The sequence below is a fragment of the Coregonus lavaretus genome, assembly GCF_964263955.1.
Source record: "Coregonus lavaretus genome assembly, chromosome: 15".
In the NCBI taxonomy this organism is placed as follows: Eukaryota; Metazoa; Chordata; class Actinopteri; order Salmoniformes; family Salmonidae; genus Coregonus; species Coregonus lavaretus.
Window position 1 is genome coordinate 8843377 of NC_140002.1, and position 258807 is coordinate 9102183.

At 44.4% G+C, this 258807-nt stretch overlaps 1 protein-coding gene across 1 annotated transcript; it reads right to left on the reverse strand.

The window, feature by feature from the left end:
* Nucleotides 1–100450: 100450 nt before the first annotated feature.
* Nucleotides 100451–232685, reverse strand: clmpa (CXADR like membrane protein a; the record flags this gene model as incomplete). The annotated part of the gene is made up of 7 exons (XM_084177902.1): nucleotides 100451–100805; nucleotides 102797–102938; nucleotides 103062–103184; nucleotides 106371–106538; nucleotides 135122–135320; nucleotides 144480–144637; nucleotides 232655–232685. 7 exons carry the CDS (start codon nucleotides 232683–232685, stop codon nucleotides 100451–100453), a joined length of 1176 nt encoding a protein of 391 aa, XP_084034028.1.
* Between the last annotated feature and the right edge of the window lie 26122 nt (nucleotides 232686–258807).

Sequence of the window (258807 nt, forward strand, 5' to 3'; positions counted from 1 at the left end):
TACAAATACGACCACCCACTCACTTATCACAGTAGGCTATCTCACAGCGATGCAATAAAAGTAATATTGGACAAAGAATTCCAAATGAATGGGATACTACATGGCAATTATTTCATACAAAACCAGTGGAGAAAAGCTGCACAAGTCCGCATGGTACGACAATGTAAATATTTAAACCTTTTTCAAAACAGCAAATACATTTTCAGACCCAGGCATGACTTGTTGAAAAAGTAGTCAGCTGTCAAATTGCACTTTAAAAACTTTGTCACAGCAATAATCCGCTGATTTTAATAATTTATTTCCTTTCGTTTAGACTTGTCCACGCACAGCCTTTCTTATGGAGAAAGGATGGTCAGTAATATTTTTTTCATTTAGCAGATAGCCTACAGTATCATAACAGCTGTGTATAGTTGCTCTTTCACTATTGTCCTCCTATCCTCTTTCATCTATATTTTTTGCATTTGCTTTCAGGCTTGAATAAAATAAGCTCATTATAATATGGCCAAGCACCAGACCATCAATGGCCACTTTAAGAGGTTATTGTGATTGACAGAGCAGTTGGTTAGTTACATGACTTGGGGGTGAAACACAGCTACGTCCTAAATGGCAAGCTACGGGCCCTGGTTAAAAGTAGTGCACTATAAAGGAAATAGGGTGCCATTTCGGGCACATCCACAAATTATTTTCAGATGCCAACCTCGCCACACTGCAGCCTGGCAATGACACAATGAGTTGTGATGTCATCCTGAGGGCATTTTTAGTGGCAAGTAGGGTGACCACATGTCCCGGATTGTGCGACCAAACAGTCATGTCCCGCGTTTTATCAACAAATTCAAACACCACCAATTTAGAAAAAAAAATTAACAATCTGTCCCGTATTTCAGTCAGACATTCCAACCTGTCTCTTGCAGTCACGTTGCATTTATGAAAAGATAAGGATGCAGTGTTGCCAACTCCTCAGTAAGGAAAGTAGCTATTGGCTGTCCTAAAAGTCGCTAAATGACTTCATCACCTAATTTGCATAATTGGCCATGTGCATGTCATTGTGATGGACGCTGTAGGAGAGAGGAATAACGTAGTGGGAGAGACAAAAAGTGAGTAAAAAGCTGCGCGAGGACTGGGCCGCCTGTGAGTGCTTTGGGACGGGGGTGGGGCCCGCAGCTCGTTGAGAAGAGTAAGAACAATATGTGCTTTCACGTCAGTCTCCAAAAGTCTCCAATAACACCAGAAAAAGTCGCTAGATTTGTAGCTTTTTTGAAAATGTGTCGCTAGAGGGGTCTGAATACTCGCTAAATATAGCGACAAAGTCGCTAAGTTGGCAACACTGTAAGGATGTGGTAGCCTAAGCCTACTGGTGATGTTAAACACTCCAATCATTGTTGAGATCTGATACCCTGCACAGCACAAGACAAGACGTAGGCCAATGTCATAGGCCTATTGTTGATAACGGGATATGGAGAAGGGAGAGTCGGTCAAGGATGGATTCAGACTAGGTGGTAAATTGTATGACAAGCGGCAGTTTATTCAGAGTAAAGATATCTGGTACAAGCGTGCACGGACTCGTTCTTTCAGCTCATATGGAACTTGCAGACGGAGCCCCGAAAACACAGTGCACATATGTTTTATACAGTTAGTAAAGTAGGTTGAGTCTGGCAGATCTGGTCTTCTGGTTGGTCCATGCTGTTCGAGCGTCGTCCTCTGTGATTGGGTCTAGGAGATCTACGCGCTGTAGCTCAGGCCCTTTGTTCCGAATGTTCAGCAAAGTAGGAGATTTGGTGTGTGCGTTTAGTTATCTTGTCTTGTGTAAGTCTATGTGTGTCAGTGCATCTGTGGCAAGAGTCACGAGATGTTGTTGTCTATAATCAGCAATGACCCTAACACCCTGTGGTCAGGCGTTACCTGTTTTATCAATGTCTATGCAAGGTTGGTGTCAGCATTCTGTCTCTGAGTGTGTGTGTGTGTTCAGCATCATGTGCCTCTTGTGCAATGCAGAACATGTTTTCTGCAATATATGTGCCTTCGAGTTCTTGACAAAACTTGTCTTGAAAAAAGGAATTAGTTATAGCAATGTAATAGCAATAAGCTATTTATAAAAATAGCATTTATTACACTATCATCAACCAACCATATTTCTCAAACCCTTTCGGGCTAAATTCCAGCTAAACTTGGAGAGGACGGTTAGGCCTCCTAACTACTTACAAAATGCGTGCTTCTGATGAAGAGCTACAAAAGTAAGTAAACAGCTGTATTAGACTCAAACTTGTGAGGCTCTCCATGCACATTAGTTGCTCATTCAACATATTTGCTGCTACTTCACTCAATCCTGTTTTAAAAGACTCCCATCCTAACTGTTTTACATTCCCTGAGACCAACCAGAAATGTTTCCTTGGCCAAATATTCCGAGAATTTCATAAAAACAGCCACACGTGGCCTCTCGTTTCTGCATCAAGAGTAGGCTACGCTTCAATTGCTCGGTCGGTGTGGTGGACTGCAGGGGTGTATTGCTGCCAGAGCACACCGGAGTGCCACTTCTCACAATGGTGCTAGTTTAGTAACTTTAGAGCAAAGCTGAATCAATGTCTTGGAAGATGACAATGATAGTATAACGTTACTGTTACACCAAAAAGATTTTAGGATGGTTAGCTGAATAGTCCCAAAAATGTTTCATGCGGCCAAAACTCAACAGCGCACGCCACCAGTCAGAATGTTATTTGATTGAAACAAAATACAGGAAGGCTATATAGTTTGTTAACACGATCTGCTCTAATTTGCTCACGAAACAGTAATTTAATGCATATTCCCATGAAACTGATTGAGATCAAATGATTGGCATGCAGACACTGTTTGGACATTTCCCTGGTAAAACGTGAAGAATTATCATTCACGATTGACAGTGATGATGCTATGGCCTATTTTGAAGTTGGGTATGCCTAACTTGGTGTTTGAAGGTATTAAAAATAGAAAATTGTATTGAGGTAATAGGCAGACGTTGCAATTGGTGGATGTATTTTATACATATTCTATAATGATATTTAATATCTATCGGTCCAAACTTTGAGAAATTATTCTGCCAAATGTTTTTATTAATGTAGGGTCACACTGTCCGGCAAAATCATCCTGTTGTCCCGCATTTGGGTAATTTAAATGTGGTGACCCTAGTGGCAAGCTTTATCTTTTCAAAGTTCGACCCAAAAAACGAAACAAAATGTGAATGGCCTGTGTAATTGAGGAAACTGTACCACACTCAGATAATTAGTGTGCTGATATTGATACAGATTGAGGTACATTGATGCCACAAGTGTGCTTTCACCACCCCCAGAGGAAGTTACGTCACTATTTCAACGTAATATCCTGTCCTAGAGAGGAAATGCACGTTTATGTTCCAACTCCGAAGAATGGCGAAGGCTAATTATACATATTTGGTGTGGAAACTTCCACATGGAGTTTATAAACATCAACAAATAGGGCACTGACTGTCTAGCTAGCTAGCTATCTTTCTAACCTTTTTAACACAGTAATCAAAGATTAGCCAGCTGGCTCTATGGCTGGTTCTGGAGTTGGATTTGTCATAAACATTGATTTAGGGAAAACTTTACCACAGATGGAAACCAATGGCCACATCTTTGACATCGCCAATGTGGGGTTCTATTTTCTCATAATTGGATCTGTATGTGATGAATAGCTTAGAAGGAATGCATTAATGATAAGCATAGGTTTGTACTATACTGATATAAATTGTTTCACATAACAGGCTGTGATTCATGTGAGGAACGTTAGGGGGTAGGATGAGATAAGAACTTGTGTCTCAAAATACTAGACTACACTGCTTCTTTGTGATCTGTGAACCATCCAAGGACATGGGTACTGCAAAAAAGTGCTGACTCTACAGGTTGTTATGATAACAACTTATGCCTGGCAACAGTGTGCAACAAGGGAGCGCCAAGGGGCTGGGACCAGCCGGTGCGCCAACGGATTGGCTGAGTAAGTCTAAACCACGCTCAGTCTCTACTCTGATTGGCCAGCAGGGAGTGGGAAATATCTCTGTCAGAGTATTTGAAGAAGAACCTGTAACAATGGATTAGTTCTCTGAGTCCCCTGCGTGGTATTTCAGTGGACCCGTATATACGAACATCATATTTACCATTGAAGTGTTTGCATTAATTAAAATACTAGTCTATTTAGAAGACGTGTATTGACCTCTTTTGTTCCTAATACCAGATTTGAATTGACGCAACTTAACAATTGGTGACCACCGACTGTGATCTGGTAGAAGGGACTTCGCTGGGTATTGTCCGGCCCATTTGGACATCTCTGTCATTGGACGGTGTGTTTCACAAAGAGTCCAGACTACTAAAAAAAGGTAAGCAGACACCTATTGTTATATAACTAAAGTTCTGCACATTGGCTTTATCCAAATTAATTTTGTGAAACACCTGTTTGATGTAAGTGAACTAAATTATGAAACTATTATGAGTAGATAAGCACCATATTGTGACATGTAAACCTGTGGTGAATGTGATGTTAAACCTTGGTACCATAGAGTATTGTTTCACCGGCACGTACCAGAAGGCTAGGTACGGCTAGGATCGGGGAAAAATAATGAAATCCCCAGGCTAGGACCACCAGGGGTGGGGACTGGGGGTACAGGGAATTATTGGCTTAAAAGTGTCGTGCTATTGACACATATCAGAAGGCTAGATACGGCTAGGATCATAGGGGCACTTAAATTTTAGTCGACTCCAGGCTAGGATCACAAGTGGTGAGAACTGGAGTCGTAGGGAATTATTGGCTTAAGAGTGTTGCGCTATTGACACGTATCAGAAGGCTAGATACGGCTAGGATCATAGGGGCACTTAAATTTTAGTCGACTCCAGGCTAGGATCACCAGTGGTGAGAACTGGAGGCGTAGGGAATAATTGGTTAAAGGTGTTATGCTACTGACACGTATCAGAGGGCTAGATACGGCTAGGATCAGAAGCGGCACTTTAAAGTATAGGGTGTTGTATGCATGAGAGTGCGAATGATCCCAGACGAAATAAAAGAGTGAATACGGGTTACTAAAATTAATAAACCTGTATACCTTGATAGAAAACTAATTAGGAATTAAAGACGTCTGTGGCTGTCCAAACTGTATAATTTGTGAATAACTGTTGGGTTTGTGGTTGCTTAAACCGTATAACCTGTTAATAACAATTGGGAACATAAAGGTAAAGATAATGAATAACTAGTATGACTAAACTGAAACGTTTGAACTGATATAACTGAACTGTAACGTTGGTGTTTGAAAAAGCATGATACTGGTTTTAAATAATTAAGTTGAAGCAATTTGGTTTATTCTTTAATTTAACGTTTGATGTTTGACCCTGCAAAATACTGGTTAAATAATTAGACTGAAATAATTCGGTTTATCGTTGTAATATAAATATGCACCAACTTTAACTAATTAGGTGGGAATTATTTGATTTAAATAAATAGACTAAAGTACCTTAATTAACGGCAGAATATTGAAAACACTAAAACAAAAACAGCTCCTCAAAAGAGCCTACTCCCACTGGACACGGAAAGTAGAGCTGCGAGGGAAGGGGCTGGAGACAGCGAAAGTGTGGCTTTTGGAGCCATGATAGACTCGGAGTTGGTTGGGAACACCACGGGGCATTGTTTGAGAGGTGCCTGTGGGTTTCTGACGATATAGATATGTATGAACTTGCTCACCCGAACGTAGACGTACATCACGGGTGAGAAAGTAGAGAATATTTACATTTGCATTTTTGGTAATTTGGCAGACGCTCTTGTCCAGAGCGACTTATGGGAGCAATTGGGGTTGGGTGACTTGCTCGAGGGCACATCGGCAGATTTTTCGCCTGGTCGGCTCGGGGATTGAAACCGGCGACATCTCGGTTGTTGGCGCGGCACTATTGGTGACTAAGCTGCCTGCCGCCCCATATGAGTTTAAGGTTGTGCCGTTGTTTGATCATGTGATAAGGTTTAATGGGTAATCGGACCATAACTAATGTGGTTATGGAAGTAATGTATCAATAGTGGAGAGCCAATAGGGGGCTCCATTGAACTATTATGGTTTATTTGGCATTTCAATGGCATAAGGGGAAATCTGTATGTATGAGGGGAATTCGATTATGTATTATTATAGTATTATGGACACTCCGTAATAAATAAACTGAACCAAACAATACTTTACTACAGCAATAGAGGATGGTTAATGTTGTTACGTTAGTTTTTAAACCCGATGATAGAGGTAAATGCAGAACGCTGTTAGAGAGTGTGTTTTATTTTTCCTATTAGGGTGTTTGAGATGAGAGGGCTGGCTAGATGGGGAGTGATGACGTGGCTGGTTATGCGACATGAAAGTATTTACTTTGAGAGAATCGCAGATGGTGTGGAGTGACTGGCGATGTATGTAGAGGGTTCCTGGTTCGAAAACAGGTAGGGACAGTGAGTAAAGCTTTCGCATTGGGGCTATATACCTAGATTACTATGTGGATTGAGAAATGTGAAAGGTTGAATTAGATTACTTCTACTTAAGCTTTCTAGAAAGGTCTATGAAAATATGTTACAAGGTCCCCATGCGCTTTCCCCGAAGGAGCAAGGGGAGGGTGAGAGAGAGTTCAAATGTTAGGAACATCATTAAATGTATGCTTATCAACGATAGCAAGTATTTGTTTTATTAATTAGGGCCTAATCAGAGAGAACAGTTAAAGAAATTGAATAGCGAACTGAAATCGGTTAGCGGGAAAATATAAATAGTTGGTACATTTTAGAACGATAATTTATTTTGGTTACGGGGATGCAAGTGACATTGGCTGTTGTGCTGGGGGAATAGCGCCAGCCTGTGGTGGAATCTGGATTTGTTACATAAACAAACTTATTTTTTAAACTAAAGTGATGGAATAGGCTACAATTATAACATTATCAGAAAAAAGCCACAATTTAATGTGAAATAGTTATTACAATTATTATTAATAGTTATTACAGTCATTATCATTGATCCAGTAATGATAGAAGGATAGTAGAGGAAAGGCAGGGGATTAAATCTCATTTAGGGAAGTTATATTAGGGAGAAAATACCATTAACTGAGGGAACATTTGATGTAACCATGATTGTATTGGCTAAAAACTGAAATATGACATTTACAGGGGGGGACAGGAACAATAGAAGGGGAGACAGATTTTCCTAGTGGGTTGAACAAATAATTGATAATGGATCATTTGAGATGAGATCACATGTAGCAGAGTTAGGGTAATCAATTAAATAATCATTGTATACTCGAGGAATTTTGAGTGGTTTTATGGATTAGTTATGAGGAATTAGATTGATACAAACAATTATTGATGGGTTAAGACTGGGGATATCTGTATCATGTTGTGTGTACTACCATCTTTAGATTATAACCAGGAGAAAGAGATTAGCTCATCTCATTGGAATGTTGCCCAGGGCTAGCAGTAGTGAAGTTAGGCAGCATTTAGGTCATAAAAGTGAGCTACCAAATTAAGTGAGGCCTGGCTATTTGTGGTTGTTGTTTTTCAAATTGGGTTTTTCAAACAAAAAACAACACACCTAGTATGATGTTTATAAAGCCTTGTTGTTTCAATTTTGGGGGGGTTTCAGCAGGTCAAGGGTGATAGGTCTTAGAGGAGCACACACAGTGAATTTTATGGAGTTTTTTAGGTTTTGGCTGAGTTTGGGGTATATATGATTTCTTATGAGAATGAATGTCATGAGGACTTAATGAACACTTGGGATAACTAACATTTATGAAAAAGTGTGAAGAAGATTATAATCTGGTAATAATATATATGATTTAAACCATAAAATAACAGAAGAGAGAGTGGAGGGATGGCAATTGGATAATGAATTACCAATTTTACCTAAGTGATTGTTTGGGTAGGTGGTAATATTGACACATGGACAAATCATGTGTCAAATGGGGGATGTATGGTAGGAGATGGTAGGATTAAATAATAAATATATACGAAGGAGATGACAAAATACTTTTAAAAAAACAAAAAAACAACAACAATAGAAATTGAGAGCTGAACATGTATGTGTGAAGATAGTTTATTAACCACACCCGTATGTCAGAGGTTTTGTGCCCCACAGGTGAACTAAAGGAGAAGGTGACCCACTCTATCTAACCAGGAGACTGGGTGTGGATCCAGTCCCTAAAAAAGAAAAACTGGAAGCAGGCCTGTTGGGAAGGGCCCTACCAAGTCCTATTAGATCCACCTGGGTGCATGTCACACACTGCAAAAAGGTAAACCCAGTTACACCTGACGAACAAACACAGAGTTAGGAGAAAGAACCGATCACCACTAGGGCTCGGGGTTGGCTCCTTAACGAAGATTCCCTTACCCTGTCTGATCATCCCTGTGTGAGTTCGATAGAAGGTAAAGCAATGGGTTGGCCTCTGGCGTCTGACATGTTCTCAGGGCGAGGGTGGGGATTCACAGGTCTCCTGACGGTAGGTAGCTGTCTGATTGTGGTGGCCATATTCCTAACACACTCAAACCCTCCTGATCAGCCAGAAGTAGTAGTTAACCTAACACAAGTTGATAAAATAATACCTGAGCACAGTCTACGAAGGCATAGGAGACAGCTAGACGTAGGGAAAGGGGAAGTACTAGGGACTTTAGGGAAGGACATCACCATATGTATGTCACCATGTACATCCTGGGACTATGTAGTTGCTCATACCAAGAGGGGGGGGGGGGGGGGGGATATGTCAATCTCCATACACAGTTTAGGGACAGGTGTAGTATTGTGAAAGTAGGGAATTACCAGAAATGGCAGTGCGACCCATATAAGGGTAGGTGCTGTCTGAAAGTCTGAAATACGCTAAAACAGGTTTCAGACCTGAACAAGTGAGATATCCTCTTCAACTGGGGCACCCTATAGAGTAAACCTCTCTGAGGGAGGTACTGAGACCGGGGCTGTGGTGAAGATAGTGCAAACTATAGACCTGAAGGAAGTAGTACAGGTGGAGACGGGGTGTAGAAATCTTGACCTGTGGTTGGAATGGGTTCAGTATACGACAAGAACTATGTCTAAAGAGGACTGTTATGCCTGTGGGACAGCCAAACCAAGGTTAACAACTACTCCGTTCCCCTTGACAGGCTTTGACTCTCTGTCAGGTTTATCCTCCATGCAAGCCACCTGGGAATGTGGTGAAAGAGTCTTGTAGTAACTTGCACTATCTGTATCCCCCGATAACAAAGTTACCCCGACCTAGGTTGCCTCCGTTTGAAGTCTCAGGGGATTCTTATTATTGTTTTTCTAGGACTAGTAAGATAGGATACAGGGTAGGGCATCTTAGCTCCTGCTCCCACACAGAGAATGTCACAACTAAAGAGACCATGACTAATCTCTCCTCTTTGTTGCAGCCAGAGGATTTTAGGTACCAAAACCAGGCCCGTGCTGACATCTGATGGTTGTGTGGTGATAACTGATTGTGAACTCACCTACATACGCAAACAATCAAACGTGTCAGAGACTGGTGAGTTGTCACGTAGAAAGTGGGACCTCCTCCCGGGATCCTTTGATGAAAGGATATATATTGATGGGATAGGAGTACCTCGAGGGGTTCCAGAACAATTCAAAGCTAGGAATCAGATCGCAGCTGGGTTTGAATCAAGTATTTTCTGGTGGTCAACAATTAATAAAAACGTAGATTGGATAAATTATATTTACTTTAACCAGCAAAGATTTATAAACCACACTCGTGACGCAATAAAGGGATTAGCTGAGCAGACAGTGGCAACTAGCTTAATGACATGGCAGAATAGAATAGCTTTAGATATGCTTTTGGCTGAGCGGGACGGGGTTTGTGTTCTGTTTGGATATATGTGCTGTACTTTCATCTCCAACAATACAGCACCGGACGGGTCCGTGACCAAAGCGCTTCAGGGACTCACCACGCTGACGAATGAACTGGCTGAGAACTCTGGTATTGATAGTTCCCTAAACGGTTGGTTTGATAACATATTTGGTAAATGGAAAACTATTGTTGTAACTATTCTGGGTGAAGTTATAGCTTCTATGGGTATACTTGTTCTTTGTGGATGTTGTCTTATTCCCTGTGTCTGAGGTTTGGTGAGAAAAGGAGATGGAGAAGGTGGTTTCCCAACAGATGGTGAGATACGGCCCAATCCCGGACTCCGACCTAAGGAATGAAGGATATGACCTACCAGGCTTGGTGGAGTGACACTCTAGAGGGTGTCTAAAGGGGGCCAAAATGTACTTCCCTGTTTGTGTTTTGTGTTTTAATAATCTTATGCTTTGTGTTCTATTAATCCTGTGTTTTATGCTTTATTAATCAAGTTAACCATTGTGAATGTTTGTCTTTCCTTATGTGAAGGTTTGAAGTTCCTGGGTGACTTGTAGCCAACCGTTTGCAAGTTGGGTGTAGATGGAAGGACTGAGGGTTTTTATTTTTCAGTATCATTATTGCCTATTAATAAAAGTGTGATTATTTTTGTTTGTATTGTATTTTAATGAGTGAAACCCTGTGTTTTCTTATTTTGGGTTCACACCCAGTGGGTGTGAAAAGGGGGATTGTGGGGTTCTATTTTCTCATAATTGGATCTGTATGTGATGAATAGCTTAGAAGGAATGCATTAATGATAAGCATAGGTTTGTACTATACTGATATAAATTGTTTCACATAACAGGCTGTGATTCATGTGAGGAACGTTAGGGGGTAGGATGAGATAAGAACTTGTGTCTCAAAATACTAGACTACACTGCTTCTTTGTGATCTGTGAACCGTCCAAGGACATGGGTACTGCAAAAAAGTGCTGACTCTACAGGTTGTTATGATAACAACTTATGCCTGGCAACAGTGTGCAACAAGGGAGTGCCAAGGGACTGGGACCAGCCGGTGCGCCAACGGATTGGCTGAGTAAGTCTAAACCACGCTCAGTCTCTACTCTGATTGGCCAGCAGGGAGTGGGAAATATCTCTGTCAGAGTATTTGAAGAAGAACCTGTAACAATGGATTAGTTCTCTGAGTGCCCTGCGTGGTATTTCAGTGGACCCGTATATACGAACATCATATTTACCATTGAAGTGTTTGCATTAATTAAAATACTAGTCTATTTAGAAGACGTGTATTGACCTCTTTTGTTCCTAATACCAGATTTGAATTGACGCAACTTAACACCAATTATTGTCATCTCCAAGGTTTTGGCATCTTCCATAAATTGTGGGCGCAAATCCACCATAGAAATAGTTAGAAAGAATAAGATTAAGCTCCGGTAATATGGATAACTATTTAAAGATAGCTGATATGCATTTTTGTACATTGTAATGGACACAGAGAACCTTTGGTAGGTAGGCTGCTGGCAGGCTGCGGTACAGTAAAGCCAAGTCAGACCGTGCTCATGGTTCTCACAGGGGAAGTAAAATGATAGGCTAACAACGACTTTGCTCATGAACATGCACGCCACAAATGACATGTAACTATAATTTCCTTGAATTTTCTTTTGCGGGGGCTTTTCATTATCTGGATAGACACTTGTGGTTTCTAGCTAATGTTACACCAATCAAAGCAGTGGCGCGTGTAGTGAAACAAAACTATTCATCTTGGGGTGACAGGAGGAGCAGGTTTGCAAAATGCTATCATATCACGCAATTATTCTATTCTATTTAATAAATGGTCAGATATATGGGGGCGGCAGGTAGCCTAGCAGTTAAGAGCGTTGGGCCAGTAACTGAAAGGTTGCTGGTTCGAACCCCTGAGCTGACTAGGTGAAAAATCTATCATGTACTATTGACAAGGCACTTAACCCTAATTGCTCTGGAGAAGAGCATCGGCTAAATGACTAAAATGTAAATATCTATTTTTTTTAAATACAGACTAGCTCAAAAATAAGTGAAAATTGACAAATTATCCAATGGATTATGATAATTTTCTGATAAAAATATACAAATAAAGTGGCGGTGCAAAAACATATGTTTGCATCCCCTATTTTAATTTGCTACATGGCTCAGGGGGCAAGTGGACAAGTCTGTTTGGCTCATCTCAGTCTTGAAGAGGAATAACCTTGCAGCTGTTTCTGATTAATAAACAATCCCATGCTGATGGGTGGTAACATTCAAATAAAACCCAGCCCTGAAATGAAACGTAGTCTGAAAATCATTTGTATATCATATCATAGGAAAAGACACAGCATTCACACGGATTTGCACAAAGTGGGCAGTTCGGATTTGTCACTTCAAGCCCAAATATATCAACGATGACTTATTGACTTAAATCGTCTTACAGCTCGAAAAAGTGGATTTCTACTGGTGAGTGTTTAAAGTCCTATATCAAACAATCATGCTGCCCAAAAACAGGGTTGTCAAACATATGGCCTGCAGGCCGAATCTGGCCCACGAGGGGGTCCAATCCGGCCTGCGGGTGGTTAGAGTAAAAAACGGTTCGAGTACTTTACTTGAAAATGACTAAAACCAAATCCAAACTGTGTAGAAATGATAATGGACCTACATTCATACAGTTTCTTGACTGTGTCCAGCTCGCTAATAATCACCAAAATAAAAGCTAGACAGTCAGGGAGCATCGAAAATTCCAAAAAAATAATGGATAGAGGACTATTTTGTGCAAATTTTAATGGCAAGGAAATATATTTAAAAAATCAGTGCGTCCCTCCGGACCTCGTTTAAGACCGAATGCAGCCCCCGGGAAAAATGAATTTGACACCCCTGCCCTAAAATATCAACAATGCCCCCACAACATCCTTCCTCCGCAGTCAGACCCTGTTCCTCATGTCAAGATGAGTAACCAACCACATCTCCTCAAAAGTGTGGATGCATCCAATGCTTCACTTCAGACACCTCCCGCAGTCCTCCAGCCCACGGCTGATGTGTTGTTACTAAACACTCTTAAATAAATAGATCATGGTGTGTAATATTTGCCTTAAATTAGCATTTTGACACCTCAGCTTACAATGCACTGCAGTACAACCAGCCCAATGCCCACTGACTTTACAGGACCGCAGTCCCTTTAAAAAAGGTACAGTAGTCTCTGAACAATATTTTTATAATTGCTATTCTAAGGACAGATAAGATGATCTGTAATCAGGGTCCTTTTCAATTCAGGAAGTAAATTGAAATTCCAATTCCTATTTTCTTCAATGCTTCTCTATGAGGACAACAAATATATTGGAATTTTAGTTTACATCCTGAATTTAACTGGAATTGACCCCAACCCTGAAATACTGTAACTGAAATAATTTGAATACTATTCATTTTGCAGCAATGTCTGTGCGTTTTTCTCTTTGGATCTTAGCTCGGTTACAGACTGACCCTTTCTACAGTATCTCCCTTTGCCGCCGAGTTCAGAGCCATTTCATTATTTTGTTCATAATGACTCATGCTCAACATCATTTACCCAAATGTCAACTGCCTCTTTCAAACAATAGTACCACCAAGTAGAATTTCATTAATTCGGTGCAAATGCCATTTTCATTTAAGAGCCTTTCCACTTTGTCTTTTGAGTCATTTAATCAGCTGACTCTGTTCTTGGATGTTTTAAGACATGCTGAGGAGGTGACGTTGCCATAGTTAAAAGCCTCAAACCCCCACGAGAGCATCAGTATTACACATACAGGGCACAAAAGCACACTTTAACGTCACCCCTCTCATTTCCATCAGTACCACCAAAGACTCACTTGACTTCAGGCTGTATAAATCCACTGGGGACACAAAAGTGCTTCCCAAATGGCAAAAAATAGTCATGCAGTCAGTTCATGTTTAAGCCCCCCCTTTGGGGCTGTCAAATCTCTCTCCCTCCCTCCCTCTCTCCCCTTGGAATACGCCTATACGAGTCTTGCATTCAAAGCCACTGTGACAAGCACACTTGAGTAATATATTCAACTCACAATGAGTCTGACTGGAACAGAAAGAGGATGATAAGAGGTTGTCTCAGTGGTGGTGATTTCAAGACAAACCTGTCAGTTACACTGTAATAATCATGACATGACGGATGTCGCTACAGTCATGATACAATCGATTAGTTTGTTCGCTTTACCCTGAACCAATAGCTGACGAAACACTGAATCATCATAAGAGTGCAAAGTCCGTCGTCATTACTGTTTGTTATGTCATGATTATAGCAGTGTTATGTAGCCGTTATGACAAAGGGTTAAGTGTTAAGTGTTACCAAAACTACTTCTACCAGTGTGTAGAGAAAAAAAAGAAGTGTGAATATCTAATGAATAATTGTAGCCTAAAGCTGCTGTTCTTAATTCAAAAGACATGAAAAGTATGTCTTGTATTCTCAAACGATATAATGCATTCCCAAACGATTTGTACTACTAGGCCGGCCTACTGACGTCAACCGAAATTAATCAATTATTATACTTAATATAAAAAATTCTGCTGACTTTAATAGGTGCTTTCTGTGCAGAAATCAGTCAGAAAGTAACCCTTATTTTGTTATTACATATACATTCCCACGGGGGGCCAGTATGATAATGTATGCACTCACTAACTGTAAGTCGCTCTGGATAAGAGCGTCTGCTAAATGACAAAAAATTGGAATGTAAATTAACCTGACTGTCATCACACAATCATTTGATAATCAAGTACTGTACTCAACACTGAAATAAATGACTGGTGAAGTGATTAAAAGTGATTCTATCCAACAACAAACTAATTAATCAACTCATTACCATTTAGCTGATTGTAATATTCCCTGTTACAAAATGAATAAAGATGTGTTTGGCTATATGAGCTATGAGGAACGGTCAATTTCCTCCTGATGATGAACTACCCGACCACATCATTAGGTTTGAATTTATTGAGATTAACGCCACTCCTGTTACATATTCATAACGATCTGCTCTTAACCAATCCCTGGGGACTTGACCTCGGTCAGACCCATGTCATGTGTGGGGATGAGCCCTCTCTGTAGGCTGCCATGATGAAAATTCCCCTTGCCTGTCTTGTCATTGATGGGGGTGGTGGTCTGGGTTTGATGGTGATAAGCCTGTCTGTGCTATTCTGTATCCCAGGGGTGCTGAGATGCCTCTACACACACAAACACACGTGCATCCACACACACACACACACACGCACACATACACTGAACCTCTCACTGGGAAACCCACTCTGTGTGTGACACTAACTCAGAACCATGTGGTAATAAATTAACAATTTGTGTGGAATGCTTTATTTTGTGTGGCGGCACATACCAAAACGATGCTCTTTCACTTCTCTAGAGCAGTACTTTTCAGCCCAGTACTACGCACACAAAACTCATTCCACTAATCAACGGCTCAGTGATTAGTTGAATAGGTAAATCAGGTGCAGTATGTTAATGCTGGCCTAGAACAAAAGCCTGCACACACCCTGTGGGTCCCCAGGACCAGCATTGAGGAGCAGTGCTCCTAGAGATGACCCCCATAGTCTTGGTATGGAACCTGCTCCTGGGTGAATTTTCTCCTATATGTACAGATCCAGGATCAGCTTCCCCTTCCCCAATACTAACCTTAACCATTAGCGAGGAAAATACACATGACCGAATAGCAGGTCTAGTGGCAACTTTACCCTACACCATGGAACCTCGGAGATCAGGCATGCTAATGGAACACTAGCTAGCAGAAATAGAAGCGTCTGATTGGACATTACAGTGGGGAAAAAAAGTATTTAGTCAGCCACCAATTGTGCAAGTTCTCCCACTTAAAAAGATGAGAGGCCTGTAATTTTCATCATAGGTACACGTCAACTATGACAGACAAATTGAGAAAAAAATATGTGTGATAGGGAAAAACTATTTAGGCAGCATTGACCACAACCTGAACTACAGCTTTTAGGCTGTCAGGGAGTATTGCCCAAAGCCACCCCCACTACACAGCTCTGGGGTGACGTTTACCCTACGTACAGATCTAGGATCAGCTTCCCCTTCCCCAATCCTAACCTTAACCATTAGTTGGGAAAAATGCTAAACTGACCCAAGATCAGAGGGTTCCTCAAGGGTTCTCTGGGAAGGGTGATGGCTATATGCTGAACCATCACGACCAACATAACCCTTTGAGCCTTTCAATGGTTCTTTGCCATTCAGAAAAGGGTTATTTCCTCTTTTAGTGAGAATTAAAATGTAGGGGCGGCGTCTCAGAATATTCTGGACCGTGGTTTGCTCACAGCTCTTTTTGTGCAACTGTGAGTGAGAGTGTCATTCCTATTTAACTCTGTTGTGTTATGCCATTACATGTTAAATATGACTATGGCCAGTTATGGTGTCTTGTGAAAGACTCACGTATGACCGTGTGTCAATTGAGAACAGTTGACTAAATCAGTGGTTCTCAGTTCTCTCCTCAGGGACCCACAGCCGTTGCAGGGCTAGCACAACTGATTCAACTTAACACAATAAAAACACCTAAGGAATTTTAACAATATAGTATGGCTAACCAGAATAAAAAACCCTGTATGGTTATTCAAAAGGATCTACAAAGAACCTTGGAGATTGAGGTTCTATAAAGAACCATAAAATGTGTTCTATATAGCCCCAAAAAGGGTTGTAACCAGAGCGGAACCCTTTTTTGGTCATGTATGGAACCTTTTATTAATGTTTTTTTTTTTATAGAACCTTCAGGAAAGGGTTCTTTATAGCACCATACAGGTTCCATTTAGAACGTTATGAGCAGGGTTCTTTATAAAACCTTGAAAAAAAGGTTCTATATAGCACCAAAAAGGGTTTGTTTACAAGCCAAATAACCCCTTATTTGGCCCTATATATACAGTTGAAGTCGGAAGCTTACATACACTTAGGTTGGAGTCATTAAAACTTGTTTTTCAACAACTCCACAAATTTCATGTTAACAAAATATAGTTATGGCAAGTCGGTTAGGACATCTACTTTGTGCATGACACAAGTAATTTTTCCAACAATTGTTTACAGACAGATTAATTCACTTATAATTCACTGTATCACAATTCCAGTGGGTCAGAAGTTTACATACACTAAGTTGACTGTGCCTTTAAACAGCTTGGAAAATTCCAGAAAATGATGCCATGGCTTTAGAAGCTTCTGATAGGCTAATTTACACCATTTTAGTCAATTGGAGGTGTCCCTGTGGATGCATTTCAAGGCTTACCTTCAAACTCATTGCTTCTTTGCTTGACATCATGGGAAAATCCAAATAAATTGTATACATCCACAAGTCTGGTTCATCCTTGGGAGCAATTTCCAAACGCCTGAAGATACCACGTTCATCTGTACAAACAATAGTACGCAAGTATAAAAACCATGGGACCACGCAGCTGCCATACCGCTCAGGAAGGAGACGCGTCGTCTCCTAGAGATGAACGTACTTTGGTGCGAAAAGTGCAAGTAAATCCCAGAACAACAGCAAAGGACCTGGTGAAGATGCTGGAGGAAACAGGTACAAAAGTATTTATATCCACAGTAAAACAAGTCCTATATCGACATTACCTGAAAGGCCACTCAGCAAGGAAGAAGCACTGCTCCAAAACCGCCATAAAAAAAGACAGACTACGGTTTGCAACTGCACATGGGGACAAAGATCGTACTTTTTGGAGAAATGTCCTCTGGTCTGATGAAACAAAAATAGAACTGTTTGGCCATAATGACCATCGTTATGTTTGGAGGAAAAAGGGGGTTGCTTGCAAGCCGAAGAACACCATCCCAACCGTGAAGCACGGGGGTGGCAGCATCATGCTGTGGGGGTGCTTTGCTGCAGGAGGGACTGGCATCATGAGGAAGGAAAATTATGTGGATATATTGAAGCAACATCTCAAGACATCAGTCAGGAATGGGTCTTCCAAATGGACAATGACCCCAAGCATACTTCCAAAGTATAGAAAATTTGTGGGCAGAACTGAAAAAGCGTGTGCGAGCAAGGAGGCCTACAAACCTGACTCAGTTACACCAGCTCTGTCAGCAGGAATGGGCCAAAATTCACCCAACTTATTGTGGGAAGCTTGTGGAAGGCTACCCGAAACGTTTGACCCAAGTTAAACAATTTAAAGGCAATGCTACCTAATACTAATTGAGTGTATGTAAACTTCTGACCCACTGGGAATGTGATGAAATAAATAAAAGCTGAAATAAATCACTCTTTCTACTATTATTCTGACATTTCACATTCTTAAAATAAAGTGGTGATCCTAACTGACTTAAGAGAGGGCATTTTTACTAGGATTAAATGTCAGGAATTGTGAAAAACTGAGTTTAAATGTAGTTGGCTAAGGTGTATGTAAACTTCCGACTTCAACTGTGTTTAAAAAAAATGAGGGTAGTAAACAATATTGTGAGGGTTATAAACAGTGATGGTAGTAAACAATATTGTGAGGGTAGTAAACAGTGAGGGTAGTAAACAATATTGTGGAGGACGGATGAGCTTGTAAGAGTTGTGCCTGCAGCAAATGGGTGCAGAAATAGGCTCAAGCCCAGCTGTACCTTCGCCTGATATAATGTAACATGACATTACAGCGCGCTACAATTACATCTGTCAGATACACATGTTGAAGGGGTTAACAGTTGCATGACTTCATTTCACAGTCCTGAAATATTCCGGAATATCACTTAAAAATATTTGATCTTTCATCATTTAAAGATGAACGACAAAGATAAATGAATTTGTTCTGGTCATACAAAATGCCATACTCATCATCGCTGCATATTATACAATACATCTTATTACAATTTCTGGGAAGTTGATGAAAATGCTCTTCATTTACACTTTTTGGGGTAGAGTAGAAAAACAACTGCAAGTGTTAACATTTGACATTTCCACACCCATCAGGTGTCTAACACTGAACTTGTCATTAACGATGTTATGGTTTTCAGGTCATTTTCTTACACTTGCAGTCATACATCAAGACTGCCTTTAACCTAGTCATTCTCAATGTTTTCAAACCTGATCATTCAGACTTTCCTTATTCCTCTAGTTACAGGTTTAATGCGAAAAAAAAGTAAAAAAAAAAAAAAAGGGGAAGTGTCCCTTGCTATCAAATAAACTTCAGAATCCAACTTTTGTCCGAACCGTACCATATTCCTACCAAGTTAGACAGCGAGCTGCCATTAGACCACACACTTCACGCGAGACTTCCTACCACGAAATCTACCACGGTTTACACAGCAGGAAAATGGTGCGGTTTAGAAAAAAGTTGGATTCTAACATTTATTTGATAGTGAGGGACACATTTCACTTTATGTCTGGTAAGTAGAGTTCCTAGAGATTCTACATATGCTTTGATTGACAGAAGAAAAAAACAATTGTGAAGCCGGCTATATTGTGGTATGGTTATTTTCCGTCGCCTACCACCAGAACGATGCACAACTCAGGGAGTCCAACCAATACACAGACTCCCGATGTCGTGTCCCAAAGCTAGGCCACAAATATGCCCAAGGTGAATGGTTGAGCATGGCTGTGTGTTTCAGTGCAGCCAGCCTGCAGTAGATACACCGTATGTCTGGCCAGTCTAGTCTGGCGTCACCTGGACTGACCCCATTTTACGGAATACATATTAGGAACTTTATCAATACTCCTCCTGAGACCTCACCGCTCCTCAAGTCAATGTTTCAACCCAGCATTAGTTAAGTCTGGGTGACTAGTGCAGGGTTGAGACAAGGGGAGGGGTGAGGTCTGAAGAAGAGGGATGTGGAAGTTCCTAATAGGTTTTCATTGAAGTTGCTGAAGTTGAAGTTTTGAGCAGTTTTCTCCAGTGGTTAGCTTCAAGGCAGACTATTCTGGACTGATGTGCAGTGTGCTTTTCTGTCTCCTTTGTGCCTGTCGTGGCTTCACCCAGGTGGGTGCTACACATCAGTAGTGAGGGAGTTCTTCCCATGGAGTCTGACTTCAGATACTACGACTGAGAAGCGCTGCTTCAGAAACTGCAAGGACCAGGGAGCCCTAATGAACGACTATGGACCAGTCTGAAACCCCCTGGATGTGATCCCCCTCTATTTCATCTCCAGATTGCCTCTTCTCTAGCCTTCCCCTTGGGGCTGACTACTCAAGCCATGAATGAACTACCCTGCCTGCCATAATCGTCCATCTATTGAACTATTTGTTTTTGTTTTTCAAAATTGCATGAATTTGTTTTCTCTTAAAGCGCTTTGAGATTGCAATGAAAAGCACTATAAAAATGTTTAATAAATTATGTATTATTATGTATTCCGTACATGCTGAAGTCACACACTTTCTCCAGACTGCACGCTCAGCTGCACCGTTACGGACCTGCTATTAAGACAACCTTCCTTGGGGGCAAAGAGCAGAATATTCCCCCAAATAGCCGAAGTTGCATTGCAAAAGCAATGCTCTCAGAGCACGAAGCGTATGCTAGCTAGTGTACTGTATACATGATTTGTTACAATGCAAAAGCAAAGCCTCCAGAGCACAAAACGCATGCTAGTGTAAGAGTGATTTAATCTGTTCAGACAAGGTTTGTATCTGGGGAATATTTTAGGCAAACTGAGGCCCATGTTTTTGGATGTACAGTGTATATGTAGCCTATGGACTCCATTAAAGAAACCTATCAATATCCTTCAGCTCAAAATAACATTCATCTAACGTAAAGATCTCTAAATCAGGAGGATTAGCTTGGTGGTTTTTGGAATAATAGGATTACTATTAACATAATGGGTACAATTCTAGCTGCTATTGTGGGTTTACACTATGAGTATGTTGTTGTGTTCCAATGAGAGCAGTGGGATATGTGAGTGAAATTATATTGTTATTACCTTATTTATTGGCTCAGCATCCAATCTTAACAAGGAGGATTCAGACATAATTCTCTCACATTATATGGCGCCGATTTATTTATAGCTGGTATTTATTGTCTGTTATTTTTCATTGGCAAGCCGTGTGGCATTATCTAGGAAGGGAAAGCTGTAACTGTCTTTTGAGGGTTGGATATGATATGCAACTGTGCATCTTACTATACAAGATGAAGAATTGGTGTTATCAAAATGAGGTTCACAAGCCCTCAAGCCCATAGACCCCACTGATTCTACTCAAACTATTTTTGGGGGAAAGAATAGTCTGTGAATAATTGTGTTTAGCCAAAGGATGAAGGCTGACGACGCTAAGAAAAGCATGGCTAATGCAAATGAGTTGTTCTGCGTTACGTGATAAACGATCGTTCAAGCTGTAGCCAGATTTTCATAATTACTAAACAAAAACATTGTCTAAGTGTTGATACGAAGTTATGAGAAACTGAGTACATATTTCAGCAGTTTGGAGACCTGAAGCATGCTGAACACACATTACCAATCAGCAATATAACACTTCCCTACTTACTCCTCACAGAATGAGGTAATTATTTTGTCAAGTGTTGACAAAAGCCCTATATCCAATATGTATAGTAGGGCCTACTTTTTAAATGGCAGAAAATTCTTAAGACCAAGGCCATAGAATTGTTCGGGGTCCCCATGGAGCAGATGTTAGAAAGATAAGAAAGCGCACTGTCAGATGTTGGTAGTGGGATAGTCACGGGATGGCCATTCCAAAATGGACAACTGACTGCCGAGTAAATAGTTAAGCTATTTTAAGGATCTAACTTACATGCTGACCACACCGCTCGCGTTACGTGAGCGAGCGTTGCAAAATAAATGTACACATACATCTTATTATATCATTGCATCCAAACTGCTCGCGAGCGTCTGTGTAGCCAGGCGCTAAAATAGAACTTGGTTCTATTTGTGATGCTTGACGCGCTGCAACTCCCGCCTCTCCTCTCATTGGTTTTTAGGAGCATATACCCACGTGGGTGATTGAAAGATGAACTGAGGTCCACACTCCAGTCCAGTTGGTGGTGGTAATGCACCTTAAAGTTGGTTGCCAACCGCCATATAAAGTCCACAGAAGTAGAAGACTGAAGGAGGAGAGATGACTAGAAATGAACTCAGTTTACCCTTTTATCTGTGGATTAATTGTCGCAGTAGAGGACCTTGTGCATTTCAGGTAAAATAACAACCCAATGTTTATATCCCAGAACAAATTAGCCAGCAACAGCAAGCTAGCTAGCTAAATTGCCATGAATGTTTAATGCTTTTCGACCTGTCCCCAAATTAATATAGTTGGTTCAGAGTTCATTTTGATATTTCAAACTGCGTGTCCTGATCGCGTCTGGTGTGGATGGACAAAATCAACATGCGCGCGATGGCGCAAGCACGCGCCCGGTCTAATCAGCATGTTAGGGTTATAGCCATTAGCCTCTAACCACATATCTGGTTAAAAAGTGTCGTTCCAGTACTTTCATCCTTCCCAGCATGGCTAGTGCTAATGCTGATCATGTATTTCCTTGATTCTTTACATCCTCTCTCCTTACGTCCTCTCTCCTTACATCCTTAAAATACATTGAAGGTGAAGGTCTGAGGGGAGGAACTTAAATCTTCTCCTACAATTCATTTTGAGAAGGAGACGAGAAGAGAACACACAAGGAATCAAGGAAACGAAAAATGATGGAGGGGAGGAGACATCTCTACTCTCTCTATCACTATACAGTCTGCATGGCAGGTCCCCAAATCCATCCCCTCAGACAATCCACACTCTTTACCCCCATGGGTAATTTAAAGAGGGCTTGGAGAAATCCCCCTATCTATCTTTAGCTCTCTGCAGAGGGGAGCCTGTACTGTATGGCGATCACAGACATCCACTGAGAAGCAGGAAAATAAACAGAGCTGGATGGAAGAATAGTGGGGCACTGAACATTCTACGCCAACAGTTGAATAAACTATAACGGATCATTGAGTGGCATTTATGAACTACAACAGATTGCCTAAATGACCATTAACCATACTCACCTTTCAGAGAGTCACAGGTTGTGAGGCTTAACAATTTAATGCGCTGTAAATTCAGCAATGTGATCCTTTAAAGCAACTGTCCAGCGTTTCCAGATTTCTATGAAATATGACCTATAATTCATTACAACACGAGTGAAATAGTTTTTCTTGGAATGGTGTGGGCATATACCAGTCATTAAACATATGAATGTGAGTAGACCACTGATTAGCCAGCTCATCCTCCTCAGGGTGTTTGAGGTGGGGGTTTTGAAAGAAAAATATCCAATTGATGCTTTGGCCACAAATACGAGTATTGGATTCAACAACATTATTTGGGTATGAGTTCACAACATAAAGATTTTTCACAGGACAGTTACTTTAACTAGACATCAAGCTGGGCCCCTTGTATTCGGCTGCTTCAGGTCAATGCCATGGTTCATGGCTTCATGAGTAGGAGACATGATATGGGTGATGATGGCAACATCTTTAGAGGAGGTAGACCTTAATTCAATTAAACTGAGTCCAGGTTATGAGCTGCACTTTTAAATCAGGGACAGTAGGAGACAGTACCAGCAGTGGTCTAATGATGTGATGGCATTCACATTGCACCACCTCCCCCATTGCCTCTGTATAACAAGGTGTGCCACATCGGTGTGCCACAATACTGTGCCACAATACTGAAACACGATCAGACATGATGCAAGTCATTGCAATAACACATTTTGGGGAAGTTCTGAAAGCTGGTTCTCTTGAAAAAGGACACTATGCCCTGGAATGACTAATATCAATCCAGTCCAGATTGTTGCACAAACTGATCACTCCCTGTTCCACTCATCACACTTGTGACATCACAAACTAACTGCAAGTCGCTCTGGATAAGAGCGTCTGCTAAATGACTAAAAGGTAAAAGTAAAATCTCCATTCACTCAAGACCAGTGACTAAAGCACTGGTTGGACTGTTACTGACTGACTGACACTTCACATGGGCTCTGATTCATAACTTATGGAGTATTTCACCAATGTTAGTAGTTGATTGGCAATATTCAAAAAGTCTACATTGTGCTCTGTCCCCTCACATACATGCACTACACTGTACGCACACACACACACACACGGCCATGCAGACCACACGACATAGCCGCAACACATAACACACAGTCATCATAACATTATTTAAAAATGCAAGACTACAATTAGTGACTATCAAATCTAACCTTCAACGTACAGTTTTGAAGCAAAAAACTGTTGTATTTACCTCTTTCATGCGCCCCATACCGCTTTCTCCAAATTCCTTGGCTTGTTGTAAAACACTGTTTAAATGAACAGCCTAATAATCCCTTTCCTTGGAGTAAAACTAGAAAAGGAGTGAAGGGAGTATCATGTGTATCCTCTCCTGTATGTCCTCTACTGTCCAGTCTCTCTGAATGCAGCTCAGAGAAGCACTGTTTTACGTGAAGAAAAGCCAACTCTGAGATTTAGTTCAGTTCTGCACAAAAGGCAGGGGAGTACTGTCATTCTTAAGATGTGGGTCATCCTCCCCAGGTCTCATTACTCACATTGCTATTTTTCTTCTTTTGCATGCTCTCTCTCTCTTCATCTATCGGCCTCTCTTTCTCTCTCGTCTCTTCACCGACTCACTCACATTTTCATTATCTCCCCCCCCCCTCTTATTTTGCGCTTTCTCTCTCTCCCTCTGTCTCTTGCAGCTCACTCCACTTGCTCATGTCCCATCTCTCACTCCTTTCCTCACTCTCTCGCCCTCTCTTTTCGCTCACTCCTTGCATGCTCTTGCACTCATTTCCCCCTCCCTCGCTCTCTCTCTCGCTCGCATGCTTTACCTAACCAGTGAATCTTGCTGTTATGTTTTCCTGAGTGCCAGAAAGCACCACCACCAAGCAGGCATGCTTAGCATGGTAGCTAGCATTTCTTAAAATAGCACGCACACCACTTAGACCAGACCCTTTTACACTTGTTTTTGGTCGGGTGGACAGGTTGACATGGTGTTCTAGGGGGTAAATATATCCCAGCGTAGCATGGAGTGAGTCTCAAATGGCACCCTATTCCCTATATAGTGCACTACTTTGCGCTCTGGTCAAAAGTAGTGCACTATATAGGGAATAGGGTGCCATTTGGGACACACCCATGCTGTCTCAATCCTGATGATTCACCACTCCATATCCTCCAAACACACATGCAGCATGTGCAGCTTTGTAGAAATTCAGCCTTGGAGCGTTCACAGCAACAACAATCAAGGTGTTTTACAGTGGTATGCCAACATGAAGCATAAGCACTTCCTCTTCTGCAAATCCTTATTATTTGGTGCCTCTCGACAGTCTGGTTTTGTGCATGCATAATAAAAAGAGAGCCATCAGTCTTTGTAAAGCATTGTGGCACCATAAAACATTCAAATACGAGGACAATCTCCCACAAGAGGGAAGGACAAATCAGGTGACAGTGAAACAGAAAACAATCCTTTATCCACCGTATATTGCAACATTAGTCTAGTCGTGCTTTTAACAAAAGCAACTAACCGAAACGTTAGGCACAAATGTTTGTTTCTCTTTACCATTGCAAAATGTTTACCATTATTATTTATTAGACAAAATAATAAAACATGTGAAGTGCATCCCATCCTTTACAATGTAATCACTTTCTAATTGACAACACTCATGAGAACATTCTTTATGATAATATTCATTCAGCTCATGACAACAAATGTCTAAAATATCTCAGACACAAATATATATATATTTTTTACATCAAGTCAGTAGCTTCGTCTGACCTACTTTCAATGGCAGTGCCTCCGAATCTCATCTAGAACAGCGCAAAAAGACAAAAATGTTATTATTACAGGTATTTCATCTCAATTTTCTCAATGCAAATCTGTTTACAGTGACATATAGCCTAAATATAATGAAAACATAACACATTTTAACCAAAATAGCATACACAAACACTAATGGGATTCATATGCTATTTGTATACATTTACATTTCTCTACTGATATCAAACACGGAGTAAGTCGGATAAACAGGAACCCATACTTCTTCTTGTAAGGACTGGAAGTCTAGCATTGTTAGGGCCATTCGAGACCAAAATGATTGAGTGTGCTATAAATAGCATTTTCCCCTCACCAGAACCAGTGTGTGTTGTTGTTCTGCGGTGCAGATAGTGTGTACAGTATGCTACTCTGACGCTGCGGTTAGAAAGATGAACTGAACTGTTACTTAGACAAGGCCTTAGGTCCAATCTGGTAGCTGGCTCTCAAGCCAGGAATGAAGGTACTGTAGCAGTCTAATCTATGCATACACAGATCCCACCCGTCATACGGCATGACACGCTCTCTGGAAAAACTACATATGAAGGGAGGAAGTCCCCAGAAGAGAGTTGGTTTACTTTGCATCCCAAAAAGCATTCCTATTCCCTATATAGTGCACTACCTTTGACCAGAGCGCTATGGGCCCAGGTCAAAAGTGAATTTGTGATTCAGTCAGGATTGTTTTCCTTGATTATTAGCGTCTTGTTTGATGTTAACTAGATCTGAGGATGTGTCCCAAATGGCATAGGGTTCAACTATATAGGGCATAAAGGTGCAATTTGGGACGCACCCCGAATGGTGAATAGGGAGACCAGAGACCACCCTGTCTGCTTCTTAACAAGGTGGCCACATTTAACATCAGCAATGGTTTAAAACATTAAAATGGATACATTATGTAAGTAGAGTTATACAGTACTGTATAAAAAAAAAGGCAAAGCTAAAAGACTATTCTAAAATGCCCACATTGAGGCTATTTTTAACACCTTATGGAAAACCTTGAACAACACATACAAATTCAGACAGTGTTTCCTGACTTGAATCATATAATAACATCTTCCCACAAACAGGAGTCCCCACACCTCTTTTCTTTACTTCCAGTCACGAGAAGCCATACTCCTCTAAATGACAAATTTTTGTTCAACAATTTTGGGAATTTTTCGCAGCACTTTCACTCACAACCTTGAACCAAACTAATCTCCAGCAGTGCTGTCTGACTCAAATCTTATTACCATCTTCCCACAGAGCAGGAGCCCATGAGAACTCACCCTGCTCACCACCCCCAGTCTATGACAGAGTAGCCATCCCAGTCACGCTCCCATAACCAGCCTGGTACGTGCCCTGTAAACTCAACGACAGAGTAGGTAGAACGCAATTCAGTTCAGTTCTGTTCATTCAGTTGGCCTTTTACAAGGATTTGTCAAGAGCACAGAGTTAAAGATAACATTAAACCATCAACATTTAGAGACATGACATAGATGACAACTACCACATGAAAACAGATAGAGCTATATACACACACCACAGGAGGCTGCTAAGGGGAGGATGGCTCATAATAATGGAACGGAGCAAATGGAATGGCATCAAATACATGGAAACCATGTGTTTGATGTATTTGATAACATTCCACCAATTCCGTTCCAGCCATTACCACGAGCCCGTCCTCCTCAATTAAGGTGCAACCAACCTCCTGTGATATACACACACAAGACAGAGTAGGATGACGTTTCTGCTAGAACCTGATCCAAAGTCAGTTTTGCCATTTGTCTCCCCTAATAGTCAAGGTTAGGGGTTTGGGAAAAAAATAATCTGGTCCTGGATCTGTGCCTATAGGAGCCAGACCAATATATAATATTTTCCAAATATATAATTAAACCACCGATATAACTTACATATGATTTGCAATGTACTGTATCAGCAGACATTTCAGAATTTACATTTTGCAGACGCTCTTATCCAGAGCAACTTACAGTTAGTGAGTGCATACATTTTCATACTGGTGGACTTTGCCTCCCAAACATCTGTATAGGTATCAGACCCAAAGAAACCATATCGGTCGGGCTCTAATTTCTACCACAGTGCTGATCTGATGTTTTCCTGGTCCCATAGTACAGCTGTTGCTTCTGGCACTATAGCCTCCATTTGGCAGGTAATTAAAGGGAAGAATACATTATGCACACGAAAGCAGCACCAGTTATACACACTGCACCTAAATCAAATCACATTTTATTTGTCACATGCTTGGTAAACAACAGGTGTAGACTAACAGTGAAAGCTTATTTACGGGCCCTTTACCAACAATGGAAAGAGAAAGAAAATAGAGAAATAATAGAAAAGTAAAACACCTAATTAGGGATGCACCGATATTACATTTTTGGCCGATACCGATATCCGATATTTTCCTTGCCAAAAAACCTGATACCGATAACCAATATTTAAAATGTTTAGTTGCCTTATACGCATTCTAGTACAGTTAAATACACTGCTAAAAAAAAAAAGGGAACACTTAAACAACACATCCTAGATCTGAATGAATGAAATAATCTTATTAAATACTTTTTTCTTTACATAGTTGAATGTGCTGACAACAAAATCACACAAAAATTATCAATGGAAATCTAATTTATCAACCCATGGAGGTCTGGATTTGGAGTCACCCTCAAAATTAAAGTGGAAAACCACACTACAGGCTGATCCAACTTTGATGTAATGTCCTTAAAACAAGTCAAAATTAGGCTCAGTAGTGTGTGTGGCCTCCACGTGCCTGTATGACCTCCCTACAACGCCTGGGCATGCTCCTGATGAGGTGGCGGATGGTCTCCTGAGGGATCTCCTCCCAGACCTGGACTAAAGCATCCGCCAACTCCTGGACAGTCTGTGGTGCAACGTGGCGTTGGAGGATGGAGCGAGACATGATGTCCCAGATGTGCTCAATTGGATTCAGGTCTGGGGAACGGGCGGGCCAGTCCATAGCATCAATGCCTTCCTCTTGCAGGAACTGCTGACACACTCCAGCCACATGAGGTCTAGCATTGTCTTGCATTAGGAGGAACCCAGGGCCAACCACACCAGCATATGGTCTCACAAGGGGTCTGAGGATCTCATCTCGGTACCTAATGGCAGTCAGGCTACCTCTGGCGAGCACATGGAGGGCTGTGAGGCCCCCCAAAGAAATGCCACCCCACACCATGACTGACCCACCGCCAAACCGGTCATGCTGGAGGATGTTGCAGGCAGCAGAACGTTCTCCATGGCGTCTCCAGACTCCAGTGTGAACCTGCTTTCATTTGTGAAGAGCACAGGGCGCCAGTGGCGAATTTGCCAATCTTGGTGTTCTCTGGCAAATGCCAAACGTCCTGCACGGTGTTGGGCTGTAAGCACAACCCCCACCTGTGGATGTCGGGCCCTCATACCACCCTCATGGAGTCTGTTTCTGACCGTTTGAGCAGACACATGCACATTTGTGGCCTGCTGGAGGTCATTTTGCAGGGCTCTGGCAGTGCTCCTCCTGCTCCTTCTTGCACAAAGGCGGAGGTAGTGGTCCTTCTGCTGGGTTGTTTCCCCCCCCCCGCATTACCAAGATGGTTCAGTTGTTGGTGGCTCTTCTTACTATCTAATCTTGACTGTTTGGAGAAACTTAAAAATTGTTTGAAATAAATATTGGTTTAAACTAAAATGCAGTTAATCATTTTAGCTTTAACTGCTTGAAAAAACAACTGTCTCTAGGCTTTGTCATAAACTGCTAGAAATGGCACAACTTCAACTTTTCAAATGTGCTCAACTGACTTGACTAGTAAAATGCGAGCAAATTTACAACACATCATCTCATCTTTCATTTAGGAAATAAAAAAAATAAACAAAAAGGACAAAACTGCTTTGTTTTAAATTAAATTAAAATCTTGACCTATGCCAGCCATGAATAAACCGAAAAGTAATTGGGCTTAGTAAAACATTTTCCAGTGACTCTAGATGGCTGGGTTACAATATGACTGCCCATTTACAATTTTAACATTTATGAGAGGATTTTCTTCACAAAGAGGACCTGCTCGGCTTTGTTACAAGAGAGTCTGTTTCTTTTTTCGTCTACAATGTGTGAAGCTGCACTGAAAAGGCGCTCACTGTCCACACTAGTACAGGGAGCACCAAGATACTTGCGCAGCTTTAGCTAGGATGGGGAAACGGTGCTTGTTACTTCTCCAGTATCCAAGTGCATCGTCATTCCTGGGAATTGTAGGTTCTGTCAGGTATGCTAGTATCTGCAAATAATGGGAGGGGGGTACATTTAATACAACATATTGCATTATTCTTGCATTCCAAAGGGTCATTAGGCATAGATCAACATTGGCTAATGTTGGCCGATGTAGTAACAGTCTCTCTCTCACAGAGATACACACACTGCTGTGCGGTTTCATTGTTCATTTCTTCAGTCGTTCCATTCTCACCAAACCAGGATTTCATCATACATGTCAAGCAGTGAAGTTTCAGCTCTGTCTGTCCGTGGCCTCTTCTGTCGTGGTTCCTCTCTCTCGGTGCGCACTGTCACTGTGTTCGTTTCCATCTTGTCCAGCTGTGTCTAACATTTCACGTAAACCCTGTTTGTCTGCATCAAAGTAGCGGTCCTTGTACCTAGCATCGAGCATGGTGGCGACACAGTAAAGAGGCTCAGAGAGAATGCCACCGAATCACTTGTTCACAGCCTCTAGTAGAGTAGTTTTGCAAGTTTTAACCACACAGTCTGTGTTGGCAGTTTTGTTGAGCAGGCGTTTCAATGCCATGACAGAGGGTATCACGTCTGCTGCAGACGCAGTTGAAGAGCTTATTTCTCGAGTCAGTTGTTCGAATGGAGCTAGGAGTGTGTTCATGTTCTCAATGAGAGTCCACTGGTTTGTACTGATTGTTGCAGGTAACTCATAGTCGGCTGTGTACACGCCAAACACTCGTTTCTGTTCCAGCAGGCTCTCCATCATGTAAAAAGTACTGTTCCATCTGGTGGAAACGTCTTGCTTAAGCCTTTTCGTTTTCACGCCAAGCTGCTCCTGTATTGCTTGCAGGCGGCTGTATGCTAGCTGTGAGTGTTTAAAATGACCCACTATCTTTCTACCTGTTGTCACTGTGTCAGATATGCTGCATTACGCCAAAACACCTTCGTTCACAGCCAGTTGCAGCGTGTGTGCCATGCATGGCAAACTGGTGACTCCGCATTCTTCCAAAGCCTTTGTCATGTTACGTGCATTATCACGTAGCACAGCCTGTACTTTGTTCTCAAATGCCATTGAGATGGCAGCAGCGGTATGAGACCAGCACATTCTTGAGCATGCAATACGGCTTTCCTCAGTTCAAAATCCTTGTCGATCCACTGTGCTGTCAGACTCAGCATGCTCATGGGGCTGACATCGCTGGTCAAAATGTCAGTCGTGAAGCTAATAGCAGTGAAGCCCATAGCAAGTAGCTCATGGATTTGCGTTTCAACAATACTGTGTAACTCAGGTAGGGCAACATCTGAAAAATAGCGCCTACTTGGTAGTGTGTACCGGGGCTCGAGGTGCTCGACCAGTCGGCGAAAGCCAACATCATCCATGACAGAGAACGGTTGATTGTCAAGGGCAATGAATACCATTATCTTGGCGTTGATGTATTTGGCCTTTGAGTCTCGCTGAAATGTTCTTACTCTTTCAAATGACTGCTGGACTTGAACTTGTTTAGTTGTTGGAAATGTGCACTTAGTTTTTTTTGGGGGGTGATGCACTTTCAAATGAGTAATTAGGTTTGTGGTATTGAAAGATTTCACTTTCTCTCCTCCTCGGGAAATAATAGCAGCACAAACCTTGCATATGGCCTTTCTGTTATCTTCCTTTGAAACTTCAGAATAGATCCACACAACAGACATTGTGGGTTAGGTTAGGAATGCTGTGTTGCACGTGTAGCACTGTATTTTTCGTGGCGTCATTACGTCATCTACCTACATTTTACAGGTACGCACGTCAACTTTGACATCGGTTTTCCACATTGGCGTTAAACTATACATAGAGCCGATGTTCGCATTTTCTGTTAATATCGGGCGATTCCGATATGCTTAGCGATTTTTCGTGCATCTCTACACCTAATAATAAATACACAATGAGTAATGATAACTTGGCTACATACACGGGGTACCAGTACCGAGTCAATGTGCAGGGGTACACAATAGTGTGCCACTGCAGCCCGCAATTCGGGTGTTCCTGCATGTGGGCATTCCTGCATCTGCAGAAACTCCCCCCTTTCGAGCATCCCATTGGTTCCTGCATGAACGCCCCCCCCTCGAGCACCCTATTGGTCTCCTGCATGAACGGCACCCCTTGAGCATGACATCTTTTTGTATTATCTGAGTTTTTTCGGCCCTGCCTGCTGTGTACCGGAGTCCCCTTTGCTAGCTAGTGGGAGCGACACCGCTCCCGCCTGCCAAACACCTGCCCTCAAAGTTATAACCAGAACTGCGGGAAAACAGTGCCCAACAGGCAGGGGCGAAGGACACTGTCTATCGGTCACCCCCGCCTCCCGCTAGTACAGCAGGCGGGAGGCTGGAGCGACACCGTGTGCTAGCTAAATAGCTAACTCGCTAGTTAACGACACAGTGTGCTAGCTTGCTAGTTAGCTAGCACACGGTGTCGCCCCCGCCTGCTGTGTACCGGAGAAAACCATGCCTGAAAGATGGGGGCGAAGGACACTGTCTACCGGTCGCCCCCAGCCTCCCGCTAGCACAGCAGGCGGGAGGCTGGAGTGACACTGTGTGCTAACCAGGGGCGGTGTGTTCAATAGGGCGATATGGGCGACGCACTGCCAAACGGGAAAAGGAAGGGATTTTTTTTCTAATCAATTATATCACGGCAACAGTAGTTATCAGTGTTGTAATCTAGACGTCTGATCTGCCACAGTGCCACACTGCCACTAAATGTCCAATCAGGCTAAAGTCGTGCTTCAAATGGCTCCCCCCCCTTTTGGGGCGATTTCAGTCAGGTTGAAAATCGCCCAGAAGTCTGTCATAGACTCCCATGTAAAATCTATTTTTTTCAAATTTCAGAGCTTTCAATACAATCTCTATGGGTGTCTGAGGGCTTGCACTTACGCGCTTTCGTCATACGTAACGTAACGTAACCATGAACGTAACTAAGAAAAGAGCGGGTAGCCTCATCAATCAATTCACGTACTACTATCAAGATGGCTATAGCGTTCAGTGCAACTCGATTGTGTCTTTGAAAGAAGTTCCTTTTTGTCGGCGAACAAATGAAGATAAATTGGCAACGAAACAATTAGGACCTCCCAGACCAAATTTAATAATTCAACAGGTTTCTACTAAAGGCGGAAAGTCCTACACCCGAGGATTTTCCAAAAATTGGTACGAACGAAAAAAGACATTGCCACTCAACTGGATGAGGGATACAGGCTAGCTGTCCGCCGCCACAACGATGAGGTTAGTGTTGATAATCACAAGTTTACTGGAGAACTGAGACCAAGTAGAGACTTTGGACAGGGTGGATATGGTATAATAAAGGCAGTTTATTCAGAGGTAAAGATATCTGGAATCGCGTGCACGGACCCGTTCGTCAAACTCTTAGGGAGCTATACATTAAGCCCCATTACTTACCATATCAGATAAGAGAAATTGCTGCAGCTACATATATTTTACATCCTGGCCCTACATAGTTCACTATTTGCATCACTTACCAAAATATTACATGTGGTCATATATGCTTGGAAAGTGGAGATGCCATAGAACGTCAAAAAAGTAAACATTGCTGGAGACACATTGCCGTTTTGGAGAAGACATCGCGTTTGCTAGCGAAGAGATTTGTTGTGGCAAATGAACTTGGGCTGGGAATTGCCAGGAACCTCACGATAAGATATATGCATTGCGAGTCTCATGATTCTATACGTATTGCGATTCGATACTGTGATTTTATTGCGCACCATATGTCTGTTGCAGAGGGATCAGAAAGCCATGAGAACGAGTTTTGATCAGTCATGGAAATAAAAGTGCTGAAAACAAATTGGCTCCCAATGTGAAAAGATTGAGAACAAGCTATGAAGGAACAATAATGGTGTTTTGGTGCAGGTACAGCCAACTAGCGCTAAAATATTGCGATATTGTCAATACAGTATATCGTAAAGTATCACTATGTAACTCGATTTCTTTCACCCCAATCCCTCAAATTAACGGTAAATAACTGAATTGTTTGCCCCACATTTAGCTAAGATGATTAGCTAGCCAGCTAAAATGTTTTATTTAGTTAGCAGTCGCATCTACAATAGTTTACTGTCAATAACATGTCTCCAAAAATGACGTGGTGTCTCCAATTGTGTTGACATTTTACAATTGCGATGCGCATCCATGAGTATCCACTTTCTGTAGCTCAGCTGGTAGAGCACTGCGCTTGTAACGCCAAGGTAGTGGGTTCGATCCCCGGGACCACCCATACACAAAAATGTATGCACGCATGACTGTAAGTCGCTTTGGATAAAAGCGTCTGCTAAATGGCATATTATTATTATTATTATTATTATTATCTGAAGAGAGCCCCGAAACATTGTGTGCAGACATTTTATGCAATAAATGAAGTAGGTTGAATCTAGTAGTTCTGATCTTCTGATTGGTCCTGATGAGTTGGGCGAGGTCCCCTCCAGGCTAGTGTCACTGTTGCATTGGCTCTGAGTCGGGTTCTCTGTCTTCAAATGTTCAGCCTAAGAGAGGGGATTTTTGTGTGTGTGTAACAGTGATGATGTGTGTGTGTGTGTGTGTGTGTGTGTGTGTTTAACAGTGATGATGTGTGTGTGTTTGTGTGTGTGTGTGTGTGTGTGTGTCCTCAGAGCAAGAACTCGTGAGTTGGAAGAACTGAGAGGCCTATGGCGTGGGTGTTGTCCTTGGCCACCTGCTGACAAGGCTGACAAGATAGGACCCTTTTGTCCATTGTTATTGGATAGGAACAGAACTTATAACCAGCTCCTGACCTAAATAGATCTTAGCACAACATTTTACTCAACATATCATATTCCATATTCACTATAACAAATATATTTACTACGACATTAGCAAGAACCGCCACATCCTCAGCCGGCTAATCCAGTGTGTGAAGTTTTGCGGAGTGTTTGAGTTAGCTTTGCGAGGCAAAGATGAAACTGAGGGCTCCACCAACCCTGGTAAGCCAACACTTTTGAGATCAGTCAATAAATGCTTCTGGTATTGACTTATATGCTGCCCCTGTCTTCATGTTGTTGCTGGACATATCTTTTTTAAAATGTGTGTAGGTCACCTAAATCATCAGAAAAATTGCCCCCCCTGAGAATTTTTTCAGGAGCCGCCACTGGTGCTAACTAGGTAGCTTGCTAGCTAGCACACGACGTCGCCCCAACCTCCCGCCTGCTGTGTACCGGAGAAAATCGTCCCTGCCTACCGCTAGCTACTCCAGTAAACAGCAGGTGAGTCGACACCGTGTGCTAGATAGCTTGCTAGTTAGCTAGCTAGCACACAGCGTCGCCCACTGCCTCCAGCCTGCTGTGTACTGGTGTCCTCCTTATGACTAGCTGGCTAAGCTAGCACAGTGTCCTTCGCTCCCGCCTGCCGAACACATGCCCTTGCCGTCATTAACAGAACTGCAGGAAAACAGTGCCCGACAGCGGGGGCGAAGGACACTCTACCGGTCTGTACTAGCTATAGCTAGCTACCGTTGTCGCCCCCGCCTCCTCTAGTGTGGGGTTTATCAGCGGTTGGCATTCAACGTTATGGTGCATTACCGCCATCTACTGTACTGGAGCGCCCCTGCCTCCTGCAAAAGTCATAGCTTAAACATTTACCAATAGAAGTATAACATATCCACATGCAGGAATGCCCCGAATTGCGGGCTGCAGTTACACCCTTCTCAGGGTATGAGGTAATTGAGGTAGATATGTACATATAACTAGGAATAAAGTGACAGTAGCAAAAGAGTATGTGATGGGACAAATAAGTTTGTGCATAAAAAAAAGGGTCAAGGCAGATAGTCCGAGAAGCTATTTGGTTAACTATTTAGCAGTCTTATGGCTTGGGGGTAGAAGCTGTTCAGGGTCCTGTTGGTTCCAGACTTGGTGCCTCCGTACCGCTTGTCGTGCGGTAGCAGAAAGAACACTATGACTTAGGTGGCTGGAGTCTTTGACAATTGTTAGGGCCTTCCTCTGACGCTGCCTGGTATAGAGGTCCTGGATGGGAGGGAGCTCGGCCCCAGTGATGTACTGGGCTGTACGCACTACCCTCTGTAGCGCCTCATGGTCGGATGCCAAGTGGTTGCCATACCAAGTGGTGATTCAGCCAGTCAAGATGCACTCAATGGTGCAGCTGTATAACTTTTTGATGATCTGAGGGCCCATGCCAAATCTTTTCAGCCTCCTGTGGGGGTATGTTAGTTGACAGGTGCATCAGGAGGATTGAGAGGATCGGCGTTGCGGATCAACGAGCAAAGGTCAAGGTTCGCCATCTCTCCCTCTGCCCTCATCTCCAGGACCTCTATACCAGGTGGTGTCAGAGGAAGGCCCTCAAATGGCAGAGGGAGAGGGAGATGAGGGCAGAGGGAGAGACCAACACCATCATTAAGTTTGCCGACGACACAACAGTGGTAGGCCTGATCACCGACAACGATGAGACAGCCTATAGGGAGGAGGTCAGAGAATTCGGCCTCGAGGGGTTGTGTGGGAAACTCTATTCAGACGGTGGTTGAGTCCCAAATGGCACCCTATTCCCTATATAGTGCACTACTTTAGACCAGGGCCCATAGGCTCTGGTCAAAAGTAGTGCACTATATAGGGAATAAGGTGCCATTTGAGACGCAGATCAGAACAGAGGTTATACCACAGCATTGTTGAATACTCGTTTCTGATTGGCTAGAAGGGAATTCTAGAATGGACATTAAAACCAGATAACGGGACAGTTGGAAAAGATATCGGGACACCTTGCAATCATGACGCAATGTTACAGAAAGCTAAACCAACAAAACACACAAACCCAAATAGTATACATTGTAAACGCAGGTCCAACGAAGAAAAACGTAGATAGCTAGTTAGCTAGCAATTGATGTATTATTGCAGAGACTTTGCCGTGACGTGACTTTCATTAATTTGATGACGGTTATCTATCGAATCAATTAACTATGTTTAATTGTTACTTGATTAAATTAATCATGTAATAATTAACTCATTAGGATTTGGGGCACCATGGAATAAGTTGTTTATTGAGTTACCATCTCCCGAATTAAACTCTAAAAATATATTTACCTATCAATATGTATAAAACAGTCAACGTATCAATCATTCCCTCTTATCAGTCTCATTCTGAACGGTCGTAGACTTCTTGGATCTGCACGAACCCCAGCTTAATTTATGATTCAGTACTACACAAATTGGTTTATTTATTTATTTATTTATTAGCTAACTAAATAATAACACAGAATACATACATATTTAATACATGAGAAAAAGTCCCTAGCGGACTAACAACAGCATGACTGCTTGGTTATCAAAAGAGGGAGGGGTAAAGGGAGAGACAACAACTTATCGTTGATACATTTGGAAACTACCCTCAAAGTAATCATAATACTTTGCTCACGAACCACGGCCCGTTTGGGGTAAGAAATGTAATGTAGTGACGTGTAGATGTCTTTGTTCGTCATCTCTCTGTTGAAACCAACCAATCCTTCTATGGGGAAGGGGTCGGCTGGTGTCCCGTTTCGATGTAAGGCTCTGCTTGTCCACCAGAGGTCACAATGTCCTTCTTCTTAGTTGTCTTGGTCTTGTAGTAGAGTGTTCAAATAGAACAGATACTTAGATGCACCAGTGATTGTCTGAGAGGGGATTTTCTCCTTCCCACCTCGTGTGGTTAGTCAGAGTTTGAGCCACTTTACACGCACAGCTGCAGCCTGGCAATGTTCAGGTCTAGTCTGGTGAGTTGATCTTCTTCACCTCGGGTTGAGGTTCAAAGTTCTAACCATTTCAAACGTGTAGCCACAGCTCCACGCTTTCTGGTCTGTTAATTTTGTTATCAAGGCTTTTTATGCACTCTGGTAAAAGGGGCATTCCTACTTGCTGACACGATCACTGAACTCACTTGGGGCGTGCTAGTCACCGTGCATAGCTGATCTCGTTAGAAAATTAAAATCACATTCCTATCTTAACAAAAATACTCTCATCATTCTCCGTATTATATACACAACATATTGAACTTGACAGATAAAGTGTGTATACTTTCTAAATTACAGTATTTTCGTTATAACATTTTTAATGACATCACAAAATAATAAACAATCTGACATGATTAGTCTTTAGATCCCCACTGACCATTCCAAACATTCGGATGTTAGAAATATTGTTCCAGTGTTTACTTTTTGGAAGTTATAGTTTTGGCGGCAAAAGTCTTCTGGGGGACAAAGCACATTAAAATCACCATACTAGAGGGCCAGAGCTAGATTCTCCTCCTCTTAGATTTACGAGGTGTCAAAACCGGCCCAGCCCCCTCTCTCTCACGTGAGAGAGAGGGGGTCTGGTGATCGTCAGTCATTGAAAAGTTGATCTGAGGCCTTGGATCCTCACCCAGGAGAGTCAGGACACATTTTGGGGGAGCATCTGATGTTGTTGTGAGGGATGAACATGAATTTCTCCTGTCCCTACTGCTGTCAAACTATTTTGCTAGTTTCTAGCGTAGTGTTTGATATGCAATGTGATCTCCACGTAATGAACAGTGTACGATGAGTGTCCTGAAGAGAAGGCACTATGAAAGGTAAAATGTATGTCAATACAAAACAGCTTGAACAAATGCACCTACTTTGCTGTTATTCTGGCTGCTGCAGAGGTCGTGACTGCAAGGGATAACGGAACATATAGAATGAACAACTGGGTAGCGTCCTTAAATATAGAACTAATCGAACGAACGACTGGGTCGTGTCTCTAGCAACCAAAAGATGAGAAAGTAAAAATTAAAATATAAACAAAGAAATGTTATTCCTACCGGTAAATGTGGGCTTTAATATTGTTTTCTTTGGTAACTGTTGTATAAGCGGCATAAACGCCTCTCGTCCCGCTGCATCGTCCATTATTTCCAAGGTAATGTGCAGAACGTTGGCGTTTATCACTTACATAATAGCACGAAGCCCTTCCCCCCAAATCCTGGATTTGACTCATTCTCTGCCGGTAGTCTGACAACGCTCCATTGTCTGCCCTGATTGTGTCATTACTGTGTCATCCCATGTTGATGTGTGACATTTGGCACCACTGGAAGAGATGGGGAGTCACTTAGAGAATCGGATCAGATATAGCTAGAGAACATACAGTGCATTCGGAAAGTATTCAGACCCCTTGACTTTTTCCACATTTTGTTACATTACAGCCTTAATCTAAAATTGATAAAATAAATAAAAATCCTCAATCTACACACAATAACGCATAATGACAAAGTGAAAACAGGTTTTTAGATATTTTAGCACATTTATAAAAAATTTAAACCAGAAAAACCTTATTTACATAAGTATTCAGACCCTTTCCTATGAGACACGAAATTGAGCTCATGTGCATCCTGGTGTTTCGATCCTTGAGATGTTTCTACAACTGGATTGGTGTCCACCTGTGGTAAATTCAATTGACTGGACATGATTTGGAAAGGAACACACCCGTCTATATAAGGTCCCACAATTGACAGTGCATGTCAGAGCAAAAACCAAGCCATGAGGTCGAAGGAATTGTCCGTAGAGCTCCGAGACAGGATTGTGTCAAGGCACAGATCTGGGTAAGGGTACCAAAACATGTCTGTAGCATTGAAGGTCCCCAAGAACACAGTGGCATCCTCCATTCTTAAATGGAAGAAGTTTGGAACCACCAAGACTCTTCCTAGAGCTGGCCGCCCGGCCAAACTGATCAATCGGGGGAGAAGGGCCTTGGTCAGGGAGGTGGCCAAGAACCCAATGGTCACTGACAGAGCTCCAGAGTTCCTCTATGGAGATGGGAGAAACATCCAGAAGGACAACCATCTCTGCAGCACTCCACCAATCAGGCCTTTATAGTAGAGTGGCCAGACGGAAGCCGCCACTCAGTAAAAAGGCACATGACAGCCTGCTTGGAGTTTGCCAAAAGGCACCTAAAGGACTCAGACCATGAGAAACAAGATTCCCTGGTCTGATGAAACCAAGATTGAACTCTTTGGCCTGAATGCCAAGCGTCACGTCTGGAGGAAACCTGGCACCATCCCTACGGTGAAGCATGGTGGTGGCAGCATCATGCTTTGGGGATGTTTTTCAGCGGCAGGGATTGGGAGACTAGTCAGGATCGAGGGAAAGATGAACGGTGCAAAGTACAGAGAGATCCTTGATGAAAACCTGCTCCAGAGCGCTCAGGACCTCAGACAGGACAACGACCCTAAGCACACAGCCAAGACAATGCAGGAGTGGCTTCTCTGAATGTCCTTGAGTGGCCCAGCCAGAGCCTGGACTTGAACCCGATCAAACATCTCTGGAGAGACCTGAAAATAGCTGTGCAGCAACGCTCCCCATCCAACCTGACAGAGCTTGAGAGGATCTGCAGAGAAGAATGGGAGAAACTCCCCAAATACAGGTGTGCCAAGCTTGTAGCGTCATACCCAAGAAGACTCGAGGCTGTAATCGCTGCCAAAGGTTCTTCAACAAAGTACTGAGTAAAGGGTCTGAATACTTTTTTTAATAAGATTGTAAACATTTCTAAAAACCTGTTTTTGCTTTGTCATTATGGGGTATTGTGTGTAGATTGATGAGGGAAAAAAAACAATTTAATCAATTTTTGAATAATGCTGTAACATAAAATGTGGAAAAAGTCAAGGGGTCTGAATATTTTCCGAATGCACTGTATGCTAGAGTCCGAGGTTATGCAACGTGCTGGATGAGTAAACTTCTAAACAAAGGGAGTACACAGTGTAAACGCATCGTGACAGCTCAAGTGTACAATTTTTCGCTCTAGATAAGAACATCAATGTCTAAAACGGCTAATGAAAATTGTAACGTGGATGGAGCAGGCTCAGGGTTTTTGAAGGGAAACGTAAGGTGGAGTGTGTAGTAGACTGTGTAGGGAAATGTGTCCTGTGTCCTGGTGTAGTGGAGAGTAAACAAAAGCAAACGCAGTTGACCCACCCTAATTTGTTTGCCCAACAGTTTACCCACCCTAATTTGTTTGCCCAACAGTTTACCCACCCTAATTTGTTTGCCCAACAGTTTACCCACCCTAATTTGTTTGCCCAACAGTTTACCCACCCTAATTTGTTTGCCCAACAGTTTACCCACCCTAATTTGTTTGCCCAACAGTTTACCCACCCTAATTTGTTTGCCCAACAGTTTACCCACCCTAATTTGTTTGCCCAACAGTTGACCCACCCTAATTTGTTTGCCCAACAGTTTACCCACCCTAATTTGTTTGCCCAACAGTTTACCCACCCTAATTTGTTTGCCCAACAGTTTACCCACCCTAATTTGTTTGCCCAACAGTTTACCCACCCTAATTTGTTTGCCCAACAGTTTACCCACCTTTTGCAGAAAAATGCATTGAAAGTATAGGGAGCGTTACTTTTTTTACCCCGACCAGCGATCACAGTTTACACACCAAGTTTTTTTACTACTACATCACTGGTCCTGTGACACTTAAAGGGATTGTTCATTCAAAAACTATATTTTAGTATTTTGTTCATTAATCCACTGTCCCAAATAACTGTGCAAAGACATTGTCTGTCCAGACACAGGCTTGAGCCCACTTCGAGCTCACAAAACCACCTTCATATGTCCTTGCGCACGCACACACAAACAATCTTCACTCCTCTGCTCTGAATGACATTTGCTCTATTCTTCTGGCCTATCTCACATCCAGGTGGCAGAAAACGAGCTGTCAATCATTCCTGCTTTGGCCACGGGGGAAACGTCAGCAGTGCATTATGTGACTTAATCTCCTTATCATTAACATAACAAGTGACGGAAGACATGTGTACTGGGTTCTCTGTGAACAGAATAGTTCAGCATGGGTATAAAGCCCATTTTACATCAGCAGATGTCACAAAGTGTTATACAGAAACCCAGCCTAAAACCCCAAACAGCAAGCAATGCAGGGCAGTGCATTCACTAGGAACCAAACAGGCCAAAACAAGGAGAGACTAACTTGAATTTGTCCAATAAGAAACACTTGTTTTCATTGCAAAGAGTTTTCCTTTGCAACATGTTTTACTACGGTATGCACTAATGAATACACCCCAGGGCAGTGTTTCACATGGGAATACCATAGCATAGTCAGTGTCTATGTATTACCCAAGTTTGCCATCTAGTGGTCGTGAGTGACAGTCAAAGACACCAAAGAGGTTAAGTTAAGTTTTCAGCCCCACACATACAGTGAGGGGAAAAAGTATTTGATCCCCTGCTGATTTTGTACGTTTGCCCACTGACAAAGACATGATCAGTCTATAATTTTAATGGTAGGTTTATTTGAACAGTGAGAGACGAATAACAACAAAAAAATCCAGAAAAACGCATGTCAAAAATGTTATAAATTGATTTGCATTTTAATGAGGGAAATAAGTATTTGACCCCTCTGCAAAACATGACTTAGTACTTGGTGGCAAAACCCTTGTTGGCAATCACAGAGGCCAGACGTTTCTTGTAGTTGGCCACCAGGTTTGCACACATCTCAGGAGGGATTTTGTTCCACTCCTCTTTGCAGATCTTCTCCAAGTCATTAAGGTTTCGAGGCTGACGTTTGGCAACTCGAACCTTCAGCTCCCTCCACATATTTTCTATGAGATTAAGGTCTGGAGACTGGCTAGGCCACTCCAGGACCTTAATGTGCTTCTTCTTGAGCCACTCCTTTGTTGCCTTAGCCGTGTGTTTTGGAATACCCATCCACGACCCATTTTCAATGCCCTGGCTGAGGGAAGGAGGTTCTCACCCAAGATTTGATGGTACATGGCCCCGTCCATCGTCCCTTTGATGCGGTGAAGTTGTCCTGTCCCCTTAGCAGAAAAACACCCCCAAAGCATAATGTTTCCACCTCCATGTTTGGCGGTGGGGAGGGTGTTCTTGGGGTCATAGGCAGCATTCCTCCTCCTCCAAACACGGCGAGTTGAGTTGATGCCAAAGAGCTCGATTTTGGTCTCATCTGACCACAACACTTTCACCCAGTTCTCCTCTGAATCATTCAGATGTTCATTGGCAAACTTCAGACGGGCCTATATATGTACTTTCTTGAGCAGGGGGACCTTGCGGGCGCTGCAGGATTTCAGTCCTTCACGGCGTAGTGTGTTACCCATTGTTTTCTTGGTGACTATGGTCCCAGCTGCCTTGAGATCATTGACAAGATCCTCCCGTGTAGTTCTGGGCTGATTCCTCACCGTTCTCATGATCATTGCAACTCCACGAGGTGAGATCTTGCATGGAGCCCCAGGTCGAGGGAGATTGACAGTTATTTTGTGTTTCTTCCATTTGCGAATAATCGCACCAACTGTTGTCACCTTCTCACCAAGCTGCTTGGCGATGGTCTTGTAGCCCATTCCAGCCTTGTGTAGGTGTACTATCTTGTCCCTGACATCCTTGGAGAGCTCTTTGGTCTTGGCCATGGTGGAGAGTTTGGAATCTGATTGATTGATTGCTTCTGTGGACAGGTGTCTTTTATACAGGTAACAAACTGAGATTAGGAGCACTCCCTTTAAGAGCGTGCTCCTAATCTCATCTCGTTACCTGTATAAAAGACACCTGGGAGACAGAAATCTTTCTGATTGAGAGGGGGTCAAATACTTATTTTCCTCATTAAAATGCAAATCAATTTCTAACATTTTTGACATGTGTTTTTCTGGATTTTTTTGTTGTTATTCTGTCTCTCACTGTTCAAATAAACCTACCATTACAATTATAGACTGATCATGTCTTTGTCAGTGGGCAAACGTACAAAATCAACAGGGGATCAAATACTTTTTTTCCCTCACTGTATTCTGTCAGGCATCTAGGCTTTCCTATACACATCAATTTGTCATGCCATCCCACATTTTGAGTAGGCAGTTGCTCATCAATAACAAAGTTACAGGCTGGTGTGCCGGAGGCTGGTCTGGCTGGTAATGCTGCCGACTGCAGCACATATACACCTCCCCAGCACTGCTATTATACATCTCCCTCTCTGTCTCCCTACCCATGTCATGCTATCTGAATAAAATGGAGAGAAAAATGGAGAGAAAAAATGCCTAAGAAATATATTCTAAAAGTTACTGTCTGGCTACTTAACATGGCCAAGCTCTCCAGAGTTACAGGCTATCCACAACAGATTGTGAAGAGCAGCAGAAATTCAGGGGTGTTCTAATCTTTACCAGATTAATGTCAAAGATGTTGTTCTGTATATCGCAGGTGGATGAGACTGGATGTTACAATTCACATGACAAAGCTTTCAAACAATCCGACAAAATACCAGACATGAACTGTCAATAAAGAGGGAGTTATTTGGGGTGAACAAAGAACCACCTGAAAAGATAGTGTAGGCTACTTTGTTAAATGTTATCCTTACAATATGACTTGTTTTTTACAGATTGTATTCATTCATCATTCATATTATTTTTCTAAGTCAGCATGGTTACTGATACAGTACTGACAAGGAAAGAGCTATATTGAATAATGCATGTTCTGTTTTTGCAGAAGGGGCGAAACAGGATACTGAGTGTGTTGCATTAGGGATTTCATTTCCTAATGTTACATATTATCGACATTACATTCCCATAAGAGGCCTGGACATGCATTACAACAACTTGATCCCTTATTCAAACTGTGGTTCATACACTGCTGCTTTTCCCAAGGATGCTAGATCTATATCTATTTTGGGCAGCTAGAGGTCACAGATAATGGGCAAGGAGTCGATAAGGCAGCCTGCAGTGTCTATGTCCCAAATGCAATATGTAAGAAATAGGCTACCATTTGGGACACAACCAGAGTGCAGGCTAGAGACATGAGGCATGCGGTTTGGGATCTACTGAATGGAAATAATGATCTGGGATTGATTTCAGCTCAGTACGTCAGTATTCTATGTTGAGTCTAACATTCACTGGTCAGATATCCCAGCGGACTACACCATTACTTTGACACGCAGAGCACTTTTCACAAGCAAATCCTTACAACGTCTGTCTATAACAATTGGCAAAGTATGAATCGTTATTAGATAACCTATTTGTTATGCTTAAGCATTTCATAAGCACAACAAATGCAATTTATGCATGTCTAAGGCATGGGGGACTTTTTCATATGAGGTTTATGGTCACAGTGATTGTCTGCAGGCGTTCACTCAAGCAGAGCATAAACAATCAGAGCCTAAAAAAAAAAAAAGGTATCTGCCACAGAAACAGGTCCAATCAAGATTGCGCTGAGGTGTATGAGTGTTTCATTCTAGCCTGGCTAGAAAAATACCCTGCAGTCCTTCTGTTGTACAACCAAAGTATTGAGTAGCTTTAAAATAAATTGCAATAAGAAAGACTTAATGAGTTACTGTAAACACAATCCAATGAAGATTGCGATGACATCACTCCTCTGATGCATTAGAGCCTGGCTGTCTTTCGGATGAAAGACTGGCCTGTGCTGCAGGTAACAGTTGGCCTATAAGTCACAGATCTAGGATCAGCTTACTCTCCTCAAACCACAACCTTAACCATTAGGTGGGAAAACACTCAACTTGCCTCAGATCAGGGTCTCTAGGGGCATCTTTATCCGACTCCCTCCCTAGTTGTCGCACCAAAGCTGCACTATGAGCCAGACAAACCTCGAGGCAGAATCACAGGTGGCGAGAGAGAGAGCTGGCCTTGGATTTAGCCAGTCAGTGTGTCTTGAGGGGATCAGTTGGAGCAAGGTGAGATGCAGAATTGCTCATGAGTGATTCCTCACGAAACCAGGACAAAAAAAGACCATAATTTTGATGATTTTCAATAAATGTAATCCATAGAATGGTTCTTTGGAGAAAGGATTGTTGACATATATTTGACATTTGTATCTAAAATCATAACTGAGAAATAATGAGTAGTATTTTCATTTCAATGTAAAAAATAATTGTACATACTACTCATATTACAGAACAAGCAGTAAAGCTTCATATGACATTCATTTTGGCTTTGGAGCACCTACTGATGGACTCTTAAAGGAGGCCTGAAGAAACCCAAAATGACGTAAAGATACCAAGTTTGATGAATTATTTCTCAATTATGCTTTTAGATACAGTTGAAGTCGGAAGTTTACATACACGTGGTCCTCTGTAGCTCAGCTGGTAGAGCACGGCGCTTGAAACGCAAAGGTAGTGGGTTCGATCCCCGGGACCACCCATACACAAAAATGTATGCACGCATGACTGTAAGTCGCTTTGGATAAAAGCGTCTGCTAAATGGCATATTATTATTATTATTATTTACACTTAGGTTGGAGTCATTCAAACTCGTTTTTCAACCACTCCACAAATTTCTTGTTAACAAACTATAGTTTGGGCAAGTCGGTTAGGACATCTACTTTGTGCATGACACAAGTAATTTTTCCAACAATTGTTTACAGACAGATTATTTCACTGTATCACAATTCCAGTGGGTCAGAAGTTTATATACGCTAAGTTGACTGTGCCTTTAAACAGCTTGGAAAATTCCAGAAAATGATGTCATGGCTTTAGAAGCTTCTGATAGGCTAATTGACATCATTTGAGTCAATTGGAGGTGTACCTGTGGATGTATTTCAAGGCCTACCTTCAAACTCAGTGCCTCTTTGCTTGACATCATGGGAAAATCAAAAGAAATCAGCCAAGACCTCGGAATATTTTTTTGTAGACCTCCACAAGTCTGGTTCATCCTTGGGAGCAATTTCCAAACGCCTGAAGATACCACGTTCATCTGTACAAACAATAGTACGCAAGTATAAACACCATGGGGCCACGCAGCCGTCATACCGCTCAGGAAGGAGACACGTTCTGTCTCCTAGAGATGAACGTACTTTGGTGCGAAAAGTGCAAATCAATCCCAGAACAGCAGCAAAGGACCTTGTGAAGATGCTGGAGGAAACAGGTAAAAATGTATCTATATCCACAGTAAAACGAGTCCTATATCGACATAACCTGAAAGGCCTCTCAGCAAGGAAGAAGCCACTGCTCCAAAACCGCCATAATACGGTTTGCAACTGCACATGGGGACAAAGATCGTACTTTTTGGAGAAATGTCCTCTGGTCTGATGAAACAAAAATAGAACTGTTTGGCCATAATGACCATCGTTATGTTTGGAGGAAAAAGGGGGTGCCTAGCAAGCCGAAGAACACCATCCCAACCGTGAAGCATGGTGGTGGCAGCATCATGCTGTGGAGGTGCTTTGCTGCAGGAGGGACTGGTGCACTTCACAAAATAGATGGCATCATGAGGAAGGAAAATTATGTGGATATATTGAAGCAACATCTCAAGACATCAGTCAGGAAGTTAAAGCTTGGTCACAAATGGGTCTTCCAAATGGACAATGACCCCAAGCATACATCCAAAGTTGTGGCAAAATGGCTTAAGGACAACAAAGTCAAGGTATTGGAGTGGCCATCACAAAGCCCTGACCTCAATCCTATAGAATATTTGTTGGCAGAACTGAAAAAGCGTGTGTGAGCAAGGAGGCCTACAAACCTGACTCAGTTACACCAGCTCTGTCAGGAGGAATGGGCCAAAATTCACCCAATTTATTGTGGGAAGCTTGTGGAAGGCTACCCGAAACATTTGACCCAAGTTAAACAATTTAAAGGCAATGCTACCAAATACTAATTGAGTGTATGTAAACTTCTGACCCACTGGGAATGTGATAAAAGAAATAAAAGCTGAAATAAATAATTCTCTACTATTACTCTGACATTTCACATTCTTAAAATAAAGTGGTGATCCTAACAGACCTAAAACAGGGAATTTTTACTAGGATTAAATGTCAGGAATTGTGAAAAACTGAGTTTAAATGTATTTGGCTAAGGAGTATGTAAACTTCCGACTTCAACTGTATATGTCATTAAAACTTCCTCCAAAAGGACCATTCTATGGATTACATTTAGTGGAAATCCCAAATATTATGGGTTTTTTTTGTCCTGGTTTCGTGAAGAATCACTAATCTTGAACACATAATGAGTTGTTATTTGGGAATGGGATGCAAAATGGTTTGTAGATCAGTGATTCTGTGCAGTCTGACAGCAATGTATCACTCTAAAACACACACAGTGCCTGAGCACGGCTGCCCATATACCCCTGGGCGAGGAAACCCCAGTAGTGTCAGAAGCGTGGCCATGTATCAGCAGGACACAAATTAGAGCAAAGCAGTGCCCTCTCAGTCTCATGCATGGTCTCCCTCCAAGGTTAACATGGCAGAGTGCCAATAGACAGAGATACCTCACCACCACCAGGAGAAGTTTAAAGCATATAGACAATATTATAAACTGGGTTGTTCGAGCCCTGAATGCTGATTGGCTGACAACTGTGGTATATCAGACCGTATACCACTGGTATTTCAAAGCATTTATTTTTACTGTTCTAATTACATTGGTAACCAGTTTTTTTGTTATAGCAAACAGGCACCTCTGGGCTTGTGGTATATGGCCAATATACCCCAGCTAAGGGCTGTATCCAGGCACTCCGTGTTGCGTCACACGTAAGAACAGCCCTTAGCCTTGGTATATTGGCCATATACCACACCCCCTTGGGCCTTATTGCTTAATTAAACCATTCAAATGTAGAGCAGGAAAGGTATGCTATCTGAATGTTGATGTAGAGATTATGGCGGTGCCATGTATGGCTTATGCATGGGATAGCCTATGTACTTGAATTATTAGCATATGGTGAAAGAGTTATCCTCCGCTTTAAATGAGATGTCCCGTCTGACAGACGCAATTCAATAACTCAATTGGACAAGGCGTCGGCATAAAAATTATATTGAAAAATATTTTCCCCCCCAGTGGAAGTACAAGCATCAGAATCCCATTGAAAAAGCCTTCGCTTAGAAGTAAATGCCTTTTGCTTAAACATAATATGATTATTATATCCATTTCATACAGACTTCATACCAGCGTATTGTAAACTATGCATGTCGCAATGCATCTGAATATCAGCCAGCATTCTGAATAATCTCATCATCTTTAGGCTTTGTGGGAGTCAGGGTGGGGCAGCGAGCTTTATTCCACATGAAAGCAGACTGTACATAAGCTTCAGTCCTCCTCTGTGGCCTTGATAGAGCATATAATCCCCCCTCATTTATTTTCCTTTAATTAAACCCTTCCAACCCAAGGGGGGGGGGGGGGGGGGGGGGGGTTGCCACCATCTCCCATTCCCACTCGGTACAGTTACAAATCAGTAATTTCCTACTTTCCCAGGACCCATTGACATCCCCATGACATGCTGGTGGATCTTACACGTGTAGGATACTTGGGTCTGCACAGCAGTCAGGTGATATGGGGACAAATTGGCAGTGATTTGACTTTGACAGATGTGGCAGCAGTATTACAGTGTTTTAATGGCTTGGTTAACAGTGATACAGTTGAAGTCGGAAGTTTACATACACTTAGGATGGAGTCAATAAAACTCGTTTTTCAACCACTCAACAAATTTCTTGTTAACAAACTATAGTTTTGGCAAGTTGGTTAGGACATCTACTTTGTGCATGACACAAGCCATTTTTCCAACAATTGTTTACAGACAGATTATTTCACTTATAATTCACTGTATCACAATTCCAGTGGGTCAGAAGTTTACATACACTAAGTTGACTGTGCCTTTAAACAGCTTGGAAAATTCCAGAAAATGATGTCATGGCTTTAGAAGCATCTGGTAGGCTAATTGACATCATTTGAGTCAATTGGAGGTGTACCTGTGGATGTATTTCAAGGCCTACCTTCAAACTCAGTGCCTCTTTGCTTGACATAAATGGAAAATCTAAAGAAATCAGCCAAGACCTCAGGGAAAAAATGGTAGATCTCCACAAGTTTGGTTAATCCTTGGGAGCAATTTCCAAACGCCTGAAGGAAACCCTGTTCATCTGTACAAACAATAGTATGCAAGTATAAACACCATGGGACCATGAAGCCGTCATACCGCTCAGGAAGGAGACGCGTTCTGTCTCCTAGAGATGAACGTACTTTGGTGCGAAAAGTGCAAATCAATCCCAGAACAACAGCAAAGGACCTTGTGAAGATGCTGGAGGAAACAGGTATAAAAGTATCTACAGTAAAACTAGTCCTATATCGACATAACCTGAAAGGCCGCTCAGCAAGGAAGAAGCCACTGCTCCAAAACCGCCATAAAAAACCCAGACTACGGTTTGCAACTGCACATGGGGACAAAGATCTTACTTTTTGGAGAAATGTCCTCTGGTCTGATGAAACAAAAATAGAACTGTTTGACCATAATGACCATCATTATGTTTGGAGGAAAAAGGGGAAGAACACCATCCCAACTGTGAAGCACAGGGGTGGCAGCATCATGTTGTGGATGTGTTTTGCTGCAGGAGGGACTGGTGCACTTCACAAAATAGATGGCATCATGAGAAAGGGAAATTATGTGGATATATTGAACCAACATTTTAAGACATCAGTCAGGAAGTTAAAGCTTGGTCGCAAATGGGTCTTCCAAATGGACAATGACCCCAAGCATACTTCCAAAGTTGTGGCAAAATGGCTTAAGGACAACAAAGTCAAAGTATTGGAGTGGCCATCACAAAGCCCTGACCTCAATCCTATAGATTGGGCAGAACTGAAAAAGCGTGTGCGAGCAAGGAGGCCTACAAACCTGACTCAGTTACACCAGCTCTGTCAGGAGGAATGGGCCAAACTTCACTCAACTTATTGTGGGAAGCTTGTGGAAGGCTACCCGAAACGTTTGACCCAAGTTAAACAATTTAAAGGCAATGCTACCAAATACTAATTGAGCGTATGTAAACTTCTGACCCACTGGGAATGTGATGAAAGAAATAAAAGCTGAAAGAAATCACTCTCTCTACTATTATTCTGACATTTCACATTCTTAAAATAAAGTGGTGATCCTAACTGACCTAAAACAGGGAATTTTTACAAGGATTAAATGTCAGGAATTGTGAAAAACGTAGTTTAAATGTATTTGGCTAAGGTCTATGTAAACTTCCGACTTCAACACGTCCCTAGGAGCCATCGGGAGAGGTTGTGTTTTTCTCTAGCAGGAGGTAAGCTTCTCATATGGTGTTGAGTAAAGCTTAAACCATGTATTAGATCGTAGGTAGGTAGTTAGTTGTAGTTAGGTATTGTAGTTATTGTAGGTTAGTATTGTTGTTATTGTAGGTTTCCGTAGGTAATTATTGTAGGTTAGTATCGAAGCACGAGGCTAGCTAGCTAGCGGGTAGCTACTGGTAACGTTTAGCAACGGTGGAGAGCTGTTTCCAATGTTAATGTGCTGCTAGCCAACGTTTAATTTTTGCTGCGTTATGCGTTATGAAAGGAACTAGACACGGACATGAATTATCTGTTTAGTGTGTTAACACACTCTTGGCAGTTTGTTGTAACCAAGTATTGGTGCTAAACTGTGTGTTAATGGATGCTAGCATGCTAGTTAGCTATGGCGTCATAGCTAGGCATCGTGGGTTGTTGTGGGTAGTTACTGTAGGTTGGCAGTGTCTTCGGCCGTGCCGGCTGTAGCACGAAGCGAGCTAACTAGCAGTTTTTCGAACAGAGTCAGAGTCAACACAGTAGCCATTGTGTGCCGGGTGTAGCACGAAGCTAGCTAGCTAGCCGTTCTCCAAACAAAGTCAACACAGTGGCCATTGCTAGCTACCCAACACGACCAGCTAACTGTACTGTAGTAGCTAAATACAATATACTTGTCCTAGCTAGCCAACGTTTAATCATTGCTGCGTCATGAAAGGAACTTGACACAGACACGAATGATCTGTTTAGTGTGTTAACTCACTATTGGTGGTTTGATGTGACCAAGTGTTGGTGCTAAACTGTGTGTTACTGGATGCTAGCATGCTAGTTAGCTAGTTAACACACTATTGGTGGTTTGTTGTGACCAAGTGTTGGTGCTAAACTGTGTGTTATTGTTATTGGATGCTATCATGCTAGTTAGCTATGGTGTCATAGTTAGCTAGCTGAATAAAGTGGGTTGAGTCTATTCCTTTAAACATTGAACCGCTGTGGTTCACAACAATTCTGATTTCTAAAGGTGGAAGTTGGGAGAGTTTTTGTTCGGGTGGTTCAGTGAAACAATTTTAGTTTCTGAGGTAGAAGTTTTTGGTGAGGGAGGCCCTGCTCTCTCCTCTCCCAGATGCTTAGCTCATTTCATTCCGATCTCCTCTGCATTTTTGTAGCCATTTGCTACAGCCTGTCAACTATGCCTCTGCCTATCCCTGTTCTCTCCTCTCTGCACAGGCTACACAAACGCACCACACCGCGTGGCTGCTGCCTCTCTAACCTGGTGGTCCCTGCACGCACCCCACACCTGGAGTTCCAGGTCTCAGGCAGCCTCTGGAACTGCCGTTCTGCTGCCAACAAAGCTGACTTCATCCCAGCCTATGCCAACCTCCAGTCCCTCGACTTCCTGGCGCTGACGGAAACATGGATTACCACTGAAAACACTGCTACTCCTACTGCTCTCTCCTCCTCTGACCATGTGTTCTCGCATACCCCGAGAGCATCTGGTCAGAGGGGTGGTGGTACAGGAATCCTCATCTCTCCCAAGTGGACATTCTCAATTGTTCCCCTAACCCATCTGTCTATCTCCTCATTTGAATTCCATGCTGTCACAGTCACTAGCCCATTTAAGCTTAATATCCTTGTCATCTATCGCCCTCCAGGTTCCCTTGGAGAGTTCATCAATGAGCTTGACGCCTTGATAAGTTCCTTTCCTGAGGATGGCTCACCCCTCACAGTTTTGGGGGATTTCAACCTCCCTATGTCCACATTTGACTCATTTCTCTCTGCCTCCTTCTTTCCACTCCTCTCCTCTTTTGACCTCACCCTCTCACCGTCCCCCCCTACTCACAAGGCAGGCAATACGCTTGACCTCATCTTCACTAGATGCTGCTCCTCTACTAATATCACTGCAACTCCCCTCCATGTCTCCGACCACTACTTTGTTTCCTTTTCTCTCTCGCTCTCCTCCCACACTACTCACTCTGCCCCTACACAGATGGTAATGCGCCGCCGCAACCTTCGCTCTCTCTCTCCCACTACTCTCTCCTCTTCCATCCTATCATCTCTTCCCTCTGCTCAATCCTTCTCCCTCCAATCTCCTGATTCTGCCTCCTCAACCCTCCTCTCCTCCCTTTCTGCATCCTTTGACTCTCTGTGTCCCCTATCCTCCCGGCCGGCTCGGTCCTCCCCTCCAGCTCCGTGGCTTGATGACTCATTGCGAGCTCACAGAACAGAGCTCCGGGCAGCGGAGCGGAAATGGAAGAAAACTAAACTCCCTGCCGACCTGGCATCTTTTCACTCCCTCCTCTCTACATTTTCTTCATCTGTTTCTGCTGCTAAGGCCACCTTCTACCACTCTAAATTCCAAGCATCTGCCTCTAACCCTAGGAAGCTCTTTGCCACATTTTCCTCCCTCCTGAATCCCCCCCCCCTCCTCTCTCTCTGTGGATGACTTCGTCAACCACTTTGAAAAGAAGGTTGACGACATCCGATCCTCGTTTGTTAAGTCTAATGACACTGCTGGTCCTGCTCACACTGCCCTACCCTATGCTTTGACTTCTTTCTCCCCTCTCTCTCCAGATAAAATCCTGCGACTTGTGACTGCAGGCCGCCCAACAACCTGCCCGCTTGACCCCATCCCCTCCTCTCTTCTCCAGACCATCTCCGGTGACCTTCTCCCCTACCTCACCTCGCTGATCAACTCATCCTTGACCGCTGGCCATGTCCCTTCCGTCTTCAAGAGAGCGAGAGTTGCTCCCCTTCTCAAAAAACCAACACTCGACCCCACTGATGTCAACAACTACAGACCAGTATCCCTTCTTTCTTTTCTTTCCAAAACTATTGAGCGTGCCGTCTTTAGCCAACTCTCTTGCTATCTCTCTCAGAATGACCTTCTTGATCCAAACCAATCAGGTTTCAGGACTGGTCATTCAACTGAGACTGCTCTTCTCTGTGTCACGGAGGCTCTCCGCACTGCTAAAGCTAACTCTCTCTCCTCTGCTCTTGTCCTTCTAGACCCGTCTGCTGCCTTTGATACTGTGAACCATCAGATCCTCCTCTCCACCCTCTCCGAGCTGGGCATCTCCGGCGCGGCTCACTCCTGGATTGCGTCCTACCTGACCGGTCGCTCCTACCAAGTGGCGTGGCGAGAAGCTGTCTCCGCACCACGTGCTCTCACCACTGGTGTCCCCCAGGGCTCAGTTCTAGGCCCTCTCCTTTTCTCCCTATACACCAAGTCACTTGGCTCTGTCATATCCTCACACGGCCTCTCCTATCATTGCTACGCTGACGATACACAACTAATCTTCTCCTTTCCCCCTTCTGATAACCAGGTGGCGAATCGCATCTCTGCATGTCTGGCAGACATATCAGTATGGATGACGGATCACCACCTCAAGCTGAACCCTGGCAAGACGGAGCTGCTCTTCCTCCCGGGGAAGGACTGCCCGTTCCATGATCTCGCCATCACGGTTGACAACTCCGTTGTGTCCTCCTCCCAGAGTGCGAAGAGCCTTGGCGTGACCCTGGACAACACCCTGTCGTTCTCCGCTAACATCAAGGCGGTGACCCGCTCCTGCAGGTTCATGCTCTACAACATTCGGAGAGTACGACCCTGCCTCACACAGGAAGCGGCACAGGTCCTAATCCAGGCACTTGTCATCTCCCGTCTGGATTACTGCAACTCGCTGTTGGCTGGCCTCCCTGCATGTGCCATTAAACCCCTACAACTCATCCAGAATGCCGCAGCCCGTCTGGTGTTCAACCTTCCCAAGTTCTCTCACGTCACCCCCCTCCTCCGCACACTCCACTGGCTTCCAGTTGAAGCTCGCATCCGTTACAAGAACATGGTGCTTGCCTTTGGAGCAGCGAGGGGAACGGCACCTCTGTACCTTCGGGCTCTGATCAGTCCCTACACCCAAACGAGGGCATTGCGTTCATCCACCTCTGGCCTGCTGGCTCCCCTTCCTCTGCGGAAGCATAGTTCCCGCTCAGCCCAGTCAAAACTGTTCGCTGCTCTGGCACCCCAATGGTGGAACAAGCTCCCTCACGACGCCAGGACAGCGGAGTCACTCACCACCTTCCGGAGACATTTGAAACCCCACCTCTTTAAGGAATACCTGGGATAGGATAAAGTAATCCTTCTACCCCCCCCCCCCCCCACAGCGGAGTCACTCACCACCTTCCGGAGACATTTGAAACCCCACCTCTTTAAGGAATACCTGGGATAGGATAAAGTAATCCTACTACCCCCCCCCAAAAAAATTGTAAAGTGGTTATCCCACTGGCTATAGGGTGAATGCATCAATTTGTGAGTCGCTCTGGACTAGAGCGTCTGCTAAATGACGTAAATGTGCCCTTGAGCAAGGCACTTAACCCTAATTGCTCCTGTAAGTCGCTCTGGATAAGAGCGTCTGCTAAATGACTTAAATGTAAATGTAAATGTAGCTGTATGTACAGAGTGCACACTGATCAGCTTTGATTGATCCTATATCTGATAGATCAATGCCTGATTGAGCCAACATCCTTTGCGACTGATTACCTCTTATCAAAGGCATCAACTCTCGCTTGCGCAGCTCAATAAAAGGTAGATATGTTAAAAGATAGTTCAGAGATTTTACATAATTAGGTATGTTTCCTTATAGGCTTGGGCGGTATACCATATACCGGGGTATTTTGAAATAGCCACGGGATGGTTTTTCAATACCGTAGAAACTATTTATTTGATGTTTTTCAATACATTTTTATATGTGTAGCTACTTTTTAAGTAAACACCTGCTGTCAACTTGGCAATACGTTAGGAGATAAAGCAGATCGCGTTCTTCATTTCATCTGTCACATTATTTGACATTATGAAGCTTACCGTAGTTTCCCAGAACAGTTGAGCCAGTCACGTGTTTGTTTGTAAATAACAGGAGAAAGCGGGAGCAGGTGAGTCCAGCTGTGTATTGACGGGTCACGTTTTATACTGAAAGCCAACAGTGTTTTCTTGCTTCAATAGAGTGATCAGGGACGTGCCACTGTAGTTTTCCTTCACAGAAAATACATTAGTGCAACACATTCGGCTGAAAATAGCTTCATTTTCATCAGATGACAACAGAAGGGCAACACTATTTGGCTGGAACCACACAAGTAAATGAGCTTACAATGAAAAGGCAAGATCTTTTTTGCAGAAATTATGCATGGTTATCATATTTTGAATGTTTATCATAGAAATTATGTAGCCAGCTACATTTACTAATGTTTTGCTTAAAGTTAATCTTGCATTTTACCTGAGAAAAGTAGGCTGGCTACACCAAGTGGAAATTACAATAAGAAGCATTTTAGATCTGCGTTTACAAAACGCAGCAAGATATTTCTTATGCGTTTAATCTTTTTTTCCTGTGTAAAAAACAGAATTCTGCGTTAACGCGACCCCTAAGTTTAACTTGCTAGTTATCTAAGTAAGTGGCTGAATTAATAAGGTGAAGGGGCATCATATTGTGTTAGCGTTTTGCCGTGTTTGAGAAGTCAAAGCCCTTTGGATGAGTTATCTGTCCAGCTGCCACTATCATCTTTTGATTTCCTTGCGTTTTTTCTCCTCTCTGTTCTCGGCTTGTCTGATCCTCCACCATCTTCTCCAAGCAGAGCAGGCAGGCCCGTTGCTCTAGGGAATCCAGACTCCACACAGACACAGCGTGTACACATGCTGCTCCAGAGCCAGTACTGTTCTTCCTTCAGACAAGCATGCATCAAAACATCATTCATTTGCACAATCTCTCTCGTTCACATTCACTTGTAAATGTCCAAACTCACCAAAAATGAGATGACATTCAGTAGCGCCTACCAATATATGTATAACTTTATGAGCTGGATTGCCTGTCTTTGAAATTTGTTTATTTTTGTTTGCGCTCGTTAGCATATTTAGCTAGCAGCCTCTGGGATTTATTGCGTTTTTTTGGCTCCCCCTTGTGTACTAAGCCGGTAATTCTGTAAATACCGTGACGAGAGAAGGCTGGTATGACGATATGAAAATCTGGGCTGCAATCCAAATGCAAAGTAGACAGCCCTCTGCCCTCAGCCCTTGAATGACGTTTTACATCGTCACATCCGAGTGTACCTCAAATGTCCCTTGCCCAAGCTTGGGAGAGTGATGATCTGAGAGGCAACTTCCTTGGTAGAAGTCTTGAAGTTGAGCTTAAAAAACAACCAACCTAAAGCTATTAATGTACCTAGCAAGATAATGTAGCTAGCTAGCACTCATGTCAGGTAGCTAGCTACAGTTACCCATAGCTGGCTAGCTAGTTTTATAGTTTGGTCATTTATTCCAATACATTTCAGAATTCCAAAATAATATATTTATTAAGCTAGCTACATTTTACAGGCTCCTCACTACGAGACCAAGCCAATTTGAACATCATTCCCATTTGCCAACGCTAAAATAAATGTAATCTATATATATATATATATTTTAGCAAGCCTGCGTCATAATTTTGTCTCACATGACGAAAATGCAGCCGTGCTGATAAGATTTTACACTTTGCGGCCACCTGAGTTTGACACACAACTACAGTTTGCATTGAATTATAATATAATAAGCCATTTAGCAGACGCTTTTATCCAAAGCGACTTACAGTCATGTGTGCATACATTTTTACGTATGGGTGGTCCCGGGGATCGAACCCACTACCCTGGCATTACAAGCGCCATGCTCTACCAATTGAGCTACAGAGGACCAGTGGGGTTGATATGACTTGTGGGTCATATCAACCCCACAAGTGATCAAAGTTCTTCACTCGCTTCCTCAACCTAAATTTTAGGCTGAGGGGGAAACATTTGTGAATTGGACCTTCAATTAAGATGCCAATCAAACTGCATCCGGTTTTGACGGGGATTCCCCAGAGGTAAAGTGGCTAGCGTGAGGGCTGAGGGGCTAAAATTAACATGTTCAAATCAAATCAAATTTTATTGGCCACATGCGCCGAATACAACAGGTGCAGACATTACAGTGAAATGCTTACTTACAGCCCTTAACCAACAGTGCATTTATTTGTAATAAAAAAGTAAAATAAAATAACAAAAAAGTGTTGTGAAAAAAAGACCATTTTGAAGGCCTTCCTCTGACACCGCCTGGTATAGAGGTCCTGGATGGCATGAAGCTTGGCCCCAGTGATGTACTGGGCCGTACGCACTACCCTCTGTAGTGAGGGGGAATAGGCTTTGTCGTGCCCTCTTCACGACTGTCTTGGTGTGTTTGGACCATGATAGTTCGTTGGTGATGTGGACACCAAGGAACTTGAAGCTCTCAACCTGTTCCACTACAGCCCCGTCGATGAGAATGGGGGCGTTACAGCCCCGTCGATGAGAATGGGGGCGTGCTCAGTCCTCTTTTTTTTCCTGTAGTCCACAATCATCTCCTTTGTCTTGGTCACGTTGAGGGAGAGGTTGTTATCCTGGCACCACACGGCCAGGTCTCTGACCTCCTCCCTATAGGCTGTCTCATCGTTGTCGGTGATCAGGCCTACCACTGTTGTGTCGTCGGCAAACTTAATGATGGTGTTGGAGTCGTGCCTGGCCATGCAGTCATGGGTGAACAGGGAGTACAGGAGGGGACTGCGCACGCACCCCTGAGGGGCCCCCGTGTTGAGGATCAGTGTGGCAGATGTGTTGTTACCTACCCTGTTTGCACTGCAGCCCTGGATACCGCCCAACCCGATTTACTTACCTTGAAGGCAGTCTGGACAAGGAGAGACAGCAAGCAACTGCTTTCAAGGTAAGGAAACAAATATCTAAATATGTAAAAACGCTGAACTATCCCTTTAGTTTAAGGGAATAACATGGTTCATAAGGCTTACTAAAAAGACAACACTGTGCTGCTTCCTCCCAGCACTTATCCTTGATGAGTACACAATGACTAGCACCAAACATATGACAGCATTTTAGCTCAATGCTTTAGAAAGACAAAATGTGCAGGGCACTCAGCTGGGGAACATTAAATAACAGAGGCTAATGAAAACTACCTGACCGTGAGGTGAATTCATGCACTAGGCCTACTCTGCTGTCAGACCAAGGACAAACAGCAAAGGATAAAGACATAGCATCAGTGCTTACTGAACCAAGCACCTCACCTCAGCCACCCTCATAACTCTCCCCATCTTAAAGCCAAGGTCAAGGGAACTAATGGGGATGATAAGCTAAACAAACCTGGTGGTCACTTTGAGTACATTCAGCAAATGTTTACTGGCCTCTAAAATGTGTTGAATAAGTGTCCAATACTGAGTCACCTGCTATGTTGGTTTTATAGTGAGTATAACATTGAATATGAAGACTTTGGTATTGAATGTTTGATTGACAGACATTAAGTGCTTCTGTCTTCTAATTGGTTTGGTTATTTTTACTGTATGTGACTGCAATGACAACACACAAAAAAATCTTAATAAGGGAGAGGTAAAGTTTACATGTAATTACATTATCTGCATTATCTGGTTACCTTCCTACATTTACAGTTTATTTGCAGGCCAACTCTGAAATAGAGCTGTGACAGATATATCTGCACTGTTGGAGAGCCAATTATCCAGGAACAGGCAGGGCATAATCAGAGTCAATACTGAGAGCAGGGGAAAGGGATCCAGCAACCCCAACCCCCACCCTCCACTGCCTCTCTCCTGGCCAAGCCGCTTCAAAGGTGCCCTTCAAGAGCTGCAGCCTCAAGAACAGTGGTGCCTCTGCTTCTCTCTCATAGACTGCCACAGTGTGTGGTGTGGAACTCTCTGTCTACCACCCAATAACAAGCCTAATGAGGGTAGGCTACCTCCATGAGACTTTTGCCATCAAATTCATCCAGGCTAACTTTTATGATACATCATTGTTGTCTATACTTGTTTCAAACATAGTACTGTGAAACATTGGTGTCCTATCATGTCATTGGGTTTCATAAAGGCTACCCTGTGGTATTAGGATCAATGCTGTGTGTGTGTGTGTGTCACCATGGTGTTGTGTTGATGTCTAAAATGTGATTGGGTTACCTTGCTTGCGATTACCTGCTTGGGTTTGATTATATTCTGTATTACTCGAGCCTATTTCATTGCAATGTGTTGAGATACAAGTTATGTAGCCTTCCTATTAGTAATGAAATGGTAGGGCTGCCAGCCTGGATATTTGAGAAATGTGATGCTGATGTGAGTTTAAGCAACAACACTACAAAGCACAGAGGACAACTTCACGGAGTTGGAAAGACAAGAAGTTGTGTTAAAGTGCTTGGAATTTAAGTTTGAAATGCACAAGAACTTTCAACAAAATGTTGTAAAAACTGTTCGAATGCAGTGTTATGTTCACAGCATCAAATATATTTTACAAAAGATCTCATCCCATTGATACCACTAGTTTTATTTACAGTATCGAAATATATATGCAACTTATGCTTCACACCAACCCAACAAACCTCAAGCAATTTTTTTGGCTATTTTCCTTTGGTTCCACAAAGGAGTTTTACGTTTGAGCATGAGTATAGTGAAGGACGACAGTCTACTACCTACCTGTGTCCTCTCGAATTCGAATGAATTGGTGACGGCGGATTGCTTCGTTGTTGTAGCTGCTGCAAGTGCCCCAGACTGATGCTCCTCGTCAAACATTCGTCCTCAGCCTCTTCGAGCTTCAGCTCGGGGATCAAATGTCCGTTGTTTGCCATTTGATAAGTTCAATGCGAATGGCTAATGTACACAACACATGCGACGTTGTACTTCGTAAGGTTGTTAAAATGGGGCAGCTACAAGCGCCGTTAGAGGTTGCACCCGGGTGAAATATTCTGTTTTTGCCGTCCTCCCTATATCGATAGGTTGACCGATTCTCCGACAGAGAGGGGCACGGGGTTGTGACTGAGAAGAGCTGCACTTCGCGGGGGTGGAGTGGGCTAAGCGACGCAAATTACTACTTCACAGACACCTGCCCCGTTGCCCACAGGAGATCAAGTTTGAGCCATGAGTATGGCTATAAAACATACCGATACCCTTATGTTCTTCAATATAACTATTTTTACATTTGCACGCAAAAGTTAAAAATGAGTTGTCTTTATTTTTTGCCAATGCCTTCCCACTGGGCACAGCGTCAATTCAACGTCTTTCCACGTTGGTTCCACGCTTTTCGTTGAAATGACGTTGATTCAACCAGTGTGTGGCCAGTGGGTTCTCGAGGATATCTTGGGGCAAAACGGCCCCATTAAGAAAACTGTCTAATTGCTGAAACAAAAAAGCTAAGTTTGTATAAGGTATGTCGTGGAAACTGAAGGGAAATGTGGCTACAGCTGACAACTTTCTAGATATTATTGAATAAAATATATTATTTTAGAAAAAGGGGGTTTGCACCAATACAAGATTATTGGGTTGTTCACATGCTGTCGGAATTATCGGAAGTTCCGAGTTCCGAGTGGGAAGGTTAAATTGAACCTACAGTAATTACAAGTGGGAAACTGAGGGGATTCTGCCGAGTTCATAGCCAACTGGGAAGGTGGTAATTACCTGTTGTGAAGTTGTAAATACCAGTTCACGTGCTTTGAACTGGTTGAGAAACGCTGATTGGCTAGTGGCCAACAAGCTGCGTCAACCATAAGCTAAAAGTACAGCTATCATTAGGGTGAACACATGTCCCGGATTGTGCAGGGCAGTCCCGCATTTTGGCCCTTTCCTGCGTCCCACAAAAAAACAAACAATTATGTCCTGCATTTTATCAACAAATTCAAACAGCACTAATCTAATTTACATATAAAGGTTGATTTGTCCCGTATTTCAGTCAGACATTGCAACCTGTCTCTTGCAGTCAAGTTATGCTTATGAAAAAAAGAAATATATACAGGGGCGCAACTTTCACTGGGGACATGTTTATAAAAAAGTGTTTATAAAAAATAAAATAATTATAATTATGTCCCCCCCCACTTATAAAACCAAAGGTGTGCCCCTGTATATATATATATATACTCATTCAAGGGTTTTTCTTTGTGTTTACTCTTTTTTACACTGGAGAATAATAATAGTGAAGACATCAAAACTATGAAATAGCACATATGGAATCATGTAGTAACCAAATAAGTGTTAAACAAATCACAATATATTTGAGATTTGAGATTCTTCAATTAGACACCCTTTGCCTTGATGACAGCTTTGCACACTCTTGGCATTCTCTCAACCAGCTTCATCTGGAATGCTTTTCCAGCAGTCTTGAAGGAGTTCCTACATATGCTGAGCCCTTGTTGGCTGCTTTTCCTTCACTCTGTGGTCCGACTCATCCCAAACCATCTCAATTGGGTTGAAATCGGGGGATTGTGGTGGCCAGGTCATCTGATGCAGCACTCCATCACTCTCCTTCTTGGTAAAATATCCCTTACACAGCCTGGAGGTGTGTTGGGTCATTGTCCTGTTGAAAAACAAATGATAGTCCCACTAAGCCCAAACCAGATGGGATGGCGTATCACTGCAGAATGCTGTGGTAGCCATGCTGGTTAAGTGTGCCTTGAATTCTAAATAAATCACAGACAGTGTCACCAGCAAAGCACCCCCACACCATAACACCTCCTCCTCCATGCTTTACGGTGGGAAATACACATGCAGAGATCATCCATTTGCCCACACCGCATCTCACAAAGCCACGGCGGTTGGAACCAAAAATCTCCAATTTGGACTCCAGACCAAAGGACAAATTTCCACCGGTCTAATGTCCATTGCTCGCGTTTCTTGGCCTGATTCACACAGTCTCCTCTGAACAGTTGATGTTGAGATGTATATGTTACTTGAACTCTGTGAAGCATTTATTTGGGCTGCAATTTCTGAGGCTGGTAACTCTAATGAACTTATATAGAGTACCAGTCAAAAGTTTGGACAACCTAATCATTCAAGGGTTTTTCTTTATTTTTACTATTTTTTACATTGTATAATAATAGTGAAGACATCAAAACTATGAATGCGTTTGAGCCAATCAGTTGTGTTGTGACAAGGTAGGGGTGGTATACAGAAGATAGCCCTATTTGGTAAAATACCAAGTCCATATTATGGCAAGAACAGCTCAAATAAGCAAAGAGAAATGACAGTCCATTATTACTTTAAGACATGAAGGTCAGTCAATACGGAACATTTCAAGAACTTTGAAAGTTTCGTCAAGTGCAGTCGCAAAAACCATCAAGTGCTATGATGAAACTGGCTCTCATGAGGACCGCCACAGGAAAGGAAGATCCAGAGTTACCTCTGCTGCAGAGGATAAGTTCATTAGAGTTACCAGCCTCAGAAATTGCAGCCCAAATAAATGCTTCACAAAGTTCAAGTAACACACACATCTCAACATCAACTGTTCAGAGGTGACTGCGTGAATCAGGCCTTCATGTTCGAATTGCTGCAAAGAAACCACTACTAAAGGACACTGTCACGAACCGGCTCAAAGTTCGTAACAAAAAGGGAGACACCATGGAGACAAGGAATACCAAAATATGTATTTATTAACTAAAGTAAACTAAATATAATTAACAATGGTGTGTGTAATCAGTAGTGTAAGTGAGTGTTTGCATGCATAAATGTAATAATGCAAGGTGTTGAAAGGTGCCAAAGCAAACAACCAAAAACCACAAAACTACCACAACAAAAATCAATCAAGGTGACTGCATGGAGAGAGTCTCCCCAATGAATGTAGAAGAGGTCCATTTATCCTGGGACCCAGGTGTTTCCCATGTAGCTGACGACCCTCCCAACTCCGCCCACCGGCATCCTAATAAGGAAACAAGAGCAAAGAGAGAGAATACGGCAGACAGAGTGGGATGGTCGTCACAACACCAATAATAAGAAGAGACTTGCTTGGGACAAGAAACACAAGCAATGGACATTAGACCGGTGGAAATCTGTCCTTTGGTCTGATGAGTCCAAATATGAGATTTTTGGTTCCAACCGCCGTGTCTTTGTGAGACGCAGAGTAGGTGAACGGATGATCTCTGCATGTGTGGTACCCACCGTGAAGCATGGAGGAGGAGGTGTGATGGTGTGGGGGTGCTTTGCTGGTGACACTGTCTGTGATTTATTTAGAATTCAAGGCACACTTAACCAGCATGGCTACCACAGCATTCTGCAGCGATACGCCATCCCATCTGGTTTGCGCTTAGTGGGACTATAATTTGTTTTTCAACAGGACAAGGACCCAACACACCTCCAGGCTGTGTAAGGGCTATTTTACCAAGAAAGAGAGTGATGGAGTGCTGCATCAGATGACCTGGCTTCCACAATCACCCGACAATGTAGAAAATAGTAAAAAAATAAAGAAAAACCCTGGAATGAGTAGGTGTGTTCAAACTTTTGACTGGTACTGTATATATCATAAGCATGTGGCACTTGTGATGTTATTTTCTCAAATCGTTGTTGAAATCTGGGGCGCGTTGTTGACGCATGCCAGATCTTACAACAACTGGATAGGTATTATTTTAAGTATCAGCTAACCACATCATATGTTATAGAAATCTGTCAGTTGATGACACAGTTGATGACGTGGCACGCAAACATTGGTTGATGCATGCCATGTCCGAGCAGGGGAACGCAACCCATATTCTGTCCAGCGCAAGACGAGACGTAGGCCAATGTTCAAATCAAATCAAATCAAATCAAATTTTATTGGTCACATGCGCCGAATACAACAGGTGCAGACATTACAGTGAAATGCTTACTTACAGCCCTTAACCAACAGTGATGTGGACACCAAGGAACTTGAAGCTCTCAACCTGTTCCACTACAGCCCGGTCGATGAGAATGGGGGCGTGCTCAGTCCTCTTTTTTTTCCTGTAGTCCACAATCATCTCCTTTGTCTTGGTCACGTTGAGGGAGAGGTTGTTGTCCTGGCACCACACGGCCAGGTCTCTGACCTCCTCCCTATAGGCTGTCTCATCGTTGTCGGTGATCAGGCCTACCACTGTTGTGTCGTCGGCAAACTTAATGATGGTGTTGGAGTCGTGCCTGGCCATGCAGTCATGGGTGAACAGAGAGTACAGGAGGGGACTGAGCACGCACCCCTGAGGGGCCCCCGTGTTGAGGATCAGTGTGGCAGATGTGTTGTTACCTACCCTTACCACCTGGGGGCGGCCCGTCAGGAAGTCCAGGATCCAGTTGCAGAGGGAGGTGTTTAGTCCCAGGATCCTTAGCTTAGTGATGAGCTTTGAGGGCACTATGGTGTTGAATGCTGAGCTGTAGTCAATGAATAGCATTCTCACGTAGGTGTTCCTCTTGTCCAGGTGGGAAAGGGCAGTGTGGAGTGCAATAGAGATTGCATCATCTGTGGATCTGTTGGTGCGGTATGCAAATTGGAGTGGGTCTAGGGTTTCTGGGATAATGCTGTTGATGTGAGCCATGACCAGCCTTTCAAAGCACTTCATGGCTACAGACGTCAGTGCTACGGGTCGGTAGTCATTTAGGCAGGTTATCTTAGAGTCCTTGGGCACGGGGACTATGGTGGTCTGCTTGAAACATGTTGGTATTACAGACTCAGTCAGGGACATGTTGAAAATGTCAGTGAAGACATTTGCCAATTGGTCAGCACATGCTCGGAGTACACGTCCTGGTAATCCGTCTGGCCCTGCGGCCTTGTGAATGTTGACCTGCTTAAAAGTCTTACTCACATCGGCTACGGAGAGCGTGATCACATAGTCATCCGGAACAGCTGGTGCTCTCATGCATGCTTCAGTGTTGCTTGCCTCGAAGCGAGCATAGAAGTGGTTTAGCTCGTCTGGTAGGCTTGTGTCACTGGGCAGCTCGCGGCTGTGCTTCCCTTTGTAGTCTGTAATAGTTTTCAAGCCCTGCCACATCTGACGAGCGTCAGAGCCAGTGTAGTACGATTCAATCTTAGCCCTGTATTGACTCTTTGCCTGTTTGATGGTTCGTCGGAGGGCATAGCGGGATTTCTTATAAGCGTCCGGGTTAGAGTCCCGTTCCTTGAAAGCGGCAGCTCTACCCTTTAGCTCAGTGCGGATGTTTCCTGTAATCCATGGCTTCTGGTTGGGGTATGTACGTACGGTCACTGTGGGGATGACATCATCGATGCACTTATTGATGAAGCCAGTGACTGATGTGGTGTACTCCTCAATGCTGTCTGAAGAATCCCAGAACATGTTCCAGTCTGTGCTAGCAAAACAGTCCTGTAGCTTAGCATCTGCGTCATCTGACCACTTTTTTATTAACCGAGTCACTGGTGCTTCCTGCTTTAGTTTTTGCTTATAAGCAGGAATCAGGAGGATAGAGTTATGGTCAGATTTGCCAAATGGAGGGCGAGGGAGAGCTTTGTATGCGTCTCTGTGTGTGGAGTAAAGGTGGTCTAGAGTTTTTTTTCCTCTGGTTGCACATTTAACATGCTGATAGAAATGAGGTAGAACGGATTTAAGTTTCCCTGCATTAAAGTCCCCGGCCACTAGGAGCGCTGCATCTGGATGAGCGTTTTCCTGTTGATTTATGGCCTTGTACAACTCATTCAGTGCAATCTTAATGCCAGCATTGGTTTGTGGTGGTAAATAGACAGCTATGAAAAATATAGATGAAAACTCTCTTGGTAAATAGTGTGGTCTACAACTTATCATAAAACACTCTACCTCAGGCGAGCAAAACCTCGAGACTTCCTTAGTATTTGATTTTGTGCACCAGCTGTTGTTTGCAAATATACACAGACCGCCACCCCTTGTCTTACTGGAGTCAGCCGTTCTATCCTGCCGATGTAGCGTATAGCCCGCTAGCTGTATGTTATCATTGTCATCGTTCAGCCACGACTCGGTGAAACATAGGATATTACCGTTTTTAATGTCCCGTTGGTAGGATAACCGTAATCTTAGGTCATCCAATTTGTTATCCAATGATTGAAGATTGGCTAATAGGATTGATGGAAGAGGCAGTTTACTCGCTCGCCGTCGGATCCTTACAAGGCACCCCGATCTACGTCCACGATATCTCCGTCTCTTCCTCACGCGAATGACGGGGATTTGGGCCTTGTCGGGTGTCTGTATGATATCCTTCGCGGCCACCTCGTTGAAGAAAAAATCTTCGTCCAATACGAGGTGAGTAATCGCTGTCCTGATATCCAGAAGCTCTTTTTGGTTATGTTATAGGCCTATCATCAACCAATCACATATCTCAAATCATTTCGGGCTACATTTCAGCTAAACCTGGAGAGGATAGTTAGGCCTAACTATACTGAACAAAAATATAAACGCAACATGCAACAATTTCAAAGATTTTACTGAGTTACAGTTAGGCCCTAATTTATGGATTTCACATGACTAGGTATACAGATATGCATCTATTGGTTACAGATTAAAAAATGAAAAATAAAAGTAGGGGCATGGATCAGAAAACCACTCAGTATCTGGTGTGACCACTATTTGCCTCATGCAGCGCGACACATCTCCTTCGCATAGAGTTGATCAGGCTGTTGATTGTGGCCTGTGGAATGTTGTCCCACTCCTCTTCAATGGCTGTGCAAAGTTGCTGGATATTGGCAGGAACTGGAACGCTGTCGTACACGTCGATCCAGAGCATCCCAAACTGCTCAATGGGTGACATGTCTTGTGAGTATGCAGGCCATGGAAGAACTGGGACATTACAGGAATTGTGCACAGATCCTTGTGACATGGGACTAGGGCCGTTGCGGTGACCGCATTACCGCTACACTGGCAGTCGAGTCATGACCGCACTAAAATGCCCATAATCTCTTGACGAGGCTTCAAGATTATGGGCGTGTTCAACATTGTAGCCTATAGTACAGGCAAGTGCCGACTGACTGATCTACAAATCACCTTGCATCATCAATAACAACTCATTATTATTTGTAGATCAGTCAGTTAGTCACAATTTACCCATGATACATCACGGTTTTGATGCTCTCGAACACAGCCCATATCATCAAATTCACGAAAATTAGGTCATTATAAAATTATATTCATATTTGTGTATGGATTTTTAATCATACCCAAATACATTTTATAAAAATATTTGACCCTCAAGAAGTAAGACACATCGCCAAAAGTTAGAAAAGTATCATTTGAACTACAACTCCTGCAGCCTTGTTAACATGCTCGAGTGTGCCTGCTCGAGTTGAGGACTCACAGGACAGTAAGAACCTGTTAGTTGGTGTTTTATAATAGATATTTATATTATACCGCACGCTGTCGAAAGTGAGACATATACAGCTGGTGGTTCATGTGTGTAGTTCTAATGAAATCGTTAACTTTTTGGCTTCGTTCTTCTTCTTGGCAGTCAAATACGTTGAAAACAGACATATAGTAAATTCACTCTGAAACACTATACATTAAAAGTTTTAAGTCATTTAGCAGACACTTTTATCCATAGTGACTTACAGGAGCAATTAGGGTTAAGTGCTTTGCTCAAGTGCACATCGATAGATTTTTCACCAAGTCGGCTCAGGGAATCGAACTAGCGATCTTTAGGTTACTGGCCCAACTTTCTTAACCTCTATATTAATATATATCTTAAATTACTGTGTTTTCATGACATTGAGGTTTATTCATAGCCTACAAAACAAGGATCCAGGAAGTGTCACTTTCATACCGTATCGAATTCTGCGTTCATAACCAAGTGACAAGGTGGTATTTACCACATACAACTGGGAAAATTCCACTTTAATGCCCTTCCAACTGATAATTACTAGTGGGAAACTCATCTATCATCCCTGAGCTCTGACTTCTCCCACATGTTGACCTCTGAACTCACCTACTGAAGAAATGACCTCGATTACACGTTTTCGGCAGTTATATGGAACAAAATAGTATTTATAAAAAGGAATCTATTAATATGTTTTTTGAACACTATAATTTGTTTACAAGCATTATAGCGAGGGTGACCACATTGAAAATTCCCAAATGCAGGACAACAGGATGCCTACTGAATGTCATTGTAGAAAATGCATCCTCCAATTGCAACTTCTGCCTATGTCCACACATATTGCCTCAAGAAAATGTTATATTTTCAAACACCAAGTTAGGCATACTTATTTCAAAATAGGCCATCATCACTGTCAATCGTGAATGAGAATTCATGTTTTAAGGTGAAACGTCCAAACTGCATCTGCATGCAAATAATTTGATCTCATTCAGTTTCATGGGAATATGCAAAAACACCATCTTCTTGAATGTAATGTTTTGTGAGCAAATTAGAGCAGATGGTGTTAACAAACTATAGCCTTCCTGTATTTTGTTTAAATCAAACCACATTCTGCCTAGTGGCACGCTGTTGAGTTATGGCTGCATGAAAATCTTTTGGGGACTATTCTGCTAACCATCCTAAAATCTCATAAGAAATGTGGTGTTTTTGGTGTAACAGTAACGTTATACTATGCTATTATATTTGGTTATGTTATGTGGAATACTAATTCATCATTATGTGATCTTCCAAGACATTGATTCAGCTTGGATCTTAACTTTACTAAATGAGCACCATTGTGTGGGTTTGCACAACTGAAGAATTTCTGCACAAACTGTCAGAAACTGTCTCAGGGATACTCATCTGCGTGCTCGTCATCCTCACCAGGGTCTTGACCTGACTGCAGTTCAGCGTCGTAACTATCTTCAGTGGGCAAAAGCTCACCTTCGAAGGCTACTGGCATGCTGGAGAAGTGTGCTCTTCACGGATTAATCCTGGTTTCAACTGTACCGGGCAGATGGCAGACAGCGTGTATGGCGTTGTGTGGGCAAGCGGTTTGCTGATGTCAATGTTGTGAACAGAGTGCCTCATGGTGGCGGTGGGGTTACGCAGGCATGAGCTACAGACAACAAACACAATTGCATTTTATCGATGCCAATTTGAATGCACAGAGATACCGTGACAAGATCCTGAGGCCCATTGTCATGCCATTCATACGCTACCATCACCTCATGTTTCAGCATGATCAAATCATGCAGGGCCCCATGTCACAAAGCCCTGACCTCAATCCTATAGAAAATTTGTGGGCAGAACTGAAAAAACGTGTGCGAGCAAGGAGGCCTACAAACCAGATTCAGTTACACCAGCTCTGTCAGGAGGAATGGGCCAAAATTCACCCAACTTATTGTGGGAAGCTTGTGGAAGGCTACCTGAAACGTTTGACCCAAGTTAAACAATTTAAAGGCAATGCTACCAAATACTAATTGAGTGTATGTAAACTTCTGACCCACTGGGAATGTGATGAAAGAAATAAAAGCTGAAATAAATCACTCTCTCTACTATTATTCTGACATTTCACATTCTTAAAATAAAGTGGTGATCCTAACTTTTTACTAGGATTAAATGTCAGGAATTGTGAAAAACTGAGTTTAAATGTATTTGGCTAAGGTGTATGTAAACTTCCGACTTCAACTGTATATGTGCTTTATTTCAAAGGGATTTTGTATCATTTACTTATGTCACAACTTACTGGAATACATTTGTCAATAATTCTGTTGGAAAAAAGTCTGGTTATTACCACACAAATACCTGTTTGTTAACAAAGTCAAAGAGGTCTCTTTCAGAATTATCCATAAGTATTACCCTGCTGTCACACCCTGGCTCTGGGACTCTATATGTTGAGCCAGGGTGTGTTCATTCTATGTGTTCTGTTTCTATGTTGGGTGTTCTAGTTTGTGTATTCTATGTTTGCCTGAGTGACTCCCAATCAGAGGCAACGAGTGTCAGCTGTTGGCTGGTTGTCTCTGATTGGGAGCCATATTTATACTGTCTGTTTTCCCTTGGTGTTTGTGGGTTTTTGTTCCGTGTTCGGTCATTGTCACCGTGGACTTCACGAGTCGTTTATTGTTTTGTGCTTTAATATAATAAAGTAACATGTTCGTTCATCACGCTGCGCATTGGTCTACTTCTCTCCCTGACGATCGTGACAGAAAAACCCACCATACCAGGACCAAGCAGCGTGTCCAGGAGCAGGCAGACTGGACATGGGAGGAAGCGCCAGGAAAGGAGATGGAGAGGCTGGCGATGGCCCAGGTGGGCAAATCGTGGTCCTGGGAGGACATGCTCGGGGGCAAAGGGCCATGGGCAAGGATTAAGGCCCTGGCGAGAGAGGAGCAGCGGCGTCAGCAGTGTCATCGTCGGAAGGACGAGAGGCAACCCCAAAAATGTTTTAGGGGGGGGCACACTGCATGGGCGGCTGGGCAGCAGGAGGCTGCCACAGGGCGATTTGGAGAGGAGGCCACCGGGTTTGGGGGGCCAGAAGGCAGGTTGGCGGAGCCTGGAAGGAGAGCGGAACCAACGTCCCGTACTCAGGCATGGCAGCATGGGACGGGGCAGGTTCCGCGGTATGCGGAGCGGCGTTCTGTGCCACGAGTGGTCCGGCATAGTCCTGTACGTCCTGTGCGAGCGCCCCGCACGTGTCGTGCGAAGGCGGGTATGCAGCCAGGACGGAGTGTGCCGGCTCAACGCTCGTGGTCTCCAATGCCTCTCCGCGGTCCCGGATATCCTGCTCCAGTGTCACGTGCTGTTATGCCAGTACGGGTACACAGCCCTGTACGTCCTGTGCGGATGCCTCACACAGAGTGTGTGAGGGTAGGCATTCAGCCAGGACGGGTTGTGGCCGCTCTTCACTCCAGGTCTCCTATCCGTCTCCACAGCCCGGTTCGGCCTGTCCCTGCTCCACGCCCCAAGCCTACGGTGTGCGTCGCCAGCCCAGTCCGGCCTGTCCCTGCTCCACGCCCCAAGCCTACGGTGTGCGTCGCCAGCCCAGTCCGGCCTGTCCCTGCTCCACGCACCAAGCCTACGGTGTGCGTCGCCAGCCCAGTCCGGCCAGTCCCTGCTCCACGCACCAAGCCTACGGTGTGCGTCGTCAGCCTGGTCCAGCCCGTTCCTGCTACTCGCACCAAGCCAGGGGTGCGAGTCGTCAGCCTGGTCCAGCCCGTTCCTGCTACTCGCACCAAGCCAGGGGTGCGAGTCGTCAGTCCGGTGAGGCCCGTTCCTGCTACTCGCACCAAGCCAGGGGTGCGAGTCGTCAGTCCGGTGAGGCCCGTTCCGGCTCCACGCACCAAGCCAGGGGTGCGAGTCGTCAGTCCGGTGAGGCCCGTTCCGGCTCCACGCACCAAGCCAGGGGTGCGAGTCGTCAGTCCGGTGAGGCCCGTTCCGGCTCCACGCACCAAGCCAGGGGTGCGAGTCGTCAGTCCGGTGAGGCCCGTTCCGGCTCCACGCACCAAGCCAGGGGTGCGAGTCGTCAGTCCGGTGAGGCCCGTTCCGGCTCCACGCACCAAGCTAGGGGTGCGCATCGTCAGCCCGGTCCGGCCCGTTGCTGCTCCACGCACCAAGCCAGGGGTGCGCATCGTCAGCCCGGTCCGGTCAGTTCCTGCCTCACGCACCAAGCCAGGGGTGCGCGTCGTCAGTCTGGCACAACCCGTGCCTGGGTCATCGGTGCCAAATCAGGTACCGCTCAACTGCTCCACAACAGAGCTGAAGCTAGCCGCTCCTGCTACGTCCAGGTCAGCTCCAGCCAGTGGGGCCAGACCGGACCAGGGGCGCTATGGGGGGTTTATTGGAGGGTGGTGGGCAAGGCCGGGGCCGGAGCCGCCGCCGAGGAGGTGTGCCCACCCAGCCCTCCCCTGTTTTGCTCTTGTTGAGGCGCGGTCGCAGTCCGCGCCTTTAGGGGGGGGTACTGTCACACCCTGGCTCTGGGACTCTATATGTTGAGCCAGGGTGTGTTCATTCTATGTGTTCTGTTTCTATGTTGGGTGTTCTAGTTTGTGTATTCTATGTTTGCCTGAGTGACTCCCAATCAGAGGCAACGAGTGTCAGCTGTTGGCTGGTTGTCTCTGATTGGGAGCCATATTTATACTGTCTGTTTTCCCTTGGTGTTTGTGGGTTTTTGTTCCGTGTTCGGTCATTGTCACCGTGGACTTCACGAGTCGTTTATTGTTTTGTGCTTTAATATAATAAAGTAACATGTTCGTTCATCACGCTGCGCATTGGTCTACTTCTCTCCCTGACGATCGTGACACCTGCGAATCATTACCTGAAGAAACTCAAAAAAGACATTAACATTAACTGTACTTTTTGTGTTAAGCACCCAGAAATAGTCTTGCATTTATTTTGGCATTAACCCTCCCGTTGTCCTAGGGTCAAAATGACCAGCCACTGTGTTGAACCATCTTTATTTAATTTTTATATTTTTTGGATCATTTGTGAGAAGGAGGCAGTGATACTTTCTTTAAAGTCTCACTGTCTCCTTCTCACAAATGATCCCAAAAATATAAAAATAAAATAAAGTTGGTTCAACACAGTGGCGGGTCATTTTGACCCTAGGACAACGGGAGGGTTAAGATGACCGCGCTAAAGACAGTACAGTATAAAGATAGGCAGAAACGGCTTCCAATAGAAATCCCTGATCACCCTTGTAGGCGGTGTCATGGCGACTTTGGCTAGCTAAGCTCATGCGCAGAAACACATAATCGAGTCTCACACCTAACAGCGCATGCAGACCAAGCAAATCAAAGGCACTCCTTCCACATAAAGTTGTTTTTGACGAAAATGAAAATGTGTCAGTTTGTCACTTTCACAAGGCTGGAGTAATAACTTCCCAAACCCCGGCCTGGTCTGCAAGCGTTCCCGGAAGTCTCGCGATGTTGTGCCTCTGGGTTAAGAATCTCTGTGGCCCCGCTGCACGGGTAGGCGGAGCTTGAAGCGTGAAAAGTGTTTGCATTCGTTATGGAACCAGCCGGGTGTCCTACTCTGGCCGATGGCAAAAGTCGGCTCAAAACAACAGTGAAGTACAGTGGGTCCTCATTTAGTAGTTGTGTCATACTGAGGCACAGCATGCGGGATGCTACAGTATGGTACAGCACGTTACAGTGCACAACGTCATAGTATTTTACTGTCAGCCATTACTGACGTTAATGCTCGTTTGAACCACCAGAACGCATCTTTGAGGGCGTCTTCATTAAGCTTGTTGGTGTTTGCTTACTTTTCCAAATAATCCTACAGAGGTCCATGCAGGCCAGACGTTTTGATTTCTATACCCTATCTGTGTCACGATCGTCGACAGATGAAGCGGACCAAGGCGCAGCGTGATAAGCGTACATTCTTTATTTGTACTTACACACACGAACCAAAACAATAAACCAAACGATACGTGAAGTCCTAGGTTATACACAAAACCCTACGGAACAAGATCCCACAAAACGAACATGCCAAAAGGCTGCCTAAGTATGGTCCCCAATCAGAGACAACGAGCTACAGCTGTCTCTGATTGGGAACCACCCTGGCCAACATAGATATAAATGATCTAGAACGGAAAACATAGAAAACTAAACAATGAAAATCCACACCCTGGCTCAACATTTAAGAGTCCCCAGAGCCAGGGCGTGACAGTACCCCCCCCCCCCCCCAAAGGCGCGGACCAACCAAACACAAGAGGGTAGGGGCCGGGTGGGCATTCCGCCTCGGAGGCGGATCCGGCTCCGGGCGTGACCACCACTCTCTCTCTACCCCCCCGTAGCGCCCCTGGTCTGGTCTGGCCCCGCTGCCGGAGCTGGACTGGACACCGGTGGAGCGGATTGCTCTGGCTCCGGTGTGGAGCAGCTGACCGGTGCCGGACCAGGCACCGGTGGAACAGGCACGGACCGTGCCGGACTGACGACGCGCACCACTGGCTTGGTGCGGGGAGCAGGAACGGGCCGGACCGGGCTGACGACGCGCACCACAGGCTTGGTGCGGGGAGCAGGAACGGGCCAGACCGGGCTGACGACGCGCACCACTGGCTTGGTGCGGGGAGCAGGAACGGTCCGGACCGGGCTGACGACGCGCACCACTGGCTTGGTGCGGGGAGCAGGAACGGGCCGGACCAGGCTGACGATGCGCACCACTGGCTTGGTGCGGGGAGCAGGAACAGGCCGGACCGGGCTGGCGACACGCACCACTGGCTTGGTGCGGGGAGCAGGAACAGGCCGGGCTGGGCTGGCGACGCGCACCACTGGTTTGGTGCGAGTGGCAGGAACAGGCCGGACCGGGCTGGCGACGCGCACCACAGGCTTGGTGCGAGGGACAGGAACAGGCTGGACCGGGCTGGCGACGCGCACCACAGCCTTGGTGCGGGGAGCAGGAACGGGCCGGACCGGGCTGATGACGCGCACCACTGGTTTGGTGCGGAAAGCAGGAACAGGCCAGACCGGGCTGGCGACGCGCACCACTGGCTTGGTGCGAGGGACAGGAACAGGCCGGACCAGGCTGGCGACGCGCACCACAGGCTTGGTGCGGGGAGCAGGAACAGGCCGGACCGGGCTGGCGACGCGCACCACTGGCTTGGTGCGAGGGGCAGGAACAGGCCGGGCTGGACTGTGGAGGCGGACTGGAGGTCTGGAGCGGAGAGCTGACACAACCCGTCCTGGCTGAATGCCTATCTCCACACAATATGTGTGAGGCATCAGCACAGGACGTACAGGGCTGTGCACTCGTGCTGGCGCTACAGCACGTGGGACTGGCGCAGGATATCCGGGACCGAGGAGGGGTACTGGAGGCCACGAGCGTTGAGCTGGCACACTCCGTCCTGGCTGCATGCCCACCTTAGCACGACACGTGCGTGGTGCTAGCACAGGACGTACAGGACTGTGCCGGAACACTCGCGGCACAGTACATGGCTCCGCATAACACGGAGCCTGCCCAGTCTCACGCTCCCTAGCCTGAGTACGGGGAGTTGGCTCTGCTCTACCTCTAGGCTCCGCCAACCACCCTTCCAGCCCCCCAAACCTGGTGGCCTCCTCTCCTAGTCCGCCGATGCGCCCTGTAGCTGCCTCCAGCAGCCCCGTCGTCCACGCCGTGTGCCCCCCCCAAAAAAATTATTGGGGTTGCCTCTCGCGTGTCCGACGTCGGCACGGTTGGCGCCGTTTCTCCTCTCCTGCCTGGGCATTTACTTTTGCCCATGGCCCTCTGCCCGCGAATATGTCCTCCCAAGACCACCATTGGCCCACCTGCGACATCGCCATACTCTCCTCCTGGGCACGCTGCTTGGTCCTCCTTTGGTGGGATCTTCTGTCACGATCGTCGACAGATGAAGCGGACCAAGGCGCAGCGTGATAAGCGTACATTCTTTATTTGTACTTACACACACGAACCAAAACAATAAACCAAACGATACGTGAAGTCCTAGGTTATACACAAAACCCTACGGAACAAGATCCCACAAAACGAACATGCCAAAAGGCTGCCTAAGTATGGTCCCCAATCAGAGACAACGAGCTACAGCTGTCTCTGATTGGGAACCACCCAGGCCAACATAGATATAAACGATCTAGAACGAAAAACATAGAAAACTAAACAATGAAAATCCCCACCCTGGCTCAACATTTAAGAGTCCCCAGAGCCAGGGCGTGACAATCTGAAAGAACATATATCCAAAGTTTTTAATGAACCTAGTTTTGCCAAAAAACACACACAATTGTGCAGGTGGTCTCTGTTTCAAAATATAACATTTTGCTAGAATAACAGCAGCCTCATGCATACTGGCGATAATCAGCCAATAACCATTTGGGGAAAATGTCCTCTCCATTTTATTCTGTTATATTCCATCATATACGTAAGTGTGATGAAGTAGTGGTGTGTGTGTAAAATCCCCCCCCCCCCCCATATTACAACCTACATTGTATGTGTTGTGAGAATTGCGTTGTTTGCTGTTAATTCATCTGCCTTGTGACCGTGATATATAGGCCTAAAGGCAGAGACAATAAAAAGACAGTGGCAGAATAAATTCAACCCCACCTTTATTTTATCACAAAACCGGATAGCAACCTCTGTCCGGTGAAGTCCACGACGCATATTGCATGTAACAAACAGTTACATGACCTACAGCGTGGTTAAGCAAGTTAATGTTTCCGACATTTTCGGACCACTAAACAAATATTGATTTACAACTACAGAGTTACCGCAAGTCGCAAAGAAAACAGGAGCTGCCTCCACTATTCCAGCACCATTTCAACTTCAACATTTCAACATCATCAAATCACCTCTGCTTAGTCTAATACAGCGACAACTAAAAGATACCAAAGACAATTTAGTCCAATCAACATAAGCTAAATATGATGTGGCTGTCCATGGTTCTGCTTTCTGTTTGCGCGTACGTTGTGGAAGAAGAAAAACATTTGGACTCACCCTACTTGTAGAGAAACGCTAATACCATCCTCCTGCTTTTATTTTTTGTTGTCCTAGGCTACCTGGCTAAAATGCTTGCTCGCTAGCCTAACTTCCATTCATGGGCAACGTTAGCTAGTTAACATTAGCCTTCTACATCTAGCTACTGTATGTATTGAACTTCCATCCTCTCAGGCCAGGGGCACAATGTATGAATTAATGGTTGGATCAGAATCGCAGTTATAACCATTGGCCAGTACTGAGAATTAAGTAAAACCACAAGTCCAAACTCCTATCTCCATCCATGGCTAATTTAGGAAAGGGACTATTTTTGCTAGCTAGCTAGCCACCGGAGGACAACAACACAACGAGATGCAACAATTCAAGTTGTTTCTGTTAATGACCTATGCTCTCAAAGCGATTTGATAGGAGAGACGCCAAATCCAACCAGGCTTCCCTTTACACTTTTTTCCCCCGCCAGGACCATTCACAGTTGAGCTCGCTCAGTGTAGCTCAATGCTGATTGGCAAATTTCTTAAATATTTTTTTTTATCAAGGGAGGCCAAATGCCCGCTCGCTTCCCTTGTCTTCAATGCTACGGGCGGCAACAATGTCATACTCGTTTGGACCAGACAGCATCAGCTAGATGGCCTACACGTAGAGAGACAGAGGGCCGCTGTTTCGCTCGCTCGGAAGCTTCCTCCTGTGAGATACATTCAGCCTCTTGCGAATTGAAGAAAAGTATGAAACACAGAGACGAAAGATACATTATTTGATTTTCTTTCTTTTTTTCTTGGTCAATTGTTTTTGGGAAGCCAGTGGCGTGCATTCAGTAGGATCCGCACCTCTCCTTTTTAGGCTGTTTCGTTCCGGGACCTATTTGGCTGAATCCGGTACCTTTCATGGCATGAAAAATTATTTTCACTTTTTGCAATGTAAAAATTATAATAAAAGTGATCAAAGTTCATTCAAGTTGCCTCTTCGTTAGTTATCCTACGCACTGAAGTCGGAAGTCAGAGATTATCCAGTTCCGAGTTCCCATGTTTTGAACGCGGCATTAAAAAAGATTATGCTAAAGTCTCCAGTCATGTAAAATGATGTAGAATTGCATGAAATGCGTTTATAAAAGGCCACATTTTTCCCGGACCCTAGGCCACTAAAAATGTTCCCCATGTGTGCAACTTCTGGAAGTGCCTATACTCTACTGCTCTATGCCACTACGCAAATACAATGATATGCATGCAATGCTTTACTATAAAGGTAATTGTTTTCTCATGCATTCCGGTACCTCAGAGTTCCCTAGGTCAGTGGTTCCCAACCAGGGGTACTAGGACCCCTGGGGGTACTTGGCCTATCCACAGGGGGTACTTGAGAAGACTCATGAGACCATAGACTTACTGGTAAAATGCACATGAGGGGGTACTTCAGGGGTACTCCGGGCAGAGAAAAATTCAGTTGGTGGTACACTAACCGAAAAAGGTTGGGAACCACTGCCCTAGGTCACCACCCTCTCACGCTCACATTTTGCTCCGGCACCTCCCGATTTACAAATTAAGCACTGGGGCACACACACAAACAGGGAAGTCACTAAATCAATCAAAAGTAGCTGGGGCAGCCTTAAAAAGTAGCTACATTTGGCGCTATACTCTTTTACCAATAAAAGTCGCTGGAGGGGTTTGAAAACTTGCTAAATCTAGCGACAAATACGCTAAATTGGCTATACTCTTTTACAAATAAAAGTCGCTGGAGGGGTTTGAAAACTTGCTGAATCTAGCGACAAATACGCTAAATTGGCAACACTGGTCACTCCTACACGACGCTCCTCCCTCAACCAATCTGTATTGTTGGACGTGGAACTCATATTCAAATTTGAATATTGAGCATTTGCCATAAAAAAGAATGAAAACATAATTCCTAATTTGTTATATCACTGCGCTGTTGTATGACTGTGCCAAGGCACACCCGCGACCCGCCAATTTTATTCTTCAACAACTATCATGCAAGTAAGTGGGATATTATTGCTGGCTGTAGATAAAGCTAGCAAATAAGAAGTCCTGATCTAGTGAAATTTTAGCAGCTTTTATTAGCTACAAAGTGTGGGGTTCTATTTTCTCATAATTGGATCCGTATGTGATGAATAGCTTAGAAGGAATGCATTAATGATAAGCATAGAAGGTTTGTACTATACTGATATAAATTGTTTCACATAACAAGCTGTGATTCATGTAAGGAACGTTAGGGGGTAGAACAGATAAGACTTGTATTTCTTACAGATACGAACACTGCCTCTTTGTTGTCTGTGAACCGTTGTCTGTGAACCGTCCTTGAACGTAGATACTCACAGTACATTTACATTTACATTTACGTCATTTAGCAGACGCTCTTATCCAGAGCGACTTACAAATAGGTGCATTCACCTTATAGCCAGTGGGATAACCACTTTACAATGTTTTATTTATTTATTTTTTTATTTTTTATTTATTTATTTATTTTTTGGGGGGGGTTGGTTGGAGTAAAGGGGGGGGGGGTAGAATGATTACTTTATCCTATCCCAGGTATTCCTTAAAGAGGTGGGGTTTCAAATGTCTCCGGAAGGTGGTGAGTGACTCCGCTGTCCTGGCGTATTGAGGGAGCTTGTTCCACCATTGGGGTGCCAGAGCAGCGAACAGTTTTGACTGGGCTGAGCGGGAACTATGCTTCCGCAGAGGTAGGGGAGCCAGCAGGCCAGAGGTGGATGAACGCAGTGCCCTCGTTTGGGTGTAGGGACTGATCAGAGCCTGAAGGTACGGAGGTGCCGTTCCCCTCACAGCTCCGTAGGCAAGCACCATGGTCTTGTAGCAGATGCGAGCTTCAACTGGAAGCCAGTGGAGTGTGCGGAGGAGCGGGGTGACGTGAGAGAACTTGGGAAGGTTGAACACCAGACGGGCTGTGGCATTCTGGATGAGTTGTAGGGGTTTAATGGCACAGGCAGGGAGCCCAGCCAACAGCGAGTTGCAGTAATCCAGACGGGAGATGACAAGTGCCTGGATTAGGACCTGTGCCGCTTCCTGTGTAAGGCAGGGTCGTACTCTCCGAATCTTGTAGAGCATGAACCTACAGGATCGGGTCACCGCCTTGATGTTAGCGGAGAACGACAGGGTGTTGTCCAGGGTCACGCCAAGGCTCTTCGCACTCTGGGAGGAGGACACAACGGAGTTATCAACCGTGATGGCGAGATCATGGAACGGGCAGTCCTTCCCCGGGAGGAAGAGCAGCTCCGTCTTGCTGAGGTTCAGCTTGAGGTGGTGATCCGTCATCCATACTGATATGTCTGCCAGACATGCAGAGATGCGATTCGCCACCAGGTTATCAGAAGGGGGAAAGGAGAAGATTAGTTGTGTGTCGTCAGCGTAGCAATGATAGGAGAGGCCATGTGAGGATATGACAGAGCCAAGTGACTTGGTGTATAGCGATAATAGGAGAGGGCCTAGAACTGAGCCCTGGGGGACACCAGTGGTGAGAGCACGTGGTGCGGAGACAGATTCTCGCCACGCCACTTGGTAGGAGCGACCGGTCAGGTAGGACGCAATCCAAGAGTGAGCCGCGCCGGAGATGCCCAGCTCAGAGAGGGTGGAGAGGAGGATCTGATGGTTCACAGTATCAAAGGCAGCAGACAGGTCTGGAAGGACAAGAGCAGAGGAGAGAGAGTTTGCTTTAGCAGTGCGGAGAGCCTCTGTGACACAGAGAAGAGCAGTCTCAGTTGAATGACCAGTCTTGAAACCTGACTGGTTTGGATCAAGAAGGTAATTCTGAGAGAGATAGCAAGAGAGTTGGCTAAAGACGGCACGCTCAATAGTTTTGGAGAGAAAAGAAAGAAGGGATACTGGTCTGTAGTTGTTGACATCAGAGGGATCGAGTGTTGGTTTTTTGAGAAGGGGTGCAACTCTCGCTCTCTTGAAGACGGAAGGGACATAGCCAGCGGTCAAGGATGAGTTGATCAGCGAGGTGAGGTAAGGGAGAAGGTCACCGGAGATGGTCTGGAGAAGAGAGGAGGGGATAGGGTCAAGCGGGCAGGTTGTTGGGCGGCCTGCCGTCACAAGTCGCAAGATTTTATCTGGAGAGAGAGGGGAGAAAGAAGTCAAAGCATAGGGTAGGGCAGTGTGAGCAGGACCAGCAGTGTCATTTGACTTAGCAAACGAGGATCGGATGTCGTCAACCTTCTTTTCAAAATGGTTGACGAAGTCATCCACAGAGAGGGAGGGGGGGGGGGGGGGGGATTCAGCAGGGAGGAGAATGTGGCAAAGAGCTTCCTAGGGTTAGAGGCAGATGCTTGGAATTTAGAGTGGTAGAAAGTGGCCTTAGCAGCAGAAACAGATGAAGAAAATGTAGAGAGGAGGGAGTGAAAAGATGCCAGGTCTGCAGGGAGTCTAGTTTTCTTCCATTTCCGCTCAGCTGCCCGGAGCTCTGTTCTGTGAGCTCGCAATGAGTCATCAAGCCACGGAGCTGGAGGGGAGGACCGAGCCGGCCGGGAGGATAGGGGACACAGGGAGTCAAAGGATGCAGAAAGGGAGGAAAGGAGGGTTGAGGAGGCAGAATCAGGAGATTGGAGGGAGAAGGATTGAGCAGAGGGAAGATATGATAGGATGGAAGAGGAGAGAGTAGCGGGAGAGAGAGAGCGAAGGTTGCGACGGCGCATTACCATCTGTGTAGGGGCAGAGTGAGTAGTGTTGGAGGAGAGGGAGAGAGAAAAGGATACAAAGTAGTGGTCGGAGACTTGGAGGGGAGTTGCAGTGAGATTAGTAGAATAACAGCATCTAGTAAAGATGAGGTCAAGCCTATTGCCTGCCTTGTGAGTAGGGGGGGACGGTGAGAGGGTGAGGTCAAAAGAGGAGAGGAGTGGAAAGAAGGAGGCAGAGAGAAATGAGTCAAATGTAGACGTAGGGAGGTTGAAATCCCCCAGAACTGTACAGTGGAATGGTGTTTTTTGGGTACTGACTCTACAGGTTGTTATGATAAAAACTTATGCCTGGCAACAGTGTGCAACAAGTGGAGCGCCAAGGTGATGGGACCAGCCGGTGCGCCAACGGATTGGCTGAGTAAGTCTAAACCACGCTCAGTCTCTACTCTGATTGGCCAGCAGGGAGCGGGAACTATCTCTGTCAGAGTATTTTAAGGAGAACTCATAACAATGGATTAGTTCTCTGAGTGCCCTGCGTGGTATTTCAGTGGACCCGTATATACGAACATCATATTTACCATTGAAGGTTTTGCATTAATTAAAATACTAGTCTATTTAGAAGACGTGTATTGACCTCTTTTGTTCCTAATACCAGATTTGAATTGACGCAACTTAACAATTGGTGACCTCCGACGTGATCTGGTAAAGGGACTTCGCTGGATATCGTCCGGCCCATTTGGACATCTCTGTCATTGGACGGTGTGTTTCACAAAGAGTCCGGACTACTAAAAAAAAGGTAAGCAGACACCTATTGTTATATAACTAAAGTTCTGCACATTGGCTTTATCCAAATTAATTTTGTGAAACACCTGTCTGATGTAAGTGAACTAAATTATGAAACTATTATGAGTAGATAAGCACAATATTGTGAAATGCAAACCTTTGGTGAATGTGATGTTAAACCATGGTACCAGAGAGTATTTGTGCTACCGGCAAGGTCCGTAACTGCGGAGTACGGCTAGGTTCGGAGACAATACTGACATCTATCGGCAAGGTCCGTAACTACGTGGATACGGCTAGGTTCGAAGAATTACACCGGCAAGGTCCGTAACTACGAGGGTACAGCTAGGTTCGGGAAATTTTAGATAAATACTAGCGAATGCCAAGGTCCGTAACTTCAAGGGTACGGCTAGGTTCAGCTGAGTATTTTGAAGATAGTAGAGGAGCTGTGTGCCCAAATAGAAGAGGCTGTGTGCCCAAATAGATTGTGTGTGGAGTGTAAGTGTATCATTTATGACTGTGTGACATATTTGACTGTGTGATAGGATTATCACTGTGTATTATGAGTGAGTGCGATAACTGTGTACTATTTTTGCTGTGTGATAACTGTATACTACGTTTAACTGTGTACCATTTTTGGCTGTGAATACAAATAATATTTTTAAACAGTAATTAATGAGAATTACAATTAGGAAATAAAGTTTAAATTGTGCAAACGTTAACAAAAGACACCCATAGGAGGTACTATAAAAAGTTAGACAGTGCGAGTGTTGTCGTATGCATGAGAGTGTGAATGATAAACCTGTATACCTTGATAGAAAACTAATTAGGAATCAAAGACGTCTGTGGCTGTCCAAACTGTATAATTTGGGGATAACTGTTGGGTTTGTGGTTGCTTAAACCGTATAACCCGTTAATAACAATTGGGAACATAAAGCTAAAGTGATGAATGACTAGTGTGACTGAACTGAAACGTTTGAGCTGATATGATTGAACTGTGGCGTTTGGTGTTAGACATAGCATAATACTGGTTTTAGGTGCTTGGGTTGAGGCTTTTTGGTTGATTATTTGATGTAACGTTTGATGTTTGACCCTGCAAAATACTGGTTAAACAATTAGACTGAAACAATTCGGTTTATCGTTGAAATATAAATATGCACCAACTTTAACTAATTAGGTGGGAATGATTTGATTTAAATAAATAGACTAAAGTACTTTAAATAACGGCAGAATATTGGAAACACTAAAACAAAAAACAGCTCCTCAAAAAAATAATAATAGCCTATTCCCACTGGACACGGAAAGAGAGACATGCGAGGGGAGGGGCTGGAGACAGCGAAAGTGTGGCTTTTGGAGCCAGGAAAGACTGGGAGTTGGCTGGGAACACCACGGGGTGATTATTTGAGAGGTGCCTGTGGGTTTCTGACGGTATGTGCGTGTGGGCTTGCTCACCCGAACGTAGACATACGTCATGGATGAGAAAGTAGAGAATATTTACATTTGCATTTTTGGTAATTGCAGGAGCAATTGGGGTTGGGTGACTTGCTCGAGGGCACATCGGCAGATTTTTCGCCTGGTCGGCTCGGGGATTGGAACCGGCAACCTCACGGTTGTTGGCGCGGCACTATTGGTCACTAAGCTGCCTGCCGCCCCTTATGAGTTTAAGGTTGTGCCGTTGTTTGATCATGTGATAAGGTTTAATGGGTAATCGGACCATAACTAATGTGGTTATGGAAGTAATGTATAAATAGTGGAGAGTCAATAGGGTGCTCCATTGAACTATTATGGTTTATTTGGCATTTCAATGGCATAAGGGGAAATCTGTATGTATGAGGGGAATTCGATTATGTATTATTATAGTATTATGGACACTCCGTAATAAATAAACTGAACCAAACAAGACTTTACTACAGCAATAGAGGATGGTTAATGTTGTTACGTTAGTTTTTAAACCCGATGATAGAGGTAAATGCAGAACGCTGTTAGAGAGTGTGTTTTATTTTTCCTACTAGGGTGTTTGAGATGAGAGGGCTGGCTAGATGGGGAGTGATGACGTGGCTGGTTATGCGACATGAAAGTATTTACTTTGAGAGAATCGCAGATGGTGTGGAGTGACTGGCGATGTATGTAGAGGGTTCCTGGTTCGAAAACAGGTAGGGACAGTGAGTAAAGCTTTCGCATTGGGGCTATATACCTAGATTACTATGTGGATTGAGAAATGTGAAAGGTTGAATTAGATTACTTCTACTTAAGCTTTCTAGAAAGGTCTATGAAAATATGTTACAAGGTCCCCATGCGCTTTCCCCGAAGGAGCAAGGGGAGGGTGAGAGAGAATTCAAATGTTAGGAACATCATTAAATGTATGCTTATCAACGATAGCAAGTATTTGTTTTATTAATTAGGGCCTAATCAGAGAGAACAGTTAAAGAAATTGAATAGCGAACTGAAATCGGTTAGCGGGAAAATATAAATAGTTGGTACATTTTAGAACGATAATTTATTTTGGTTACGGGGATGCAAGTGACATTGGCTGTTGTGCTGGGGTTCTGGATTTGTTACATAAACAAACTTATATTTTAAACTAAAGTGATGGAATAGGCTACAATTATAACATTATCAGAAAAAAGCCACAATTCAATGTGAAATAATTATTACAATTATTATTAATAGTTATTACAGTCATTATCATTGATCCAGTAATGATAGAAGGATAGTAGAGGAAAGGCAGGGGATTAAATCTCATTTAGGGAAGTTATATTAGGGAGAAAATACCATTAACTGAGGGAACATTTGATGTAACCATGATTGTATTGGCTAAAAACTGAAATATGACATTTACAGGGGGGACAGGAACAATAGAAGGGGAGACAGATTTTCCTAGGGGGTTGAACAAATAATTGATAATGGATCATTTGAGATGAGATCACATGTAGCAGAGTTAGGGTAATCAATTAAATAATCATTGTATACTCAAGGAATTTTGAGTGGTTTTATGGATTAGTTATGAGGAATTAGATTGATACAAACAATTATTGATGGGTTAAGACTGGGGATATCTGTATCATGTTTTGTGTGTACTACCATCTTTAGATTATAACCAGGAGAAAGAGATTAGCTCATCTCATTGGAATGTTGCCCAGGGCTAGCAGTAGTGAAGTTAGGCAGCATTTAGGTCATAAAAGTGAGCTACCAAATTAAGTGAGGCCTGGCTATTTGTGGTTGTTGTTTTTCAAATTGGGTTTTTCAAGCAAAAAACAACACACCTAGTATGATGTTTATAAAGCCTTGTTGTTTCAATTTTGGGGTTTTCAGCAGGTCAAGGGTGATAGGTCTTAGAGGAGCACGCACAGTGAATTTTATGGAGTTTTTTAGGTTTTGGCTGAGTTTGGGGTATATATGATTTCTTATGAGAATGAATGTCATGGGGACTTAATGAACACTTGGGATAACTAACATTTATGAAAAAGTGTGAAGAAGATTATAATTTGGTAATAATATATATGATTTGAACCACTAAATAACAGAAGAGAGAGTGGAGGGATGGCAATTGGATAATGAATTACCAATATTACCTAAGTGATTGTTTAGGTAGGTGGTAATATTGACACATGGGCAAATCATGTGTCAAAAGGGGAGTGGTAGGATTAAATAATAAATATATACGAAGGAGAGGACAAAATAAAAAAAATAAAAAAAAACAAGATTAGAAATTGAGAGCTGAACATGTATGTGTGAAGATAGTTTATTAACCACACCCGTATGTCAGAGGTTTTGTGCCCCACAGGTGAACTAAAGGAGAAGGTGACCCACTCTATCTAACCAGGAGACTGGGTGTGGATCCAGTCCCTAAAAGAAGAACAACTGGAAGCAGGCCTGTTGGGAAGGGCCCTACCAAGTCCTATTAGATCCACCTGGGTGCATGTCACACACTGCAAAAAGGTAAACCCAGTTACACCTGACGAACAAACACAGAGTTAGGAGAAAGAACCGATCACCACTAGGGCTCGGGGGTTGGCTCCTTAACGAATATTCCCTTACCCTGTCTGATCATCCCTGTGTGAGTTCGATAGAAGGTAAAGCAATGGGTTGGCCTCTGGCGTCTGACATGTTCTCAGGGCGAGGGTGGGGATTCACAGGTCTCCTGACGGTAGGTAGCTGTCTGATTGTGGGGGCCATATTCCTAAAACACTCAAACCCTCCTGATCAGCCAGAAGTAGTAGTTAACCTAACACAAGTTGATAAAATAATACCTGAGCACAGTCTACGAAGGCATAGGAGACAGCTAGACGTAGGGAAAGGGGAAGTACTAGGGACTTTAGGGAAGGACATCACCATATGTATGTCACCATGTACATCCTGGGACTATGTAGTTGCTCATACCAAGCGGGGGGGGGGGGGATATGTCAATCTCCATACACAGTTTAGGGACAGGTGTAGTATTGTGAAAGTAGGGAATTACCAGAAAATGGCAGTGCGACCCATATAAGGGTAGGTACTGTCTGAAAGTCTAAATTACGCTAAAACAGGTTACAGACCTGACAAGTGAGATATCCTCTTCAACTGGGGCACCCTATAGAGTAAACCTCTCTGAGGGAGGTAGTGAGACCGGGGCTGTGGTGAAGATAGTGCAAACTATTGACCTGAAGGAAGTAGTACAGGTGGAGACGGGGTGTAGAAATCTTGACCTGTGGTTGGAATGGATTCAGTATACGGCAAGAACTATGTCTAAAGAGGACTGTTATGCCTGTGGGACAGCCAAACCAAGGTTAACAACTACTCCGTTCCCCTTGACAGGCTTTGACTCTCTGTCAGGTTTATCCTCCATGATTAAATTGTTCAAGCCACCTGGGAATGTGGTGAAGGAGTCTTGTGGTAACTTGCACTATCTGTATCCCCCGATAACAAAGTCACCCCGACCTAGGTTGCCTCCGTTTTGAAGTCTCAGGGGATTCTTATTGTTTTTCTAGGACTAATAAGATAGGATACAGGGTAGGGCATCTTAGCTCCTGCTCCCACACAGAGAATATCACAACTAAAGAGACCATGACTAATCTCTCCTCTTTGTTGCAGCCAGAGGATTTTAGGAACCAAAACCAGGCCCGTGCTGACATCTGATGGTTGTGTGGTGATAACAGATTTTGAACTCACCTACATACGCAAACAATCAAATGTGTCAGAGACTGGTGAGTTGTCACGTAGAAAGTGAGATCTCCTCCCGGGATCCTTTGATGAAAGAATATATATTGATGGGATAGGAGTACCTCGAGGGGTTCCAGAAGAATTCAAAGCTAGGAATCAGATCGCAGCTGGGTTTGAATCAAGTATTTTCTGGTGGTCAACAATTAATAAAAACGCAGATTGGATGAATTATATTTACTATAACCAGCAAAGATTTATAAACCACACTCGTGATGCAATAAAGGGATTAGCTGAGCAGACAGCGGCAACTAGCTTAATGACATGGCAGAATAGAATAGCTTTAGAAATGCTTTTGGCTGAGCGGGACGGGGTTTGTGTTCTTTTTGGATCTATATGCTGTACTTTCATCTCCAACAACACAGCACCGGACGGGTCCATGACCAAAGCGCTTCAGGGAGTGACCACGCTGATGAACGAACTGGCTGAGAACTCTGGTATTGATAGTTCCCTAAACGGTTGGTTTGATAACATATTTGGTAAATGGAAAACTATTGTTGTAACTATTCTGGGTGAAGTTATAGCTTCTATGGGTATACTTGTTCTTTGTGGATGTTGTCTTATTCCCTGTGTCTGAGCGTTGGTGAGAAAAGGAGATGGAGAAGGTGGTTTCCCAACAGATGGTGAGATACGGCCCAATCCCAGACTCCGACCTAAGGAATGAAGGATATGACCTACCAGGCTTGGTGGAGTGACACTCTAGAGGGTGTCTAAAGGGGGCCAAAATGTACTTCCCTGTTTGTGTTTTATGTTTTAATAATCTTATGTTTTGTGTTCTATTAATCCTGTGTTTTATGCTTTATTAATCAAGTTAACCATTGTGAATGTTTGTCTTTCCTTATGTGAGGGTTTGAAGTTCCTGGGTGACTGGTAGCCAACCGTTTGTAAGTTGGGTGTAGATGGAAGGACTGAGGGTGTTTATTTTTTTAGTATCATTATTGCCTATTAATAAAAGTGTGATTATTTTTGTTTGTATTGTATTTTAATGAGTGACACCCTGTGTTTTCTTATTTTGTGTTCACACCCAGTGGGTGTGAAAAGGGGGATTGTGGGGATCTATTTTCTCATAATTGGATCCGTATGTGATGAATAGCTTAGAAGGAATGCATTAATGATAAGCATAGAAGGTTTGTACTATACTGATATAAATTGTTTCACATAACAAGCTGTGATTCATGTAAGGAACGTTTGGGGGTAGAACAGATAGGACTTGTATTTCTTACAGATACGAACACTGCCTCTTTGTTGTCTGTGAACCGTTGTCTGTGAACCGTCCTTGAACGTAGATACTCACAGTACAGTGTAATGGTGTTTTTTGGGTGCTGACTCTAAATCAAATAACATTTACATTTACATTTACGTCATTTAGCAGACGCTCTTATCCAGAGCGACTTACAGTTAGTGCATACATTATTCTTTTTGATTTTCATACCCCATGGGAATCGAACCCACAACCCTGGCGTTGCCAAATAAAATAAAATAAAAATTTATTGGCCACATGCGATGAATACAACAGGTGCAGACATTACAGTGAAATGCTTACTTACAGCCCTTAACCAACAGTGCATTTATTTTTAACAAAAAAGTAAAAATAAAACAACAACAAAAAAAGTGTTGAGAAAAAAAGAGCAGAAGTAAAATAAGATAACAGTAGGGAGGCTATATATACAGGGGGGTACCGGTGCAGAGTCAATGAGCGGGGGCACCGGCTAGTTGAGGTAGTTGAAGTAATATGTACATGTGGGCAGAGTTAAAGTGACTATGCATAAATAATTAACAGAGTAGCAGCAGCGTAAAAGGATGGGGTGGGGGGGCAGTGCAAATAGTCCGGGTAGCCATGATTAGCTGTTCAGGAGTCTTATGGCTTGGGGGTAGAAGCTGTTGAGAAGTCTTTTGGACCTAGACTTGGCACTCCGGTACCGCTTGCCGTGCGGTAGCAGAGAGAACAGTCTATGACTAGGGTGGCTGGAGTCTTTGACAATTTTGAGGGCTTTCCTCTGACACCACCTGGTATAGAGGTCCTGGATGGCAGGAAGCTTGGCCCCAGTGATGTACTGGGCCGTACGCACTACCCTCTGTAGTGCCTTGCGGTCGGAGGCCAAGCAGTTGCCATACAGGTTGTTATGATAAAAACTTATGCCTGGCAACAGTGTGCAACAAGTGGAGCGCCAAGGTGATGGGACCAGCCGGTGTGTCAACGGATTGGCTGAGTAAGTGTAAACCACGCTCAGTCTCTACTCTGATTGGCCAGCAGGGAGCGGGAACTATCTCTGTCAGAGTATTTTAAGGAGAACTCATAACAATGGATTAGTTCTCTGAGTGCCCTGCGTGGTATTTCAGTGGACCCGTATATACAAACATCATATTTACCATTGAAGGTTTTGCATTAATTAAAATACTAGTCTATTTAGAAGACGTGTATTGACCTCTTTTGTTCCTAATACCAGATTTGAATTATCGCAACTTAACAAAAGTTAGCTACGTTTTTTTTATTAGCCTTAGGGTCCAGTGATGTTATTATAGATAAAGCTATGCTAGCTTGTGTGTTGTTTGTCAAACTGGTGCTCTATCACTCATGCTTGTACTTCTTATGTTTTGTCAATCTATAATGGAATTTGAGTGAGCAATCATTGAGGCCCAGCATCTTCTGCAATTGTGCAGTGCGTTTCAGTGGAAGGCAGAGCAGTTGGAGTGTTTGAGGGACTTGTGTGGGAAGCATGTCCTTGCTGTTCTTCCAACTAGATTTGGAAAGGCACAGATTGTTAAATCTGTACCTTTCATTCTGTCGGCTAGAGATGGGTTGGATCGGGTGGTTATGTCATAACACTTTTGAACGCCATCATGATGGACCAGTGCTGCCAGGTGAGCCAGAGAGGAGTCAAGGTGTGTTACCTTGACTACATATGCCAAGAAGCACTCCTGTGTCGTCAAAGCAGACGGCTTGTGAAGATTTGTGCCCTAGTCATTGATGAAGCTTGCATCATTCTTGAATGGTAAGAAATAATAAGACATTGTCTATGTACACTGAGCATACAAAACATTAGGAACACCTGCTCTTTCCATGACATAGACTGACCAGGTGAATCCAGGTGAAAGCTATGATCCCTTATTGAGACAGGTTAAAGAATGATTTTTAAGCCTTGAGACAATTGAGACATGGATTGTGTATGTGTGCCATTCAGAGGGTGAATGTGCAAGACAAAATATTTAAGTGCCTTTGAACGGAGTATGGTAATAGGTGCCAGGTGCACCTTGTTTGTGTCAAGAACTGCAATGCTGCTGGGTTTTTCATGCTCAACAGTTTCCTGTGTATCAAGAATGGTCCACTACCAAAAAGACATCCAGCCAACTTGACACAACTGTGGGAAGCATTGTAGTCAACATGGGCCAGCATCCCTCTGGAACGCTTTCGTCACCTTGTAGAGTCCATGCCCCGATGAATTGAGGTTGTTCTGAGGGCAAAAGGGGGGATGTAGCTCAATATTACGAAAGTATTCCTAATGTTTTGTACACTCTGTGTATATCAGTGCAGGTGGAATCAACACACTATCTGATGCAAGACAGTGCTGTTTTGCTTTGTTTACAGCGGGTCATTTCATAGGGAATTGTCGGAGGCGCGCTCGTATTGTTACATCATCAAAATGTTCAGAATAAAGGCGCTAACATTGTGGCCATTCTAAAACCTGGCATAACACTATATACGGTATGTGGCTCTGCTTGCACCCATCCACTGATGAAGAAATTGTGTAGATGGCTGGTAAGGTGTATATTAATCATTATAAAGCACCAAATACAATATAGCTAATAGGCCTATAATTTCATGCGTTCATACAGTATATAAAGCCTACTCATATGACTGTGTCAGTAGAAAATAGTTGGTAGCTCTCCAGTTATGAAACCAGGCACGTACAGAGCTACTCAATACTTGTGTGTAGGCCTAGCTACAATAGTTGGGCAAAAGTTCAGAATTGGGCTGCCTGTGCAAACGCAGCCTAGGTCGTCCCTTGGACAGATAGTAGATTACTTGTATTTACTGTCATGACTGTCCTGTGTGAGGATCTAGGGCCACAGATCAGCTTGGCAGTGGTTGACAATAGCCAGACCCTCTCTCACCCACAAAAGAGGGGAGGAGGGGGCCGGTTTTGACACCTGACACCCTGTCATAAATTAGGGAGGAGGGGAATCTCTCTTCTGCTCTTCAGTAAAGGAATGTCCTTTGTCTACAGAAGACTTTTGCCGCCAAAACTATAACGTGAATACTGGAACAATATTTCTAACATCCGAATGTGTGGAATGATGACAGTTGGTCTATGGAAAACTAATGTCTATTTTGTGATGTCATTAAAAAAATATATACGTAATTTGGAAAGTATACATACTCTATCAAGTTTACATCCAAATGTTGTATAAGGTATTTGATCAATGATAAGAGTATTTTTGTTAAGATATGAATGTGATTTTAGTTTTCTAATGAGATCATTGTTTTTCATATAAGCTATGCACAGTAACTAGCCATGCCCCGAGTGAGGTCAGAGATCGTGCCATCATGATGGAACGTCCCTTTTACCCATAGTGCATAAAAAGCCTTGGTAACGAAATTAACATTAGACTAGAAAGTGTGGAGCTGTGGCTACACGTTTGAAATGGTTAGAACTTTGAACTTCAACCCGAGGTGAAGAAGATAAACTCACCAGACTAGACCTGAACATTGCCAGGCTGCAGCTGTGCGTGTAAAGTGGCTCAAACTCTGACTAACCACACGAGGTGGGAAGGAGAAAATCCCCTCTCAAGACAATCACTGGTACATCTGAGTATCTGTTCTATTTGAACACCCACTTCAAGACCAAGACAACGGCTCGGGCGGCAGGTAGCTTAGTGGTAAAGAGCGTTGTGCCAGTAACCGAAAGGTTGCTGGTTCTGATCCCCGAGCCGATTAGGTGAAAAATCTGTCGATGTGCCCTTGAGCAAGGCACTTAACCCTAATTGCTCCTGTAAGTAGCTCTGGATAAGAGCGTCTGCTAAATGACAAAAAAAAAACTAAGAAGAAGGACATTGTGACCTCTGGTGGACGAGCAAAGCCTTACACCGAAACAGGACACCAGCCGACCCCTTCCCCATAGAAGGATTGGTTGGTTTCAACAGAGAGATGACAAACAAAGACATCTACACGTCAATACATAACATTTCTTACCCCAAACGGGCGGTGGTTCGTGAGCAAAGTATTATGATTACTTTGGGCGTAGTTTCCAAATAAATCAACGATAAGTTGACTCTCTCTTTGTCTCTCCCTTTACCCCTCCCTCTTTTGATAACCAAGCAGTCATGCTGTTGTTAGTCCGCTAGGGACTTTTTCTCATGTATTAAGTGTGTATGTTATTCTGTGTTATTATTTAGTTAGCTAGTAAATAAATAATTAAGCCAATTTGTGTAGTGCTGAATCATAAGTAAAGCTGGGGTTTGTGCAGATCCAAGAAGTCTACGACCGTTCAGAATGAGACTGATAAGAGGTCATGATTGATACGTTAATTATTTTATACATATTGATAGGTAAAGACCTTTTATAGTTTAATTCGGGAGATGGTAACTCTATAAACAACTTATTCCGTGGTGCCCCAAATCCTAATGAGTTAATTGTTACATGATTACTTTAATCGAGTAACAATTAAACATAGTTCATGGATTATAAATAAATAAAATAAAAACATGACTTATAAGCCTATGCAACATTAACCAATTAAAAACAGTTCTGTAGCAATGAGGTTTGTGCAGTAGGCTTTTGGCCCAATATATTAGCACTGCATATTGGCTATGCTTGAATTACCCTGCCAATGTTGTTCTTCTCAGACCATTTAGAAATTATATTTATATACAACAACATTTGTTGTATTACTTGAGAGGCACAGCTGAGTGAGCATAATAATTTGCGTTTTTTATTTTACTGGACTGATGGCCTGCTTCTGATGGTCAGTGAGGGGAGGGAGGGAGGGACTGAGAGAGCAGCGGTGAGGCTGCCTCTCACCCGACTCACCGTCCCTCTGCTCTCCCTCCGCTGAGAAAAGGGGACACAGTCTTCCAGCTTTTGGCAAAACTCAAGTCGCACTGCATTATTTCTGCCTCATGCACCAATTCATGTTGTTACTCCTATGACCAGAGAAAGGAATATTCCTCGATATTAAAAAAGACACAAGCCGCTAATAATTACAACGCAAGCTTATCTAAACACGTTGCTATACTCATTCATTGCAGCTGCAGTGCTGGTTATAGCATGAGTAGAAGTAAGGAGAACACACATTTTATGGCATATAAAAGTGTTGAACAAAGTGTTGACAGTGCTGAATAACAACTTAAACATTACTTATAAAAACAGCAACTCTTTGCTGTTTTCATTGCATCTCTGTCTAGTCATGGTTTTAAACATTTTAAAATCTCAACAGTATCCTGTCTAGTCATGGTTTTAAACATTTTTAAATCTCAACAGTATCAACTTTGCTGTGTCCTCGAGGCCTCTTTATAGAGCCTATGGCTCAAGGAAACTGTGCAGACGCGGTGATCTGAGCAATCTGATTGGCCAGCGGTAGGCCTATAGGTGCACTTGATTTGCTCTCTGGGCCTGCCAGGTATGCGGAGTTCTACCTTCAGACACATGAAATGGTTCAAATGGGAACACTTTTCCTTTCCCGGTGCTAGCCTGCTGAATCAAGAGCACCTACTGCCAACAAGGCAAAACATAAATAAATAACAAACAGGAACGCAAGGCTTAATCATTGTTGTTTTTTACAGAAATGTTTGGCGATCGACTACAAATGTCTTTGAGATCGACCGGTTGGTGACCACTGTTTTAGAACAATGTCGCCCTGATGTAATGTACTGGCTATATTTTACCACTAGAGTGCATCATTGCACCTCAAATGTTTTAATGAGACCCCTAGTTGGCCAGAGAATGTTACTGAATATGTAGCCTACAATGTCATAGCCAATGAAAAACAGATGGTGGAGGGAAATGTTGAGGACAGTGGTTGGTTGTCGCAGCAATTTGAATATCCTCACTTGATCAAGTATCAATTAGAAGGTCAGCTGTCTCACTGTCCAGCAGTTTCCATGATTGTAATGGTTATTTAAGACTTTGCTTATAGACACCCTAATCTGGAGGGACATTATACAGATGGACATTGCTTGCGAGCTCATTCCGTGGAAGAGCCACACTCAAGGACAAAACAGCACGCAGACCCCATCTGGTGTTTCACACAGCAACCTTATGGCCAGCCGTCTACAATATGCCCTTCACTGCCCCACCAAATTTGAGATGGAATAGTCTGTATTCTGATTAGACCTGTGGGTATGGTCTGTGTATGAGAAACCCCAGGGGTCAAAGTTGAGAATGATCTGAGATGTCAATGGGAACTTGTCTATTTATTCTTTTTTAAAATATTTATTTGTAGGGTTTTATTGGCTTTTGGACAGTGACAGGCTTGAATAGAAGGGAGACAGAGGTGAAAAGGCCAGTCGGGCCAGGATCACATCCTGCGCAGGCAGGGGGGGCCATACATGTACAGGAGGCAGGGGACTTAAACACTAGACTAGACCAACTCCAGACACTAGTATGTGTATTTCTATACTTTACGGGCCAGTTTCCCAGACACAGATTCATTCCTAGACTAAATAGCATGCACATTAGAAAATCTCAATCAAAATGGCTTAATACATTGCATTCGGAAAGTATTCAGACCCCTTGACTTTCTCCACATTTTGTTACGTTACAGCCTTATTCTAAAATTGATTACATCGTTTTCCCCCCCTCATCAATCTACACACAATGCCCCATAATGACAAAGCAATTACAGGTTTTGAGAAATGTTTGCTAAAAAAATAATAAAAAAGAACAGAAATATGACATTTACATAAGTTTTCAGACCCTTTACTCAGTACTTTGTTGAAGCACCTTTGGCAGCGGTTACAGCCTTGAGTCTTCTTGGGTATGACGCTACATGCTTGGCACACCTGTATTTGGGAAGTTTCTAACATTCTATTCTGCAGATCCTCTCAAGCTCTGTCAGGTTGGATGGGGAGCGTTGCTGCACAGCTATTTTCAGGTCTCTCCAGAAATGTTCGATCGGGTCCGGGCTCTGGCTGGGCCACTCAAGGACATTCAGAGACTTGTCCCGAAGCCACTCCTGCGTTGTCTTGGCTGTGTACTTAGGGTCGTTGTCCTGTTGGAAGGTGAACCTTTGCCCCAGTCTGATGTCCTGAGTGTTCTGGAGCAGGTTTTCATCAAGGATCTCTCTGTACTTTGCTCTGTTCATCTTTCCCTCGATCCTGACTAGTCTCCCAGTCCCTGCCGCTGAAAAACATCACCACAGCATGATGCTGCCACCACCATGCATCACCGTAGGGATGGTGTCAGGTTTCCTTCAGACGTGACACTTGGCATTCAGGCCAAAGAGTTCAATCTTGGTTTCATCAGACCACAGAATCTTGTTTCTCATGGTCTGAGAGTCCTTTCGGCGCCTTTTGGCAAACTCCAAGCGGGCTGTCATGTGCCTTTGACTGAGGAGTGGCTTCTGTCTGGCCACTCCACCATAAAGGCCTGATTGGTGGAGTGCTGCAGAGATGGTTGTCCTTCTGGAAGGTTCTCCCATCTCCACAGAGGAACTCTGGAGCTCTGACAGAGTGACCATCGGGTTCTTGGTCACCTCCCTGACCAAGGCCCTTCTCCCCAGATTTCTCAGTTTGGCTGGGCGGCCAGCTCTAGGAAGAGTCTTGGTGGTTCCAAACCATTTAAGAATGATGGAGGCCACTGTATTCTTGGGGACCTTCAATGCTGCAGAAATGTTGGTACCCTTCCCCAGATCTGTGCCTCGACACAATCCTGTCTCGGAGCTTTACGGACAATTCCTTCAACCTCATGGCTTGGTTTTTGCTCTGACATGCACTGTCAACTGTGGGACCTTATATAGACAGGTGTGTGCCTTTCCAAATCATGTCCAATCAATTGAATTTACCACAGGTGGACTCCAATCAAGTTGTAGAAACATCTCAAAGATGATCAATGGAAAAAGGATGCACCTGAGCTCAATTTCGAGTCTCATAGCAAAGAGTCTGAATACTGAATATGGTATGGCATTTAGAAGCAAACCGGATGGACATCATGAAAATGATCGGAGAGGTTGAGGGTAGAGGAAGTTCAGGAGTAAAAACAAACAAAATTATTATTGTAAAATTGTATATAGTGTGTATAAGCTGGAAGTAGAGGCCTAAGCGTTGTTGTTCACTAGTTTACTCCAATTAGGGAAGGGGTGGTGGGGTTGGAAGATAATAAAGGGAAATATATTTCTAAAAAGGATGTGTATGTGTATGTATGTATGTGTGTATGTATGTGTATGTATGTATGTGTGTGTGTATATGTATATATGTATATGTATGTGTGTATGTATGTATATATGTCTATATGTGTATATATATATATATATATATATATATATATATATATATATATATATATATATATGCATATATATATTTGCGAGAAAAAGAAAAGGAAAAAAAGAGTCTGAATACTTATGTAAATAAGGTATCTGTTTTTTTTTTTAAATACATTTGCAAAAAATTATAAAAACCTACTTTCGCTTCGTCGTTATAGGGTATTGTGTTTAGATTGATGAAGGGGTAAAAAATCATTTAATCCATTTTAGAATAAGGCTGTAACGTAACAGAATGTGGAAAAAGTCAAGGGGTTTGAGTACTTCCGAATGCACTTTATGTGTCCAGGAAACCGTCCCTACACGTGTCGGCATGTCTGAAGTAGAGAACAATCATACCAAGTGGCTATTCATCAAATGCTTTATTACAAACCAAAACAGTACTTATTCAGATATTGTACAAATATACATTTTTCACTCGAGAAGGAGGTATGTACATTGCCTTTTTGGTTTACAACAACTCAAAGTAACTGCATGATGTTCTCAATCAAAGAAAATCGAGTGAGATAAAAATTTTTTCCCCTGTAACGGTGTTGGTGTGAAAAGGTCTTAACGCAAGCGGGACACAGAAAGCACAGTATAAGAAAGTGCAAGGTACTTATGATTGAATACTTAACCCAAAGGAGTAAACTCAAAAAGAACAAAACAATATATAAAACGTTCCTTTTTTACAGTCATAGCATTTGTTTTAACTGTAACATTTTTCTGTACAAGATTATCATTTATATATTTATATAAGCATTGAGGCAAAAATACTGTTTTGTTCTTTCTCTTGTTAAGTATCTGTGACATGCATATCCATCATTTTTCAGCTTTGGGTGGATTGTTTCTCCCTTGAACATTACACTGTATGTATAATATCAAAGGTCCCATCACTCAAACCATAGTGGAGATCTTTAGAGTAGACAGACTATTGAATGACATCAAGATGCAAGTTTTGTACTAGCTAACCTATGGTAATGTCCTTTTGGAGTCGATACATGGTGAAAGGGCAACGTAACGCCTGTGGTTCACGTTATTCCAATCCCCAGCATGGTTTGGAGCATTCCCATTCCTCCTGTCTGCCAAGCAAGACATTCCAAAAATGGTGGAAACCCTAATGATTCAGGACACTGAGCGCTCCGCCAGGGGAATTCACAGAGCTACTCAGATAACAGGAAAATCAATACCGGTGCGTATCCTACCCCATCAAACGGCCGTAAGAGCCACATTCAATCATCGGCCCCCCTGTATTGGCTTTCAGGGGTATAATGGGAAATTCAAAGGGGGTTGTGGTGGGTAATCAGGCGCTCTCCCTCAGGTGTCGTCCTCTTATCTCGCCACTCATCCGTCTCCTGGTTTAAAGGAGCTTTTCAACCAGCAGTGGGCAAGCTAGAAGTACTCAAGAGAGTCACCGAGACAAAATTGCTGCTTTCTTTTCGCTCTTTGAACTGCCCACGATTCATGAGATAATCTCATCGTCACAACTGGCGTGACTTTAAAAAACTACAATTATTGATACAAATTAATCTGGGTGATTTCAACCAGGCATGAATGAAAATATAGGTTAATGAACCTTTTTCAAGAAGTATAGACTCCCCCGTCCTGGTTTGAACCATTTCGGAGGCCAGAGTGCGAGTGCGCTCTTATGCTATCTGCCCCGCTGGACGAGAAGAGCACTCCCTCCTGGGTGATCTAAGATGAGTGTGCTGGGTTCTCCTGGAGGGCAACACAGCATCAGTCACTCCAAATACCTCCTGACATCTCATCCATTACATTGTGAGTGAGCCAAAATAACAGGGGTGTCTCTTTGGGAGGAAGCTGTCATAACACTGAATGACCAATGTGCTACTGCGTAGAGCCAGAGAAGACTATCGCTAGGCAGAAGTCACGCCTTTGGATCAGATGAGAGCTCAGGCAAAAGTTGACATTTAAGTCAGAGAGAAAGGTAGGGCATAATCCAACACTTTCAGGCAGGATATTTGACTGAGTTTGAGTGTTGTTTAAATTCTGTTTGGCCACCATGAAGAGACTTTGATGGAATGATTTGAGTTGGACTGAAACTAGTATGACTACATGGTTAAACAAAATCACTCAAAGCTAAATCACTCCCGCGAACGTGGGAACATTGCCTTTAAATTGAAATCAAGCTATAACGCTGATCTTCCGCGTTACTTCTGCGATAGGGATTGAATCCAGCCCTTTATATACTGCACGGTATAGCAACACATTCATAAGTTAGTTCATTAATTTGGATTAATGGAAATGCTATTAACACAACACAAACAAAAACAGAAATGCCATTAACAATCTTCAACAAACATCAACAGTGGCACTTTATCGATAGGGCTTATGTTCACCCCTTTAATAACAATCCTTAAACATTCTGAAGGAATCTGAAATAAATTAAATAGAAAAAAAGCAAACGTAAAATATTAGACAGCAATACATATCACAGCCATTAATAATCCCCTATGATGACCACAAAGTCATATCTTCCTATGGGCTTAATTGACGCAGACCATGAACATGGGAAGATAACGTTACATATGTCCAGACTTGTTGAGTGTATAGTGCTGGATGCACAGGAAACATGGAAGCAAGGGAAATCAATATCGATATGTCCATGTTGCTGCGAGTGACCCATGTGCAGGTGGATAGGGTGACAAGTGACGTGTCTAAGTGGTGTCTATTACTTAAGCTAGACCATTTTTGTACAATCACAGACAAACATCCCTCTTGCATGAGCAGCAAACTTTCATCCACTCTCATTCGTGTCGATCGATCGACAGATCAATCGGTGCCCCCCCCCCCCCCCCCCTCCTTACTAAACCAATCACCATGCCTGCTGGCCTTGGCGGGAATCCCGGAGGAGAATACATGGAGGTGTGTGATGCCAGCAAAGCAGCCTGCGAGATGTTGATTGGCTCTGTGTGGCGGAGTGTGTGAGTGTGGTGCTCAGGCAAGCCTGGGAATGCAGGCGTTTGGAGAGCGGTTTACTTTTCCTGTCTTATAATTTTTTGTCTGCCATCTGGTTTGAGCTGGTTGGTAGCAGGTATCAGGTGTCGTGAGACAGCCAGACACCCTGGCCTGATCTCTGGAGAGCTATGCCTGTGTATCTCCTTTGTTTGTTATTTTCCAGCCCTCTGTTTGCTCTCACTCCCTCCCTCCCTTCGTCCATAGCCCGTTCCTCTTTCATGGCTCTGTCACTTCGGTTTTTAAAATACCTCAACTCTACTCAGGGTCCTCCCCTTCTTCCACCTCAGAGGATGATACACATCACTGACCTCGTCAGCAAAATCAGGCAAAAACAGAATGAAAGTTCTGTTGTCAAGGGATATCATGCGAACAAGAGATTTTGCTCTGTATTGTTTGTACAGGAGAGGGTACAAAACCTCTTATGAAAATCTTCCCTTCGTAAGAGTGCACTCAATTATACTTTTAGTTGGCGATGGTATGGCTGGTTTTCACAGGGTTTCTGGGGGCAGGCTGGGGGTTGCTATCAGCTGTGTACTGTGGCTTCTTGTGTCTGTCTGCGTCTACTCCCTCCACTACTCCCTCCCCTCCCTCCCTCCCTCCTAAACAGTCTGGAATGCCTTGGTCTGGGCAGGGATCATGACTGGCGTTGCCCCCATGCGGGCCAGGTTCCCGGGGCTCAGTTTGGGGGGAGGGCTGGGCTTGGCCGGGGCTGTGCGGGGCTCAGGGGTCTTGGGGACCACCTGTGTGTAGGCAGGGGGCTGTTGGGGGAAGCTGGTGGGCTGGCCGTTTTCATTGAGGGCGGCCACGTCAGGCAGGCGGGCGCGGGGCCCCCGGGGGGCAGTGGTGTGGACCATGGACTGGGTGGAGGAGGTGCCTGAGCGGGAGCTTCCAGAGCGGGACGAGGAGAGAGAATTGGGCTTCACCAGTTTGGCCTTGGGAGCCTCCGCGTCCTCCCTAAGACAGAGACAAAGACATGTGTGGCTCAGAACTTCGAAGGATGTCACTCAATGAAACAAGATAATATTAATTAAATGACAACCTTCCACATAATGCACAGTGAGTGCATTATAAGAACATCTATAATGGTTTAAATGCATATCGCATTATAACGCACAACACTATGTCTGCATCCATAGAACATTATGAACTTTTACGTCTTCATATAAAACCGATATGTATTCTTTGCAGTAACAGCAGTAGCTGGCCAAATACATGGTACTCTGAATGACTTAATAACTTGTATCCCCTTCTTACAATGAACCCTAGTTAGGTCAGGTTAGGACAGCACCTCACCGACACATGCTTAATTGTCACTACGTCATTAGCAACCCCTCACCTTCTCTAATTAAACATCAGTTTGACCTCAGACTGTGTGTGTATGTGTGTACGAGTATGTGTGCATGTGTCGCTGCTAATGCTCCATATGTAAACAGGACAGAAGTGACTGTCTGCTCCGTGGCTCTCGACCTTGCCGTGCCACTCCATTATTGGTGCTTAGCCATCCCCCTGTGCCTGCAGAATTCAGCCTGACACTGCCAGCAAGCAGCATTATCAGACATAATTTAGGACCCTGGGAACCTGCTCTGAGGGATGGGGAGGAACCTGCTCTGAGGGATGGGGAGGAACCTGCTCTGAGGGATGGGGAAGGAACCTGCTCTGAGAGATGGGGAAGGAACCTGCTCTGAGAGATGGGGAAGGAACCTGCTCTGAGTGATGGGGAGGAACCTGCTCTGAGAGATGGGGAAGGAACCTGCTCTGAGGGATGGGGAGGAACCTGCTCTGAGAGATGGGGAAGGAACCTGCTCTGAGAGATGGGGAAGGAACCTGCTCTGAGAGATGGGGAAGGAACCTGCTCTGAGAGATGGGGAAGGAACCTGCTCTGAGGGATGGGGAGGAACCTGCTCTGAGAGATGGGGAAGGAACCTGCTCTGAGGGATGGGGAGGAACCTGCTCTGAGAGATGGGGAAGGAACCTGCTCTGAGGGATGGGGAGGAAAGGGGAGTGTATACACAGGCTGGAGAGAGGATCCTGCTCTGAGAGGTGAGGAACCTGCTCTGAGAGGTAAGGAACCTGCTATAAGAGATGAGGAACCTGCTCTGAGAGTTGAGGAACCTGCTCTGAGACTTGAGGAACCTGCTCTGAGAGGTGAGGAACCTGCTCTGAGAGGTGAGGAACCTGCCTTGAGATGTAAGGGACCTGTTCGGAGAGGTAAGGGACCTGTTCGGAGAGGTAAGGAACCTGCTCGGAGAGGTAAGGAACCTGCTCTGAGAGGTAATGAACCTGCTCTAAGGGTTGGGAACCTGCTATAAGAGGTAAGAAACCTGCTCTGAGGGATGGGGAGGAAAGGTGATGGTATACACAGGCTGGAGAGAGGATCCTGCTCTGAGAGGTAAGGGATGGTGTAGCTGTACTGGAGCTACAGTACCTGGAGGGGGATGCTACACAGGCTGGAGAGAGGATGCTACACAGGCTGGAGAGAGGATGCTACACAGGCTGGAGAGAGGATGCTACACAGGCTGGAGAGAGGATGCTACACAGGCTGGAGAGAGGATGCTACACAGGCTGGAGAGAGGATGCTACACAGGCTGGAGAGAGGATGCTACACAGGCTGGAGAGAGGATGCTACACAGGCTGGAGAGAGGATGCTACACAGGCTGGTTTAAGTGGTGGTGGTATTAACACTTGTGTAGGTGGACTGAGAGTGAAGTCAAGTCCTTTTTTGTACCAACTAGGTGAGGTTTGTTCCCACCCCATCTGTTTATGTATTTACTTTTTGTTATTTCTGATTCAATATGTTCTGTGTTTTTGACTATCTGCAAATTAACTTAACTATCCTAAATGTGTGTGTTTGAGCATGATTGTGTGCGAAAGTATGTATGTGTGAGTGATGCGCGTGTGTATGCAATTGTGTGTGTATGCTTATATGCGTGTGCATGTGTGTGTACCTGATCTCGTTAGGGGTCTCCTCCTCCTCGTATTTCTTCTTCTCCTTCTTGCGGAACACCAGCCAAATGATGAGAATGATGAGGAGGACGCCGAAGGACACGCCCACCACGGCGCCCGCCACCACACCCATGCCCCGCACATCTGAAATGTACACAAAGAAAGTGATAGCTATTACTGTCCTACAGATCATCTTTGGTAACATTAATGGAGTTATAATATGAGACAGTGTGTATGTAGGTGTTGGTTATAGCCTGGGCTACTCACAGTGCACTTTGACCTCTACGGTGCAGCTCTCCTCTCCCACATCGTTGCTGGCGGTACATTTATACACCCCAGCACTGTCCTTGGTCAGGTTCCTCAGTGTCACTATCTCGGAGTTCTTCAAATCTTACACGAGAACAGGACAAGGTCAAATCCAATCCAATTTTATTTGTCACATGCTTCATAAACAACAGGTGTAGACTAAGGCTGAGATATTGTATTTTTTGGTATTTTATTAGGATCCCCATTAGCTGTTGCAAAAGCAGCAGCTACTCTTCCTTGGGTCCACACAAAACATGAAACATTACATAATACAGAACATTAATAGACAAGAACAGCTAAAGGACAGAACTACATACATTTTTTTATCAAACTACATACATTCAATCAGATCAAGCGTTAACCGGCGATAGCAGACAGCCACATACTGTAGCGAGTGTTTTGGTGGTGTTGGAGGTGGAACTGTGTTGGAGCTGTCAAATCGGTGAGCAGCTGCTCTTGTGATCATTGTCACGAAGCCACACCCGCCCCACTCACGTTAGAAGTTCAGAACGAGAAAGTGTAGGGTGTATAGAAATAATTACACCTCAAATTGAAAAATCATTAAACAAATTAATGAGGATTTTTATCATCATAATGGAGGTGTAGATTACATCTCACATTCCAATGTTAGAACTTGTAAACAAGGCTGCATGGAATTTCTGTTAATGTGACTCCGTGCAGCCAATGGTAATGTCCGCTTTAGGTATAATGCCAGGAGCCGCTTGTGGATTTGACAACTCTAACACAGTTCCACCTCCGAAACCGCCAAAAGAACCGCTATGCGGATGTCGGCTAAAGCAGATCTGATTGAATAGAGTCCTAACAGTGAAATGCTTACTTACGGGCTCCTTTCCAACAATGAAGAGTTAAGATAAGAAATAGAAATAGTGACATGAGGAATAAATACACAGTGAATATCGAGTAAAAATAACATGGCTATATACAGGGAGCACCAGTACCGGGTCGATGTGCAGGGGTACGAGGTAACTAAGGTAGCTATGTACAGTACATATTGGTAGGGGTATGAAAAATGTATGCACTCACTAACTGTAAGTCGCTCTGGATAAGAGCGTCTGCTAAATTACTAAAATGTAAAAAAAAAAGTAAAATGTAGGGGTAAAGTGGCTAAACAACAGGATAGATAATAGACAGTAGTAGCAGTGTGTGAGTGTGTGTGTGGTGTCAGTATACGTGTGTGTGTGTTATGTGTGTGTGGGCGTATGTATTGTATGTGTGTGTTGGGATGTCGGTGTAAGTATGCGTGAGTGTGTGGGTAGTAGTGTCAGTGCAAGAGAGTTGGTGCAAAAAAGGGTCAATGTGGGTAGTCTGGGTAGCCATTTGAATAGTTATTTAGCAGTCTTGTTTAGCAGTCTTATGGCTTGGGGGTAGAAGCTGTTCAGGGTCCTGTTGGTTCCAGACTTGGTGCACTGGTATCGCTTGCCGTGCAGTAGCAACGAGAACAGTCTATGATTTGGGTGACTGGAGTCTTTGACAATTGTTTGACACCGCCTGGTGTAGATGTCCTGGATGGCAGGGAGCTCGGCCCTGTACTCCCCACCCTCTGTAGCGCCTTGCGGTCGGGTGCCTTGCAGTTACCATACCAAGCGGTGATGCAGCCAGTCAAGATGCTCTCAATGGTGCAGCTGTAAAACCTTTTGAGGATCTGAGGGCCCATACCAAATCTCCTGAGGGGGAAGAGGCGCTGAGGTGCCCTCTTCACAACTCTGTGGGTGTGTGTGGACCATGTTAATTCCTTAGTGATGTGGACACAGAGGAACGTGTAGCTCTCGACCCACTCCACTACAGCCCCATTGTTGTGGATGGGGGCGTGCTCACCCCTCCGTTTCCTGTAGTCCACGATCAGCTCCCTTATCTTGCTGGCGTGGAGGGAAAGGTTGTTGTCCTGGCATCACACTGCCAGGTCTCTGACCTCCTCCCTATAGGCTGTCTCATCGTCGTCTGTGATCAGTTCTACCACTGTTGTGTCATCAGAAAACGTAATGAGGGTGTTGGAGTCGTGGGTGAACAGGGAGTACAGGAGGGGACTAAGCACACACCCCTGAGGGGGCCCCATGTTGATGGTCAGCGTGGCGTAAGTGTTGTTGCCTACCCTCACCGCCTGTGGGAGGTCAGTCAGGAAGTCCAGGATATAGTGCGGTACAGTGATTGTGATGCAATTTAAAGTTTTTTTTCAACTATCAAATCCAGAAACACTATTGCAGGTGATGGTTATGTGGAGTGTTTGAACTTTGAACATTCATCGAATACATAAAATTTGATATTTTAAGAAAAATGGTGATAGCTAACAATGGAAATAAAGTTAAACTAATTCAGAGTGACCAAACCATGATCGAAACCATGGTGTCTCTTTTACATGTTACTGCAAGGTCACTTTCATATTGTTTCTTTGGATGTGTGACTCAGTTGGTAGAGCATGGTGCTTGCAACGCCAGGGTTGTGGGTTCGTATTCCCATGGGGGACCAGTATGAAAATCGTATGCACTCACTACTGTAAGTCACGCTTGATAGTAGCGTCTGCTAAATGACTAAACAATTGTAAATGTAAAAAATGAGTAGTACTGTTCCCTGTTATAGACTGCTTTTTGGACCAGTCATTTGCCCAATCCCAAATCAACCTCTAGCCCCTACACTTTAGGCACTTTTTGTAGATCTGATTGGATTCAATAAGTATCTGCAATGTAACATTAGTTCTACCTTCCCCTCTGATACACTAGGGGGAGTTTTCACTATATTACCTAAACTACTCAATCCTAGTAAATCTACAGTACACAAATACATAGGGCGTCGGGCTGGTGTTTGATTTGGGATTGGTAAACTCAGTCCTTTGCTGTAACAGATGTGACTGGCCAGTTTCCCAGAACAGGTAGGTACATGTAGATAAGGGAGTGTTATTTACTAAGAACTTGGCCGAGTCTGCATGGGAGAAATGACTCTACCAACACTTGTCACTAACACTAACTGGACATGTGAACAAGGTCAAATAAGGATACTGGAGATGGTAGCTTTGCATTGAAATTGGCCTGGCATTCTGACACACACTTTAATTACGTACAGTATGCAATTTCCAGCCCTTAAAGGGGATCTGGAAATTGCTCAATTTGTTTGTTTTTCTCAAGTAGGAAATCTTAGTTGGAGTTTGAGTCTGTGTATGACAAATCTGATTTATGACAGACTTGTCATCATGTCTTGAAGGCACAGGAAATATATCCACACACACAGAGAGAGCATGCAGTGGACTAAAGGGTTTACCTATGAGGGCCAGTGGGGGCAGCTTCCCCACGTACTTGCCCTTGTCCAACAGCCTCTCCCATTTGTAGTTTATGGGGTCAGAGCCATCTGTAGACTTACAGCTCATCTTAACGTCACTACCCTCCAACAGCCTGCCCTCCATCCAACACCGCGGCTTAGACGGCTTTACTGGGGACAGAGAGAAAGAGAGAGACAAAGACATTTTTGTGTTAGATAATAACAGGTTCATATTTCCCACAACATACCTTTAAAATAATCTTATCCACAAATGTTCTCGTCTTGAGTCCTTGGACTTAAATTAAACTGTACCTAAAATAAACCAACAGTGATCTTGTGTAATGGTTCATGTTCTGTATAAAAAAAGACTAGAAGGTACATTAGAAGGTGTGAGTGTTGTCAGAATGAGGGCTTCTGTAGTTCCACTGGTGTTGCTGCTGTGTGTGTCTGGGGCATCATGGGCTCAGGGAGAGAGGGAGGAGGGGAGTGAAGTTCACTATGAGAGCCAGAAGACCAAAACTTCAGACAAACAGACCACCACCCAACCTGACATCTGGACTGAGCTGAAACACCTGAGAGACATAGTGCACAACCTGGGAACCATCATGGTGGAACAGAGAGTGGAGCTGAGCATCACTAAGACTGAACTGACGTTCTATAAAAGCCAGGTGGAGGAGCTGAAGATGTTGAACACAGGTAATATGTGAGTTATATTTCACAATGGGCTGAATTCTAAATTGAGATCTGTGTACACCATTCAGACTTCCATGTAAGTCATGCATTGATGTCAATGGGAGACTTGCACAATTAGAATGATACCCATTATGTATGAAGTGTACCACATACATTCAGTCATATATCATAATACTGACTGAATGTTATTTTAGCCATGGGGACCAGACTGACAATCAGTGAGACCAGACTGACAATCAGTGAGAAACAAGTGAAGGAACTAAAGAGAGAGAACACAGGTTGTAATGCATAATGTAGCCCAGTGTAGCTCAGTTGGTAGAGCATGGCGCTTGCAACGCCAGGGTTGTGAGTTTGATTCCCACGGGGGGCCAGTATGAAAAAATGTATGCACTCACTAACTGTAAGTCGCTCTGGATAAGAGCGTCTGCTAAATGACTAAAATGTAAAATGTAATACTGTATGTTAGCTTTGAGATAGTGTTATATTGACCAGCAGAAAGCCAAACATATCTCATATTATTGGTTCTGTTTATACAATTACAGCACAAGCAGCAGAGCTGTCAATTATTTGGAACAGACTGACAAACGGTGAGAAAGAGGTGGAGGAGCTGAAGGGAGAGAATGCAGATATTGTAGCTATCCCGAATCTTAATAGTAGACTTGGTGGTGTTGATCCAATTAAGACTAATGTAATGGAGGCCAGGGTGACAGTCAGTGAGAGAGAGGTGGTGGAACTGAAGAGACATAATGCAGGAGAGAACATAAAAATCCTAGAACTTAGTATGTTGTTACAATTATGCTCTTCAGAAACCGATTACAAACAAGACTAAATGAATAATAATAAAAATGTCTTCTTAATAAAATCCTCTTAGATGTAAAGCCCCCTGTTTAGGGGACCTGCGTGGTTCTGGTACCGGTTCCAACTGACATTTTGGCTTATAAATCGATCTGTGGACACCGTAGATCGATAGCCCTGGTTCCCATGGACACAGTAGTATATTTCTTTATCCTGTGTGATGTAGGATGTGAAATCTGAAACCACTTGAAGCTAGGATGTCCCTCCTACCATTTAATTAGCTCTTCCGACTGTCCATCAACTCCTGGCTGAACCCTATCTCACAGCCACTGACAAAGCACATGCCTGAAATCCTTACATTTAGGTTTCATTTTACATTTACGTCATTTAGCAGACGCTCTTATCCAGAGCGACTTACAGTTAGTGCATAGATTTGTTTAGTTTTTTTCATACTGGCCCCCCGTGGGAATCGAACCCACAACCCTGGCGTTGCAAACGCCATGCTCTACCAACTGAGCTACCTCCCTGTCGGCCATTCCCTCCCCTACCCTGGACGACGCTGGGCCAATTGTGCGCCGCCCCATTGGTCTCCCGGTTGCGGCCGGCTACAACAGAGCCTGGATTCGAACCAGGATCTCTAGTGGCACAGCTAGCACTGCGATGCAGTGCCTTAGACCACCACGCCACTCGGGATTTTCATCACTGTAGCACATTCAGATGAAAGGCGAGTTCCTAACGAGTTCAGGAAGCCAAGCTAGAGCTCTGAGACGTTCACAGCGATGCGGGCAGATGTTTTGATCAAGAGAGACCTTTTGAAAATATGAAGATCTTCTCTAACTAAACGTACAAATATGTATTTTACAGTTATAAGGAAGGTGAAATCTTATAGTTAGTGGTTTTATAATTTGATTATACTATATTAGAAAGCATATGTCATTTCAAGCCTTATTCATACAGTTTTGTTGAATAGGAAATACATATTATCAAAATGTTTCATATTTTTATCGTATTTGTACTGTGTACTTGAGCTTGTGTCCTCAAAAGTGACTACACCTCAGCAATTTATAACTATTTTTACCAGAAAGGTGAGATTTTAACCTTTCTTCGAGTATGCTGCATTACTAGTTATTGTTTATGCCCCTCTCATGATAAATAATTACTTTTGGGGATTACGTAGATTACATTTTCGATTACATTTAACTGGTTCTAAATCACTTTTCTCACACTAAACATGTTATTACTACTTTGGTATTATATACAGTAAAATATATGCAATATTACAAGATATTTGTTTGATAATTATCACAGACATACTATATAATAATACATGAACTGTGTCTCCTCTCCATATTGACAGGCAAGTTGACAAAGTGTAGTCAACTTTGTTTTTAGGGCAGAACATATCTGATTGGTTTCTAAAAGGTCAATGGGCGGAGTTTAACAGATGCACAACTATTGAAAACATGGTGGCGGTTTGAACTGAGAATCTTGTAAATAAAACTTTTAGTTACAAGTCATAACGTTTTCAAATCATTTTTGTGTTACAATAGTCAGATAAATGTGACAATATCTCTAAGATACAACTGGTCTCCTGACTTGAAGCAAAGAGTCAAATGTAGCAAGCTACAAACAACATGCTAATCAGAGCAAGCTAGCTATCAGATTATTTTGCCCTTAGAACAAAAGTTGACTACACTTTATGTCAATCTTCTATTGGCAAGACAGACCAAAGGTAGCGTTCTTCACTGCTCTGACTGGTACTGTAGGACCAATCAGCAGTCATACTACTCTGACCTACAGCAAAGTCTTCACAAACATCGGAAAGGCTTACAATAACATTACAGGTACCACATTGTGTATCCATTTAAAATATTTGATGATTATTTAATTATAGCATACTGTATATACTGTACATATGAATGAATATACAATATGATTTTTTTGTTATACAGGTATCTTCACAGCACCAGTAAAAGGAGTCTACTACTTTAGATTCACTGCCTGTGGTATCATGGATACATGGATGGGTGTATACTTGTATAAGAATGACCAGAGAGTAATGGTCACATATGAAAATGTTGATGCTGATGGGAATTGGGAGTATGCATCTAATGCAGCTGTCCTTGAGTTAGAGGAAGGAGATGTCGTCTGTATGCGTCTCCCTTCCAGCGCCAGGCTGTATGATGATTACTCAAATCACTGTAATACCTTCAGTGGCTTTCTGCTCTTCACCATGTAAATTATGTCATGTTGAACAGAATGTGAGTGTTAGCAAGTGTTTTGCCCTGCTATCATTAAAAACATTCATTAAGTATTTACTCTATGTCTGTCATTACTGAGTGCTTACAGCAGTATAAAGTAATCTACCAATATGAAATTAGCAATAATGACCAAGTTGACTGGTGCATCACTAACAAGTCTGAGGTCATAGAATGTCCTACTAGATAGACCAACCAGCATGTTAAGTCTCTAGACTAGAACTGTATGTACATGAACCAGTGGTTCTGTTGTATTTTTGGTACTCTATAATTACCGGTTCTCTCACAATAACTTCACAACATATCTCCCTATGAACAAACTTGATCAAGCACGCGTACACATTTAAACCATGTTTGAGAAATTCAATTTTTATTAGTCCAGTTTAAAAGGGCAATTTAGTACAAGACTAGGCTTAAAGGGACGACATGATGCCCACTGGAAGATTTAATTGGAAACGCTTATTTTCGTCTATATATTTTAATACAAAACATAGAAACCCGCTGTTTTCACATTTGATGTTGGGGTGGTGCTGGAGATGATGAATATGAGGTTGAAAAGTGGTGAAATGTCCATTTAACCGCTCCAGTATGTGCAACCGAACACTGATGAGTTTTCGGACATAAATTATATTATTTTAAACGGTGCTTAAATGTGTGGATGAGAGACCAACCATGTTCATTCCCACTAATAAATGCATAAAAAGTTTACAATGTCTCTGTCATTTCTATGTGCTTCCAGATTGATATATTGTAACAACCGCATATCCCCAGATACCCATACATTACAGACACTGTATTCCTCCAAAGATCCACCGTCATAGGATGCCACCTTTCCAACAAGTCAGTTCATCAAATTTCTGCCCTGCTAGAGCTGCCCAGGTCAACTGTAAGTGCTGTTATTGTGAAGTGGAAATGTCTAGGAGCAACAACGGCTCGCTGGGAAGTGGTAGGCCACACAAGCTCACAGAACGGGACCGACGAGTGCCGAAGCACGTAGTGCGTAAAAATCGTCTGTCCTCGGTTGCAACACTCACTACTGAGTTCCAAACTGCCTCTGGAAGCAACGTCAGCAGAAAAACTGTTTGTCGGGAGCTTCATGAAATGGGTTTCCATGGCCGAGCAGCCGCACACAAGCCTATGATCACCATGCGCGATGCCAAGCGTTGGCTGTAGTGGTGTAAAGCTTGCCGCTATTGGACTCTGGAGCAGTGGAAACTCGTTCTCTGGAGTGATGAATCACCCTTCACCGTCTGGCAGTCCGACGGACGAATCTGGGTTTGGCGGATGCCAGGAGAATGCTACTGTGCCAACTGTAAAGTTTGGTGGAGAAGGAATAATTGTCTGGGGCTGTTTTACATGGTTCGGGCTAGGCCCCTTAGTTCCAGTGAAGGGAAATCTTAATGCTACAGTATACAATGACATTCTAGACGATTCTATGCTTCCAACTTTGTGGCAACAGTTTGGGGAAGACCCTTTCCTTTTTCAGCATGACAATGCCCCTGTGCACAATGCGAGGTCCATTCAGAAATGGTTTGTCGAGATCGGTGTGGAAGACCTTGACTGGCCTGCACAGTGCCCTGACCTCAACCCCATCGAACACCTTTGGGATTAATTGGAACGCCGACTGCGAGCCAGGCCTAATCGCCAAACATCAGTGCCCGACCTCACTAATGCTCTTCTGGCTGAATGGAAGCAAGTCCCAGCAGCAATGCTATAACAGTGGAGGCTGTTATAGCAGCAAAGGGGGGACCAACTCCATATTAATGCCCATGATTTTGGAATGAGATGTTTGACGAGCAGGTATCCACATACTTTTGGTCATGTAGTGTACATTAGAAGGTGTGAGTGTTGTCCGAATGAGGGCTTCTGTAGTTCCACTGGTGTTGCTGCTGTGTGTGTCTGGGGCATCATGGGCTCAGGGAGAGAGGGAGGAGGGAAGTTCACTATGAGAGTCAGAAGACCAAAACTTCAGACACACAGACCACCACCCAACCTGACATCTGGACTGAGCTGAAACACCTGAGAGACATAGTGCACAACCTGGGAACCATCATGGTGGAACAGAGAATGGAGCTGAGGAACATGGAGACCAGCCTGAAGACCAGTGAGAGTCAGGCGGTTGATCTAAAAGTGGAGCTGAGCGTCACCAAGACTGAACTACAGTTCACGAAGAACCAGATGAAGGAGCAGAAGGGGGAGAATGAAGGTTACTCCAACAGGTAGTGAATTTATGTTAGCCATTGAAGCCAGATGGATGAGCAGAGAGAGGAACAAGAGACAATCAACCTGACAACCTTCTACAAGAGACAGACAACCTGACAACCTTCTACAAGAGACAAACAACCTGACAACCTTCTACAAGAGACAAACAACCTGACAACCTTCCACAAGAGACAAACTACCTAACAACCTACAAGAGACAAACAACCTGACAACCTTCTAAAAGAGACAAACAACCTGGCAACCTTCTACAAGAAACAAACAACCTGATAATCTTCTACAAGAGACAAACAACCTGGCAACATTCTACAACAGAGAAACAACCTGACATCCTTCTAAAAGAGACAAACAACCAGACAACCTTCTACAAGAGACAGACAACCTGACAATCTTCTACAAGAGACAAACAACCTGACAATCTTCTACAAGAGACAAACAACCTGACAACCTTCTACAAGAGAGAAACAACCTGACAACCTTCTACAAGAGACAAACAACCTGACAACCTTTTACAAGAGACAAACAACCTGACAACCTTTTACAAAAGACAGACAACCTGACAACTTTCTAAAAGAGACAAACAACCTGACAACCTTCTAAAAGAGACAAACAACCTGACATCCGTCTACAAGAGAGAAACTACCTGACATCCTTCTAGAAGAGACAAACATCCTGACAACCTTCTACAAGAGACAGACAACCTGACAACCTTCTACAAGAGACAAACAACCTGACAACCTTCTACAAGAGATAGACAACCTGACATCCTTCTACAAGAGAGAAACAACCTGACATCCTTCTACAAGAGACAAACAACCTGACAACCTTCTACAAGAGACAAACAACCTGACAACCTTCTACAAGAGAGAAACAACCTGACATCCTTCTACAAGAGACAAACAACCTGACAACCTTCTACAAGAGACAGACAACCTGACAACCTTCTAAAAGAGACAAACAACCTGACAACCTTCTACAAGAGACAAACAACCTGACAACCTTCTACAAGAGACAAACTACCTAACAACCTACAATAGACAGACAACCTGACAACCTTCTACAAGAGACAAACAACCTGGCAACCTTCTACAAGAAACAAACAACCTGACAACCTTCTAAAAGAGACAAACAACCTGACAACCTTCTACAAGAGACAGACAACCTGACAACCTTCTACAAGAGACAAACAACCTGACAACCTTCTAAAAGAGACAAACATCCTGACAAACTTCTACAAGAGACAGACAACCTGACAACCTTCTACAAGAGACAAACAACCTGACAACCTTCTACAAGAGACAGACAACCTGACAACCTTCTAAAAGAGACAAACAACCTGACATCCTTCTACAAGAGACAGACAACCTGACAACCTTCTATAAGAGACAGACAAGCTGACAACCTTCTACAAGAGACAAACAACCTGACAACCTTCTAAGAGAGACAAACATCCTGACAACCTTCTACAAGAGAGAAACAACCTGACATCCTTCTACAAGAGACAAACAACCTGACAACCTTCTACAAGAGACAAACAACCTGACAACCTTCTACAAGAGAGAAACAACCTGCCATCCTTCTACAAGAGACAAACAACCTGACAACCTTCTACAAGAGACAGACAACCTGACAACCTTCTAAAAGAGACAAACAACCTGACAACCTTCTACAAGAGACAAACAACCTGACAACCTTCTACAAGAGACAAACTACCTAACAACCTACAATAGACAGACAACCTGACAACCTTCTACAAGAGACAAACAACCTGGCAACCTTCTACAAGAAACAAACAACCTGACAACCTTCTAAAAGAGACAAACAACCTGACAACCTTCTACAAGAGACAGACAACCTGACAACCTTCTACAAGAGACAAACAACCTGACAACCTTCTAAAAGAGACAAACATCCTGACAAACTTCTACAAGAGACAGACAACCTGACAACCTTCTACAAGAGACAAACAACCTGACAACCTTCTACAAGAGACAGACAACCTGACAACCTTCTAAAAGAGACAAACAACCTGACATCCTTCTACAAGAGACAGACAACCTGACAACCTTCTATAAGAGACAGACAAGCTGACAACCTTCTACAAGAGACAAACAACCTGACAACCTTCTAAGAGAGACAAACATCCTGACAACCTTCTACAAGAGACAGACAACCTGACAACCTTTTACAAGCGACAGACAACCTGACAACCTTCTACAAGAGAGAAACAACCTGACATCCTTCTACAAGAGACAGACAACCTGACAACCTTCTATAAGAGACAGACAAGCTGACAACCTTCTACAAGAGAGAAACAACCTGACATCCTTCTACAAGAGACAAACAACCTGACAACCTTCTACAAGAGACAGACAACCTGACAACCTTCTAAAAGAGACAAACAACCTGACAACCTTCTAAAAGAGAGAAACTACCTGACATCCTTCTACAAGAGACAGACAACCTGACCACCTTCTACAAGAGACAAACAACCTGACAACCTTCTACAAGAGAGAAACAACCTGACATCCTTCTACAAGAGACAGACAACCTGACAACCTTCTATAAGAGCCCGACAAGCTGACAACCTTCTACAAGAGACAAACAACCTGACAACCTTCTAAGAGAGACAAACATCCTGACAACCTTCTACAAGAGACAGACAACCTGACAACCTTTTACAAGCGACAGACAACCTGACAACCTTCTACAAGAGACAAACAACCTGACAACCTTCTACAAGAGACAGACAACCTGACAACCTTCTACAAGAGACAAACAACCTGACAACCTTTTACAAGAGACAAACAACCTGACAACCTTCTACAAAAGACAGACAACCTGACAACTTTCTAAAAGAGACAAACAACCTGACAACCTTCTAAAAGAGACAAATAACCTGACATCCTTCTACAAGAGAGAAACTACCTGACATCCTTCTAGAAGAGACAAACAACCTGACAACCTTCTACAAGAGACAGACAACCTGACAACCTTCTACAAGAGACAAACAACCTGACAACCTTCTACAAGAGATAGACAACCTGACATCCTTCTACAAGAGAGAAACAACCTGACATCCTTCTACAAGAGACAAACAACCTGACAACCTTCTACAAGAGACAAACAACCTGACAACCTTCCACAAGAGACAAACTACCTAACAACCTACAAGAGACAAACAACCTGACAACCTTCTAAAAGAGACAAACAACCTGGCAACCTTCTACAACAGAGAAACAACCTGACATCCTTCTAAAAGAGACAAACAACCTGACAACCTTTTACAAGAGACAGACAACCTGACAATCTTCTACAAGAGACAAACAACCTGGCAACCTTCTACAAGAAACAAACAACCTGACAACCTTCTAAAAGAGACAAACAACCTGACAACCTTCTACAAGAGACAGACAACCTGACAACCTTCTACAAGAGACAAACAACCTGACAACCTTCTAAAAGAGACAAACATCCTGACACACTTCTACAAGAGACAGACAACCTGACAACCTTCTACAAGAGACAAACAACCTGACAACCTTCTACAAGAGACAGACAACCTGACAACCTTCTACAAGAAACAAACAACCTGACAACCTTCTAAAAGAGACAAACAACCTGACAACCTTCTACAAGAGACAATCAACCTGACAACCTTCTACAAGAGACAGACAACCTGACAACCTTCTACAAGAGACAAACAACCTGACAACCTTCTACAAGAGACAAACAACCTGACAACCTTACACAAGAGACAAACTACCTAACAACCTACAAGAGACAAACAACCTGACAACCTTCTAAAAGAGACAAACAACCTGGCAACCTTCTACAAGAAACAAACAACCTGATAATCTTCTACAAGAGACAAACAACCTGGCAACCTTCTACAACAGAGAAACAACCTGACATCCTTCTAAAAGAGACAAACAACCAGACAACCTTCTACAAGAGACAGACAACCTGACAATCTTCTACAAGAGACAAACAACCTGACAATCTTCTACAAGAGACAAACAACCTGACAACCTTTTACAAGAGACAAACAACCTGACAACCTTTTACAAAAGACAGACAACCTGACAACTTTCTAAAAGAGACAAACAACCTGACAACCTTCTAAAAGAGACAAACAACCTGACATCCATCTACAAGAGAGAAACTACCTGACATCCTTCTAGAAGAGACAAACATCCTGACAACCTTCTACAAGAGACAGACAACCTGACAACCTTCTACAAGAGACAAACAACCTGACAACCTTCTACAAGAGATAGACAACCTGACATCCTTCTACAAGAGAGAAACAACCTGACATCCTTCTACAAGAGACAAACAACCTGACAACCTTCTACAAGAGACAAACAACCTGACAACCTTCTACAAGAGAGAAACAACCTGACATCCTTCTACAAGAGACAAACAACCTGACAACCTTCTACAAGAGACAGACAACCTGACAACCTTCTAAAAGAGACAAACAACCTGACAACCTTCTACAAGAGACAAACAACCTGACAACCTTCTACAAGAGACAAACTACCTAACAACCTACAATAGACAGACAACCTGACAACCTTCTACAAGAGACAAACAACCTGGCAACCTTCTACAAGAAACAAACAACCTGACAACCTTCTAAAAGAGACAAACAACCTGACAACCTTCTACAAGAGACAGACAACCTGACAACCTTCTACAAGAGACAAACAACCTGACAACCTTCTAAAAGAGACAAACATCCTGACAAACTTCTACAAGAGACAGACAACCTGACAACCTTCTACAAGAGACAAACAACCTGACAACCTTCTACAAGAGACAGACAACCTGACAACCTTCTAAAAGAGACAAACAACCTGACATCCATCTACAAGAGAGAAACTACCTGACATCCTTCTAGAAGAGACAAACATCCTGACAACCTTCTACAAGAGACAGACAACCTGACAACCTTCTACAAGAGACAAACAACCTGACAACCTTCTACAAGAGATAGACAACCTGACATCCTTCTACAAGAGAGAAACAACCTGACATCCTTCTACAAGAGACAAACAACCTGACAACCTTCTACAAGAGACAAACAACCTGACAACCTTCTACAAGAGAGAAACAACCTGACATCCTTCTACAAGAGACAAACAACCTGACAACCTTCTACAAGAGACAGACAACCTGACAACCTTCTAAAAGAGACAAACAACCTGACAACCTTCTACAAGAGACAAACAACCTGACAACCTTCTACAAGAGACAAACTACCTAACAACCTACAATAGACAGACAACCTGACAACCTTCTACAAGAGACAAACAACCTGGCAACCTTCTACAAGAAACAAACAACCTGACAACCTTCTAAAAGAGACAAACAACCTGACAACCTTCTACAAGAGACAGACAACCTGACAACCTTCTACAAGAGACAAACAACCTGACAACCTTCTAAAAGAGACAAACATCCTGACAAACTTCTACAAGAGACAGACAACCTGACAACCTTCTACAAGAGACAAACAACCTGACAACCTTCTACAAGAGACAGACAACCTGACAACCTTCTAAAAGAGACAAACAACCTGACATCCTTCTACAAGAGACAGACAACCTGACAACCTTCTATAAGAGACAGACAAGCTGACAACCTTCTACAAGAGACAAACAACCTGACAACCTTCTAAGAGAGACAAACATCCTGACAACCTTCTACAAGAGAGAAACAACCTGACATCCTTCTACAAGAGACAAACAACCTGACAACCTTCTACAAGAGACAAACAACCTGACAACCTTCTACAAGAGAGAAACAACCTGACATCCTTCTATAAGAGACAGACAAGCTGACAACCTTCTACAAGAGAGAAACAACCTGACATCCTTCTACAAGAGACAAACAACCTGACAACCTTCTACAAGAGACAGACAACCTGACAACCTTCTAAAAGAGACAAACAACCTGACAACCTTCTAAAAGAGAGAAACTACCTGACATCCTTCTACAAGAGACAGACAACCTGACCACCTTCTACAAGAGACAAACAACCTGACAACCTTCTACAAGAGAGAAACAACCTGACATCCTTCTACAAGAGACAGACAACCTGACAACCTTCTATAAGAGCCCGACAAGCTGACAACCTTCTACAAGAGACAAACAACCTGACAACCTTCTAAGAGAGACAAACATCCTGACAACCTTCTACAAGAGACAGACAACCTGACAACCTTTTACAAGCGACAGACAACCTGACAACCTTCTACAAGAGACAAACAACCTGACAACCTTCTACAAGAGACAGACAACCTGACAACCTTCTACAAGAGACAAACAACCTGACAACCTTTTACAAGAGACAAACAACCTGACAACCTTCTACAAAAGACAGACAACCTGACAACTTTCTAAAAGAGACAAACAACCTGACAACCTTCTAAAAGAGACAAACAACCTGACATCCTTCTACAAGAGAGAAACTACCTGACATCCTTCTAGAAGAGACAAACAACCTGACAACCTTCTACAAGAGACAGACAACCTGACAACCTTCTACAAGAGACAAACAACCTGACAACCTTCTACAAGAGATAGACAACCTGACATCCTTCTACAAGAGAGAAACAACCTGACATCCTTCTACAAGAGACAAACAACCTGACAACCTTCTACAAGAGACAAACAACCTGACAACCTTCCACAAGAGACAAACTACCTAACAACCTACAAGAGACAAACAACCTGACAACCTTCTAAAAGAGACAAACAACCTGGCAACCTTCTACAACAGAGAAACAACCTGACATCCTTCTACAAGAGACAAACAACCTGACAACCTTTTACAAGAGACAGACAACCTGACAATCTTCTACAAGAGACAAACAACCTGGCAACCTTCTACAAGAAACAAACAACCTGACAACCTTCTAAAAGAGACAAACAACCTGACAACCTTCTACAAGAGACAGACAACCTGACAACCTTCTACAAGAGACAAACAACCTGACAACCTTCTAAAAGAGACAAACATCCTGACACACTTCTACAAGAGACAGACAACCTGACAACCTTCTACAAGAGACAAACAACCTGACAACCTTCTACAAGAGACAGACAACCTGACAACCTTCTACAAGAAACAAACAACCTGACAACCTTCTAAAAGAGACAAACAACCTGACAACCTTCTACAAGAGACAGACAACCTGACAACCTTCTACAAGAGACAAACAACCTGACAACCTTCTAAAAGAGACAAACATCCTGACAAACTTCTACAAGAGACAGACAACCTGACAACCTTCTACAAGAGACAAACAACCTGACAACCTTCTACAAGAGACAGACAACCTGACAACCTTCTAAAAGAGACAAACAACCTGACATCCTTCTACAAGAGACAGACAACCTGACAACCTTCTACAAGAGACAGACAACCTGACAACCTTCTACAAGAGAGAAACAACCTGACATCCTTCTACAAGAGACAGACAACCTGACAACCTTCTATAAGAGACAGACAAGCTGACAACCTTCTACAAGAGACAAACAACCTGACAACCTTCTAAGAGAGACAAACATCCTGACAACCTTCTACAAGAGACAGACAACCTGACAACCTTTTACAAGCGACAGACAACCTGACAACCTTCTACAAGAGAGAAACAACCTGACATCCTTCTACAAGAGACAGACAACCTGACAACCTTCTATAAGAGACAGACAAGCTGACAACCTTCTACAAGAGAGAAACAACCTGACATCCTTCTACAAGAGACAAACAACCTGACAACCTTCTACAAGAGACAGACAACCTGACAACCTTCTAAAAGAGACAAACAACCTGACAACCTTCTAAAAGAGAGAAACTACCTGACATCCTTCTACAAGAGACAGACAACCTGACCACCTTCTACAAGAGACAAACAACCTGACAACCTTCTACAAGAGAGAAACAACCTGACATCCTTCTACAAGAGACAGACAACCTGACAACCTTCTATAAGAGCCCGACAAGCTGACAACCTTCTACAAGAGACAAACAACCTGACAACCTTCTAAGAGAGAAAAACATCCTGACAACCTTCTACAAGAGACAGACAACCTGAAAACCTTTTACAAGCGACAGACAACCTGACAACCTTCTACAAGAGACAAACAACCTGACAACCTTCTACAAGAGACAGACAACCTGACAACCTTCTACAAGAGACAAACAACCTGACAACCTTTTACAAGAGACAAACAACCTGACAACCTTCTACAAAAGACAGACAACCTGACAACTTTCTAAAAGAGACAAACAACCTGACAACCTTCTAAAAGAGACAAACAACCTGACATCCTTCTACAAGAGAGAAACTACCTGACATCCTTCTAGAAGAGACAAACAACCTGACAACCTTCTACAAGAGACAGACAACCTGACAACCTTCTACAAGAGACAAACAACCTGACAACCTTCTACAAGAGATAGACAACCTGACATCCTTCTACAAGAGAGAAACAACCTGACATCCTTCTACAAGAGACAAACAACCTGACAACCTTCTACAAGAGACAAACAACCTGACAACCTTCCACAAGAGACAAACTACCTAACAACCTACAAGAGACAAACAACCTGACAACCTTCTAAAAGAGACAAACAACCTGGCAACCTTCTACAAGAAACAAACAACCTGATAATCTTCTACAAGAGACAAACAACCTGGCAACCTTCTACAACAGAGAAACAACCTGACATCCTTCTACAAGAGACAAACAACCTGACAACCTTTTACAAGAGACAGACAACCTGACAATCTTCTACAAGAGAGAAACATCCTGACAACCTTCTACAAGAGACAGACAACCTGACAACCTTCTAAAAGAGACAAACAACCAGACAACCTTCTACAAGAGACAGACAACCTGACAATCTTCTACAAGAGACAAACAACCTGACAACCTTTTACAAGAGACAGACAACCTGACAATCTTCTACAAGAGAGAAACATCCTGACAACCTTCTACAAGAGAGAAACAACCTGACAACCTTCTACAAGACACAAACAACCTGACAACCTTCTACAAAAGACAGACAACCTGACAACCTTCTACAAGAGAGAAACAACCTGACAACCTTCTACAAGACACAAACATCCTGACAACCTTCTACAAGAGACAGACAACCTGACAACCTTCTAAAAGAGACAAACAACCTGACAACCTTTTACAAGAGACAGACAACCTGACAACCTTCTAAAAGAGACAAACAACCTGACATCCTTCTACAAGAGAGAAACTACCTGACATCCTTCTAGAAGAGACAAACATCCTGACAACCTTCTACAAGAGACAGACAACCTGACAACCTTCTACAAGAGACAAACAACCTGACAACCTTCTACAAGAGATAGACAACCTGACATCCTTCTACAAGAGAGAAACAACCTGACATCCTTCTACAAGAGACAAACAACCTGACAACCTTCTACAAGAGACAGACAACCTGACAACCTTCTACAAGAGACAGACAACCTGACAACCTTCTACAAGAGAGAAACAACCTGACATCCTTCTACAAGAGACAGACAACCTGACAACCTTCTAAAAGAGACAAACAACCTGACATCCTTCTACAAGAGACAGACAACCTGACAACCTTCTACAAGAGACAGACAACCTGACAACCTTCTACAAGAGAGAAACAACCTGACATCCTTCTACAAGAGACAGACAACCTGACAACCTTCTATAAGAGACAGACAAGCTGACAACCTTCTACAAGAGACAAACAACCTGACAACCTTCTAAGAGAGACAAACATCCTGACAACCTTCTACAAGAGACAGACAACCTGACAACCTTTTACAAGTGACAGACAACCTGACAACCTTCTACAAGAGAGAAACAACCTGACATCCTTCTACAAGAGACAGACAACCTGACAACCTTCTATAAGAGACAGACAAGCTGACAACCTTCTACAAGAGAGAAACAACCTGACATCCTTCTACAAGAGACAAACAACCTGACAACCTTCTACAAGAGACAGACAACCTGACAACCTTCTAAAAGAGACAAACAACCTGACAACCTTCTAAAAGAGAGAAACTACCTGACATCCTTCTACAAGAGACAGACAACCTGACCACCTTCTACAAGAGACAAACAACCTGACAACCTTCTACAAGAGAGAAACAACCTGACATCCTTCTACAAGAGACAGACAACCTGACAACCTTCTATAAGAGCCCGACAAGCTGACAACCTTCTACAAGAGACAAACAACCTGACAACCTTCTAAGAGAGACAAACATCCTGACAACCTTCTACAAGAGACAGACAACCTGACAACCTTTTACAAGCGACAGACAACCTGACAACCTTCTACAAGAGACAAACAACCTGACAACCTTCTACAAGAGACAGACAACCTGACAACCTTCTACAAGAGACAAACAACCTGACAACCTTTTACAAGAGACAAACAACCTGACAACCTTCTACAAAAGACAGACAACCTGACAACTTTCTAAAAGAGACAAACAACCTGACAACCTTCTAAAAGAGACAAACAACCTGACATCCTTCTACAAGAGAGAAACTACCTGACATCCTTCTAGAAGAGACAAACAACCTGACAACCTTCTACAAGAGACAGACAACCTGACAACCTTCTACAAGAGACAAACAACCTGACAACCTTCTACAAGAGATAGACAACCTGACATCCTTCTACAAGAGAGAAACAACCTGACATCCTTCTACAAGAGACAAACAACCTGACAACCTTCTACAAGAGACAAACAACCTGACAACCTTCCACAAGAGACAAACTACCTAACAACCTACAAGAGACAAACAACCTGACAACCTTCTAAAAGAGACAAACAACCTGGCAACCTTCTACAACAGAGAAACAACCTGACATCCTTCTACAAGAGACAAACAACCTGACAACCTTTTACAAGAGACAGACAACCTGACAATCTTCTACAAGAGACAAACAACCTGGCAACCTTCTACAAGAAACAAACAACCTGACAACCTTCTAAAAGAGACAAACAACCTGACAACCTTCTACAAGAGACAGACAACCTGACAACCTTCTACAAGAGACAAACAACCTGACAACCTTCTAAAAGAGACAAACATCCTGACAAACTTCTACAAGAGACAGACAACCTGACAACCTTCTACAAGAGACAAACAACCTGACAACCTTCTACAAGAGACAGACAACCTGACAACCTTCTCCAAGAAACAAACAACCTGACAACCTTCTAAAAGAGACAAACAACCTGACAACCTTCTACAAGAGACAGACAACCTGACAACCTTCTACAAGAGACAAACAACCTGACAACCTTCTAAAAGAGACAAACATCCTGACAAACTTCTACAAGAGACAGACAACCTGACAACCTTCTACAAGAGACAAACAACCTGACAACCTTCTACAAGAGACAGACAACCTGACAACCTTCTAAAAGAGACAAACAACCTGACATCCTTCTACAAGAGACAGACAACCTGACAACCTTCTACAAGAGACAGACAACCTGACAACCTTCTACAAGAGAGAAACAACCTGACATCCTTCTACAAGAGACAGACAACCTGACAACCTTCTATAAGAGACAGACAAGCTGACAACCTTCTACAAGAGACAAACAACCTGACAACCTTCTAAGAGAGACAAACATCCTGACAACCTTCTACAAGAGACAGACAACCTGACAACCTTTTACAAGCGACAGACAACCTGACAACCTTCTACAAGAGAGAAACAACCTGACATCCTTCTACAAGAGACAGACAACCTGACAACCTTCTATAAGAGACAGACAAGCTGACAACCTTCTACAAGAGAGAAACAACCTGACATCCTTCTACAAGAGACATACAACCTGACAACCTTCTACAAGAGACAGACAACCTGACAACCTTCTAAAAGAGACAAACAACCTGACAACCTTCTAAAAGAGAGAAACTACCTGACATCCTTCTACAAGAGACAGACAACCTGACCACCTTCTACAAGAGACAAACAACCTGACAACCTTCTACAAGAGAGAAACAACCTGACATCCTTCTACAAGAGACAGACAACCTGACAACCTTCTATAAGAGCCCGACAAGCTGACAACCTTCTACAAGAGACAAACAACCTGACAACCTTCTAAGAGAGACAAACATCCTGACAACCTTCTACAAGAGACAGACAACCTGACAACCTTTTACAAGCGACAGACAACCTGACAACCTTCTACAAGAGACAAACAACCTGACAACCTTCTACAAGAGACAGACAACCTGACAACCTTCTACAAGAGACAAACAACCTGACAACCTTTTACAAGAGACAAACAACCTGACAACCTTCTACAAAAGACAGACAACCTGACAACTTTCTAAAAGAGACAAACAACCTGACAACCTTCTAAAAGAGACAAACAACCTGACATCCTTCTACAAGAGAGAAACTACCTGACATCCTTCTAGAAGAGACAAACAACCTGACAACCTTCTACAAGAGACAGACAACCTGACAACCTTCTACAAGAGACAAACAACCTGACAACCTTCTACAAGAGATAGACAACCTGACATCCTTCTACAAGAGAGAAACAACCTGACATCCTTCTACAAGAGACAAACAACCTGACAACCTTCTACAAGAGACAAACAACCTGACAACCTTCCACAAGAGACAAACTACCTAACAACCTACAAGAGACAAACAACCTGACAACCTTCTAAAAGAGACAAACAACCTGGCAACCTTCTACAAGAAACAAACAACCTGATAATCTTCTACAAGAGACAAACAACCTGGCAACCTTCTACAACAGAGAAACAACCTGACATCCTTCTACAAGAGACAAACAACCTGACAACCTTTTACAAGAGACAGACAACCTGACAATCTTCTACAAGAGAGAAACATCCTGACAACCTTCTACAAGAGACAGACAACCTGACAACCTTCTAAAAGAGACAAACAACCAGACAACCTTCTACAAGAGACAGACAACCTGACAATCTTCTACAAGAGACAAACAACCTGACAACCTTTTACAAGAGACAGACAACCTGACAATCTTCTACAAGAGAGAAACATCCTGACAACCTTCTACAAGAGAGAAACAACCTGACAACCTTCTACAAGACACAAACAACCTGACAACCTTCTACAAAAGACAGACAACCTGACAACCTTCTACAAGAGAGAAACAACCTGACAACCTTCTACAAGACACAAACATCCTGACAACCTTCTACAAGAGACAGACAACCTGACAACCTTCTAAAAGAGACAAACAACCTGACAACCTTTTACAAGAGACAGACAACCTGACAACCTTCTAAAAGAGACAAACAACCTGACATCCTTCTACAAGAGAGAAACTACCTGACATCCTTCTAGAAGAGACAAACATCCTGACAACCTTCTACAAGAGACAGACAAACTGACAACCTTCTACAAGAGACAAACAACCTGACAACCTTCTACAAGAGATAGACAACCTGACATCCTTCTACAAGAGAGAAACAACCTGACATCCTTCTACAAGAGACAAACAACCTGACAACCTTCTACAAGAGACAGACAACCTGACAACCTTCTACAAGAGACAGACAACCTGACAACCTTCTATAAGAGACAGACAAGCTGACAACCTTCTACAAGAGAGAAACAACCTGACATCCTTCTACAAGAGACAGACAACCTGACAACCTTCTATAAGAGACAGACAAGCTGACAACCTTCTACAAGAGAGAAACAACCTGACATCCTTCTACAAGAGACAAACAACCTGACAACCTTCTACAAGAGACAGACAACCTGACAACCTTCTAAAAGAGACAAACAACCTGACAACCTTCTAAAAGAGAGAAACTACCTGACATCCTTCTACAAGAGACAGACAACCTGACCACCTTCTACAAGAGACAAACAACCTGACAACCTTCTACAAGAGAGAAACAACCTGACATCCTTCTACAAGAGACAGACAACCTGACAACCTTCTATAAGAGCCCGACAAGCTGACAACCTTCTACAAGAGACAAACAACCTGACAACCTTCTAAGAGAGACAAACATCCTGACAACCTTCTACAAGAGACAGACAACCTGACAACCTTTTACAAGCGACAGACAACCTGACAACCTTCTACAAGAGACAAACAACCTGACAACCTTCTACAAGAGACAGACAACCTGACAACCTTCTACAAGAGACAAACAACCTGACAACCTTTTACAAGAGACAAACAACCTGACAACCTTCTACAAAAGACAGACAACCTGACAACTTTCTAAAAGAGACAAACAACCTGACAACCTTCTAAAAGAGACAAACAACCTGACATCCTTCTACAAGAGAGAAACTACCTGACATCCTTCTAGAAGAGACAAACAACCTGACAACCTTCTACAAGAGACAGACAACCTGACAACCTTCTACAAGAGACAAACAACCTGACAACCTTCTACAAGAGATAGACAACCTGACATCCTTCTACAAGAGAGAAACAACCTGACATCCTTCTACAAGAGACAAACAACCTGACAACCTTCTACAAGAGACAAACAACCTGACAACCTTCCACAAGAGACAAACTACCTAACAACCTACAAGAGACAAACAACCTGACAACCTTCTAAAAGAGACAAACAACCTGGCAACCTTCTACAACAGAGAAACAACCTGACATCCTTCTACAAGAGACAAACAACCTGACAACCTTTTACAAGAGACAGACAACCTGACAATCTTCTACAAGAGACAAACAACCTGGCAACCTTCTACAAGAAACAAACAACCTGACAACCTTCTAAAAGAGACAAACAACCTGACAACCTTCTACAAGAGACAGACAACCTGACAACCTTCTACAAGAGACAAACAACCTGACAACCTTCTAAAAGAGACAAACATCCTGACAAACTTCTACAAGAGACAGACAACCTGACAACCTTCTACAAGAGACAAACAACCTGACAACCTTCTACAAGAGACAGACAACCTGACAACCTTCTCCAAGAAACAAACAACCTGACAACCTTCTAAAAGAGACAAACAACCTGACAACCTTCTACAAGAGACAGACAACCTGACAACGTTCTACAAGAGACAAACAACCTGACAACCTTCTAAAAGAGACAAACATCCTGACAAACTTCTACAAGAGACAGACAACCTGACAACCTTCTACAAGAGACAAACAACCTGACAACCTTCTACAAGAGACAGACAACCTGACAACCTTCTAAAAGAGACAAACAACCTGACATCCTTCTACAAGAGACAGACAACCTGACAACCTTCTACAAGAGACAGACAACCTGACAACCTTCTACAAGAGAGAAACAACCTGACATCCTTCTACAAGAGACAGACAACCTGACAACCTTCTATAAGAGACAGACAAGCTGACAACCTTCTACAAGAGACAAACAACCTGACAACCTTCTAAGAGAGACAAACATCCTGACAACCTTCTACAAGAGACAGACAACCTGACAACCTTTTACAAGCGACAGACAACCTGACAACCTTCTACAAGAGAGAAACAACCTGACATCCTTCTACAAGAGACAGACAACCTGACAACCTTCTATAAGAGACAGACAAGCTGACAACCTTCTACAAGAGAGAAACAACCTGACATCCTTCTACAAGAGACATACAACCTGACAACCTTCTACAAGAGACAGACAACCTGACAACCTTCTAAAAGAGACAAACAACCTGACAACCTTCTAAAAGAGAGAAACTACCTGACATCCTTCTACAAGAGACAGACAACCTGACCACCTTCTACAAGAGACAAACAACCTGACAACCTTCTACAAGAGAGAAACAACCTGACATCCTTCTACAAGAGACAGACAACCTGACAACCTTCTATAAGAGCCCGACAAGCTGACAACCTTCTACAAGAGACAAACAACCTGACAACCTTCTAAGAGAGACAAACATCCTGACAACCTTCTACAAGAGACAGACAACCTGACAACCTTTTACAAGCGACAGACAACCTGACAACCTTCTACAAGAGACAAACAACCTGACAACCTTCTACAAGAGACAGACAACCTGACAACCTTCTACAAGAGACAAACAACCTGACAACCTTTTACAAGAGACAAACAACCTGACAACCTTCTACAAAAGACAGACAACCTGACAACTTTCTAAAAGAGACAAACAACCTGACAACCTTCTAAAAGAGACAAACAACCTGACATCCTTCTACAAGAGAGAAACTACCTGACATCCTTCTAGAAGAGACAAACAACCTGACAACCTTCTACAAGAGACAGACAACCTGACAACCTTCTACAAGAGACAAACAACCTGACAACCTTCTACAAGAGATAGACAACCTGACATCCTTCTACAAGAGAGAAACAACCTGACATCCTTCTACAAGAGACAAACAACCTGACAACCTTCTACAAGAGACAAACAACCTGACAACCTTCCACAAGAGACAAACTACCTAACAACCTACAAGAGACAAACAACCTGACAACCTTCTAAAAGAGACAAACAACCTGGCAACCTTCTACAAGAAACAAACAACCTGATAATCTTCTACAAGAGACAAACAACCTGGCAACCTTCTACAACAGAGAAACAACCTGACATCCTTCTACAAGAGACAAACAACCTGACAACCTTTTACAAGAGACAGACAACCTGACAATCTTCTACAAGAGAGAAACATCCTGACAACCTTCTACAAGAGACAGACAACCTGACAACCTTCTAAAAGAGACAAACAACCAGACAACCTTCTACAAGAGACAGACAACCTGACAATCTTCTACAAGAGACAAACAACCTGACAACCTTTTACAAGAGACAGACAACCTGACAATCTTCTACAAGAGAGAAACATCCTGACAACCTTCTACAAGAGAGAAACAACCTGACAACCTTCTACAAGACACAAACAACCTGACAACCTTCTACAAAAGACAGACAACCTGACAACCTTCTACAAGAGAGAAACAACCTGACAACCTTCTACAAGACACAAACATCCTGACAACCTTCTACAAGAGACAGACAACCTGACAACCTTCTAAAAGAGACAAACAACCTGACAACCTTTTACAAGAGACAGACAACCTGACAACCTTCTAAAAGAGACAAACAACCTGACATCCTTCTACAAGAGAGAAACTACCTGACATCCTTCTAGAAGAGACAAACATCCTGACAACCTTCTACAAGAGACAGACAAACTGACAACCTTCTACAAGAGACAAACAACCTGACAACCTTCTACAAGAGATAGACAACCTGACATCCTTCTACAAGAGAGAAACAACCTGACATCCTTCTACAAGAGACAAACAACCTGACAACCTTCTACAAGAGACAGACAACCTGACAACCTTCTACAAGAGACAGACAACCTGACAACCTTCTACAAGAGAGAAACAACCTGACATCCTTCTACAAGAGACAGACAACCTGACAACCTTCTATAAGAGACAGACAAGCTGACAACCTTCTACAAGAGACAAACAACCTGACAACCTTCTAAGAGAGACAAACATCCTGACAACCTTCTACAAGAGACAGACAACCTGACAACCTTTTACAAGCGACAGACAACCTGACAACCTTCTACAAGAGAGAAACAACCTGACATCCTTCTACAAGAGACAGACAACCTGACAACCTTCTATAAGAGACAGACAAGCTGACAACCTTCTACAAGAGAGAAACAACCTGACATCCTTCTACAAGAGACAGACAACCTGACAACCTTCTATAAGAGACAGACAAGCTGACAACCTTCTACAAGAGAGAAACAACCTGACATCCTTCTACAAGAGACAAACAACCTGACAACCTTCTACAAGAGACAGACAACCTGACAACCTTCTAAAAGAGACAAACAACCTGACAACCTTCTAAAAGAGAGAAACTACCTGACATCCTTCTACAAGAGACAGACAACCTGACAACCTTCTACAAGAGACAAACAACCTGACAACCTTCTACAAGAGAGAAACAACCTGACATCCTTCTACAAGAGACAGACAACCTGACAACCTTCTATAAGAGACAGACAAGCTGACAACCTTCTACAAGAGACAAACAACCTGACAACCTTCTAAGAGAGAAAAACATCCTGACAACCTTCTACAAGAGACAGACAACCTGACAACCTTTTACAAGCGACAGACAACCTGACAACCTTCTACAAGAGACAAACAACCTGACAACCTTCTACAAGAGACAGACAACCTGACAACCTTTTTCAAGAGACAGACAACCTGACAACCTTCTACAAGAGACAAACAACCTGACAACCTTCTACAAGAGACAGACAACCTGACAACCTTCTACAAGAGGCAAATAACCTGACAACCTTCTACAAGAGACAGACAACTTGAAGCCAGTAAATAAAGCTGTCAAATTAGTAGTAACATTGTTTATCCTTTGTTTTTACTTATTTCAACATGTCCAGCACAAGCAGCAGAGCTGACAACCAGTGAGACCAGACAGACAACCAGTGAGACTGACAACCAGTGAGAAAGAAGTGGAGGAACTAAAGAGAGAGAACACAGGTTGTAATACATAATGTACATACTGTATGTTAGCTTTGAGATAGTGTTATATGGACCAGCAGAAATCCAAACATATCTCATATTCTTATTGGTTTTTAATATTACAATTCCAGTACTAGCAGCAGAGCTTTCAACCATGGAGGCCAGACTGACAACCACTGAGAAAGAGGTAGAGGAACTGAAGAGAGTCCCAAATGGTTGTCTGTATTCTATTAAAACAAAGTAGAATAAAAAATGTAAACTGTTCTCAAACCAAAGTTGCTAAATAAAAAATGTGTGGTTTGGCATCATATAATAAGATACTATATATGCAATAATAATAAGATGTTTGCTTGATTGTTGTAATTGCTCTCCCATATTTAAAGACTGACCAAAGGTAGCGTTCTCCACTGCTCTGACTGGTATTGTAGGACCCATCAGCAGTGACACTACTCTGACCTATAGCAAAGTCTTCACGAACATTGACAGGGCTTACATCAACATTACAGGTAGTACTGCATTGTGTATCCTTTGCAAATATTTGATGACTATTTCATAAATATAAACGCAACATGTAAAGTGTTGGTCCCATGTTTCATGAGCTGAAATAAAATATCCCAGAATGTTTCCATATGCACAAAAAGCTTATTTCTCTCAAATGTTGTGCACAAATTTGTTTACATCTCTGTCAGTGAACATTTCTCCTTTGCCAAGATAATCCATCCACCTGACAGGTGTGGCATATCAAGAAGCTGATTAAACAGCATGATCATTACACAGGTGCACCTTGTGCTGGGGACAATAAAAGCCACCCTAAAATGTTCAGTTTTGTCACACAACACAATGGCATGGATGTCTCAAGTTTTGAGGGAGCACACAATTGGCATGCTGACTGCAGGAATGTCCACCAGAGCTGTTGCCAGAGAAATTAATGTTAATTTCTCTACCATAAGCCACCTCCAACGTTGTTTTAGAGAATTTGGCAGTACGTCAAACCGGCCTCAATAACCACAGACCACGTGTAACCACGTCAGCCCAGGACCTCCACATCCGGCTTCTTCACCTGTGGGATTGTCTAAGACCAGCCACCTGGACAGCTGATGAAACTGAGGAGTATTTATGTCTGTAATAAAGCCCTTTTGTGGGGAAAAACTTGTTCTGATTGGCTGGGCCGGGTTCCCAAGTGGGTGGGCCTGGCTCCCAAGTGGGTGGGCCTGTCTCTCAAGTGGGTGGGCCAGGCCTACCCATGGCTGCGCTCCTGCCCAGTCATGTGAAATCCATAGATTAGGGCCTAATGAATTTATTTCAATTGACTGATTTCCTTATATGAACTGTAACTCAGTAAAATAGTTGAAATTGTTGCATGTTGCATTTATATTTTTGTTCAGTATATATACACATATGAATGAATATATAATATAATGTTTTTGTCATACAGGTATCTCACAGCACCAGTGAGAGAGGAGTCTACTACTTTAGATTCACTGCATGTGGTATCATGGATGGGTGTATACTTGACCAGAGAGTAATGGTCACATATGAAAATGTTGATGCTGATGGGAATTGGGAGTATGCATCTAATGCAGCTGTCCTTGAGTTAGAGGAAGGAGATGTCGTCTACATGCATCTACCTGGAAACTGCAGGCTGTATGATGATTCAAACAACCGTAACATCTTCAGTGGCTTCATGCTCTTCACCATGTAAATGATGTCATGTTGAACAGAATGTGAGTGTTAGCAAGTGTTTTGCCCTGCTATCATTAAATACATTCATTAAGCATTTACTATATGTATGTCATTACTGAGTGCTTACAGCAGTATAAAGTAATCTACTAAAATGAAATTAGCAATAATGACCAAATTGACTGGTGCATCACTAACAAGTCACAGAATCTCCTACTAGATAGACCAACTAGCATGAACCAGTGGTTCTGTTGTATTTTTGGTACTTTGTAACTATGGTCATTCCTGCAGGAAACCACATTGAGACATTGATATCAAAGGAATGTATTATTGCCAACTGAAAACAAATATCCCTATGAACAAAGAGTTAAATCTTGGTTTCATCAGACCAGAGAATCTTGTTTCTCATGGTCTGAGAGTCCGGGCTGTCATGTGCCTTTTACTGAGGAGTGGCTTCCGTCTGGCCACTCTACCATAAAGGCCTGATTGGTGGAGTGCTGCAGAGATGGGTGTCCTTCTGGAAGGTTCTCCCATCTCCACAGAGGAACTCTGGAGGTCTGACAGAGTGACCATCGGGTTCTTGGTCACCTCCCTGAACAAGGTCCTTCTCCCTGATTGCTCAGTTTGGCCGGGCGGCCAGTTCTAGGAAGAGTCTTGGTAGTTCCAAACTTCTTCCATTTAAGAATAATGGAGGCCACTGTGTTCTTGGGGACCTTCAATGCTACAGAATTCTTGGGGTACCCTTCCCCAGATCTGTGCCTCGACACAATCCTGTCTCTGAGCTCTACGGACAATTCCTTCGACCTCATGGCTTGGTTTCTGCTCTGACATGTACTGTCAACTGTGGGACCTTATATAGACAGGTGTGTGCCTTTCCAAATTACAACAGGTGGACTCCAATCAAGTGTAGAAACATCTCAAGGATGATCAATGGAAACAGGATGCACCTGAGCTCCATTTCGAGTCTCATGGCAAATGGTCTGAATACTTATGTAAATAAGGTATTTCTGTTTTCTAAAAACCTGTTTTCGCATTATGTGGTATTGTGTGTAGATTGATGAGGAAAAAACCTAATTTAATCCATTTTAGAATAAGGCTGTAACGTAACAAAATGTGGAAAAAGGGAAGGGGTCTGAATACTTTCCGAATGCACTGTATAAGTGAGATAAATACAACAATGCCTGCTTAGACCACACCTCCACAACATCCACCTCCCTCTCTCTATCACGGACCTCTCTTCCCCTGATCTCTCTTCATTTTGCTGAGTAGGGTGAATTCTAACCAGGATGCAATTAGGGGGGCTGAGGAGAAGGGGGAGGAGGAGGCGGGGCCCTCCATCTTGTTCCTGCGTCAGTACCACTTCCCACCACCCCCCAACCCCAATCCCCCCATCCCATTATCTTACCGTTGAACAAGACGAACGCTAATGTTTGTCTCACTAAAAATCGAAAGTGGCGTTTCAAATCTGCGGGCCAATTTGTACAAATGTATGCATAAATGTGTGGCGCACTCCCTCAACATCTTACTGTGGGAGACCGTCGGAGGGGAGGGCAGGCTGGAGAGAGCTATATACCAGAGCCATACACAGCTAGATGCTGTATCACAGTGTCACAGGTGCTACTTACGCTTTTATCTCTCCTTATCGCTGCACAGTTAGGGATTTGGATCGGTAGCAACATGTGGCAGTGGTCCAGTGTCTACCCTTTGGAGCTAATTTTCGCTTTCACAAGTACGTGACAAGTAACTGCCATCGTATCCTTCAGTGACAGCAACAGGATAGTTAGGTAGTGATTCAAACATCTCACCAACAGTGTTTGTGTGGTCATTGTCAGTCAACCACAGTATGAAGGGACAAGGGATAGTATCACCTCTATCATTTATATCCACCACATTAGCATGTGGCCCTTTCCTGCAGTCAAATGACCTAGTGGCCTCATGGGTGGAATGTTATTCATATTTTTCATTTTGTTTCGATTGTGTGAAAAATCATACAAATGTTAGTCAGAAAAAAATACACAGTGGGTCCAGGACTTACTTTGAGGTTGACCGTGCTCCATTGGTACTTACCCAGTACTATGAGGTTGACCGTGCTCCATTGGTACTTACCCAGTACTATGAGGTTGACCGTGCTCCATTGGGACTTACCCAGTACTATGAGGTTGACCGTACTCCATTGGGACTTACCCAGTACTATGAGGTTGACCGTGCTCCATTGGGACTTACCCAGTACTATGAGGTTGACCGTGCTCCATTGGGACTTACCCAGTACTATGAGGTTGACCGTGCTCCATTGGGACTTACCCAGTACTATGAGGTTGACCGTACTCCATTGGGACTTACCCAGTACTATGAGGTTGACCGTGCTCCATTGGTACTTACCCAGTACTATGAGGTTGACCGTGCTCCATTGGGACTTACCCAGTACTATGAGGTTGACCTTGCTCCATTGGTACTTACCCAGTACTATGAGGTTGACCGTGCTCCATTGGTACTTACCCAGTACTATGAGGTTGACCGTGGTCCATTGGTACTTACCCAGTACTATGAGGTTGACCGTGCTCCATTGGTACTTCCCCCCGTTCTTCACCTTGCAGCTGTACTCGCCTGAGTCGCCCAGTGTGAGGTCACTGATCAGCAGGGAGGCGTCCCCCTTGAGGTAGTCCCCGGCTAAGGACAGCCGGCCCGCCTCCGCCTCGTTGGGGTCGTACACCCGGCCCGCAAAGTAGGTGATCACCTGGCGGGGAGAGCGGGAATGAGGTACAGAGAGATAAGGGTTAGTGTTAGAGGTTCTGGCTGGGCATTGCAGGACTTGTGTGGGAGAGTGGAAACTGTGGTTCTGTACACATGGTTATCTGGGGAAAGATTGTGTATATGTGTAGGTGACACGCAAATATGCCTCACTTAGGGGGAATGAATGAGGTATGCTAATGACCATTGTCAATCATTGTCAGTCATTGTCAGTACAGTTATCATATTATTGTGATTATGTGGTGATCATACCACATGCTGTGCTACAGTGCCTTCAGAAAGTATTCACACCCCTTTACTTATTACACATTTTGTTGTGTTACAGACTGAATTCAAAATGGATAAAACAAAATTCTCACCCATCTACACACAATACCCCATAATGACAAAGTGAAAACATACATTTAGAAATGTTTGCACATATATTGAAAATTAAATGCATAAATATTTTATTTACATAAGTATTCACACCCCTGAGTCAATACATGTTTGAATCACCTTTGGCAGTCATTATAGCTGTGAGTCTTTCTGGGTAAATCTCTAAGAGCTTTGCACACCTGGATTGTACAGTCGTGGTCAAAAGTTTTGAGAATGACACAAATATTAATTTTCACAAAGTTTGCATATACTCCAGAATGTTATGAAGAGTGATCAGATGAATTGCAATTAATTGCAAAGTCCCTCTTTGCCATGAAAATGAACTTAATCCAAAAAAAAAAACATTTCCACTGCATTTCAGCCCTGCCACAAAAGGACCAGCTGACATCATGTCAGTGATTCTCTTGTTAACACAGGTGAGAGTGTTGACGAGGACATGGCTGGAGATCAGCCTGACATGCTGATTGAGTTAGAATAACAGACTGGAAGCTTTAAAAGGAGGGTGGTGCTTGAAATCATTGTTCTTCCTCTGTTAACCATGGTTACCTGCAAGGAAACACGTGCCATCATCATTGCTTTGCACATAAAGGGCTTCACAGGCAAGGATATTGCTGCTAGTAAGATTGCACCTAAATCAACCATTTATCGGATCATCAAGAACTTCAAGGAGAGAGGTTCAATTGTTGTGAAGAAGGCGTCAGATCGCCCAAGAAAGTCCAGCAAACGCCAGGACCGTCTCCTAAAGTTGATTCAGCTGCGGGATCGGGGCACCACCAGTGCAGAGCTTGCTCAGGAATGGCAGCAGGCAGGTGTGAGTGCATCTGCACGCACAGTGAGGCGAAGACTTTTGGAGGATGGCCTGGTGTCAAGAAGGGCAGCGAGGAAGCCACTTCTCTCCAGGAAAAACATCAGGGACAGACTGATATTCTGCAAAAGGTACAGGGATTGGACTGCTGAGGACTGGGGTAAAGTCATTTTCTCTGATGAATCCCCTTTCCGATTGTTTTGGGCATCCGGAAAAAAGCTTGTCCGGAGTGTGCGCTACCATCAGTCCTGTGTCATGCCAACAGTAAAGCATCCTGAGACCATTAATGTGTGGGGTTGCTTCTCAGCCAAGGGAGTGGGCTCACTCACAAGTTTGCCTAAGAACACAGCCATGAATAAAGAATGGTACCAACACATCCTCCGAGAGCAACTTCTCCCAACCATCCAAGAACAGTTTGGTGACGAACAATGCCTTTTCCAGCATGATGGAGCACCTTGCCATAAGGCTAAGGTGATAACTAAGTGGCTCGGGGAACAAAACATCGAAATTTTGGGTCCATGGCCAGGAAACTCCCCAGACCTTAATCCCATTGAGAACTTGTGGTCAATCCTCAAGAGGCAGGTGGACAAACAAAACCCTACAAATTCTGACAAACTCCAAGCATTGATTATGCAAGAATGGGCTGCCATCAGTCAGGATGTGGCCCAGAAGTTAATTGACAGCATGCCAGGGCGGATTGCAGAGGTCTTGAAAAAGAAGGGTCAACACTGCAAATATTGACTCTTTGCATAAACTTAATGTAATTGTCAATAAAAGCCTTTGACACTTATGGAATGCTTGTAATTATACTTCAGTATACCATAGTAACATCTGACAAAAATATCTAAAAACACTGAAGCAGCAAACTTTGTGAAGACCAATATATATATTGGCAATGACACAGGTCAAACGTTTTCTGTAAGTCTTCACAAGGTTTTCACACACTGTTGCTGGTATTTTGGCCCATTCCTCCATGCAGATCTCCTCTAGAGCAGTGATGTTTTGGGGCTGTCGCTGGGCAACACGGACTTTCAACTCCCTCCAAAGATTTTCTATGGGGTTGAGATCTGGAGACTGACTAGGCCACTCCAGGACCTTGAAATGCTTCTTACGAAGCCACTCCTTCGTTGCCCGGGCGGTGTGTTTGGGATCATTGTCATGCTGAAAGACCCAGCCACGTTTCATCTTCAATGCCCTTGCTGATGGAAGGAGGTTTTCACTCAAAATCTCACGATACATGGCCCCATTCATTCTTTCCTTTACACGGATCAGTCGTCCTGGTCCCTTTGCAGAAAAACAGCCCCAAAGCATGATGTTTCCACCCCCATGCTTCACAGTAGGTATGGTGTTCTTTGGATGCAACTCAGCATTCTTTGTCCTCCAAACACGACAAGTTGAGTTTTTACCAAAAAGTTATATTTTGGTTTCATCTGACCATATGACATTCTCCCAATCCTCTTCTGGATCATCCAAATGCACTCTAGCAAACTTCAGACGGGCCTGGACATGTACTGGCTTAAGCAGGGGGACACGTCTGGCACTGCAGGATTTGAGTCCCTAGTGGCGTAGTGTGTTACTGATGGTAGGCTTTGTTACTTTGGTCCTAGCTCTCTGCAGGTCATTCACTAGGTCCCCCCGTGTGGTTCTGGGATTTTTGCTCACCGTTCTTGTGATCATTTTGACCCCACAGGGTGAGATCTTGCGTGGAGCCCCAGATCGAGGGAGATTATCAGTGGTCTTGTATGTCTTCCATTTCCTAATAATTGCTCCCACAGTTGATTTCTTCAAACCAAGCTGCTTACCTATTGCAGATTCAGTCTTCCCAGCCTGGTGCAGGTCTACAATTTTGTTTCTGGTGTCCTTTGACAGCTCTTTGGTCTTGGCCATAGTGGAGTTTGGAGTGTGACTGTTTGAGGTTGTGGACAGGTGTCTTTTATACTGATAACAAGTTCAAACAGGTGCCATTAATACAGGTAACGAGTGGAGGACAGAGGAGCCTCTTAAAGAAGAAGTTACAGGTCTGTGAGAGCCAGAAATCTTGCTTGTTTGTAGGTGACCAAATACTTATTTTCCACCATAATTTGCAAATAAATTCATTAAAAATCCTACAATGTGATTTTCTGGAGAAAAAAATTCTCAATTTGTCTGTCATAGTTGACGTGTACCTATGATGAAACTTACAGGCCTCTCTCATCTTTTTAAGTGGGAGAACTTGCACAATTGGTGGCTGACTAAATACTTTTTTCCCCTACTGTATACACTGCTAAAAAAAATAAAGGGAACACTAAAATAACACATCCTAGATCTGAATGAATGAAATAATCTTATTCAATACTTTTTTCTTTACATAGTTGAATGTGCTGACAACAAAATCACACAAAAATTATCAATGGAAATCAAATTTATCAACCCATGGAGGTCTGGATTTGGAGTCACCCTCAAAATTAAAGTGGAAAACCACACTACCGGCTGATCCAACTTTGATGTAATGTCCTTAAAACAAGTCAAAATTAGGCTCAGTAGTGTGTGTGGCCTCAACGTGCCTGTATGACCTCCCTACAACGCCCGGGCATGCTCCTGATGAGGTGGCGGATGGTCTCCTGAGGGATCTCCTCCCAGACCTGGACTAAAGCATCCGCCAACTCCTGGACAGTCTGTGGTGCAACGTGGCGTTGGTGGATGGAGCGAGACATGATGTCCCAGATGTGCTCAATTGGATTCAGGTCTGGGGAACGGGCGGGCCAGTCCATAGCATCAATGCCTTCCTCTTGCAGGAACTGCTGACACACTCCAGCCATGTCACGGTCGTCTATGTCGTCTAAGTATGACCAAGGCGCAGCGTGTCCAAGAAACATGACTTTATTAATTAAACGTTATAGAACTACAAAACAAAAGACGACTCAATGAAGTCCACGGTACACTGACCGAAACGGAACAAAAACCCACAACACCCAAAGGAAAACATACAGATAAATATGGCTCCCAATCAGAGATAACGAGCCGACAGCTGACACTCGTTACCTCCGATTGGGAGTCATTGACCAAACCTAGAAATGAACCCCACAGAAATGCAAACATAGAAATACACCCAAATACCCAACATAACCAAACCAAAACCCAACAAAACAAAATACACCCTGGCTCAAATACAAACGTCCCGGAGCCCGAGTGTCACAGTACCCCCCCCTAAAGGTGCGAACTCCGGGCGCACCAGCATACAGTCTAGGGGAGGGTCTGGGTGGGCGTCTGTCCACGGTGGCGGTTCTGGCCCTGGTCGTGGTCCCCACCCCACCTTAGTCACTATCCGCTTCCGTAGCCTCCTCCACATGACCACCCCCCAACTAAACCCCACTGGATTAAGGGGCGGCACCGGACTAAAGGGCAGCACCGGACTAAGGGGCAGCACCGGACTAAGGGGCAGTACCGGACTAAGGGGCAGCACCAGGATAAGGGGCAGCACCGGGCTAAGGGACAGCACCGGACTCAATGGCGGATCCTGGCTGGCTGGCTCTGGCGGATCCTGGCTGGACGGCTCTGGCGGATCCTGGCTGGACGGCTCATGGCTGGCTGAAGGATCTGGCTGCTCATGGCTGGCTGACGGATCTGGCTGCTCATGGCTGGCTGACGGATCTGGCTGCTCATGGCTGGCCGACGGATCTGGCTGCTCATGGCTGGCCGACGGATCTGGCTGCTCATGGCTGGCTGAAGGATCTGGCTGCTCATGGCTGGCTGACGGATCTGGCTGCTCATGGCCGGCTGACGGATCTGGCTGCTCATGGCTGGCGGAAGGCTCTGACTGATCCTGTCTGGCGGAAGGCTCTGGCTGATCCTGTCTGGCGGAAGGCTCTAGCGGCTCCGGTCTGGCGGACGGCTCTGAAGGCTCATGGCAGACGGGCGGCTTTGCAGGCTCAGTCCAGACGGCCAGTTCAAGCGCCTTTGGGCAGACGGGCAGTTCAGGCCCCGTTGGGCAGACGGCAGACTCTGGCCGTCTGAGGCGCACCGTAGGCCTGGTGCGTGGTGCCGGAACTGGAGGTACCGGGCTGAGGACACGCATCTCAGGGCTAGTGCGGGGAGAAGCAACAGGGCATGCTGGACCCTGGGAACGCACATAAAGCCTAGTGCGGGGAGAAGGAACAGGGCATGCTGGACCCTGGGGACGCACATAAGGCCTAGTGCGGAGAGCAGCAACAGGACGCACAGGACTCGGGGAACACACAGGAGGCTTGGTGCGTGGTGTAGGCACTGGTGGTACTGGGCTGGAGCGGGGAGGTGGCGCCGGAAATACCGGACCGTGCAGGCTTACTGGCCCCCTTGAGCACTGAGCCTGCCCAACCTTACCCGGGTTGATGCTCCCCGTCGCCCGACCAGTACGGGGAGGTGGAATAACCCGCACCGGCCTATGTGGGCGAACCGGGAACACCATGCGTAAGGCTGGTGCCATGTACGCCGGCCCGAGAAGACGCACTGGTAGCCGGATGCGTTGGGCCGGCTTCATGACATCTGGCTCAACGCTCACTCTAACCCGGCCGATACGTGGAGCTGGAATGTACCGAACCGGGCTATGCCTGCGTACAGGAGACACCATGCGCTCTACTGCGTAACACGGTGTCTGCCCGTACTCTCGCTCTCCACGGTAAGTCCAGGGAGTAGGCGCAGGTCTCCTACCTGACTTCGCCACACTCCCTTTAAGCCCCCCCCCAAGAAATTTTTGGGTAGTACCCACGGGCTTCCAGCCTTGACTCCGTGCTGCCTCCTCATACCGCCTCCTCTCGGCTTTAGCTGCCTCCAGCTCTTCACGAGGGCGGCGATATTCTCCCGGTTGTGCCCAAGGACCCTTTCCAGCCAGTATCTCCCCCCATGTCCATGAATCCTTAGGAGCAGGGTCCTGTTGCCGCTTGACACGCTGCTTGGTCCTATGATGGTGGGTTTTTCTGTCACGGTCGTCTATGTCGTCTAAGTATGACCAAGGCGCAGCGTGTCCAAGAAACATGACTTTATTAATTAAACGTTATAGAACTACAAAACAAAAGACGACTCAATGAAGTCCACGGTACACTGACCGAAACGGAACAAAAACCCACAACACCCAAAGGAAAACATACAGATAAATATGGCTCCCAATCAGAGATAACGAGCCGACAGCTGACACTCGTTACCTCCGATTGGGAGTCATTGACCAAACCTAGAAATGAACCCCACAGAAATGCAAACATAGAAATACACCCAAATACCCAACATAACCAAACCAAAACCCAACAAAACAAAATACACCCTGGCTCAAATACAAACGTCCCGGAGCCCGAGTGTCACAAGCCACATGAGGTCTAACATTGTCTTGCATTAGGAGGAACCCAGGGCCAACCGCACCAGCATATGGTCTCACAAGGGGTCTGAGGATCTCATCTTGGTACCTAATGGCAGTCAGGCTACCTCAGGCAAACACATGGAGGGCTGTGCGGCCCCCCAAAGAAATGCCACCCCACACCATGACTGACCCACCGCCAAACCAGTCATGCTGGAGGATGTTGCAGGCAGCAGAACGTTCTCCACGGCGTCTCCAGACTCTGTCACGTCTGTCACGTGCTCAGTGTGAACCTGCTTTCATCTGTGAAGAGCACAGGGCGCCAGTGGCGAATTTGCCAAACTTGGTGTTCTCTGGCAAATGCCAAACGTCCTGCACGGTGTTGGGCTGTAAGCACAATCCCCACCTGTGGACGTCGGGCCCTCATACCACCCTCATGGAGTCTGTTTCTGACCATTTGAGCAGACACATGCACATTTGTGGCCTGCTGGAGGTCATTTTGCAGGGCTCTGGCAGTGCTCCTCCTGCTCCTCCTTGCACAAAGGCGGAGGTAGCAGTCCTGCTGCTGGGTTGTTGCCCTCCTACGGCCTCCTCCACGTCTCCTGATGTAATGGCCTGTCTCCTGGTAGCGCCTCCATGCTCTGGACACTACGCTGACAGACACCTTCTTGCCACAGCTCGCATTGATGTGCCATCCTGGATGAGCTGCACTACCTGAGCCACTTGTGTGGGTTGTAGACTCCGTCTCATGCTACCACTAGAGTGAAAGCACCGCCAGCATTCAAAAGTGACCAAAACATCAGCCAGGAAGCATAGGAACTGAGAAGTGGTCTGTGTCACCACCTGCAAAACCAGTCCTTTATTGGAGGTGTCTTGCTAATTGCCTATAATTTCCACCTGTTGTCTATTCCATCTGCACAACAGCATGTGAAATGTATTGTCAATCAGTGTTGCTTCCTAAGTGGACAGTTTGATTTCACAGAAGTGTGATTGACTTGGAGTTACATTGTGTTGTTTAAGTGTTCCCTTAATTTTTTTGAGCAGTGTATATATATATATATATATATATATATATATATATATATATATATATATATATATATATATATATATATATATATAGATATTCAATGTCTGCTTATTTTTTTTACCCATCTGCCAATAGATGCCCTTCTTTGCAAGGCATTGGAAAACTTCCCTGGTCTTTGTGGTTGAATATGTGTTTGAAATTCACTTACAGATAATTGTATGTGTGGAGTACAGAGATGAGGCAGTCATTCAAAGATCATGTTAAACACTATTATTGCACACAGAGTGAGTCCATGCAGCTTATTATGTGACTTATTAATCAAATGTTTATTCCTGAACTTATTTAGGCTTGCCATAACAAAGGGGTTGAATACTTATTGACTCAAGACATTTCAGCTTTTCATTTTGTGTTAAAATACAATGTTTTAAACATAATTCCACTTTGACACTATGGGGTATTGTGTGTAGGCCAGTGACACAACATCTAAATTTAATCCATTTTAAATTCAGGCTGTATCACAACAACATGTGATGTGAATACTTTCTGAAGACACTGTATATAAACAAACTGTGTCTACCACTACATTATCTCAGACCCAAAGACAAAACAAGACATTACTTCATCACTTGACCATGTAGGGAAATTCATAAATCAACAAATGCAGGGAAGAATGCATATTTTTCTCCGCCCACAGCACTTAAAGTTTATAACCCCCTTTGCAGGTATTAAACATCACCATGGATATCCAAGCAGAGCCTGTAAAGTGGGCGAATGAGGTTTCATTTTCTGTGGATAAATAGCAGGCCTTGTAAACTATCCTATCCAAACTGTAGCAGCACTTTCATTAACCTGCAGGGAGAGAGTGGAGGGAGAATGGAGGCGGCCATATTGGTCTAACAAGCTTGACGGTACCTCAGAGATTAGCTTGACCAGAGGCCAAATGGAAAGAAAACTCTGCCCACTTGCAGAAGTGCAAATGGGTTGAGTGAAACCAGAATGACTCTAAAAAGAAGACAGTTTGCTGAAAGATCTTCAAAGTTGAGAGAAGTGGATGCGAGATTGATTCAGTCCTTTGGGGGGCATCCTAGCCATTGAGAAGAGTGGATCCCTATATATACCCATATAGGCCTTAATGAACTGGAGACGGTGATGTACTGTATGTTATGTCATGATGGGGGAGTAGCTGTGTCTGTGTCAGAGCTGAGGACGCTTATCTATTCACAGAAGACACACTACTGACGTATGCCTGGGTGGTTCAGCTGTCTAAGTCGCTGCTTCTCGATTGCATGTATTCACGGTGTACTACCGTTCCGAGCATGGGTTCGAATCCGATTCACTGCTCTAGCGCTTTCTCTCCTCCTATCTACTGTCTCTCTATCCTGTACAAAGAAACAAAATAGATGCTATAATTTCCTTCTGGTTCTATGATACATCTCAATAGTCTGAAATTGCTTCCTGTTGTCTCCTCTCCTACTGATCTGAAAACACAGGCTAGGTGACAGAAATATAGACGCCTATACCAGGAATGTGCTTTCACCTGTCTAGTTATGGAGGAAATGTTACAAGGGGAGGAAGCCACTTTAGACTATTGAGATGCACCTCAAGCCAATTAGCAAAGGGAGCCACTCACCACTCTCTGCTTGGAGCTGGGCTTGAGGAGGAGCCACTCGATGTCCAGTGTGGGGGCGTCGCCGGCCCAGAACTGGTGGTGACAGGGCAGTGTGGCATTGTCACCGACAACCCTCTTCATCTCCGTCTGGGCGCACGCCGTCAACACACCCAGCAGAACTGTGGGGGCAGAGAGGAAAAGGAGCTTAGAGACGCTTTACGTGCACACACAGAGACACACGCCAGACCTGGACTTAAAAATGTGTATTTTATTATTTATTATTTTCTGTGTACTTGAGTATTTTCAAATAAAGTGTCCGAAATCAACTACTTCTGTTGGAAGTATATGAAAGTATTTTTCAAATAATTTCCTATAAATAGCTTACTATTTTAAAATAATTATTTCCAAATACTCCTAGGACCTGGGTTCAAATCCATAGGAGTATTTATTTGTATTTGAAAATACTCTGTGTATTTCCAAATACATTCCAACAACTACCTGTATTTTTTTATAAAAAATATCTGAATACTTACTTACTGTAATTTAAATAATTTAAATAGTATTTGAACCCAGGTCTGGCACACACACACACACGCACACACACGCACACACACGCACACACACACACACAAAGTAATTGAATCTATTGGGGATAATAGTGAGCCTCGTACACACAGCATGTGGAGAGAAGGTTAGCTTTGTTGTGCTTTGATACAGTGTAACTAACTAGTTATCGAACCCGCTTAACTCAACAATAGCATTATCCCACTGAACTAATGTCCAGAAATTAGCTGCGGTGCTGTTCACACGCGTCTTCAAGTCTCAGACAGGTTATTCCTCAAACAAGGATACTCTCAAACATGGTTACTCCACACACAATCATAGATGGGCCAACCACCTGAAAGAAAAGCATATTCCACAAAAGGTGATCAATGTTATTTTCAATGCCCTCTGCTTTATGACATCTACCTCAACCCTACAGCACGTCTCCATACAGCTGAAGTGTAAATGTCTCCATTGACATACATTGCTAAACCTTTTGCAGCCTGTTTACAAGGCAGTCATTCCAATGAGAGACAAATGGCCGACGCAACACACCGGGGGCCTTGGTCTGGATTAACTGCACAATGCCAGGTGGTGGAAAGGGGCATGGATAGGATGGCATTAGACTGTCATTAGACTGGTGTCAGGGGGGATTTACACTGAGATCAGTCTCATCACAATGGATGGAGGAAAAAAAAGAGGAAGAGGAAAGAACAACAAATGTCCCTGAGTTTCTGCTGAGTTTCTGCTGAGTTTCTGTTGAGTTTCTGTTGAGTTTCTTCTGAGATTCTGTTGAGTTTCTGCTGAGTTCCTGTTGAGTTTCTGCTGAGTTTCTGCTGAGTTTCTGCTGAGTTTCTGTTGAGTTTCTGTCTGCGCCTCAAATGGCACCCTATTCCCTATATAGTGTCATAGAGCTCTGGTCAAAAGTAGTGCACTATGTAGGGAATAGGGTGCCATTTCGGACTCAAACTCTATCCCAATTGATTGCAGATGAGGCAACTCAGTTCATCTCAAAGAGACAGGCGAGACCACTAAAATGTGTCTGTTAACAGACAATAATATTGTCTGTTATACATTACAAGTCCAACGTTTGTCTGAAGATGCCCTAGGGGGAGTTGTGCTCCAGTCAATTCCCTCCACTCCAGTCATATTATAGGAGAGCATGGGAGCTAGTGGGACACATCGGGGGAGACGAGGACGGGGACGGGGGGGACAGCCCTATTTGGTAAAAGACCAAGTCCATATTATAGCAAGAACAGCTCAAATAAGCAAAGAGAAACAACAGTCCATCATTACTTTAAGACATGAAGGTCAGTCCATACAGAACATTTCAAGAACTTTGAATGTTTCCTCAAGTGCAGTCGCAAAAACCATAAAGTGCTATGATGAAACTGGCTCTCATGAGGACCACCACAGGAATGGAAGACCCAGAGTTACCTCTGCTGGGACTATCATCTGTTTTTCAACAGGACAATGACCCAACACACCTCCAGGCTGTGTAAGGGCTATTTTACCAAGAAGGAGAGTGATGGAGTGCTGCATCAGATGACCTGGCCTCTACAATCCCCCAACCTCAACCAAATTGAGATGGTTTGGGATGAGTCGGACCACAGAGTTAAGGAAAAGCAGCCAACAAGTGCTCAGTATATGTGGGAACTCCTTCAAGACTGTTGGAAAAGCATTCCAGGTGAAGCTGGTTGAGAGAATGCCAAGAGTGTGCAAAGCTGTCATCAAGGCAAAGGGTGGTTATTTGAAGAATCTCAAATATAAAATATATTTTGATTTGTTTAACACTTTTTTGGTTACTACATGATTCCATATGTTATTTCATACTTTTTATGTCTTCACTATTATTATACAATGTAGAAAATAGTAAAAATAAAGAAAAACCCTTGAATGAGTAGGTGTTCTAAAACTTGTATATATATATTTTTTAATCTAAATGTATACTTTTATATAGCCTATGAACATGTGACATTTTACATTCCACCAACAAGTGCCAACTGCTCTTTCAGACTGTATTATTGTGTCAGATTATGATTATGTCAGTGCTGCATTCTGCTGTTGTCTTTCATTTTGTTGTATTTGTCCTATTACGTTCCTATGTCCCCCCAAACACATTCTGAAAATGTTGAGCGTCTTTGTCTTATCCTTTGGAATTGAATAAAGAACATTATTCAGTGTAAAGTCAGATATTATATATCAACCATTTACAGTGCTGGGTAGAGACGTTTTTTGACAAAAGTCCATTAATTTCATGCTTGTGTAAGTATAATTGCAGTCCTATTGAATAAGATACTATCGACATGCAGGCCTAATTGTCTAGCACAGCTCAAGCATTTGCTTTATTGATACACATTTTGTGAATTCATGTTTTCTGATTCATGTCCATAAATCCAGCCAGTCTCAGTATGCATACTTATAAATACTCCCACCACTTCTGAATCACTCTCACATATCCTCACATATCCACATGGCTGACAAGTCAGGAGCCCTCTACGACACTAGCATAAAAGCTAATTAGAGAGTGCTAACCGATTAGCCCACCCCATCTTCCCCCCATTCATGATACATGATGGCGGTAATTAAGATATGTAATTAGAAGGAGCTGGAGTAAGGACGACAGGCTAGTTGCTAACGATTACTCAATATGGGCCTAATTAGATTACATTGAGTGGCACTCAGAAGCTCAGGGGTGACAATCAGGTGAGAAAGTGACCTCTTTGTGAAGGTAATGGGTTGCTCACAAGCCACTGAAAGACATGCTAAGTTTAGGCTAGGCCTCTGTACTCAATAAAGACCTTAATCTTTATTGCCTTTCGTGAACTAACACTCAGACTTTACTTTTTACTACTAGCACTGATTTTGCTGATGGCTACTTGATTGAGGAAAAATGTACTTACTATGACAGATACTGTATGTGGTTGTCGTACCTTAAAATGAATGCACTAACTGTAAGTCAGTCGCTATGGATAAGAGCATCTGCTAAATTACTATATATATATTTTTTTATGTAGTAGCTAACATGCTAACTGGCCTGCTTTGAGAAAATGGCGCAAAGTCAATATCCAATAGAAGTCATTTCTCCAGCCGACCTGGCAACAGCCACTTCCTGAATATAATAAAAAAATAGCTGCCGCTAAAAGTATTGGGTCTCCACTCCCCACTCGTTCCTGTTTTAGCACTGTGTTTCACGTAGTCATTGATATTTGCACTTTCCAATGCCGTGTTAGGAGTTGGTAGGGGAGGACCTGAGAGCTCAGTAGGGACTCAGGAAGTCTCGCTCTCTCTCGGTCTCTCTCTATATGCTTAATTGATTTGTGGAGAAGAGGCCAGTGTTGACTGTGGTTCATACATAATACTAATGTTTGTGGGTTGTGGCAGAAGCAATGCCGGTTTTAAGCAAACAGACATGTGAGTTTATATTGTTTGTTGGAACTGTTCTATGTCAACCACATCTCTTTCACAATGTCAGTATATTCATTGTGGCTTCACTTTCATATGAGTGAATACAATGGTTGATGGCTATTGATAGCTCACTTATTTCAAATTCTGAAATAAGTGAATAACTGTTATTCTGAAATAACTGTCATGAACAGATTATTTAATGATTGAAGGAAATACACAATCCCATTACACTCATATAACATTCTCTAAACATTCTTAGAATTTTTCCTGGCATGAGTGCCATTCAGATACATGGTCACTCTATCATTGGGTGAAAGTGACATAACAGAGCAGGTTAAGCCGGTTTTGTCATAGAAGACATGCAAACCGGAAAGAGAAAAATAGACGGAGAGCGAGAGAGGATCCAAGAGGATATATTATCTTACCAGAGGCTTACCTGCAGCAGCACAGTATATAGATGCTGACAGTGTAAAGGATCAAATGACCACAGGGCTATGGATAAAAGCCTAAGCATTCAATTGTTTGCCCTCCTTTTTCAGTCAGTTCTCATTTGGACTGTGATCAACCGTATGGCCTATGATGTTCTGGCCTGAGCTGTTAGTATTGTAGGACAGTTTGGGTGAGAATAGTACAAAACAATTATTCAAAATAGGAGTGTGTCTAAGTGTGTGTGTGCGTGCATGCAAATGTGTGTGTGTATGTATGTACAGTGGGGAGAACAAGTATTTGATACACTGCCGATTTTGCAGGTTTTCCTACTTACAAAGCATGTAGAGGTCTGTAATTTTTATCATAGGTACACTTCAACTGTGAGAGACGGAATGTAAAACAAAAATCCAGAAAATCACATTGTATGATTTTTAAGTAATTAATTTGCATTTTATTGCATGACATAAGTATTTGATCACCTACCAACCAGTAAGAATTCCGGCTCTCACAGACCTGTTTGTTTTTCTTTAAGAAGCCCTCCTGTTCTCCACTCATTACCTGTATTAACTGCACCTGTTTGAACTCGTTACCTGTATAAAAGACACCTGTCCACACACTCAATCAAACAGACTCCAACCTCTCCACAATGGCCAAGACCAGAGAGCTGTGTAAGGACATCAGGGATACAATTGTAGACCTGCACAAGGCTGGGATGGGCTACAGGACAATAGGCAAGCAGCTTGGTGAGAAGGCAACAACTGTTGGCGCAATTATTAGAAAATGGAAGAAGTTCAAGATGACGGTCAATCACCCTCGGTCTGGGGCTCCATGCAAGATCTCACCTCGTGGGGCATCAATGATCATGAGGAAGGTGAGGGATCAGCCCAGAACTACACGGCAGGACCTGGTCAATGACCTGAAGAGAGCTGGGACCACAGTCTCAAAGAAAACCATTAGTAACACACTACGCCGTCATGGATTAAAATCCTGCAGCACACGCAAGGTCCCCCTGCTCAAACCAGCGCATGTCCAGGCCCGTCTGAAGTTTGCCAATGACCATCTGGATGATCCAGAGGTGGAATGGGAGAAGGTCATGTGGTCTGATGAGACAAAAATTGAGCTTTTTGGTCTAAACTCCACTCGCCGTGTTTGGAGGAAGAAGAAGGATGAGTACAACCCCAAGAACACCATCCCAACCGTGAAGCATGGAGGTGGAAACATCATTCTTTGGGGATGCTTTTCTGCAAAGGGGACAGGACGACTGCACCATATTGAGGGGAGGATGGATGGGGCCATGTATCGCGAGATCTTGGCCAACAACCTCCTTCCCTCAGTAAGAGCATTGAAGATGGGTCGTGGCTGGGTCTTCCAGCATGACAACGACCCGAAACACACAGCCAGTGCAACTAAGGAGTGGCTCCGTAAGAAGCATCTCAAGGTCCTGGAGTGGCCTAGCCAGTCTCCAGACCTGAACCCAATAGAAAATCTTTGGAGGGAGCTGAAAGTCCGTATTGCCCAGCGACAGCCCCGAAACCTGAAGGAGAAAGTCTGTATGGAGGAGTGGGCCAAAATCCCTGCTGCAGTGTGTGCAAACCTGGTCAAGACCTACAGGAAACGTATGATCTCTGTAATTGCAAACAAAGGTTTCTGTACCAAATATTAAGTTCTGCTTTTCTGATGTATCAAATACTAATGCAAATTAATTACTTAAAAATCATACAATGTGATTTTCTGGATTTTTGTTTTAGATTCCGTCTCTCACAGTTGAAGTGTACCTATGATAAAAATTACAGACCTCTACATGCTTTGTAAGTAGGAAAACCTGCAAAATCGGCAGTGTATCAAATACTTGTTCTCCCCACTGTATGTATATGTGCTTGTGTGTGTTCATGGGATTATTAACACAAAAGGACCCAAGCTGCTTGGCTGAGTGAGAGCTCAAAGCAGCAGCAGCGAGAGAGAGATAGAGGAGAGAGAAAGAGAGAACCTGGGTCCTCTGAAGATGCCCTAGGGGGAGTCGTGCTCCAGTAAATTCCCTCCTCTCCAGTCTAATAATAGGAGAGCATGGGAGCTAGTGGGACACATCGGGCCCCATACCTTTCAAACTGTCCAAAGTCACGCTGCCTGTCTGACTAGCCTGCCTACCTTGGCCGCTCCCGAGTCGGCACATCGCCTGTGCTCCCTGGCTCTATCACTGAGAAATGCTCAGATCTGAAGGAAAAAACTCAGCAACTTCAAATAGACTAAAAGAGAAGGGGGCTAACTTCTGCCTGTGAGCTCAGTTTGAATTATTTCTGTTCGTCCTATCGTTTGGGGTGAAGTATCCCAGAATGCATCAGTGGGCCCAAAACATGAGGGTTGAGTGTCGTCTGACTGCTGACTAACCGACTGTGTTAGCCGCACGTTGATATTTCTCCCATCCTTAAATTCAACACAGTTGACGCAGCTCCATGTGTATACTTACCACAGGAGGTTTGTGGCACCTTAATTGGGGAGGATGGGCTTGTGGTAATGGCTGGAGCAGAATAAGTGGAATAGTATCAAATACATCAAACACATGGTTTCCATTTGATTCCATTCGCTCTGTTCCGGCCATTATTATGAGTCGTCCTCCCCTCAGCAGCCTCCTGTGATCCTTACAGTACTGGTCTCAGGGAATGACAATGAATAACATAGGAGGCGAGTGTGTCGCTTTGTGTTAGTAGTGAGTCTGCATGCAAATGCAATGGCATGTGCCGTATCTGCATAGTGAAACACACAGCCTGTGACAGCGGCTATATCAATCACACACACACACCCCATGTGTAAGGGAGTTCACAGAGCTTCTAGGCTCTGTGAAATACAACGCTCATTACACTTTAGGGGTTTGGTTTTACATACGGTATGAATGACTAGCGCCTATAGTCATGGTTCAGGGCCAGCCCATGTGGACAGCCTTGGCAAATTGAGAGCACTGCTACCTGCAGGTGCGACACCTTATATCTTCGCCCCGCTTGACAGACCAGCCTGCTGATAAAAAAGATTGAGGGTCGGTGTTGCATTACGCCAAGTACCCTTCGCCAGGGCAATATATAGTTCTTTAGCCACCAGCCAGAGTTCAAGCCATTTGGAGTTTCCGTCTGCGAGGTGACAGGTGTAATACTCACCTCCGCCACTAGGTGTGCAGTGCCTACTGTATAACTTCAGGCCCGTTTGTAACACTTTTTAGGGGGAAGTTAGGAGCGTGACGAATAAGAAATGAACGACTTTAAACATTGAAAAATGAGCACATAATGTGGCAAAGCACTTTAGCGTGTCACATAAAATTACGGCACGTCAAGCATGATGACCTTTTTCCTGCGGTTTCATTTTTTGCAGACAATCTACATTTTTGATTGTGCCACCAACTCTAAGTGAATAGGCCTGAAGGCGAGATGGATTGGAGGGAAGGGGGGAAGTAGCATCTGGGTGACTCCCATTTTGTGCACAACATCCACAAACACCTCACAACATCACACACTCATCTGCTGGAGTTTTGTAAAAATTCACATCAACGCAAGGAGAGGTGAAACGAACTGACCAAATAAAGTGATATATACAAAACACAACATCTGACGGTTTCAGACTTTGTACATTTCCTACCTTTTTTCCCTCCAAAAAAATCACGCCCGTGGTTGCTCCTTCCGTAACCTCATTAATCTGTGAGGGGGTAAATCATTTTACGGGCTCCTGCAATTACTCAGCTGTCTCGATCCTGTATGCAGAGTGCTAGCCCTCCACTGCATCTGGCCTGCTGGGGAGAGGTTAGGAGTATTTCCTATCCAGTGACTTCAGGCAGCACTTTGAAGGTGGGGACGCTTTCCCACAATCCTTTGCTTCTACTGCTGACAACGCCAGTTTCACTTTATACATCTCCTCCATCCCCCAAAAAAGTATTATTAGATGCCACCTCTTGGTTTGGAAAAAGGGGAATGGTACAGTACTCTCTCATATGGCCAAAAGTCCAGGGCCTGTGTTCACAAAGAGTAGAAGTGCTGATCTAGGATCAGTTTTGTATTTTAAATTATATTTAATAATAGGGGGGTGGGGGCTACATCAGCACTCCTACTCTTAGACGCTTTGTGAATACATTGAAGTACTGTATCTCAGGACCCTGTCCATTCTGGCTGTGGTGTATTAATGTGCAGGTGTTAGCACCAGGCTGCTTTTGGCGTAGCTCACTCACAACACACACACACACACACACACACACACACACATGACACACGACACACGACACACACTGACTCGAGGAAAAGATAGAGAGAAAACCAGAAAACCAGTCGAAATGAAGCCACCTGACAAGTGGCAACCTTGAAATCCATCTTCAAAGGTAACTGAGATGGGTTCCGTGATATGATGGAGTGACGCTAAGCCTCCCACTGGTCTCCCACAAAAGCAAGAAATCTGCATAACCAATTAGATTATGGTAATTAGTGCCCTCATAAACATCACCGGCGGGACATTCCGACAACACTTGATAACTGCGTCCTCATCCCAAATTGCACACTATTCCCTATATAGTGCACTACTTTTGACCAGGCCCCATAGGGAAGGCCGATTCGGCTCTGGTCAAAGGTAGTGCACTATTGTAGGGTATAGGGAGCAATTTGGGATGCACATGAATCTTATCTGTCTTCTGCATCTGTGGGGATTCTACCTGAATAGGGGGGATTTAAACCAAAGTCTTGGACGGTGGCCAAATCTGAACTCCTTCCTTATTAAAGTTAGCTACTTGTCTGAGTGTTGTCCTCAGTAAACACTTCAGGGTGGATCTCATTGAAATGCAGGCCTTTTAGCAAATGCTGAAACTCTGATAAATTGGTTCATTCGCTTCCAAAGAAAGATTCCACTGTGTTAATATCTTCCCTAAACAGATGCAGGGTGGGTTGGTGGACTTGAAAATACTTCAGGTAGGCTTACACACAGCTGTGTGTACAATAGGATAGAGACACTATCTTGGCCACTGAAGCACCTTCTGTTCATAATAGTAAACAACTTCAAAGACTTGGACCATTTCCTTCACTTTTACTGGTTTCATAGCTTTGCGAATTTTGGGTTGAAACACCACACGCCGGTCTCTGTTGTGTAGAGACCAGTGTTAAAAGCGTCACCAAATGTCAAGCTGCCTGCTCCACTGCAGATAAAGCCTTGCAGCTGCACAGGGACAGTGACTACAGTACATACACCACACCATGAGCCTCACAAACAATCCTGTCCAGTTTAGTGAAGGAGAGGAAGAAGGAGAAAGGAGGGGGAGACACACATACGCACACACAGTCTTGTACAACTAACCTTATGGGGACACAAAATTCATTCTCATTCAAAATCCTATTTTCCCTAACCCTAAACCTAACCCTAACTCTAACCCTAACCTTAACTCCAAAACCTAACGTTAAACCTAACCCTAGCTCCTAACCCTAACCCTAGCTCCTAACTCTAACTCTAAACTTAATTCTAATCCTAACGCTAATTCTAACCTTAACCCTAAACCCCCTAGAAATAGCATTTGACCTTAAGGGGAGTAACAAAATGTACCCAGTTTGTCCAGTTTTTGTTTGTTTACTATTCTTGTGGGGACTTCTGGTCTTCAAGTATAGTTAAACATGTCCACACACACACACGTTAAGGACAAGAGTGCTCCTATTCCCTCCATGTATGCCACCCAAAAAAGGAGGCCACAATTAACACTAGCAAAAAGTTTACATTTTAATTACTCTGACATTTTTAAAGTCATGTTCCCCTACGTTCTTGACTTTTCCTAAATAAGTCTATATGACACACTGTCATTGTTAGAATCTTAATATCATGAACAGAATGTGTTATAAGCAGTTTTAAGAGGACATGTAAAAAAAAAAAGGTCCTTCCCTCATTCACCTGCAGTCATTCACCACGCAGCTGATGGCCCATCGAAACTACCGCTAAACTATATTGAATCTAATTTTACACATATAATAATAGAGTTAGCCGAAAGACAAGATTCAATTCTCAATAGTCTGATGGGTGACAATATTATCAATTGTCAAATTGTATATGAAGAGATGGGTGCAGCTTGGAATTCACAAATGCCAAAAAGTCACTTTTTCAAATCCTCCTACAGTCACACACAGGTAGGATGTTTTGATTTCTATATTGTATCAGAAAGAGCAGAATCTGCAGTTTCTAAAACACATACCTTTGTCAAAATTGAAGAGGTGAGCTTTATTAAAAAAAACAAAAAAACAAGAATAATCGCTGTTCCATGAGCTCCACACGTGAGCATGCGGCATATAGCTCAGACTACTAAGCAAATACTTTTTGTATTCTAATGTTACCTTCATAAACACAACCACATTTTAAAAAATCAGTTAGCATATATGAAATGTATTTATTAGACTGTTAGAATGTCATTGGTCATTGGCTCGAAGGGAGGTCCCTCAAGCTTTTCTAGAATAAAATCGGGGGGGGGGGGTTTAGAAAGAGAAATATAGAAAAAAGAGAATGAAGAGAGACTTATATAGAGAAGAAACAGAGGGTAGAGACAGGGAACAGTGACTGTCAGAGAGAATCCCCAGAGAAACCTGTGACGCTCTTCAGAGGCTGCTTAGATCGCTGGTCCTTGAAGTACACACACACACACACACTCTCTCTCTCTCTCTGTGTGTGTGTGTGTAAGTGAACATTGTTAGTGAAAATTGCCTCCAGAAAAATAGACGGCATCGTCTAACTGTCACGTCTCCTCCCATTGTTCCCCTCCGGCGCTCTGATTCGCCGGTCTACTGAGCCACCGGTCTGAACGCACAACCTCGGCAACACAGGAATGGAAACCCAACACACCCTAATCACCTCCAGCGCACCTGCACCTCATCATCTCATCACCACCACTATATAGCCCTGGACTGTTCAGTCATTGTTGTGTGTAATTGTTAGCGTCGTGTCGTTTACTCGCTCCTTGTTATTCTCTTTCTCATTGTTAAGTAAACCTTTACCTTGTTGATTCCTGCGTCTGCGTCCTGCCTCTTCGTATCCTCAGTACCGACCAGCACCAGCAGCAGCTTGCCTAGTTGAACGCCGCCATGCAGGAAGTGCTCCAAACTCTGCATAATCTGCCCAGCGCTCCGGTTCCACCTCAGGGAGAGGCGAGTGCACCCAGTCCACCTGTTCCCGTGCTATCACCAACTTCTGAGGGACCTCTCGCCCTACCGGAGCGCTATGACTGTAAAACTACTAAATGTAGCGGCTTCCTGCTACAGGTTTCACTTTATCTGGCGCATCAGCCTGGGGCATATCCATCTGACCAAGCCAGGATAGCTCCATACTCCAACTTCCTTGCCCGGGTTCAGGGCGGTGTTTGATCATCCCACGGAGGGAAAGGACGGGGGTGAGCGTCTCCTCTAGCTACAACAGGGGGAGGGGCCCGCGTCCGAGTATGCTCTGAGCTTTCGCACAGTGGCGGCATCTTCCGGCTGGAATGAGTATGCTCTGCGCACAGCCTTCAGGACAGGCTTATGGGAGGACATCAAGACGGAACTCGCATGTCGGGACAACGAGATGGACCTTGATACCCTCATCGCCACGTCCATCCGTCTTGACAACATGTTGAGAGACAGACGGCGTTCCCAACACCTCCCCGAGCCTCAACGCTCACACCATCTGAGCTATGGAAGCCGCCCTGCCTCCGAGTACTCACCCATGGAGGTGGGCAGCACCCCCTTCACCACCACGGACCACAGATCTCCTGGCGGCTCCCAATCTAGGCGGTATGACTCCCGTCGCCGCTCCGTGAGTGTTACGTCATCTCCTATCACAAAACCATTGTTTTTAGTTCCTGTAACAGTGACTGGTTATTCCTTCTCTTCCATTTCCACCGCAATAATAGATTCCGGATCAGCGGGGAACCTTATAGATAGGGAGCTTGCCTCTGAATGGGGGTTGCCCACCGTGCCACTGCCTTCTCCGCGAAATGTCACCTCGCTTGACAATAAACCACTTGGATCAGGCACCATTACGCACGTCACTCTCACCATCACCATTCCCACACTACCGGAGCACCACGAGGAGCTATTATTCCACATTCGTCACGTCACCCCTTCAATGGATCGTCTTGGGATTGGCCTGGCTCAGACTACACAACCCCACCATCAATTGGATCACCAAGAGGATCACAGCCTGGTCCACCTCATGCTGGAAGACCTGCCTGCTGGTGGTTTGTTGTTCCACGTCAGTGGAGAGTCCGGAGTCCGCCCTCCAGCCCAATATTCCACGTGAGTACGCAGATCTCTCCGATGTCTTCTCTTCATCAAAGGCTAAGTGTTTCCCTCCTCACAGGCCCTGGGACTGCGCCATTGACCTGCTGGAGGGACAACACTTCCCGAAGAGTTGCATTTACTCCCTTTCTATGGCGGAGACTGAGGCCATGGAGAAGTATGTGGCGGAGACCCTGAAACAGGGGTTCATCAGACGCTCTACCACTCCTGCCTCCGCCAGCTTCTTCTTCGTGGCTAAAAAAGATGGAGGACTGAGGCAGTGCATTGACTACAGGGGGCTGAACGCAGTCACGACCAAGTATCGGTACCCCCTTCCTCTGGTTCCGTCGGCCATCGAGCAGCTATGAGGGGCCCGGTACTTTACCAAGTTGGACCTGAGGAGTGCCTACAACCTGATCCAAATCTGGGAAGGAAACGAGTGGAAGACGGCATTCAGCACTACCTCAGGCCACTATGAATACTACTCGCCAACGCACCTTCTGTGTTCCAGTCCTTCATCATTGACATGTTCCGAGACATGCTGAGTAGACAGGTGGTGGTGTACATCTACAATATCCTGATCTACTCTGCTACGTTCGAGGAGCACGTAAGGGACGTCAGAGCTGTCCTACTCCACCTCCGGGAACACAGCCTGTTGGTGAAGGGGAGAAATGCGAATTCCACCAACAGGCCATCTCCTTCCTGGGATACAGGATCAGTCCTCAGGGGGTGTTCATGGAAAGAGAGAAGACGGACGCTGTCAGGTCATGGCCAGTCCCCACCACCACCAAGGGCCTACAGAGCTTCCTGGGCTTCGCCAATTTCTACCAGTGTTTCATCAGGTCCTTCAGCTCCATAGCTGCCCTGCTCACCTCTCTCCTTAAGGGTGGGCCTCAGAAGCTGGCATGGAACCCTGAGGCTGACGCTGTCTTCAACAGGCTGAAGGAGAGGTTCACCACAGCGCCCATCCTAAAACACCCAGATCCATCTTGTCCTTTCATCCTGGAGGTGGACGCATCTGAGGAGGGCGTGGGTGCGGTCCTCTCCCAGCGGCAAGGTAAGCCAGAGAAAATGTATCCCTGTGCCTTTTTCTCTAAAAAGCTTACCCCCGCAGAGAAGAACTATGGAGTTGGAGACAGGGAGCTGTTGGCGGTGGTCCTCGCTCTGGAGGAATGGAGACACTGGCTGGAGGGCGCAGTCCATCCATTCCGGATCTTACTGACCACCGGAATTTGGAGCACATACGGGCAGCGAAACGGATGAACTCTCGTCAAGCCAGGCGGGCCCAATTTCTTACTCGCTTTCAGTTCATTCTGTCCTACCGCCCAGGATCCCAGAATGTGAAAGCCGACGCACTCTCCAGGATGCACCATACCAGAGAAAGGAAGGATCTGGGGGGTCCTATCCTGCCCCTGTCTCTCATTGTTGCACCTGTCGTTTTGGATGTGTACGAAGACATCTGCCTGGCGGCTCAGGAGGACCCAGCGCCTGCCAACGCCCTTCCGGGGCGCGTGTATGTACCCACCAGTGTCCGTGATCTGGGCGCACACCACCCTTACGGCAGGGCACTCTGGTATTACGCGCACCCTTCATTCTCTATCACAAAAATACTGGTGGCCCACCTTGGCTAATGATGGCTCTCGCTATAACAACTCCTGTTCCATATGTGCCCAAACGAAGACACCTCGGATTGCCCCAGCAGGCAAACTAGTTCCTCTACCAGTGCCTCAGCGACCTAGGTCACACCTATCCATAAACTTTGTCACCGACCTCCCACGTTCTGTCAGCTTCACCACAGATATGGTGGTTGTAGATCGGTTCTCAAAATCATGCCGTTTTTGCCACTGACTGGTCTTCCTTCTGCTCTCCAGGTCGCTGAGGTCCTGTTCCAACAGGTCTTCCGGCACTATGGACTTCCGGAGGACATCACCTCCCGAGTGTGGAAGGCTTTCCTGGAGAAGATCGGGGCCACGGCCAGCCTCACTTCCGGGTATAGGCCTCAGTCAAATGGGCAGGTGGAGCGCATGAACCAGGAGCTGGGGAGGTTTCTTCGTTGCCACTGTCAGGACCGGCAGGGTGAGTGGGCGAGGTTTCTTCCCTGGGCAGAATATGCCCAGAACTCCCTTGTTCACTCCTCCATGGGGCTCACTCCCTTCCAATGCGTCCTGGGGTACCAGCCGGCCCTGGCCCCTTGGACACCCAGCCAGACCGATGCGCCTGCTGTCAACGAGTGGTTCCGCAGGGCCGGACAGGTCTGGGACGCCGCCCATGTCCGTCTCCAGAGGGCCATTCGTTGGCAGAAGGACCAAGCTGACCCCCACCGCAGTGAGGCTCCCGTTTTCCAGCCTGGTGATCGTGTCTGGCTGTCCACTCGAAACCTCCCTCTCCGCCTGCCCTGCTAGAAACTGAGCCCCCGGTTTGTGGGGCCGTTTAAGGTCCTCCAGCGGATTAATGAGGTGTCTTACCAGCTGCTCCTTCCCCTCACTACCGTGTCTCACCTCCTTTTAATGTGTCTCTCCTCTGGCTGGTGGTTCCTGGTCCTCTGGCGGATGCCGTCCCCCAGGGTACACCCCCTCCGCCCCTGGACATTGACGGGAGTCCGGCGTATGCTGTGAGGGACCTGCTGGACTCCAGGTTCATTGGGGGATGGCTCCGTTACCTGGTGGAGTGGGAGGGGTATGGCCCTGAGGAGAGGAGCTGGGTTCCGGCTGGGGACCCCAACCTAATTCGGGACTTCCACCGTCGCCGCCCTGACCGGCCCGCTCCTCATCCTCAGGGTCGTCCTCATGGCTGGCGACGTCCAGCGTCTTGTCATTTACTCGCTCCTTGTTATTCTCTTTCTCATTGTTAAGTAAACCTTTACCCTGTTGATTCCTGCGTCTGCGTCCTGCCTCTTCGTATTCTCAGTACTCGTCACACTAACAGCCTCCCCGATGAAAAATTATCCTTTCTTTCCATCATTATCCTCCTCAGTCTAAATAATGATATTCTGTCTCTGTCCTCTTTCATAGCATCAACTTGCTCCTGGTGATATGATATGAACAGCTTCGCTGTTGTCTTTTGGTTTGATATGAAAAGGAAATATTCATCATAGACACTTCATACTGTGTGGATATGCTCTCAGTCCTGACACACTGACTCCCCTCTACCTTTCCCACACCTTGTTCTACACCCTGGAGGTCTGATCTAGGATCAGGTCCCCAGCATAGTCATTATGATTTAAAAAAGGCAAACTGATCCTAGATCAGCACTCCTACTATGAGACGCTTTATGAATATGGGCCCATGAACATGGAACCCTACTCACAACATCAAACCGCTGGGGCGGTAAACATCTCACTACATCCCTCTGTAGCTATTCTACTGCAACTGGTAGGTAATTGAGGAGCAAAGCACTGCAAAGAATGACATCCTGTTTGAAATGGTGAGTTTGTCGCAAAACCGCAAAGTCATATACATGGCTTGATGTGCTTTGATCCAGACGCTTAGGCCACGTACACACTCAAGTTGCAGATCTGATGTACAACGCATTTGACACAACAAAAGTTATTACACAAGAATGTTGTGGAGTTTCCCCACAATGGTTGTGTAAACATTTTGTGTACAGATAAACTCTGTACACAAAAGAAATCTGAGGTTTCACAAGCTCTGTGTCAATGAGTTGTACACCAGTTGTACAACCTGAGTGTGTACGGGGCCTTAGACTATTTGCTATAAAAGTAAGATTAGGGCAACAAAAAAATTGCTAATCAACTGCAATACCACTTTCATATTTATTTTGCTGACTAAGCATCTGCCTCCTTGAGCACTTAGAAGTTTCCAGAGGTATAACACAGTGCTCGACTCATCCTTTGTAACTATGAGTTATTGTGACTGTTAAATCATCCCCCAAATGTTCCAATAAAGGAGAATTCCACCCTCTACCACCTATCATTCCTTTAGTGTCACTGTGAGCTTGACGTCAACTGGCACTTTTACTGTCTCTTTATATATGGCCCTATCACCATCAACAGCTGCTGCCTTAAGGATGCACTGCTGTTGCTGAATCTGAGAATTGACCTTTTTAGATCAATACTTAATACAGATTTTTGTGCTGCCAAGTCCTTTTTGCTGCAATTTGCAACTTTTGTGCCCATTAGGTGAAAAATATAGCTGACTGGCGGTGTACAAGTGCGTGTGCATAATGGGCATATGCACTGTGTGTGTGTGGGAGGGGGGGGGGGGGGGGGGGGGTATGGGTGTATGCATGCTTGCGTGTGTGTGCGTCTGTGTGTAATTCTGTTTGTGTGCATCTCAGTTTATGTGTGAGAGGAATTCCAAAAAGGCATCTTTGTCTTCCACAGATCAATTCTCTATCCCAGTTGATTTGCTTGACACTAAAACTTAGATTATCATCATGACCCCTCCAAGTTGGTTTGGCTATCATTAGCTGTAATGTAATAGCCTGGAGGTTTGACTGAGCGCCATAGACATTCTTTTAACACTTACGGAGGCCATAAAAACATGACTAAGGCTTCTTCCCAAATGGCACCCTATTCCCTACATAGTGCATTACTTTTGATGAGCCCTGGTCAAAAGTAGGGCACTATATAGGGAATAGGGTACCATTTGGGACTCCGCCTAAACACCCCACACAGTAAAACAGTACTAATTGGAGGTGCAGGCAGCCACTCTGGACTGTACCAGCGGCCAACCATAAACTACCACCAGTACGTCGTAAAAACAGCTACAGTTTGGGTTAATTAGCTCATCCTGTTAACTGCATGTAAGCATAACAACACTGTAGCTAGAGGAAAGGAGGGAAACTCTCTTGTTTTGTCATTATTCCATAGACATTTCCTTGATTCCTCATCCTCCTTCTCAAATCACAGTGGAGGAGAAGATCTGAGGTTCCTCCACATGGATTTTCTCCTCCAATGAGCTTTGAGAAGGTCAAGGACTCAAGTACGCAAGGAATCAAGGATAGACCTTTGACATTCAGCCACTGCACCATGTGGCCCCTATAGAGATTTATTACATTTAATTCCTTGTCAGTTGGCCACAGGATGTTAGAGTGAGGGCATCATGTGGCATGAAAAGCCAGACAGCTAAATGTCAGCATTCCTGGAGTTAATTGAAAACAGGTAGCATACCTTCCTCGTTTATTAGCGCTCATTGTAGAGTGAAACACTAGCTAGCCACACTGCTACATGAGAACACATCAATGAGACAATACTTCATTCACAACAAGTGGTCTCTGGGTCCTGAAAAGGAGTAAAGGTAATATGATGTACAGTGAGGGAGAAAAGTATTTGATCCCCTGCTGATTTTGTACATTTGCCCACTGACAAAGACATGATCAGTCTATACTTTTAATGGTAGGTTTATTTGAACAGTGAGAGACAGAATAACAACAAACTAATCCAGAAAAACGCATGTCAAAAATGTTATAAATTGATTTGCATTTTAATTAGGGAATAAGTATTTGACCCCTCTGCAAAACATGACTTAGTACTTGGTGGCAAAACCCTTGTTGGCAATCACAGAGGTCAGACGTTTCTTGTAGTTGGCCACCAGGTTTGCACACATCTCAGGAGGGATTTTGTCCCACTCCTCTTTGCAGATCTTCTCCAAGTCATTAAGGTTTCGAGCCTGACGTTTGGCAACTCGAACCTTCAGCTCCCTCCACAGATTTTCTATGGGATTAAGGTCTGGAGACTGGCTAGGCCACTCCAGGACCTTAAAGTGCTTCTTCTTGAGCCACTCCTTTGTTGCCTTGGCCGTGTGTTTTGGGTCATTGTCATGCTGGAATACCCATCCACGACCCATTTTCAATGCCCTGGCTGAGGGAAGGAGGTTCTCACCCAAGATTTGATGGTACATGGCCCCGTCCATCGTCCCTTTGATGCGGTGAAATTGTCCTGTCCCCTTAGCAGAAAAACACCCCCAAAGCATAATGTTTCCACCTCCATGTTTGACGGTGGGGATGGTGTTCTTGGGGTCATAGGCAGCATTCCTCCTACTCCAAACACGGCAGGTTGAGTTGATGCCAAAGGGCTCGATTTTGGTCTCATCTGACCACAACACTTTCACCCAGTTCTCCTCTGAATCATTCAGATGTTCATTGGCAAACTTCAGACGGGCCTGTATATGTGCTTTCTTGAGCAGGGGGACCTTGCGGGCGCTGCAGGATTTCAGTCCTTCACGGCGTAGTGTGTTACCAATTGTTTCCTTGGTGACTATGGTCCCAGCTGCCTTGAGATCATTGACAAGATCCTCCCGTGTAGTTCTGAGCTGATTCCTCACCGTTCTCATGATCATTGCAACTCCATGAGGTGAGATCTTGCATGGAGCCCCAGGCCGAGGGAGATTGACAGTTATTTTGTGTTTCTTCCATTTGCGAATAATCGCACCAACTGTTGTCACCTTCTCACCAAGCTGCTTGGCGATGGTCTTGTAGCCCATTCCAGCCTTGTGTAGGTCTACAATCTTGTCCCTGACATCCTTGGAGAGCTCTTTGGTCTTGGTAATGGTGGAGAGTTTGGAATCTGATTGATTGATTGCTTCTGTGGACAGGTGTCTTTTATACAGGTAACAAACTGAGATTAGGAGCACTCCCTTTAAGAGTGTGCTCCTAATCTCAGCTCGTTACCTGTATAAAAGACACTTGGGAGCCAGAAATCTTTCTGATTGAGAGGGGGTGAAATACTTATTTCCCTCATTAAAATGCAAATCAATTTATAACATTTTTGACATGCGTTTTTCTGGATTTTGTGGTTGTTATTCTGTCTCTCACTGTTCAAATAAACCTACCATTAAAATTATAGACTGATAATTTATTTGTCAGTGGTCAAACGTACAAAATCAGCTGGGGATCAAATACGTTTTTCCCTCACTGTATATGAAACAGGAAGTGCCAGATCCATCCATGTTCCATACCGTTCCATGCTTTCTGTAAACTGGCTCATGGGGTAATAACGGCGCATTTCGTATTACTGGTTTTAACAGTGGGTGGTTTCTTAATAACGAAGGGTTTGTTTTCAGTAAAACCAAGTGATTGAAACAAGGCAACAAGAATACACTAAATATCAATGAAATATCAATGGAATTATGTGTAAATGAGAGAATGGATAGAAGTCACCATCCAAAGCTTCGCATATCATTCTCCTCTACTCTGTGGGTTAGCAGATGGAGAGAAAACCCAATGGGCTGAGTCTGGTCCTGAAAGAGAGACAGAGGGACAGGAAGAGGAGCCTGTGGCTACAGGGCTAGTTGGGTTGGATTGATAACACTGTCCAATGCTCTTCTCCAGTACCACACTGACTGAGGCTTCCAGATGGTGGATGGAACTGAACTGGAGGATGCCAATGTTGGATGGTGTCAGTAGAGATGGTGTCAGCAGAGATGCATGGCCATTTCAATTCAGTCAATTCAGGAAGTAAACTGAAGTTCTAATCTAAACTATTTCATTTTTACCTTCTAAATTGACTGAATTGAAATTGAATTCCCCTCAACCCTACACAAAGCAGTTTAACAGTAGTCACCCATTGTGTAGTAACAGCCCTGCAGCCATTTGCAGGAGCTAGCCGGACACAGTTGTGTGTCTCTCTAAAGGCATTGATTTTTCATACATGCTTAGAAAGAATGGTGCTATCAATATATATATACACATGTATATATATTTTTTTGTTCAGTATAGAACCTAAAAAGGTTAATCGGCTGTCCCAATAGGAGAACCCTTTGAAAAACAATTTTTGGTTCCAGGTAGAACCCTCTTTGGTTCCATGTAGAACCTTTTCCACAGAGGGTTTTATATGGAACTCAAAGGGATTATCCTATGGGGACAGCCGAATAACCATTTTGGAGTGTAGGAATCAGTACTTTGGTTATAACGTCATTCCCCATGCCTTTCTCAACCATGGCCTAACCTTGGAGATCTGCACTCAATAGTCATAATGTCTGTAGAGACATATTATCTGCAGGCTAATGTTTACAGAGTGATATGAAACTAAACCTATTTGGGTTTTAGAATAAAGCAGTGTGCTTTCTAGTAAAGGTATAGTGTGATGGTTTCCTGCAGTTGGGGTTTGGTTTGATTGAATCCGGACCACAGTGACTCTAGAGAACCTGTCTGGCTGAGCTCACACACACATATACACATACACACACACACACACACACCATCCTGGTCTCTGCATGCCCCAGATTCAGAGGGCGTGCTGCTAGCTGGCCCCAGCGGAGGTGGGAGATGGAGACTGAGAGGAGAGGAGATTGGAACCAGATGAATGGTGTGCTTACAGGCTAAAGCCCCATCCGTCCCCACACTGGGCTTCTATTCCACATCTCTATCACCTCCAATCCCAGATTAAAACAATGTAGGGAGACACCATGCCAAACACTGGGCTAGAATAGAGAGTGTGTTTGTGTGTGTGCCTGCGAGCGTGCGAGCGTGTGAGAGACAGAGAGTTGGACTAAGCTTCTGTTGTCAGAGGGTGTGTGGAGGATTCTGCTTGCCATAATAATCCTACTTCCAAGTATGTTGTTGGTGTTTAGAATTTTCATTTTGATGTATAACGCTCTAGAGACAAGCTACATCAGACACATTAGTCAATGTAGTAAGACTGCTGTTTTACTGGGAGGAGGAAATAAACGCACTGGCTACAATCAAGCAGAGAAACACCAAAGGGGTCAATTTGGATTCAGACAACAACAACATGTGCACCCCACCACTTTTTTGGTAAACAGCTGAGGGTTGGGAGAGTAAGACAGATGAACTAAGCTCATAAGGCATTTATACATTATATATTCTTCAACAATCAATAGCTATATATCATTTATTTAGAGTTTAAAAATGGATGTACCAATCCCAGATTGCCCCTTTAAAGGAGTAGGGAAAGGGATTTACCATAAATGAGCATAGACCGCTCCAGACTCATAATGTAAGTGGAAGAAGAACAATTTTGAAATAAACTTGAACTCAAAGTCTGAAAATAAAAAATACAAATCCCGTTATGATATCAAACTTGTAGATCACACGAGACCTTCTCTCTCCTTGTCTCTCAAAGATACGCAGAGAAGCACTCACCACATGCACACACACTGCCTCTCTTTCTCTCTCACTCTCTCGTGATTAAAATGCATACCTGATCCTCCTTCATTACGATTTGGCTACACACCTCATAGATGGGCACTCATGACATTCTAAGTACTTGAAACGTAATCAATGCACAACCCCTTTTAGCTATGAGAACCCTTGAGTACCAAATAAATGGATTTGCTTTTGGCACCGGAGTGTAAAATCTAATTTCTGCTGCTCCGTCTAATTGTTCCACTCAACTAAAGAGGGGATTGTGTACAACGCCGAAGATGGATGAAAACCGGGACGTTCTGCTGTCTTTTAAGAGAAGTGAAGAAGTGAACTCTGGGCTGCTAGCCTGTCGCATTCCTCTGGTTTTGATGACTCAGAGGCTTTGTCTTAAAATGAATGACTGAGACCTGTGGCCTGTGGTGCTGTGGCAATTCACAGAAGGAAGACAGAAGAATGAGAGTCCTGCAGGACACAGGTTAAGTTACATATAGCGTAGGATGCCGTTTCTTTCACGGCGATCTGTCTTCTTAAACGCTCTCATGAGAAGATACAGGATGTATGTGTTTTAGGCGGGGGTGGTCAGTGGGATAGGGTTTGTGTGTGTTAAAAAGAGAGAGGCAAATAGAGAGAAAATATGCATAGGTTTGTGTGTGTGCGTGTATGCGAATGTACCTGGGGTGGCAGGTAGCTTAGCGGTTAAGAGCGTTGTGCCAGTAACTGAAAGGTTGCTGGTTCTAATCCCCGAGCCGACTAGGTGAAAAATCTGTCGATGTGCCCTTGAGCAAGGCACTTAACCCTAATTGCTCCTGTAAGTCGCTCTGGATAAGAGCGTCTGCTAAATGACTAAATTGTAATGTAAATGTATATGGTTGTGAGAGAGAGTTGTGGGTGATTATAGCATACCAATGGTGTGGGAGTGTTTCTGAGATGGGTAACAGCAGTGGTGTATTGGAGGGTAAACATCTTATTTTTTTCACCGTGACCAGCGATTGGAGTTTACCCACCAATTGTTTTAACACTACATCAGGCTACATACAGTATGTCACATTAATGTGTCAGAGATGTTAATCAGCCGATAAGGATGTGGATCATAGGCCCCTTACACACTCAAGTTGTACAACTAATGTACAACTCATTTGACACAATGGTTGTGACACAACTGATATTTCAGTGATACAACGGAGAGTTTGTCTGCACCCAAAACAAAATGTGTGCAGAAAAACAATTGTGTCAAATGCATTGTACAACCTGAGTGTGTACAGGGCCTTAGAGTGTGAGTAATCATGAGGATGTTTGAATGTCTCTGAGATTAACTATAAGGTGTGGGCAGATGTGTTTCTTGGACGTTGTTTCAGGCAGCATGGGGCAAGACAGTGGGGACTACAACCACAGATGCTGTCTGACCACCTGCTTGGCCAGAGGCCACCCATGGTGAGGACACAGAAAGAGAGTGTGTGTGTGTGTGTGTCTGTGTGTGTGTGTTTCTGTGTGCGTGTGTGTTTGTGTGTGTTTGTGTATGTATGTGCTTGTGAGTGTGTGTACACATGTACAGTCAGGTCTGTAATTATTGGCACTTTGATAAAGATGAGTAAAAAAGACTGTATAAAATAAATAATACAAATACTGAGCTACAGTGCCATCGGAAAGTATTCAGACCCCTTCACTTTTTCCACATTTTGTTACGTTACACCCTTATTCTAAAATGGATGAAATAAATAAAAATATTCAGAAATCTACACACAATACCCCATAATGACAAAGTGAAAACAAGTTTTTAGAAATGAAAAAAAACAGAAATACCTTATTTACATAAGTATTCAGACCCTTTGCTATGAGACTCGAAATTGAGCACAGGTGCATCTTGTTTCCATTGATCATCCTTGAGATGTTTCTACAACTTGATTGGAGTCCACCTGTGGTAAATTCAATTGATTGGACATGATTTGGAAAGGCACACACCTGTCTATATAAGGTCCCACAGTTGACAGCCCATGTCAGAGCAAAAACCAAGCCATAAGGTTGAAGGAATTGTCCGTAGAGCTCAGAGACAGGATTTGGTTGAGGCACAGATCTGGGGAAGGGTAGCAAAACATTTCTGCAGCATTGAAGGTCCCCAAGAACACAGTGGCCTCCATCATTCTTAAATGGAAGAAGTTTGGAACCACCAAGACTCTTCCTAGAGCTGGCCGCCCGGCCAAACTGAGCAATCGGGGGAGAAGGGAGGTGACCAAGAACCCGATGGTCACTCTGACAGAGCTAGAATTCCTCTGTGGAGATAGGAGAACCTTCCAGAAGGACAACCATCTCTGCAGCACTCCACCAATCAGGCCTTTATGGTAGAGTGGCCAGACGGAAGCCACTCCTCAGTAAAAGGCACATGACAACCCGCTTGGAGTTTGCCAAAAGGAACCTGTAGACTCTCAGACCATGATAAACAAGATTGTCTGGTCTGATGAAACCAAGATTGAACTCTTTGGCCTGAATGCCAAGCGTCACGTCTGGAGGAAACATTTGCAAACATTTCTAAAAACCTGTTTTTGCTTTGTCATTATGGGGTATTGTGTGTAGATTGATGAGGGAAAAAAACAATGCAATACATTTTAGAATAAGGTTGTAACGTAACAAAGTGTGGAAAAAGTTTCCGAATACTTCTGTTTTTCAATGCCAAACCAACCACTGGTGTGCATGGCTCAAATATGTATGTCAATTAACACTTTCTTTGTGGACTTTGATTAGCGCTTGGGGTTATGTTCTTGCTGGAAGATCCACTGACAGACACAACCAGGTTTTTGGTTAAAATGTCCTGGTGTTGGGTAAAGTTCATGATGCCGTTGACCTTAACAAGGGCCCCAGGACCTGTGGAAGCAAAGTAGCCCCATAACATCAAAGATCCACTACTATATATTACAGTAGGTATGAGGTACTTTTCTGCATTTGCTTCTGTTTTTCAATGCCAAACCCACCACTTGTGTGGATGGCCAGAGAGCTCTATTTTCATGTCATGTGACCATATCCAATCCAAGTGCCAATGCTGTTTATCAAACACCAGGCAGTGCTATGGTCAGATGACGTGTGTGTGTGGGTGTTTGTGTGTGTCCACATCAGCAAACACATCTACATTCCCCCTTCTCAGCCCAGCACTATGGGGGCTGTGTCCCAAATGGCACCCCTTTCCCTATATAGTGCACTACAAACATTAGCACTATATAGGGAATAGGGTGCCATTTGGGATGCAGGCAGAGACCCACTGAGGCACCTGAGAAAAATTAGCCGTGCAACTTGGCTGTGCTCAGGCCACTCTGGGGACATGGAAATTAGACTTTCTCTTCAGCAGGAAAAACAGGACTATTTCACCACTCAGAGATCCAACATCTGGACCTGAGTGGCCGGGACAGGAGAGGGAGAGGGGAAAGACCCTCAGGGACCAACTCTATTCTGCAAGTGCTGATTTTAGGCCTGTGTCCACACACATTCACATACAGTGCCTTCAGAAAGTATTCACACCCCTTGACTTTTTCCACATTTTGTTGTGTTACAGCCTGAATTTAAAGAGGATTCAATTGAGGTTTTTGTCGCTGGCCTACATACAATACCCCATAATGTCAAAGTGGAATAATGTTTTTCAAAATAAATAAAAAATGAAAAGCTGAAATGTCTTGTGTCAATAAGTATTCAACCCCTTTGTTATGGCAAGCCTAAATAAGTTCAGGAATAAACATTTGATTAACCAGTCACATAATAAGTTGCATGGACTCACTGTGTGTGCAATAACAGTGTTTAACATAATTTTTGAATGACTACCTCATCTCTGTACCCAACACATACAATTAGTGAATTTCAAACACAGATTCAACCACAAAGACCAGGGAGGTTTTCCAATGCCTCGTGAAAAAGGGCACCTATTGGTAGATCGGTAAAAATGAAAAAGCAGACATTGAATATGCTTCATTCTATACCTAGAGGACTCATGATATCTCCAGGAGTGATAAGTATAATTTTAGTCTTTATCTGTTGTTGTCTAGTACTGTCTTTTTGCTAGCTAGGGCCATCTACTTTAAGTGCTGCCTATCTTCCCAGTAGCCTACTTGCAGTTGATTGTTGACACATCCACCAGGATTAAGGGGCAGGGCAATTTGGGACTGTTGTTGTTTTCGTAATCAGTGGCTGTATTGGAGGGGGAGTGGTTTTTCCTCTCCTACACAATCAGCAATTAATACCAAAACTAGGACCGTCGCCGAAACAAAGACGGTTCTGCCGAGTTGTTCTGCTCAGTTATTAGAAGAAGGTTCCACACCACTCTCTCACTTGAGTATCTTACCTAGTTATTTTCAGATGATCTCATTTTGCTCTTTTGTACACTGAACAAAAGTATAAATGCAACATGTAAAGTGTTGAAATAAAATATCCCAGAAATGTCCCATACACACAAAAAAAGAGTATATCTTTCAAATGTTTTGCTCAAATTTGTTTACATCCCTGTTAGTGAGCATTTCTCTTTTGCCAAGATAATCCATCCACCTGACAGGTGTAGCATATCAAGAAGCTGATTAAACAGCATGATCATTACACAGGTGCACCTTGTGCTGAGGACAATAAAAGGCCACTAAAATGTGCAGTTTTGTCACACAACACAATGCCACAGATGTCTCAAGTTTTGAGGGAGCGTGCAATTGGCATGCTGACTGCAGGAATGTCCACCAGAGCTGTTGCCTGATAATTGAATGTTCATTGCTCTACCATAAGCCGCCTCCAACGTCGTTTTAGATAATTTGGCAGTACGTCCAGCAGGCCTCACAACCGCAGACCACGTGTAACCACGCCAGCCCAGGACCTCCACATCCGGCTTCTTCACCTGCGGCATCGTCTGAGACTGTAAGTAGGCCACTCAGCAACATTCTATGTCGTCTTGGTAAGCAACTCCAGTGTAGATGTATCCTTGTGTTTTAGGTTATTGTCCTGCTGAAAGGTGAATTCGTCTCCCAGTGTCTGTTGGAAAGCAGACTGAATCAGGTTTCCTCTAGGATTTTGCCTGTGCTTACAGCTGTATCCCGTTTGTTTTTATCAACAACAACAAAAACTCACTAGTTCTTGCCTATGACAAGCATACCCATAACATGATGCAGCCAACACCATGCTTGAAAATATGAAGAGTGGTACTCAGTGATGTGTTGTGTTGGATTTGCCCCAAACATGACGCTTTGTATTCAGGACAAAACGTTAATTTATTTGCCACAGGATGCATGTTTTTGAATATTTTTATTCTGTACAGGCTTCCTTCTTTTCATTCTGTCATTTAGTTGTGGAGTAACTACAATGCTGTTGATCCATCCTCAGTTTTCTCATATCACAACCATTAAACTCTAACTGTTTTAATATCATCATTGGCCTAGTGGTGAATCCCATGAGCAGTTTATTTTCTCTCCAGCAACTGAGTTAGGAAGGATGCCTGTATCTTGGTAGTGACTGGGTGAATTGATACACCATCCAATAACTTCACCATGCTCAAAGGGATATTCAGCGTCAGCTTTTTTTACTTTACACATCTACCAATCGGTGCCCTTCTTTGCGAGGCATTGAAAATCCTCCTTGGTCTTTGTGGTTGAATCTGTGCTTGAACTTCACTACTAGATTGAGGGACCTTACAGATAATTGTATGTGTGTGGTACAGAGATGGGGGTAGTCATTCAAAATCATGTTAACCACTGTTATTGAACATGGAATGAGTCCAACTTATTATGCAATTTGTTAAGCACATTTTTACTCCTGAACTTATTTAGGCTTGCCATAACAAAGGGGTTGAATAGTTATTCACTCAAGACATTTCAGCTCTAAAACTGTCTACAAAAGAAATCCAATTTGACATTATGGGGTATTGTGTGTTGATCAGTGACACAAAATCTCAATTTAATAAATGTTTAATACAGGCTGTAACAACAAAATGTGGAAAAAGTGAAGGGGTGTGAATACATTCTGAAGGCACTGTAGAGCACACCAAAGAACACTGCTACTCCAGCTGCTCTCTCTTCACCTGACTACGTTTTCTCTCATAGTCAGAGAGCATCTGGTCGTCGCGGTGGGCTACTAATTTCTCCTAAGTGGAGATGTTCTATTTTTCCCTATCTCACCTGTCCATCTCCTCATTTGAATTCCATGCTGTCACTGTCACTTGTGCACTCAAGCTGAACATTGTTGTCATCTATTGCCCACCAGGTGCCCTTAGATAGTTCCTCAATGAGCTTGACACCTTGATAAGCTCATTTCCTGAAGATGGCTCACCGCTCCCGACATCTGCCTTCAATTAATTTATTTCCCTCTCTTTCCCCTCTTTGCCTGTTTTGACCTCACCTTTTCAGAGTCCCCTCCCACTCACAAGGCAGGCAATACACTTGACCTCATCTTTACTAGAGGCTGCTCGCGTACTAATCTCACTGAAACCCACCTCCAGGTCTCTGATCACTACTTTGTTTCCTTTTCTGTCTCCCTTTCGTCCAACCCTAGAACTCAGCCCCTACCCAGATGGTCATGCGTCGTCGCAATCTTCTCTCTCTCTCTCCCACTACTCTTTCCTCTTCTATCTATCATCGCTCCCTTCTGCTAAATCCTTCACCTGCCTGTCTCCTGATTCTGCCTCTTTGACCCTACTCTCCCCCCTTTCCGCATCCTATGACTCGCTCTGACCCTTTTCCTCCCGGCCGTCTCGCCCTCCCCTCCTGCTCTGTGGCAGCTTACAGAACAGGGCTGCAGGTATCTGAGCGAAAATGGAGGAAAACTAAAATCCGGAGAACCCATCATCCTTTCACTCCATCCTCTCTACCTTCTCTTCCTCTGTATCTGCTGCTAACCCTTCTGCATCTAATCCTAGGAAATTATTTTCCATCTTCTCCTCCCTCCTTAGTCCACCACCCCCTCCCTCCTCCCTCGCTGTGGACGACTTTGTCAAACACTTTGAAAAGAAGGTTGACGACATCCGCTCCTCATTCACTCAGCCTATTGAGTCCACTGGTCTCACTCACACAGAACTACCCTACGCCTTGACCTCTTTCTCCCCTCTCTCCCCAGATGAAATCCTGCGACTAGTGAGGTCCGGCCGCCCGACAACCTGCCCACTCGACCCCATCCCCTCCTTCAGACCATCTCAGGAGACATTCTCCCATTCCTCACTTATCTCATCAACTCATCCCTAACCACTGGCTGCAGAGGGGACTTCAAAATGGCCAGAGTTGCTCCCCTCCTCAAGAAACCAACTCTCGACTCCTCTGATGTCAAAAAACTACAGACCGGTATCCCTTCTTTCTTTTCTTTCCAAAAAACTCTGACCAACTCTCTCGCTATCTCTCTCAGAACGATATTCTTGACACTAACCAGTCGGGCTTCAAGACGGGTCACTCAACTGAGACTGCTCTTCTCCGTCACACGGAAGCTCTCCGCACTGCCAAAGCTGACACTCTCTCCTCTGTTCTCATCCTCTTAGATGTATCCGCTGCCTTCAACACCGTGAACCATCAGATCCTCCTCTCCACCCTCTCAGGGCTGGGTGTCTCAGACTCTGCACACTCTTGGATTGCATTCTACCTGGCAGGCCGCTCCTACCAGGTGATGTGGAGAGGATCTGTGTCTGCACCACGTACTCGCACTACTGGTGTCCCCCCAGGCCTCGGTTCTAGGCCCTCTCCTCTTCTCTCTATACACCAAGTCACTCGGCTCCATCATATCCTTACATGGTCTCTCCTATCACTGCTATGCGGATGACACTCAACTACATTTCTCCTTCCCCCTTTCTTACACCCAGATGGCGACACGCATCTCTGCGTGCCTGGCAGATATCTCAGCTTGGATGTCGGCCCACCACCTCAAACTCAACAAGACGGAGCTGCTCTTCCTCCCGGGGAAGGCCTGCCTGCTCAAAGACCTCTCCATCACGGTTGACAACTCCACGCTGTCTCCTTCCCAGAGTGCAAAGAACCTTGGTGTGACCCTGGACAACACCCTGTCATTCTCTGCAAACATCAAAGCAGTGACTCGCTCCTGCAGGTTCATGCTTTACAACATCCATAGAGTACGACCCTACCTCACACAGGAAGCGGCGCAGGCACTTGTCATCACCCGTCTGGACTACTGCAACTCGCTGGTGGCTGGGCTCTCCGCTTGTGCCATCAAACCCCTGCAACTTATTCAGAATGCTGCAGCCCACCTGGTGTTCAACCTTCCCAAATTCTCCCATGTCACCCCGCTCCTCCGCACACTCCACTGGCTTCCAGTCGAAGCTCGCATCCACTACAAGACCATGGTAGTTTCCTACGGAGCAGCAAGAGGAACTGTCCATCCCTACCTTCAGGTTATTCTCAAAACCTACACCTCAACCCGAGCACTCCGTTCTGCCACCTCTGGTCTCTTGGCCCTCCCACACCTACGGGAGGGCAGCTCCCACTCAGCCCAGTCCAAGCTCTTCTCTGTCCTGGCAACCCAATGATCGAACCCATTTAGAATTCAGGCTGCAAAACAACAAAATGTGGAATAAGTCAAGGGGTTTCTGAAGGCACTGTCCACACACAAATACTCCAACGCGTGCACACACACACACACACACACACACACACTTCTATGCATCCATACACTACATAAATATTCACACACACAGACATTACAACTCCCCCCCCATTCTTACTCTCCTGTGCGCGCGCGCACACACACACACAGAGAGACTAACACCAGGCCCGTGAGAACATCGCTCCCCCGATTCAATTATAAGAAATTATGAAATCATCCTCAGCATGGATAGGAAAAAGCAATGGATCAAAGGCTGCATCCTAAATGGCACCCTATTCCCTATGGGCTCTGGTCAAAAGCAGTGCACTATATAGGGAATAGGGTGCAATTTGGGATGCTGCACAATGGGAGCTATGGGGCTGAAGGATCTGGAACTAGCATACACAGGCCAGGTCAGGGCGATTGAGTCTGCCTGAAGTACCAGATGGGCGGGGTTTGAGCTTTTGGGACTATTCCATTGGTTTCATTGCTTGACAAGGCAAGCTCAATCAAGCACAGCTAAATAAGTATTTTAAAGAAAACAAATATATATGTCAAACCCAGGTCTGAGAAACGGGCTAGGTTGTTTAGCTTATTCATTCTGCTAGCCCTGGACACAATTTATAGGCTAGCCTTCCTTGCATCAGGGCGACTATCTCTGAGACGAAGCCATCTTTTTCTATCAATGTTTCTATTGGTCTCTGTGATGTCTGTGTGGAAAGGGCTTACAAAATCATGGACGGGAATACTGGATTTCACTGGCGAGGGACAGAGGTGAAGAAAGGATGTCGGGAGGGAGTGGGTGGGTTGTTTGTGAGGGTGACGCGGTGGGTTGAAGGTGAGATATGGGCGGAGGAGTAAAAGGTCACGTCGTGTAATGTTACACACACATACGGGGGGGAGGAGGCATTCTTTGAGATTTAAGGATTAACTTTGGGATAAAAATATGCCTGGTGTGTGTCTGATAAGGGGTATGGAATATGTTCTAAACATGGTTTCTTAGTGTGTTTTGATGAGCAGACACACACACGTATGCATGAATGTACGTATGCACACTGTATACAGACACACCGGCTAGTTTATTAGGTACATCACCCCGTTCACGAAAATGCTTCGCTCCTACAGACAGTGAGTCACATGGCCATGGCTTGTTATATAAAGCAGGCAGACAGGCATCGAGGCATTCAGTTACTGTTCGATTGAACATTAGAATGGTCAAAATGAGTGACTTAAGCGATTTTGAGCGTGGTATGATCGTCGGTGCCAGATGCGCCGGATCCAGTATCTCAGAAACATCCGGCCTCCTGGGCTTTTCACGCACGACAGTGTCTAGGGTTTACAGAGAATGGTGAGACAAACAAAAAACATCCAGTCAGCAGCAGTCCTGTGGGAGAAAACAGCTCATTGATGAGAGGTCAAAGGAGAATGGCAAGAATCGTGCAAGCTAACAGGCAGGCCACAAACAGGCAAATAACGGTGCAGTATAATAGTGGTGTGCAGAACGGCATCTTAAAAGTTAAAAACAGTTTACTTGAGTGGCCTGCGCAGTCCCCAGACCTCAACCCAATAGAGCATCTTTGGTATGAGATGGAACGGGATGTTTGCAGCATGAATGCACTGGGTGTACCTAATAAACTGCCAGTTTCCAAAAAAACACACGCGTTTCCAAAAGTTTGCAACTATAACATCTTTAACTAATGCAGAATTCCAGCCCAGTCCAGTCCATCCTAAAAACACCAGTTCACATTGACCCCCCCAGCCCTTACCATGCGCTGATGAACCAAGCCACTGGTCTGTGTCATTCACCCTGGGACAAAGAGCCTGATAGGTCCAAATGACCAGAGATCAACATATGTGCATAATACTGCTGATTCCCTCCACAGTCCTCCCTGGAACTGACTCAAGTCAGTCAAGTAGCAGAGGGTGAAAGAGTTCTTTACTGCCCAGTGGAGCCCTTGGAGACATCCCCTACTTGGGTGTGGGGTGTGCTGGATACTTCCTGTGTGTGTGTTTGTGTGTGTGTGTGTGTGTGTGAGAGAGTCAGAAAACGTTTTTAAGGCGGGTTGGGATAAAGCAAACAATGTATGCAGTATATTCTACTAAAATGAATGACAGCGGCAGGAACCACCACGGCAGAAGAGGCTTGATGGCAACACAGACACCGAAAATTCATAAAAAGTGGATGTCTTTAAAGGATTCTGACAACCGCTCAAGAAAAAAGTCAGCAAACGGCCCATTAGTATAGGGAAAAGGAAAAAGAAAATAATGAAACAAACGCAGGTATTGTCTTCCTGACAGAGAAGAAGAGAAGCTTGCTCATCGTAATACATTTTTGTATGGCAACACAATTCAGTTACATATTTAGTGACTGTATATAGTTTTGACATTTAGGATACATGTTTCATTGCTATGACAAAACTAAATTGTTTCATGTTAACTACTTAAATGACAGAGGAGTATATTGCTTGCTCATTGGGCTTAATTCCAAGCAAAGCCCATATTCTGACCAGGCTACATTGGGGAGATGGTGATTCATCATCCAAAATCCCAACCCATCAGAAAAACTTTCAGAAGTCACGGCAACTGTATGTGTGTGAGTCTGCCTGTGTGCGCTAGTGTGTGACAGACCACATTCCAATGAAGTGTGTGAGGTCAGTGTTTAGATTAAAAGCAAGACCAGAGTCTGAGGGAGATGTCTCGAAGTGGCACCATAGCAACAAAAAAAGTAAAATAGTATGAAAACGTATGCACTCAGTTCTGTACGTTGCTCTGGATAAGAGCTTCTGCTAAATGACTAAAATGTAAATGTAACCTTGGCTTTATGGAGAGCCTCTTCCCCACGCAACACAATCAATCCCCTTATCTCTTCTCCTTTTCTCTCTCCCTCCTCTCCTTATCCTCCTCTCCTGTGCTCTGCTCTTCTCTCCTCTTCTCTGTTCTTCTACAATAACCCTCTCCTTTCTTTCCTTTTTTCAATCTATCTTTTCATTTTCTTCCACTTTCTTCCATCTCCATTCAGTTCCTCTTCTCCTGTCACCTTCTGTAGACTTATGGAGGTATGATGAGGGCCATCTGTTAAACCAGTGTTCTTCAACACTTTTTGTACAGGCGAGCTATGATCCTCCTTAGGGACTCGATGGATTAAAAAATAAAAAATATCACTCAAGGACTGTCTGAATATGTTAGTTATGAGCAACTGACCTGGACTTAAGAAACACAGTGTTTACATTTTATCTAGCAGTCAGAAGTGTATATGGATGGATGGATGGAAACTATTGTCCTTCAAGAGGATAGTTTTACTATCTGATACCATACTGCCCTAACTATGAACTCTACTAATCACTGTATAGCAAGTGAGTCAATATTCTGCAAAAATATAATTTGAATACAAATGTATTCATGAGAGCATAGTAAGTAATCAACACAAGAACGTAACTACGTTTTTTCCCCAGCGCTCCTCAGAGCTCTCAGCACACCTTGTGTACTTTCCAAGAAATTACTGAAACACATAGCTACATAAATGTACATTTCAAAATCAAGGTCAGAATATTTATTCTTAAAACAGCTCATGTAATTGATCTATTTCTTGCCAAGTAACATTTTAGCATACTACCTCTGAAACCACAAACAACAGCCAGCATTTCAACTCTTGGGCCGAGGGTGACACTGATTTTAAGTCGCAGGCATGGCTACGTCATCACACGAGCATGAGTCTGACTCACCTCAGCTACATTAACTTTATTCTTTCAATTCTGCCTTCATCACATAAGCAGACTACCTGGATTCCTTAGGACTCCTTGTGTCTCAAGGCCATAGATGGGTTAGCTGACAACGTCAAATCAAAACAAATCAAATCAAATTTTATTGGTCACATGCGCCGAATACAACAGGTGCAGACATTACAGTGAAATGCTTACTTACAGCCCTTAACCAACAGTGCATTTTTTATTTTTTTTTAAGTAAAAATAAAACAACAACAAAAAAAGTGTTGAGAAAAAAAAGAGCAGAAGTCAAATAAAATAACAGTCGGGAGGCTATATATACAGGGGGGTACCGGTGCAGAGTCAATGTGCGGGGGCACCTGCTAGTTGAGGTAGTTGAAGTAATATGTACATGTGGGTAGAGTTAAAGTGACTATGCATAAATAATTAACAGAGTAGCAGCAGCGTAAAAAGGATGGGGTGGGGGGGCAGTGCAAATAGTCCGGGTAGCCATGATTAGCTGTTCAGGAGTCTTATGGCTTGGGGGTAGAAGCTGTTGAGAAGTCTTTTGGACCTAGACTTGGCACTCCGGTACCGCTTGCCGTGCGGTAGCAGAGAGAACAGTCTATGACTAGGGTGGCTGGAGTCTTTGACAATTTTGAGGGCCTTCCTCTGACACCGCCTGGTATAGAGGTCCTGGATGGCAGGAAGCTTGGCCCCAGTGATGTACTGGGCCATACGCACTACTCTCTGTAGTGCCTTGCGGTCGGAGGCCGAGCAGTTGCCATACCAGGCGGTGATGCAACCAGTCAGGATGCTCTCGATGGTGCAGCTGTAGAATTTTTTGAGGATCTGAGGACCCATGCAAAATCTTTTCAGTCTCCTGAGGGGGAATAGGCTTTGTCGTGCCCTCTTCACGACTGTCTTGGTGTGTTTGGACCATGATAGTTCGTTGGTGATGTGGACACCAAGGAACTTGAAGCTCTCAACCTGTTCCACTACAGCCCCGTCGATGAGAATGGGGGCGTGCTCAGTCCTCTTTTTTTTCCTGTAGTCCACAATCATCTCCTTTGTCTTGGTCACGTTGAGGGAGAGGTTGTTGTCCTGGCACCACACGGCCAGGTCTCTGACCTCCTCCCTATAGGCTGTCTCATCGTTGTCGGTGATCAGGCCTACCACTGTTGTGTCGTCGGCAAACTTAATGATGGTGTTGGAGTCGTGCCTGGCCATGCAGTCATGGGTGAACAAGGAGTACAGGAGGGGACTGAGAACTCACCCCTGAGGGGCCCCCGTGTTGAGGATCAGCGTGGCAGATGTGTTGTTACCTACCCTTACCACCTGGGGGCGGCCCGTCAGGAAGTCCAGGATCCAGTTGCAGAGGGAGGTGTTTAGTCCCAGGATCCTTAGCTTAGTGATGAGCTTTGAGGGCACTATGGTGTTGAATGCTGAGCTGTAGTCAATTAATAGCATTCTCACGTAGGTGTTCCTCTTGTCCAGGTGGGAAAGGGCAGTGTGGAGTGCAATAGAGATTGCATCATCTGTGGATCTGTTGGGGCGGTATGCAAATTGGAGTGGGTCTAGGGTTTCTGGGATAATGCTGTTGATGTGAGCCATGACCAGCCTTTCAAAGCACTTCATGGCTACAGACGCCAGTGCTACGGGTCGGTAGTCATTTAGGCAGGTTAACTTAGAGTCCTTGGGCACGTGGACTATGGTGGTCTGCTTGAAACATGTTGGTATTACAGACTCAGTCAGGGACATGTTGACAATGTCAGTGAAGACACTTGCCAGTTGGTCAGCACATGCTCGGAGTACACGTCCTGGTAATCCGTCTGGCCCTGCGGCCTTGTGAATGTTGACCTGCTTAAAAGTCTTACTCACATCGGCTACGGAGAGCGTGATCACATAGTCATCCGGAACAGCTGGTGCTCTCATGCATGCTTCAGTGTTGCTTGCCTCGAAGCGAGCATAGAAGTGGTTTAGCTCGTCTGGTAGGCTTGTGCCACTGGGCAGCTCGCGGCTGTGCTTCCCTTTGTAGTCTGTAATAGTTTTCAAGCCCTGCCACATCCGACGTAAACGATGTGCGCGATTCAATGGGGCAGAAGTCAGTGTGTTGTTGTGATTCTGGATGGCCAGATGGAAGCTTCTTGTCAATGTTGCTAGCTATGTGGGGAATCGCAGGTGGCTCGTTTCAGCTAGTTTTTTATCTTGTTCTTGATACCATGTCTTGTTTTGAGGTGTTGTGACTAATGTCAAGGCTTTCGACTCTGTCAACCACCGCATTCTTATTGGCAGACTAAATAGCCTTGGTTTCTCAAATGACTGCCTCGCCTGGTTCACCAACTACTTCTCAGATAGAGTTCAGTGTGTCAAATCGGAGGGCCTGTTGTCTGGACCTATGGCAGTCTCTATGGGGGTGCCACAGGGTTCAATTCTTGGGCCGACACTTTTCTCTGTGTATATCAATGATGTCGCTCTTGCTGCTGGTGACTCTCAGATCCACCTCTACGCAGACGACACCATTTTGTATACATCTGGCCCTTCATTGGACACTGTGTTAACAAACCTCCAAACAAGCTTCAATGCCATACAACACTCCTTCAGTAGCCTCCAACTGCTCTTAAACACTAGTAAAACTAAATGCATGCTTTTCAATCGAACGCTGCTGGCACCCGCCCACCCGACTAGAATCACCACTCTCGACGGGTCTGACCTAGAGTATGTGGACAACTACAAATACCTAGGTGTCTGGTTAGACTGTAAACTCAACTTCCAGACTCACATAAAGAATCTCCAATCCAAAGTTAAATCTAGAATCGGCTTCCTATTTCACAACAAAGCCTCCTTCACTCATGCTGCCAAACATGCCCTCGTAAAACTGACTATCTTACCGATCCTTGACTTCGGCGATGTCATTTACAAAATAGCCTCCATCACTCTACTCAGCAAATTGGATGTAGTCTATCACAGTGCCATCCGTTTTGTCTCCAAAGCCCCATACACTACCCACCACTGTGACCTGTACGCTCTTGTTGGCTGGTCCTCACTACATGTTCGTCGTCAAACCCACTGGCTCCAGGCCATCTATAAATCACTGCTAGGCAAATCCCCGCCTTATCTTAGCTCATTGGTCACCATAGCAGCACCCACCCGTAGTCTGCGCTCCAGCAGGTATATCTCACTGGTCATTCCCAAAGCCAACACCTCCTTTGGCCGCCATTCCTTCCAGTTCTCTGCTGCCAATGACTGGAACGAATGCAAAAATCTCTGAAGCTGGAGACTCTTATCTCCCTCAATAACTTTAAGCATCAGTTGTCAGAGCACCTTACCGATCACTGCACCTGTACACAGCCCATCTGAAATTAGCCCACCCAACTACCTCATCCCTATATTGTTATTTATTTTGCTCTTTTGCACCCCAGTATCTCTATTTGCACATAATCTCTTGCACATCTAGCATTCCAGTGTTAATACTATTGTAATTATTTTGCACTATAGCCTATTTATTGCCTTACCTCCATAACTTGCTACATTTGCACACACTGTATATATATTTTCTGTTGTATTTTTGACTTTATGTTTTTTACCCCATATGTAACTCTGTGTTGTTTTTATTGCACTGCTTTGCTTTATCTTGGCCAGGTCGCAGTTGTAAATGAGAACCTGTTCTCAACTGGCTTACCTGGTTAAATAAAGGTGAAATAAAAAATAAATAAAAATAAATGTCTATGCTAATATGGCAAAAATTCGCTAGCTAGCCAACCAACAACTGTAACAATGTATTTGAGAGACAACAAGTGCTCATTGTGTAAATGCATTTATGTTTTCAATAAACATTGGAGACTAAACATAGTTCACATGTTGTCAACAATCTAAGCCAACCCCGTCTGTTTTGCCCCATAGTTGTGCACGCGTCGGTTTTGTTGCTAAACAACCAACCCGTCTATAAAGGTTGTTATGTCTCTAAAACTCTTTCATAAAAATCAACACAACAACAGATAGAGGGGGAGAGATGGAAGGATGAGAAAGAGGGAAGGAAGGATGACAACGAGGGAGGGGAGTGCTGAGCTGACAGCCAAGAGATGGGCTTTGATCATGATTGATCTCTACAACGTTTAGCGTTCACACAAGACACACTCCTCTGCACACACTCCTCTGCACACATACTGCCAGGGGACACTGATGTAACTGTGTGACACACTCTGTCATGATCGTCAAAAGGAGCGGAGCAAGGCGCAGCGTGGAATGCGAACATACTTTATTTATATTCACCACACGAACAAAAACAACAAAACGATACGTGAAGTCCACGGTCAAATACACAAACCAACACGGAACAAGATTCCACAATACACTGTGCCAAACAGGCTGCCTAAGTATGGTTCCCAATCAGAGACAACAAGCAACAGCTGATTCTCGTTGCCTCTGATTGAGAACCACCCCGGCCAACATAGAAACACATGAACTAGAAACTGAAACAATGAACACAAAACATAGACTCTACACACCCTGGCTCAACATAAAAGAGTCCCTAGAGCCAGGGCGTGACACACACAGGCGTGAAAACACCCAACACACTCACAGCAGAACCCATATCCTTTAGGTGCAGAAAATCTCAAACTTTTCCAACCATTCTCAAAAGAGGTTAAACTTCTAAATACAGCTTAAGGATTTAACTGTTCAACATTTCTTTGGTGACATTGCCTTCTGACTGTGTCCAATTGATCTGTTCCACTGCAAATTATGTGATTTGGCATGGTGTGACTGTAGCCAGCTGTAAGGCTTGTTTAGTATTCACTAGATTTAATGAGGACAACAGTGACATGTAATTCCCCTGCACTGCAGAAGGACTGACATCATCATCATCATCATCATCATCATCATCATCATCATCATCATGTACTGAGCATGTCCTAATATGAACACTGTAATCATCAGCAGCTGCATCATCAGCCCCATGGTACAGTGGTGAAGTTAGTCATGGTCTAGTCATGGGGCTGTCACCAACTGTCACATGACCGTGTTTGTTCTTGTCATGGGTCAAGGTGAGGGCAACAAAGTCCACGTTATGCGTTGACTATCCACCGAAGAGTGCAGCTTGGGGGAGATGACTTGTACCCAATCGTAAGCAAGCTTGATTGTATGGTACAGGGGTAAATGACATTACTTTTCATCCAATCTCAATCAAGCTTGATAGTAAGAAATGGGTGCATGACCCCTCCAAGCTTGAGAGTTATTTACGGGGTGATTGACATGACCTGTACCCAATTGTAGCCCAATCATAGCCCCAGCATGATAGTGATATAAGAAGTAATTGTCACTACTTCCATCCAATCACAGCTAGGCTCAATAGCAAGGTTAGGGAGCTCACTTCTTAGCCTCAGCCTTGCATGATAGCACCATAAAATATGATTGACATTACTTATACCCTATCACAGCCCAGCTTAAAGTCAAACCAAACCATAACCTCTTCCTGTACCTGTGGAGAAGAGAAGAGAACAGGACGTACCCCATAGCCTTGTTGTCGTGCCTCTGTCTGTTTCAGTCAGTATGACTAACACTAACCAACACGGGGACGTTGGCCTGCGCCCAGGGTGCCATTTGAGATTGGCACAGTCAGTGGCATGTTCACGAGCCGAGTTTGACATGGGGTGAAAAACATGGGCCGACTCCCAATGGCTGACTTCCTCTCGGAGCCGTTTGTAAGGATGCTGCTTGAAGCGCACGGTGCATCTCCCAGCCACCAGGGTGGTAATAATACATCTCCACAAAGACGATGAATAAGCGTGGGTTAGAATAATGAGGTATTAGGGGATATTATGCCTCCTGAAAACAGAGGAAAAATACCAAATGACTTTGGTTGGCGCTGCCTGCCTCCTTGCCCCCTTCTCCCCTTCAACCATCCAACTCTATGAAACTCACCTTCTGTACTCACAACTGTACAAACGTATTACAGACTTTTCCTCACAGCAAGTTCCTTGTCAAACAAATCTGTGTTGGGCTCACTGACAGAATAAGTGGTTGTAATAGCTTTGCTCGTTTTGAACGGCCGATACGCTATTTCCAGCTCCGACATGAGATCAAATGGACGGGAATTCAAAGGAAAACAGAGGAGCGCTTTCTCAGAACAAAGAGAACGAATTCTACACATGCCGGTCTCTTTGAGTTGGAGGTAATGGAGTGAGAGGACTAAGACAATAGAAATGGGAAATCCGTATGCCGGGAAAGTGTGGAGAGCAGCACCGTGCAAGATCTAGGCCAATGGAGAATACTATAGTCTGACCTGAAACCAACTCTCAACTTCATCGGGACCAATGAGATGAGAGCAGTGTGGAGCTTTGTCAATGACAGTCAAAATGGTGGTGAATTGTTGTGTGTCTAAGCCTAAACTCAGTGGAGATTCAAATTATTCATATGGATATATGATCCCCTTATTCAACCATCCAGGAAATAATATGTTGCTGATTGTGAGGTACTTGAGTACTGACCTGACACATGGAAAAGGCTAGTTGACCCTTTTCTCTTATCATTAATTAAAGTTTGGAGTGGAACAAAACAAAGCAAATCCTGCCTCACTGAAATTCATGGATCCCCTCCCTCGCCCCACCTTATGGGAATACTCTCTTAGTGCTCACAGGAAAGAAAGACTCAGAGTTACCTCTGCTGCAGAGGATAAGTTCATTAGAGTTACCAGCCTCAGAAATTGCAGCCCAAATAAATGCTTCACAGAGTTCAAGTAACAGACACATCTCAACATCAACTGTTCATGGGAGACTGTGTGAATCAGGCCTTCATGGTCAAATTGCTGCAAAGAAACAACTACTAAAGGTGTTAGTACCTGTAACCTTACGTTTCCAGAGTCATTCCCTGCCACTCTCAGCTCTCATAGACTCAGGTGCAGAAGACAACTTTATTAGCCACCAGTTCGTTACACAAGCTCGTATCCCCATGGAGCCACTACCTACCCCCATTCGGGTCACAGCCCTTGATGGGCGCCTCCTCGCGGAGATAACTCAATCATTGTGAAAGCATTCAGTTAAGAGTTATGTCTGGCTCAGCTACCTCCCTAATCCTTGGCTTCCCCTGGTTGGCTCTTCACAACCCACAAATTGATTGGACACGTCACACCATTCTCAGTTGGAGCACTAACTGCCATTCAGAGTGCCTTAGGTCAGCGGTTCCCCCCACTAAGTGTAACCCAACTCATCCCTCAGCTCCTCCCGATCTGTCGTCTGTCCCCAAAGAATACCATGACTTAGCGGAGGTTTTCAGTAAGGACAAGGCTCTGTCTCTACCACCACATAGGCCTTATGATTGCACTATTGAACTGCTTCCTGGTGCTCCCTTGCCCTCTAGTCGCTTATACAATCTGTCCCGACCGGAAAGAGAGGCAATGGAGCAGTATATTGGTGATTCTCTGGCCTCGGGCATAATCCGTCCCTCGTCGTCTCCTTTGGGTGCAGGTTTCTTTTTCGTTGAAAAGAAAGACAAGTCGTTACGCCCCTGTATCGATTTCAGGGGTTTAAACAACATAACTGTTAAAAACAAGTATCCCCTTCCACTCATCAACTCAGCTTTTGAACCTCTGCATGGCGCCACAGTTTTCTCCAAGCTCGACCTCAGGAACGCTTATCACCTTGTCAGAATCCGAAAGGGAGATGAGTAGAAAACCGCTTTCAACACTCCACTGGGGCATTTTGAGTATTTGGTCATGCCCTTTGGGCTCTCAAACGCCCCTGCTGTATTCCAAGCCATGGTGAACGATGTTCTTAGGGATTTTTTTAACCGTTTTGTCTTTGTATACCTGGATGATATTCTTGTTTTTTCCAAGTCACCCGAGGAGCATGAGTCACACGTCCGTCAAGTCCTTCAACGGCTCTTGGAGAATAAGCTGTAAGTCAAAGCAGAAAAGTGTGAGTTCCACAAACAGTCTACATCGTTCCTTGGTTTCATCATTGAGAGCGGGCAGGTGAAGGCGGACCCCGAGAAGATCCGGGCAGTGACGGAATGGCCCACACCCACCACCCGTAAGCAACTTCAACGATTTTTGGGCTTTGCTAACTTCTACCGTAGATTCATTAAGGGTTTTAGTAAAGTGGTGGCACCCCTTACTAGACTCACATCCCCAAAAGTCCCTTTTCTGTGGTCCCCTGAGGTGGAGCAGGCGGTAGGGGTTTTGAAGGAACTGTTTTCCACCTCCCCCGTGTTGATACACCCCAATACCTCTCTGCAGTTTATTGTGGAGGTGGACGCGTCTGACTCAGGTGTGGGAGCAGTCCTCTCCCAGCGCTCCCCCACTGACCAAAAGCTTCACCCCTGTGCTTTTTTCTCCAAGAAATTGTCACCCACAGAACGGAATTACGACGTTGGAAACCGGGAACTGCTGGCGGTCAAGCTAGCACTGGAAGAATGGCGGCACTGGCTGGATGGAGCTGAACTGCCGTTTGTGGTCTGGACAGACCACAAAAACTTGGCTTACATCCAAGCCACTAAGAGACTCAACTCACGCCAAGCCAGATGGGCCCTGTTTTTTAGTAGGTTTAACTTTATTCTTACATACAGACCGGGGTCAAGAAATGTTAAACCAGATGCTTTGTCCCGCCAGTTTGCTGACCCTTCGGAGACCAGCGAGCCTGAGGCAGTCCTACCTTCCTCATGCGTCGTGGCGGCAGTACAGTGGGAGATCGAGTCTCTTGTGAAGACTGCACTTGCCACGGACCCGGGACCGGGTGATGGACCTCCCAACCTACTCTTTGTTCCCGAGACGGTCCGGTCTCAGGTGATGCAGTGGATTCACACCTCCCGTTTTGCTGGTCACCCTGGGATGAGACGCACGTTGACGCTGCTTAGGAGACATTTTTGGTGGCCTTCAATGGAAACTGACATTCGGGCTTTTGTGGCAGCCTGTTCAACCTGTGCTCGGGGCAAAGCCTCCCATCAGTCCCCTTCGGGGCTGCTGCTACCCCTCCCAGTTCCCAGCCGTCCCTGGTCCCACATAGCCATGGATTTTGTCACCAGCCTACCCAAGTCTGAAGGTAATGATACTATACTTACCATTGTGGACAGATTCTCTAAATCTGTTCACTATATAGCATTACCAAAATTACCGTCTGCCAGTGAGACAGCGGACCTCCTAGTCCAACATGTATTCCGTCCCCATGGTATACCTGTGGACATCGTATCTGATAGAGGCCCACAGTTTACTTCCCGTGTTTGGAAGGTGTTCTGTTCTGCTTTGGGTGCTTCCGTTAGTCTGTCCTCAGGGTTTCATCCCCAGACCAACAGTCAAACAGAAAGAGCCAATCAAAACCTCGAAGCAACCCTTCGTTGTGTGGCTGCTCAACATCCATCATCCTGGGCCAAACATCTGCCTTGGATAGAGTACGCCCATAACTCCCTCACCACCTCTGCCACCGGCCTTTCACCCTTCGAAGTAACCATGGGTTATCAACCCCCTCTGTTTTCTGCTCAGGAGAAGGAATTGGCTGTTCCTTCGGTTCAGGAGAACCTCCGCCGCTGCCAGAGAGTGTGGAGCGACGCTCGGGAAGCGTTGCTTCGGACCACCGACAGGAACAAGACGACAGCGGATAGGAGCAGGACTCCCGCACCTGTGTTTCATCCTGGTCAAGAAGTTTGGCTGTCATCTAAGAACGTACCTCTTCGTACCAAATCACGCAAGCTGTCTCCTCGGTACCTGGGTCCGTTTGTGGTGGAGTCCATCGTTAACCCCGCTGCGGTTCGTTTGAAGTTGCCTTCAGCCATGAAGATACACCCTACTTTCCACGTCTCCCAACTGAAACCTGTGTCCTCCAGCCTTTTGTGTCCGCCGGCAGATCCACCTCCACCTGTTCGCCTCATTGACGACCATCCGGCCTACACCGTCAGTAGGCTCCTGGACTCTCGGAGGCGGGGTAGGGGTCTCCAATACCTAGTCGATTGGGAAGGTTATGGACCAGAGGAGAGGTCTTGGGTCCCTAAGCGTTTTGTGTTGGATCCTCAGCTGATCACGGACTTCCATCACGACAACCCTGACAGGCCTGGTGGGTCGCCAGTAGAGTAAATTGTCTTTGTCTTCAGCCTGGCTCTTTACTCTCCTTAACCTGTCGTTTGGTTTGTCTTCAGTTCAGACATACCTCCCAACCTGCCTGCCTGCCTGCCTGCCTGCCTCAGCCTCTCCTTCCTCCGGAGCCGACTAGCCCACTCTGTTCCTTTTCTTCAGTTGTTTTTGGACTTAGACAAATTGAACTTTTATTAAAATAATTTTTGTTTCTTCCACTCCCTTAGTCGTGTTTGTTTCTCTGAGTGCTGGGTTGAACCATAGCCTAACAAAAGGACACCAATAATAAGAAGAGACTTGCTTGGGCCAAGAAACACGAGCAATAGACATTAGACCGGTGGAAATCTGTCCTTTGGTCTGATGAGACCAATTTTGAGATTTTTGGTTCCAACCGCCGTGTCTTTGTGAGATGCAGAGTAGGTGAACGGATGATCTCCGCATGTGTGGGTCCCACCATGAAGCATGGAGGAGGAGGTGTGATGGTGTGGGGGTGCTTTGCTGGTGACACTGTCAGTGATTTATTTAGAATTCAAGGCACACTTAACCAGCATGGCTACCACAGCATTCTGCAGCGATACGCCATCCCATCTGGTTTGCGCTTAGTGGGACTATCATTTGTTTTTCAACAGGACAATGACCAAACACACCTCCAGAGTGATGGAGTGCTGCATCAGATGACCTGGCCTCCACAATCATCCGACCTCAACCCAATTGAGATGGTTTGAGATGAGTTGGACCGCAGAGTGAAGGAAAAGCAGCCAACAAGTGCTCAGCGTATGTGGGAACTCCTTCAAGACTGTTGGAAAAGCATTCCAGGTGAAGCTGGTTGAGAGAATGCCAAGAGTGTGCAAAGCTGTCATCAAGGCAATGGGTGGCTCCTATGAAGAATCTCAAATATATTTTGATTTGTTTAACACTTTCTTGGTTACTACATGATTCCATATGTGTTATTTCATAGTTTTGATGTCTTCACTATTATTCTACAATGTAGAAAATATTAAAAATAAAGAAAAACCCTTGAATGAGTAGGTTTGTCCAAACTTTTGACTGGTACTGTATATTAGCAGGGATGGAATAGAAGCCAAAGACACTCAATAAGCCACCTACTCACAAACTGCCTATGCTTCTGTTTTTTTCTCTCTCTGCACATTTGCTGGCAGCCCTTCAGTTGAAACAAAACCACCAGTCATAGTCTGTGCTGCAATGCAGTCCAGAGCCCAACTCCCAGAGAGAAAGCTGAGTAGAGGAAGGGTGTGACTGATAGTAAAAGTAACCAAATAACAGTGGTATGTGAGCAGTGTGTCTATGTGTGAGAGTACATGTGCACACGCATGTGTATTCATGTGCCCGTGTGTGTGTGTGTGTGCACACTTATGTGTGGGTGCACGCTCTCACACACGTGTGTGTGTTGAGAGATATACGGCGTGTACTGAACGCAGAGGAGAGCCCATGCAGTGGAGCCCAGTGCAGCTGGTGACAGGGCGACGGTGTGCGTAACAGAGAGGTTTGACTCTCTGCCAGGTTAGTGCTGTCGCATGCACACCGCGATTAATGCCTGGCCCTACGGTACACAGCAGGCAACGCAGTATAGAGGGAACGGATACAAGGGGCTTGGTCTCATTCAAAATACAGGCACATCACAGTGTTTGTTTCAGACAACCAAAGCAAGGGCAGCAGGTAGCTTAGCTGTTAAGATCGTTTGGCCAGTAACTGAAAGGTCGCTAGTTTGAATCCCGAGCCAACTAGGTGAAAATCTGTCAGTGCCATTGAGCAAGGCACTTAACCCTAATTGATCCTGTAAGTCGCTCTGGATAAAAGGGTCTGCTAAATTATTAAAATGTAAAGGGATGACCTTCACTTCACACCTATACCAACCCTAAAAACATCTCCCTGCATCCTTGTTGCAATGACATTTAATGAGTGAATGCATCCAAATGACAGGTTTCTCCCCCTTACAGCAAGAACCTAACCCTCCCAAGGCCTATCCCTCACACAGGGCTCCACCTGTACACACCCTGTTGGTGGGGTAGTCCTTTTCCCTCCACCAGGGGCTACACTATGGATGCAATCCAAATGGCACCCGTTTCCCTACACAATGCACAACTTTACGGCTCTGGTCAAAAGTAGTGCACTATATAGGGGATAGGGTGCCATTTGGGTTTTCTAAGGGGTGCTGCCCTTGCTCTGAGTGTATAAATACTGTACATCACCTTGTATTTTAATCAGGCAGCGGAGATTGATATGTCACGGGCCGTCATGTTAACGGTGGGCATCCATCAAATATGACCCTGTCAGCAGGCCCCAGAGTTTCACTCCTGTCAGCAGGTTTGGAGGGAGACACACTGCCACCCCGGGTTGAGTTAGGAGATCCCCACCTAAGCATTATACAGTGGACACACACACACACACACACACACACACCAGCATAGAGACACCAACATAAACACACACATGCACACACACACATGCGCACACACACCCGCATAAACAGACACTAACATTAACACACCCCAACATAACATAGATCAGATCCGCCCAGGCCACATTGACAGGTCATCCCAGGAGACAGCTTTTGATGGATATGGACATTGATCTGAGCGCTTCCCCTCTACTCTGCTCAGCGGTCCCGGTTAGGCCCAGCCGAGGAACACCGGAGTCATTCCCACTGTCAGGATGAAGAGGTCAACTCATCAGAATATTTCAAACAGTGAGGGAGACATGCACACACACACACACACACACACACACACACACACACACACACACACACACACACACACACTGCAGGCAAATAATTCCTTTAGACAGATAATGCTCAATGAGAAGGAAAAACTGTGATGTGCTCTTTCAAATGGGGGAATTTTCATTTATACTGTTCAAAATTGAGAATAGCTCTTGCTTCAAAGACTGTGACGTATTCAGTCAAACCAGCTGAGTTCGGGTTTTGAGGATGAGGGAAATAAACTATTATTATTGTTAAATTCATATGTATTTAAATGTAGTTGTGTCCATGTAGGACCCTTTTGATAGCCTGGGTGTCAATCGGTTTCTGTTCTCTTGCCAACTCCTTATGGAATTGTCATGCAAAACATGTTTGGCTTGACAATGACAATGGAGTTGGCAGGAGCACAAACAGATCTGGGTCCAGGCTAACATTTAGAGTGCATGAACACAAATTCAATCAAACAGGGCAGGAGGAAAAACGTTTAGGACTGCAGTTACCAGGTTGTATAGAGCTCTACAGTAATCCACTTCTACCTCACTTCCTGTCAAAATGACACAAGCCTATTATCCACTGTTCTAGTGTAAAAATGTAATAGAAACAAGATGGAGGATCATTTTAAAACAACACTTGGTGTATGACACAGCGTTGAGTTAGCATTCCCACAAAGGCTCCAGCAGTGTAGCTTAGAGGCCATACAGCCAGTTTTGATGAGCAATACTTTAAAAGCCCTATAAAAGGCTGATGTATAACCCAACCACAGCCACATGTGAACTTACGTCTTGTTTATACGCAAGCAAACAAATGAGAAGGAGTCTGACTCACTCATACGTGTCTGTGTACGAACGCAACATTCCCCCATCAACATGACATAAACACACACTAATTCATTCAATTTAGCATGGTCCAGTTCCAGTGTTGTCTTTTCATTACTCATATGGGGCGAGCAGGCCACTCTGGCTTGCGCCATTGCTTGCATTCTAAAGATAGTTGGCCTATATCGGTTTCAACTGAATGTTTAGGTGTTTACGGCCTATTACGTTGGTTTCCTTGTGGAGATTGTCACCATTGAAAGTGCTATACAAACAATAGTTTGTCATTAGTTTGAACCAAATCTGAAAGAATAGCACAGATAAGAAGCAAGACTGTAACAGTAACTGACAGAGGGAGACAAAACAGGCAGCTTGAAAAGAAAAAAATACAAATGGCGAGAGAAAGACCGGACAGGGCGAGCCAATGGCTGACTAACTGAGTGAGCGAGCGAGAGTGGAGGGGCTCGCTAATGTAATTAATTCCCACTCGCCCTCGCTTACTGTTACTGCCTAAACACATTTTTCTCCCCCTCATGTACTGAAGTGCATCTGCGAGTGAGAGAGCGGGGCTGGCTGTCTGGCTGGCTGTGCCGACGGCAGCTGGTGTTTGTGCTTGGGAGACTGGGAGCTAGCGCCGCCGACCCTGTGGCCCCAGTAGGGTGCTTGCTCATTTATGAAGGCCTGATTGTTTAATACACTTCCATACGTCTCCTCCACGTGCAGGCAGGCAACAAGCACTAGCCTGGGCGCTGGTCCCAAAAAAATGTGAGATGTTGAACCGCCTTGTCTGCTGGAGAGCAACGCTACATTTGACAGAGTCAAAACCCATTGTGGAGGTTGAGGATCATCTTCAAGCGGTGATTAAGGCAAGAAAAAATACTCCAAATTGAGGGGCTGTCAAGTGTTTCACCCCCCCCTTCTTTTTCGCAGAGGACGTTAACATAACCACATAACCTCTGATGAGATTCTCCTCTGTTTATTTTCTCCAAGCTTGTGTCAGGGATTTTAGCTAGCTAGCTAGCTATTTTCTATGCTTTGGCTAAGAAGCATATGTAGCCTGCAGCCATCTGGGGTATTGGGGGTGGAATCCAAACCATTCAGGGGGGTGAGGGAGCCCATAAGCCCAGCAGCAGACTCCCCTCCATCCCACAGTGAGTAGAGGAAAGTCCAGAGCCATGAAATAGGCTGCGTCCCAAATGGTACCTTATTCCCAATAATGTGCACTACTTTTGACCAGAGCTCTATTGGCCCTGGTTAATAATAGTGCCCTACATAGGTAATAGGGTGCCAAATGGCTCTATCTCCAGTGCCAGGGCCATAAGCCAGCAGGAAATCCTGGATGAGTGTCTAATAGCAACACTATAGAGAACTGAATCCCTCCTGTCCTATCTAGAGGTGTCATGCCCATTGAAACTGATGGGTCATGTGCCATTTGATCACTGAAAATACACAATATATGGTTTATTTTGTGCATAATTAATCTAACGTTTGCCCATCCATGCCCCCTTAAAAGCATGATGCCTCTGCTTTTATGTATCCAAGCAATGACTGTGGTGGCTGATCACCGATCTAGTGTCAGCTCTCTGTCTGCATATATTTTAACTTCAACATCAATAGAACCTTCAATCAATTTCTTCAATGTCATTGCCCCGTATCCCTTCAACAGTGCTGACGCAGCGACAGTGTAGATTTAATTTCATTGGGGCACCATCGTAACTAACTAGCTCACCACTGTGTCGTCATCACCATTTGTACAGGTACAGAGTTCTCTTTTAATCTCAGTGTTTGACTAGTTTGACAGAGGAGGGCTTTTGCATGAGACAAGCTGAGATCGCTGAACCACTTCTCTGTCTACATCCCAAATGGCACCCTATTCCCTATATAGTGCCCTATGGGCCAAGGTTAAAATAAGTGCACTAAATAGGGAATATGGTGTAATTTAGGATGCAACCTCTGTATGCAGAGGAATAAATGAAGACCGAGAGAGATGTAGAAACAACCCTAACTGGCCTAGTAGTGGTACATTCTTATGAAAAATCTTATTGTATATTCTTATTGAGCAAGGAGTGAAAAATCCATTCAGAGGGTGGATCCCAGTTCGCCAATGGAGTACGTACTTTCACAGTCCAATGTTAGTGAGGACAATGATTCATGCAGCTGTAGCGTTTAATTAAGATCAGAGAGAATATGAATTGAATATGGATATAAAAAATAGAGTGTCAGCAAGACAGCCATATATTAAGACGATATACTATATATAAGAAGTAGGGGTGTAACGATTCGTTTTAACAACGATTCGATTTGTATCACGATTCGTGGTTGTCGATACGATTCAAGGACGATATTGGTTCATTTAGAACGATACGATCCGAAACGATTCAGTGACTTGAAATCGATTCAGTAACATTTTAGCCAAAAATTCAACCAGTGTGACTGAAATAAATACCTGGATACTGGACAGTGCAGGTGAAGTTTCCTAGATTCCTGTTTCTTGTAAGGACCGCAATGGTGGCTTGATAATTTCTCGCTCGTCGGCTTCTCCTCTGTCGTCCGCCATGCTATGTTTTGTTGTCTTTGCGCCTTTGCGCTGCTGCTGGCGCGGGGCGATGACGTCACGGATAGGCAGACTGAATCGAGTAATGTTTAAAGCCTTTATCATTAAAAGTGCTAAGAAAAAACATCCATATAAAGTCTGACGTGCTTAAATCCAATGGGTTATTTCCTAGTATCGATACAATCAATTTATTACATTTTAAAACGATGTTAGATTGATATATGTTGTCCAAAAGGCCAACTCGCCGAGCACAGATCGATGTAGTTGGATCATAGGAATATAAATCGATACATCTATGTAGTAGATGGATCGTTACACCCCTAATAAGAAGATATAATGTATATTAGTACATCACTGGGACCGTGCTCCCACCCTTCCAGGATATCTGGTGGAAACGGTGCCTGAGGAAGGCCCGCAACATCATCAAGGACCCCACACACCCCAGCCACGAGCGGTTCACTCCCTTACCGTCAGGCAGACCGTATCGGAGATTGAGGTCTTATACCAACAGGCTCAGAGACAGTTTCTATCAACAAGCCATTAGACTGCTAAACACTTGAACTGGACTGAGCACCTGCAATTACTCTCTGCACCACAGCACACATGCACTATCTCCTTCCCAAAAAAGTTGTAAATATTGGACTATAAATTGTGGCTTCCTGTATTATACTTATGCTAAAAAATTTATTCTATTCTACTAAGCCATTTACTCTATGTTCGTATTCTCATCTTTTATTATTTCTTATTATTGTTGAATTGTCGAGAAGGAACCTGCAAGTAAGCATTTCGTTGGACGTGTATACCATGTGTATCCGGTATATACGACTAATAAAACTTGAAACGTATCTTATTCTCGATGATAGATTGGTAGAAAAAGAGGGGGAGCAGCATCACTCTGTTATTAGAACTTACCACTCTGTAAGGCTGCTTCCGTTTATGATCATGTAGGGCTGTGGTCACCAATCTTTTCTGAGTCAAGATCAAGATCACGCTGTCAAAAAGCAAGCCGAGATCTACTGCTCAGATGTTTTATTTTTTTTAATCATGACTCAAACGTTGATAACAAAATAGATCAGTTGGTGTAGCACTTGCGAGGCACAGCTGAGCATAAATTGAAATAATGAACTAATCATTTGCTATTTATTTTACTGGACTGATGGTACCTGCATCTGATGGTCTTGGTGCTTTAAAGACAACTGGGGACTCGGAAAAAACGAGGTCAAATCATGACGTCAGTGAACTTCAGGTCGGAAAGCCGGAGCTCTAGAAAGATGCCAGAGTTTCCGAGTTGGATGACCGTTCAAAACGATTTTCCCCAGTCGGAGTTCCCAGTTGTCTTAAACACACTGATGTCGGAGATTTCCGAGTTCCTAGTTGTTTTGAACACGGCATTAGTCTCAGCGGAGGGAGGGACAGAGCAGCAGAGGGTCCGCCTCTCATGGTCCCTGCCTGCTCTCTCTTAAATTTTCTCAGGTGAGACTGACCCGAGAGAGGGGACACAGTCTTCCACCTGATGGCGAAACTCGAGTCGCACCGCATCTGCTCAGGCTCAAATTCATGTTGTTCTTATGACCAGAGAAAGTGAAATACTCCTCGATATTAAAATAGACACGACGAGCTGCTAATAATATGTCACGATCGTTAAGAGACGAGTCAGACCAATGTGCAGCGTGAAAAGCGTACATGTTTATTAACTCAATAGACATGCAACAAAACAAGAAACAACGTAACGTGAAGTCCTCCGGCTATACACATCCAAGCCTAAACGGAACAAGATCCCACAATACACAGTAGGCAATGGGCTACCTACAGTGGAGAGAACAAGTATTTGATACACTGCCGATTTTGCAGGTTTTCCTACTTACAAAGCATGTAGAGGTCTGTAAATCCAGAAAATCACATTGTATGATTTTTAAGTAATTAATTTGCATTTTATTGCATGACATAAGTATTTGATACATCAGAAAAGCAGAACTTAATATTTGGTACAGAAACCTTTGTTTGCAATTACAGAGATCATACGTTTCCTGTAGGTCTTGACCAGGTTTGCACACACTGCAGCAGGGATTTTGGCCAACTCCTCCATACAGACCTTCTCCAGATCCTTCAGGTTTCGGGGCTGTCGCTGGGCAATACGGACTTTCAGCTCCCTCCAAAGATTTTCTATTGGGTTCATGTCTGGAGACTGGCTAGGCCACTCCAGGACCTTGAGATGCTTCTTACGGAGCCACTCCTTAGTTGCACTGGCTGTGTGTTTCGGGTCGTTGTCATGCTGGAAGACCCAGCCACGACCCATCTTCAATGCTCTTACTGAGGGAAGGAGGTTGTTGGCCAAGATCACGCGATACATGGCCCCATCCATCCTCCCCTCAATACGGCGCAGTCGTCCTGTCCCCTTTGCAGAAAAGCATCCCCAAAGAATGATGTTTCCACCTCCATGCTTCACGGTTGGGATGGTGTTCTTGGGGTTGTACTCATCCTTCTTCTTCCTCCAAACACGGCGAGTGGAGTTTAGACCAAAAAGCTCTATTTTTGTCTCTTCAGACCACATGACCTTCTCCCATTCCTCCTCTGGATCATCCAGATGGTCATTGGCAAACTTCAGACGGGCCTGGACATGCGCTGGCTTGAGCAGGGGGACCTTGCGTGCGCTGCAGGATTTTAATCCATGACGGCGTAGTGTGTTACTAATGGTTTTCTTTGAGACTGTGGTCCCAGCTCTCTTCAGGTCATTGACCAGGTCCTGCCGTGTAGTTCTGAGCTGATCCCTCACCTTCCTCATGATCATTGATGCCCCACGAGGTGAGATCTTGCATGGAGCCCCAGACCGAGGGTGATTGACCGTTATCTTGAACTTCTTCCATTTTCTAATAATTGCGCCAACAGTTGTTGCCTTCTCACCAAGCTGCTTGCCTATTGTCCTGTAGCCCATCCCAGCCTTGTGCAGGTCTACAATTTTATCCCTGATGTCCTTACACAGCTCTCTGGTCTTGGCCATTGTGGAGAGGTTGGAGTCTGTTTGATTGAGTGTGTGGACAGGTGTCTTTTATACAGGTAACGAGTTCAAACAGGTGCAGTTAATACAGGTAATGAGTGGAGAACAGGAGGGCTTCTTAAAGAAAAACTAACAGGTCTGTGAGAGCCGGAATTCTTACTGGTTGGTAGGTGATCAAATACTTATGTCATGCAATAAAATGCAAATTAATTACTTAAAAATCATACAATGTGATTTTCTGGATTTTTGTTTTAGATTCCGTCTCTCACAGTTGAAGTGTACCTATGATAAAAATTACAGACCTCTACATGCTTTGTAAGTAGGAAAACCTGCAAAATCGGCAGTGTATCAAATACTTGTTCTCCCCACTGTAAGTATGATCCCCAATCAGAGACAATGAGCGACAGCTGCCTCTGATTGGGAATCATACCCGGGCCAGACATAGAAATAGAATAACTAGAACCTAAACATAGAATATATAACATAGATTTCCACACCCTGACTCAACAAACAAAAGTTCTATAGGTCAGGGCGTGACATAATAATAAAAACGCAGGGCTATCGATACACTTGGCTAGTCATTCATTGCAGTTTCAGCGTGAGTGGTATAATAATAATATGCCATTTAGCAAACGCTTTTATCCAAAGCGACTTACAGTCATGCGTGCATACATTTAAAAATGTTTGTGTATGGGTGGTCCCGGGGATCGAACCCACGACCTTGGCGTTACAAGCGCCGTGCTCTACCAGCTGAGCACGGCATCAGCGTTTTATGTTTTGTAATAGTGTTGAATAAAAACTGTGTTGACAGTGCTGAATAGAACTTAGACATGAACTCACTCATGTCACGCCCTGGCTCTGGGGACACTTGTATGTTGAGCAGGGTGTGCATTTCATTTGTTAATCTAGTATGTGTATTTCTATGTTGGCCTGAGTGGCTCCCAATCAGAGGCAACGAGTGTCAGCTGTCGTTGGTTGTCTCTGATTGGGAGCCATATTTAAACTGTCTGTTTCCCATTTGGTTTTGTGGGATCTTGTTTCAAGTCTGTTATTGTTAGACCGTGAACTGTCACGTATCGTTTGTTGTTTTTTCGTGTCTCTTAATAAAGAGTATGTTTGCCTGCAACGCTGCGCCTTGGTCCTCATCTATGGTAGACGACCGTGACAGAAGATCCCACCAGAACTGGACCAAGCAGCCTAGTGAGGAGCAGAGTGGGTGGACTTGGGAACAATGGAGGAAAAGCTTCGACTGGGTCAAGCCGAATGAGGAGCTGAATGGCGGAGATTGGAAGCAGAAGAGCGAGAGTTGGGCGAGAATTATAGAGGCCTGGCCCACGGGGAAGAGAGACTCCCAGAAAATGTTTAGGGGGGGGGGGCTCACGACGTCGGGGCAGCAGGAGGCCGCGATAGAGCGGCCCATCGGGTTGCCAGAGGAGGCCGCCAGGTTACGGGGGCCACTGGTCGAAGAGGGGATGGAGGATGTAGAGGCACGGCGAGAGGTACTGGCGTGTGTTGCCAGTCCGGTCCGGCCTGTTCCTGATCCCCACGTAGGGCCAGTGGTGTGTGTTCCCAGTACGGTCCGGCCTGTTCCTGTCACTCGCACCAAGTCAGTGGTGCGTTTCGTCAGCCCGGCGCGGCCCGTTCCTGCTCCCCGCACCAAGTCAGTGGTGCGCTTCGTCAGCCCGGTCCGGCCCATTCCTGCTCCCCGCACTAAGTCAGTGGTGCGTTTCGTCAGCCCAGCTCGGCCCGTTCCTGCTTCCCGCACCAAGTCAGTGGTGCGCTTCGTCAGCCCGGTCCGGCCCGCTCCTGCTCCCCGCACCAGGTCAGTGGTGCGTTTCGTCAGCCCAGCTCGGCCCGTTCCTGCTCCCCGCACCAAGTCAGTGGTGCGCTTCGTCAGCCCGGCGCGGCCCGTTCCTGCTCCCCGCACCAAGTCAGTGGTGCGCTTCGTCAGCCCGGCGCGGCCCGTTTCTGCTCCCCGCACCAAGTCAGTGGTGCGCTTCGTCAGCCCGGCGCGGCCCGTTTCTGCTCCCCGCACCAAGTCAGTGGTGCGCTTCGTCAGCCCGGTCCGGCCCGCTCCTGCTCCCCGCACCAAGTCAGTGGTGCGTTTCGTCAGCCCGGCGCGGCCCGCTCCTGCTCCCCACACCAAGCCAGTGGTGTGCGTCGTCAGTCCGGCACGGCCCGTGCCTGTTCCACCAGTGTGCAGTCCAGCTCCGGCCAGCGGAGCCAGACCGGACCAGGGGTACTTTGGGGGGTTGGAGAGGGAGCGGGGGTCAGGCACGGAGCCGGATCCGCCGCCTAAGCGGAGTGCCCACCCGGTCCCTCCCCTGTGGTGTTTGGTGGGCGCGGTCGGAGTCCGCGCCTTTAGGGGGGGGGGTACTGTCACGCCCTGGCTCTGGGGACACTTGTATGTTGAGCCAGGGTGTGCATTTCATTTGTTAATCTAGTATGTGTATTTCTATGTTGGCCTGAGTGGCTCCCAATCAGAGGCAACGAGTGTCAGCTGTCGTTGGTTGTCTCTGATTGGGAGCCATATTTAAACTGTCTGTTTCCCATTTGGTTTTGTGGGATCTTGTTTCAAGTCTGTTATTGTTAGACCGTGAACTGTCACGTATCGTTTGTTGTTTTTTCGTGTCTCTTAATAAAGAGTATGTTTGCCTGCAACGCTGCACCTTGGTCCTCATCTATGGTAGACGACCGTGACAACTCATAAAAACAGCAGCTCTTTGCTGTATTCTTTAACAGTCTCTCTCTGGTCATGGTTTTAAAAGTTATTAAATGTCACTTAGGCTAGTATCATACTTTGCTGTGGCCGGGGTCATGGTAGCGGTAGTAGGTAGGCATGGTGATTTGAGCTATCCGATTGGCTGGCACAGTAAGCGCACACGATTTAGCCACAGATCTCTGGTCCGCCGGGTAGGCGGAGTTTGTCTTTTCAGACAAATTAAATGGTTCAAAATGGGAACACTTTGCCTACCAGGTGTGCAGGGCTTCTGAATCAAGTGCACCTACAGCCAAGATAAGTAAAAAAATGAAAGGTGCGCAAGCCTTTATGTCTTTATCGTTGACTATTCTAGATCGACTAGTTGGTGACCACTGATGTAGGGAATATGGTGCCATGTGGGACTCAAACTAAGAGTACATGAATAACCACAGTGCAAGGCTACGCTAAAATTCATTTTGATAAGCATTTTAGCATTTTGCTAATACGCAAAAGGTAGCATTCTTACTGCAAGGCCAAGCTCATAACCACAGAGCACAAACAGGTAAAGTACACTAAAAGTACATACAATAATACTGTGTATTTTTAACCTGTTTGTGCTCTGTGATTTCCTAAATGGCACCCTATTCCCTATGTAATGCACTACTTGTGCCATTTGGGATGCAACCAGAAGTAATACAGATTCAAATGTATTGTCTGCTGAAGAAAAAGCACTAAACATAAATTATTGTTCAGTTTGAAAGATTTATAAATTAATCATTTACTCACTGCAGCAAAATCAGCAAACAACCACAACTGTATTCCCAACCAAATGAAGGGCACATTTGGCTGCATATTTGTTTCACTTCACATTGTTTAAGCTCCTCCACAGCTAGTGAAGCGAAAACAAGCGAAAACCACCAACAAAGGAGAACTTCAAAGGACTGTTCACTGACTAACCCACTAGAGACACTGAGAAGATAATTTCACTGCTTCAGAGAAACCGTGTTTCTAAAGACATGGAAACAGTGGCTCTGCTTCATTAACTTTGCCATACCCTGTATGAATGAATATACATTATCCCCCCCCAAAAAAAGAATTTCAAGAAAGTAGATGCATTCTTCAAGACTAATACTGGTCGACAAAATGCTTGGTTCCATTGCTGTTTTTTAAATGCATCAGTGATTTTACAATATCTGACAACCAAAAGAGGAGACGTATAGGAGTGTATTATAGTGGTGGAGTACCTCTTGAATGACTAACAGTAAACAGACATTTGCTCTATGTCCTGTATCTACACTATTTATACATAGTATGCGGACACCTCTTCAAATTACTGGATTCGGCAATTTCAGCCACACCTGTTCCTTACAGGTGTATAAAATCGAGCACACTGCCATGCAATCTCCATAGACAAACATTGGCAGTAGAATGGCCTCACTGAAGAGCTCAGTGACTTTCAACGTGGCACCGTCATAGGATGCCACCTTTCCAACAAGTCAGTTCGTCAAATTACTGCCCTGCTAGAGCTGGCCCGTCAACTGTAAGTGCTGTTATCGGGAAGTGGAAGCGTCTAGGAGCAACAATGGCTCAGCCGCGAAATGGTAGGCCACACAAGCTCACAGAACGGGACCGCGTGGCGCGTAATAATCGTCTGTCCTCGGTTGCAACACTCACTACCGAGTTCTAAACTGCCTCTGGAAGCAACGTCAGCACAAGAACTATTCGTCGGGAGCTTCATGAAATGGGTTTCCATGGCCAAGCAGCCTAAGATCACCATGCGCAATGCCAAGCGTCGGCTGGAGTGGTGTAAAGCTTGCCGCCATTGGACTATTTAGCAGTGGAAATGCGTTCTCTGGAGTGATGAATCACGCTTCACCATCCGACGGACGAATCTGGGTTTTGCGGATGCCAGGAGAACGCTACCTGCCCCAATACATAGTGCCAACTGTAAAGTTTGGTGGAGGAGGAATAATGGTCTGGATCTGTTTTTCATGGTTCGGGCTAGGTCCCTTAGTTCCAGTGAAGGGAAATCTTAACGCTACAGCATACAATGACATTCTAGACGATTCTGTGCTTCCAACTTTGTGTCAACAGTTTGGGGAAGGCCCTTTCTTGTTTCAGCATGACAATGCCCCTGTGCACAAACCAGAAATGGTTTTTCGAGATCGGTGTGGAGGAACTTGACTGGCCTGCACAGAGCCCTGACCTCAACCCCATCGAACACCTTTAGGATGAATTGGAACGCCGACAGCGAATCAGGCCTAATCGCCCAACATCAGTGCCCGACCTCACTAATGCTCTTGTGGCTGAATGGAAGCATGTCCCTGCAGCAATGTTCCAACATCAAGTGGAAAGCCTTCCCAGAAGAGTGGAGGCTGTTATAGCTACAAAGGGGGGGACCAACTCCATATGAATGGCCATGAATTTGGAATGAGATGTTGGACGAGCAGGTGTCCACATACTTCTAGTCATGTAGTGTACCTCAGCTGAGGTAGAGAGAGAGAGAATAAGAGGGAAAACAAAAAGCAGGGTATGAATAGCTCAGACCAAAACTAAACATTAACAGTAACAAATTAATGCGCTACAGAAGCACAGTTTAGACGCGGGGGGCATTCCCAAAATGCTTCACTCTGAGCTGGTGGGCGGCAGTAGAACGTCTGTCACTCGCCTGACGATGCCGAGGTAATTGTGTTGTTCCCATACTGGCTTTGCTGGTGATTAAGTCAACAGCATGGCAGAGCATGGCATATCTTGGCATAACAGCCATTGGTGAACTGTAGCATTGGTATAGGCTTATTAACGTACATACACATCTTAATGAAAATACATAGAAAATACATCTGAAATTGGTGCAGAGTGAAGTTTAAACAATCTATTTTATAGACGTTGAAAAGATGTCTCTGGCTGCATTTACACAGGCAGCCCAATTCTGATATTTCTTTTGACCAATCACATCAGATCTTTCACATCAGAGCTTTTTCATGACTATTATTAACGACTTAGCGTTTTTAGCTGAACATACAGTACGGGCGTAGCTGAACATACAGTACGGGCGAAGCTGAACATACAGTACGGGCGTAGCTGAACATACAGTACGGGCGTAGCTGAACATACAGTACGGGCGTAGCTGAACATACAGTACGGGCGTAGCTGAACATACAGTACGGGCGTAGCTGAACATACAGCACGGGCGTAGCTGAACATACAGTACGGGCGTAGCTGAACATACAGTACATTCCTATCTGAAGGTGGTCCTGTGTGGCTTAGTTGGTAGAGCATAGTGCTCACAACGGTAGCATTGTGGGTTTGACTCCTGCTAGGGCCACCCATATGAACATTTATGCACGCCCTACTGTAAGTATCTTTGGATAAAACAATCTGTTAAATGGCATACCTTCTGTCTCCAAAAATAATGGCTTGACATGTCATAAATTCATACAATTTCTTCAGGTTTGTAAAATTGGCACAAAATTCCCCATCACACATACAGTACAGTAACATCACCTATACTGTGCACAAGTCTCAAAAGTCAATATATTATTAATGTGAAACCCAGTTGACTTGGCGCCATGCCAAGTGTTGTTCTTGTTCAAAGCAGACCCCTGCGGTGTCGTAGGTAGGTGAACCTGAGGTCTTCTCTGGTAATGTTTTTATGTCTGCCTCCCAAATGGCAGCCTATTCCCTATATAGTGCATTAGTTTTGAGCAGGGCCCATAGGCTAGGCCATAGCGCTCTGGTCAAATGTAGTGCGCTACCTAGGGAATAGGGTACCATTTGGGACACAACCTATGTGTGCTCTCTGGCATGCGCCAAGCCCGTAACTCAATCACCTACGCAGCAGCTCCCCTGGTTTTGAATTTATTTTCCACAGATACTTCAACAATGAATTGACTTGCGACAGCACATCTCTTAACGAGCGGGCGGAGGGAGATTAATTAAAAAAGCTGCTGACTTAGGAACGGGCGGGCTGATGGACGTGACCATGTGGAGGCGCTATGATCACTGTGATGTTTATTTGCTGTCAGCATGTTGCGGGGAGGGTGTCCGGTTGCCAACTGGGGTGGGCCAGCGGGGGTGGGGCATGGCTAGCCCTGGATGTCGAGGGGGGTGGTGAGAGGGGTTTAAACGTGAGCTGGTACCTTGGTGAATGCAGCCCAACCTCACCATACTTTTCGCCCTCCTGAAACACACACACGACGAGCCCTCTTTACCCCAATGCCTCCCATGGAAATGTCAGAGACATATGACAGGATTATGCTGCATATGGTGAATTGACATTAAGACAAGGAGACATTTACCACATTTATGGCATTTGTTCATGTGAGGTGGGGGTGGAAGGAGTCTCATGATGGTGGGGGGGGGGGGGGGGGGGGGGGGGGATAGGTGGGCGGCTCGCGGGTATGATTGTGGGGGAGTGCGGGGGTGTACAACACATGGGTGGGTCGCAGAGCAGTTAGTGGTGGGCAACCTGCAGAGGGGCAGGCTGTTCTGCAGAGGGGGTGAGGGGGGAGGTGTGTGTGTGTGTGTGTGTGTGTGTGTGGAGACGTCCTCCTTGCAGTAGTCCCGGAACAGGTGGGGCCCAGAGCAGAGCGTGCCAGCACTGCAGAGGGGATGTGAGAGGAGGGAGGAGAGAGGAGATGGAGGGAGGGAGAAGAGGTGAGATAAAAGGAGATAAAAAGAGAAAGGTGGAGACCTGTGCTCTGTCAGAGAGAAGCTGGATGTGTGCTATCCAGGGCAGACAACCTTTCTACCTTTCTATCTCTTACTTTTAGACTCAATCTATCCTTCTCCCACTCCCTCTCCCTCTCTCCTTCTCCCTCTCCCTCTCCCTCTCCCTCTCTCCTTCTCCTCTATTTCCCCGCCTCTCCCCACTCTTCTCCTTTCCTCTCCCATCTTTCTCCCTCTCCTGTCCTCTCCACTCCTCTACCCCCTTTCCTCTCCTCCCCTCCTGCCTCCTCTCTTTTCTCTCCTTCTCCTATGTGGACAGTGTAATAGAATAGTCCATTGGGCAGTAAGAGGTTAGGGTTAGGGCCCTACCAGCCTTCACATCCATCAGTAAGAGCCCAGCATGCCAGCCCTACCAGCCTTCACATCCCACAGTAAGAGCCCAGCATGCCAGCCCTACCAGCCTTCACATCCCACAGTAAGAGCCCAGCATGCCATCCCTACCAGCCTTCACATCAATCAGCTACAGCAGAAGGTTGAAGGGAGAGGCAGAGCTGAGATCTCTCTCTCTAAACCAGCGTTTCCCAAACTCTGTCCTCTGGACCCCAGCGCATTTTGATTTTTGCCCTAACACTACACAGCTGATTCAAAGCTTGATGATTAGTTAATTATTTGAATTAGCTGTGTAGTGCTAGGACAAAAACCAAAATGTGCACCCAGGGGGTGCCTCAGGACCAAGTTTGGGAAACCCTGCTCTACACACACAGAAACGCGTGCACACACACACATACACACACACACAGAAACACGCACACACACACACACACAAAAACATACTGGCAGATACAAACACAAGGACAGACACACACTCAAAAACAAACACACACACAACCTTCTCAGTTCGCACACCTTCCTCATCCTTGGAGGACGTCAACAGATTGATGTGGGTGGTTGTGCTGAGTCATCGCTCACATTAGCAGAGAGAGGTGCAGTGTTTGGAACAGACACCTACAGGTAACTGCCAAAATAAAGAAAACACCAACAAAGTGTCTTAATAGAGCGTTGGGCGACCATGATCCAGAACAGCTTCTATCCGCCTTGGCATAGATTCTACAAGTGTCTGGAACTCTATTGGAGGGATGCGACACCATTCCTCTACGAAAAATTCCATCATTTGGTGTTTTGTTGATGGTGGTGGAAAACGTTGTCTTAGGCGCAACTCTAGAATCTCCCATTGGTGTTCAATTGGGTTGAGATCTGGTGACTGACACACACACACACACACACACACCCTTTAAATCCCCTATTCTCCTTTGAGACCCTCTTTCAAAGTCACAGAGACCTCTTCTTCTAGCCATGGTAGCCAACATAATGGGCAACTGTGAATTGTTATTCATGACTCAGGAACTACACCTGTGTGGAAGCAAACGCTTTCAATATACTTTGTATCCCTCATTTACTCAAGTGTTTCCTTTATTTTGGCAGTTACCTGTATGTGCCCTCCCTATGGGACAGACAGGCAGAGTCCCAAATGGCACCATATTCCCTATGGGCCCTGGTCAAAAGAAGTGCACTATATAGGGAATAGGGTCCCATTTGGGACGCAGGAACAAACATGGAGATGCTTGTAAAGGACAGAGGGAACACAACACACCAGTCGATGAGGGACAAAATAACCGTCAGAGTGATTAGCAGTCATAGGAGAGCAGGAGTGAGAGAGGGACAAAGAAGAGTGGAGGGACAGACAGATACAGTGCCTTCGGAAAGTATTCAGACCCCTTGACTTTTTCCACATTTTGTTACTTTACAGCCTTATTCTAAAACTGATTAAATATTTTTTTCCTCATCAATCTACACACAATACCCCATAATGACAAAGCAAAAACAGGTTTTTAGAATTTTTGCTAATTTATTACAAATAAAAAACGGAAATATTACATTTACATAAGTATTTAGACCGTTTACTCAGTACTTTGTTGAAGCGCCTTTGGCAGCGATTACAGCATTGATTCTTCTTGTGGGTATGACGCTACAAGCTTGGCACACCTGTATTTGGGGAGTTTCTCCCATTCTTCTCTGCAGATCCTCTCAAGCTCTGTCAGGTTGGATGGGGAGCGTTGCTGCACAGCTATTTTTCAGGTCTCTCCAGAGATGTTCGATCGGGTTTAAGTCCAGGCTCTGGCTGGGCCACTCAAGGATATTCAGAGACTTGTCCCGAAGCCACTCCTACGTTATCTTGGCTGTGTGCTTAGGGTCGTTGTCGTGTTGGAAGGTGAACCTTGGCGCCCCAGTCTGAGGTCCTGAGCAGGTTTTCATAAAGGATCTCTCTGTACTTTGCTCTGTTCATCTTTGCCTCGATCCTGACTAGTCTCCCAGTCCCTGCCACAGAAAAACATCCCCACAGTATGATGCTGCCACCACCATGCTTCACCGTAGGGATGGTGCCAGGTTTCCTCCAGATGTGACGCTTGGCATTCAGGACAAAGAGTTCAATCTTGGTTTCATCAGACCAGAGAATCTTGTTTCTCATGGTCTGTGAGTCTTTAGGTGCCTTTTGGCAAACTCCATGTCATGTGCCTTTTACTGAGGAGTGGCTTCCGCAGGTCCCTCTACCATAAAGGTCTGTTTGGTGGAGTGCTGCAGAGATGGTTGTCCTTCTGGAAGGTTCTCCCATCTCCACAGAGGAACTCTAGAGCTCTGTCAGAGTGACCATCAGGTTCTTGGTCACCTCCCTGACCATGGTCACCTCCCTGACCAAGGCACTTCTCCAGCTCTAGGAAGAGTCTTGGTGGTTCAAAACATCTTCCATTTAAGAATGATGGAGGCCACTGTGTTCTTGGAGACCAGCCAAACTGGTGCTGCAGACATTTTTTGGTACCATTCCCCAGATCTGTGCCTCAACACAATCCTGTTTCAGAGCTCTATGGACAATTCCTTCGTACTCATGGCTTGGTTTTTGCTCTGACATGCACTGTCAACTGTGGGACCTTATATAGACAGGTGTGTGCCTTTCCAAATCATGTCCAATCAATTGAATTTACCACAGGTGGACGCTAATCAAGTTGTAGAAACATCTCAAGGATGATCAATGGAAACAGGATGCACGTGAGCTCAATTTCGAGTCTCAATGCAAAGGGGCTGAATACTTATATAAATAAGGTATTTCTGATTTTTATTTTGTAATAAATTAGCAAACATTTATAATAACTTGTTTTCACTTTGTCATTATGTGGTATTGTGTGTAGATTGCTGAGAATTTTTATTTATTTAATCAATTTTAGAATAAGGCTGTAATGTAACAAAATGTGGAAAAAGTTAAGGGGTCTGAATACTTTCCGAAGGCACTGTATACAGAGAAAGAGTGAGTGAGAGTGAGGGACAGAGATATAGTAGATAGACAGGGACAGAGAGGTGGAGAGGACCAGACAGAGAAAGAGGGAGGAGAGAATGAGTGAGTGAAAGAGATAGTGTAGGTGGGGAGGACCAGACAGAGAGAGAGGGAGATGTGTGTGTGTGTGTGTGTGTGTGTGTGTGTGTGTTAGGCTGTGTGTGTGCATAACACTGCTTTGAGATACCATTTGTGAAATATGGACTGTCCCAGTGAGCAAGATGCAACAGAGTAGTGGACATGCATCATACCTGGGAGTCATTTCATTGGCCTGTCTCGGTCCTGACTAGAGTGAGTGAGGAACCATAAGGAAGTATCACCACGGCAGTCTCCCAAATGGTACCCTATTCCCTATACAGTGCACTACATTTGATCAGAGCCCTATGGAGCCTGGTCAAAAGTAGTGCAATATTAAGGGAATGTGGTGTCATTTGGGACACACCCGATGCACGTGTGTCTTCCCCCTGTGCTATGGGTTCATGAAATATAGTATCTGTTAGAGGGCGTGTACTAACTGTAAACCCATGTTGAGAAGTCATGGGAATTGAACCACAATGTTAATATGGATCAGAGGAGGCTGGAGGACGGCTCATAGTAATGGATTGAATGGAATAAATGGAACAGTATCAAACACATTGAAACCATGTGTTTGATGTGTTCGATACCATTCCATTCATTCCAATCCAGACATTCCAATGAGCCCGTCCTCCGATATCTCCGCCCACCAGCCACCACTGGATGTGAGCATAAGCTAAATTACCGTAATGTAAATGAATATGGATGCGGGACTGCCTCCCATAACACTTCCCACCTAGCGCTTTCTATAGAATAAAAAATAAATACCGGCGTCATCACTGTTTTAATGAATAACTAATGTATTCAGATACTGTAGTGAGCTGCTGTCTAAGGTTGTGTGCTGTAACATCCAGTGAGCTGGCATCAACCCCAATCCGCTACACTGAGAGTCCCCAGGACATGTCGGTAGGTATGGCATCAACTCCATACTTCACACTGTTATTCCAGGTAACAGTGTCAGTACCACAACCACATCTAATCCCCCGTCCCCACCCCCTAACCTCCAACCCCCTATACCCCGCTTTCTGTCCAATCAAGCCATCCTGAGAAGGGCAAAATTGAACTACCGGCCCCATATCTCCTTAATGAGCGTATAAAAAAGGTCAGTAACACTCCTGAGAATACTATTTGGGCACGTCTCACAGCTACACCACATGACCTCTTCACATCCCGGGAAGCCTGTGATTTGGCCACAGCGGTAAAAGAGAGGCTTAAAGAGTGAAACGAATTGACAGCACAGTACGGTACGTGGGATATCTGATAGTTGGTGGCTTCGTTCTCACAAATAAAGTATGAATGCACCATATTAACTAGGATGTTAGAAATTGAATCCCATCTCGTGCCTGTGATCTGGCATCTCCTCTCATCTATAAATCCATTTCCCACCCCGCTCAGTCCGTTGTGCTGTGAAATTTGGGGACAGACACACGATTAATTTCCAACCCACTGCGATGTCAATCCGTCTCCATCGGTGTATTATGGAGTTGACGTACTCAGTGGCGCTGACGACCAGGCCTCGTCTGACCATGCATGCTGTGATTCCTTCACACACCACAGTGGATCAGCCATTGTTTGAGTTAGGGAGAGGGGGGCATTAATCCATTCTTAAAACAGATTTGACACATTCTGCACACTCGATCCATTCGTTCCTTGACTAATGCACTATTTTCTCCAATAAAGTCGATGTGGTCTTTCTTCTCCTTCATACGACTTGGACCGGATAATGTCTTCTCCTTCATACGACTTGGACCGGATAATGTCTTCTCCTTCATATGACTTGGACCGGATAATGTCTTCTCCTTCATACGACTTGGACCGGATAATGTCTTCTCCTTAATATGCCTTGGACCGGATAATGTCTTCTCCTTCATACAACTTGGACCGGATAATGTCTTCTCCTTCATACGACTTGGACCGGATAATGTCTTCTCCTTCATACGACTTGGACTGGATAATGTCTTCTCCTTCATACGACTTGGACCGGATAATGTCTTCTCCTTCATACGACTTGGACCGGATAATGTCTTCTTATTGAAAACCACTGTATGAAACCTGAAATCTACAGTGGAAAAGGGATTACTAGGTAATGGATTTATTCAAATGCATGAATGTAATACAAGATAAGACAATAAGAACCTTTCCAGAAGCGGTGCCATCTAAGACAGAAAAACACTGAAATGTGTCAACAACAAAAAAAAGGAAGAACATCAGAATGACAGAGACTCCCATACAGGAGATCTTTTGGACTAGTCTTCGCAATTATATCTCTATACTCGCAATCCTGTTAATGCTACACCTACAGTTCAGGCATTGCTATTAAAAAGTGAACAAAGAGATATTAAGCTGATCAACGCCAGGACGTGGGAACACGGGCAATTATCATTTGTAGGGAGGCTGATCCTATAAACAGCATCTCCCTCATGCACTTTTGAAGCACAAATGACTTAATAAGATTGGGTTGGTGTACATCATACCTCACAAAGGAAACTGAGGCTGAGAAACGAGAAGGGTGCTCAGGAGAGCCAGCCCGCTAAAGATGCCACAGACACTTCTCCTTTGGGCCTTCGCTGTAACTCTGTAGGCTTGATGCTGCATATCTGGGAAACTCTAAGTGGTTAATGATGGTTTCCACAGAATGCTATGGGGTTGAAGATGTCCAATGAGGCATTGGTGATACTGGGTTGACGTCGTCTTTGAAGCGTTACAGGGTTGATGGTTTTCTGAAACGCTACCGGGTTGACACTTTCTTTGAAAAACTATGGAGCGGGCATTGGTGGTTTCTTTGGAACCCTACAGAGTTGCCGCTTGCTTTGAAATGTTATGGCATTGCCACCATGCCACAGACATTCCCTTTGTGCATATTGTGTAACGTTATGGCGATGATGATGATGATGATGATGCTACAAAATATGCCTCTTCTTCTATCTATGGAACACTATGGGGTAGAGAGAGTAGCTGAGGCAGCAGGAATCTATTTTGCTTTTCTCACAGCTAAACCAAACCAGGGTAGGGGGACATTTTATTGGCTTATTAACAAGGATGGCAGTGAGGGGATTGTGGAGGGAGGGAGGGCATGGAGGGTCCAGTGTTGACTCATTATTCAATGTCAGCAGTGCATCCGAGTGTAGCGGTTAATAGAGTGGATGGCATCTTCCCCGCCTGACAGGAAATGTTTTTTGTAGACGAACATCTGCAGACCGTCATTGCCGCCGTAACGTCAGACGGTAGCAGTCACTCGTTTTTTCCCATCATTCCACTGGGAAACAAGGAGGATGCCATGAGTTGAAGATACTGGAGTTGTAATTGTGATTATTTCTCTATTCCATTTTTTTGTTGTTGCTGTTAGCGAGGAAATAAAATGCTTCAGTTCCAAGAAAAATGTTGGCTACTACCTGACTAATTTACTGGTACAGAAAAAGCACATACATCCAGTATCACAAAAGCTTTATTTTAAGAATCAGAGATGCCCTTCCTATAGCTTTATAATGACAAAGTCTTGTATGTCACATCTTATACATCATACCTTAAAATCTACAAGGACAATAATAAAACAACATCGATTTATTTTTGTTACTCTGACTCCTGTAAATGGCATGCATTTTCCTAAATGCCACATTTCAGCAAACACAAAGCCAAGGTAGGCATCTGAGATGGACCTTAGCCTTTTGTCTTCTCCGGAATTCGTGTACACTGCAGCTAGCCTGTCAGACTGCATGATTACCAAGGTAAAGAGGCCAGAAATAGACATAGCCGAGACAGCGAATGAATAAACAATGGTGGCGGGGCGGAGGGGGGGAAACAGTGACATTAACCGCACACGTTTCCACTAAAACCCCAAACAGGCTCAATTTGTTTCTGCTATAAAAGGGTGCAGCAGTGCAAAACCACAACAGTTCTTTTTTTCCTTCCAAGGAGGACTCATGTCAGGCAAAGCGATGTGATAGGAACTTAGGAAGTTTTTTAATTGAGGGAGAGGTTGTGTTACCTCAGTCTGGGTCCATTGGAGAAAATCCTTTAATGAGACTCATGGAGCAAATTTTGGGCCTGTGCCATGCCTGCCCAGAATCCAACCACCACACAACAGAAACAGAAAACCAGCGAGGATACACATCTGCACGTCCAGCACGTTGGAAAGGCTCCATTTCACCCTGAAGTTAAGTCTAACGACTCGTAAAGAAACAGGGATGGTGGTACCATCTGTTCGGAGAGAACGAGATAGAGAAGAGGGGATAACAGCGGCTGCTGTGAAAAGCCTCCTTCAGCAGAGTTATCTGCTCTATAAGCATGGCGGTTCCCTAACCTAAGCTTAATAATAGGTAACTTAATATCCTAGCACAAACAGGATCAATCCTATCCCCACTGTGTCTTAATTTTCACTGTAGGTTGAGGCACTTTCTCTCTGACACGCAGAGCAGAGCGGAGCAATCACCTGCCGTGGGGAGTTAATGTCACTCTGTTGTACATAAAACTAATTTTGTCATCTTGCTGAGACAGAGGCTGTCCTATTACGGAAACCATATTTGTAGCGTCAATGAGTGTACATCTCATAATGCCAAGATCTCTAGTCAATGAGTAAAAGGAGTTCCTAACATTAAAGTTAATACCAAGCAATAGACTATTCTAGATAATGTAAAATCACCATTATATTTGACTTTTCATGGATATTTACTTCTCTAGCTAAACACTTTGGAATGACCCTGTTTTCATAGTTAAGTCCAAACCCACAAGAATGACAGTAAATCATGCTGTTGATGTGCATGCATGCAAACACACACACAAACACACAAGAGAGTATCTAACTAGTCTATAAATTTGCAGGGTGGGGTTGACAATGCAAGACAAATACAGTGGGGGAAAAAAGTATTTAGTTAGTCACCAATTGTGCAAGTTCTCCCACTTAAAAAGATGAGAGAGGCCTGTAATTTTCATCATTGGTACACTTCAACTATAACAGACAAATTGAGATTTTTTTTCTCCAGAAAATCACATTGTAGGATTTTTTATGAATTTATTTGCAAATTATGGTGGAAAATAAGTATTTGGTCACCTGCAAACAAGCAAGATTTCTGGCTCTCACAGACCTGTAACTTCTTCTTTAAGAGGCTCCTCTGTCCTCCACTCGTTACCTGTATTAATGGCACCTGTTTGAACTTGTTATCAGTATAAAAGACACCTGTCCACAACCTCAAACAGTCACACTCCAAACTCCACTATGGCCAAGACCAAAGAGCTGTCAAAGGACACCAGAAACAAAATGGTAGACCTGCACCAGGCTGGGAAGACTGAATCTGCAATAGGTAAGCAGCTTGGTTTGAAGAAATCAACTGTGGGAGCAATTATTAGGAAATGGAAGACATACAAGACCACTGATAATCTCCCTCGATCTGGGGCTCCACGCAAGATCTCACCCCGTGGGGTCAAAATGATCAGAAGAACGGTGAGCAAAAATCCCAGAACCACACGGGGGGACCTAGTGAATGACCTGCAGAGAGCTGGGACCAAAGTAACAAAGCCTACCATCAGTAACACACTACGCCGCCAGGAACTCAAATCCTGCAGTGCGAGACGTGTCCCCCTGCTTAAGCCAGTACATGTCCAGGCCCGTCTGAAGTTTGCTAGAGTGCATTTGGATGATCCAGAAGAGGATTGGGAGAATGTCATATGGTCAGATGAAACCAAAATAGAACTTTTTGGTAAAAACTCAACTTGTCGTGTTTGGAGGACAAAGAATGCTGAGTTGCATCCAAAGAACACCATACCTACTGTGAAGCATGGGGGTGGAAACATCATGCTTTGGGGCTGTTTTTCTGCAAAGGGACCAGGACGACTGATCCGTGTAAAGGAAAGAATGAATGGGGCCATGTATTGTGAGATTTTGAGTGAAAACCTCCTTCCATCAGCTAGGGCATTGAAGATGAAACGTGGCTGGGTCTTTCAGCATGACAATGATCCCAAACACACCGCCCGGGCAACAAAGGAGTGGCTTCGTAAGAAGCATTTCAAGGTCCTGGAGTGGCCTAGCCAGTCTCCAGATCTCAACCCCATAGAAAATCTTTGGAGGGAGTTGAAAGTCTGTGTTGCCCAGCGACAGCCCCAAAACATCACTGCTCTAGAGGATATCTGCATGGAGGAATGGGCCAAAATACCAGCAACAGTGTGTGAAAACCTTGTGAAGACTTACAGAAAACGTTGGACCTGTGTCATTGCCAACAAAGGGTATATAACAAAGTATTGAGAAACTTTTGTTATTGACCAAATACTTATTTTCCACCATAATTTGCAAATAAATTCATTAAAAATCCTACAATGTGATTTTCTGGAAAAAAAATTCTCATTTTGTCTGTCATAGTTGACGTGTACCTATGATGAAAATTACAGGCCTCTCTCATCTTTTTAAGTGGGAGAACTTGCACAATTGGTGGCTGACTAAATACTTTTTTTCCCCACTGTATCTTGGAAGGGAATATTAGCCCTATTTTTTCACTATGAAAGCAAGATGTGCATATTGTTTGAATTACAGTAAACTCAAACCATTCAAAAGCATCTCTCAACGCTTAAGTAAAGAGGGTAGTTCCTATTCCTCGGCACTCCCAATCTGGTTGTAATTGAATCACTCACATCGAGGTTTGGTTAGTGGGCCACAGTAATACAAGAACAAGTTTATTATTTAATTGGGATCCCCATTAGCTGACGCCATGACGACAGCTAGCCTACCTGGTGTTCATACACACAACAAAAAAGACATTACAGACATAGGACTATAAAAAGTTGAGTTGACATTAAAAGACAGTCACACAGGCCTCCCAAGTGGCGCAGCAGTCTAAGGCACTGCATCGCAGTGTTGCGGCATCACTACAGCCTGGGGTTCGATCCCAGGCTGTGTCACAACCGGCTGTGACCGGGAGTCCCATAGTGCTGCACACAATTGGCCCAGGGTCGTCAGGGTTAGGGGAGGGTTTGGGTGGGGGGGCTCAACGCGCTCTAGCGACACCCTGTCGCGGGCCGGGCACCTGCAGGCTGACTTCGGTCGTCAGTTGAATGGTGTTTCCTCCAACACATTGGTGCAGCTGGCTTCCGCGTTAAACAAGCCCGTGTTAAGAAGCGTGGCTTGGTGGGTCATGTTTCGGAGGACGCATGACTCGACCTTCACCTCTCCCGAGCCCGTTGGGGAGTTGCAGTGATAAGATAAGATCGTAATCATGAAAAAGGGGGTAAAAATGACACACAAAAAACAGACAGTCACACAATTGAGTAAAGAGATGTAAGTCATTTTAACGGGACACAGAGACAAGAGTCAACAAACACTAGACATGTTACATTAACAAGAAGTGCTTTGATAGAAGAAAAGTACAGAGCGTCCAATACACAGCATCCATCGAATTGCTACAATTTATGCAGAGCATGAATTCCATACCAGGCATTGTCCAGGGCAACCATACACGTAATTATGATTAGGTTACATAATCTGACAATAAACCGTATGGGGCACGTGAATGAACTCTAAATTAAAATCTGACAAATGATGCATAGCTTCTTTCCACCTACACAATAAAGCCCTTTCAAGACCAGAACTGGCTAGATCAATGATATAAGGAAATAAAGCAGATTTTAAGGTAATCTTATGACATATGTCACCATTCTACTAGGGTAAAGTTATCACCAGAAAAGTGTAGTCAGTGCATGCCAGTGTTACTGGCCTCCAGCTTCAGCAAGTTTGGCTCATCTCTCATAGGCTATCCATTCCTCTCTCCATTCATGCTATTTGAGAGTAGTGCCACGGGAGGTAGTTGGATGCCGCATGTTTGGCTGTGATGGGCTAAAGGTGGGCAGGGGGGCGGGGGAGTCCAGCAGCAGCGGTGTCACTGTGATTTCTGTCAGCCAGCTGAAGCGACTCTCAGTGAGGGGGTGTGCCCCCTGTTGTGCAACTCTCTGCTAATTAACACTGAGCCCCCCACCACCCCCTCATCCTCTCCTCCTCCCCACGCGACATCACCACTGTTCAGTTCAGCCACCACAGAGAAACACTCGTCTCAGGAACAGAGGTGGCCTGGGTGAGAGATGTTGTTTACCACCACGGAATACAGCAGAGCCATGAGCACTCAGGTGTCAGGATTACAGTCTAGAGCACAACACAAACTCCTCTAACAACACTTTTAATTACATTTATAATGACCGAGAGGAGGCTAATTCAGAATCAAGCACGGACCGTGGGTTTTATAGATTTTCCAATTTCTCACTGGTATTATGATTATTCCTGTTTTGATTGCGGCCAAAATGAAAATAAGGATTCCTCCATAGGCCAACCGTGCAATATGCATTTACTTCAACCGGGACAAGACGAGGACCTTTAAGAGGACCTTCAATTTTTCTTCATTCTGATTTGAGTGACACACGACATGTGATGGTTCACCAGCTCCGCTGAGTTGACATGTCATGCCAGTGGGCTGGCCTGATGTGAGCACCTGAGCAAGACGCTAGCTAGCGCTAACATGGAGTGCAAGGTGAATGCTAATTGACTTGGAGAGGAGAAGGCGTGTGCATGAGAGGGAGCACCTCCGTGGCAAAGTCGACAGATATCTCACTGTAAGAAAGACAACAGAGACCCTATCTAGAGCCACTTGACTGCAGCTTCCACCGAGAGACAGACCGACAGAGAGGGACAGAAAGAATGAGGGAGAGAAGGGAATAGAGAGAAAGAGAGAGCGAAAGAAGAGAGAACAGAGAGAGGAGAAAGAAAGAAAGAAAGAAAGAAAGAAAGAAAGAAAGAAAGAAAGAAAGAAAGAAAGAAAGAAAGAAAGAAAGAAAGAAAGAAAGAAAGAAAGAAAGAAAGAAAGAAAGAAAGAAAAGCAGAGAGAGAGATGAGGCCAAAGCACAGCAAGATGTCACTCCCTAACCTCATCTCCACACTTGACAGATACTTTGCCTGCCCCTGGAGATGCAGTCTAAATATAACCAAGAATAGGGGACAGATATGTTTTTTAAAACACAGTTTGCATTCTAGTTGATAGATTACATGGAGGGGTTTATACACATGCATATAGGCTATGTCACAGGATAGGTCATCCTATGAGGTATGGTAATGTGTGAGCTGTGGGACTCCATTCCTAGAAGTGTGATATTTCATATGTGGATTATTTCGAATGGAAAGAGGGACGAAGAAAGAGAAAAATCAAGAACCATAAAAGGTCAACATCTAAGTGTTCTAAAAATAGAGTGTGAAACGGCAACAAGCCACTGGGCGAAAAGACAAATCTGAGGGGTGAACTGACTGGGGAGCAACACTGACTGCAAGGAGAAAGGAGACTCATTTTCTCCATCAGCTCTCTGACACATGAATGGTGCCACGGTTATTCACCATTCCAGTCAGTCATCTAAAAATGTTTCCCATTGGAAGCTTTCAGCTTGTTCCAAAAGGGAGGTCACAAGAGGATTCAATGTGAAATGCTTCTTACACTGTACTTCACTGTATGGGCTCCCAAATGGTGCAGCGGTCTAAGGCACTGCATCTCAGTGCTTGAGGCGTCACTACAGACCCCCTGGTTCGATTCCAGGCTGTATCACAACCGGCCGTGATTGGGAGTCCCATAGGGTGGCGCACAATTGGCCCAGCATCGTCTGGGTTTGGCCGGTGTAGGCTGTCATTGTAAATAAGAATTTGTTCTTAACTGACTTGCCTAGTTAAATAAAGGTAAAATAAAATAAATACATAAATTTCCCTGATCATTAGGGTTGGAGGCAATGTTCCTTCTCCCCGGGACTGCCTCCCAGAAGAAATATCAGCCAGAGCAGAGAAGCTTAGTTAACACTATCAATGTTTCCCTTTACTGTGAGAATTGTGATCGAACCAACGCAATATTAACCACTTCCAATGCAACATACTGAAACAAAACCAACTATCCAAGAGATTTTGTTGTAGGCAGAACGCATCGGAGAAGGATTCTATTGCATTGACACGAACCACTCAGCCAGTACTCTACACAGACCTACACAGACCGGTGTGGCATAACCAATCATAACTGCAGTAGGCCAAATATACCATTGCCATATATGGATCTGTGCCGTTCACTTTGAACTGGACTGTGTTTACAGCATGAGGGTCGTGAGTAGATGCGCTTGTTTTGAGATCGAAGCGAGAACTGCATGTAGCCACCTGTGCACATTTGTTCATATCCTTTGCTAGTTAGTGAGTTATTATCCCAGTTATAGATCATTTGTAGTCAGCAATGGGGGAGTGATTGCTTCCTAAAAGAGCACAAAACGTGCACATTTCTAGACATATTTGAAAAGCAAGTCGGGTAAAACGTTTTTTTTTTTTGTCTTAAAAGGGCAGTGTTGTATTTTAAGACAGGCTTAAATAAGCTAAGTAGCCAATAGGCAGAGGGTAGCATAATTTGTCTGATTCTCTGTAATAATGGTATGGGAACAATAATGCATTTTATTTTGTAAAGTGGTTTCTTGCATCATCAACAACACAACAATTTCAGTCACCTTGTCTGAAGGACAAGTGGATAAACAGGCTAATTTATTTATTTTTAATTCAAAAGTCTAATGGAATGTATGCCTACATTGAACACCACACATTGGCTGCTTCTGTAGACTGAATGATAGAACAGCTATTTCCATGTTAAAATGTTATGGGATGCCTTTTCTCCATTGTTTTTGATGGTAGGCCACTCTGGTAGGCCTACATTTTGATCAAATAACCACAGTAGCCTACTTGACCACTGTCTGAAACTGTAACTTAAAGCGGGTACAGCCTCAGTGTTCACAGTAAATGCGCTTGAAGTTGCACTGAATTTTCACAATGTTCAAGGAGAATAGAAATTTGCACCGTGGCCCAAAAAATGAGAGGGAACATTGGTTGGAGGATATTGGACTTAACGGATAATAATAACATTCAGCACTGTTTGGATATCTCCATCTCCTGAGGTGTGAGACTATGACCAGCCATAGAGTGAATTACGACAAGATCATTCATCATTCTATAATATCTAGGCTATCCTATCCACTGAAAGAGGTTGTTAGCTCATTCAGATGTACTGTATAGCTTAGTATAGCATAGGCTACTGTCAGGGCTTTATCAAAGGGAAAAGTTGAATTACTTGTTAAAAACTTACTTAAACTAACATACAGTTCTGTGACCATACTCATAAATGACAAGGTTGGATTAGCTGAACTTTCCCCATTTTTTTTTCTTCCCCTCACTGACTAGCCTACTTGTTTGGTTTGAAATGCTCCAAGGCAAACTGACTATATCATGAGGCAAAGCGTGTTGTTTCTGCCGCTTGGGCCGGGCTGCATGGCCTGTCTAACTCACTGCCAATAATGCAACTAATGAACGTTCAGTCTCATCACCCCATGGACAAACAGGCTAATTGTGGTGGCGTGCCCCGCTGTCGGTCTGTCCCACCAGTTCAGTGAGACTGGAACATCACCACACACATGTCTGAAGGCATGACCGACCTGATGATAAACACACCAACAACATAGTTCAGGAGACTAACATTATTTTCTTTCGTATTGCTGAATCCCATATGAATGTAAAACATTTCAGATGATATTGATAATGAAAAAAAAAATGCTTTCTAAGTCAATAAGTAGGCTATAGCCTAGGCCTAACTGTAGCCTACATTGACAATATTACAGTGCTTCTTGCAAGTTGCAGCTAAAACCTAAAACTGTAGTCAATAGGGTGTTCACCCATGAAATTATTTCATTCAATGTTTCTAAAAAATATAGTCATTCAATAGAGAATTGTTTAAAAAAACAATAGTCCAAACACTATGTCTCTACCATTTATTGTTCACAAGTTACAGACTATTTACTCAGAGAATTTAGCATGATTAGAGTAAATATAATGTCATTATGGCCATGGTAAGAAAGTGGTCGCTGCTCAACAGAACTCTGTCACTGCTCCGTGGGCAGAATGTCACTAACTTCGAATGTCAACTGACAAGCTAGCTAGTGGCTACAGGTTCCTGTGTGATAACATGGAGTTTTTATAAATGAAATCCACAGAGCACAAAATAAATAGGATCTATATATTTACAAAGCTAACAGACTGAATTTCAATATTTAATCTCCCCGAAGACAATCCGTTCCAGTTTTCATGGTATATTTTGTAATCTTTCCCTTTAAATCGCCATAGAAATGCCCCCACTTAACGTTGATTGACCGAGGCTAGAGGAATAGAAAGCCACAGATCTGGGCTGCAGTCCAAATGCAAAAAAGACAGCCCTCGGCTCTAAACCCTCAGCTCTTGAATGACGTTTTACATCGTCACATCCGAGTGTACCTTATATGTACCTTGCCCAAGCGAGGGAGAGTGATGATCGGAGGCAACGTCCTTGGTGGAAATCTTGAAGTTGAGCTTAAAAACAACCAACCTAAAGCTATTAATGTACCTAGCAAGATAATGTAGCTAGCTAGCACTCCTGTCAGCTAGCTAGCTACAGTTACCCATAGCTGGCTAGTTTTATAGTTTGGTCATTTATTCCAATACATTTCAGAATTCCCAAAAATATGTTTTATGACGCTAGCTACGTTTTATAGGCTCCTCACTACGAGACTAAGCCAATTTGAGTGTCATTCCCATTTGCCAACGCTAAAATCAAAGTCATCTATATATATTTTTTTGCAAGCTAGAGTTATAATTTTGCCTCAGATTCCGAAAATGCAGCCTTGTTGATTAAATTTGACACTTTGCAGCCACCAGAGTTTGACACGTGACTACATTTGCATTGAATTGTGGGTCATATCAACCCCACAAGTGATCAAAGTTCTTCACTTGCTCCCTCATGCTATATCGAGGGACGAGGGGGCAATATTTGTTGTACCTCCACTTAAGATGGCAGTCAAACTCCATCCGGTTTCGACAGGGATTTCCATGAGGGAAAGTGGCTAGCGCGAGGGCTGAGGGGGTAAAATTAACATGTTTGGACTGCAGCCCTGGTGATGAAAATGATGAGGGTATCAAGTTGATTTTGATTGGTCCAAATTGCGGAAACACCTCCAAATGTTACCAGCTCCCAACGGCAAAAAATTGAAGAGATACAACCAATAGCTGGGCAGTCACAACAAACTAACGTTCTTATTTAATCAACACTGTTAAGTACAAGTATATTGAGGTTAAAATATTGTAGAGAACAATCTAATCATAAGTTGAATGTGATTCATAATGACATTGGTTAAAGAAAACTAGGTTTACATTAATTTATACATTAATTTAGCAGCACCCTCTTGAATTTACCCGTATTTCACTACATTCTAGCTCAGTCTACACACAAGGAGTGCCCAGGGAAGCTGATGCAATGTTGCAGGCTTGTAATTTTCTGTAAAAATCTGTTATCACAAAAATCCATGCATTTTTTGGGGCGCAAACTTCTCACATGCCATAACTGATTAAATGAGGCTACAATGAGGACAACACACTGGGCACAAACTGGTTGAATCAACGTTGTTTCAGCATTATTTGTCAATGTATTATGATGCGTATTATGAATCTACGTGGAAACTACATCGTTGTTTTGATGGTTACATTTCAACCAGGATTATGTCATCATTGTAACCAATTTTCAGCATAGACAAACCTTGTATAGAATTTGTTGAATTTGTACCCCAGATCTTCAAAATTATATCCACCAACAATAGGCTGGGCAGCACCTCCTACTGGAGAGTTGATCTACAGCTATTCATTTGGTCTCCCATCCAGGGTTTTAAACAAGCCCATCCCTACTTAGCTTTGATATTTGTCACTGACTACTACTAATGTACTATCGTGAGAATGATTATTGAGAGACCTCTTAATAACTAAATACACTGAGTGTACAAAACATTAGGAACACCTTCCTTATATTGAGTTGCACCCCCTTTTGCCCTCAGGACAGCCTCAGTTCATCGGGGCATGGACTCTACATGTTGTCGAAAGCGTTACACAGGGATGCTGGGCTATGTTGACTCCAATGCTTCCCACAGTCCTGTCAAGTTGGCTGGATGTCCTTTGGGTGGTGGGCAGTTCTTGATACACTCAAACCAGTGTGCCTGGCACCCACTACCCTGTTCAAAGGCACTTAAATATTTTGTCTTGCCCATTCACCCTCTCAATGGCACACATACACAATCCATGTCTCAATTGTCTCAAGGCTTAAAAATCCTTCTTTAACCTGTCTCCTCACCTTCATTCACACTGATTGAAGTGGATTTAACAAGTGACATCAATAAGGGATCATAGCTTTCAACTGGATTCACCTGGTCAGTCTATAGTATGTCATGGAAAGAGCAGGTGTTTCTAATGTTTTGTACAGTCAGTGTATATTCACTGCTGCTATCAACGTTATTCCAAAGGGTAGGTTTAAGAGAGCAAATTAAATGTAACCGTACTTTATAAGTCATATATCATCAATGATACAATTTAGGCCTATATAGCATTTTGCAAAGTCATCAACAGCTATTGTTTCAATTCAACCCAGGTTTCAACGAAAAATAGACAATACATATAGGCCTACGGCTTTATTTAAAGTTTGATTAGATTTAGTCCTATTCTTTAACTTTGGTTGAGATGGAGACGTGACTCCAACATATCAATTATTAATTTGTAGACAAACTGGAATTTGTTGACAAATTGTATTTTCAATTGTGTTTGGTTGTCAATGCAATCAAATATCAACATTTGAAGGAGATGTATCTTCTGCTTGGATAACTCAATCTGTGCCACTGACTTAGTCTGGCTTTAATTCTAGTTTGAATAGGACTAAATGAAATAAAAATTTTAATGCACTTTAAATCAAGTTTAATTTGATTTTGTCCTATTCTTTAACTTTGATTCTTGGTTGAGATGGAGACGTGAATCCAACATACAGTATAAATTATTAATTTGTAGACAAACTGGAATTTGTTGACAACACAATTCAATATCACTCAGTAAATCGCATATTAACTTGTCTACAAGTTAACAAATGATATGTTGGATTCATGTCTCCAACTAAACCAAAAATAAAAGTTAAATAATATGATTAAGCCAGTGGCTCAGATGAAACTATCCAAGCATTAGACATTCTTTAAATGTTGATATTTGGTTGCTTTGTCAACCATAAACAATTCAATAATCATTTTGTAATACAGTAAATAGCCTAAAGTTAAGGCTATCTTACAAAGTAATGTAACAGTATTTATTCAACCTCAAAATGAACAACACATCCATGGCCACATTGAGGTTAGCCTACTGTAACGCCCTTCAGAAAGTATTCATACCCCTTGACTTATTCCACATTTTGTTGTGTTACAGCCTGAATTCAAAATGGACTAAATACATTGATTTTTTTCTCATAATGACAAAATGAAAACATGTTTTTAGAAATTTTTGCAAATGTATTGAAAATGAAATGCATAAATATCTCATTTGAATAAGTATTCACACTCCAAATTGCTATGACACTCCAAATTGAGCTCAGGTGCATCCACACTGGGCAAAAAGGGTCCATATCAAGGGATATCTTTATATGACACGTTTTTGATATTCTAGAGAATACAGACCATTTCCAATGCATATTTTGAGTTTTGTGGATATGCACCATATCCTGACAAATTCTGAATCCAGATGTGTCTTTTAGACATACAGTATATGACATTGGGATTACTCCGAATATCACACATAGACATTTCCTATGGCCGGATATGGACTCACTCAATATCCTGAGATATGTGACATCCTATTTGCTCTCTTCATGTTGACAAATACTGGCTGTATTCATCACATACAGTCAGTGATGTAAAGTACTTAAGTAAAAATACTTTAAAGTACTACTTAAGTAGTTTTTTGGGGTATCTGTACTGTACTTTACTTTACTATTTATATTTTGGACAACTTTTACTTCACTACATTCCTAAAGAAAATTATGTACTTTTTACTCCATACATTTGACCTGACACCCAAAAGTACTTGTTACATTTTGAATGCTTAGCAGGACAGGAAAATGGTCCAATTCACGCACTTATCAAGACAACACATGGTCATCCCTTCTGCCTATGGTCTGGCAGACTCATTAAACACAAATGCATCTTTTGTAAATTATGTGTGAGTGTTGGAGTGTACCCCTGGCTATCCATACATTTTAAAAACAAGAAAATGGTGCCGCATGCTTTGCTTAGTAGAAGGAGTTTGAAATGATTTATACTTTTACTTTTACTTTTGATACTTAAGTATATTTAGAACCAAATACTTTTAGACTTTTACTCAAGTAGTATTTTACTGGGTGACTTTTACTTTTACTTGAGTAACTTTCTAAAAAGGTATCTATACTTTTACCCAAGTATGACAATTGGGTATTTTCCACCACTGCATACAGTGCATTCGAAAAGTATTCAGACCCCTTTACTTTTTCCACATTTTGTTACGTTACAGCCTTCTTCTAAAATTGATTAAATAGTTTTTTCACCTCATCAATCTACACACAATACCCCATAATGACAAAGCAAAAACACGTTTTCAGAAAATTTCGCAAATGTATAACAAAAAAACGGAAATATCACATTTACATAAGTATTCAGACCCTTTACTCAGTACTTTGTTGAAGCGCCTTTGGCAGCGATTACAGCCTTGAGTCTTCTTTGGTATGACGCTAGAAGCTTGGCACACCTGTATTTGGGGAGTTTCTCCCATTCTTCTCTGCAGATCCTCACAAGCTCTGTCAGGTTGGATGGGGAGTGTCGCTGCACAGCTATTTTCAGGTCTCTCCAGAAGTCTGGGCTCTGGCTGGGCCAATCAAGGACTTTTAGAGACTTGTCCTGAAGTCACTCCTGCGTTGTCTTGGCTGTGTGCTTAGGGTGGTTGTCCTGTTGGAAGGTCAACCATCGCCCTGTTCTGAGGTCCTGAGCGCTCTGGAGCAGTTTTTCATCAAGGATCTCTCTGTACTTTGCTCCGTTCATCTTTCCCTCGATCCTGACTAGTCTCCCAGTCCCTGCCGTTGAAAAACATCCCCACAGCATGATGCTGCCACCACCATGATTCCCTGTAGGGATGGTTCCAGGTTTCCTCCAGACGTGACATTTAGCCCAAAGAGTTCAATCATGGTCTGAAAGTCCTTTAGGTGCCTTTTGGCAAATTCCAAGCGGGCTGTCATGTGCCTTTTACTGAGGAGTGGCTTCCGTCTGGCCATTCTACCAGAAAGGCCTGATTGATGGAGTGCTGCAGAGATGGTCGTCCTTCTGGAAGTCTCTCCCATCTCCACATAGGAACTCTGGAGCTCTGTCAGAGTGACCATCGGGTTCTTGGTCACCTCCCTGACAATGGCCCTTCTCCCCTTATTTCTCAGTTTGGCCAGGCGGCCAGCTCTAGGAAGAGTCTTGGTGGTTCCAAACTTGTTCCATTTAAGAATGATGGAGGCCACTGTTCTTGGGGACCTTCAATGCTGCAGACATTTTTTGGTACCCTTCCCCAGATCTGTGTCTCGATACGATCTTGTCTCGGAGCTCTACGGACAATCCCTTCGACCTCATGGCTTGGTTTTTGCTCTGACATGCAATGTCAACTGTGGGACCTTATATAGACAGGTGTGTGCTTTTCCAAATAATGTCCAATCAATTGAATTTACTACAGGTGGACTCCAATTAAGTTGTAGAAACAGCTCAAGGATGATCAATGGAAACAGGATGCACCTGAGCTCAATTTCGAGTCTCATAGCAAAAGCTCTGAAAACATATGTGAATAAGGTATTTCTGTTGTTCTATTTTTAGTACATTTCTAAAAATCTGTTTTCACTTTGTCATTATGGGGTACTGTGTGTAGATTGATGAGGACAGAGGACATTTTTTTCTTTAATACATTTTAGTATAAGGCTGTAACGTAACAAAATGTGGAAAAAGGGAAAAGGTCTGAATACTTTCCGAATGCACTGTATGTGTTTTCTCTGCACATTCAATACATTAAGCTATATATTGATTCCAGATATGCTTGTCTTGGCTGAGGTCCATATCAGGATCTTGATATGCTTTTTGATATGCTAAATAAGGACAATTTCTGATGCTTTTTTTGAGTTGAGGACATACTCAATCATTTGATTATATTACATCCATATCATTCTGTCAGACACTAGCTATAATTTTTGTATTCCCTCTGCATAAAGGCGCTCGCAAACCGCAACCTAAAAGCACTGTAACTGGTAGCCTAGCAACAAGAATCACATATTTTCTGCTGTGGAGTTCCAACTGTCATTTTTGAATTTGGCGCCACAAATGACTGTGTAAAGGGTGTGTGGTCGAACTGACAACTGGAGAAACAAAGAAGTTAGAAGCTGTTCAGAAAATACCTCAAAAGAAGTTAACACTAAAGTGACTAGCTAATTTGAGATGTTTTATTTATCTTAGTAACTAGAATCAAGAACGTTAGGTAATTTGGCCAGCATTCAGTAGTATGCTGGACACATGACATTTTTAACAACGTTTTTTCGGATAAAAACTAGTTCATTGCATCCACTGTGGAGCCCAGTTTCATAATATTACCATATGTCCCAGCTACTTGCCATAGTTTTGAAGTAATCACGAAAAAACAGGCCTTATTTTAGAGCATTTTTCATTCTGCCAGCTCCTATTAGTTCTATTGAGCACCGTGGCACCAACTCACCTTCTAAATGTTTTACACCCAGCCCATTGTTCTACGTCACAATGCCTGCTTCGCTATTGTTGGAAATGAGACCTGCCCAGGTTAAACCAATTGCTGGTAGTTAAAATGTCAACAACAACAAAAAATTACTCATGGAACTCTGAGGTCGTCCCATTGTTTCCTATAGGGGAAATATAGGTATGTCTGTCTATTTCGCCAAATATCTCGCAATGTGTATATTTTGATTTTTCAAGTCGAGCACCATTTTAATCATGAGAATCTCCTCTTTCTAATTAAGTAAAGCTGGGCAGCATACTCCGTTGTCATCAAACGCTAGCCCCAAAATAATTGTTGCCCTTGGAACGCTGAGCTCCCCCCATTGTTTTCCTATGGAGAGGCATGCTGGTATAATTCGCCAAATATCTCGCAATATGTATATTTCTATTTTTTTCAAGTAGAACATCATTTTAATCACGACAAGCTCCTCTTTCTAATTATGTAAGTCTGGGCAGCGTACTCCGTTGTCATCGATCGCTAGACTAGAAATAGTCAGAAGTTGCCATTTTATTCCTACTTCTTTGTTATGCAGACACAATTGACACCATCGAGGTGTGGATGTTTACTTTCTACACGAGTTGTTGTTTTTCAGTTTTGTCTTAAGAACAGATTGTAGTGGTAAAATGAAAAGGTATACATTTTTTTGGTGCCATTTAGGCTAAATGGATTTCTAAGCATAATTCCAGTCAAAATAGGCTCTGCGAACGTTCGATTCAATTCATTTGCTATGGGCTCGCGCTAGTGTTCCACCTTAGCCAATGTTCTATTGCCGTTTTTCAACCTTGGGTGAATTTTGACTCGTTCTATTGTCCAGCCTATCAGTAGGGCTAGCTAGCTAGGCTTGATAGGAGGGTAAAAGCTAACTGGTAGCATAGCAAGCTAACAAATAACGAGATTTCCTTTAGCAATTTTTTTTCTACCCCTTATCAAGCCTCAAGGTGACAGCTAACGTTTTTACAAATGTAGGCGTATTTTGTATTACTGGTTAATATAAGCTATCTAGCTAGCTAGCTAGATAACTAGAAACTTGGCTAGCTAGCTATTTTTTTCCAGTTAGTTTTCTCATCATGAATGAAGCAGGTAGAGTAGCTAACTTGAGGTATGGTTATGTGAAATGACAATATTTTCTTGCAATATCGACACAATTTTGATTGATGATTTATGCATTGACAGATTGGAGTGGATCACCGACCATCACTACCACCACGTTGGGTCTGGACTGCGAGGGACCGCCGTCAACATCGCTGATGACTCAATCTGCATCCATCGTCCATAACAAACAGGGCAGGCAGGGGTATTGAGGGTGTGCAACTTTTATTTTCTGTTAAATAAATAAAATACATTTTTAGATTGGCCAACGTTTGCATCTTTACAGAAAACGTGTTGTGGAGCTCCGGATATGCCGAATTTGCTATGCCACATTTTTTAAACAGACATAGCAGAGACATAGTATGCTTTGGAAATAGCAACTTGGATTAACTATGACAATGTTTGCCTTTCCGTGCCTTGTAGCCTACTACTGAATATGGTGCAAATGTATGCTCAGATATGTCACCTTCATGTGAAGAAGCCCGTTGATTGTCGGTGCCTGAACAGGTAAAATAATTTGGTCGCTGGACATTGATCATGAGTCAGATTTAGATCATTTTCAATCAGACATACGAGGATGAATATTACATATCAAGTAAGGATATCTATTGAAATAAGGCATTTGTTGAGAAATGGCGGTTTTGGAGCAGTGGCTTCTTCCTTGCTGAGCGGCCTTTCAGGTTATGTCGATATAGGACTTGTTGTACTGTGGATATAGATACTTTTGTACCTGTTTCCGCCAGCATCTTCACAAGGTCCTTTGCTGTTGTTCTGGGATTGATTTGCACTTTTCGCACCAAAGTACGTTAATCTCTAGGAGACAGAACGCGTCTCCTTCCTAAGCGGTATGATGGCTGCGTGGTCCCATGGTGTTTATACTTGCGTACTATTGTTTGTACAGATGAATGTGGTACCGTCAGGCGTTTGGAAATTGCTCCCAAGGATGAACCAGACTTGTGGAGGTCTACACATTTTTTTCTGAGGTCTTGGCTGATTTCATTTGATTTTCCCATGATGTCAAGCAAAGAGGCACTGAGTTTGAAGGTAGGCCTTGAAATACATCCACAGGTATACCTCCAATTGACTCAAATTATGTCAATTAGCCTATCAGAAGCTTCTAAAGCCATGACATAATTTTCTGGAATTTTCCAAGCTGTTTAAAGGCACAGTCAACTTAGTGTATGTAAACTTCTGACCCACTGGAATTGTGATACAGTGAATTATAAGTGAAATAATATGTCTGTAAACAATTGTTGGAAAAATTACTTGTGTCACACACAAAGTAGATGTCCTAACCAACTTGCCAAAACTATAGTTTGTTAACAAGAAATGTGTGGAGTGGTTGAAAAACGACTTTTAATGACTCCAACCTAAGTGTATGTAAACTTCCGACTTCAACTGTAGATAAATATATCCCCTGATATTGACCCTTTTCTCCCAGAGCCAATTTCCTTTGATCATCCTTGAGATGTCACTACAACTTGATTGGAGTCCACCTGTAGCCAATTCAAATTGTTTGGACATGATTTAGAAAGAAACACACCTGTCTATAACGTCCCACAGTTGACAGTGCATCTCAGAGCAGAAACTAGACCATGAAGTTCAAGGAACTGCCCATAGATCTCCGAGATAGAATTGTGATGAGGCATATATCTGGGGAAGGGTATAAAACAATTGCTAGTGTGTTGAAAGTTTCCAAGAGCACAGTGGTCTCCATCAATGGGAAATTGCAAAAATATGGAACTACCCAGACTGCCTAGAACTGTCCGTCAAACCAAACTGAGCAACCGGCAAGAAGGACCTTGGTCAGGGAGGTGACCAAGAACCCAATGACCACTCTGATAGAACGACAGAGTTCCTTGGCTGAGATGGGAGAACTTGCCAGAAGGACAACAGTCTGTAAAGCACTTCACCAATCTGGGCTTTATGGGAGAGTGGCCAGATGAAAGCCACTCCTGAGAAAAAGGCACATGACAGCATGCCTGGAGTTTGCAAAAAGGCACATGAACGACTCAGAGAGCATAAGGCAAAATATTATGTGGTCTGATGAGACAAAAATTGAACTCTTTGGCCTGAATGCAAAGCGCTATGTCTGGCGAAAACCAGCACAGCTCATCACCCGTCGAACACCATTCCTACCGTGGTGGCAGCATCATGCTATGGGGATGCTTTTCAGCGGCAGGGACTGGGAGACTGGTAAGGATTGCAGGAACAATGAATGGAGCCAAATACAGGCAAATCCTTAATGATAACTTTCTTCAGAGTGCAAATGACTTCAGACTGGGGTGAAGATTTATGTTCCAAAGGGACAATGACATTTTTTTACATTTTAGTCATTTAGCAGACGCTCTTATCCAGAGCGACTTACAGTTAGTGAGTGCATACATTTTCATACTGGTCCCCAGTGGGAATCAAACCCACAACCCTGGCGTTGCAAGCGCCACGCTCTACCAACTGAGCTACACGGGACTGTGCATACAACCAAAGCAATGCTGGAATGGCTTCAGAACAAGAATATGAAAGTCCTTGAGTTGCCCAGCCAAAGCCCAGACTTGAATCCTATTGAAAATCAGTGGAAAGACTTGAAGATTGCCGTTTACCGCCACTCCCCATCTAACTTAACAGAGCTTGATCAAATCTGCAAGGAAGAATGGGAGAAAATCCTCAAATCCAGATGTGCAAAACTGATACATACATACCCAAGACGACTAAAAGCTGTAATCGCCGCCAAAGGTGCTTCAACAAAGTATTGACTCGAATGTGTGAATGCTTATGTAAATTAGATGTTTCTGTATTTAATTTCCAATACATTTGCAAAAAATGTTGTGTGGATGGGTGAGAGATAAAATCAATTTAATCAATTTTGAATTCATGGTGTAACACAACAAAATTTGGAATAAGTCAAGGGGTATGACTAGTTTCTGATGTCTTCTTATGTAATCATAGAAAGCTTGCATGTTCAAGATAGCATGCAAAGGTTGCAGGTCTGTGAGATCTTCACAATTGCTGTAATAATCTGCGCAGAATCTAAAACAGCATTGGTCACTTGCATGTACTTTTAATGTAATCTCAACTGCAATCCAGGTCATTTGGTTGTGCTATTAGGTGTAGCACAGTGATAACACAGTTGTTTTATAAATACAACATATCTGACATATTTCAATTTGAACTCTGGTGCGCTTTTAAATGGTTGGTAGTGATAACATTTACATTTTAGTCATTTAGCAGACGCTCTTATCCAGAGCGACTTACAGTTAGTGAATACATATTTTTTTATACTGGCCCCCCGTGGGAATCGAACCCACAACCCTGGCATTGCAAACGCTATGCTCTATCAACTGAGCTACATCCCTGCCGGCCATTCCCTCCCCTACACTGGACGACGCTGGGCCAATTGTGCACCGCCCATGTGTCTCCCGGTCGCGGCCGGCTGCGACAGAGCCTGGATTCGAACCAGGATCTAGTGGCACAGTTAGCACTGCGATGCAGTGCCTTAGACCACTGCGCCACTCAGGAGTAATATAACACACTTTGATGACAACGAAACCAAAAAATCTGACATTGTTTTCCATTGGAATTTGGTTCTGCTTTTAGATGGTTGAAAGCATAGTGATAACACATTGGGAAAGGTTGAAATCTCATTGATCAACATCTCAACCAAATATTAGCCACATTTCCAATTTGGAATTATGTGGTGTGCCCAGTGGGAAGTCATTAAAATAGTCCAAGCCAATACTTTGATAGGCCTATAAATTGACCAAAGAACAAACTCAAAAGCACAATTATACAAACAAAATGGTCATGTTGTCAACAATTTAATAATCGACATCTACAATATTGGCTGGCACAGCCATTATTTCCCCATGTGACACACAGGCTTCCTGACACCCACTCATCAACTGAAACAATGAATATAGAAGTTATAGTGCCTATAATAAACAATAGGCTATCAAATGAGGAAGTATAAGACCTAATATGTTTATGTATCCTAATACCTGCAATGTAATTACCTATAGGCTAGGCTATTTGATCCCCAATAGACTGCCTAATGGTAATAGGTTGTGATATCTTTCCGAAGTTGTTTCATCATCACCTTGTATAGGCAACAGAAGCTTTGAAAAAGCCTAAAAACACAATAGGCCTAGCTATATACATTTTAAGGTGTGTTCAAAATACCTGTTGGACGCTCAAATCAATCAACCTTAGGACAATTTGAACATGCATGAACTCATGAATACGCAAATGTAAATCGACTTCGTAGTGATTGGCTAGGCTACATTATTTATCATTCATTTGAATGAGCTTCAGAAAAAAACAATAGTTACGATTTCAGATATGCTTGGAGTGGATGGCAAGGTTCTTGCAATGGGGAGATCTTGAACACATCTTTAAACTGCGACGGCATTGTGAAATATTATTTTGATTACAATACCTATCATCTAAATTGTTATAAAGCCCAGAATAAAGCATAGGCTACTATGCTAGTTCACGTGTAACATGGATTGCGCTACACTTCAGCACATTCTTATTTAATTAATATAACGGCGCGTGGCTCATGCACTGAACTTACCCAGGAACAATGTGTGAAATGAGCCAGACATCACGACTCTCAGCTGGAGCGAAAATTCCACACAAACGAGCAGAACAGGATGTCTTCTATCTTCACTAAAATGAGTTTAAGTCATATACCTGTGCCCTCAAATCTGAATGAAATTGGAATAGTGCGAATGATGTTGGTCTATAGGTAGGCTACACCGCATATCACACATATCCTTGTGCTCATTCAGAAATAGAGCGGCACCTTTTCATTGTTTCTCACAGAACACCCGGTACCTTAGAGTTCTTCCCCTGCGCTACACTTCACTGAGGATACATGTCTGCGTTCTTGCAGGATCCGTAAGTATGCCCCCTCACTCTCTCCTCTTTACACAGGATAAAAAGCGGGTACAATAGGTGTGCGCGCAGCCCGCTGAAAAGGGAGACCTCTACAGTTGCGAGCGTACACGGCACACATGCCCTTCCGGTGCCAGTGCGAGCTGTTTCACACCAACACATTTCCTACGGACAAGCAGCACAAAGATGATTGGCCACTCATCACATTTGCAAGGTACAGTACTACAGCAGCATCACTGTGAACAAAGAGCACTGGAGTTGGAGTGACTGCAGTGGAGAGATCTCAAACGAAGCCCTCACAAAAATAGAGATTTGCACAGCATATTATAACATTATGAAAGGGACAAATACCAGGCTATATCCACATGCATGTTCAGGTTCACTTTAAAAAGAGATGCCAATATGACTTCCCTGGTTAAATAAAGCATACAAATAGAAATATGTATTTGTTTATTTTGATGATATTTTAATCACCAAACACTGTAGAATCATATGCATAAATTGATGATGATGATTCAATTTTCAGATGCCCAATTATGGTAAAGATAATATTCAATCTACTGTATTTATAAATGAGGGAATGACAACCCTGATCTATGAGTATTTTTATTTTAAGGGTCACCAATTGAACATTTCAGTACCTGATCTGCTTGTGTTTGGGCATGTCACTCCCCCTCTCTGTTGGAGTTGAATGGGCATTGGAAGGGTAAGTAGGGGTGCTGCTGGTGAATCCCATAATGGAGATTACATTTACATTTAAATTTTAGTCATTTAGCAGACGCTCTTATCCAGAGCGACTTACAGTTAGTGCATACATTATTATTTTTTATTTTTTTATTTTTTCATACTGGCCCCCCATGGGAATCGAACCCACAACCCTGGCGTTGCAAACGCCATGCTCTACCAACTGAGCTACATCCCTGCCGGCCATTCCCTCCCCTACCCTGGACGACGCTGAGCCAATTGTGCGCCGCCCCATGGGTCTCCTGGTCGTGGCCGGCTACGACAGAGCCTGGATCACAGTGGCATTCATAGTACTTCACTACAGGGGCTGACTGGGACCAGAAATCAGCCCGGCATTGCTAATTATTAGCCAAATAATTATAATTCTGTGCAAAACCCCTAATTTAGACAGGCCTACTGGGCTAAAATGGACCAGCCCATCTGGCCTTTGCCAGAACTGCCCTATGGCCAGTCTGTCTCTGCTTCACTATCTATCAGTCCTTCCTTTGTTTGTCCGCAGGGTTCCATTCAGGCAATACAATCTTTATTTTGTTCTTGCTTTGTGACTTCTATTCTCTGAATTGGATTTCCCCACACGCAGCTTGGCCTATGATGTATTGCTTTTGTTGATATGTACCAGAGCAAGCACAGCAGTCATGGCTGGATTACTAAATCCTTGATAAAACTGCAAATGACTGGCAGTTCATAGTCTCCGATCTAGCCACAACAGAATGAGGCTGTCATAACATGGACACCGTACGCATGACATATTGTTAAATCGTTCTATAACTTCACAATCTGGATAAGAGCGTCTGCTAAATGACCAAAAAATAAAATAAATAAAAATAGATAGCTTCTAATTTCACCCTGTCCATTGCTGATGAGAAGTCACCAGAATAAACGAGACAAAAGCTGAACATGATCTTAAATGTGTTGACTGGAAATCTGTCTTGAAATAGCAGAGAGTGGAATAAAGACCTGGGCTCATTAACAATGAATCAAGGGTATATCGGCCCTCATGTTTTCCCCCTGCTCAGGGATTCTCAGTGTGGATCAATGAAGGCTGAGGACATTACCATCTCTCCTAATAATAAAGCTTCACTTATTAAAGCAACCATTCCAAAATGCTAAGAACTATCATTATAAAGTCCAGCATCAAATTACTGCTTGGTTATACAAACATAACAAAACTATTATTTCTAAACAGACCTAAAAGTCGTTCATCTACATTGGGCAAACAGATGAAACAGCGGAAAGAAGGAGTCACATTTAATTCCTGTCATGATAGCGCACAAAAGTGAAAGTCGAAAGAGAGAAAACATGATCTCCTTCCTTGTTTTTGTCAAGTGTCAAGAGTGAAACCCTGAGAGAGAGAGAGACTGAGAGAGAGAGAGAGAGACTGAGAGAGACTGAGAGAGACTGAGACAGAGAGAGAGAGACTGAGAGAGACTGAGAGAGACAGAGAGAGACAGAGAGAGAGAGAGAGAGACAGAGAGAGACAGAGAGAGAGAGAGAGAGAGAGAGAGACAGAGAGAGAGATATCCAGACAGACAGACAGAGACAAGGAAAATATCCAAACCTATAGGCAAACCTCAACAATCTATAGGATGATGATGATCTTTACTCTTGCCCCAACTAATCTCAGCCATACCATAAAGACTTGTCTACATACTGTACATGATCTCTCACCAACCAATTCATAGGATTCAGGAATGGACATGATGTCACTGGTACACCACCATTGGTCAAAATGGTTATACATACAGTTCTAATTGACTCAGACGACTCAGCTCCAGCTGGTATTCATCAATCAGTTCTTTAGGCTGAGAAGACTTGTCAACCTCAGCAGCCGTTAGAATGAGTACTCTAAGGCGACAACAGTAATCACTAAAGGACATAAGACTAATCTTACATAAGACTAAAACTATGTCCTAATTGGAACCACATTCCCTACATAGTGCACTACTTTTGACCAGGGCCCATAGGGCTCTGGCCAAAAGTAGTGCACTATGTAGGGAATAGGGTGACATTTGGGACGCATACTAAGAAAAGTGCCGCTAGCGCAAATTAGCCAATCAATAGTATGTAGAGTGTTTATAGTCCACTGTCCTTCTGCAGGATGTTCAGAGGAGCTAGTGCAGATCCTTTTACAGGAGATATATATTTAAACCACACACACACACACACATGCATGCATGCAAGGGCACACACACACAAACGCACACACATGCAAGTGTACACACACACACACACACACACACACACACACACACCCCACCCAAAGACACCATTGTACTGTATGTTCTCCAGTAAGTGATTCTCAGCTTACAGTTTCTTTCAATGACTGGCAATTTTTTCAGATGTAGGTGGTATATTTTCAAAACTCCAAGTACAAAACTCTAAACTGATAACACTTGTAATGCCCCCTAGCTTATGTTCAGAACCTTTGATTGTGCGTGCATTCATTGGGGTTTAACACATCTTTCACCTCTGAGTCTTTCATGCAAAATGTAAGTTTTATGTGAAATACCATGAGCACATTAATTTTTGTTTAGTGACCAGTTAGTCATTTTAACTACCATTTAATCCAATAGCAAAAAACACAAGATACACATTTCATAACTGTTCTTTTTGAAGTGCTGAATAGAGAGAATAGTGGATGGTAAATATCATTTGCCATACAGTATTAGACTATAACTTGGCATGCACAATTTATGTAATAATTTGTATCCAATGGCAGGTTGTGAGCATGTTGAGAAATATACTGAATATACCAAACATTAGGAACACCTTCCGAATATTGAGTTGTACCCCCCCATTCACCCTCTGAATGGCACACATACACAATCCATGTCTCAATTGTCTCAAGGCTTAGAAATCCTTCTTTAACCTGTCTCCTCCCCTTCATCTACACTGATTGAAGTGGATTTAACAAATTACATCAATAAGGGATCATAGCTTTCACCTGGATTCACCTGGTCAGTCTATGTCAGGGAAAGAGCAGGTGTTCTTAATGGTTTGTATACTCAGTGTATGTCAGTCTTACAGTTTCATTATCCTTATACAGTACATACGTAGAACAAATCATCAGAAATAGGGGTACTGTAAAGCAGTTGGCCACTGTATACCACTTCTGCCCCATGCAACATTATATAAGATCATATTTTCTACGTAACTTGTCAACTGATACAGTATTTGTATTTGTATTATGGATCGCCATTAGCTGCTGCCAAGGCAACAGCTACTCTTCCTGGGGTCCAGCAAAATGAAGGCGGTTAGACAATTTGTAAAACATTACAATACATTCACAACAGATTTCACAATACATTAAGTGTGTGCCCTCAGGCCCCCACTCTACTACCACATACAGTATATACAACACAAAATCCATGTGTCCGTGTACACTACCGGTCAAACATTTTAGAACAGCTACTCATTCAAAGGTTTTTCTTCATTTTTACTATTTTCTACAATGTAGAATAATAGTGAAGACTTCAAAACTATGAAATAACACATAATGAATCATGTAGTAACCAAAACAAGTGTTAAACAAATGAAAATATATTTTATATTTGAGTTTCTTCAAATAGCCACCCTTTGACTTGATGACAGCTTTGTCCAATGACAGCTTTCAAGGTAAATAAACAAATATCTAAATATGAAAAATGAAAATTGACAAGTCGATGTGATTCAAAGCAACACGCCGCACCGTTGATAATGTAAGCCAGGACCAAATGAGAAACAGAGGTTCCTCATTAGGCAAGAACATTTTAATATTTGGCCTCATTTCATGACACCCTATTCCCTTCATAGTACACTATAGGGAATATAGGGTGCCATTTGGGATGCATCCATGTGTTCCTGGAATACTTTATAATCAGATACTTCGCTCTCTCCCTGAGGGGTTGGACTCTGTTGTGGGTTATTGTCTCTGGAACATTATGAAAGTAATGAGTACACTCCTGACGTACTACATCATTAGAGAATGTTTTCGGATTGGATGAACTTTAATGTCCCAAGGGGGAAATTGTCTTAGACATACAGTTCTGCTGTATACAAAATAGACACTGTACATTACACACTCAACATAATACATACATTGCACATTACCCTTATCATCATACACTTCTCACATAGCCACATACATAATACTTAGCATATTCCCTTATTCTGTCATTGGTGTACTAACACAGCTCAACTTTACTTATTGCTGTTCAGGTATTTCATGGACATGGGAATGAAGGAGTGCTTATAGCTGTTCAGCTGACATGTGGGGACCCTATAGTGTCTGCCTGAGGGGAGGAGGGACCCTATAGTGTCTGCCTGAGGGGAGGAGGGACCCTATAGCATCTGCCTGAGGGGAGGAGGGACCCTATAGTGTCTGCCTGAGGGGAGGAGGGACCCTATAGCATCTGCCTGAGGGGAGGAGCTAATACTCATAGTAAAGTACATGGGAGGGATATGATATACATTTACATGATCTGATCTGATGTGATCTAAAATAATTTCCTGCACTTGTCTGATAACGGTCTGTTCAAAAATAGTCTGCAGGGAGGGACACCCATGACCTTCAAGGCAGTATCAGGCAGGCAATTTGGAATTACAGTTGGGACTGATACATTTCCAAACCAGACTGTGATGCCGTGTCTCAGGATATTCTCTACTCCAAAAACCCTGAGTCTACATAGGAAATAGAGGCGTTGTTAGACTCTGCAGCAGACACTCTCTACTTCGACCTTCCAGCTCAACACATTGTCCATGTGGACACCCAGGTACTTATACCAAATAACCTGTGCTATGTTGGCATTGTGGACAACCACAGGCACGTGTTCGCCAACAGATCTGTGGTCAAACACCGTCTCCTCCGTTTTCTTTACATTAAGAGTGAGATGGTGCTCATCAAACCACTTGACAAAGCTTTTATTCTCTGACCTGTACACAGTAGTATCAGCATCTTTATACATCAGACCAAGAATGGAGGTATCATCAGAAAACTTGATAATATAGTCAGGATTACTGCTAGTGCATTCATTTGTGTACAGTGTGAATAAGATGGGTGAACTCACACAACCCCATGCTAATGTCTCTAGTCTCGGAGAGGGTACTGTTAACTCTAACCTGCTGAGTACGGCTAGTCAGGAATGAGTGGTACCACCTTACAGTATAGGGGTTAACACCCATGTGCTTTAACTGGCTCAATATGACATGTGGCTGTATTGTGCTAAACGCTGAACTGAAATCAATAAATAACAGTCTAGCATAGGACCTGTTGCTGTATTCATACAGGTGTGCTTGAAGACTCCAAGGAGTCACTCAACAATGTTTGCTATTCCAAGACGAAAGATCACAACTGGGCCATTTTATATTTTTTGACATTTTTTGACATTTTTTAATGTGACATCGCATGGCAGAAACAAACACGTTCACGGCAGTCAGCGAGTTTGTCTTTAAAGGGGCTTATTTCCGAACATCAGTTGTTAAGAGGGTGGCAACATTTATTCAATTTGCCCTGGGATTTGCATTCTTCTCAGCAGCTTCAAAAGCCTTTCGCTACATTGGCCTGTTTTTGTTTCTCTTCCCAATTATTTATCAAGGTCTTCTCATGAAAAAAGAGTACAGAGGGAGATTGGAACTTATTATCATGACCTGATTAAGGAGAAGAGGGAGAAACGTTGACTGGCTGCAAAACAATAAAGCAGACCTGTCAAATGTGACAACACAGAGGACAATTTTCAAGTGCAATGCTGTTTCATGCACATGACTGTTCTTTATTCATGCTTTATTTGGAACGAAGAAGATCTGAACAGGCTCTTGATTGTTTAGTCATGGATGACATCGCGAGACCAATTTAAAAGCCTCTGCTGCTATTTGTGCGACGTGATGCAATGCTGATTCTTTCAACTTGTCTCACCTGCATGGTCGATGACAACGTTGTGTAGAACAGTACAGTATGCTATTTACTGTCGATGTCATTTCGCAAACTAAGACAAAACTTTCTTCAGGCAAATTAGCAGACTATTTAGGGCAGCGAAGACACGGATGAAAGTGGGTTTTGGCAATGATTAATTTAACATGTCCTCAGTTACAAGGCATTTAAGTTTAGCATCCTTATTTAGGTCATTCAGAGAGCCTTACTTGTAAACAAGGCATTTAAATAGCGTGTCCCCAGGCAAGAGGCAGTGTCGGGTCAGGTAGAACTGCTTAGCTCATATGCTCAAATAGAACTCTTGATTAAGCAACCCAACTTCCAGATGAAAACGTGTCCAGGGCACAGCCCAGTGATCATAGATCATGATAAAGATGTATTTTTTAACCAGGTTTTGCCCACTGGGAGGGGTTGCCAATTATATTGGAGGTTGCTGAGCCTTCCAGGTGTCACACCCTGGCTCTGGGACTCATTATGTTGAGCCAGGGTGTGTTCATTCTATGTGTTTATTTCTATGTTGGGGGTTCTAGTTTGTTGAATTCTATGTTTTGCCTGAGTGACTCCCAATCAGAGGCAACGAGTGTCAGCTGTTGGCTGGTTGTCTCTGATTGGGAGCCATATTTAAACTGTATGTTTTCCCTTTGTGGTTGTGGGTTTTTGTTCCGTGTTCGGTCATTGATACCGTGGACGTCACGAGTCGTTTCTTGTTTTGTATTTGAGTTTAAACTTTAACTAATTAAAGTATGTTTGTTCATCACGCTGCGCCTTGGTCTACTCCTTACCTCGATCGTGACAGAAAAACCCACCATGCAACGACCAAGCAGCGTGTCCAGGGGCAGCTCTTGGGCTGGACATGGGAGGAAGCGCCGGGAGAAGAGACGGTGGAGGCGTGCCGTAGAGAGGAGCAGCGGCGCCAAACGGGTCAACGTCGGACAGGCGAGAGGCAACCCCAGAAAATTTTTAGGGTGGGGCACACGGCATGGACGACGGGGCTGACGGAGGCAAAAGAGGGGCGGATTCTGGAGGCCACCAGGTTACGGATACACCGCCCTGTACGTCCTGTGCGGATGCCTCACACAGAGTGTGTGAGGGTAGGCATTCAGCCAGGACGGGTTGTGGCCGCTCTTCACTCCAGGGCTCCTATCCGTCTCCACAGCCCGGTTCGGCCTGTCCCTGCTCCACGCACCAAGCCTACGGTGTGCGTCGCCAGCCCAGTCCGGCCAGTCCCTGCTCCACGCACCAAGCCTACGGTGTGCGTCGCCAGCCCGGTCCGGCCTGTCCCTGCTCCACGCACCAAGCCTACGGTGTGCATCGCCAGCCCAGTCCGGCCAGTCCCTGCTCCACGCACCAAGCCTACGGTGTGCGTCGCCAGCCCGGTCCGGCCTGTCCCTGCTCCACGCACCAAGCCTACGGTGTGCGTCGCCAGCCCAGTCCGGCCAGTCCCTGCTCCACGCACCAAGCCTACGGTGTGCGTCGACAGCCCAGCCCGGCCTGTCCCTGCTCCACGCACCAAGTATACGGTGCGCGTCGCCAGCCCGGCCCGGCCTGTTCCTGCCACTCGCACCAAGTATACGGTGCGCGTCGCCAGCCCGGCCCGGCCTGTTCCTGCCACTCGCACCAAGCCAGGGGTGCGAGTCGTCAGCCTGGTAAGGCCCGTCCCTCCTCCACGCACCAAGACAGGGGTGAGAGTCGTCAGCCTGGTAAGGCCCGTCCCTCCTCCATGCACCAAGCCAGGGGTGCGAGTCGTCAGCCTGGTAAGGCCCGTCCCTCCTCCACGCACCAAGCCAGGGGTGCGCGTCGTCAGCCTGGTAAGGCCCGTTCCTCCTCCACGCACCAAGCCAGGGGTGCGCGTCGTCAGTCCAGCACAACCCGTGCCTGGGTCACCGGTGCCTGGTAAGGTACCGGTCAACTGCTCCACGATGGAGCTGAAGCTAACCGCTCCTGCTAAGTCCAGTTCGGCTCCAGCCGGCGGGGCCAGACTGGACCAGGGGCGCTATGGGGGGTGTATTGGAGGGTGGTGGTCAAGGCCGGAGCCAGAACCGCCGCCGAGGAGGTATGCCCGCCCAGCCCTCCCCTGTTTTGTTTAGTTGAGGCGCGGTCGCAGTCCGCGCCTTTAGGGGGGGGTACTGTCACACCCTGGCTCTGGGACTCATTATGTTGAGCCAGGGTGTGTTCATTCTATGTGTTTATTTCTATGTTGGGGGTTCTAGTTTGTTGAATTCTATGTTTTGCCTGAGTGACTCCCAATCAGAGGCAACGAGTGTCAGCTGTTGGCTGGTTGTCTCTGATTGGGAGCCATATTTAAACTGTATGTTTTCCCTTTGTGTTTGTGGGTTTTTGTTCCGTGTTCGGTCATTGATACCGTGGACGTCACGAGTCGTTTCTTGTTTTGTATTTGAGTTTAAACTTTAACTAATTAAAGTATGTTTGTTCATCACGCTGCGCCTTGGTCTGTTCCATATGACGATCGTGACACCAGGGAAGAGGGAAAAGGACAGCAACACCAAAATATGGACCTTAAAGACCTATTTATGAATCCACGGTGCCCTTTTATTAATATTTCATTAGAGCTTTAGTTGCAGTCATTTCGTTGAGGCCTACATCGCTTAAAGGGAAAGAATTTGGATTGTCCTGCAAAATTATGGTTTGACTGAGAAGAAAAATCAGACCTCACTTGTTTTTCCTTTTAGGGTGATGTAAGTGATTATTGGGAATGGCTGCACGGTTCTATCCTTTTTGGGGTATTGTTTGATTTTTCACTTGAAATGCTATCTGTGTGGTTGGTCCGAAAGGGGTAGACCAAATTAACCAGAAATCGACTAATTGGAATATCTAGTGATGATATTGCAGTTTACTGTCTGGTATTGACTAACATTATTTAGGATGTAAAGTTGGGATTTAAATATACATTGAGGGATTCCAATTAAATTGATTACGAAGCCTTGAGCCTACAGTATAGGGGTGTGTGTGTGACAGACACACTGCAGGCACTACCTAACACCTCCTCCCAACCCTGCCCCCACTCTTCTTTACTGTCTGCGGGATGATTGTGTGTGTGTGTGTGTTAACTGCATGACGGCTATAGTAAATCAACAGGCGCTCTACTCTAGATTAAGGTGTGGAGGAGGACCCATAACTCTCCCACAAGTGTTCATTAATCAAGCAGCTAAAGTAAGCACCCTCCCAGATAACATTGCTAAGATTCCTAACATTCTTTTTTCACCCTTTATTTTACGCCAACAAATCCCTCATACTGTAGGCTTCTATGTGGTTCTTCTCTGTATTTAGTCAAACTTGATGGATGTCTTGGATAGGGCTGTGGAGGTCATGACATTGATTGGTGATTGTCAAGCAAATAACTGCCAGTTTCACGGTAATTGACCTTTAATTAACATAAACACATTTAGCATCTCCTGGCTTCCACGCATAGCCTACAAGCCACTGTTGCAGACTTTTGGAACATCTACATTTTAAAATGTCTAATAAATCCATGTAATATAGCCTACACCATCACAATAAATCCATTTTTTATTTTAGACACGTCTAAAGAAATTATATGAAGAAAGTGTAGTCTATTTCAGAAGAACAGAATAGCATACTCTGAGTTGTCCTTATGATAGTGTCACGCCTACTCCTGCTCCCTCCCTCCAGCGCTCGACGTCGCCGTTCTACTAACCACCAGTCTTGGCTACTATATTACACACACCTGGTCATTAGTTTCTCCTTCATCCCTCCTTCATTATTAAACTCACCTTCTGCACCTGCTTCCTGACTCCCGTCGTATACATTACAGAATACTACCTCACAATATAGAAGCAGCAGAAGATAAAACCATCTTCCAGATTGTCAACGAACAGGGTCATCTACTCCACCAACACCACGACCAGCTGGCGCAACTAGGTACGGCCATGGAGGAGGTCTTCCGCGTTCTCCACCACCTCGACACCACCAGCGAGGCTCTCCATTCCCCTATCAGAGGGCCTCCTACCACGGGTCGTCACAGTGAGCCAGTCCCCCAGCCTACCCAGCCGTCCGCCCAGGTCAGCGATGCCCGACTGTCCCTTACGGAGAAGTATTCTGCCTATCAGACAAGAGCCCCCACCACCGAGAGGTCCAAGGTTGCCACGGTCATTGCCCTGCTGACCGGACGGGCGTTTGAGTGGGCTACAGCTATCTGGGAGAAAGGAGAGGAGGAGCTGGGTTCCTATGAGAGGTTCATGGCTCTGTTCAGGGCGGTCTTCGACCATCCTCCAGAGGGCAGAGGGAGGTGAGCGACTTTTCCAACTCCAGCAGGGTGCCCAGACCGCTGCGGAGTACGCCCTCACCTTTCGGACTGTGGCAGCATCCAGCGGATGGAATGAGCCGGCACTCCGCGCAAGGAGGTCCAGACGGAGTTGGCATGTCGGGATGACAACATATCCTTGGACGCTCTCATCTTGAAGGCCATCCATCTGGATAACCTTCTTCGGGAGCGCTGGTGTCCACCTCGCCACTCGCCTCCCTCCTTTGGCTGTCCTGAGGCAGAGCCTGAACCCATGGAGGTATGGGCCACACGCCTCTCCGCGGCAGAGTGGCATCGCCGGAGACAGCTGGGGCTCTGTCCCTATTGCGACCAGGAGCGGCACCATCTTACATTTACATTTACATTTTAGTCATTTAGCAGACGCTCTTATCCAGAGCGACTTACATTAGTGAGTGCATACATTTTTTTTTTCATACTGGCCCCCCGTGGGAAGCCAGCGATGTCCTGTGCGTCCTAACTCAGGGTCCATTAGAGCAGAGGGGTGGCCCCGTGACCTTCCGTCTCCCAGGGTAGGCGTGAGTATTCCATTATCATCGTTATCCACCAAACCCTTTCTGGTTCCCATTTCACTGGCTGGCTGTCCCTCAAGTGTTGTCTCTACAGCTCTAGTGGACTCCTGTGCCGCTGGGAACTTCATCAACCAGGCCCTTGCCTCTTCCCTGAACTTAACTTCATACCCACTGTCACGGTTTCGGCCGAGGCTGCTCCTCCTCCTGGTTCGGGCAGGCTTCGGCGGTCGTCGTCCCCGGAGTACTAGCTACCACCGATCTATGTTTCATGTTCGTTTGGTTTTGTCTTTATGTTGTACACCTGTGTCTTGGTAGTCCTCGTTAGTGTCCTATTTAGTTCTCGTTGGTTGTGTTTGTCTTTGTGTGTGATTGCTCTTCTGTTTTCGTGTTGGAGCTACGTACTTCCCTCCAGTGTTTTGGAGAGGTTTTTCGCACATGTTAGTGCGCCGTTTGTTTGACGCCTGTGTGCGCGTGATTTCGCCTTCGGGCTTATTGTGCTTATTTTCCACGTGAATATTGCACTAAAGTCTTTTGGACTGAGCTTCTGCGTCCTGCGCTTGATTCATGCACCACACCCACCTTCAGCACCCCTTGACAGAATCACACACCAGAATGGAATCAGCAGGATCTGCAGTTACGCCTGAGTCGCTCGAGGAGCATGTCCGCGGCCAAGATGACCAGATACGACAACTGGGGACCGCTCTACAGGACGTCATCAACACCTTGCACCGATGGGAGATCAGCGGGGTACCCACGCCTCCACCTACCCTGCCAACCCCATCGGCCGGTCCACCAGTCCCAGGTCCGGAACCCAGGGGGATTCGGCTCTCGCTCCCGAGGGCGTATGACGGAACAGCTGCCGGGTGTCAGGGGTTCCTCCTGCAGGTGGAGCTCTACCTAGCCACTGTACACCCGGTGCCCTCGGGACACGAGAGCGTTTCCGCCCTCATCTCCTGTCTCACGGGCAAGGCGTTGGAGTGGGCTAACGCCGAGTGGAGGAAGATGGACGCCAACACCATCTCCTACGCCGAGTTCTCCCGTCGCTTCAAGGCCGTGTTCGACCATCCACCTGAGGGCAAAGCGGCGGGGGGAGCGTCTAGTCCACTTGAGACAGGGGAGGAGGAGTGCACAGGCGTTTGCTCTAGAGTTCCGGACTCTAGCGGCGGACGCAGGGTGGAATGAACGGGCCCTCATCGACCATTTTCGATGTAGCCTACGGGAGGACGTTCAACGTGAGTTGGCCTGCAGGGATACCCATCTTACCTTCGACCAGTTGGTCGATATGTCCATCCGTCTGGACACCCTGCTGGCCACCCGTGGACGTTCCGAGGGGGGTCCGTCCATTCTGCCCTCCGGTACCTCCGAGCCGAGCCCTATGGAGCTCGGGGGTGCCGGCGCTAGAGAAAGGAGGAGGAGGAGCCCGAGGGGGCCTGTCTCCTGCACCAAGTGCGGTCGTGGAGGGCACACTGCGGCCAGGTGCTGGGGAGGGTTCTCCGGGGGAGAAGACAACAGGCCACGCACTGGGGGGGCCTCCCAGGTGAGTAGACGTCCCACTTACCCAGAGCTTTCTGTTGCGCACTTTTGTATACCTGTTTGTTTTCCACAGGTTGCACCTCATTCCCAGCATAAGGCGCTAGTAGATTCAGGCGCAGCTGGGAATTTTGTTGATCGGAAGTTTTGTTTAGATTTAGGGATCCCTCTCCTACCTGTTGACAAACCTTTTCCCGTTCATGCCTTAGATAGCCGCCCGTTGGGGTCGGGGTTGATTAGGGAGATCACAGCGCCACTTAGGATGTGTGCACAGGGGGGTCATGAAGAGACTATACAGCTGTATCTGATCGACTCTCCTGCGTACCCAGTGGTGCTGGGAATTCCCTGGTTAAGCACCCATAACCCTGCTATTTCGTGGCAACAGAGGGCTCTCGATGGGTGGTCTGCTCAGTGCGAGGGGCGATGTCTGGGTGTTTCCGTGGGGGCGACTTCGGTGGAAAGTCCAAACCAAGTGCCCGCACTGCACATTCCGCCTGAATATGGGGATTTAGCTCTCGTGTTTAGCAAAACTAGGGCGACGCAGTTGCCTCCTCATAGACAGGGGGATTGTGCGATTGATCTCCAGGCAGGAGCAGCGCTCCCACGGAGCCATGTGTATCCTTTGTCTCAAGAGGAGAGAAAAGCTATGGAGACTTACATAGCCGAATCTTTGAGACAGGGATACATTCGGCCCTCCACTTCTCCCGCCTCCTCGAGCTTCTTTTTTGTGAAAAAGAAAGATGGAGGGTTGCGCCCGTGCATTGATTACCGTGGTCTCAATCAGATTACTGTGAAATACAGTTATCCACTCCCTCTGATTGCGACCATGACGGAGTCATTGCATGGAGCGCGGTTTTTCACAAAACTGGATCTCAGGAGCGCGTATAACTTGGTGCGCATTAGGGAGGGCGACGAATGGAAGACAGCGTTTAGTACCACGTCAGGTCATTTCGAGTATCTTGTCATGCCATATGGGTTGATGAATGCTCCATCAGTCTTCCAATCCTTCGTAGATGACATTTTCCGGGATATGCAGGGACAAGGGGTGGTCGTGTACATTGATGATATTCTGGTGTACTCGTCTACCCGAGCCGAGCATGTAACCCTGGTGCGTCGGGTATTGAGGAGGCTGTTGGAGCACGACCTATATGTCAAGGCAGAGAAATGTCTGTTTTTCCAGGAGTCGGTCTCCTTTTTGGGTTATCGGTTGTCCGCGTCAGGGGTGAGAATGGAGGTGGATCGTGTGTCCGCTGTGCGTAATTGGGAAACCCCAACCACTGTAAAAGAGGTGCAGCAGTTCTTGGGCTTTGCGAATTACTACCGGAGGTTTATCCGTGGTTTTGGACAGGTGGCAGCTCCCATCACGTCCCTTCTGAAAGGGGGTCCGGTGCGCCTGCAGTGGTCAGCTGATGCGGACAGGGCCTTTGGGAGACTGAAGGACCTGTTTACGTCGGCTCCGGTGCTGGCGCATCCGGATCCCGCATTACCCTTTCAGGTTGAGGTGGACGCGTCTGAGGCAGGTATAGGGGCCGTTCTCTCTCAATGGTCCGGCTCGCCACCTAAACTCCGCCCCTGTGCTTTTTACTCAAAAAAGCTCAGCCCGGCGGAGCGTAACTATGACGTTGGGGACAGGGAGCTGTTAGCTGTAGTTCAAGCCCTTAAGGTGTGGAGGCATTGGCTTGAGGGGGCTCAACACCCTTTCCTCATTTTGACTGACCATCGGAACCTGGAGTACATCCGGGAAGCGAGGAGACTGAACCCTCGCCAGGCTCGATGGAGTATGTTTCTCACCAGGTTCGTATTTAAAATCACGTACATCCCTGGGTCCCAGAATGGTAAGGCAGATGCACTGTCCCGGCGGTATGACACGGAGGAGAGGTCCGTTGAGCCTACTCCCATACCACCGGAGTCTTGCCTTGTGGCACCGGTGGTGTGGGAGGTCGATGCCGAAATCGAGCGAGCGTTGCGTACCGACCCCAGCCCTCCACAGTGTCCTGAGGGTCGGAAGTACGTTCCGCTCGAGATTCGGGATCGACTCATTTACTGGGCTCACACGTCACCCTCCTCTGGACATCCGGGTATTGGCCGGACAGTGCATTGCCTTAGCACTAAATACTGGTGGCCTACTTTGGCTAGGGATGTGAGGGTTTATGTCTCCTCCTGCTCGGTGTGCGCCCAGTGTAAGGCGCCCCGACATCTGCCCAGGGGTAAGTTACAACCCCTGCCCGTTCCACAACGACCATGGTCCCACCTCTCGGTGGATTTTGTAACAGACCTTCCCCTCTCTCAGGGGAATACCACCATCCTGGTCGTTGTGGACCGGTTCTCTAAGGCCTGTCGTCTTCTCCCATATGTCGGGTCTTCCTACTGCCCTACAGACCGCTGAGGCCCTATTTACCCACGTCTTCCGGCATTACGGGGTACCCGAGGATATAGTGTCTGATCGAGGCCCCCAGTTTATATCCCGTGTTTGGAGAGCGTTCATGGAGCGTTTGGGGGTCTCGGTTAGCCTTACCTCAGGGTACCACCCGGAGAGTAACGGGCAGGTAGAACGTGTCAACCAGGATGTGGGTAGGTTTCTGAGGTCGTATTGCCAGGACCGGCCTGAGGAGTGGGCACGGTACATTCCCTGGGCCGAGATGGCCCAGAACTCTCTCCGCCACTCCTCTACCAACCTAACCCCCTTCCAATGTGTGTTAGGTTACCAGCCGGTTCTGGCACCGTGGCAGCAGAGCCAGATCGAGGCCCCTGCGGTGGATGATTGGATGAGGCGCTCGGAAGAGACGTGGAACGCTGCCCACGTCCACCTGCAGCGGGCCGTCCTTCGTCACAAGGCGAGCGCCGATCTCCACCGCAGTGAGGGGCCGGTGTACGCACCCGGAGATCGAGTCTGGCTCTCTACCAGAAACCTACCCCTCCGCCTGCCCTGCCGGAAGCTGGGTCGGCGGTTTGTGGGGCCCTTTAAAGTCCTGAGAAGATTGAACGAGGTGTGTTATAGGTTACATCTACCTGTTGAGTATAAGAATATTAACCCCTCGTTCCATGTGTCTCTTCTCAGGCAGGTGGTAGCTGGTCCACTCCAGGACAATGAGATAGGAGAGACTCCTCCGCCCCCACTGGACATCGAGGGGGCTCCGGCGTACACCGTTCGGTCCATCTTGGACTCCAGACGCCGGATGGGGGGTCTCCAGTATTTCGTGGAGTGGGAGGGGTACGGCCCAGAGGAGCGGTGCTGGGTGCCGCGGAGGGACATCCTAGACCCATCTCTCCTGTCGGAGTTCCACCGGGACCATCCCGCGCGCCCTGCTCCGCGTCCTCCTGGTCGTCCCCGAGGCCGGATTCGGTGCACGGCTGGAGCCGCGCGTCAAGGGGGGGGGGGGGGGGGGTACTGTCACGGTTTCGGCCGAGGCTGCTCCTCCTCCTGGTTCGGGCAGGCTTCGGCGGTCGTCGTCCCCGGAGTACTAGCTACCACCGATCTATGTTTCATGTTCGTTTGGTTTTGTCTTTATGTTGTACACCTGTGTCTTGTTAGTCCTCGTTAGTGTCCTATTTAGTTCTCGTTGGTTGTGTTTGTCTTTGTGTGTGATTGCTCTTCTGTTTTCGTGTTGGAGCTACGTACTTCCCTCCAGGGTTTTGGAGAGGTTTTTCGCACATGTTAGTGCGCCGTTTGTTTGACGCCTGTGTGCGCCGTGATTTCGCCTTCGGGCTTATTGTGCTTATTTTCCACGTGAATATTGCACTAAAGTCTTTTGGACTGAGCTTCTGCGTCCTGCGCTTGATTCATGCACCACACCCACCTTCAGCACCCCTTGACACCCACTCTCCTCTCCTTTTCCTGTCCAAGCCCTGTATACGCAACCATCAACCTCTCCGTGGGACCCATGCACCAGGAAAGCCTTCCCTTCCTCATCACCATCGCACCGCTCCTGCTACCTGCCCTCCAGAACACATCTACGTCCCCACAGGGGTGAGAGATCGGCTGTTGACCTGGGCACATACATCCCTCGCCGCTGGACACCCAGGTATCACCCACACCATCCAAACCCTCTCCGGGAAGTACTGGTGGCCCACCTTGGCGCAGGACGAACGGCCACTATGTCAACTCATGCTGCATATGTACCCAATCCAAGTCTCCCCGGCATGCTCCAGCAGGAAACTACTTCCCCTTCCTGTGCCTCAGCAGCCTTGTTCACATCTGTCCATAGACTTTGTAACTGACCTCCCCCTTTCTAATGGTTTTACCACTATTATGGTTGTTGTTGACAGATTCTCTAAATCCTGCCATTTTATCCCTCTCTCTGGTCTACCTACTGCTCTCCAGGTCGCTGAGGCACTATTCCAGCAGGTCTTCCGGTACGAAGGACTTCCGGAGGACATCGTTTTCCGACCGTGGTCCCCAGTTCATGTCGCGGGTCTAGAAAGCCTTTTTGGAGAAGCTGGGGGTCACGGTCAGCCTCACATCCGGGTACTGGCTTCAGTCCAACGGGCAGGTGGAGAGGACCAACCAGGAGCTGGGTAGGTTCCTAAGGAGTCACTGCCAGGACTTGCAGGGTGAGTGGGCCCGGTTCCTTCCCTGGGCGGGATATGCCCAGAACTCACTTTGACACTCCTCCACAGGCCTGACTCTCTTCCAGTGCATCCTGGGATATCAGCCGGCCATTGCTCCGTGGACTCCGAGCCAGACCGAGACTCCTGCAGTGAATGATTGGTTCCAGCGCTCAGATGAGGTGTGGAATGCCGCCCACGTTAGGCTCCAGTGTGCCGTCCGCCATCAGAAGGATCAGGCGGACCGCCACCGCAGTGAGGCTCCCGTGTTCCATCCTGGTCATCGCGTCTGGCTCTCCACCAGGAACCTCCAAGGTCCTCTGGTGGGTCAATGAGGTAACCTATAGTCTCAAACTCCCCACCAACTACGGTATCTCACCCTCCTTTCATGTTTCCCTCCTCAGGCCAGTGGTTCCAGATCCCCTGGCTGATGCCGTCCCCCACAACACCCCTCCGCCTCTTCTGGACATTGAGGGGACCCCCGCCTATGCTTTTAGGTCCCTCCTGGACTCCCAACATCGTGGGGTCAGCTCCAGTACCTAGTGGACTGGGAGGGGTATGGTCCTGAGGAGCGCTCTTAGGTCCCGGTGGCGGACATCCTGGACCCCAACATCATCCAGGATTTCCATCTCTGCCGTCCGGACCAGCCCGCTCCTCACCCTCGGGGCCTTCCTCCTGGCTGGTGTCGTCCTGCGGCTGGAGCCACGCATCAGGGGCGGGTACTGTCACGCCTACCCTTGCTCGCTCCCTCCCTCCTGCGCTTTGATGACGCTGGTCTACTAACCACCGGTCTTGGCAACAATATTACACACACCTGTTCCCCATCATTAAGCACACCTGGTCATCAGTTTCTCCTTGATACCTTCCCCTTTATTTAGCCCTCACTTGTCATCAGTCATTAGGTAGTATTGTTTTCTCTCACGTTCAGTACGCTTCTCATGTTTGTTAATTTGTATCGTTCCATTATTAAACTCACCTTCTGCACCTGTTTCCTGACTCCCGGCGTATACGTTAGAGTTAGGCCCTGATCTGGCTATGCCATATGGATGTGGGCTACATTAGTTCATTTAGCAGACAAGATTTGCTTAGAATTCTGTGGCATTATTTTATAGTATGATGAATTCAATTGAACATAACTGAATAAAACAGAAAATATATTTTCTACAAAGGATTTAAGGGAGTGCGCACATGCGGCTATTCTGTGTTGAGCGGTTAACAAAGAAACATGTACTCCTATATGCTTAATTTAGAGTTATTTATGCAACTTTAAGTTGTGATACAAATGTTGGGCTATATGTTTAGATTTTTAATACATTCTAAGGCTGCATGATGCAACTCTAATGATGATTTTGAAAAAAGTTTAATGAAAGGCATGAGCTCTGCTTTGTTTTTTGCGCAGGCTGTACACACTTTATCAGTCTCTCATTCACAATTTGACAAGCACTTGATAATGTCTCGGATTTCCCGGCTGCATCCCCTTTGTGTGGCCGTAATGCCCCCTAAAAAATTCCATTCCTTTTGTGGCCAGTAGCCATGGTGCCCTTGGGCTGAACATAATAATAATAATTCCCTTCTCCTGGCTGCGTGCCGAAGCATCTCTCACTCACATGGCTCTCCGTCACGTGATCGGGTCTTTCTCACAGGCTACAAGTGAAGACAGACACATCGGGGACGCAACTGCACGCCTCCTTATCCAATTCCGAGGTGCATATTGAAGATAATGGAAGAACTGTCCACATATACTTTTCGTCAGCCAACAAGATGAGTAGGCCTAATGAACAGCAAAAGCACTAGCCTATGTCAATCTACTATCCCCCATAGTACAAAAGTTGACCTATTCTATTCTGTGCGAGAATTAAAAATATGTATGCCAGTTAGGCTCTACACCCATTGTAAAGTGGATTAATGTGCTTCATTTAAAGAAGTTATTTGGCCCCTTTAGTTGTGATACAAACCTTACATGAGGTGTGTGACTATGATGTGGAAAAAGTTGCAAAAAAAAAGCATGCGCAACAGCTGGGCGTCATTCACAAGTGATAATATATTATTCACAAGTGATAGGCTAATATTGTCACCCTAATCTTGTCTTCACATATACTAGATAATATATGTGTGAAATTTGCTTTGATTTAGAATGGACCATTATAATGCACCTGTCTCGAAACAGGGGCAGCGGGAAAAAATACATGTCATCTATGCACTTAAATAGCGAATACTCCTGTTGTAAAGAGAAGCAATGTGCTTAATATTAGGAAAGTTGAGAAATACATTTATAGTAGGTCTAGTCTATAGAAAGCTGATGGGATCCTTCTCTTTTTAATAGAGGCCATCTCACGCAATTGCATAGCCTATAGAAATGTTGAGCAACTTGAGCTCATGGGCTCTCATAAAGTGTTTGATTAGATTTTCGATAACATTTGCATTGATGTCAGAGTGATTAGAGGGACAATAGAGTGCTGAGTACCAGGCAGTTAGCAAGTTTGGTAGGCTACTAATGACCATCAGCAGCATCAGAGCTTGGAGATGCCTAATTACATGACTAAATGGTCACGTGGAATTTGACTGCCCTCATGACTCGTGACCGTTGTGGGGGTAATACGGTCACCATAACAGCCCTAGTCTTGGACACACCCAAAAAAGCAGTCTATTCTAGATTTAATTTAGCGTTACATATTATGCCTTTAATTAAAGTAGGTAAAATGCATAAATATTTCATACAAATAAATTATATTACTTTTGAAGATTAATATATATGTAGCTAGTTTAAGATTAAACATAGAAAAAAGACATAAAGTTGAAGTCGGAAGTTTACATACACCTTAGCCAAATACATTTAAACTCAGTTTTTCACAATTCCTGACATTTAATCCTAGTAGAAATTCCCTGTCTTAGGTCAGTTAGGATCACCACTTTATTTTAAGAATGTGAAATGTCAGAATAATAGTAGAGAGAATTCTTTATTTCAGCTTTTATTTCTTTCATCACATTCCCAGTGGGTCAGAAGTTTACATACACTCAATTAGTATTTGGTAGCATTGCCTTTAAATTGTTTAACTTGGGTCAAACGTTTCGGGTAGCCTTCCACAAGCTTCCCACAATAAGTTGGGTGAATTTTGGCCCATTCCTCCTGACAGAGTTGGTGTAACTGAGTCAGGTTTGTAGGCCTCCTTGCTCGCACACGCTTTTTCAGTTCTGCCCACACATTTTCTATAGGATTGAGGTCAGGGCTTTGTGATGGCCACTCCAACACCTTGACTTTGTTGTCCTTAAGCCATTTTGCCACAACTTTGGAAGTATGCTTGGGGTCATTGTCCATCTGGAAGACCCATTTGCGACCAAGCTTTAACTTCCTGACTGATGTCTTGAGATGTTGCTTCAATATATCCACCTAATTTTCCTTCCTCATGATGCCATCTATTTTGTGAAGTGCACCAGTCCCTCCTGCAGCAAAGCACCCCCACAGCATGATGCTGCCACCCCCGTGCTTCACGGTTGGGATGGTGTTCTTTGGCTTGCAAGGCACCCCCTTTTCCCTCCAAACATAACAATGGTCATTATGGCCAAACAGTTCTATTTTTGTTTAATCAGACCAGAGGATATTTCTCAAAAAAGTAAGATCTTTGTTCCCATGTGTTGTTGCAAACCATAGTCTGGCTTTTCTATGGCGGTTTTGGAGCAGTGGCTTCTTCCTTGCTGAGCGGCCTTTCAGGTTATGTCGATATAGGACTCGTTTTACATTTACATTTGACATTTTAGTCATTTAGCAGACACTCTTTTCCAGAGCGACTTACAGTTAGTGAGTGCATACATTTTTAATACTGATACTTTTGTACCTGTTTCCTCCAGCATCTTCACAAGGTCCTTTGCTGTTGTTCTGGGATTGATTTGCACTTTTCGCACCAAAGTACGTTCATCTCTAGGAGACAGAATGGGTCTCCTTCCTGAGCGGTATGAAGGCTGTGTGGTCCCAAGGTGTTTATACTTGCGCACTGTTGTTTGTACAGATTAATGTGGTACCTTCAGGTGTTTGGAAATTGCTCCCAAGGATGGAACAGACTTGTGGAGGTCTACAAAAAATTTTCTGAGGTCTTGGCTGATTTCATTTGATTTTCCCATGATGTCAAGCAAAGAGGCACTGAGTTTGAAGGTAGGCCTTGAAATACATCCACAGGTACACCTCCAATTGACTCAAATGATGTCAATTAGCCTATCAGAAGCTTCTAAAGCCATTTTCTGGAATTTTCCAAGCTGTTTAAAGGCACAGTCAACTTAGTGTATGTACACTTCTGACCCAATGGAATTGTGATACAGTGAATCATAAGTGTAATAATCTGTTTGTAAACAATTGTTGGAAAAATTACTTGTGTCATGCACAAAGTAGATGTCCTAACCGACTTGCCAAAACTATAGTTTGTTAACAAGAAATGTGTGGAGTGGTTGAAAAACGAGTTTTAATGACTCCAAACTAAGTGTATGTAAACTTCCGACTTCAACTGTATGTAGACAATCTGAATGTAAAATTAAAGCTTTTGAAAGTGGCAAGACTAATACTGAATCCCAATAACTGTGTTCTTAGCAGAAAAACTGTGTAAAAATGTTTTTTCCCCCCCCTGTGCATAGAATGACCATGCCAGATCTTTAGTTTGAGAAGTACTCCATAAGAATGATGATGTGTAACGGCCTGGGCTAAGATGACTGATGATGGCCACACACAGGCTCACGCACGCAGCACATATTGCCAAGTTGCACACGCACGCATGCACGCACACACACGCACACACACACACACACACACACACACACACACACACACACACACACACACACACACACACACACACACACACACACACACACACACACACACACACACACACACACACACACACACACACACACACACACACACACACACACACCTCCTGATATTGCCAAATTGCATGCACATGTACACACACACACACACACACACCTCCTGATATTGCCAAATTGCATTCACATGTACACACACCACCCCTATAATGCTGGAGTTGTGAAATGCCATACTGTTTTAAGTGCCTTCTCTTCACTCTTTCCGTGGCAATCATTGATTAGTAGAGTTTAATTCAAGTTTAAATAATTTCCAAAAAAAGGATTTAGAGACATTTATCACATCTGATATGTTTTAATCACTGCACTGTCTAAATGTGTTATAGGAACGCATTCTTCACCCAGCCTCAAGGATGTCCCAAATGGCACCCTATTCCTTATATAGTGCACAATGTTTTGGTCGAAAGTCGTGCACTATATAGGGAATAGGGTGCTATTTGGGACGCACACTCTGTATACCGATCACACAATTAAAGAGATTGCTGTGGGGAAAAACATTGTCTGGCTGATGTACACGGTGTATTAAATCATTACTGTTTACCGTTTGGTTTGGTGTGTACACCACACAGAGAACCAATCATGCTGAGTGAACAGTCGAGGCTGGCTCCCAAATGGCACCCCATTCACTAGATAGTGCACCACTTTGCCACTTGGTATGCAGTGCCAGTGTAAAATGTGACCAGACATTCCAAAGATCAATCACTTCATTTTAAAAGTGGCCATTTTGATTTGCGGCTCCATTTGTTACATAAGGAAATGTAAATCAGAGTAAACAGCCACAATAGGTTGGACAAGACATGGTATGGACTATACTGCAGCCTACTAAAAATCCTACAGGAACGATATCAAGTCACACGAGAACACTTCCCAGTGGGCAAAACTGGTTGAAATGACGTCAATTCAATCAGTTTGGCACATTGGATTCTCCCACCTGTGGCATAACGATAGTGTGATTTGTGATAATCACATGTAAAATTGCCACCTGTGTGAGATATTTAATTCATTTTGGCTCCAATGTGTAAAGAGGGACTCATAAAGAAGAGGTGGTCGCCAGATGCCCAACCGACAAGCACTTCTCTCTGATGGTATGGGGCTGTGGCTTTACAGTCTCCATCCAGGGACACATATCTTTCCTCCTATCTCCCGGCTGACCTTTGGGCGCTTGCCTGCTTTTTACTGAGCACCCCGGTAAAAATGGAAATACAGGATTTTATAGATTTCTGCGATGGAAAAGAGGTCCTTCTCATAATATTACTCTGGTTGCTCGTAGGCTAGGGAGTGGGGATATGGGTTACACACATCTCAAACAAACACTGAGAAAGGTTTTTTTGTGAGTCCTGTTGGGCTTAGAATGTAAATGGGCATTCATAGATTGGTTGGGATGCAAAAGCAGTAAGGGAGATATTTGCTGATGTGTGAGGAGATATTTTTGCAACATCCAGTCAAGAGAGTGTTGTGGCATCTTCATTGTGTCACAGTACAAGTATAGTATTAGCTGTAGTAGTAGCAGTAGTAGTAGTAGTGGTAGTAGTAGTAGTATTAGTAGTAGTAGTAATAGTAGGCTAGTAGTAGTTGTAGGCTAGTATTAGTAGTAGTAGTAGTAGTAGTAATAGTAGGCTAGTAGTAGTTGTAGGCTAGTATTAGTAGTAGTAGTAGTAGTAGTAGTAGTAGTAGTAGTAGTAGTAGTAGTAGTAGTTGTAGGCTAGTAGTAGTAGTAGTAGTAGTAGTAGTAGTAGTAGTAGTAGTAATAGTAGTATGCTAGTGGTAGTTGGAGGCTAGTAGTAGTAGTAGTAGTAGTAGTAGTAGTAGGCTAGTAGTAGTAGTAGTAGTAGTAGTAGTAGTAGTAGTAGTAGTAATAGTAGTAACAACAGCAGAAGAAGAAAAATATTTGATATATTTTCCTTGCAGTTTATGGAAATGTGTCTTCTTCTTATCCCAACCCCTCCGAAAGACACATAAATACTATGCTACAACTACTACTATTACTAGTAGTAGAAATAGCATTAGTAGTAGCAATGCCCATGTCCCCTGGCTTGTCACTGTATGGGAAAGGTATTCATGCTGTGTCATCTCTAATCTGTGTCAACAGGGTATAGTCCTCAAACTGGATGATTCATGGAATTATTGAGTTGTTGTGGGACCAATAGATAAGCTAGAATGAGAAATCAAACCAGCATTGTGGAAAGAAATGTCAAATGTTTCAAAACATCTTATTTCATTTCTTCACCAACTCTTGATTAAAAGTGTTCATATCAGGAATAACTACACCGTACGCTTACATCTAATAGCGTGCAGTCACACAGCCAAGGATCAAGAGTTCACCAGAGAGTTATACATATTGGCAAGGATTACTGCTATAATGACCTGAAGCTCATTGTATTTAAATTATTTACCAAATGCCCGCTATATACATTGATAATGAATAAAATGATTGCTGCATAAATTACATTTATTGAGGTGCCCAGCCTCTATTTACACAAATTATAACTCAAGTTGTTTACAGTCGGTGGTGTGTTTGGCATTGAAAAACAGAAGCATATGTAGAAAAGTAACTCATACCTACGGTAAAATATGGGGGTGCAGCTTTGACGTTATGGGGCTATTTTGCTTCCACTGGTCCTGTGGCCATTGTTAAGGTCGACGGCATCATGAACTTTACACAGTACCAAGACATTTTAACCCAAAACCTGGTTGCCTCTGCCAGGAGGCTGACACTTGGCCGCAAATGGATCTTTCAGCAAGACAATTACCCCAAGCACACATCAAAATCCTCAAAGAAATGGTTAATTGACCAAATATTCTACATTTTGCAATGGCCATCAGTCTACGGACTTGAACCCCATTGAAAACCTGTGATTTGAATTGAGGAGGGCAGTCCATAAGCACAGACGAAGGATATCAAGGATCTGGAAAGATTCTGTATGGAAGAATGGTCTAAGATCCCTCCCAATGTGCTCTCTATTATCAGAAAACATGTCAGAAAACGTCTCAATGTCGTTATCCTTGCAAGGGAAGGGTGCTAGAGTATTGAAAACAGGGGTCCTAATAATTTTGACCCCTACATTTTTTAGAATGTTTTAATTACTTTTTTGTATTCTTTGCTCAACATTATCAATGGTGCCAATAATTATGTACCTGGCTGTATATCTTTATCAAGGGTGCCAATAATTATGTACCTGGCTGTATATCTTTATCGAGGGTGCCAATAATTATGTAGCTGCCTGTTTATCTTTATCAAGGGTGCCAATAATTATGTACTTGGCTGTATGTCTTTATCAAAGGTGCCAATAATTATGTACCTGGCTGTATATCTTTATCGAGGGTGCCAATAATGATGTACCTGGCTGTATATCTTTATCGAGGGTGCCAATAATTATGTACCTGGCTGTTTAACTTTTAAGAGATCAAGGGTCAGTGGGGTGAAT